The sequence below is a fragment of the Gopherus flavomarginatus genome, chromosome 3 (genome assembly GCF_025201925.1).
Source record: "Gopherus flavomarginatus isolate rGopFla2 chromosome 3, rGopFla2.mat.asm, whole genome shotgun sequence".
NCBI classification, from domain to species: Eukaryota; Metazoa; Chordata; order Testudines; family Testudinidae; genus Gopherus; species Gopherus flavomarginatus.
Window position 1 is genome coordinate 17,125,195 of NC_066619.1, and position 286,023 is coordinate 17,411,217.

At 44.6% G+C, this 286,023-nt stretch overlaps 2 protein-coding genes across 6 annotated transcripts; both read left to right on the top strand.

The window, feature by feature from the left end:
• The first annotated feature begins 29,035 nt into the window (after positions 1 to 29,035).
• On the top strand, positions 29,036 to 203,170 carry MAPK4 (mitogen-activated protein kinase 4). Of its 3 annotated transcripts, none has more exons than XM_050944722.1 (7): positions 29,036 to 29,091; positions 73,502 to 73,576; positions 120,958 to 122,463; positions 161,669 to 161,813; positions 189,993 to 190,154; positions 193,125 to 193,326; positions 198,921 to 203,170. In XM_050944722.1, the coding sequence occupies exons 3-7, from the start codon at positions 121,918 to 121,920 to the stop codon at positions 199,606 to 199,608; spliced, it is 1,743 nt and encodes a 580-aa protein (XP_050800679.1). In that variant the 5' UTR covers positions 29,036 to 29,091; positions 73,502 to 73,576; positions 120,958 to 121,917; the 3' UTR covers positions 199,609 to 203,170. The 3 variants fall into 3 exon arrangements, with proteins under 3 accessions (XP_050800679.1, XP_050800680.1, XP_050800678.1); XM_050944721.1 differs by having other exon boundaries at positions 29,053 to 29,091; positions 73,507 to 73,576; XM_050944723.1 differs by lacking the exon at positions 73,502 to 73,576.
• Positions 203,171 to 232,145: 28,975 nt separating this feature from the next.
• ME2 (malic enzyme 2) lies at positions 232,146 to 281,801 on the top strand. 3 transcript variants are annotated; one of them, XR_007773258.1, is made up of 17 exons: positions 232,146 to 232,242; positions 244,594 to 244,715; positions 256,327 to 256,460; positions 258,211 to 258,360; positions 259,147 to 259,222; positions 260,155 to 260,316; positions 261,655 to 261,758; positions 262,983 to 263,092; positions 263,205 to 263,302; positions 264,722 to 264,835; positions 264,929 to 265,043; positions 266,362 to 266,504; positions 270,558 to 270,660; positions 271,499 to 271,569; positions 272,954 to 273,052; positions 275,489 to 281,091; positions 281,164 to 281,801. XR_007773258.1 is itself a non-coding variant. In XM_050944718.1 (16 exons), the coding sequence occupies exons 2-16, from the start codon at positions 244,608 to 244,610 to the stop codon at positions 275,651 to 275,653; spliced, it is 1,752 nt and encodes a 583-aa protein (XP_050800675.1). In that variant the 5' UTR covers positions 232,146 to 232,242; positions 244,594 to 244,607; the 3' UTR covers positions 275,654 to 281,801. The 3 variants fall into 3 exon arrangements, 2 of the variants coding, with proteins under 2 accessions (XP_050800675.1, XP_050800676.1); XM_050944718.1 differs by having other exon boundaries at positions 275,489 to 281,801; XM_050944719.1 differs by lacking the exons at positions 232,146 to 232,242; positions 256,327 to 256,460 and having other exon boundaries at positions 244,629 to 244,715; positions 275,489 to 281,801.
• Positions 281,802 to 286,023: the final 4,222 nt, after the last annotated feature.

Here is a 286,023-nt window from a genome sequence, read left to right on the forward strand (position 1 = left end):
TTGCAAGATTTAAATCAACTGAGGTGGTGGGATCTGACTGGGTAAAGAATTGTTTCATAATGGGCCAGGATTGGTGGAAAATACCATTTTGTAGCACGTTAGTGTAAAATGATTGGTTAAGGTAGAGCTAAGTAGGACCCCTTTTTAAAGGGGCAGTTCGTTAGCCTGTCTCTAGTCTTCTGGGGCCTTTTCTGTCATCCATGAATTTGTAAATATTATTGTAAATATTATTACCAATGGCTCTGAGATTTCTGCAGCTAATTCCTTCAATAGCATCCGGCCCCACTGATCTGAATTCATTCACATTGGTCAGAAGATTTCTGACATGTTCTTTATTTATCCCTGATCTGCATTCCTTCCCCTTTGTCTGTGGTAACTTTTCTAGTATCCGGTCACATTATTTTTTGTGAGAAGACTGAAGCAAAGTAGGCACTGAGCAGCTCTGCTTTCCGATTGTCTTTCGTTACCAGCTCACCTTGTCCATTGAACAGCGGACCCACACTGTCCTTGATCTTTCTGTGTTGTCCGAAAATTTGAAGAACCAATTCTTGTTGTCTCTAACATTTCTTGCCAGCTGTAACTCATTCTTTGCCTAGGGAAAGCTTAAAGGAGACAAATAACCCCACTCTTTGGGCATGGGGAAACCACAAACAGCTGTCTCTGGAATGTAAGGAAAGTTCACAGTCTGTTGCTCACATTAGGGTTGCCAGACTCCCGGTTTTCAACTGTAATGCCTGGTCAAAAAGGGACTCTGGGGACTCTAGTCAGCACAGCTGGGGGCTAAGGCTTCTGGAAGGCTCCCAGGCTCCGCACGGCTCCTGGAAGCAGTGGCATGTCCCCCTTCCAGATCCTAGGCTCAGTGACAGCCAGGGAGCTCCGTGCACTGCCCCCGTCCCAGGATCTGGCTCCCAAGCTCCCATTGGCTGGGAACCGCAGCCAATGGGAGCTGTGGGAGTGGCGCTTGTGGATGGGGCTGCGTGCAGAGCCACCAGGCTGCACCTCCACCTAGGAGCTAGAGGGGAATGCCAGCGGCTTCTGGGAGCCACCTGAAGGCAGCACCACCTGGAGCCTGCACCTTACACCCTCTCTCGTGCCTCAGCCCCAGTCCTGAGCTCCCTCCTGCACCCAAATTCTCTCCCAGAGCCCACACCCCACACTTACTCCCATACCCCAACTCCCTGCCTCAGCCCAGAGTTCCCTCCTGCACCTAGACTCCCTCCTAGAGCCTGCATCCCTTGTTGCACCTTAGCCCCCTCCCACACTCCAAACCCCTCATTCCCAGCCCCACACCAGAACCCACACCCCCAGCCAGAGCCCTCACCCCCTTCCATACCCCAACCCCTTGCCCCAGCCTGGTGAAAATAAGCAAGTGAGTGAGGGTGGGGGAAGAGCGAGCGATGGAGAGATGTAGTGAGTGGGGGCAGGGCACCAGGGAAGGTAAGGGATGGGATGAGGGCAGGGCAAGGGTGTTTGGTTTTCTGCAGTCAGAAAGTTGGTAACCCTATCTCCGATGTGCCCGGTCTCTGGCCCAGGCCCTGGCTGTGCTGCAGGGATGCTGCGGGTCAGACACTTGCTTTAGCGGTGCCCACATGCCTTCAGACTTTAGGTGGAGGAGTCTAGCTTCCCAGCGTCGACAATTCCCCCCAAGTCTGGCCTACAACACCTCTTGTCTGGTGGTGTCTTCCTGCACTGGGCCCTCTGCCCAGGGTCCCCCCTCACTCTCCCAAGCTGCTCACCGCACTCGGCTCCAGCCCCAGCCCCGGCTCCGGCTCCACTCTGCCTCAGCGCAGCTTTGCTTTCTGGGCTGCTTTTCTCTGATTTGGCTGCGGCTTTGCTGCCAACTCAGCACAGGCTGCTCCTCTTTCCTTAGCATGGCCCTGCTTTGCTCAGGCAGCTCCAGCTCACCCAGAGGATTGGACCCCCAAGCTCCTGACTCCTTCATTGGCCTGCCTGCCGCGTCAGTTGGGCTGACCTGGAGTGTTGGCCTCTTCTCATCAGCCCTGGGGACTGTCAGTCTCAGGGTCTTGATTTCTCATCGGTCCTTCCCCTTTCTTTTGGTATTGGGAGAGGGCCAACCAAAAACCCGCACTAAATGTAAGCAAGGGGCCAAAAGTCCCCTTACACTGTGACAAAGGGACAGAGAAAGAGCCAAGATGGACTCTATAGCAACGTGGCTTGGTGGAGTCATGGCTTTGCCTGCCACTATGAACTCTGTCTGAGTTATTGAAATCCTCAAATTGTGGTTTAAGGATCTCAAGGTGCAGAGAATCCTCCAGCAAGTGACCCTTGCCCCACGCTGTAGGGGAAGGTGAAAAACCTCCAGGGCCTTTGCCAATCTGCCCTGGAGGAAAATTCCTTCCCAACCCAAAATATGGCAATCAGTTAAACCCTGAGCGTGTGGGCAAGACTCACCAGCCAGCACCCAGGAAAGAATTCTCTGTAGTAACTCAGATCCCACCCCATCACAGACCATTGAGCATATTTACCTGCTAAAGTAGGCAGCAATATCAGAAATTGGTGGTTAGCCATGGTTCTATTTAACATATTTTAATTGACAGGGAGCAAGGATAAGCAGCACATCTACTGTAGTCACAACCGATGGTAAATTGGGAAGTGTTGTGGTTGATGATGAGGGCAGTGAAATAATCTCAAAAGAACTAGACAGGGTAGAAATGTCTTCAGGAAACCAAATGAATTCTGACCTGGACAAATGAAACTTAATACATCTGTGGGAAACAGAAACCTGCAGTGCAGAGAAAAGCCTAGGGGTGAAAATGGGCAGCAAATTGGATATAATTTTGCAGAGAAATATGACAGCATTAAAATAATGCTGTTCGGGGAGCTATACTGAGGCATGGAGCAAGTCTGTGATAAGATCCTCTTAACAGGGCTCTAGTGAGACCACACCTACAACACTGCAATCATTTCTGGGCACTTCAATGCCAGAAAATGGAAGACAAATCAGAGAGAAAAATGATAAAAAGATTTGAGGGATTGATCCATGAGGAAAAGTCACTAGAGCTAACTCTGTATAATTTCCTAAACAGCAAAAGCGAAGATATGGCAACGATCCACAGGTATCTAAAGGTACCAATATTAGTCGTAACAATCTTGTGTCTGTTTGTAGGATACTTTAACCAATGGAAGCACAATTCCTCACATTAATTTGAACTCGAACCATGTGCATATGCTATCAGAGAGTTAACCTTCTATTACTGGATTAATATCCTTTTGTGACAAAGTGGGACTGTTCTTAATGTTTCCTTTGAATACTGTGTGGGTGCCTAAGTTTCTGGCCAACACTCTTGTCTCCTGGCAACTAATGGCCCGGGCCCTTCCCCCCTGCATGGAGATGCTAAAAGTGTGGGAGAACAAAGAAATCAGGTGACCTCCTGGCTCGGGAAAGGAATTCAGCAGAGAAGGAGGGGCTGTGGGGGGGTTGCAGTTGGGAGCTGTCTGGGAACGGGAAGTGAGTGCAGACGGAGTTGTCTGACTCACTGGGCCCCAAAATAGACCCGGCTGAGGGGTCTCTTTCTCTGTACCTACAAGCTCTGTTTTAGAGCATGTTCCTGTCATCTAATAAACCTCTGTTTTACTGGCTGGCTAAGAGTCACATCTGACTGCGAAGTGGGGGTGTGTGCAGGACCCTCTGGCTTCCCCAGTACCCCACCTGGGCAGATTCGCTGTGGGAAGCGCACGGAGGGGTATACGCTGAATGCTCCAAGGTCAGATCCAGGAAGGTGAAGCCATGTGAGCTTCTTGCCCTGAAGACAGTCTGCTCCAAGGGAGAGGAGGCTCCCCAAAGTCCTGACTGGTTTTGTGGAGAGCAGTTCCAAAGCATCGCCCAGGGACTCCGTGACAGCTTTACAAAGCACATATATAACACTTTCACATCTCAAACTCCTATGGAAAAAGTAGTATATGCAGCATGGCTTTTCCTTTGCATGGACTCTCTACTTTCTGGATCATGAAGGTATTTATTTGTGTTGCAAAAAGCCAACTGAAAACAAATGTGAGTTTGAACAAGGCCCTGAATGATTTGCCCAAGGTCACACAGGAAGCCTGTGGACACAGAGCTGAGTCCCAGTATGCCTTCTCCCTACTAGATCTTCTCATGTGACAATTTATGTAGGCATAATGATGGATGTGAGTCTGGCAGAGGAATTTATGAGCCATGTCCTTCTTGTGTGTTTCCACTTGTTTGAAGCTGGAAGCATGAAAGGCTACTCGAAGCATGAAAGGCTATTCAAAGCCTGCCTGTGGCTGGCAATTGCCAAATAACCCGATTCTGTAATGGCAGTTGAGAAAACAGATGCACCACAGCAAAAATTCCTGCATAATGAAACACTCCTTTTTTTATTTCTCCAACTTGCCTACAGAAATGGCATGAAGCAGAGAACAGCTGGTTCTGGTGGTGGTTTTCTCTTTCATAGAATATCAAGGTTGGAAGGGACCTCAGGAGGTCATCTAGTCCAACCCCCTGCTTAAAGCAGGACCAATCCTCAGACAGATTTTTGCCCCAGATCCCTAAATGGCCTTCTCAAGGACTGAGCTCACAATCCTGGGTTTAGCAGGCCAATGCTCAAACCACTGAGCACACACACAAATCCACAGTAATTATGCGTAAGATTCATGATCTTAAAGGCCAGTTACAGAATATTTTAAAAAAATTATCAGCATCGGGAAAATGATTGTAACCTGATCATACAACAGTGATTGCTCCAGGGTGGCAAACTCCCTCTGGACAAATTGTGGCAACCTGATTCTCATGGACTTGCAAAGAAGCACAAGATTTTTTGATGTCTGTGAAAATGGAGTTTCCTGAACTGTGGTAGACAGAAAGCTTTTTGCTTTGGCAGTTTTAGGTCAGGTTAATAGGGGAAAGAAGTCTCATGAGGAAGTTGATGCAAAGGTGCTGACAGCTTTGGAAATCAAAGCCTTGCTAGAACCCTCTCCTTTCAAATGACTTTTTACTTTGAATTGAGGAAAAAATCTCTAAATGCTGCTGTATCCTATAAATGTCACAGCGCTTCTGCTCTCTGCACCCACTTGGGTGGCTGCTCATGATCATCAGTTAATGACTTCAGCATCAGCATTACATTGAAATGGGAAGCAAGAAGAAAAGAGAAAAATAAACAACTCCACCTAAATGTGCACGCTGGAGACGGGGGCTGAGGCTAGGCATATAATTATTTATTACTTGTATTGCAGGAGTGTCTAGGGCAGTTCATGGACCAGGTCCCCATTGTGCTTGGTGCTGTACAAACACAGATTAAAAAGACAGTCCCTGCTTCAAAGAGCTTAAAATCTACGTACAAGACAAGAGACAACAGGTAGCCACAGACAGATGGGGGAACAAAGGAAGTAATGAGCCAATAATGGTTAGCATGATAGACAGCAATCTCAGCACACCAGCTTCTGAACCACTGCCAAGTATGTAGCTATCATGGCAAAGAGATATTATCATTTCAGGCACATTTGCTGCTGCCTTTAATTGTTGTTTGGTGGATGGGAAGCCAAACTGAAATGTAGCACTATTTTCCCCTGGTATGACTGGGTTTTGGTTGAAATTGTCCTTCAAGTCTTGGATACATACATCCTTGTCCCTGTGTGTTCCTTTGGGGTTACAGCTCTAGCACAGTCCAGCTCATGCTGCCATTCTCCTCTCTTTGTTATGGAATTTATACCTTCTGATCATTCTTATATAGAAATAGTGGGCTCACTGGATTGAATTCCCTTCTCTCTCTCTTTTGTTTTCATGAGTAAAAAAGAAGGGGCGTAGGTGAATATTTATTAACTTCCAAGTTGTTCCATGGGTTGCACAGCTGCATGTCCCCACTGAAGGGCAGGGTCCACACAAGGTTCAGAACTTGCTGGTACTTCATAATGTTTGTCCTTTTCAATATTGTGGACTGAGTTGTTCACCTGTCTTTATTCTTGCGTTGATGTCTGCTCATGTGGATTTTGAGAAGCTTTGTTAATCGTATGGTTTTGAGGTAAATCCCGCCCTCTTCAGCACTGAGGTGAAAAGTCTGAAAAGGAGTGTGCTAGCATCGTGATTCCCCCGCCTGGGCTGGGAATAGGAGACAGGGTGAGGACAGGTTGTGCAGGGAGGGGCTCTGCTTTCTCTTTGGCAGAGGAAGTGCATGGCCAATCGGCTTGCAACCTATAGGTGAGATCCTCACCTCCACTTCAGTTCCTTTATTCCAGTTAAAAGGCACTAAGTGTAAGGCCCTGCAGGTCCAGAAGCCAGGCTTGTAGAGCTGCTAGGCAGCTGATAGCTCCATGCTGTGACCCGGCAGCAGCTATAACTAGCTTGTGCACCACTGCCGATGACCCACTGTGGACACAGACCATGGAAACCTCATGACAGGCAGCAGCCTCATGACTCCTGATTGATCCCCAGCCAGAGGTGAAAGTAACTTAGAGGACTGGCCAGTACTCTGGAGTCCAGAAGAGGGGCGTGGCCTCCACTGGAAGAGTTGGGGCCTTTAAATCTCCAGGTCCTTTAAATCAGGATTTAAAGGGCCTGGGGCTAGGGCTGTGGTAGCAGCAGCTGGGAGCCCCAAGCCCTTTAAGTCACCCCCTGAGATCCCAGCTGTAGAGGTGTCTGGGAGCCTGCAGTTCGGGAGCAATTTAAAGGGCCTGGGGCTCTAGCTGCTGCTACTGCAGTGGACCCCCGGGCCCTTTAAATTGCCAACGGAGCACCGAGGCTTCAGCAGCAGGGCCTGGGACTCTGGCTGCCGCTACCCTCCAGGGCCCTTTAAATAGTCTCTGGAGCCCTGCTGCTGGAGCCTTGGGGTAGCGGCGGCAGGTCTCTGGTGGCTATTTAAAGGCCCCGGGGTGGTAAAGGCAGCGGGAGCCCCAAACCCTTTCAATAGCCACCAGAGCCCTGCTGCCACTACCCCAGGGCTCTGGCAGTGGGGCTCTGGTGACTATTTAAAGGGCCCTGCCTCCAGCCCTTTAAATTGCTGCCTCAGGAAGCAGGTCCATCATGGTATGGCGCACCAGCTCTTGCTGGTAGGGGTGGCAGGTTTGTAGGAATTTTGGTGGTGCCCAGAACCTGCCCCTGCCCAAACTCTGCCCCCCCAACTTCACCCCCCACTTGCCCAAGGCTCTGGGAGGAGGTCTGGTGTGCAGGCCCTGGGCTGGGGTAGGAGACTGGGGTGAAGGAGGAGTGTAGGGCGCAGGCTCTGGGAGGGGTTTGAGGATGGGAGGGGGTGCAGGGGTGAGGCTTGGGGTGGATTTGGGGTGTGGCTGGGGATGAGGGGTTTGGGTAGTGGCTGGGGACTCAGGGCTGAGGCAAAGGGTTAGGGTGCATGGCGATGAGGGCTCTGGCTGGGGCTGGAGATGAGGGGTTTGGGGTGTTGGAGAGGCTCAGGGCTAGAACAGAGGGTTGGGGTGTGGGGGGATGAGGGCTCTGGCTGGGGTGTGGGCTCTGGGGTGGGTCAGGGCTGGGGATGAGTTTGGGGTGCAGGCAGGCTGCCCTGGGACTGGAGCCAGAGAGGACTCCTCCCCCAGCCCTCTCCCTGCCAGCAGCAGCAAGCTCTGGGATAAGGACCCCCTTCTTCCCCCCGGCAGCACACTCATCCCCCCCCACTGTCACTGCACGTGCTCCTAGGGCCCCTCTCAGGTCCAGGAATATCCCTCGCCTCCCCCATGGTGGGTGCCATGCTGGGGGTGGGGCTGCCAGCACATGTGCGCTCCTCCTCTGCTGCTGTCCCTCACTGTAGCCTCACTGGGGGTGGGGAATGGGGCTGCCCCTTGCCCAGCGTGGGGCAAGAGCGGTGACTTTGGGCAGGCGGTGCGGCTGTACTGGTGGAGAGTCCCACCGGAAAATGAAAAGGTCTGAGGGGGAAAGGCAGCCTGCCCTGGCAGTAGTGGCGGGGGGGCGCCTAAGACCCTGCGATGGCAGTTAATGCAGGCAGGCAGCATGGAGCTTCAGAGGAGAGACACAGAAGGGAGGTGCACAGAGGCAGCAAAGGAGGGCCAGCCCACACTCAGGGGAGGTGTGGGGGGGGCAGGGGGGACCAGGGGAGAGATCCAGCCCCAAACATTTGTGGAACCAAGCCCCCAGACCCTCCATGTTGCTGGAGCCAGGAGGAGGAGTCAGTGAGGGAGAGAATGCTCCATTTTCTTGCCAGTACGCTACTGCACCTTTTCTTACCGGTCCTCCGTTCTGGCCCATACTGGCTTACTTTCACCTCTGTTCCTAGCCCTATATAAACCTAAGGGGTGCTCCAGGAAGTGTCCAGGTAACAGTGCAGACTTCCTATAGCTGCAATGGCTGCCTCTTGCCTAGGGTCACCAGACAGTAAATGTGAAAAATCGGGACAGAGGATGGGGGTAATAGGAGCCTATATAAGGAAAAGATCAAAAAATCAGAACTGTCCCTATAAAATCAAGACATCTGGTCACCCTACTCTAGCCTGACTTGATTTGGACTTTGCCTCCTGAAACCTGACTCAGACTCTGGCCCTTGGTATTGCCCTTAGCCTGGAACCTGACTACGAACTCCTCTGCTACTCCCAGCCTCAGGTTTGCCCCTGCTCTGGCCCTTGGTCCAGACTGCCTGGGTTGGAATCCTGACACTCAAAGCCATCCAAGGAAGGATTCCTCCAGGTGGGCACTACGGATAATAGCCATAAGGCTGCCTTCTGAGGACCCTGTAAACCTTGACATGTGCTAAGGGCAGGGCTTAGGGTGGAAGGGGAGTGTCAGGCAGGGCTGTAGCTTGATGGAGATTCCAGGCAGCTCTGTGGCCTATATGGCAACCCAGAGAGGCTCCCATAACTTAGATTGCACCCGCTGTCTAAGTTACACCGGGGTCCTCTCTAGCTCTTAGAGGGCCCAGGACCAGAGAAGCACAAAGGTGGCTTAAAGCCACCATAGCCCCTTCAGGCCCTGGTCTGCAAGTTCTGCATTTCATGTACTTCATTCATGAGTAACATGAAAGGATGCGCTGCTTCTATAACTCAACTGCCTCTTTGGTAAGAGAACTATTTACAGAGATGCTGCAACTGCAGCTGACATTGTAACCATGTGCACACAGACTTCCTGGTGCTTCCTCCAAACTCTTCTATCTTGCCACCTTTGCTGCTCCCTCTACATTGCAATGGTACATGAAGCTGCACCTCTGGGAAGCACAGAACAGCATCTCAGCCTGTGGTGTGTGTCCACTTGCTCCATGCATAGGGGGTCACTGACCAATAGCCATGGTGGAGTGGCTACACGGTTGTTCCAAGCCCCCTCCATGTGGGCTGGGGAAGAAGGATTATTAGGCCTTCTGTGCAAAGCTCACATGCTCAGGCTTTGTGTAGGGACTGAGTATGTGCTGCTTAATTTGCAATGGTAGCATATAGAAAAATAAATTGGCTGCTGACACCAATTTCATTGCATTTAGTCATCCCTGTGAGCTTGATTTCCAGGTGCCACCTCTATTTAGAGCCTCAATTATTCTTTGAAACAATTGCACCTAGTTGTCCACTATCACATTATTTAGTCCTGGATTTACTATAGCGCCTAGATATCTCAGACCCTTCTTTATCCATTTAATGTTCCATTCTTTAAAGAGCACTGAGGGATATAGCATAGATGGTGGTAATAGATTTTATATCTTAACACTTTTCACCTTGCATCATTTAAATTCAGAAGAGACATGGTATGCTTTGGATCTATAGGTAAGAACAGGAAATTATTTCCATATAGTTATATTTGGTCTTGCTCACCTATTCTTCTTCCGATGTCCTCTCTTACAGAATTGTAGTGCTATAGACAGAAGTTATACTACAATTGGGATGGATAAATGTGCTAAATGCACTCTGGCAACTTTGTACAGATCTAATTACACTAATACCAGCATGTGAGTAAAGCTGGAAAGATTCTGAGAGTGAATCACAGGGGAACTGAATTCACTCAACTCTGTAACACAGCTATGCTTGCTCTTTTCCCCCCAGCACCCCAAACTACAAAAGAAATAGACACAGTCCCTGCTCCAAGCAGTTTACATTGTGAATTTTAGACATGATACTATGAATGTAGTAGGAAGGGGCTAGGTTGGGAAGAACAAGGGTTAGAGCAATGTGATTGTGTGGTTGTTTAAACAATTGTGTTGTCTGGGTGAAGCAATCATGACAAGCATGTGCCTAAACTGAACAAAGACACAATTTGCACATGATGATGCTGATGATGCTGATGTAGAATCAGAGCAGTTTCTTCCATTTATGCTCAAAACCTTTGAAAAGTAACTATTTACTTTGTAAACTAACAGGGCAGGAGATGAGTAGACAGCAGGGAGAGATAGCCCAGTGGTTTGAGCAGTGGCCTGTTAAACCCAAAGTTGTAAGGTCAATCCTTGAGGAGGCCATTTAGGGATCTGGGACAAAAATCTGTCAGGGATAGTACTTGGTCCTGTTGTGAAGGCAGGGGACTCAACTCAATAACTTTTCAAGACCCCTTCCAGCTCTATGAGATAGGTATATCTCCATATTACCTGATAAGATCACATCCTTTGAAAGTCTACTCTTTAGTAGATGCAGAGTTGCTGTTGATTACTTAGGGCCAAGAACGTGCTCAGCTCTGTAAAAGACATGAAATACCAATCTCTGGCCAGATTAGCTTGCAATCTAAAACACAAAAACATAGGCTGGGCTGGGAATCCTCCTACCTGTGTGAGTCTTTTCTTGGTAACGCCAGTGCAAACTGAAAGCAACTCCAGTGACATCAGAGGTTTAATACCAGTGTGAATGCAATTAGATTGAGGCCTTGAGTGGTGAGTTATAACATTATTTATGTCACTGCTGAATTTGATCCAGAGAATGGCCTGGGAGTTACACCCTCTTACATTTGACTGGAGTTTGCCTATATTATCTACAATAAATCTTAATTAATCAAACAAGAATTAAATGGATACTGTCTATTCTGTGCTACATACCATCGCACAGAACCTGGCAAGTTCCCGTGCTTAGCTGAATCCCATTCAAAATCCATCTCTTAGTCTAGGTCACCCCAGTAACAGATGCTAAACATTGCAAGTTTTTCTACAGTTGTCTTGCTGAACTTTCATTCTTTGCAGAAAATATTGCATCTAATATTGCTTTGTCTCACATTTCACTTCCCTTAGGTGAAAGTCTTTAATAAATGAGTCTCCTAGGTAGTGCACTTTTCAATAATAAAAAAGTATATGCTTTATTAAACAGCATGTTTTTGTTCCCCACGCCAAACCAATGTGTGCTATGCTGTGTCTAGAAATATAAATGAACCTTAACAGTGGCAAATTTAGTTCGAATAGGAAGCATGGACTTGGGGAATAGTCCTGGATTAAGCGCAATCAGTTTTATCGGTTTAAAACAAGTATTTCTTTTCCTTTAATAAAGATTAGGACCTCAAGGTGATCTTTAAATATTGAATGCTATTTCTTTCTTTCCAAGCCTTGATTTAGATAACCAGTTATTTGGCAAAGTAAAAGCGAATGTGAGGCTTGTTTTAAGTAGAATAGTTAAGGCCAGTACAGTACAGTGATCTCTGTGCAACTCTCTGTATAGTAGGATGTCAGCAGGGTATGAGCCTACTGGTTTATTAGAGTACACATTCTCCAGTTCTATATGATTGAGTACACCATGCCCCTTTACTCAGATTTTGTGAGCGGTTCATGTGTGCAAACATCACCCTTGCAAAGCTGATCGAGAACTACTAAAATATCAAGAAGCTAGCCTATGGCCTGAGTCTAGTTACCCTGTGGGGCTGGCACTGCTCCACATTGAAGGCAAAGGAAGTATTGTCACTTATGTCTACGGAACAGGAGTAAGACCGTGGTGGCAAAGCTTAATTCTCAAAATCCTGAGACTGACCAGCAGCCTAATCCTGGTCTCAAACACGCATCCACGGAAGGCAGCATCTTCTCCTGGGACAGCTAGTCCATTTGAATATAACTTCCATTAAATGTCAAGAAGGGGGAGAAATTGTGAAGGGTAGTGAAAGGGGTATATCTAGGAGTGACAGATGAAACTAACAAGGAAAACTGCAGGTATTATCAGGGCAATTGTCCTGATGGTTCCATCCGTTGGGCACTAGAATAGTCTCCAAAGGGAAGCTCCATAGTTTGGAACAGCCAAACCCAGACTTTCTGACACACTCTGAAACATACGTTAGGGACCCAACCTTCACTGGCAGGAGAATGGAATCCTAGATCAAGGGTTCTCAGACTTCCATGGGCTACAGCTTAATGAATGGTTGTATGGGCCACTTACCCTTCCACTTTTGATCACATGGACCAAATCGTTCCCACACCCATTTTGATCACATAATATCCCTGTGGCAGCTGTAGTGGTTATGTCTATGGAAAAGCCATGCTGGGAAGGTAAGTAGGTATTGTTAGCTGTCTGCAATGGGACAAATATTGTATCCTTTCTCTAAAAAGTTAATTGCACTGCATCCTTTTGCTCATCTCCTTTAATCTCTCTCCCTCTCAACTTCTTGTTTCCCTCTCCCTTTTTCTGTCCCATGGTTCTCTTCTCTCCCTCTGCACATATTCCTTTGTTGCTTGAACCCCTTCTGGCCCTGTACATGTACTTTTACCATTAAAGTCTCTTCTCCACTTATCTGCTGGCCATTCTACGTAACCAATTAGTCATCTTCTCTATCTCCTGCTCAGGCAGGGTTCTGTCCATGCTGAGTTCACCCCAAGATCAAGGCCTAAGTTTTATCAGGTGAGGCTTACACAAGTAACTAGTGAGTTTGTGCTTACATTGAGACTCTTTAAGTTTTTAGGGTGGTTAGTGTTTTCAGAGGGTTTCACTTCCTGAAAATTGGGCCTCTTCTTATGTGCAGAAAACTGAAGCCCCCCTAGTCACTCCTATAAAAACATGCCTATGAGTCCTTTTCCTTGGACAGGAGAAGATTCAAATTCATATCTGGCATGTATTGTTCTTGACCAACCCCACCAAAACTCCAAGGCCAAAAGTTGCAGATTGATCATAATATTTTTATGCTGATTTCTGTAATTTTTTTCTGAGCAAAATGTATTGTGCTGCTTTTTTATGAATACATATTTACTTCATTTCCAGAGTCTGTAATCTATGTCTGTGGCAAATCAATGTTTCAGGAGTCTGTGATTAAACTGGAGGGAACTGCCACTACTTCCATCTCAAAGTCTAACACAAAGCTAAAGTTGACCAGAAGGGCGGGATTAACCTCTCACATTTTGGTGATAGTCTTGGATATTCTCAGAGATTCTCTTTCTCACGAAGGTCCTGAGTCCCCAAAGCACTTCAGTACATGTTAAAACCCCATGTTTAAGTGCTTTACTGAATGGGGCCTAAAAAATCATGCAGACGGCTGAAGGGGAAGCTAAATCAAATTATTGCAAGAAATACAGGGGTTTTAGATTTGTTACAGACTATGTAGCAGAGGCCTTTTCCATCTCTGATTTATAGGATTCTATGATTCATTGAGGAGTCTTAATGGAAAAGTGCACAATGGAGTATATTTACAATGTGAAAGAATAATTAAAGGGAGCTACTTTTTCCAACAGTCTGAGTGAAAGAAGCATCATTGTTCAATAGTTATTGATCCCTCTCCACCAATTGTATGGCTTTTTTAGAGGTTAAACAGAGTCGGTCTAGTTTTCTGCATGGAAAGCAGTGAGGGAAAAAAAAGGAAATGGTCCAATAAATTGAAACCCATGGTGAATTACACAGAGGAAATGAAGGAATTAAAACTATTTTTTGAGGTACAGTAATGCAGGAGGGACTACTCTTGTGTTTCATTGGGCTGAGATTAAAAATATTGTCCCCAGTTTGTTCATCTAAGAGCAGGAAGTTATTAAAATGGTGCTTAAGCCCCCACACATAATCGCTTTGCAGGCAGGTGTAAAAATAACCAGAGGTAATATCGTGTAATGGGAGCATTAAAAATGATGAATTAAAAAAGCTAAGACAATATTTTGTACACACCGAATCACAGTGGGTACGAGCAGGGTCCTCTGGGAATCCCAGTCAAATCTGTAGAATGTTCTGACTTTCCCTGCCCTGTGCTGATGGGCTGCTTACTCCAACCGTCCCTCTCCCTCCTGAGTCTCTTCACCTCAGGTTCATTCCACACTTATTATATTATTATAATTGGAGATATACCTATCTCCTAGAACTGGAAGGGACTCCAAAAGGTCATTGAGTCCAGCCCTCTGCCTTCACTAGCAGGACAAAGTACTGATTTCTGCCCAAGATCCCTAAGTGGTCCCCTCAAGAATTGAGCTCACAATCCTGGGTTTAGCAGGCCAATGATCAAACCATTGAGTTATCCCTCCCCTACTGAGGACTTGCCTCATCCTCCTCCCCATCCCTCTCACCTCCTTCCCCTCCCCTTTCTTTCCATTTAACTGATCCCTTCCTAAGTAACCCCACAAACTAACATGCCATTTGCTGCCATCTTATTGTTCACTCTGCTGGTATGTTATAGCCCTTCCCCCTGTCTGTTCTGTCTATTCGGACAATATTGTCTCATTGTTTCCTTGTAATGCCCCATCTATCTGTATCTATCTGTTGTTTCTTATAGTTAGGGCTGGTCTACATTACGAGGGGCTGTTAATCTAAGTTACGCAACTTCTGCTACGTGAATAACGTAGCTGAAGCCGACGTACTTACAACTGCTTGCTGCAAAGTGTTCACTGCAGTGTGTGGACGGGAGACGCTCTCTTGTCAATTCCCCTTGTGTTTCTCGTTGAGGTGGAGTACCGGAGTTGACGCTGAAGTGATCAGCGGTCGGTTTATAGCGTCTATAGTAGACAAGATAAATGGACTCCCCACTGGATCAATCGCTTCCTGCCAATCCGGCAGGTAGAGTAGACAAGCCCTTAGATTGCAAGCTCATTGGGGCAGGGACTGTCTTTTTGTTCTGTGTTTGTACAGCCCCTAGCACAATGGGGTCCCGGTGCATGACTGGAACTCCTAGGTGCTATAGTAATACAAATAATAAATAATATTGGCTTAAGTAGTGCTGTGGCCATAGAAAGTAAAAATATTTTGGGCCCAGGAACCTCTCAGGCTGCTGAGCCTACAGCAGATTACCTAGTCTATTGGTGACAAGGTTAACAAACAGAGAAAATTGCAGGTGTATGTAAGACTCTGTCCAAAGGAGCAGAGTGGAATAAAAAATGGAATTAATACAAAATATTTGAACAAAACTGTTTTCCAATCTGGATGTTGTCCCTTGATTACTGTTTCACTGAACATGAGGACACTAGGCTCATGGTGAAGATATCCCTGCCTTATCTGTAGCTGGTGTGGAGAGCTTTTGCTTACCCTGGACAAAAGTTAATCCTTAGTATAATTCTGTTGACATCAGTGGAGTTACATGAAGGATAAATGTGACCCCATATTGCTAGTTCTGCATAATCTTCCCATCAGGAATATATTTTTCAAGGTGGATATTAAAACACAAATGAAGGTTCGAGATGAGACCGGGAAATAGGTGTCCTATGTTTCAAGAGTGAGTCTGCCCCTCTCTGGTCAAGACTGAAAGTTGTAACCGTGGGGCTTGGTGTCTTACCTATGTGGAATGGCTTGGTGGTCTCAGTCCACTACAATTATCACCAGTTGCACTCTTCGCTGAAATGTCAAGGATTGAACAGGCACTGAAAATAAATTTACCCGTTTGGCCCTATAGGTTGTATTTCTATCTTGACCAAGGTTGAAACATGTTAGCAGGCTGGCTTGAGGAAGTCTGCTTTGCTGTTGTAGCTGCTTTGTTTCTGGGTGGTTAGAGGACTTTGGGCTTTTAGCATATCTTTCACAAATCAAGAAATGTTTACGCTTGTCCCTGTTTTTGTATCAGTTCCATCTATAAAACCTTTTGATTAAAAAAATAAGTACAATGAATTTTCTCCATAGAATAAAGTTGATTTAGATTCAGAATTTTTTTAACTCTTAAAACAAGCTATTTGATGAAAAATGAGTCTGAATTATTTTTATTGGTTTGTTAAGAATTGGAGCTTGTTTTTTTTGAAATCTGAAAGATCTTCGAGGGCATCTCTCTGAATAAAGATGGAGAGAGGCAAAGTCGCAAAGAAACAAACAAGCCACTTTGGCAATGGAGGGTGGGAAAGGCAGTTGGGTGGCTGATTTGCACTAACTTGGGCCCCATTTACACTGGCAAGTTTGTGTGCAGTAAAGCAGCTTTGAGCGCTGTTACTATGGAAGTTTACACAGTACCAGGCCACTTAGTGCGCAGAAACTGTGCAGGTACACCGCTCTAGAAAACCACCTCAGCGAGAGGCATAGAGCTTTCTGCGCCGGGGCTACAGCACTGCAGTGCCAGTGTATACTCCGTGCTGATTACAGCGCTGCAATTGGTCTCCGTGAGGTGTCCCACAATGCCTGTTCACACCTCTCTGGCCATTGGTTTGAACTCTACTGCCCTGTCCTCAGGTGACCAACCGTCAGCTCCACCTCGTACATTCCTCTGCAAATTTGAAAGTCCCCTTTCTGTTTGCTCGGTGATGCATGCAGTGGTCTCAGCGCATCTTTCCAGTTGGCCATCCCTGCTCCATGCACCAGGCAATCCCCTGCTTGGAGCAATGCCGAGCTGCTGGACCTCATTGGTATGTGGGGAGAGGAGGCAAGGCAGTGCAGTCACAGCTGCACTCCAGCCGTCGAAATTATGGCACCTATGGACAGATTTCTAGATGCATGATAGAAAAGAGCCATGACCGGGACACACTGCAGTGCAGGGTCAAAGTGAAGGAGCTGCGGATCGCCTACCACAAGCCGCAGGAGGCAAACCGCCATTCTGGTGCTGCACCCATGAGCTGATAGTTTTACAAAGAGCTGGACGCGATACTTGGTTGTGAGCCCCACCTCCACTGCGAAGGCCTCTATGGATACACGTGCCAGTCGAGAGTGGACCTAGCCAGGAGGAGGCAATCTTGGATGAAGAGAGAGAGAGGGACCCAGAGGCAGAGGATGACTCAGAGGCCAGAGATGCATGCAGTCAGGAGCTCTTTTCTACCCTGGAGGAGCCTAGCCAGTCACAGCAGTCGGATCTTGGACTCTCCACAAAAAGGAAAGGAGGTCCCTGGTAAGTGGATCTGATTTTGGTAACTGCTGAAGCGAGTTGTTGGGGGCAGGAGGTTTGCAGAAAGCAGGCTTGTCTCCCAACTCATGCCTAGTTTGAGCGGCAGAACAGGCTGTTGATACAGTCCCTCACTTCACCGGAATCTCCCTGAGATCTCAAGGAAACTCTCATGGAGATACTGGGCAATCCGCTGCTGCAGGTTCCTCAGCAGGGCTGTTTTGTTTCTTGCCCCATTAACGGTAACTTTCCCACGCCACTGTGCCATCACAGCAGGAGGGAGGGAGGGCGGACACCATTGCTGCACACATGCTAGCCACATAGGGGCCAGGACGGAAGCTGCAGGCATGGAGAAGACCCTCCCTTGATTCCCTGCTCACCCTCAGCAGCAAGATATCTTCCATAATGATCACCTCCTACGGAAAGTGTGGGAACAGGAATGATTATCAGACCCACCGTACAGTGCTGGCTCTCCCCAGGTGCCCAAGAGCCACATGCCCAGTGTACAGCAAGGTCCAGGAACAGTGATTTACCTGCCCCTGCAGCTACTCACCATTTTGGGGGGTCTTGTGGCTTATGTGTGCTTGCCTGGGGTCAGCCAGTTAGTGATAGGTGTGTGAGTACTGGCTGAGTTTTAAAGTAGTGAAACAGTGTTGTCTGTGTTGCAAACTATACTTCTTCTGTAAAATGTTGCATTTAAACTTCACAGAGATGACCTTGGGAGTACAGCCTCCCTCTTTGTTATCGGCAGCAGAACGGTTGCGAAGAATTAGGAAGCGGCCAAGAACTAAGGAGGACTTTATGCATGAGGTTATGATGCACTCTGCTGCCTAGAAACAGGAACTGAAGGAGTGGCGGGACAGCGAGAAGAGGGAATGAAAAGAGAATGTGGCACATCAGAAAGAAGCCATGGAGCGACTCTTAACAGTTATGGAGTGCCAGGCAGATATACTCCAGGCGATACTAGCTCTTCAAACCAAGCAGCTCTGCGCCCGCCCTCCCCTGCAGCCACTGTTGCAAAACTCTTTGCCATGTGCCTCCCCCCGCCCCGCCAACCCACTGCTATCAACCTCCTGGTTCCACTCTCACCCGCAGCATTCCATTCCTCCCTCCTCACAGTCCAGCAGTGTGGACTCCCAATACCCACTGCACTCAACACACATCAATCTGCAGTTTGGCCCTCCTGAAGTACAGCAGGTGCTGCATTGTACTCCAAAGGAGAAAGTTGGGCATGATCCCTGGACATACACAAATCTGTAGCCGTCCTGGGACCCCTCTTCCTCTTGAGACCTTTCATTCCCCCATCCTCCTCCCTGATGATGAATTTTTTCATTTGACTCTCTCCTCTGGTTGTTGTCTTTCAATAAAAGAATTGTGTTTGTTTGAAAGCAGTCTTTATTCTATTAAGTGAAAGCAAAAAGAGCACTGCAAAGCAACATACAATTAAGTTAAGGCCCCTTCTTGCATTATGTGCACCAATCACCTCCTAGCATTACAAGCACTGCATTCCCGAGCATAGCAACAAATATTAGTGGCTTTCAGCTTCAAACTGCTGCCTCAAAGCATCCCTGATCCTTACGGCCCTGCACTGTGCCACTCTAATAGCCCTAGTCTCCGGCTTTTCAAACTCAGCCTCCAGGCGCTGAGCATCTGCAGTCCAGCCCTGAGTGAAGCTTTCACCCTTCCCTTCACAAATATTATCAAGCGTACAGCATGCGGCTATGAGCATAGGAATATTGTCATCAGCCATGTCCAGCTTCCCATACAGGCATCGCCAGCGGGCTTTTAAACGGCCAAATGCACACTCCACAGTCATTCTGCACTTGCTCAGCCTGTTGTTGAACTGCTCCATGCTGCTGTCAAGTTGCCCCATGTATGGCTTCATGAGCCACAGCATTAAGGGGTAGGCAAGGTCTCCCAGGATCACAATGGAGATTTCGACTTCCCCTACGGTGATTTAATGGTCTGGGAAGAAAGTCCCTACTTGCAGCTTCTTGCACAGGCCAGTGTTCCAAGAGATGTGTGTGTCATGCACCTTTCTGGACCAGCCTGTGTTAATGTCTGTAAAATGCCCACCATGATCCACAAGCGCCTGGAGAACCATTGAGAAATACCCCTTGCGATTAATGTACTCGGTGGCTAGGTGGTCTAGTGCCAGAATTGGAATGTGTGTGCCATCTATCACCCCTCCGCAGTTAGGGAAGCCCATTTGTGCAAAGCCATCCACAATCTCACGCACGTTGCCCAGAGTCGGAGCAGGATGCGATTAATGGCCCTGCACACTTCCATCAACACGACTCCAGTGGTCAACTTTCTCACTCCGAACTGGTTAGTGACCGATTGGTAGCAGTCTGGAGTAACCATCTTCCACAGTGCCATCGCCACGTGCTTCTCCAGTGACAGGACAGCTCTCTTTCTTATGTGCTTGTGCTGCAGGGCTGGGGCGAGCTCATCACACAGTCCCATGAATGTGGCTTTCCTCATGCGAAAGTTCTGCAGCCACCGCTCATCATCCCAGACATGCATGATGATGTGATCCCACCACTCAGTGCTTGTTTCCCGAGCCCAAAGGCGGCGATCCACTGTGGTCAGCACCTTCATGAATGCAACAAGCATTCTCATGTCATAGCTACTATGCTTGGCAAGATCAACGTTGCACTCCTCTTGCCTTTGTAGTTTAAGGAATAACTCCATTGCCACTCGTGACGTGTTGGTCAGTGCGAGCAGCATTCTGGTCAACAGCTCGGGATCCATTCCTGCAGCCAGAAAGAGGCAAGGCAGGGCGCGCAGTATACAAACTGTTGAAAGATGGTGCCAAATGGGGACGGAAGCACAGGAATTGCTGGAATGCAAAGCAATACATCATGACGCATTGGGACCGGACCCAGGGATGCCCCATGATCCCTTCCGCCTTTCCACAAGTCTTAGCGGCAAAAGAGAAAGAGGTGCTCTGTGGGATAGCTGCCCAGAGTGCACTGCTCCGAATAGCACCGCAAGTGTGAACACGCTATTGCACAAGCAGCTGTCAGTGTGAACACACAACAGCGGTTTTCCTTCTGTGCTCTCTGAGCAGCGCTGTAACTGCCGGCGCTGTAACTTTGCAAGTGTGGACATGCCTTCATTAACTTCCAGGATCGCAGTTTAGGGCCCACCTGAGCAATCAATTGATAGGTGAGTTGGTTATCTTGATTCGGTCAATAGCTGCTTTTTACAAACCGCTATAGGGAAATGAAGCAGTGAATCTATTCCTGTGCAATGCTGATTGCTCTCAGCTCGCCTGGAGCTGAAGGAGATGCTCACAGGAAGCAAGCTATTATTACCAGTTACCACTCAGGAGGTGCTGCGTAAGGGCAGTATTCTGCAGATATTTATTGCCACACAGAAGGCTTAGAGAGCAGTCCCATGGGTTCTCACAGTAGCAAGTGCTACACATGACAGTGTTTGCAGGCTTGAGTCCTGATGTTATCAAAATAAAGAGGCTTCTTTTTGAACAGCATGGTTAAATGGCAGTAACTCATAACAACTGTAATTAGTTCACTAATCATTAAACAAGCAGGTGTAATTAATGAATATACAGTATTTACAGTACAGTCTGCAGATGAATCTCAAACTGACAGCTGAGACTGCTGCATATCCAGACTTTGGCACCTGCAGCAATTAGTGGTATCATTACACATACACATTCTGCTTCTATATTCTTCATGTAGCAAGCTGAGAACCCCAGTGGGACCTACAGCAAATATTGCAGAGAAGAGGACCTCACTGGGGATCTGCAGCCTACAGAGTGTCACAGGCTGGAAGCAGAATAGCATTGGAGCATATTTCAATAACAAGATGGGGAGAGGAGAGGTGATGGCACCATAAGCGACTTAATTAAATACTATCTAGCCTGAATTGATAATGGCTGATCTGTGCTGCATACTAATGTTGGAGGAATTGTGCCTCTTTTAAACCAGAGAAAATTGAAGCTCTTGAAAGGTGCTTGATTGTTTACATAGGATTTGTAGTGACTGGGGAGAAAGGAGCCAGGCTACTTGATCAAAGCACCTACATTAACATCATTTCCTGAAGTATATGCCAATAATGGAGGCTCTAACAAGCCATTTTTCCCCATCCTGCCACAAACGTGTCTTGTCATCTACTCGTCATTTTTCCAGGGAGCTGAAAGCAGCAGAGAATAGGTAAGTCAAAGACAAAAGGGCTTGCCATAGCCTTGTCTCAACCCCCAGAAATGAACCCTTTTAAAGAAATAAGCACTGAAACTGAGGGTACATCTACACTACGGGATTATTCCAATTTTACATAAACCGGTTTTGTAAAACAGATTGTATAAAGTCGAGTGCACGCGGCCACACTAAGCACATTAATTCGGCGGTGTGCGTCCATGGTCCGAGGCTAGCGTCGATTTCCGGAGCGTTGCACTGTGGGTAGCTATTCTGTAGCTATCCCATAGTTCCCACAGTCTCCCCCGCCCCTTGGAATTCTGGTTGAGAGCCCAGTGCCTGATGGAGCAAAAATCATTGTCATAGGTGGTTCTGGGTAAATGTTGTCACTCATTCCTTCCTCCGGGAAAACAACGGCAGACAATCATTTCGAGCCCTTTTTCCCTGGATTGCCCTGGCAGACGCCATAGCACGGCAACCATGGAGCCCGTTCAGCTTTTTTTTTACTGTCACCGTATGTGTACTGGATGCCGCTAACAGAGGAGTTACTGCAGAGTTACACAGCAGCATTCGTTTGCTTTTGCATAATAGCAGAGACGGTTATCAGTCGTTCTGTACCGTCTGCTGCCATTGTAAATTGGCAGTAAGATGACGGTTATCTGTCGTTCTGTACTGTCTGCTGCTATCATGGGTGCCCCTGGCTGAGGTCGGCTGGGGGCGCAAAGGCAAAACTGGGAATGACTCCCTGAGTCAATCCCTCCTTTATGGTTTCTAAAAATAGAGTCAGTCCTGCCTAGAATATGGGGCAAGTGTACTAGAGAACCAGTGTAGCAGAGAACCAGAGAGCACAGCCGCTCCATGTCAGATCCCGCAGAAATGATGAGCTGCATGCCATTCACGGGGGGTGCCCCTGCAACAACCCCACCCATTGCTTCCCTCCTCCCTCAACCTTCCTGGGCTACCGTGGCAGTGTTCCCCGCATTTGTGTCATGAAGTTATAAAGAATGCAGGAATAAGAAACAGTGACTTGTTAGTGAGATAAAATGAGGGGGAGGCAGCCTCCCGGTGCTATGACAGTCCAGGCAGAACATTAAGCAGTGCAGGGGAGAGGAGCCCAGCATCCCGCTGCTATGATAGTCCAGGCAGTACAGAATCTTTTCTTTACACAGGAAAGGGAGGGGGCTGATGGAGCTCAGCCCCCAGTTGCTATGATGAGGACGGTTATCAGCCGTTCTGTACCATCTACTGGGAATGACCGGGAATCATTCCTATTTTTACCCAGGTGCGCCCGGCCAGCCTCACCTGAGGCCAGCCAGGAGCACTCACGGGCTCATGACATGGACGGCTAGCAGTCCTACTGCACCATCTGCCGCCAGGGAAGGGAGAGGAGCAGATACTGCTCTTCACTGCCGCAGCATCGCGTCTACCAGCAGCATTCAGTAGACATAGGGTGACACTGAAAGAAGTCAAGAAATGATTTCTTTCCCTTTTCTTTCAGGTGGGGGCAGAGGGAGTAAATTGTCGAGCTATACCCTGAACCATGCCGGACAATGTGTTTGAACCAACAGGCATTGGGAGCTTAGCCAAGAATGTAAATATTTTTCGGAGACTGCTGTGGACTGTGGGATAGCTGGAGTCCTCAGTACCCCCTCCTTCCCTCCATGAGTGTCCATTTGATTCTTTGGCTTTCCGTTACGCTTGTCACGCAGCACTGTGTAGCCTGGAGATTTTTTTCAAACGCTTTGGCATTTCGTCTTCTGTAACGGAGCTCTGATAGAACAGATTCGTCTCCCCATACAGTGATCAGATCCAGTATCTCCTGTACGGTCCATGCTGGAGCTCTTTTTGGATTTGGGACTGCATCGCCACCCGTGCTGATCAGAGCTCCACGCTGGGCAAACAGGAAATGAAATTCAAAAGTTTGCAGGGCTTTTCCTGTTTACCTGGCCACTGCATCCGAGTTCAGATTGCTGTCCAGAGCGGTCACAGTGGTGCACTGTGGGATACCGCCTGGAGGCCAATACCGTGGATTTGCGGCCACACTAACCCTAATCCTATATGGTAACACCGATTTTAGCGCTACTCCTCTCGTTGGGGAGGAGTACAGAAACTGATTTAAAGAGCCCTTTATATCGATATAAAAGGCCTCGTAGTGTGGACGGATACAGCGTTAAATCGGTTTAACGCTGTTAAAATCGGTTTAAACGCGTAGTGTAGACCAGGCTTGAGGCTATAGAAGTGGAACAATTACAGAATGAGAGACTGTTTCTTGTGTGTGTCCTTTAGTTTTGTTCCCACTTCTCTGCCAGGGCCAAGGTTTATTGGCTTTTATTTGGGTCCTAAATTTGTTCTGTTGACTCTAACAGTTGTGCCTACAGTATTTTATTCAGAGAATGAAACTTCACCCTTGTGCCAAGGGTCAATACAAGTTTCAGTGGGACTTAAGTGTACAGAGCTGGTCCTTGGTGCAGGAACAAATTTCATCCCAATTGCATAATGTCAGTGCCACTGCTACACCTACTACAAATTATATGTATTGGACCATATTCTGTCTTCAGTTACCCATATGACTTCAGTGATGTGGTACAGGTGTGCTATGCACACGCATTTTCCACTGACTATGTCAGGTAGCGTTTGGCCCATATTGTATTTATGAGTAATTATAGTATATAGAATATATACCTTCTTTATTCAGAAGGATTCCTGAGTATTTTACCAGCCATTGTAACTATGCTGTATTGCAAATGATATTGAACTTGTAAGCTGCCACTTAAAATGCTCTGAGGTTTTTCCTGTGCCTATTTGCAGGCTGGGGGCTCTGTATGTGAACTGGGCCTCGCAGCAGCCAGTCTGCAGCCAACCTGCCTAAAGTAAGGTGGGTGAGTTTTGCCTCTCTGTTTCAGGGAGCAGTCTGCTTTGTTTTTCTCTGTTTTGGGTTTGTAAGCGTTATCGTTCTCCATTACAAATGTACCCTTCTACCAGGTGTTAGCAGCAGCAGAAAGGGGTTCAATTTTCTAGGGGTTTCCTTAAAGTCTACATTAACATCAGCTCAAGCCCCCACCCAGAAACCTGGGAAACTGTACTAATAGCCTGGGTGCCCCTGATGGGCAAAACATCCCCACTTGCAAGCATGGAGCCAGTGCTTAAAACAGAGAGAACTTGACTAAGGGGGGGAAACTGGGTGGGGGAAAGACAACAGAATAAATGTAAATAAATATATGGAGATATACCTATCTCATAGAACTAGAAGGGACCCTGAAAGGTCATTGAGTCCAGGCCCATGCCTTCACTAGCAGGTCTAAGTACTGATTTTGCCCCAGATTCCTAAGTGGCCCCTTAAGGATTGAACTCACAATACTGGGTTTAGTAGGCCAAAGCTCAAATCACTAAGCTATCCCTCCCCCTAAGAAAACCAGATATTAATAAAGCAACAAATTCTGTGAGGTAAGACTCTTGCCCCCTGGGTTCCTTAAACATCATCCCAATCTCAGGCCTTCTGGCAACTGTCTGCTGGTGCATTCTAGCTAGCTCCTCCCCACCAACTCAGTGCTGCTTGGGGGACTCCATGCTCTGACCCACCTGAGGTGGGTTTAGCTTTAACTGTTCGGTAGGCAGGCCCACACCACAGTCCCTATGGCTTTCTTTGTGGCATCTGCTCAAGCTGTCCCAGCTCTGCTCCAGCTATCGCTGCTCTGTGCTGTCACCTCAAAACTGTCACCACCACTCTGCACTGTCCATTGTCTCAAATCTGCCACCTGTGCTATTCATTTTCCCAAACCACCCTTAGCTCTGCTCATCTACTCTTCTGTGGCAATCTCAGTGCTTTATAGATGAATCAGGAATATCCTTCAGGGGCCTCATCGCCAGATAGCCAGTCTAACTGGACAACAAAATGCTTTTTACTCTTTGCTCTGCTCTGTCCAGGCTCCCTTGCCCAACTGTGCCTGATCACAGTCTCTGCCAAGTTCTAGGCACATTTGATGTCAGTGTCTTGTCCGTGTATTTTCCAACAAGGGTCAAAAGCACTTTATTGCCCCCAAACTCAAATTAACTGTTTTGTAACCGAAATGTCCCCAAACTGTCTCCTAACTGAAAATGCAAATGAAGCCTGGCTCATTCAGTCCATTCCCCTTGCTCTCCAACAGACAACAGCAGAGAGCTTCCTCCCCACTGGAGCCCCTGCTCATCTGCACTTCTTAAGCAACTCTGGGCTGTTCCTCTCCTATTTCACCAACAGATGAGACTAGAGAACTCTTTACTCTCTAAGGCTTTGGGCCACAGGGCTTACATAAGAAATAACAGTGTCGGAGGAAACCAAAGAACTCTTTTGAACTTCTCTGTGTGTCTGCTGTGAACATAACAGTTACAAGTCACAATGTGTAAGATCTCCTGTCTTTTCTCTCTACTGAAATGCAGCCAGGGTTGGGGGTGACTCATCAGCTGGTTTACAGACCCCCACAAACATTACATGAGCGGCAGGGAGAAAAGACTTCCCTTCCACATTAAGGACACTTGGAAAATAATCCAAACTAGATTGCTGGAAGTGAGGCACCTAAGTGGAAGTGTCCTTATTTTCAGAGATGATAACTTGTGGCACTCACGTTTGAAATTCTAAGCCATTATTTCAACTGTGAACTCCTGCTGGGTTCCAGAGACTTGTCTTCTACGTAAATGTAACATATTGTTAACCACTCGGGGACGACAAGTCCCCAAGCAGATCCCCATGGGCAAATTCCTCAGCTTGTGTGGAGTCATAGGAAGGTTTTGACTACAGGGACCTAACTGCAGGATGGGGGTTTAAGTGCTTGGTAGGTGGAGGGGGAAATGGATTCTTCCTTACACTTCTCTATTCCACACATGTACCAACCACATGCTACTCTTAAAATGTTAGTCCTCACTCAGTATTTTTAGCTTGCGACCCAATGTTTAATTAATTAAATGTCCTATTTATCTGCAGATTAAAAATTACATGACAATAATCCATACTTCATAAAAACTAAAAATAAAACAAACTGAACCACATTAAGAGGATCTCAGGAAATATCTCCCCTGCCTGAGACTGATCCCCTGAGTCCTCTGTGCATGGACTTCCCATTGAGGTGAATGGAGAGTTTCATGTGAAGTGTTTGCAGGATTTGAGCCGTAGTAACTACAAGCTAATAAACTGCAGCCAGTTTATACTCCATGGCTGAAATTGTGCTGCAGTTCTGAGATTTTTATATGAGCCTTGCAATATTTATTTTTTTTAAAGGCCCAGATGCTGGAATCAAGAGGTTGCATCAGAAAGTCAGCTTTCATTTAACCAAACAAATGTCACCTTCAGAGAAAAGCTTGAACATGACCCACGAGCACCCTAAAGGGACAAAACTCCGGGGTGAATAAAGATCCTCAAATGTATTTATTGATTTTTAAATCTCATGATTTTCCGGGGCCTAGTTCATGGTGTTTCAACATTTGGGGTTGGCAATAGTGTGTTTGTGAGAGAGAGAAGATCCCAGTCCCCTGACCACATGCAGAAGGGATAGAGAAAAGCTGGTCTTAGCACTGCTACCTGATCATCTAAAAGAGGCTGGATTTCTAAATAGCTCATCAATCTGTGCAAGTAAGGGCACATGCCCTCAGTCAAAGGGGCTGATATAGACTTTGCCATGTCCAATGGTCATTTCCTCTGACCTTGAGTATCGTCACCACCTCACTCTTGAGCTTTAACCACCATAATTTAACCACCTCCATGTGTCTAATTAGCTCATCAATCTGTGCAAGTAAGGGCACATGCCCTCAGTCAAAGGGGCTGATATAGACTTTGCCATGTCCAATGGTCGTTTCCTCTGACCTTGAGTATCGTCACCACCTCACTCTTGAGCTTTAACCACCATAATTTAACCACCTCCATGTGCTAAGGATGGTTCAATAGGGCACTAGTCTAGGAAATAGGAGGTGCGGATTCAAGTCCCTGCTCCACTGTAGCCTTCTTGTATGACCTTGGGCAAGTCATTTAACCTCTCTGTGCTTCAGCTCCCTGCTCTGAAAGGGGGTAAAAGCACTTCTGTTCCTCATAGGGGTGGTATGAAGATAAATACATAAAATATTGTGAAATGCTTTGAGATTTACTGATGGAAAAAGTACTATATAAGGCTAGGTATTATCTCATACCCTGCTGAGACATCATCAACTACAGTTCCTGGACTGGAAATGTGGGGATATAAGGATGGGTATCATCAGCATAGCAGAGGTGTTCAACTGCTAACCACAAGGCCTAGAAACTTACTGTAAAACAAAAGTTATTTTCTCATAATCATATGATTCCAGAAGCTGGGGCTTTAAGGGAAGCACCAACCATTCTGAGACTAGTAATAAAGTTAGGAGATGTAGTGATATTGGGGATGTATTGAACAGAAGGAATATTGGAACTGGATCCTGCTGTGCCTACACCAGGGAGCTTGCTTGGGTTGCTTCTCCGAGAGAAAACAAAGCTATCAGAGGGCAACTGCTTTGTCTTACCCCACCTCCTGCATCATCTGCCAGGGAGTCAGCATCACCTTGTGATCCCTGGACTCAAAGGTGGCTGATAGATCTAATAAATTAAGCCTGGGTCTTTATCAATCACCAGGAGAGGATCCTGGACCAGTGCAGCAATGGCTGTCTCTGTTACATAACCAGGTTAGACTCCAGATCAACAGGTGACGGAGATGCATGGCGCTATGAGAACATGAGTTTTCTTGCCACGACCTTTCCTATGATCTGAACCAGCACTGGCCCTTCTCACTCTGCCCCTCCCCTCGAAGCTGATCCATGCTTGTGTTCATTGCTATATTGTAGCCTCTGAGCAAAGCAGAGAAACATCTTTATACATGGCCATTGTTCCACCACTCCCATGTGCCTGTTCATCATGAAGGGCTGGCCAGGGTCAGACTCAATAAAAGGAGAAGGGGAAAGTACACTACCAGGGGCTGAGACAGCTACTGATCAGCTAGGGCCAGGGAACAGAAGGAGCGAGTTCAGGGACTGGGATGTGGGAATTCCCGACTTCCCCAGTCTCACCCCAAAAGGGGAGGAGGATCTTGTGATTAAAGGACAGGACTGGGACTCAGGACAACTGCGACCTTCCTAACTATGCCAGAGACTTCCTGTGAGACTCTGGTAAATCACCTACTCTCTCTCTGCTTCATTTCCCCCTAATCTAACATAAAATCTCTCCAGCTGCCTAGTCGGATCTATATACTAATAGCATCAGACACCTTACACCTCCAACACGGGCCTAAGGCTACCTCCTAGTGTCCACTCATGGCCAAGCCTCTCAAGGCCCTTGACTGGAAGATTTGGTAGAGAGCAAAACCAGCTCCTGCCACCGGGTCCCTTTGGCCATTCACACCGGTGGAATCAACACCCAAACCGGCTGAGCTGTTTGTTCCTGGGGCTGCGAGTTTTGGGGCGTTTCTTCTTCCCTGCAACCGCTGACTGCGTTACTTCCCCGGGGCGGGGGGCTGGTGGTGAGAGGCAAGTCCAAGGAGCGGGTGTAAACGAGAGCGGAACCCGGCCCCTCCGATCCGGGGCGGTGGGGGGCTCCGGTGGCTGCCCGGGGAAGACAGAGCCGCGCACCGAGGCGGAGGCTGCGCTTGCAGAGCGCCCTGCAGCTCGCAGGGGGGGCAGCGCTCGCGCAGGTGGCCGCCCCGTGACGGACAGGCCTGCCCTGACGTCAGGCGGTGGGCGGGGCCCCGGGAGGCGGTCTCCCGAGGCAGATGTGCCGGGCTGCTGGGGCTCGCGCTGCGGACAAAGTGGCAGGAGCGAGGCGAGCCCGGTGCGAGGAGGCGCGCTCCCTGCTGGGCTCGCTGCGGGCAGCCGGGCGGGGCTTCTCGCCCCGTGGGTAAGTGCCTGGGCCAGGGATGCTCTTCCCCAGCCAGGTAGCGGAAGGCGCGGGCGGGCTCGGGCTGAGGGGCTGCCGCCCCCCGCGGGGATGAACGAGGCGAACCCAGGCAGCCCCTCCAGCCGCGGGAGCTCGCGCTGTTCCCCTGCACCTGAGTCTCGCTCGCCTGCTCCTGGAGCCCTTTGGTTCTTGCCCTCGTCGGGTTCACTGCGAGGTGGGAAGCGGGGCTGGGTCCCGCCAGGACAGCAGTGGAGATGGGGAGAGCGCTAAGCAGGGTTGGTGACCCGAGTTTCCCCGGGGTCTCTACCATACAGCGCTGTAGTCCCTTCCCTGCCCCAGTGCAACGGTGGGTTATGGGGCTGCTGGGTTTATCCCCTGTGCTGCGCTGCAGATGTGCTCTCCTGTACTAGGTCTGGCTGTGCGGACAGTGGTCTCCATGGAGAGCTGGACGATAGTCTCCCATTCCCCGGGGAGAAAGGACTCGCTTCCCACTCCTTAGCCTGTGGGGTGCAGTGCAGGGGAAGCTGGAAGGGAATGGATGGGGGGAAGTGTGTGATGGGGGCATGGCCTGGCATGTTAGGGGAGAAGGGCACCACCATTTTCACCAGCTCTGTTTGTTCCATGGAAATCCTAAATATGTTTCTCCTGTCCCTGCTCTAGTTACAAATGCTGCTGCTAACGGAAGGCAGACAGGTAAATGGGGCACCTGTACAATGTCCTGTGGTGGCTAAGGGAGGTGCCAACTGGTGTCTTTAAGTATGTTATCTTGTGAGAGGCATTGCCTTGAGGATGGTTTTTAAAAGACTTGGTGAGGGATGAGGATGATGAGTCCATTGGCACCACTTCCCTCTATTATAACATTTCTTATACTCTGCTTCCAATACTTCTGTGGGCTGTCATCACTTTATGAGCTCGATTCCTCGCTTCCGTACCTCAGTTACTCCTGACTTTCACTGCTGTAAGTGTGTAGAGAATCAGACTTTATGTGTTTCCTCGCATACACCAAAGAGCATGAATATTCCTGTTTGCTTCACCGGCAAATGTCTAAATGGTATTTGCATGAATGAACTGTGACTTTGTGAGTGTAGCATCACCTCAGACACTTCATTTGCAGACGGTTTAATACTTCTCTGGCTGTGTGGGAAAGGCACATTTTAGAGAAACAGATGCTGAACTATGATGTGGTGTGAGTGATCCACCAGCTCATACTGTACACGGTTACTAATACAGCTCTTAATTGCCCCAGTGAAGGAATCAAACTGTCAGTCTTCTGCACCTGAAAACTGTTGGGTGTCAAGTATTTTTTGTACTCCTGGGAACAACCTTGTACCGATGGGATGGACTAGATGCCCTACTATGATTTATCTATCACTAATAAAGTCCAGTGGTGGTTCTGGGCTGTGGAGCAAAACATGATTATACCTATGGCATAATTTTGACCAATTTGGGTGCTTAAAATTAGATCTCGAAATAAATTGTGTGATTTGTTTTTTACGGGGAGTTACAGGTCCTGATAGTCAGATAAGTGACCTAACTGTAGTGTTGTTTGATAATACTAGGCTTAGTCTTTTACACCTCCTTCTCTTTGCCGTGTCTCTGGATGTGTAAAACTAATCATCAGATCCTCTTACATAAATCCTCATCAGTGACTTACAACATGCAGCTGATTTTTACTGCTGCCCTTCATGAAAGATCCTGGCTGCTTATTAATTATTAGCAGCACTTCACGCTTTCAAAGCAATGTATGAATATCCGTTAGATAACAAGACCCTGTGACAGGTCAGTATGACAAACTTCATTTATGAGGCAGGGAAGCTGTGGCTTTGGGGAGATGAAGAAGCTTGTTCGAGGCTACGCAGCAAGTTGTTGGCAGGGTTGGTCCTGCTTTCCGAGGAGCAGGAGATGGTAGAGATAGTGCACCTGCCTGTGGGGATGCAATGTCAGCAGCCAACATGCAAGTGGAGGTCCCAGGGGGAAGGGGTTGGAGAGCAAGCTCACCCCTTTGCAGTGCCTGTTACTGGCCTGGTGTGGAGGGAAGGCCCTGGAGGGGAGGGATTGGAGAGTGAGACCACGCCCTCCCAGAGCCTGTTACTGCCCTACCCCTCCCACTTCACACCCTGCCCCACCTGAGCCGCAGATACTGGGCTGGTGCAGGCAGTAGGATCTGGGCAGCAGAGTGGAGGAAGCAGCTGGAGCCAGCAAGCAGAGTCAGCAGGCATGCCCTGATAGGCATCGTGGCCCACCATGGGGAGGGAGGGGGTGCAGCAGGCTGGATATAACCCACATGTTGGTTATAAGGGAAAAGAATAAGAATGCAGAAACGCAAGATACCTATAGGTCCAGGCATATAAGAACTAGTGTAAGTGTTTAGCATAAGAGTATTAGCATAAGTAAGTAAACTAGCAGTGACCTTAAATCACAAATGACATAAGACTTCGTTTTGCTTGTTTTGCCATATTAGAGAATGCTGAAACTGAGCATAAAACTACTGACAGGTAACCGCAAGAAGGTAGTTTGTACCAGTTTTAGGGCACTGCTACAGACTAGGGACCAAATGGCTAGGCAGCAGTTCTGCAGAAAAGGACCTAGGGGTTACAGTGGACGAGAAGCTGGATATGAGTCAACAGTGTGCCTTTGTTGCCAAGAAGGCTAACGGCATTTTGGGCTGTATAAGTGGGGGCACTGCCAGCAGATCGAGAGATGTGATCATTCCCCTATATTTGGCATTGGTGAGGCCTCATCTGTGTCCAGTTTTGGGCCCCTCACTACAATGAGGAGGTGGAAAAATTGGAAAGAGTCCAGCAGAGGGCAACAAAAATAAGTCATATGCTCCAGCCCTGTAATCATGAGGAAAGGCTGAGGGAACTGGGATTGTCTGCAGAAGAGAAGAATGAGGGGGGATTTGATAGCTGCTTTCAACTACCTGAACGGGGGTTCTAAAGAAGATGGTTCTAGACTGTTCGCAGTGGTAACAGATGACAGAACAAGGAGTAATGGTCTGAAGTTGCAGTGTGGGAGGTTTAGGTTGGATATTAGGAAAAACTTTCACTAGGAGGGTGGTGAAGCACTGGAATGGGTTACCTAGGGAGGTGGTGAAATCTCCTTCCTCAGAGCAGGGTTTCTCAAACAGGGGTCGTCGCTTGCATATGGACTGGTGGGCCGGGCCGATATGTTTACCTGCCCTGTCCGCAGGTCTGGCCGATCACGGCTCGCGCTGGCCGCGGCTCGCTGCTCTGGGCCAATGAGAGCTGCTGGAAGTGGAGGCCAGGCTCCCATTGGCCCAGAACAGCAATCTGCGGGAAGTGGGAGCCGCGATTGGCCGGACCTGCGGACAGGGCAGGTAAACACACCGGCCTGGCCCGTCAGGGGCTTTCCCTACACAAGCGATGACCACTGTTTGAGAAACCCTGCCTTAGAGGTTTTTAAGGTCAGGCTTGACTAAGCCCTGGCTGGGATGATTTAGTTGGGAATTGGTCCTGCTTTGAGCAGGGGGTTGGACTAGATGACAACCTGAGGTCCCTTCCAACTCTGATATTCTATAATATGATTCTATTTTGTGGGTAAATATCAGCAGATGCCTAACCGCAGGTAGCTATGGTAACTAACTTTCATGTATATGCTAATGAGTTTAAACTAATTAATATACTAATCTAAAGGATAAGAGCAGCCAAATATTATGAGGGTGAGGAAGTTAAAATATGGTGAAGAAGGGACGAGCCACTCATGAATTTTCATGATGGTCTATAAAGGATCTGTCTCAACCCTCCTAGTCCTCCCCAAGGATAGAGTGAGCATACACATGTAATAGTGCTGGATATAACTACGGGATTGTATTACTTCGCCTTACTTGTTTGGATTGTTTATTTATAGGACTAATCATAGTAATAATACAAATTCTGCAACTTCAAATGTTTTTTCCTGAGTGTGAGTGTTATGGTCACTACTGTGTACACAGGACCGGCGCTAGGGGTTTGAGCGCCCTAGGCGGATGGCAATTTCGCCGCCCTGTGCGCTGGTCCCGCGGCTCCGGTGGAGCTGCCGCAGCGGTGCCTGCGGAGGATCCGGTGCTCCCCAGCTCCGGTGGAGCTGCCGCAGTCATGCCTGCGGCAGCTCCACCGGAGCCGCGCGAGCACCGGACCCTCCGCAGGCACCGCTGCGGCAGCTCCACCGGAGCCGCGCGAGCACCGGACCCTCCCCAGGCACCGCTGCGGCAGCTCCACCGGAGCCGCGCGAGCACCGGACCCTCCCCAGGCACCGCTGCGGCAGCTCCACCGGACCCTCCCCAGGCACCGCTGCGGCAGCTCCACCGGAGCCGCCTGCCCCCCCCCCGGCAAAACGGCGCCCACCATTTATTCTGGCGCCCTAGGCGATTGCCTAGGCTGCCTAAATGGTAGCGCCAGCCCTGTGTGTACATTGGGGCTCCACCTGAACAGTAATTTTGATAATACTGGGCCCAATCTTGGGACAAAAACCTACCACATTTTGGAGTGTTAATTGGGAATTTTAAATATTTTAAATGGCCAGCGTAATCGATACCTAATCAATAGATCAGAGAGAGTGGGAGCAAGAGAGTTTGGGGGAAGCAGAGCAGGATGTTTCCAGAGGATGTTGTGAAGGCCAAGACCATAACAGGGTTCAGAAAAGAGCTAGCTGAATTCATGGAGGATAGGTCCATCAATGGCTATTAGCCAGGATGGGCAGGGATGATGTCCCTAGCCTCTGTTTGCCAGAAGCTGGGAATGGGTGACTGGGAATGGATCACTTGATGATTATCTGTTCTGTTCATTCCCTCTGGGGCACCTGGCATTGGCCACTGTTGGAAGACAGGATACCGGGCTTTGGTCTGACCCAGTATGTCTGTTCTTATGAGGATTGTTGACAAGTTAGAGAGAGCCTGGTGAACGTGGCCTGCCTGTTCTGTTTGTAATAAACCCAGGTACATTTTGTCTGGTTTCAGGTTTTGGAAAGTTTTCATTACGAGCCTATGTCCCTCTGCACTTAAACACCTGCAGATATGATTCACTGCAGTAATATAGAGTCCTAAGCAGAAGGGGCCCATTGTGAGCATGTCTGATCTCCTATATAATACAGGCCATAGAAGTTCCCCAAAATATTTCCTAGTGCAGATCTTTTAGAAAAACATCCAATTTTGATTAAACCATTGCCAGTGATGGAGAATCCACCACAACTCTTGGTAAACTGTTCCAATGGTTAATTACTCTCACCATTAAAAATTTGCATCTTATTTTCAATCTGCATTTGTCTAGCTTCAACTTCCAGTCACTGGATTGTGTTCTAGCTTTCTCTGTTTGATCGAAGAGCCCATTATTAGATATTTGTTCCTCATGTAGATACCTATAGACTGTAATCAAATCACCCCTTAACCTTCTCTTTCTCATTAGGCTTGGAAGGATTCTAAATTGTTAGTCATTGGTAAGCGTCAATTTCACCTGACACGCAGCAGTTGACCAAAAAAAAAACACCTCCCCCATGGATAGTAGTAAGTAAGCACAACCTCCCCCTTATCTAGTGCCTGCAGGAATTTGGTATCCTGGCCCCTCAGCTGTGCAAGGAGCCCCCTGCAGCCCAGCTGCCATGACCTCACTCACTTATTCATCACCCAGGAGTACAGGGGTCCATCTGCTGCTCTGATGCCAGAGCTGGTCAGCAGCAGGTGTGGCCTCCCCCACAGCCAAGGACTCATCCTCCTTGTTGTTGTCCTAGCAGGCACCTTTCTTGCCAGGATAGGAGCACTTAGTGGGACTGGAACAGTGGCAATCATGTAACAAAGGGCAACAGTGGCTGCCAAACAGTACTGGAGCTGCAGATCCGATTGCTGAACACAAGAGTGCTCTGGGATTGAAGTTCAGAAAGAGTATGAATGCAGTTACATTTGTGGTGTGGCCTCAATTGCGCTAGTACAGTAGGGGAGGCCAAGTTTGTTGTTTTATGTTAGTAATGGGTCTCAAGAGGAAAACCCTAGAGGAATATTGCAGTGAATAGCCTGACCTCCAATTTAAAACAGTGAATAAGTCTTGAAAGGGAGACAAGGACATTTTGTGCTGCAAAGTTGGTAAAACAGAAATCTAAAGGTAAATAGTATTGCTGGTCATCTGAACAGTAAATCTCATTTGACAAGAAAAGAAAGTCAAGCAAAGGTAACTCGGGCTTTGATAGAAGCCTGTTTAGAAAGAATGAGAGAAGGAAGAAGCTGCAGTTTTTCCACACGATCTAGTACGCGTGTTGTGCTTTGTGTGAATTCCAATGAATACTGTCCATCGGGTTGGAGGTTTTTATTAGCTATGCTTCACAAGTATGCACCAACAATGCACGTCCCAGAACATCATTAGCTGGAAGAACAATACCCGCCTAAAGTTTTTGCTCACCAACAAACTACAATAAAGGATCTTTTGAATGGTTGGAAATTCTCTTTAGTAATTGATTAAACCCCAGAGTTATCCGGACTGCCAGCAATTAACATCCTTGCAGTGTTCTACAGTGACAAAAATAAATCAATGAATACTATTCTATTGCAGGGCTCGTGTCAATTTGGTTTCAAGTTGTGTTGTGAGAATACAGCCAAAGCTGGGAATACTGTGTGTCAGTCAACAGTGACTCCACAATAAACATGCCATGCTTAGTAAAGGACTTGAAAGAAGTGTATCCACATCTGCTGCACATTCCATGCATTGCTTATCTTTTGTGTGTAGCCATTGATCATGCAATCAAACCTCATGCATTCTACAACATGAACAAATTTGTGGTACATTTTCTAGTGATATTTAAACATGCCAACAGGTAAAGGCTCTTTTAAAGTTATCTTTGAAAGTCTGCGTGAGCAACAATGTGAGCCTGTGCTCTCTCATGTTGTGCTGTCGTGTTAGTTTTCCTGGCTTAAGGCAACAAAATTAATTCATGTGCATTGGGACAGTCTGATGGACTTTCTTATTAAAGAAGAGGTAGTGTAGCATTCATCTCAAAGAAGGCAATGAAGCTATATCAGGTGGTCAAGGATGATGGAAATCAGCAAGAATTGTATTGCAAGTTACCTTTCCTTTGTATATTTTTTGGGGAAAATCTACAGTGTTCATTTGCAAATGGAAACAAATACACCGTTCATACATTGCCTTAATGCGCTGCTTACCTATGACTTACAAGTTCGTGCTGATGTACATTAATGCCTAAAAGAGTGGAACTCAGGTCAGTGGGCTCCAAAAGGCAATTCCTTTAATCTGCAATGCATGCTTTCTTATCAGAATTTCAAAGCAAACTGAAGGCAGCCATAACCTGGAATGTACCAGACAGCCTCTGTGGAGCTGGATCTCTTTTTGCCAACTGTCCAGTGTTTGATCCATTTGACACTCCTAGTTTCTCACAATTTTAGCAACTATGAAGATATTCTGCCTATTTTCCCTTGCAAGGCAGAAGAGTTCAAGCACAATTTTGATTTGTACGTAGAGTATGAAGTGCGTTGTGATGGCAGCCTAACTGGAGAAGTTGTAACTCAGTCATTGCCTGTCATATCCAGTGTGGTATTATATGCTCTTGCAGTGCCAGTAACTTCAGTGCCTATTATTCAGTTTGTTCAGAAAAGTTCAAGACAAGTATCACATGCAAGTATCTCAAAGACCAACTTTGGCAGCTCAGCATTTTTTACTACAAAAAGGATATAACCTTAAATTTAGAGAGTTGCAGGGGTGGTGGGTATAATAGACCAGGGAGCCTCCCCTGGCACTGCTGTCGCCATTGGACCCCTCATTGCAGGGTTTTGGGGGGAAGTTTTTTATTTATTATGCCCCATGCAGGTTCCGGAGTGGCTAATGAGATGGTATGTGCTACCACCTCCTCAGCCGCCCCAGAATCTGCGTGGGGCATAATAAATCAAAAACTTTCCCCCCAAAACTGCACCTGCTGCCCATGGACAGCTTTTGAAATCTGAACTCATCTGCTGGTTCTAGAAAATAATAACTAATTCCAGTACATGTAATAAAACACCTGAGATTTTATTTATTTAGTAGCTCAGACCTCCTAGCTGTGGGAACTGAAGACATTTATGCACAAAATTATGTGATTTAGGCATGTTACAAATAACAGTTCAACTTTTTGAATCTCAGCATCTACTGTCCTTAAATAATTGTCTGACACCTGCCCCTTAATTTCCTGCAGTTGTGAAAATTCTAATTGATAAAAATAAAAGAAGCTTAAAACTAAGGCTGTCGAGTAATCGCAGTAAACTCATGCAATTAGCTAAAAAATTAATCGCACTGTTAAACAGTAGAATATCAATTGAAATTTATTACATATTTTTGGATGTTTTTCTGCATTTTCAAATATACTGATTTTTATTACAACACAGAATACAAAGTGTACACTGCTCACTTTATATTTTTTATTACAAATATATGCACTGTAAAATGATAAAAAACAGTATTTTTCAATTCACCTCATACAATCTGTTTATCTTGAAAGTGTAACTTACAAATGTAGAATTTTTTTGTTACATAACTGCACTCAAAAACAAAACAATGTGAAACTTTTTAGAGCTTACAAGTCCATTCAGTCCTACTTATCGTTCAGCCAATCGCTGATACTGTTGTCTGCTTCCTATTAACATCACCTGAAAGTGAGAACAGGCATTTCATGGCACTTTTGTAGCCAGCGTTGCAAGGTATTTACATGCCAGATTTGCTAAACATTTGTGTGTCCCTTCAAGCTTCAGGCACTATTCCAAGGCCATGCTTCCATGCTGATGATGCTCATTAAAAAAATAATGCGTTAATTAAATTTGTGACTGAACTCCTCAGGGGGAGAATTGTATGTCTTTTGTTCTGTTTTACCCACATTCTGCCATATATTTCATGTTACAGTAGTCTCGGATGATGACCCAACACACATTTATTTTAAGAACACTTTCACTGCAGATTTGACAAAAAGCAAATAAGGTACAAATGTGAGATTTCTAAAGATAGCTATAGCACTCAACCCAAGATTTAAGAATCTGAAGTGCCATCCAAAATCTGAGAGGGATGAGGTGTGGAGCATGCTTTCAGAAGTCTTAAAAGAGCAACAATCAGATGCGGAAACTACAGAACCCAAACCACTAAAAAAGAAAATCAGCCTTCCGCTGGTGGCATCTGACTCAGATGATGAAAATGAACATGTGTCGGTCCGCTCTGCTTTGGATCGTTATCGAGCAGAACCTGTCATCAACATGGACGCATGTCTTCTGGAATGGTGGTTGAAGCATGAAGGGACATACGAATCTTCTGCACATCTGGAACATTAATATCTTGTGATGTCGGCTACAACAGTACCATGTGAATGCCTGTTCTCATTTTCAGGTAACATTGTAAACAAGAAGCGGGCAGCATTATCTCCTGCAAATGTAAGCAAACTTGTTAGCGCAATTGGCTGAAGTAGGACTGAGTGGACTTGTAGATTCTAAAGTTTTATATTGTTTTATTTTTGAATGCAGTTTTTTGTACATAATTCTACATCTGTAAGTTCAACTTTCATGCTAAAGAGATTGCACTACAGTACTTGTATTAGGTGAACTGAAAAAAACTATTTCTTTTGTTTTTTACAGTGCAAATATTTGTAATACAAAATAAAGTGAGCACTGTACACTTTGTGTTCTGCGTTGTAATTGAAATCAATATGTTTGAAAATGTAAAAAACATCCGAAAATAAACAATAATCGCTTGACACTTGAATTATGAATTATGAATACTTAAAATTCATAATTTTGTGTAATTGAGGAAATTAAATAAAGAAAAATGCCTACAATAAAAGTTGATCTGATCTGAAATTATGAAGGAAAAAAAGAAAAATCTAATTCTGTCAAACCTAACACAGAACTTAGTGTGCCTGTGTCTACGTAACGTCTGTCCATCTCTCATTAGAGAGACAAGGTGGATGAGATAATATCTCTTATTGGACCAACTTCTGAGAGAAGGTAAAAGATCTTACCTCACCTGCCTTGTCTCCTGAATCCTGGGACCCACATTGTTACAACTGCAAACAACAGTGGAAGATCTCCATTTGTTCTGTTCCTGTTTTGGTGGCAGATTGTTCTGTACCATGTTACTATCCCTGCCATCTTTCTCTTTGCTCCCAGGGCTATATACAGTTTCCTCCATTGCTTTTTGGTTCAGTCTCCTTTATCAGCTCTAATCGTTCTGAAAAAATGTCATTCCTGCACTGTCTGATGTTGGGTACAAGCAGAAACTGTCTGAGGAGGTGGAGGAACCTTTTCTAATGGTAAAATTTTATCAACGAGCCATGGAGTCATAAGCGTCACACACCTTTCACACAGAAATATGGGCTGTTGGTTGTTTTTTTTGGTTTCTGCCCTCCCATCATATAGTAGCAAACAACATATTGTTTCAGGGCCAATCCATTGTCCCTGTAAGCATGTCTATCTAATCTATCTGAAAAAAATGTTCCTCATTATTGGTAAGAGTTTATCCTCAGAACACCACTGCGAGATGTGGAGGTAGCATCATCTTCGTTTTGCGGGCATGAAACTGAGCCACAGAATGACTTGTTCAGAGGAGTTTATGGACAAATTGGGAACTGAACTCAGCTCTCCGGAGTCCCATTTTAGAGCCTTAATCACAAGACAATCTTCCTTCTAGGATGCTAGCTAATGGGAGTTCCTATGAAATGTCATGTTTTAATCATGCCACATTTTATATTCTAATGACATGCATATGATCCCTCAAAGATGCAGATGGAAATTACGACATGAGCAATGATCCCACCCTGATTCTGCTAACCCCCAGTGCCGAAGTGATAGGTACACCTGACTATGGACATTATAGTTAGAGGCTGAGGTCAGAGGACATGCACAAAACCTACAGATGAAAATGAAATAAGCTTTTCTGTATATGGGACTGTGATGTTCAAGGCTGGGTATTGTTCAGGGCTTTTTTCATTAAGGCAGTCACTGCTTCATTGCACTGCCATATGAAGTGGCAGCATATGGGACAATGTGACATCAATCACTCTCCAGCTGTTCTTTGGATTCCTCACTCCCTCAACATCTAATCTTTTGCCAATTTCTCATTTATTTTAAAGATTTGCTTGGGGGACATGGTACGGTTCCAAGGATGCTGTGAAGCTGCATGTTTACCAGACAAAAGAGAACACGTTTTTGTCAGGCTATTTTTGGAAGGGTTCTTCCAAATTGCTCCTCCTTCTCTATTCATTTCCAATTTGGAATTGGAGCTCCCCATTTAAAAGTCCAGATTTCCAGCTAAAACTGACAATATCCACTGTTCCAGGCATAGGCACCGACTCCGTGGATGCTCTGGGGCTGAAGTACCTTTCGGAGGAAAAATATGGAGGGCCACTGGTCAGCTGTTTGGTGGCTGGTGGAATGCACTCAGTGGAGGACAGAGAGGAGCCAGCTTCAGGCGGACATGGGGGGCCTTGCGGGAGGGAGCTGAGAGAAGCGAGCGAAGGGCGGGTGTGGGAGCTGGAGGAGGGGACACAGCAGGAGTGGGAAGAGGCAGAGCAAGGGCGGGGCCTCGGGGGAAGGGGTGGGAGGAGGCGTAGCGAGGGTGGGGCCTCGAGAGAGGTTTGGGAGGAGTCAGAGCAAGGGTGGGGCCTTGGGGAAGGGGCAGAGTGGAGATGTGGCCTCGAGGTGGGGCGCCCACCTGGAAAAATACAAGTCAGTGCCTATAGTTCCAGGTGAAGGTCACTAATGTTATAGGGGATGAGCTGACCCAGTAACTGTCATCCCACAGATGTTTTCAATACTATCTCCAGAGAAATCAGAGATAAATCCTATTAGGTCATCTAGAAGAATTGTTCCCTACAGTCTGTATTCTACAGTGCTTTGTCTAGCGTAGCTTTTAAGGAATCAGATGATGGGGTTTCCACTTCTTTCCCAGAAAGACGGCTGCAAAGACTATTAAGATTTGTTTTCTGATATTGACCCTTTGCCATATTCCTTCCAATTGCTCCTGGTTATGTCCATTGGGACCAGCTAAAATTATTCCTCTTCCCCTGCCTGCTCCTTGGTGCTTTTGCCCTTCAGAATCTCCTATGTCTATTGCTTAATCCATGGTATTTTTATAGTTTGGATGGCTGTCCCAGTATCCGGGCAGAGCACTATGTCTTCACAGGTACTGCTGAGCCAAGATGGGCTAGATCTAGCACTGGTTCATGCTGGTTGCTGGTGTTGTAAGGCCATGTGTAGCCAGGGCCTTGAGATGGAAAAACTACCAGTGAGGATTTGTGGAGGGGCCCACACAGTTAGGAAAGGAGGGATGGGCAGTGATTGGAAAGGGCGCAGATCCAGTGCATTTCCTCAATGGACAGAGCTCTTATGGTGTTCCAGATGCAAACTAAAGCTTCCACTCTGTCAAAAATCCTGAGTGAGATCAGAGGCATCAACTCCACCTGCCCTCCCCTTGGGTAACTCCCTAGCCACATGCAGTGGCATCATTGCCCTGGTCCTTTCCTAAGGGATTACCATCTAGATTACAATTGGGTCCTGTAGGAGTACATGAGTTTCAGGTTTGGACTCCATTATAACTGTCTATGGTGTGTGGTTTATTTACTTATGTATATATTCTTGCTCGCTCTCAATCCTAGGGGTTTGTCCAGAGCAGTTTCTCTGTTTTATTTCATGATGTCTTACCCAGGTATTTTGCTATCTATACCCTTCCAGGAATGTTGCTAAACTCATGTGTGGGGTTTTTGTTTTTTTGGCGGGGGGGAAAGAGGTGACTGTATTGTCAGTGGGTTTGTAGGCCTTAGGAAGGCACAACTGGAGTCTTGAGCTTTGAGTATCTTGTGGGCAGTTTAGTAACTGCAGAGTGGTGTAGGTGGGTACCTGAAAGTCTGAATTACTTTTACTGGAGACTATAATTTTTGTCATTGTGTTGGGTATTTTTTAAAAGATATGAGTAGGCTTGGAAGGATTAGATTTTTTTATTGGTAAATGTCAGTTGAAATCAATTTCACAATACACACACAAACAGATGGCAACATATTTCCATTGATAAGAATTGAAATTTACATCTAGGCAAAGTAAGAAAAATGCTGCTTGATAACTTATTAGAATTTGATTTAAGACTACTTACTTTGTATATTTTGGATGTGATGTTAACAATTTGTATCTTAATGGTTTTAGGACTTTAACTTTTTGAATCTCAGGACTACTCATTAAATAAATTTTGATTTCCCCCCCCCCCCCCGTAAAATTGAATGAAAATGTAAATAATTTAAAAAATGCTTAAAACCCATAATTTTGTTCAACTGTAAAAATTTAAATAGATAAAAATTAGAGCTTTTAAAAAAAATAACTGTTGATGATATTCTTTGAAACTATTAAAAACAAACAAAAAAAACCTTGAATTTTGCCAAGCCTAGATATGAGGTGCCTACAGCTTGGGATTGGTGCCAGAGAAGCCACGATAAACAAACATTCTCTGTCATTGTATCTCTCTGGTTTTGTAAATAGCTTTGACAAATAAGGCCAAGTCCATGTAGAACCAAATCGAGTTCAGTTTGCCTCACTCCATGACCTCTCTTCTTGTTCCTGTTCTGTCTGTCAGTTTTTCTCTCTCAGACAATATTCTCAATGCCATGAAACAGTGTCATCCAGCACAGCGTGGTACAAAGGGTGATATTTTAAACAATTGATACACCACCATATTGTGGGTTACTATTACCTTTTATTGTGATTTTTCCTGTAACTAGAATGGGAAATATTACCAATAGCTCTATAAGTCAACTGCTACTACATGAGGCATATGCAGCGACGTGATTGCATGGGAGGTATTAGGATTCTGTTTCTTATGCACTGTACCTTCACATATGATTCTTTCTGTCTGCCGAGGGAGTTGAGAAGGCTGTTTTATAGAGGGACATCTTTCTTTCTCTCTCTTGGAAACACTTATATTAGTTCTAGGTTTTATTTATTTTGTTTTTAGTCATAAATCATTCTGACTTGAGAGTATGTGGCTCCGTTTAATGCTGCATGTGGCAAATGCCCAGATTTTACTGGCATCCACTGAAGTGAATATGATGTAAGCACGTGATGTAGTTTAAGTCAGCACATAGGCACCTTCCACTGTATTATTTATCTTAGATTTAAGTTAGATAGATGTAGCTTGAATAAATAGAAATGTTAAAAATCATAGTTTGTCTGTCTATCTAGGTACTATATGGCCCTCCTCCCCAGAGTATCTGGGTGTGTCGTGGTATAATTTCCCCACTCTGAACCTTAGCGTCCAAAAGATGGGGTACCAGCATGAATTCCTCTAAGCTCAGTTACCAGCTTAGTACTTGTAGTGCTGCCACCAACCAGGAATTCCAGTGCCTGGTACATTCTGGTCCCCCAAAAACCTTGCCTGGGGACCCCCAAGACTCAGACCCTCTGGATCTCACAAGGAAAGTAAACCCTTTCCCCCACCGTTGCCTCTCCCAGACTTCCCCTCCCTGGGTTACTCTGGAAGATCACTGTGATTCAAACTCCTTGAATCTTAAAACAGAGAGGAAAATGCACCTTCCCCCCTCCTTTTCTCTCCCCCTCCCAGTCTCTCCCTGAGAGAGAAAGTAATCCTAACACAGAGAGAAATTAACCTTTCTCTCCCCCTTCCCTCCTTTCTCCCCACCAATTCCCTAGTGGATCCAGACCCAGTCCCCTGGGGTCTCACCAGAATAGAAAAACAATCAGGTTCTTAAACAAGAAAAACTTTTATTTAAAGAAAGAAAAAACAGTAAAAATTATCTTTGTAAATTTAAAATGGAATAGGTACAGGCTCTTTCAGCTATAGACACTGGGAACACCCTCCCAGCCTAAGTATTCAAGTACAAATTAAAATCCTTTCAGCGAAATACACATTTGAACTCCTTCCAACCAAATACACATTTGCAAATAAAGAAAACAACCATAAGCCTAACTCGCTTTATCTACCTAATACTCACTATTTTGAACTTATAAGAGCCTGTATCGGAGAGATTGGAGAGAAACCTGGTTGCACGTCTGGTCCCTCTGAGCCCCCAGAGTGAACAACCACCAAAATCTAACAGCACACACACAAACTTCCCTCCCTCAAGATTTGAAAGTATCCTGTCCCCTGATTGCTCCTCTAGTCAGGTGACAGCCAGGCTCACTCAACTTGTTAACCCTTTACAGGCAAAAGAGTGATGAAGTACTTCTGTTCTATTAACTCTTACTTATCTGTTTATGACAGGGTGACTGACCCTTTAGCTGTCTGGATCTTCCAATAGTGAATGCTTTGGCAATATATCATATTATTTCTTTCACTTACCTTTTGTGGCCTCTATGTTTGCTCGTGTCTATCCATCACTACCTACACTGTTCAGGTATGTCTCCCACTGCAGTTAAAAACGCACAGCTGGCCTGCTGGTTGACTCGGCTTGTGGAGCTTGGGCTAAGGGGCTGTTTAATTGCAGTGTAGACATTTGAGCTTAGAAGGAGCCCAGGCTCTGCGAGGTGGGAGGGTCCCAGAGCTCAGGCTGCGGCCTGAACTGGAACATCTACACTGCAGTTAAACAGCCCCTTAGCCTGAGCTCCCTGAGCCCGAGTCAGCTGGCACGGGCCAGCCGTGGGTGTCTAATGGCAGCGTAGACACACCTTTCAAGTCTTCACACCATGTATTATGCTCCCATTGCCACTAGCATTTGACTACACTCGTAACAGTGGCTCAGATCCTGAAAGGTATTTAGGTTCCTAATTGCCACCTTGAGTTAGGTGCCTAAATACCTTTCAGGATCTGGGCCAATGTCCTTGAAAGTCAGTAATTCTGGAGCTGGGTAAACCAGTTCTAACCCCTCCCATCCCCACCCCCCAGCCTTCTCTTAATTGGAGCCACAGTCCATCTGTAGAACCAAATCTTTTTTTGAGGCTCCAGAACACTTGGTATCTCTCTCATATATCCATTTAGTTATTCGTAGGTCTGTGCTATTCAGAGTTCCAGCAGGATAAGTAGCCAGAAATACCAGGCGTCTCATGAGAAAGCCTTTTCTTATGAGGTCTCCAGCTTGTTTTGGAGACAACCGATATGGATACGTCTGAGAAGGATCCAGACTCAAATTCTCAACTCTTTATGGTTTACTCATCATGACTAACAATGACCTAGTCCTGCATGGCGTTGAGAGCCTTCCAAGAGATGCTGAACACTCTCCACTCATGTTGTCCTCAGCAGGAACTCAGCCTCTTGAAGATTGGGCCCAATGTTCTTGTTTCTGAAAACAGCCTTTTGTGAAATTTCATCCCTATATGCCCTTCCCTTGTCCTGATATTCAGCCTGGCTGTGAGTGAGACCTTAGATGGAGACTGAACACCCAGTCAAATGCTCTTCCTGATTGGTCAGACTACAGGAAACTGAGTAATGAGCATATCAGCCAACCTGAAACTGTTCAGTTCTCTTGGGGTATTGAAGTGTCGCTCACTGTGAGGCAGCGCTCTCATCCCACAATGCATTCCTATTCTAAAATGTCCTTATGTAGAGGAACTTTTATGCTTAAGGAGAATATTTAAATCATTACACCATACAAACCACTTTACCTTATTTAATATATAAAAATAAATCACATATTGAACCAGAGGGGCAGACTGTAGAATGGTATAAATCCTTTGCAAATGGCCAGAGACTCTGTGTTAAAAAATACAACTGTGATCTAATACAACTGTGATCTCATTTTAACATTTAAAAAAAATATTTAAAGCAAACAAAGAAAAGGAATTGTGACCTTGTTAAAGCAAGGAGCTAGGATTTTGGAGTTAGGATTATGCTTCTACTCTTGTGCTGTGGGCAACTTACATAAGGCAAAACTTCCAAACTTGGGTGCCCCAGATGAGGAACTGAAATCCATATTTAGACACCTAAATAAAAGTGCGCTGACTTTCAAAGGGGCTGAAACACCTTCCATTAACATTTGCAATTCAGAGTACTTCTGTTTAGGCATCTACAGTGTACCAACTTTGGCCTTATCCTCCGTTTGTCTTAATCTGTTTTTGAAATGAGCATGCTATTTTCCTACTGCACAGGGCTGTTGTGAGGATCAGTTAATGTTTGTAAAGTGTTTTGAGATCTCTGGAGGAAAGATGTTATAGATAAATAACTCACTGAGTGTGTTTGCCTGATTAAGAATATGTTTCTGTCTTGGGGTGAAATTCACCTTGTGCAAAGGGCCATGCTCCATTTAAGTCCTCCAAGTGTAGGGTTAAGTGGAATTTAAGTAGGGCATAGACCTGCATGAGGTTTGAGCAGAGAAATAAATCAGGGTTCTCAGCTGATGGGTTGGGAGCCAAAATTGGGTCGCTCAGATGTTTCAAAGGGTCGCGTGGCTCCTGTGGTTCCTGTCCCACAGGACTGGCTGGGCTTGCCTCCCTGCTCCAGGCACTGCAGACTCTGAGGTCCCAGCACCAATCAGGTTTAGCCCTGCCGTTATGACAACAGGAGCTAGGTAAGTCGAATTTGAGTGAGTGGCATGGCAACCCCATGAGCCAGGTCACAACTTCACTCACACAGATTTGGTCCAGTCAGGTGGGTGGGGCCAAACCTGAGGGGCACTGCAACCCCAGAGGTTGAAATGCCTGGAGCCAAGCCCAGCCAGCCCCACAGTATAAGAGCTGCAGAGCCACCACTCTTGGATGAGTGCCAGGCAGGACCCAACCCTTCAGGGGGTAGGATCTGGCCAAAACCACCCCCGGACTATTTAGTGGGTCATGACAGGCCACAAACATTTACAAATGGTTCCTAAGCCCCAAAACGTTGAGAACCACTGGAATAAATTACCCTTTTGAAGAGGCTCAACTTGGCTTTGGCATTTACTCCACTTTCACTAGGACATTGCAGACCTCCTGGGAATGGCCAGACTAGGAACTAGATTATTTTGGGTGCTTGTTCGTACAGCTAGTATAGGAGGGGGGAGAACCCCAATAATTGTTCTCACTGGATGTGGGACCAGTCCTATAATGCTGGATTTTACATCATGCTGAAAGTAGTACTGAAACATTAGACACTCTATAGCCCCTCCCAAAAATAACAAAATGTTTTTTAAGTACATCAGAAGCAGGAAGCCTGCTAAACAACCAGTGAGGCCCCTTGACGATCGAAATACAAAAGTAGCACTTAAAGACGATAAAGTCATTGCGGAGAAACTAAATGGACTCATTGCTTCAATCTTCACGGCTGAGGATGTTAAGGAGATTCCCACACCTGAGCTGGCTTTTGTAGGTGACAAATCTGAGGAACTGTCACAGATTGAAGTGTCACTAGAGGAAGTTTTGGAATTAATTGATAAACTTAACATAACAAGTCACCGAGACCAGATGGCATTCACCCAAGAGTTCTGAAAGAACTCAAATGTGAAGTTGCGGAACTATTAACTAAGGTTTGTAACCTGTCCTTTAAATCGGCTTCAGTACCCAATGACTGGAAGTTAGCTAATGTAACGCCAATATTTAAAAAGGGCTCTAGAGGTGATCCCAGCAATTACAGACCAGTAAGTCTAATGTTGGTACCGGGCAAATTAGTCGAAACAATAGTTAAGAATAAAATTGTCAGACACATAGAAAAACATAAACTGTCGAGCAATAGTCAAGGGAAATTGTGTCTTTCTAATCTATTAGAGTTCTTTGAAGGGGTCAACAAATGTGGACAAGGGGGATCCAGTGGACATAGTGTACTTAGATTTCCAGAAAGCCTTTGACAGGGTCCCTCACCAAAGGCTCTTACGTAAATTAAGCTGTCATGGGATAAAAGGAAAGGTCCTTTCATGGATTGAGAATTGGTTAAAAGACAGGGAACAAAGGGTAGGAATAAATGGTAAATTCTCAGAATGGAGAGGGGTAACTAGTGGTGTTCCGCAAGGGTCAGTCCTAGGACCAATCCTGTTCAATTTATTCATAAATGATCTGGAGAAAGGGGTAAACAGTGAGGTGACAAAGTTTGCAGATGCTACTAAACTACTCAAGATAGTTAAGACCAAAGCAGATTGTGAAGAACTTCAAAAAGATCTCACAAAACTAAGTGATTGGGCAACAAATTGGCAAATGAAATTTAATGTGGATAAACGTAAAGTAATACACATTGGAAAAAATAACCCCAACTATACATACAATATGATGGGAGCTAATTTAGCTACGAGTCAGGAAAAAGATCTTGGAGTCATCGTGGATAGTTCTCTGAAGACGTCCACGCAGTGTGCAGAGGCGGTCAAAAAAGCAAACAGGATGTTAGGAATCATTAAAAATGGGATAGAGAATAAGACGGAGAATATATTATTGCCCTTCTGTAAATCCATGGTACACCCAGATCTCGAATACTGTGTACAGATGTGGTCTCCTAACCTCAAAAAAGATATTCTAGCACTAGAAAATGTTCAGAAAAGGGCAGCTAAAATGATTAGGGGTTTGGAGAGGGTCCCATACGAGGAAAGATTAAAGAGGCTAGGACCCTTCAGCTTGGAAAAGAGGAGACTAAGAGGGGATATGATAGAGGTATATAAAATCATGAGTGATGCTGAGAAAGTGGATAAGGAAAAGTTATTTACTTATTCCCATAATACAAGAACTAGGGGTCACCAAATGAAAATAATAGGCAGCAGGTTTAAAACAAATAAAAGGAAGTTCTTCTTCACGCAGTGGACAGTCAACTTGTGGAACTCCTTACCTGAGGAGATTGTGAAGGCTAGGACTATATCAATGTTTAAAAGGGAACTGGATAAATTCATGGTGGTTAAGTCCATAAATGACTATTAGCTGGGATGGGTAAAGAATGGTGTCCCTAGCCTCTGTTCGTCAGAGGATGGAGATGGATGGCAGGAGAGAGATCACTTGATCATTGCCTGTCAGGTTCACTCCCTCTGGGGCACCTGGCATTGGCCACTGTCAGTAGACGGATACTGGGCTAGATGGACATTTGGTCTGACCCGGTACAGCCGTTCTTATGTTCTTATATAAAATTTTTTATAATTGCCATTGGTTTTTCTGCTGAAAGATTTATCAGCTGGTTTATTTCTTTATTGATGATTCATTATTTATTATCATTGTAGTATTTATTTGCCTCTCATGGTTTGCAGACACGGCAAATATTGCTACTTTGTATATTAGACTGTAATTTAATATTATAAAGCAGAGTGAAACCCCCTGGTTATGGCCTAAGAGCATATAGTAGATATTGTTGCAATTAACAGTATCACTGCTGGGGAACATCGGATGCTTTTTTTTAAAAATTATTATTTCTGTTCATGTAAGCATGGGATCTTTTTTTCTGTCTATTACATCTTCACACATCACAGCTTCAAAACTCATCAAGTGGATTCTCTAGACATGTAGAATGCAAACTGACATAGTCTAAAAGTATGCCATTGTAGCCCTCAACTGTGATGACTATGTTAACGAGTCCCATTCTCCAATACACTCTACTATAAAGAACTCAAAAGACCCCCGCCACAGTTTGCTTAAGCATATCATAAAATCCTTCTCCAAACAACTCCAAGAGAAACTCTACAAACTCATCCACCATGAACCCACCCCAGGACTCTCTACATGCTTCCCAAGATACACAAAGAAGGGAACCCAGGCAGACCCATCATATCTGGCCATGGCACTCTTACTGAAGGAGTATTGAGACTCATAGAAACCATCCTCAAACCACTCACCACATAAAGGGGCAGCTTCTTCCAGGACACAATTGACTTCCTCCACAAACTCTTCAACATTTGCAGCCTCCCTCAGAATATCATCCTCCCCGCCATTGATGTCACTTCCATGTATACCAACATCCCTCACAATGACAGCATAGCTGCCTGCCTCAGATATTTACAAGACAATGGACAACCTTCAGCTATCCACCCCAAACTTATCCATTTCATTCTCATCTGTAACAATTTTACATTCAACAACAAACACTTTGTCCAAACCACGGGAACAGCTCTGGGTACTAGGATGGCTTCCCAATATGCCAGACTCTTCATGGGCCACCTTGAAGAAGAATTTCTGGAAAAGTGCACCACAAAACCAATGATATACCTGAGTCACATTGATGATATTTTCATCCTCTGGACAGATGGCTTAAACTCCCTCATAGATTTCCACCACAACGTCAACAATCGGCACCCATCCATTAAACTCCCTCTGTAACACTCCCAGACTAGCAGCACCTTTCTGGACACCACAGTCAGTTTCAGGAGTGGACCGTACAGACAACCATTAAACAAGAAACCACAGATCACCACACCTACTTTCATAGATCCAGTAACCACCTCAAATACACTAATAAATCTGTCAGCTATAGCCAGGCATTCGGATACCACAAAATTTGTTCCAAGGAGAAAGTCCAGGTTATATATCTTAATACACTCAAAACCTTCTTCACCAAACAAGAGAAGAAATTGATCACATCAGGGAACAGGCAACACAAACACCCTGAGAGAACATATTTCAGTAGAAAAATAAAATCCGTCTGACCACACACTGCTATTGTCACCTACCACCCCACCTCGGAATGCCTACAGGATATCATCAAACAATGACAACCCAAATCCAATGAGGACCCCATCCTGAAAAAAATAATCTTTCCTGAACCCTTACTTCTGGCTTTTCAAACAATTCCCCAGTCTCTCCAAACTCATTATCAGAAGCCAGCTTCCCACAGACCAGAACACACCAACTCAAAGCAGCACTAGACATTGCCAGAGCAACAGATGCAAAACTGGTCACATATCTGCACTGCTGCAATGATCAGCACTGCCCATAACACACATTTCAGGATCCATGGAGCCTACACAGAAGTACCACCCCCTGAGAGGGAACGTACTGGTTCAGCCTGCCCTTGCTGAGGGTCCTTCATTCTGATCCAAACACTAACACCAGATTGTAAACAAGAGGTCAGACCCTGCTGGAAGGGTTTGAAAATCTGAAATCTCCCAGATTCCCCAGGTGAAAGATGGCTGACTTCTGGTAAGCCTAGCACACATGTAGACTGTTTGTTGTTTTCTGGTGTGTTTTCTCTGACATGCTTTTGTCCTACAATAAATGTACTGTGCTCTGTGACAGCTGGCGGGTCATTGATAGACACTGTCAGAGCTCTTTGAGCAAGAGAGTAAAACTTCAGGGTTTAGACTAATGTCAGACCTGCAGGGATGAACACAGTGAAGAGCAGGCGAACTGCGAGCATAAATCCCCGGTCTGGAGGGAAAGGGATGTGGGCCCGAGCCCCATCAGTTGTGATGGCTGAGATGATGCAGATTAAGTATATAAAGTTGATACAATAGTCGCAAAGAGATGCATGTGTCCGTAATATCTGCCTCAGTGCCATTTAGATGATGGCTTAGGCCAGGGGTCGGCAACCTACGGCACGCGTGCCAAACATGGCACGCGAGCTGATTTTTGAGTGGCATGCAGCTGCCTGCTGCGGTCCTGGCCCCCAGCCTAATTCCGCCCCCGGCCCACCACTCTCCCCTGTGGGGGCAGGAGGCAGAAGCTTGTGTCATAAACAGATAGCTAAGGGTTAATGTTCTTTTACCTGTAAAGGGGTAACACCAGTAACCTGAAACACCTGACCAGAGGACCAATCAGGAAACAAGACTTTTTCAAATCTGGGTGGAGGGAAGTTTGTGTGTGAGTTCTTTTGTTCTTTGCGTTGTGTCTGACCCTCTCGGCTCTGAGAGTGATCTTTCTGTCTCCTGCCTTTCTAATCTTCTGTTTCCCAGTTGTAAGTACAAAGAGATAAGACAGTAGGTTTATATTGTTTGTTTTTTTGTATTTACATGTGTGTAGTTGCTGGAGTGTTTTGAATTGTATTCTTTTTGAATAAGGCTGTTTATTCATATTTCTTTTAAGCAATTGACCCTGTATTTGTCACCTTAATACAGAGAGACCATTTTTATGTCCTTTTCTTTCTTTTTATATAAAGCTTTCTTTTTAAGACCTGTTGGAGTTTATCTTTAGTGGGGACTCCAGGGAACTGAGTCTGCAGCTCACCAGGGAATTGGTGGGAGGAAGAAGTCAGAGGGAAAATCTCTTTGTGTTAGATTTACTAGCCTGACTTTGCATACCCTCTGGGTGTAGGGGGGGGAAGTACTTGTGTTTTCCAGGACTGGAAACAGGGAGGGTGGAGTCCCTCTGTTTAGATTCACGGATCTTGCTTCTGTATATCTCTCCAGGAACCCAGGGAGGGAACACCTGGAGGGGGGAAGGGAATGGTTTATTCCCCTTTGTTGTGAGACTCAAGGAATCTGAGTCTGGTGGTACCCCAGGGAAGGTTTTGGGGAGACCACAGTGCGCCAGGCACTGTATAGATTCCTGGTTGGTGGCAGCTTTACCAGGTCCAAGCTGGTAACTAAGCTTGGAGGTTTTCATGCTAACACCCATATTTTGGACGCTAAGGTCCAGATCTGGGAAAAATGTTATGACAGCTTGGTTTTGTGGCAGCCAAGCTTCCCCCCCCGCCCGCTTCTTCCCTCAGTGTGGTGCTTTCCTGCCTCTTCCCCCTCTCTGTCCCTGAGCCAATCAGCTGATGGCCCTTGCGAGAAGGAGTGGGGAAGAACATCAGGCAGCATGCAGGCAACTCCGTGCAGGACGCACAGAGAGGTAGGGACGGAGCCTGAGGGAAGGGGGTGGAACAGGGCAAATCCCTTCCAGCCCCTGCCTTCTGCCCTGCACCCCCCAGCCCTCTGCCCTGAACCCCGCCACTTCCACACACCCCCAGCCCTCTGCCCTGCACCTCCGCACACCCCCAGCCATCTGCTCTGCACCCCAGCCCTCTACCCTGACCCCTGAACCGCCCCCAGGTCTGGAATCCCAGCCGCAGGCTCTGCTCAGCCCGCTGCTGGCCTAGGTGAACAGAACCCCAGGCTGGCAGCAAGCTGAGCAGGCTGGCAGCGGCATAAGATCAGCATTTTAATTTAAATTTAAATTAAGCTGCTTAAACATCTTGAAAACCTTATTTGCTTTACATACAATAGTTTAGTTATATAATATAGACTTACCGAAAGAGACCTTCTAAAAACGTTAAAATGTATTACTGGCACGGGGCACCTTAAATTAGAGTGAATAAATGAAGACTCAGCACACCACTTCTGAAAGGTTGCCGACCCCTGGCTTAGGCTATTAGGAAGAATTTCCTAATAGTTACATTCATCAGGCAGTAAAACAGTTTCCTAATAGAGGTGTTCGAAGCCTATCACTCAAGGCGTTTAGGCCTGAGAATATACTGCTGTCATAAACAGACGGTTAAGGGTTAATGTCTCTTTTACCTGTAAAGGGTTAAGAAGCTCAGTGAACCTGGCTGACACCTGACCAGAGGACCAATGAGGGGACAAGATACTTTCAAATCTTGGTGGAGGGAAGTCTTTGTTTGTGCTGTTTGTTGTTCGCTTTTGGGGCTAAGAGGGACCAGACGTGCACCCCAGGTTTCCCCAATCTTTCTGAAACAGTCTCTCATGTTCAAAATAATAAGTACTAGCTAGAAAAGGCGGATTAGTCTTATGTTTGTTTTCTTAACTTGTGAATGTGTATTTTGCTGGAAGTATTTTTACCTCTGTTTGCTGTAACTTGAATTTCAGTCTGGTGGGGGCGGGGAAGTCCCTGTAGTCTGTATGAGCTGAATACCCTGTAAACATTTTCCATCCTAATTTTACAGAGATAATTTTTACTTTTTTCTTTCTTTAATTAAAAGCTTTCTTTTGTAAGGACTTGACGTAGTTTTTTCCTTGTTTAAGACCCAAGGGGATTGGGTCTGAACTCACCAGGGATTGGGGGGGGGAAGGTTAATTCCTCTCTGTTTTAAGATCCAAGGAGTTTGGATCAGTGTAGACTCTCAGGGTAACCCAGGGAGGGGAAAGTCTGGGAGGGGGAAAGGAGGGAGGATGGTTTATTTTTCCTGGTTTTAAGACCCAAGGGGTTTGGGTCTTGGGTTCCCCACAGAAGGTTTTGGGGGAACAGAAAGTGTGCCAAACACTATATTTTGGCTGGTGGTGGCGCTATCAGATCTAAGCTAGGAATTATGCTCAGAAGTGTCCATGCAGGTCCCCACTTTTGGACGCTAAAGTTCAAACTGGGGGAAAAATACCTTGACAACTGCATTATGATATATTTATTTGTATAGCCTCAGCGGTGGAGTAGGTGCCTTTTAGACAGGTAAGAAGTCACAGGGTGAAATTCTGTCTCCGTTGAAGTCCATGGCAAAACTTCCATTGGCTTTCGTGGGGCCAAGATTTCACCCAAGATCTCCAAGGAACCTTCAAGCGACATACCATAGAGAACAATCCTCCACTGGTCCCCTGGGGGATGGATTAGATGGTTGAATTATTTTTTCCCACCTCTAACATGTATTAATTTTAAAATGTGGTTATCTTCAGAAAGAGGAGGGTGTATTTATAACTCCCCAACTGCTCGTGAGCCTCCAGCAGTTCTTGTCATTTAGAATATCCATGTGCCTCATCTTTCATCTTGCATATCAAAAGGGTAGGGGGGGGAACCAAAGCGCAAGTCAGATCATACTTGCAAGCCCTGTGAAAATCCAGGTCATTGCTCCAGCTTAAGCTCTACTGATTCAAGGAGGAGTGTATTAGTTCTGCTCATTGGTGCTGTTTTGGGAAGATCTTATGAGCTGCAGGAAAGGCGGGTTCATTGCGAGGTGAGACAACAGAAGCAGAGTTCCAGTAATAGCTTTTAACACTCTCTGCTTCAGGAGTCTTTCTGGAATTGGCAAGTGCAAAGTGCCAGGCTTAGCGCAGTAAGACTGTGGGTAGAGGGAACTAGGAGTGCAAGAGTCATACACTGCTCTTGCATTTGGTCATTTATTCTGGTTTGCTGCTCCTAAGATGCCAGAGAAAAAATGTTCTGCTATTCCCATGAAATTCACGATCAAGCTGCTCGTGGTGGAAATTCCTGCTGCTGCTTGTCTGAACACATCAGTTATGGGCTCCACCACTAAATCAGCTCTTTCACTGCCTGAAGGGAAATATCATGCTCCAGGTTTTGGGACTCTAGCACTAGTGCAGCCAGGTGCTCGGCGGCGGGAGGCCCTTCCGTTCCAGGACCCGCTGCCGAAGTGCCCTGAAGACCCGCGGCGGGGGCCCTCCGGCACCGAATTACTGCCGAAGCAGGATCTGCCGCCGGCACTTCGGCGGCGGGTCCTGGAACGGAAGGGTCCCCCGCCGCCGAAGACCCGGCTACACTTCAGCGGGGGGGTCTCACTTCGGCGGTAATTCGCCGACGGGGGGTCCTTCTGCCCTGGAGCAGAAGGACCCTCTGCCGGCGAAGACTGGGAGTAGGAGAAACTCCGGGGGCCCGGGACCCACAAGAGTTTTCTGGGGCTCCTGGAGCGAGTGAAGGACCCCGCTCCAGGGCCCCCAAAAACTGTCGTGGGGACCCCTGCGGGGCCTGGGGCAAATTGCCCCTCTTGCCCCCGCCCCCCCCCCCATCCGGCCCTGTTTCTGTGTGGGCCTTTGTCCTTAAATGAAGGTACTCTGCTTTTGAAGAGCTGTTTGGGTCACTTGTAGCTGCTGAGACACATTGGTCATAGCTCTTGGAGAAAAAGCAGAGAGGTTGGATGTTAGTCAGATCTGCTTGAAGAGAATCACAGTGAGTGCAAGGGACTGCCACCTAAATCCCAGGTCTGCAGGGAGAGGAAAAGAGATCCTTTCCCAGAGAAAGTTGGCAGCTAACAGCCTGAGACCTTGAGCGGGCATTCCTGAAGCAGACCACAGGGGTGGGTGGGTGGGTGGGGGGAGGGGTTTAAGGATGCAGTTACCCTGAAACTTTGACTGTTTCTTTAATGCTTATGATGCTGTTGCTACACTTCCTGCTTCCTGCCATTCAGGGAAGAGGGACACCCCAATCTCTCTGTGGCTTTGATTTAGTGATTCCAGAGTGTACCAGCCTTCGAAAACATTTCCCCTTGTATATCATTTGCTAATATTGTAATGAATTGGTGTGTGCATGTGCGCACCTGTCCTCTGCTACATGAGGTGAGAAGTACTCAACTGTAGATCATATACTGCTAATAATTTGGGAGATGTGCCAAGAGGTGGAGGCCTATATTGATGGAGCAGGAGGATCTCAGTTCTAATGCTGATGATTCTGTTCAGTTCTGAGTGGCCATGGTGTGTACAATAGTGAAAACCATGAGGCTGTGGGTGGCTATGGATTTGTTACAGTAGGTAATGTTCCAACAGAGATGGGTGAAAGAAAAGTTGGATTTGTTTGCACACAACAGCAATAACATAAAAAACAGGAATGTGATAAAATAAGTAAGGAACAATAGGTACAGGAAACATAAAGCCAGTATCAGATAATCTAAAATATAGGCTATATCTTAATACTAACTGCAGGAGAGAACAAACTCTTTTCCCCAAAGCTTGCCCACTTACAGAGAACAATGTTATCTCAAAGCAATTTGATCCTACTGGCTATTACTTGATTCACAGACCATCCCTACAAGTCTACTCTAAGGTGAATGTCACCTCACTGTGATTCTGCAAGATTTATGGATTACAAAATGTCCACTTCCACCCAGGCACTGGGAGTGCTGCTTTCTCCTTGTCCAAGCCAGCCTGGGAGATGGGGAGTGGACCTAGGCTATGCTGGGCTGTTACAGGATCACTCGGGTGGTTGGGAAAATACTTTCTTAATGACAGCCCTAGGTTCTGAAGCTGAGCCCACCTGGTGGGAAGAGATTGCACAGCTCCATGCTAAATATGCCTGCCTGTGCAGGTGACAAAAGGCTCTTGGAACAGCAAATGAGGAAGGGCAGGAATGGAACAGATGGGGGTGGGAGAGGAATTACAGGGAATAAGCCAACAGCTTGATCTATCTTTTATCACATTACTATTTTTTTGCCCATCTTTAATCAGAATGACAGAACTTCAATGCAGGAGTGTCACCTAATTAAACTGCTCCCAATACTGTATTTGCTGCTGTTGGGTGTGAATTACATAAAACTTTTCATTAGTTTGAATACTTTTTCCTTGCTGCGAATCCCTCTTCCAACAAAGCCTAAGAGACGAATCAAGTCGTAGACTGCTGTTAACCCAAGAAAAAACCTTTCCTGTTTCCATATTTATGAGGAGCTACAACTGCCCAGTGAAGAAAATATCAAGTGTAGGATGGAAGATAAAAGAACTGTGATGTTTTCTTCTCTGAACTAACTTTGCCCATGTAGCTCCTAGCAATCCCGCAAACCTGAACTGCCTGTGATAGCGCCAGCAGCCTGGGACTCAAGCAGCCAAGGGACAAATATGAATTTTGTTTTGTTAATTAATACATTTCAGTAGTTCCTCAGACAAGAATAACAAATTGCGGGGGGCGGGAGAGGGGAGTTGAAAGGAGAAATCCTGTAATGGCTTTGGAGACACTTGTGCTTTGGAGTCCAGTGTTTCATTACTTGCCAGAGCAGTGAAACATTTTGTCCATAAAATATTTTACCGGTTCTAAGGCCTGGTCTACACTACGCGTTTAAACTGATTTTAGCAGCGTTAAACCGATTTAACGCCGCATCCGTCCACACTACGAGGCCCTTTATATTGATATAAAGGGCTCTTTACCTCGGTTTCTGTACTCCTCCCAGATGAGAGGAGTAGCGCTAAAATCAGTATTACCATATTGGATTAGGGTTAGTGTGGCCACAAATCGACGGTATTGGCCTCCGGGCGGTATCCCATAGTGCACCACTGTGACCGCTCTGGACAGCAATCTGAACTCGGATGCACTGGCCAAGTATACAGGAAAAGCGCCGCGAACTTTTGAATTTCATTTCCTGTTTGGCCAGCATGGAGCTCTGATCAGCACAGGTGACCACACAGAGCTCATCAGCACAGCTAGCAATGCAGTCTCCTGAGAATCGAAAAAGAGCTCCAGCATGGACTGCACGGGAGGTACTGGATCTGATTGCTATATGGGCAGAGGATTCAGTGCTAACAGAACTCCGTTCCAAAAGACGAAATGAAAAAATATTTGAAAAAATTTCCAAGGCTATGATGGAAAAAGGCCACACCAGGGACTCAGTGCAGTGCAGAGTGAAAGTTAAGGAACTCAGACAAGCCTACCAGAAAACCAAAGCAGCAAACAGAAGGTCCGGGTCAGGGCCGAAAACATGCCGCTTCTACGCTGAGCTGCATGCAATTTTAGGGGGCTGCGCCACCACGATCCCACCCCTGTCCATGGATTCCGAGATGAGGGTTGTAATCTCAACCATGGCTGAGGATTCTGTGGAGGGGGAAGATGAGGAGGAGGAGGAGGAAGAGGAGGATGACCTTGCAGTGAGCACACAGCACTCCGTTAGCCCCAACAGCCAGGAGCTTTTTGTGACCCAGACAGAATAACCCTCCCAAGCCACTAGCCCAGACAGTGAAGCCATGGAAGCGACCTCTGGTGAGTGTACCTTTGTAAATATAAAACATGGTTTAAAAGCAAGCGTTTTTAAATGATTGATTTGCCATGAGGGCTTGGGATGCATTCGCGGCCAGTAAAGTTACTGGAAAAGTTGGTTAACATGTCTGGGGACGGAGCGGAAATCCTCCAGGGACATCTCCATGAAGTGCTCCTGGAGGTACTCCAAAAGCCTTTGCAGAAGGTTTCTGGGCAAGGCAGCCTTGTTCCGTTCACCATGGTAGGACACTTTACCACGCCATGCATGTAGCAAGTATTTGGGTATCATTGCATGACAAAGCATAGCTGCATATGGTCCCAGTGATTGCTGGCATTCAAGAAACATCTGTTCTTTATCTTGCTCTGTTATCCTCAGCAGAGTGATATCGTTCATGGTAACCTGGTTGAAATTCAGGAATTTAATTAAGGGGACAGAGATGGCCATTTTCCTACTGGGCTGTTGCTTAAAAGAAATCCTTCCTTGCACGTAGCCAAGCAGAGGGAGGGGAGGAAGGATAGTGCTGAGCTTTTTTGCGTTTGGCTAGCAGGAATCTTCCCAGTTACCAGCCACGCGGAGGGGGGGGGAAAGGGGGGTGATTAGCAGTGATCTTCCATGATACCAGCCATGCGGTGGGGGGAGGGGTAAAGCAATCATCCTAGAGAATTGGATGGGGGGGGGTTGGCTTCTGCTGCTGCGTGTTAACAGGAAAGACGCATCAGAGGGCACTGTGTATATGAAGGCTGGAGAAGCCGAAAGACAATGGCTTACCATGGCTGCATGCAAGCTGAATTCTGATGCCTGGACCTGTGTCTGTGAGATCTGTAACACCAGAGCCCCAGGCACTCAATATTAAGATTCAAAATGTGACCTTGTAGTGAAATCACATGTGCTATGTAAGGTGAATAGTGTTGTTCATTGTGAAAGAGTTTAACCATTGTTCTGTAAAATGTATATTTTTAAATACTTCTCTCCCTTTTTTCCCTCCCTCATGCAGCTGCACATTTTTCAAGCCTCCCTATTCCATCCTGAAGGCTATCTCAGATAAGGCGGAGGAAAAAGAAGACGCGAGACGAAATGTTCTCGGAAATCATGGAAGTAACCCGCAATGAAAGAGCTCATCTGAATGAGTGGAAGGACGTGGTAGCAAAGTACGGGAAAGATGCCAGTGAACGTGAAGATAGGAGGGACGAACGTGAGGATAGGAGAGACGCTCGAGATGAGAGGTGGCAGCAGGAAGATCAGCGGTGGCGGGATGCAACGCTGGAGCTGCTGCGTGATCAAACTGATATCCTCCGACGTCTTGTGGATCTTCAGGAAGAGCAGCGGGGTCACAGAGTGCCACTGCAGCCCCTGTGTAACCACCGTCACCACTCACCATGTTCCATATCTTCCTCACCCAGACGTGTAAGAACGCGTGGGGGAAGGCTTCGTGCACCCCCCCACTCCACCCCCGTGGACAGTCCGACCAAAAGGCTGTCATTACATTGAAATGTGTTTAATGGCCTTTTCCTTCCCTCCTATCCTCCTCCCAAACCACACCCGGGATACCTTGTCAGTTCTCTGCCTCTTATTATAATTACTTTTTAATAATGAATACATGATTTTTAAACGATAGTGACTTTATTTCCTTAAGCAAGCTGTAATCGAAGGGGGAGGGTGGGTTGCTTACAGGGAAGGAGTCAATAAAGGGGGTGGTGTTCATGAAGGGGAAACAAACACAGCAGTCACACCGTACCCTGGCCTGTGATGAAACTCGTTTTCAAAGCTTCTCTGATGCGCACCGCTTCGTGGTGTGCTCTTCTAATCGCCCTGGTGCCTGGCTGCGCATAATCAGCGGCCAGGTGATTTGCCTCAGCCTCCCACCCCACCATAAAGGTCTCCCCTTTACTCTCACAGAGATTGTGGAGCACACAGCAAGCAGCAATAACAAAGGGGACATTGGTTTGGCTGAGGTCTGAGCGAGTCAGTAATGTGCGCCAGCGTGCCTTTAAACGGCCAAATGCACATTCTACCACCAACCTGCACTTACTCAGCCTGTAGTTGAACAGCTCCTGACCACTGTCCAGGCTGCCTGTGTATGGCTTCATGAGCCATGGCATCAAGGGGTAGGCTGGGTCACCCAGGATAACTATAGGCATTTCAACATCCCCAACTGTTATTTTCTGGTCTGGGAAGTAATTCCCTTGCTGCAGCCGTTTAAACAGAGTAGTGCTTCTGAAGACGCAAGCGTCATGAACCCTTCCTGGCCATCCCATGTGGATGTTGGTGAAACGTCCCTTGTGATCCACCAGTGCTTGCAGCACCACTGAAAAGTACCCCTTGTGGTTTATGTACTGGGTGCCCTGGTGCTCCGGTGCCAAGATAGGGATATGAGTTCCATCTATCGCCCCCCTACAATTTGGGACTCCCATTGCAGCAAAGCCATCCACTATGACCTGCATATTTCCCAGAGTTACAACCTTTCGTAGCAGCAGCTTAATGATTGCTTTGGCTACTTGCATCACAGCAGTCCCCACAGTAGATTTTCCTGCTCCAAATTGATTCCCGACTGATCGGTAGCTGTCTGGCGTTGCAAGCTTCCAGAGGGCTATTGCCACTCGCTTCTCCACTGTGAGGGCTGCTCTCATCCTGGTATTCTGGCGTTTCAGGGCAGGGGAAAGCAAGTCACAAAGTTCAAAGAAAGTGCCCTTACGCATGCGAAAATTTCGCAGCCACTGGGAATCGTCCCACACCTGCAAGACTATGTGGTCCCACCAGTCTGTGCTTGTTTCCCGGGCCCAAAATCGGCGTTCAATGACTAGAACCTGCCCCATTACCAGCAGGATCTCCAAAGCGCAGGGGCCCACGGTTTGAGATAATTCTGTGTCCATGTCCTCATCACTCTCGTTGCCGCACTGCCATAGCCACCGCCACCTCCTCGCCTGGCTTTGCAGGTCCCGGTTCAGCATAGACTGCACGAGAATGCGCGAGGTGTTTACAACATCCACGATTGCGGTATTGATCTGAGCAGGGTCCGTGATTGCTGTGCTATGGCATTTGCACAGTTCACCCAGGAAAAAAGGCGCAAAATGGTTGTCTGTTGCTTTCACGAAGGGAGGGGTGAGGCTGTACCCAGAACCACCCGCGACAATGATTTTTGCCCCATCAGGCACTGGGCTCTCAACCCAGAATTCCAAGGAGCGGGGGAGACTGTGGGAACTATGAGATAGCTACGGGATAGCTACCCACAGTGCAACGCTCCAGAAATTGACGCTAGCCTCGGACCATGGACGCACACCATCGAATTAATGTGCTTAGTGTGGCTGCGTGCACTCGACTTTATACAATCTGTTTTACAAAACCGGTTTATGTAAAATCGGAATAATCCCGTAGTGTAGATGTACCCTTAGTATCAGAGGGGTAGCTGTGTTAGTCTGTTTCCACAGAAACAACAAGGAGTTAATTTGGGTTTGAATGGGGACTGGGAGTGGCTGGTTCGCTACAAAAGCAATTTTCCCTCTCTTGGTATTGACACCTCCTCATCAATTATTGGGAATGGACCACATCCACCCTGACTGAATTGGCCTTGTCAACAGTGGTTCTCCACATGTAAGGTAACTCCCTTCTCTTCATGTGCCAGTATATTTATGCCTGTATTTGTATTTTCACTCCATGCATCTGAAGAAGTGGGGTTTTTTTCCCCACGAAAGCTTATGCCTTCCTCGTTGTTTTTACTGGTTCTGAAACTCTTCTAGATGCTGATTCTTCACAAACCATCAGAGAAAGGAGCTTTTGATATGTGAGTGCCAGTAACAACAAGCAGATTCACAGGCAGTCAGCTACCACCACCACCCACACACTTGCTGCAGCCTCAGCCTCCAGCAGTGCATTGCAGGACCACTCACCAGCATCCAGGAACAACTCTCAAAGCAGGTGTTTGCCTGCACTGGGGAGGAGTTATGTGCACTAGACTGATCTTGCAGCATATATTGGTTTAGGAATTTGATATTGTCTCCCTCTAGTGGGTGGCCTGAGCAACTATAACAGCCTACTGCTTCCTCCACACTAAAGGAGCTCTCTTGACAAGGAGTCTAAAGGCTTGTGGGTTTGATAGTTAAGATCTGGGTACTATCCCTGTTGATGACTGTGGTGTCTGTGTGTATACAACTGTGGTTCATCACAGTAGTGTTCTGCCCCAAACACATGCAATCCAGTGGATAGCAGACATAGCAATTCACTGTTCAAGCATGCTGTTGTGTCTTTGCTCTCTACACAACATTAATAATATGAGGAAACCACATGGACCCAGTTGAATTCCAAATACCCACTAACCATATGCTAGGCCAAGCTATGTACATATACTGCTGCTTTAAAAGGGTTGTGGTGGCTACTACTGCAGAAGACGGAGGCCCACTAGAAGGCTGCTAACTATTTAAAGGGCTATTACCCAATTCCTATACACTACACACCTCTAATTTATACTATGGCATCGCCATCCCAACCTGACAAGAAGGCTGAGGAACAGAGAGTTGGTTAAGTAACTTAGAATCTGTGTTTGCAGTATTGTTGTAGCCATGTTGGTCCCAACATGTGAGAGACAGAAGGTGGGTGAGGTAATATCTTTTATTGGACCAACTTCTGGTGGTGAAAAAGACACGCTTCTGAGCTACACAGAGCTTTTCTTCAGATCTGGGGAAGAAAGCAGAGCCTCTGAGCTAAGTACAAGTAGGGATAGAATGTTAAGCAGAAGGGGTAATGCGTATTGGAGAAGTCACTTGAAATGAAGTGGACAACTGGAGGTTCAATTGTTAAGTGGGGTTTGAAGTGGGTAATTAAGAGTAGCAGGCAGTGTGGTGCATTACAAATTGTTGTAATGAACTATACAGTCAGTGTCCTGGTTAAGCCAATGGTTTCTGGTGTCTAGCAGAGTTATGAATTTAAGTTCCCTAGTTCTCACCTCGCACCCCACATTGGACCCCATCTGAGGTATCATCAAACAATTATAACCCATATTGGAGGGGAATGGGGCACATCCTGAAAGTAATCTTTCCCAAATGCCCATTTCTGGCCTTCAAACACTCCCGCCCCACCTCACCAAACTCATCCTCAGAAGCAAGACTAGAACATACCAACTCAAAACAGCACCAGGCCCTGTCAGAACAACAGAGATGCAAAACCTGCAGATATATCTCCACTGCTAGGATGATCACTTTGCCCTACAACCCATCTTTCAAGATCCAAGGGTCTACACCTGCTTATCAAGCATGTGGTGTACCTCGTCCATTGCATCTAATGCCTCAATAACAACTATCTGGGTGAAACCAGATAATCACTACACTCTTGAATGAATGCGCACAAAGAAATGATAGGAGACAAAAACATCATATCATCTGTGGGTGAAACTTCTCATAAAACGATCACACCATTATCCATATCTGGTCTTTCAGTACTTGTCCTCAAAGGAAACCTTCACACCTTCCAAAGGTGAGCCTGGGAACTTGAACCCTTTATGTGTAACAAATCTAACCCCCAGTTGTCCACTTCATATCAACTGAGTGCCTCAAACATGCTTTACCCCTTCTGCTTAACAACCTGTCTCAATTTGTATTGAGCTCAGACATTCTGCTTCCTTCACCAGAGCTGAAGAAGTGCTCTGTGTGGTTCGAAAGCCTTCCACCACCAGAAGTTGGTCCAATAAAAGATACTTCCTCACTTTCCTTGTCTCTACTGTATAATAAATGCTAGCTCATTAGCAAAATGCAAATGTTTCAAAGACCACTCTGCTAAACTTTTGTCACAATAGCAGAAATGAATGTGCATCAGCGGTGTTAATCAAATTGGTAGGAATGATCACAGTGCTTGAAAGTCCTCATTATATATCTATCAATAAAGTGCAAAGATTATTCCATACTCAGGAAAGGCTTAAGGTCTCTGCCTCATTAAATCATTAGAAATGCCATGATGCTTATGTGAAAAAGAGGTTCTAATGATTAAAAACCACAAACTTGGAAGTTAATCAACAGTCTGCTCTTCAAATGAAGTGGAGTGGGCTGAACCCAATTTAAAAAGAGGGAAGAAGTTTAAAGTAAATGACACTTTGTAATGCTTGCAACATCTTTTCATTATACAAAAACGTCATATATTTTTGCAAATTTCAGAGGTGGTGCAGAGATTCATGCAGCAAAAGAGCAACCGGGAGGGAAAAATCTGAGCTTGAAATCTGGAAAATTTGGCTTTTTTTCCCTTTTGAATAATATGGGCTATTTTAGCTTATTTTATCTAAACTAAGTGTTTAACAGACTGAAGGGGGAAAAGCAGCCCATAAATTGAAATCAAAGACAAACTGTCTATGCATTATTGCATAGAGCACCAATCCCCATGTTTTAAGGCTGTTTGCTCACTAAAGAGGTTGGCAGGTGGTCTATTGGAGTGCTTAGGGTTTGAGCCTGGAGGTCTGATTTCCCATCCCTGGGTTCTGCTTTTGGCTCTGTTGCTCCTTCTGTGATGTTGAACAGTGCTCGTATGTACTGATCTATGCAAAGAGGATGCAATCAAACTCCTCCAGGGCCGCCTGGGGGAGGGGGCGGCAAGTGGGGCAATTTGCCCCAGGCCCTGCAGGGGCCCCCATGAGAATATAGTATTCTATAGTATTGCAACTTTTTTTTATGGAAGGCCCCCCCCCCCCGATATTGCTTTGCCCCAGCCCCCCAAATCCTTTTGGGTGGCCCTGAACTCCTCCTAGCTAAACCCCACAATATCAGAATTTAGGGTTATGTCCTGTAATGTGCAGGGATACTGGAACAATTTGTTTAGTGGGGGTGGTGAGAGCTGTTGAACCAAATTATAAACCCCTAGTTCCAGCACCTATGGTAATGTGCATTGATTACATGGCAAAATTTATCCTCTGTCTGAGCCTCTTTATCACAATAAATTCTATGTATTTGTTACTATTAAGAAAAGCAGGTTTCCCTTGCCATAGTAATTACTCTGCAGCCTTTCTTGATCCCTGTACTGTACTGTGAGATCTGAAGATGAAAGGTGCTGTGGAAATCCAAGGTATCCTTCTAAAATAATAATAAAGACACAGACACAGAGGGAGAGAGAGAGAATCTTCAACTTGGATTTTATAAAGCAAACAACTTAGCTAGGTTTTCTTGGCAAGATTCCTCTGCCAGTGATGGATATGCCACCTCCCACTGGGACCAGAGGTTGAGTGAGATTATGCCTGCCTTAGTTGCTCCTTTCAGATCACCATTTTATTACTGTACATTGAGGCAGCAGGGATACCATTAAGCTGTATTCAGCTAAATATAAAACATTGGCAGGCCAGATCCTCCGCTTCTATAAATGGGGAAAATGGATGTCAGTGGAGCTGCTGCCCTTTACACCAGCTGAGGGGCTGGTCCGGTATCTACAGAGTCTAATAAAAATTTAAAAGCAATTAAAAACAACACAGAAACTCAGACCACACCAGAATTCTGACTTCAGGTTGCTGTGTCATTCCCCACCCTGCTCTGGTGTGCCCAGCTTACAAAGGGATCAGGGTTGCTCGCTGTTCAGAGGATCCCCTTAGAGAAGACCATATCCGCTGCAATAACCAGGGCTTCCTTGCTTCTGTGAATTGCCATCTGGCCCTTAACTGAGGTGTAGTCTCTTCCCCTGTTTGTGTCCTTTGCAGTGAGACCAAGCCTTTGTGGTGAGCTATTGTACTCTCTGTTATCAGAGAACTTTCTGCAGAAGATGGGCCACTGTGCAACTTGCTGAGGGCCTTTGGAGAACAACAACCCCTTTGTGGGATGAGTGGGTCTGCAGAGGGGGGAAGGAGCCATTGTGCTAGAGGCAGGTATAGTTACTCCCAGGGCTCCTGGTCAGCTATGACTTGCACTCCCATTGCTAAAACCTCTCCCAGGGTGAAGCATATGCTTCTCTACCCTATTGGGGCCACCTGTGATAGCTGGTATGGAATAGGGCTGGGCCATGGGCTGTTGGCACTAGCCCTGAGCTGTCCCTGAGTGCAAGGGTTGGGATTGCGTCTGGCCCCTCTGCAAGGCGCTAAAGGGATGTCTGCACTACATTGGAAACCCAGGTCTGTTTCCAAGCCTGCAGTGAGCATCCATGCTGCATGGCTAACCTGGATTTACAGTTGCATGACCCTGGTCTCACAGCCATGCTAATGTGTCTATACTGCACTATGCAGATATTCTGAGTCAGGTCTGCGACTTGAGCTGTGTCCACCCTGCAAAGTGACAGGTCTTGGACCTGAGTCTCAGCTGGACTCAGGCTCTGGTCCAACCTGCAAGCAGAGTCCTAAGACCTGGCTTCCGAGTGCTTGCTGAACTGAGTCAGACTGATTTTCTGTGTGGACAGAATGGGAGCTGTGGTTCAAACTTGACTCAGAGCGCAGGTTTAGCATGCAGTGTAGACATACTCCGAGGGGATGGGGAATGCTTCTTCTACACTCATTGCCCCGTTCACACCCAGACACAGTCTAGCCCTATGACAGTTCATGCTCCCTACACATGGCTTTTGAGGCCCATTGTGATAAGGTCCCTTCAGGATGGGGCAGGCTGAGGTCCATTTCGAGTGTACAAAATAAGAGTTAGCTCAGGAAACCTGGGGCAGGATCTGGTGATGGTTGTTCGGACAGGCCCTTCAGTAATGACCCTAGTAAAGGAACACAGATCAGAGGTATAGATTGGGCCTGATTAGGCCTCAGCTGAAGTATTGTGTCTGGTTCTGGGCCCTACATTTCAGGAAGGATGTGGACAAATTAGAGACAGTCCAGAGAAGAGCAACAAAAATGATTAAAGGTCTGGAGAACATGACCTATAAGGGAAGATTGAAAAAATTGGGTTTGTTTAGTCTGGAGAAGACAAGATTGAGAGGGGACATAACAGTTTTCAAGTACATAACAGGTTGTTAAAAGGCAGAGGGGGAAATTATTCTCCTTAACCTCTGAGGAACTTGTGGAACTTGTGGAACTCCTTACCTGAGGAGGATGTGAAGGCTAGGACTATAACAGTTTTTAAAAGAAAACTGGATAAATTCATGGTGGTTAAGTCCATAAATGGCTGTTAGCCAGGATGGGTAAAGAATGGTGTCCCTAGCCTCTGTTTGTCAGAGGATGGAGATGGATGGCAGGAGAGTGATCACTTGATCATTGCCTGTTAGGTTCACTCCCTCTGAGGCACCTGGCATTGGTCACTGTTGGTAGACAGATACTGGGCTAGATGGACCTTTGGTCTGACCCGGTACAGCCATTCTTATGTTCTTATGATGTTCTTAGGATAGGACAAGAAGCAATGGGCTTTAATTGCAGCAAGGGCCGTTTAGGTTGGACATTATGAAAAACTTGCTAACTTGCAGGGTGGTTAAGCACTGGAATAAATTGCCTAGTGAGGTTGTGGAGATTTCCACATTGGAGATTTTTAAGAGCAGGTTAGACAAACACCTGTCAGGAATGGTGTAGATAATACTTACTCCTGCCAGGAGTGCAGGGGACTGGAGTAGATGACCTCTTGAGGTCCCTTCCAGTCCTATGAGTCTGATTGTGTCTGATTTTCTTGGTCCTTGTTTCTCTCTTGTGGCCAGTAACTTGAGAGTTGACCTTGTATCCTTTTGAGTTTTTGCAATAGTTAAACTCTGGGATTCAGATGAACGTGAGTCTCTCTCACTCCTGTGTCCAAGGCTGAGCCCTGGCCTGTTCTCTCTGACCCTGCAGCCCACTCTTAATGTCACAATTACCTCAAAGAAGCGCAGTCCTTTCCCTCCCTCTCCTCATGGCAGGATTGCCCCAGAATAATACCCAGTGGCATTTGAGTCATTCATATTCTCTAGCAATCTAGTGGCACTGAGGGTGGTACTCCCCATTTTGAGTGCACAGGGGACTGGTTCCTCTACTTAGCTCTTACTAAGATTAATGGGAGTTACAAACATGCATCGAGGACAGAATGAGTATGCCTCTCAATATTATGTTAATGCTTCTATTTTTGCTATTAGATACCTTTGTATTTTTAATATCCTTTTATTGGTACAACAACATCAACCTTTTCTGTGGAACACAAGCTGTGTTTTCTCCACTATTTTCTCCAGTATTCAACAAGTGCAGTAACGTCAGGGTCACACAAACTAGTATCCTGTGTTCCTTTAAGGCAAAAAGTAGCCTCTGCAGCACCAGCCCTCTGCAGTACCAAAGCCTCACTTAAGTCTTTAATGCAAAAACTGAGCCGAATCTCAGCCCAAAGAAACCGTTTTGTCCCAGCTCAGAAGAAGATCCTTTGATGTCAATATGCAGCCTAGTCTATTTATTATTTTTTATTATTCTGTTAACAGCTGAAATGAAGTAAGAGTATTCATAAATTAAATCTTTAATGTAAAGTTCTATAAGGCATCCCTTATAGAAAAGTCCTGTGAAATTAATAGAAAATAAGAAATTGATTACACTTTTTGGCGAATGTGTGGAAGTTAACAGAGAATTGTATCCCTGCTTTAAAATTAGGTAGAGTGATTAAAACACCTATAGAATTTAATATTTAAAGAGATCTTAGCTCTTGTATTTTAATGTTATTCGTGTAGAATCCTAACACATTTCTATAGAATCTTGTTACATTCTAAAGGAATTTTTCAATAAGGGACCTGACAGACACATTCTCTCCATGTGTATCCCTAGAACAGGTTCACAGAAGGCAGCAGTTACTTAGATTGTAAGCCAGGGGTTTCAGAAGCCGTGTGCCGAGTCTTCATTTATTCATTCTAATTTAAGGTTTTGCATGCCAGTAATACATTAACGTTTTTAGAAGGTCTCTTTCTATGTCTATAATATATATATAACTAAACGATTGTTGTATGTAAAGTAAATAAGGTTTTAAAAATGTTTAAGAGGCTTCATTTAAAATTAAATTAATATGCAGAATTAAATTAATATGCAGAGTCCCCCTGGACCGGTGGCCAGGACCCGGGCAGTGTGAGTGCCACTGAAAACCAGCTCGTGTGCCGCCTTCGGCACCTGTGCCATAGGTTGCCTATCTCTGTTGTAAGCTGTTTGGGGCATGGAATGTCTTTTTGTTCTGTGTTTGTCTTGCACCTAGCACACTGGGGTTCTGGTCCATGACAGGTGCTCCTAGACACAACAGTGATACAAATAATAAAGAATAATAATACATAAGCTTCCCATCTTGCCATGCCAGCATGTCTCAGTCCTGACCTGGAGGGACAACCTGTCAGTCTATTTCAATGTAAATGTCCATTTAATCCATTTATCAGCTGACACGCATGGGTGCCAGTTTGTGATTTTTTGGTAATATTTTGTAAAAAGTCATCAGCTAGTGGTAACCTGTCATCACTATTGATTTGAGCTGGATTTGAACTGGTAACCTAGAGGTAAAAGGCTATCTGTTTCCTCAAGTTTAAAATTTCTTTTTGGCTTGACTCCTTATTGCTGGTTCTCTCTTATTTATTGGCTTTTTAGCATAGTTTCTGGGTGCAGCTGCCCATCCTGGTTTCCTAAAGGACTACTTTGAGAAAATGCAGCCAGAAATGTAGGGTAGTGCAATGACAATATTAAATGCCAAATGACCACTGCCTATCCTGCTGATCAATATTGTCTCTTCGTTTACTTGTAGTCCGCAGTCTGTACTCATCTGTTGTCTCTAGCCCAATGGTTCCCAAACTAGTTCCACCGCTTGTGCAGGGAAAGCCCCTGGGGGGCCGGGCCAGTTTGTTTATATGCTGCGTCCGCAGGTTCGGCTGATCGCGGCTCGCAGTGGCCATGGTTCGCTGCTCCAGACCAATGGGAGCTGCTGGAAGTGGTAGCCAGTACGCAGGAGCGCTGACAGCTTTTTTGCCGCCCTAGGCGGTGAAATGTCCCGCCCCCAAAATGCTGCCCCGACAGAGGCGGCGGAAGGTCTCGCCCCCAAAATGCCGCCCCCGACAGAGGCAATGGAAGGTCCTGCTGCTGCAGTCGCCGCCCCCCAAATGTTAGCGCCCTAAGTGACTGCCTAGGTTGCCTAATGGGTTGCGCTGGCCCTGCCAGTATGTCCCTTGACTCACACTGCTTTCAGCAGTTCCCATTGGCCTGGAGCAGCAAACTGCAGCCAGTGGGAGCCGCGATTGGCCGAACCTGTGGATGTGGCAGATAAACAAACCGGCCTGGCCCGCCAGGGGCTTTCCCTGCACAAGCGGCGGAACAAGTCTGGGAACCACTGCTCTAGCCTGATACTTGGATTATAAAGTCTTTGGGGCAGGGACCATCTTTTTATTCTGTTTGTACCATGCCTAGCACAATGGGGTCCTGGTCTGTGACTAGGGCTCCTGGGTGCTGTACTAATACAAATAATAAATCATAATAATAGATGTTAGTGGACCAGATTACTGCTCATGTTGTTCCTGTTTTGCAGCCAGGGGTGGCTCCAGGCACCAGCATGCCAAGCGCGTGCTTGGGGTGGCAAGCCATGGCGGGGCGTTTTGCCGGTCGCCGCGAGGGCGGCAGGCAGGTTGCCTTCGGTGGCATGCCTGTGGAGGGCTCCATTGGTCCTGCGGCTTTGGTGGACCTCCTGCAGGCGTGCTGCCAAATCCGCGGGACCGGGGACCTCCCGCAGGCAAGCCGCCAAAGGCAGCCTGCCTGCCGTGCTTGAGGCGGCAAAATACCTAGAGCCAGTGATGAGCTGCCAAAATATTAACAACAGGTTCCCTCCTCCTCACCTCACGAGATGGTCGTGCACCCCCCGGGGGGCCATGCCCCATCCAACCCCCCATGTTCCTTGACACCCCCCCACCGGGGACCCCTGACCCATCCCCCCCTTCCCTGTCCCCTGACTGCCTCCTGCTGCCCCATCCAATCCCTCCTCTCATTCTTGATGGTCCCCCGGGACCCCTGCCTCATCCAACCACCCCTTCTCTCTGTCCCTGACTGCCCTCCCACCTCATCCAACCTTAGCTCCTTCCTGACTGCCCCCCCGAGACCCTTGCCCCCATTCTATCCCCCTGTTCCCTGTCCTCTGACTGCCCTGACCCCATCCACCTCCCCACAACCCACTGAACACCCCTTCCCTGCTCCCTGCCCCCTTACCACACTGCCTGGGGCCCGGACTGGATCCGCTCCACTGGGACTGTGACCGGCGCCGTGGGACCCGACTCCCCAAGCCGGGCTGGAGCCACTTGGCCGGCACCGCGGGGCCTGACTCCCCGAGCCGAGCCGGGCTGGGCCAGAGTCACTCAGCCAGCACCAGGACCGGCGCCTGACTCCCCGAGCCAGGCCAGGCCGGTGCCGCTTGGCTGAGACTGGCCCGAGCCGAGGGCGCTTGGCCGGGGCAGGGGGAGCCAGACTGGGCCGCTTGTGCCGTGCCTCCCTGGAGCCCCCACCTGGCTTACCTGCCTGCTCCTTGTTTCAGGCTTCCCGCGAACATTTGATTCGCGGGAAGCAGGGGAGGGGGAGGAGAAGGAGGGCGGAGAGTTCAGGGGAGAGGAGGAGGTGAGCTGGGGCTAGAGGCTGGGTGGACAGCTGCCCGAGCCTTTGTTAAATTTAAAAGCTTCTTTAGAACCGGTTGTCCTGGAACAACCGGTTCTAAAAAGGCTTCTAAATTTAACAACCGGTTCCTGCGAACCGGTGTGAACCGTCTGGAGCTCACCACTGCCTAGAGCCGCCCGTCTGCAGCTAAATGGAGAACCTTTTTCTAGGGCTGTTGATCTAGCACTTTTCACAATCTCGTTCTCTATGTGTCTGTATAAAAGAGAGAGAGCTGGGCAAACTTTTTCAGTGAATAGTAAATTAGCATTTTTCAGGGCACCCAAACTATTTGTGAATTTGAGTCAAATTAGGCAAATATTTTAGTTGAAAAAGTTAATTTTTCACCTTCCAAAATGTCAAAACATTATGGTGTGAAAAACTGAAAAATAAAGACTTTTGGTTCAGAATGAACCAATTTTTTATTTATTTAGTTATTTTTGGATCAGCTACCAAACTGAAAAATCAGTAACTTAACATATAAAACAAACTAACTCTTAATTGCATCTAACCAACAACTTTTATGTTAAATCTCAGCACAGTCTGGATACTAGGGTGATGGGGATAACAAACAAAACAGAATATGACTCTAAAGGAACCAGTTATAAAGGCTGGAAAACTGGTTTTATCATAACAATACAGGCAGATCCTGTAGCTGTAGAGTCCCTGCCAGATCTCACTCAAAAACAAGAGCCCCCAGAATGTATCACTGTCTGCATTTAAGTCCCAGTGTCACAAGTTTTTTGCCCTTTTCTACAAGGTTGCAAATGTGTCAGAATTAATATGTGATGCAGTATCGCTGAGTAGAACTCAGAAAATAATTTTTTTCTTGAAGCTTCTTTCAGCAGCATTTCAAATGTCACTTTTTTTTTTCAATTAAAATTTAAGACTAGAAGGGGGAGAACAGATGGGAATTCACTGCTTAAATTCATTTTGACCTCCCAAATGTCTTGTGCAAAGCACTGACTGGGCATCTGAACTCCTATTTGAATGGGTTATTTTAGTCATTGGACTTGTGTGACAGTTGTAGAATCTAGGCTGTGAGCTTCTGCGGGAAGTGACTGTCCTTTTGCTGTGTGTCTGCATGGTGCCATGCATAATGGGGCTCTGATGCCTGTTTGGGGCCTCAAGGTGCAATACAACTGAATAACAACATGGAAATGTCCCTCCACAAAGATGAAGTTGAACTAAACACTGGATACCAAAACATCTGAACACTCAAATTCCAAATAAAAATTTCACAGATTGAACCTCTCTTCAGTGAAAAAGTCAAAGACAACCGACTATGTGCAAAGCACTTAGGTTTTGGGGGGTAGGAGTGTGTGCCTGATCCCACTTACAATTAAATCCGTGGGAGTTTTGCTTGATGAGGCTCCAGGAACATAACAAATAGGCAATGAAAGAACTGTTGTTTTGGCAGTTCTCGTTAGACCCTGAAACCAGCTGAGCTACAGAAAAAAAAAAAAGAGAGCTAAATTGATTTCCTAAACAAAATGGCAACATATGCCTAAATGTCACTGCCCCTTTAAACTCTGAACAAACTGAAACTTCTTTTCTTTCCCAGTACAGTTTGCAAGGACAACACCTAAAGTTACTCCATCTCTGCTTTGCAAATAGCTGCTCCATTTCAGAACTCAAGGTATGTTTCAGTGTGGCAAGATCTAATTCCAGACCTACTGAGTTATCTAGTTGCCTCTTTAAACCCTCTAAGCCCATCTCTACCCAGTAAACAGAAACAAGCAATAATAAGATGGTTAAGGGGGCAAGGAAGGGAAGAGGCTGCATTCTAGCTTTTGTAGGGAGCAGGCTTCATTATTACTAGCTGAATAGAAAAGGAAAGAGGCCTATGTCACCCCTGGTGTAACTCCATGGAAGCCATTATAATAAGACCGGAGATGAATTTGGGCCAAGAATTTCGGTGACTCCTGCCCATCTTCTTGGTGTGTTCACAGCGTGTATATCATCAGGGAGAGATTCAAGGTAACCTGGCCTGGATCAAATGAAAATACGGGGCCCCAAGCCCATTTTTTGCTTTGATGGACCAGAGGCAGGAATGGAAATAATCTCCAAAGAATGCTGGCGCCTTCTTAGTGGCTGGATTGGCTGATCTATTTGCTCCTGCTTTGATCCACTTTGGGGGTATCTCAGACCACAGGACAAGCTTAGTAATTGGGAATGAATGATCAACCCAACACACTTACACAGAGATCAGCACCAGTCTCATCTTTGAACTGAGCTATTTGAATCTTTCCAGCCAGCTCTACTGAACAGCCTGTGCTTTCAGGGTGTTCAGAATCTAAAATCAAATGAGCCTGTTGCAGACACCCCTTATCTTCCATAATGGGCACCCTACCCTGCAAAAAAACCCCACTGTAAATTATCACTATCTTATGGGTCTCCCAGGGGGTTCTGGTGTGATCCTCCTACCCAGGCCTTTTTTCTGCAATGGGATTTGTGTGGCTGTGAACATGTCCGTGTGGCATCCCATCGAACATGGAACTCAGTGGGATGTTGCTAAGGGTAAAGGTTTGTCAGTGCAGGTCACAAGGCAGGATTGGGCCTTAGACTGTAATCTCCCCAGAGCAGGGCTTATGTCTTCCTTTTGTGTCTTGCTGTTATGGCATGCTCAGAGCTCTGCATCCCAAATACCAATAATCAATCCCCGAACACCCCTGAACTTTGGGGTGTTTAACATTTGGATCCGAATGTTGCAGCTTTATCTCTTACTAGAACATCACCCAGATTTTTAATTTCCCCAAAAGCAAACTTGCATCTGTTTCACATCAAAACAGTAAAGAACTGCAGGTTAGATGCATCCCTAGTGCAACTCCACTGACTTCAGACAAGAGACACCAGGGATGAATTTGGCTCAGTATATCTGTGCAGTGCTCTGGCTGCTGTGGCTCTTACAGTACACTCCTCTATTTCCTTGCCATACCTCTGCATGATAGGTTATTTACAGAAGTGGTTCCTAAAAATAGCCAGCTGGTTTGAGCTCTGTCTTCTCTATCACCCCACATAGCAGCCAGACTCTGCGCAGATGGGCTGCTCCGTTCAGTGATGCTCTTTTACAGAAGGTTATTCCACATAATCTCATTATTCCTGTAGGTGATTGTGCTGAGCTGCTGCTGAAGCTTGTTCACAGCATAACTTTTTATTCTCCACATGTAATGTCGAAAGTTAAGTCTCTTGGTACGTGCTTTGTTCTGGTTCATGCTATTTTGGGATCTGGACTTGTAATACTTTTATTTTTAATTCTCTTTAGAAAATTCTCCCACATTATTTCTGATAGTGACAAGCTGCTACCAGCATGTTATTTTCATTGCTTTGGCATTCCGTGTTGCTAGCCCCACACATTCAAAAATCCTGTGCCAGGTCCCGAAAAATCATGAGATTGGCTTAAAAGTCGTGAGAATTTAAAAAAATAATATGGTCATTGTTTTCTTGGTTTTGAACCTTTAGTTTAGGATTCATGTTTTCCAGTGTCTCTCTCTAACTGTGAGGTCTAGAAATGTACTTTCATTTTTTTTAAATGAAAGCTCAGATTCTCACATATTCCTCTGACTCTGAGAGCTGAAGCTCTAGGAAAAGCACCAAATAGTGCCAGTAAAATTGCACAAGTCAGCAAAACTACTGATTTGTGTTTAATTCTCATATAAGACCAAACTGCCACCTTTATTCATATTGAGTAGTACCGGACTCCTCAGATAAATGCCATTTAAAATGCATGGAACTACTTGTGGAGTCAGATCTTACTTGTGCTGAATAGCAGTAGCACAGTATGGCCCACAATGCCTTTGCAAGTTTGAATATGGAGGGCAGCCTGGAGCTGCAATGCTCGGAGGAGCTGGTGTGCCCAGGCAACAGGTAAAGCTTAAATCTCTTTAATTTGCAAGAAGACAAATGACTCTGAAGGTGGAGCAGGCTGGTGAACTGCCAATTTATGCCAGATCTCCTAAGTGACTTCAGCGTTCCCCAAAGCTGTTGTATGGAAAGCCCTGGAAGCCTTAGTCCTCTGTTTATACAGCACAGGTGACATGTCAGTACATGTACGTTCTATCCAGCTAGTGTTCCTCACCTGTGCCACAGATCTAAGGATGAGAAGCTTGTTCATGGAAGGAAGTCTCCAGGGTCATTCGTTCCTTGATCTCTCTCCTGAGCCCACAGGCAATGATATCAAATGAATGTTATCTATAAACCCACCCCTGAGAAGTATTTTATTTCTATAGCCCTTAAGTGGTACGTGCTACTGGACAGACACATTAAAAGGACAGGTCCTTGCATCCAGAATGGATGTCAGAGAAGGGACGGCAAGGAATGTCAAGCAAAGCTGGAGGAGTAGGGACTGATATGGGAAGTAAGAGACCATTCACATCTCATGGCTTCCTATTCTTTCTTTTATTTTTTGTCATCATGTTTGCTTGTTGACATGTATTTGTATAGAGGGAGGCAACTCAGACAAGTGGGTGACAGTATGGGCTAGCAGATGGAGCACTTGGACTGAGAATCAGATAACCTGGCTTCTGTTTATGGCTCCATCACTGACCTGTTATGTGACCCTGGGCAAGTCACTTCACCTCTCGGGGATTCTGTTTCCCCTCCCACCTGTTGTCTCATCTATTTAGATGTAAATTCTCTTGCTCTGTTTGTACTGCACCTAGCACAAAGAGGCCCCACTCTTGGTTGGGCCTCTAGGCAATACTGCGTTACTGCTAAGGAAGGCGAGGAGTTGAAGAGTGAAGGTATTGACATTTTGTGAAAGGATTGTGCAAACAAATGAAATTCCTTCTCTTTTTTTTTAAGGCATATCTTTATTGTGATGTTTATAAGCTGAGCTTGTGGATCTGCAAGCCATAAAGCGCAACACCCTAAAATATAATGCAATACAGCATGAGTTTTGTCAGTGAATAGCAGGATAAAGGGTGTGATTACAGACATTGATTTCGGAGACACAAATGCAAGCACTTGTGAGATGATAGCTTAGTGTTTCTAATGATCTCAGGAGCTCACATTGCAGAGATTGCTTGTGGTTTATTACAGCCTTCTGTTTGTTGGAAGGTTGGAGTCGGTAGACAGAATTGCTGTATTCCATTTCTCTACTTGATGGAGCTTTTAAATGCTGCTTTTATTTCCCTTGGCATGAGTTCCGTGTCAGGCTGCATGGTCACTGTGAAAAGCCTCTGGGGCTGTTTCTACATTACACTTTACCCCCCTAAGTAAAAGACAGAGAGAGTTTCTAAATAAGGTCCTGGGGAGTGTTCAGGCTTTTAGGCTCCCGCACCTGAGGTTACGAAATTGTCCTTGTACATTCCTGAGATGCTTAGGATGGATATTTGGATTGGCATTGTCACCATTGTAACAGTAATCTTCCTATTCTGTACCTAGTGATGGTAAGTCTGTTCTACTGGAGGAACATTGCGCCAGTTTGGTAACCTAGAAGTAGTGCATAGGAAAAGAGATCTAGATGGCACAGTAGTTTCACACAGTAGCCTTTCTTCTATGAAGATTTATGCCATGTTCCTTCAATGTGTTGTATATGGGTTACAAGTAAAATGAACTCAGTTCTAGTATGGATGGTTTTAGCCTATGTTAAAGGGCGAGATCCTGATACTGTTGCTCATTTTGAGTAGTATCTTCTTCTGGGAGTAGTCCCATTGAAATCCGTGCTTGTGGGACTACTCGTAAGGGACTACTCATTGTGAGTCAGGCTATGAAATTCTGGCCCTAAGGGAGCCCTATGTGTTAGTCTCTGCGTAGGAGCGCTCTAGGAGGGGTGGTCTGGCAGTAGTTGGCTGGCAGAGCTGTGTCTTTGGAGAAGCTTATGGAACCCACATGCTTGCATGGCAGCATTTAGTGGTGCAAAGGAGGGAAGAAACAGTGGGGAGAATACTTAGTCCCTTCTTTTGGGTGGCTCGGCCTGCCTGCAGACTTGCCAGAGACATACAGGATGACTCTGTTGGATGGGCCTGAATTATCCAGAAATTGGGTGTGGTGAGCACTCAGTGTGTTCATTAGCTGTTTGAAGTACTTGGGTAACTTCCATTGTGGGCAAGCAGCCTGGTAGCACACCCATGGTCACTCTCTGGGAAGGGAACCAACAAGAACTTAAGGGGACAGGGCAGAGTTTATAGACAGGAAGAGTGGGAGCCAGACTGAAGGGCTGAGTGATGAAACAGGGCAAGGACTAGAAGGGTCTGTTGTAAAGATTGCGCTCCAGGGACTTTGCCAGGCTTGTTGGATTAGATGGCAGACTCCCTCGCTCCACTGGAGAAGAGGACTAGAACTGCAACAGGCTGCGCAAATTGCAGACTTCTGTTGTAAAAAATCAAGAGGGTTTGAAGGAGATTGTGGGACTAGCACTTGTTTCCCCGTTTGAAGGAGCTGTCTTGCTCAACAGAGGATTGGACACCATTCCACGGAGACTGAGAAGGGGAAATCCTCCCAGGGAAGAGCCTTGGGGAGAGGGTATATAAGCATGTGCACATAATGATATTTTGCATGTGAGGATGTGATAATCAAAGATAGTCAAACTTGGGGAAAATCCCCTCAAAGTATTGTCTTTAACAGTTGTTATTGACAGTATTCACAGTTGTTGCAAAGGTTTATAAGAACATAATATATGAACAGCCATACTGGTCAGACCAATGGTCCATCTATCCCAGTATCCTGTCTTCTGACCCTGGCTTGTGACAGATGCTTCAGAAGGAACGAACAGAACAGGGCTATTTTGAGTCATCCAGTCTCAGGGCTTATCTACAATTAAAATGCTACAGCAGCACAGCTACCTACCTCCCATCCCCAAGAGGCGGTAGCGAGGTTGAAGGAAGAATTCTTCTGTTGAACTAGAGCTGTCTACATGGGGATGTAGGTCAGCGTAACTACGCCACTTACGGGTATGGATTTTTCACATCCTTGACCAATGTAGTTCAACGGTCATAATTTTCTAGCGTAGATTAGACTTCAGCTTCTGACAATTGGAGGTTTAGGGACATCTGGAGCATGGGGTTGTGTCCCCTGACCATCTTGGCTCTAAAAAAGATGTGGACAAATTGGAGAGTCAACAAAAATGATAAAAGGTTTAGAAAACCTGACCTATGGGGAAAGGTTAAAAAAAAGAACTGGGCTTATTTAGTGTTGAAAAAAGAAGTCTGAGGAAGGACCTGAAGTCTTCAAATATGTCAAAGAGGTGGTGATCATTTTGTCTGCATGTCCGCTGAAGGTGCAAAAAGAAGTAATTGGCTTAATGTGCAGGAAGGGAGATTTAGGTTAGCTGTTAGTATACAACATCTAACTATAAGGGTAGTTGAGCACTGGAATAGGCTTCCGAGGGAGGTCATGGAATTCCCGTCATTGGAGGTTTTTAAGAACAGGGTAGGCAAACACCTGTCAGAGATGATCTTGGTATACTTTGTCCTGCCTCAGTGCAGCAGGCTGGACCAGAGGAGCTCTTGAGGTCCCTTCCAGCCCTACATTCTGTGACTTAGTGATTAGCATAGTGCTTTCCCCAAGCCTATTACACTTGCACGTGGCCTGCCTACTTAGTACCTGGCTCTCAGTTTCCCATTATCACATGTTCCTAAAATTTTATCATATTAATTCCTGAAAAAAATAATTTGAAAGGACTTGCATCCTCCATTTCTGTATTTAGAAGAAAATGTTGCTCTGACAAGAGGAGGAATGTCTCCTCTTAGCACATTTGAGCTTGGTGGTGTTTAGTGTTAATACATATACAGGACAGAATAAAGCTCTCCAGTGTTAACCTATTTAAATAGGTAATTTTTCTATTTTTTTCTATGTTAAGCACATTTAAACAAGTGATGGGTGAATGAGTTCCAGACATCATAAAAACCATCTGGAACCCGTGCCCATAGAGGTGAGGCCTAAACTAAAATTCTAGATCTGACCACTTTCAACACTGGGAAAGTTCAGATCCAAGCTGCATCATAAAAGCATCCAAACAGAGCCCCTGAAATTTGCTCATCATTATTTTCAACCTTTACATGCAGCACCTTTGATATTCTGGAATTTGAATTTATGCAAATTCTTGTTGGTATCTCAGTGGAGTAGCAGTAACAGTGCCTGATCCTCCTCTTAATGTACGCCAGGATACTCAGGAAGAGCTTCACTGAAGTCATCTGAGTTGCACTGGTGTGAGATCAGAAGTAAGCCCATAGTGTCTTTTATGTTAGTCTGCTCCTTTTTCAGTGTGCACAGTATACAAATACATATACGCACATGCACACACACACACTCTGCTGGTGGCACATTTCTTTTTTGTAATAAAAGGCTGTAGATACCAATCCAAGATAGCAAAGTGATTTGCCATGATTAGGCATCTTGTTTTCACTCATACTAATTCATAAGGAGGAGAGTCCCAAATGATCCATTAGTTAATAAAATAATTCCACCATTTCAATAAGTTTAGTTATTTTTTTCTAAAAAGAGTGGTGTATCAAACTGAAAATCTTATGGTTTGTAGAATTAAACCAGGCTGCAAATGGAGAATTGTTGTAACACATGTAACAAAAGATTGTAGCTATAATACCAGTCTGCTTAGGGATAAATCACGACTATTTTTCTGTGAAGTACTTAGGAATGCAATAAAATAATAAAAGTGAGGGCTATGAGAGTAAGAATTAGCTTGCTAAAATGATCAGGTAAGAGAAATGTATGGATCTCAATGGATGATTGTTAATACATCACTAGGTTAGGAATTGGGGTTTCCCAGTATAACATTCCATGCAAATATTTTATTTGGGCTGGTTGCAGAAGGCACATTGGCTAGCAAGGTCATGTAATGAATAATTATTTTTTCAAGGTATTATCTGGTTATCCTTTTGGAATTTATGATTTTAGACCAGCATTTCATCTTCTTACATTATCTCCAAGTGGAAAAGTGATCCTTTCCCATTTCTGCTCTGTATTCGGGTGATCTGACGCTTCACACCATGGTTGAATTGCTAAGAATGTCTGTCTGACTGTGGGTCTGCTGCTGAGCGAATATCACTTCTGCAGTATTTCAGGTCTATTTAAGTCTCTGCATTGCTTTCCATTCATTCCATGATCAAATGAGTGTTGTCTGATTCCTGTAATTTGGCCTGACCATAAGCACAATAATTTAAAAAGAAAAGTCCTCCTTCCCCCATATAAGCAAGTGTTGGGAGAGTATCCAGTTGGACCATACTGAATGCTATTGCTGTGCTTTATGCTGGAGTGTTTGTTTTGTGTATGTTTGCTTAAATCCAAATAAATTGTAAATATTCCACCACCATTCAAACCATGATACTGGATTGATATGCAAGCATCCACTTTTAGGGTGGAGGGTATCTTGTCTTGCAGACATTAGCGTGTGGGGCATTTTGACTCCAGATACCTGGGGAAAAACCCTCCTACAGATTATTCCATGGCATCTTTTACATTTCACACAGAGCAAATAGGACTGTTTATTTTTAAGATCTCATCTAAAAGAACTACAAACATTAAACTGCATAGAATTCAATTTCCCTGTCACAGAAGGGTAAAGGTCTGGATTGACGTTGTGGGCAACTATCTGTTACAAACCCAACTTTTAGGCTGTAAACCCCTATCCAAGATTATCTTGCCCCTGAATGCCTTGTGATCTTTGGGGACTGCCAGTTACAATGATTAAAAACATAAGACCTCACACCTGGTGATGCTGACCAGAATAGTTGTTGTTTCTCCCAGGAATCCTAGTATGAGAGAATGAGGAAAACCTCCATGCTGGCAAAACTAATATGAGCTGGTCCTAGGTAGTTTACATGTTACTGAAGATACGGCTCCTGCATACACAGCATCTTGCAAAGTAGAATTGTCCAGGCATGAAGGATCCCAGAGATACAAACTGTTTTGACACCTAAGAACATAAAAGGACATAAGAACAGCCGTACTGGATCAGATCAAAGGTCCATTTAGCCCAATATCCTGTCTTCCGACAGTGACCAAAGCCAGGTGCCCCAGAGGGAATGAACAGAACCGGTAATCATCAAGTGATTCAGCCCCTGTCACCCATTCCCAGCTTCTGGCAAACAGAGGCTAATCATTGATGGACCCGGGGCCAGCTTTAGGCCGATTCCCCCGATTCTCATGAAGCGGGTCCCGCGCCTAAGAGGGCCCCGCAAGGCAAGGAAGACAGCTGCTGCCGATGAAGGGCCCTCTGCTGAAGTGCTGCCGGAAACAGCGGCAACCGATTGAGCTGCTGCCGAATTGCCACCGCTATCTTCGGTGGCAGCTCAATCACTGCCGCTGTCTTTGGCGGCCTTTCGGTGACAGCTCTTTCGAATCGGGCCCCACACGTCCTAAAACCAGCCCTGGATGGACTTACCCTCCATGAACATATCTAGTTCTTTTTTGAACCCAAGTGTATTTTGAACCTGGTGTATTGTGCTTTGCTAGGCCCAACAATACTCAGAAAAAAATTGAAGCAGAATTGTTCCCTGTGCTGCTACTTCTCTGCCTGTTTAGGAAGATGAAAAGATGAAAATTAAAACCCAAACCTGCAAAACTCTCTGGGAGCTCATTGATTTGAACCAGTAATAAAAACACTTCATCACTGCCTGAATGTAGTTTAATAACAGAACCCTGTTATTATATCTGGTAATTTCTCTAGGGTCTCCTACCCTTTCCATAAAGGTGATCCACATTAGAACAGGTGGGGCAGAAGCAGCTGAAGCATTATGCTGGTGTCAGTATCTATAACCTTTGATTGTTCTGCTTTAAACAATCCCCGCATAATAGGATATGATTCTGAATGGGGGTGGTGGTGGCGGCTTTGCTTGTCACAATAAGAAGGAACTTAACTCAGTGAGGAGTTCAGCACAATAACTCTCTAATTATGTAACTTCCTTTTATATGGATCCAAGTGCCATTCATTGCCAGTGCCTCAGCGCACAGTCTTGTGATCCTTTCAGGGGCCTCGGGACAGGACATCTGTGATGGGAGACACTGGTGCAGAGGTAAATGAGGACAAGCTGCACAAGAATATTGCTTGTTTTTCAGCAACATTTGGAAAACTAAGTTGTCTGCATCACTGATTGCATTCATGGTGTGATGTGGGGAGGCGCTACCTTTCCCCTGAAACTGGACCCAGTCCCGGGGAGTAGATGGTTGTCTGGGGCTCAGTTTTCCCTTTCTACTGAAATCCAGTCCTTCTGCTGGTCTCCCAGCATGCTCTCATCTGTAGCCCAGCTGCACGCTCCCAGAGTGTTCTGCAGAGCAGGAGTAAGTGCTGGACTGATGCAGCTCTTCCTCCTCACCTGGAGGTGGCATAATTTAGGTGGTGGAATCTCCATCTTTAGAGGTTTTTAAGGTCAGGCTTGACAAAGCCCTGGCTGGGATGATTTAGTTGGAATTGTTCCTGCTTTGAGCAGGGGGTTGGACTAGATGATCTCCTGAGGTCCCTCCAAACCTAACCTTTAATGATTCTTTGATAATGTGCAGCTTATCTACTGTAATACTGTGTGAGGAGATGGGAGATGCTAAGGTGCATGGCAGAGTAAATGTAGACAGGCTACTATGGCTGGAAGGGCGGCAGAGGAGGTTAGTGGAGTTAGAAAAAAGAAGAGGCAGCTGCATTTAAATAGTGCTAGATTAAGGCCAAGGCCCTGAGCTCCTTGAGCCGTATGAATGTCACAATCTCAGATTTCAGTTGAATAAGGGGAATTCTCTAGTCCTCCTGCTTGTGGGGAAAAGCTTTACAATGTGACTCAAGTGCAGACCGATGCTCTGACATCTGCCTCCTCTGCATACAGCCTGATAACTGTGAGATAGAGAAATTGCTCCATTCTTCTCAATGTGGCATTGGGGAAGTCAGTCCAGGCCTTGGTAGGGGGCAGGGATTGAGTCACTCCTGTAGTGGGAGTTCCACAGGAAAACGTTCTGCTGGTTCCTACTAGTTCATGTTGGTAAGTAGGTTTTGGAGCAGAGAATCAGGCCCATTAGGCGACAATTCCTGGAACTGCTGGATTTACTGTTTGCTCCTACGGAGCCATCCTGTAGGGAACAGGAGAAAGGAAAAGCTGCTGGGAATTTGCCCACCTTTCATCTGCCACTAGCACATGTACTATCGGGAACAGAAAACTGTCCAAATCTCTGAATCATGCACACGACCAGTCTGCACAAGAACACCCCTTCATTATTACTTCATTCATCTTCCTCACGCTGCTCGTCTCTCTCACCTGTTCTGTCTTTTTTAGTCAGTCTGCAAGCTGTTTGGGGCAGGGAAAGTCATCTACTGTGTTTGTACAGCCCCTAGCACAATGGGGCCCCAGCTTGTTGAGTCTACCACAATACAACTAAGCAGCAAATAATGAGATGGGGCAGGAAGGAAGGCTGTTCTAAAGGCCTTGGGATAGGGGAGGGAGAGGACAATTAAGTGCTGCTGGGGAAGTGGAGAAAAGGGGGAATTAAGTCTTGTTGCACTCCTGCCCAACTCAACCCATGTGGTTTTTTTAGTATAGCAGTTTATAAAGGAGCTAATAAGCTGAGCGTATACAATGAGCATACTTCATGGTCTTTCCCAGAAATGCCCTCTTCGCTGCCCCTCTCCATTTTGCAGTGCACTGTTTAATTTAGGGCCCGGTCTTCTTGTCTATTCTTGAGTAAGGATTTGCAGGATCAGGACTTCTTAAAATACAAGGTCCTCAGGCAAGGGATATGTCTGTCTGCTTTTATTCTTTAATTGGTTCCTGTGGTGCTGTGTTAATAATAACCATCATGTTGCTACACTTACAGTTTAATTATCCATCCAACTAGGGAGAACTCCAGACTTTCAATAAATCCAGCAAAAATAAAAGGCTTATTTGTTAAATAGTATTTATCGGAAAGTGTCTTTGGATCCTGTACATTATATAGGAAGGAACCCTAGCAATTCACCAGGCATAAATAAACCACATGGAAATTTTAGTTGAAGGCTGTCTAACAGCATAGAAAAAACCCATATCAAAGAAGAAAAAAATAGAAAACATCAAAGACTCCCTAAATACCGTTGACTGGCACAAGAATCTAAGTAAGCCGGAGAGACTAACGTCACTTAAGAAAACAGCAGGGTGAATTTAAAGTGATTCTGTAAAAGAGTCTGAACAGCAACATGAGAGCAAATCCTGAGTGCTTTGCTTGCACACTGTACTCAGTGGGATTGTGTGTGTCTATAAAATGAGCAGGATCTGGCCAGCTTTCATGACGATATTCATGGATATTTTATTTTAAACAAAAATTTAAACAAAAATTTCCATGCGCTGTTGAAACCCAGATATAATTGCTCATGCGTGAGACCCATAAAGTGAAACCAGCCAGGATATTTTAACCATCCAAACAGAGTGAAGGGCATGAAGTAAATCGACAGAATAAGTAGCTGCTAGTATTCTTTATTAGTGGTAATATGGTAGGACCAAGTGGCCCCAGTTGTAGGCTCTCACCATGCTAAGTTCTGTTTAAACAGAGTTACACGTAGCCCCTGCTCTTAACAGCACTTATCTACAGGAAGTTAGTGAAAAGTATGTTAAAATGTTAACATCTTTTCAGTTTTGATAATGTGATTAAACCCATGCAAAGAAATTTCTTAGGTTATTTTTGTCTTCACAGTGCTCCTTTAAATATTCCTGGGGAATTTGACTGTATAGTTCCCAATGTCATTTTCTTCTTCTATTTATTGAAAAAGATGTGGTGCCTCCTTCTAATGATCTGAACACTGGATTGAGAGCCAGGTGTGCCACAAAATTGATGCGTGTCCTTGGGCAGGTAAAAGACCAGGATTCTCCAAATCAGATGTCTAAATCCACACGTGGGCACCCAAGTAAAAATGGCCTGATTTTCATAGCTACTAAGCACTCACCACTCCTGCTGACTTCAGTGGGAGCTGTGGGTACACAGCAGCTCTGTCAGCAAGCCTTATGTTTAGATGCCTACACTGAAGCATCATGTTTTGAAAACTGCTTATGGCTTTAACTCCTCTGCACATCCATTTCCCCATTTGCAAAGACGATATAACGATTGCCGTCACGATGAGTGTTGTGCTGCTGAATTAGTTCGTGTCTGTACAGTGCTTTGAAGGTGACAAGTGCTTTATCAATGCTCATTATTATCCAGTGTGTATTGTTTATGTTGTGGGGTCTTTTTTTCCACCCCCACCCTTAAGATTCCCAAAGGCTATTGCAAGGCAACAAGACTGCTTGTGACAGCCAATGGTCAGACACTGGATGTCTCACATACCAATTTAAAATCAACCCATTGCCCAAACAATAAAGGAAGAACCAATTGTGGGGAGTGTTGTTAAGTGGGGTGTGGGACAAGCCTGCCCTCTTTTCAGCTATGACAATTAGGACATTATGCAGCTAAATCCCATGCTATTCCACAGATGCAAGAGATTGAACTATAACTACGTTACTGGGTGACAAAATACACTTAGAATATATGACTCCTGCGCTGTTTTTACAAGTCCTGGAGAAGGTTACAGGGAATCATGCTGCAGTAGCACTGGCAATGAACTAATAGATCCAGTAGGCCTCTTCTATCTCTAATTTCTGATTCTGTGATCATGCTGGGAGCCTGAAGCTGAGCTGGGAACTACAGTGCTGCCAGTGATGTTCTGTAGGTCATGTGTATTTCTAATTTATGTAATAGCTAAGATTTATGGTCTGCAGATATCAAAGCTTTTTCTAAAGGAGGGTATCCTTATCCTTATTTTATAGCTATGGAAACGGAGGCATAGGCAGATTAAGTGACTTGCCCAAGGTCCCCCCTCATGTCAGTAGCAGATTTAGAAGTAGAACCCATGTGTCCTGCCTCTGAAACCTTTGCCCTACCCTAAGCCCTGTTGTCTTCTGAATTTCTGCTCTCCCGTTGTCTGCGTTCAGAGCAGTGGAGAATCCTTTGTAAAGCATCACCTGCTTAAATGGGAGGTTGCCCGTGTTCATCAGTCAGTAATCTCTCTTGGTGCCATTTATCAGAGAAGCCTTTCCTGTGCACACTGCGGAAGGAAACCAGCTCTCAGCACCGATCTCACTAATCTGAAAGATGAGAAGACCTTTTCATGTGGACTTGTAACCAGTCAGAATAATGACAGAATCACTGTCTTGGCTGGTTAGGTGGTTCTACTACCGCCAGGGCTGGTTATATACACTTCATCCTCTTTGTGGTGCTTCTCCTGCATGTGATCTCTGTCATATTTGGAATTTTATAAAGTCTGAATGCAGCAAAATATGGATGGGTGACATCTTCCCAGCAAAGGGCCATACTGACAACTGGCCACATGTCCTCCTGAATCTAAGGGGCCTTTCAGTAGGACTGAGAGGGAGCATGGCATCTTGCAGCCTGTGCTCTCTGCAGCTTCATCTCTAGGTATTATAAGTAAGAATAGCCACAAGCTGGGCTGGATCAACAAAGGGAGCATCCATATACCCTACAACTGGTGTCCCTCTCTGTTCTTACCCCTTCTAGCCCTGATGTTCCACTAATGTACCATATTGGGAACAGCTCTGGGAGCTAAATTTTCAGTGATTCCATTGCTCTACCCAGAACAAAATCTCTGCTGCACTCCCCCCTCACTAGCCACAAGTTTGCACCCTCATCATGCCCATCTGCTGGATAGATTGACTTATTCTGAAATCCATTCAAAACAGACAGCCATACTGTGCCACTGCATTTTCCCTAACACTCCCCCAGAGTGCTTTAAAATGGGTGGCAGATGTATGGCCTGGTCAGTTTTTAATATCTAATCATAATCTCACATCAGTTGGACTCCAATTCCTGGTCCAATTTAAATGGACTAAGTATTCCATCATCCACAGCTAAATGGCATCACTGCTGCTTTGGATGATCATTGTAGGTTTGCTTACAGATATTTTCATAAGATCACTGAAACGATGCTTTTTTTGGTTACAATGGGCTTTGGGAATCAAGAGAGAAAGTAGATGTGCCATTACTGTTATACTCATTGACCCTGACAGAGCTGGCCTCCCAAAACTCCCATTGTATTAGGCTCAGTACCTCCTAGGATCTGGCCCTTCATTCATTATTGGACTGGGTAGGCAGAATAAGATGGTTGTTGCCTGCTGTGGTAGCTGTGCCTTAACCTTCTGGGTGGAATTGTCATGTCTTTTATTACCTGGTCCTGGACTTCCTCACCTCTGGGGTTTCCTCCTGTACTAAAGGGCAGTCACATGAAAATCACAGATGGACACATCCCTTGGTCTGCTGGTGTTGCCGAGATAGAGAACCTGTTGCGAGTTTGCCTTCCTGCTGTAGTGCAGCATTCTGTCAGCTGTTGGAGTTCTGCCCTAAGGGCCAAGTCCTGATCTCAATAGACCAGGGAAAGGGGACGTGTCATGGCAGCGAGGAGGGGAGCATAGGATGCCACCCTCTCCCTCCAGTGCACAAGGCTGCTCTACGAGTGTCACTGCTTCTTTAGGGCTGCAATAGCCTCTGCCACTGCTGCAGCCCCATCACCATCCATAGGATTGAAAAAGAGAGCCAAATAAGCAGGGATCCATCAAGCATGTCCTGGGCTGCCATAGTGCAATGTTATCCTCTGTCATGGCAGAAGGCGCTTCAATGCACTTTCTACCCAGGCTGTCCTTTTCCAATCCCACTGTGCAGTGGAACCACAGTATTTCCACTACCAACCAGGCATTCTTTTACTGTGGTGGGCAGGGTAGGATTTCCCCCCGTGTCCATAGTGTTTGCCTCATAGTAGATTCTCCTTATTTGATCTATAGATTAAGTGCTACATAATAATACTACCACCTCGCTCTTATTACTCTTTACCATTTTCCTTACCAAGCCTGCTTCCTGAAGGAGTAGAGTTTTATTTATATGGCCCTTTCTGAACCAAAACCTTGCTCAAAACAGCCAGCTGCTAAATGGTTCTGTTCATATCAAACCCAACAGTTCCACGGCACCCAATAGTACCTGACAGTTCCAATAGTTAAACTTTCAGAACTCATGGAAACACTGAATCTTTGTGCATTGTTCTCACAGACATTACCGGCTTGATGCATCTGGGGCAGATGTACAACTACTGCAGTATTTCCATGGACTGAAATAAAATGGTTTATTTTTTCATAATGCACACTGCATTTTCCCTTTCCCTGCTCCAAGGACTGTGCCAATTATTAACAATTACGCTGACAGGGAAAATGTTGATCTCCTTCCATTTTACATAAAATATTCCGATGGGCACAGGATGGTGACACTCTCTTCTGATCACACTTCTGACCTTTTCCCCCCCTTGATTTATTTGGTGGTGGTTCTCTTAGCACCGTGTCTCATCCACTCACACCTGGCCACAGCTTCCTGGCTTTAGTTAGCGTCCTTCACCATGGGTTCAAAGCTCAAAGTGGCCCCAAACATGAGTTGCGTGAACCCTACCCATGGAGTGGGAGGGAAATACAGAGAAGGGAATCTAAACTGTAACTTGTCTTATTGGCTAGTTACTGCAAATTATGGGTCCAAATTCTAGCTTTAGATTTGTACATAATTCCCCCTGAAATCTGGAGTTGTCGAGCTCACATTCAATTCCCATGCCTCTTCACTGAAACTGCCAACAAAGGTACATACAAGTTTGGATGACTGTTTTTGTTATGCAGGCACCTGTGCGTAGGACACTAGACTAAGGCCTTGTCTACATATACCGGGAGTTTGACGTGCAGCGATCAGTGCATCCCGTCAACTCCTGTACTCTACCTGAATGAGAAGTGCAAGGGGAGTTGACGTCACAGTAAGCAGATCTAAGTACATCGACTTCAGCTACGTTATTCACATAGCTGAAGTTGCGTAACTTAGATCGATCTCCCCCCGTAGTGTAGACAAGGCCTTAGACTAGGAATTCACTGTTTTCTGTAGGTCACCGGCCCTTCTCTGGGGCTAAGTCAGCTGGCCTGGATTTGAACCATAAGCCTAGGCCAATCCTTTTTGCCAATCTTTTTGCCAATCCTGTGAACCACCAAATCTTTTCCCCCAGGTTTTAAGCTACCAAAGCCTCCATTTTGCAACCTTCACAGCTAAAACTGTGATACATGTGTAATTTCTTTGCCACAGAGACTTGTGAATTGTCCTCTACCTTGTTAACCTTCAGCATCAAGGTGCCATCTTTTCAGGACCTTGGGACTTGATTTTTTTTCTCCCTCTTTTCCTTTTTGTTTCTCCATGTGACTTTACCATGCAAGTTTGCAGTGTTGTTATATATAGTGTTGAGATATTACATCACCCACCTTGTCTTTCTCTTTACTGTGCAAAGCATCCTATGTGCTTTGGATTTCCATGTAGTTGCAATATTTGATTTCCGTGCTGAGGGCTTGACATTAAAAAGTCCACATTTACTAGTAGCCACACTGTGGCATCTGAGATGCTGCATTTTGTACTCTAAATAAAGGGAAAAGAAGTGGTAGCCAAATTACCAGACTGTTGGAAAATGTTTTTGTGGCTACCAGGATCCTGCTTGCACCTGTGTGCAACTTGCATCCTAACTTTGGTTTGTTTCTAGAGCTGTGTATCGTTCTTTATCCATTCACTAAATCTCTATTTAAATACTGACTCCACAGTGTCCTGGCTTCGTACAATTCTCTTCTTGCATGAGGTCTGTGCTGACTATTCATTGTAGTAATTTAAAACAAAGCTTAAAGTTTTGTATTTTTCTGATTATTACTTTTTAATTTCTGCTAAAGGACAGAAAACAAAAACAGTATCATGTATGATGCCCTGGTGTTTGCAGAAAACCCACTGTTAAATCCACAATAAAGTAAAAGGGTATGATCCTGCTGTTAAATTAATGGGACAGTTCCTGTGATTAAGGACTGTGAGACTAGACCTAAGGCTTGCATAGAGAGTGTAACAGGAGCATATCCCATGATGCTAAAGCCTCTTCTAAACTACACCCCATTTAATTTTTCTCTCTCCTTTTAGGGTCATTATAAACACTGGATGAAATCTAGTCAGTCACAGCTCAAGATCGCAACTTTCTCACTGTGATTTCATTCCTGCATGTACTGCTTAACTTCAAAGAGCCTGTGAAAACTCAAAACATTATAATATAACTTGTCAGTTCATTAAGGGACTAGATTCTACTGGTACATACAGCACTATCCAGCTGAAGGGAGGGTCAGTGCAGGGTTTGTTAGACCTGCATGTTGCTTTCAGGACATGTGTTGCCGCTTTGTTGTAAACAGAGCGTGGCTGAAAACCGGTTTTTCTGACCTATGAGAATTTTCTGAGATTTTGAAAATTTTTCCCATCACAAATGGGTTGAAAAGTCAAAAATCTCAAAGTTTCACAAACTGATTATCCAAATTAAAAAAAAAATCTGATCTGGTCATTTTGATAATTTAGAAACTTTTAAATTTTTTAAAACTTTTTTATGTTTACCTTTAAAAATAACTAAAATTTCAAAACAAAAAGTTTCAAACCAAAATCCCAAAACATTCTGGGTTAAGAAAAAGAAAAGTGGAAATGGGAGGTTGTGTCAATTTTGACATCTTTTTTTCCAATTTTTTTTTTCTAATTGGGAGATCCCTTTCCCATGAACAGTTTCTGTTTTGACAAACTGGCATTTTCCAATCAGTACGTGATTTGTGGAAAATTCCCAAGCTGCTCTGGTTGTCACTGTACACTTATATGGCAGTCTCTAGCTGTTCATCTCAAAGTGCTTTACAGATGCTGATCAAATCCATGATGAAAGCAGCTGATGATTATTACATAGAAGAAAATAATCCTAGTTAATAGCTGACTCAGCAAAAGAACCATGTGATGAGTTAGCAAGTGCTCATCCGCAATCCCCTAATAACCCACCATGTTGTTGTTGGGGGAAGGGAGGGGTTTATGGTTTCAGCACTGTTGGCCTATAGCTGGCCAAATGTAGATGGTACCTAACCCTGTTTTAAGCAAACTAAAACCTTGGACAGAGCTAGGCTGCAAAACTGTTTGCGAAGTTGGGTATTTCGTATCGATGACTGGTGGCCTAGTGGGGGAGGCATGAAAGTAGGAAGCAGGGGTGCTGGATTCAATTTCCCAGCTCTTCCCCCATGATCTTGAGGCCCTCACCTCTGCACCTCAGCTTCCCCATCTGTAAAATATGGATGATAATACTCACCATTGTAAAACATTGTAATGCTACAATATATAGAGTGCACGCTGAAGCTGTGGGGCTCCCTCACAGACTCTACACCGAATAAGACTGTTGGTGTTTTGCTTGGGCTGTATTATTTGTCTATAGGGCTGATGCCACTTTCTTCCTGTTGCATGGATCTGTACTGGGACCTGTGCTGTTCAACATATTCAGATATTATCTGGAAAAGAGATGAACAGCGAAGTGGCAAAATTTGCAGATGATACAAAGTTACTCAAGATAGTTAAGGCCAAAGCAGACTGCGAAGAGTTACAAAGGGATCTCACAAAACTGGGTGACCAGGTGACAAAATGGCGGATGAAATCCAGTGTTGATAAATGCAAAGTAGTGTACAACGTAAACAGTATTCCCAACTATGCATACAAAGTGATGGGGTCTAAATTAGCTTTTATAACTCAAGAAAGATCTTGAAGTCATTATGGGCAGTTCTCTGAAAACATGAACTCAGTCTGTAGCAGCAGTCAAAAAAGCTAACAGAGGTTGATAATCCTACAGTGTAATGGGGCTGCCACTTACTGAGTGCCCCGCATTTCCAGAGGTCCCTGTGGCATCCACCTGTTCTCCCTCTTTCAGGGCCCCTTCTGAGCTCTACTCAGTTTCTTGTATGAGTGGACCCATTCTCCACTTGCAGCTGGTTTGACGGCCACCAGCTGTCCTGCATCGTCCTTAATATCTCAAAAATCAAGTGCGGCAGGGCAATCCAAGAGTTTACACTTATCTCTGGCTCTTCTGCCACCCACATGGAACTCTTTTTCTGCTAGCACCTGTTCTTCACAGGGTCACCACTCCTAGCCATTTCTAACTGGCGCTTGGCCTTCTAGCTCCGGCTTCCTTCTCCTCCCAGCAGCTCCCCTATTCTGAGGAAGAAAGCAGTTTATATACTGCTCTCCACCAGAGAGCTCTCTGGATTGCCTGGAAGAGAAGAGAGCACTGCCTGCATCCTACACTACAGGGCTTCTGGTTCTAGGCCCTTAAAATGATAGTGTCCCGGGTTTTTTTCCCTCCATCCAACTAGTAATTCCCCAACACCACTTTCTCTCTTCTGCTACAAGGCCATTTCCTTGGCTTTTGTTCATTCTAGCTTCCTGGAATGGGATCTTCTGGTCCCATCTACTCTTAAAGGGCCAGTGTACTTCACTACATGCAGTATGGAACGCTGCTGATCAATCTGATTACACCCGTGCATTCACTGGCTCAGCACAGGTGGGGAGTATTATCTTCCTGCCCCCCACCCCGCCATATTCACCTTCTGCTTGAGAATATTAGTTTGAAAGCCCTGGAGGTAGTTTTTGCAGTTTGATGGAACTCTAGCCTTGTCTAAAAGACTGCTACACTCATTTGGTGTTCCAGTCCATGGGATCTTAACTCCTTTCAGTGGATTTCAAGACTTGATCGTGCCTCCAGGTAAATCTGCATCTCTGTCTCCAGTAGAAGCCAATATTTAGTCACACTTCTTATAGTTACAGCTGCAGGAATTGGAGTCCCATAGTACCAAAAAATGACCTACCTAAGTTCACAGAGCATCCCAGATGGTGGTTTGTAATAAGACCACCGAAGGAACCATACTGCCTGCTCCATGCTGTAACCACTAGTTCATCCTGCTTCTCTGGAGTATAATTTCTAGAAGGAACCACTGCACTAACATGTAATTCTTAGGGTAGAACTATTCCACTTGAGATCCTCCTCCAGCTGAACATGGCCAACAAGCTGCTTATCATTTCAGCAGATGTTTCTCTGCTTTTCCTTTTAAAGGTCAATGGAAGTTGTTAACATACACTCCCCACCTCTCCTGGGAATGTATGTTAGCACAGCTGAAACCCAGAAGCTCAAGTAGGCTTTGAAATGCAATTTTATGCTCCTGAGACCCCACATTAAGCTGTCTTTGCTCAACTTATTTGCACTGGATTCTGGCAATGAGATGGGAGCTCTCTACTAAGTGAGACAAAGGAACAACTGGGATGGTTTGTAGGAGCCTCCACCTAATGAGAGCAGTAACGTATTCTGTGCCTGTCAGGAATATATAAACGGGACTGGAGGGCCGCCAGGTAACTTTTTGTCATGTGTTAAGAGGGCTTGAATCCTAGGTTCATGCTCATAACAGTTTGTTTTAGCTTGTTAATGTCAAGGGAGCTTGAATGTCCCCGCAGTGTAACGCTGCATCTGTGTAACAAGGATTCTAAATGCTACATCTGAGAGATTCTCTGATTGTCATCTGCAGCCCCAGAGGGGACCATGCAGACATCTGAGAGGATTCTAAGAGGACACCTGGACTTGTCCTGCGGTGTGTGCTTTGATTCGAGTGGGTGGCTTTTAATAAAACCATTTAGCCACAGGTCAGAAAATAACAAAAAGTCTTATCATGAGGTACCACTGATTCAGTGAACTATTTTAATAGTAGACATCCCTGCAAAAGATATAGGGCTGACCTGCTTTAGAGTCATTCTATGGGGCCACGTCAAACCATAAGATTTTATTTCACATACTGGCTCTGTAGCTACTGCTGTTATAAAAATATTCTTTGGTATGGGAGGAGGGGAGATGGGGATGTTACATACTTTCACCTAGGCCACGTCCAGACTAGGAATTAAAATCGATTTTAGATACGCAACTTCAGCTACGGGAATAACGTAGCTGAAGTCGAATTTCTAAAATCGAGGTACTCACCAGTCTGGACGGCACGGCATCGATGTCCGCGGCTCTCCGTGTCGATTCCGGAACTCCGTTCGGGTTGATGGAGTTCCGGAATCGATGTAAGCGCGCTCGGGGATCGATACACCGCGTCCAGACTAGACGCGATATATCGATCCCCGAGCAATCGATTTTAACCCGCCGATGCCGCGGGTTAGTCTGGACGAGGGCATAGTGTCCAAGTTTGCAGAGAGAGCAAAACCAATTTATTATGAGAAAAATAAATGAGCCTGACAGACGCTGACAATACAAGAAACTAATTGGCCTCTCTGCAAGAAAATGGAACCAGAGAAAGCAATTCCAGCAGCACTGCAGAAATGACACCTGTCTTGTCATTCTGTTTGCCTGTGTGTCAGAGGCTTTGCATGCTTTTCCTTTTGCATTGAAGCAGAATGAGTTTGAGTTCTCACTAAGCATACAAGGAAATGCCACAAACATCTGAAGTCTCTTGTCCAGGCTATACAGGAATCTGCTCTGGTTGGTTTTGAAAGGTGCATCAGGTGACCAGGGGTGGAGGATGGGATCTGTTTTCTTGGAATAAGGCAAAAGCTAGATTTTATTGTTACATCTATTGTGCTAAATGGTCTGTTTTTAACATGGGCTGTCTGACAGCTGCTGGCTACGGGCAGCTTATTTTATTATCTAATGCTGTAATTGATAATGCTGTAACTGATGCAATCACTCTAATTAGTTGGTAATATCATTGCTTGTAGTGGTCTCACAGGGGAATGGTAGATGCATTTGGTTTGGTATTCCTACCTCAAAAAAAGTGTGGGATTTCCCATCCCCACCCCTGTTTTGAAGTTTGCAATTCTCTAGTAGTTGCCTCTTGATGTTTTCTGTAGATACCAAATCTCATTTGTCACAGATGCATCATTCTGGGTTGTATCTCTCAGTTTGTATTATGTTAAGGAATGTGGAAGGATGTATCCCATCACTGCTGCTTTAGAAACATGGGAGAATTTTGATTCTAGAGTCTAGAACTGAGACCTTACTTTGGACATTGTGTCAAGAAGGGCGGTTTGAAAGCGTTTGCATGCTGGAAATTCCCATAAGTGAGTTATTGATTAGCTCTTCCTTTCTTAAGGTCACTATATAACTAAGTGATCTTATCCTGTCAATGCAAAACTCGCACAGTTACCTTTGGAATCTACATTCCTGCTACTTTTAAGTTTTTTTAATTGTCATTTATGACATTAATAATAATACATTGCATTTGCATCATGCTTTTCATTCTAAAATGTTTTATATCAGACCTGACTCTTACCCTCCTGAATAGCACTACTTACATGAATAAGTCTGCAGTATCAGTCTCTTATTTAGGACCTTTTCTCATATTGAGTAGTACCTTAGTCCATGACTGATTCTACTGAATTCAGTGACACTACTTGTGAAGTAAGGTACTGTTCAATATAAGTAAAAGTTTCAGAATCTGGCCAATAGTATATATCATCTTTGTCAGTTTAGGGAATATTTCACCCACCACTAAAATACATCCATTCTGGGGTGAAACATGGCAGCTGTTTAAGGGCACACAGCAAGACTGCACTGTCTGTCTAGGTATCTTTATGAGCCGCATTGCTGTAATATCTGAACCCCTACACAAGAGTCTGTGACACGAAAAGAGGAATAACTTATCCATTTGAAACTGAAAGGAAGGATTTTAGATTTGGGTTACCTGAGTTTAACTGAGTCAGGACACCTAGATTAAGACTCTTGATTTATAAAAATGGTGCCAGGGGATCCTAAAAGACCTGATGTTTGGCTTCAATAAAAATTAGTAATAAAGATTTCTCAAATATGCAAGACCATTCTTGATTTGCTGTGGGTTCGGACTAATCACTGAGGAACTTGTGAGGAGAGAGAAATTCTGCAGTACACTTGCTAAACTGAACTTTCTCAAACAGAATATTAGAAAGGAAAATGCTAATTATTCTGTAGGTATTGCAAAAGAAACGTACAGCTACACGATAAGTGCTTTTGTACTTAGTTTAATGGTGGAAAGTACTTTAGAAGAATCAAAGCAGTTTTCAGAAGATCTATTTTGGGAAATCTAATTATTTGAAATTAAATCTGTGATGCTAATATTTCAAAGATCAGCTAAAGATGCCTTTGAAATTTACATCAGTACAATGGATTTAAAACTAACAACTTATTATTTTTCTGCCTTTAACAGAGGAAATTCTAGAGCTTTTTGAACCATTATTTCTCCAGGTAAATTGTGTGGGGTAAATTGTCTGAAGAGTCAGTCACCACACCATGTTATATAAGCAGAAGGGGGAAGTGCATATGTAACCCATGTGCCTATTAGCGAGATGCCTCTTTAAGCCCACGTCCACACTACAGGGTAAAATCGATGTTAATAAAATCGATTTTATAAAGCAGGCTTTATAAAATCGATTTTGTGCGTCCACACTAGGGCTACTTACATCGATGTTGAGCGTCCATGTTCCCTGGCGTCCATCTTTTCCCTGAGCGTTGCACTCTGGGTACCTATCCCACAGTTCCTGCACGGGTCCCTGCCCTTTGGAATTATGGGTTACTAGCCCAGTGCATGATGGGATCAAAGTCCCCGTCCTGGGTGGTTCTGGGTACAGCCCCCCCCCCCTTCCTGTAAACGGCACACAGTCAGTTCGCGCTGTTTTTACTGGCTGCAGTGAGGGAAACGCCATTTTGCAGCAAGCATGGATCCAGGTCTGCTCTTGTCCTTGATCGCGAATGCTGTAAATAATTCACGCATTCTCGTTCTATCACTGCTGACCCATGATGCAGAAATGCAAGAGAGAATGCTGGAATGCGGGGACGACAGCGATGACGAACTGGAGAACGAGTTTTCTGACTCCCCGGGCCCCTGCACGTTGGAGCTCCTGACGGTTATGGGTGAGGTTCTACCCGTTCCGCGCCGCTTTTGGGCACGGGAAACAAGCACTGACTGGTGGGACCGCATAGTCCTGCAGGTGTGGGACGATTCGCAGTGGCTGCGGAACTTTCGCATGCGTAAGAGCACTTTCTTTGAACTTTGTGACTCGCTTTCTCCTGTCCTGAAGCGGCATAATACCAGGATGAGAGCAGCCCTCACAGTGGAAAAGCGAGTGGCAATAGCCATATGGAAGCTTGCAACGCCAGACAGCTACCGGTCAGTCGGTAATCAATTTGGAGTGGGCAAATCTACTGTGGGGGCTGCTGTGCTGGAAGTATCCAAAGCAATCATTAAGCTGCTGCTTCGAAAGGTTGTGACTCTGGGAAACGTGCAGGCCATTGTGGATGGCTTTGCTGCAATGGGATTCCCTAACTGTGGGGGGGCCATAGATGGAACCCACATCCCTATTTTGGCACCGGAACACCAGGGTGCCCAGTACATTAACCGCAAGGGGTACTTTTCGATGGTTCTGCAAGCCCTGGTGGATCACAAGGGACGTTTCACCAACATCCACGTGGGATGGCCAGGAAGGGTTCACGACGCACGTGTCTTCAGGAGCACTACACTGTTTAAACGGCTGCAGCAAGGGACCTACTTCCCTGATCAGAGAATAACAGTTGGAGATGTCCAAATGCCTATTGTTATCCTTGGGGACCCAGCCTACCCCTTGATGCCCTGGCTAATGAAGCCATACACAGGCAGCCTTGACAGTGCTCAGGAGTTGTTTAATTACAGGCTGAGCAAGTGCAGAATGGTGGTAGAATGTGCATTTGGCAGGCTTAAGGCGAGATGGCGAACGCTTCTTACTCGCTCAGATCTTAGCCAAACCAATATCCCCTTTGTCATTGCTGCTTGCTGTGTGCTCCACAATCTCTGTGAGAGCAAAGGGGAGGCCTTTATAGCGGGGTGGGAGACTGAGGTAAACCACCTGGCCGCTGATTATGCGCAGCCGGACACCAGGGCAATTAGAAGATCTCACCAGGATGCTGTGCGCATCAGAGAAGCACTGAAAAGTAGCTTCCTCATGGGCCAGGGTACAGTTTGAATGCTGATTTTCCTTTCAATTGATTGCTGCCCTCCCCGTCTATGCGGTGTTGCTGCTGCAAGATACTTTGCCTGCAGCATTCCTCAATTGCTTGCTTAGGTTACTTGCAAGAGCTGTCCATTGGAAAACATATACTTCTGTATTTCCCAATTATTACCTACCTCCACCATTAGCTGCTTCCGTCTGCTGCTAGGCACAGTACCTGCAACCTTCCTTAACTGCTTTTTTATTGAAAATAAAGTTACTACTATTTGTTACAAGAATTGTGTTCTTTATTTAAAATCAGACCCTTTCATCAATCAAGCATAATGCTTGTTGTTACAATACTGTGCATGAAATTTCATAACTCATTGTTCTATGGGGGACGGAGCGAGGGAGGTTTGGAGGAAGGGGGAGGGAGGTTTGAAAGAAGAAAGTGCATCAGAGAAGACAGAACGAGAATTCTCATGGACCAGGTTACGGTATGGCTGCTTTCTTTGTTTTCCCTGTATTGCCCATATCCCCAATTGTCAAATCCTGATGCTGATAACTAGCTTCCGTGCAGCTTTCCAAAGCTGCTTGCTTTAGTTCATTACCAATCTACAGTCACACTGCCTTAATAGCATGACCTGAGAGTAAAAAATAGGCAAAGGTGCCATGGTAGAAGTTTGGATCATTAGAGGAGGGAAAAAAACAGGACACAAAGGGCTTTTCAATCTAATGAAAGCCTTCTGGTTGGAGTGTCCGCAGCGGTGGAGGGGGCTGGTGCAGAGAGCCTTCCCCCACGCGTTCTTACACGCCTGGTTCTGGAAGGTGTGGGACAGGGTGAGTACTGAGGGAGGTTATACACGGGCTGTAGGGGCATTCTGAAACCACGGAGCTCTTGCAGCATATCGCGGAGGATGTCAGTCTGATCACGAAGAAGATCCAGAGTTGCTGCTCGCCAGCGCTGATCTTCCTGCCACCTGACATCATTTTTGGCGTCCCTCCTGTCTTCGCGTTGGTCCCTCCTGTCTTCGCGTTGACTGGCAGCCTCCCTGTACTTTGCGACCAATTGCTTCCAGTCTCCCTGCTGAGCTCTCTCTGTACGGGTTACTGCCATAATTTCGGTGAACATGTCCTCACGCGTCCTCCTTTTCCTCAGTCTTCTTATGATACCCCCCCCACGTAGATGAGAAGCGAGAGGGAGGCTGGAGAAATGTGCAGCTGTGTGTGGGGGGGTGGGGTTTGGAAAGAGTGATAAAAGAATCATAAGAGACACATTTCACACAACCATGCATACAGTCTCTCCCCTCACTGACCTGTGCCTGTTACCGAACCTTGAACATTTTACTTTACCACAAGGTCACCTTAGGATTCCTTTAATACTTATTGCTTGTGGCTGAGGACAGAGAGTTCTGCTCAGACGCAGGTCAGGGGAGCACACAGACCATGTCCGGAGAAAATGGTAAGTTAATAATGGCTAGTAATCCCTGTAGTAGATTGTACTGGTAATCAAGCTACTCTCCTTCCCTGGTTTGCTCTCGCGTTCCCCGAACAAGCAGGTCTCCTTGCCTGCGGTTTGCTGGGTGGTTCGGGGAACGCGAGAGCAAAGCAGGGAAGAAGAGTAGCTTCCCGCGGTTTGCTCTCGCGTTCCCCGAACCACCCAGCAAACCGCAGGCAAGGAGCCCTGCTTGTTCGGGGAACGCGAGAGCAAAGCAGGGCAGAAGAGTAGCTTCCCGCGGTTTGCTCTCGCGTTCCCCGAACCACCCAGCAAACCGCAGGCGAGCCCTGCTTGTTCGGGGAACGCGAGAGCAAAGCAGGGAAGAAGAGTAGCTTCCCGCGGTTTGCTCTCACGTTCCCCGAACCACCCAGCAAACCGCAGGCAAGGAGCCCTGCTTGTTCGGGGAACGCGAGAGCAAAGCAGGGCAGAAGAGTAGCTTCCCGCGGTTTGCTCTCGCGTTCCCCGAACCACCCAGCAAACCGCAGGCAAGGAGCCCTGCTTGTTCGGGGAACGCGAGAGCAAAGCAGGGCAGAAGAGTAGCTTCCCGCGGTTTGCTCTCGCGTTCCCCGAACAAGCAGGATGAATCCGCCCTGTAACAATGGAGACTTTTCTAAAAACCACCTCATGGGTCACTGTTTTAGGAAAGGTTTTTAATCTACTTGGTCAGTGACTCTAAGTACAGGTAGTGATTTGAAGCACCCAGTAAAAAAGGCTTACATTAAACCGAAGCTTTTAGTAAAAAAAATTACACTCACCAGAGGATGGTCCCTCAGCTTCATTTTCTGGAGTACTGCCTTGAGATGGCTGGCAGGGAACCTCAGTAAGGGTGAGGAAAAGATCCTGGCTGTTTGGGGGGATAAAATGCTCTGTGCTCTCTGCTGGAGCCTCCTCCTCTTGGTCCTCATCATACTGATCATCGCCATCAAATAAATCTTCCGTAGTTGCAGGAATCACAACGCCCACCTCTGAATCAACAGACAAGGGGGGGTTCGTCGTTGCGCTGTTCCCCAATATTGCGTTAAGCTCGTCGTAGAACCGGCATGTTTTGGGGGCAGAGCCTGACCTGCCCTTTGCTGCTTTGGTCTTCTGATACGCCTGTCTGAGCTCTTTCACTTTCACTCGGCACTGTAACGAGTCCCTGGTATGTCCCCTCTCCCGCATGGCATTAGAAATTTTTTCAAAGGTTTTCTCATTTCGTCTGCTCGAGCGCAGTTCTGAAAGCACTGACTCTTCTCCCCATACAGCTATCAGATCGAGTAACTCCTGTGTGCTCCATGCTGGAGCTCTTTTCCTATTTTCAGGAGACTGCATTCTTCTCTCTGCTGCTGAGAGCTCCACGCTGTGCAAGCAGGAAATGGAATTTCAAACTTCCCGGGGCTTTTCCTGTTTACCTGGCCAGCAGAAGAGTACCTTTACCTGTGTAGAGCGGCCACTAGAGCACTGTGGGATACGTCCCGGAGGCCATTAACTTCGATGGCCGTCCACACTATCATAAAATCGATTTTAAAAAATCGATTTTGGGGTTACTCCTCTCGTTTTGATGGAGTTCCAAAATCGATTTTAGGGACCCTTAAAATCGATTTTATGCACTCTGTAGTGTGGACGGTTACAGCTTTAAATCGATTTAGAGCTCTTAAAATCGATTTAAAGCTCTAGTCTGGACCTGGCCTAAGAGACCCACTGTGGGGAGGTAGGAGTGAGTTGTGTCTGGGTCATTGTTGCTAGGCAGACTGAGCACTCCACATCCAGAAGCTTCTGGAATCTGGTGTGGTAGTCTTGGGTCTGCTCCAGTAAGTTCCCTGTTGCTGGGGTCAGACTCCATGAGGCAAGCAGTCAGGGCAGCTGCTTTGCAGAAGGCCATGTGCCCTGTGGAAGCTGGGAGAAGCTGAGCCCAGGAGCAGGAAGCAGGCTGTCGTCCCTAACTCAGAAGCATTTTGTAGCAGGGTTTTCCATAAATCTGTACACTTAACTGAGTGGTTGGTTAATCAGTTAGTTGCTAGCAGTGATTTCAGCAGAGGAAGAGTCTGCATGGATTTCAACTGAAGATTCCTACAAGCAAGTGGAGGGAAGATGTTTTAGACTCAGAAGACTGTTAGAGTCTTTGATCACCAAATCTAGAGTCTAGATTTGGTGATCAAAGACTCTAACTGAGACTTAGAAAACCTAAGCTTTTGGGAACTTTCAGTTTCTTCTCACTGCATTTCTGTGGGGACTGAACTGTTCAGATTTTAATTTGTTTTCTTTATTTGTGTTTATGTATAACTGTGAAGGTAATGTCCGTGGATTGTAAAATAGCCATGTCATGCTGTCGAAATTAGATTATTTGTTTATTTATCATAAGATTTTATAGTTATTTAATTAAATTAATATCTTTAGTTCCTTTTGGGACTTGAACTGGGGGGAGGTTGACCCTGTGCAAGCCTTGCTGCAAATCGTTTGAGACTGTACTCTGGGTCTCCAGCTACATTCTGTGGGAGTTGTGTGTGTGTGTGTGTGTGTGTGTGTGTGTGTGTGTGTTTGTTTGTTTGTTTTTTAAGGCACTGGAGACGGGAAATGAAGTGACCTCTAGCCCACCCAAAGGTTACATATACAGGACAAAAGAGTGTTTGACGATTCTTATTAGAGATGGGCCCCTAACAAAGCCCCAGATCCATATAATCCCTAAAAAAGGAGGATGTTCCTATCTGGCTCTAGCTCTAACCATTTGGGACCTATCTCTAATTATTAAAGTCTAGGATGAACCATAGACTGTTCCGTAAGACATAGACTAATTCCCTGGGGTTTAATGCCATTTAAGGATGTTGTGGACCTTGTGGGCATGCTGTGCTGGGGAGAAGGGGACATTTCAGACTTGGAGGAAGAACAGATAAATCATTGGAAGAATCAGCCCTGCCCTGTTGGGAGTAACACCATCTGCTTCTTGCAGTTGGTTTCCAATCTGCCCCTTGTGCCAGGAACCTGCAGTGGGAAGATGGGTCACATTGGGAGATTGGGGTGGGTAAGAATTAGCGAGGAGGCAGAGGCGGCAGCACAAAGGGAGCATGGTCAGAGTCAGAGAGGTTGGGTACATGGGTTCCTAGGAGACAGAAGAGATGGGAGAGAGGGAGGCAGAGATCCTTCTGTCTAGGAATGAGAAGACGAGTTTATTGGGACAGAACAGAACATGGAGGGTGAGCACTGTCAGTGCCTTAAGGGATAAATTGCTACAGAGCTAAGCAGCAATGGGCCTGAATCAAAAACCCAGATCTGAACACTGGAACATGAATCTCTGAACTGGCCCATGTCTGTGAGCCCAACTCTGAAGTCCTTATGGAGTAGTGACATAGCTGTTATTCATGTAAGGTCATAGCCCCAACACCCAGGAGGGGTAGGTGTGTAAGTAATAGTATCCCCATTTTACAGAAGCACATAGAAGTTAAGCATCTTGTCCAAGGTTATACACCCAAGCGAGTCTGTGGGAGACTTGGAAAGAGAACTCCAGAGTTCCTGGCTCTGTCTGTGCTGAGACAAGCAGATCATGCCTCTCCCGTTAACTTCTGCCTTCCATGCTTGCATGAATGTTCTGAATGTTTTGTTCCATGTTGCAGTATGAGATTCCAGTTGAGAAAAAGATTTGAGGGGTTTGGAAGTTAATTAGCTGAACATAAACTCCCTGTGCAGGGCTGTGGCCAAAAGAGTTAATGCAATCCTTGGATGCATAACCGGGAGTTTAGGGTGGGAGTAGAGAGGTTAATTTATCTCTGTATTTGGCACTGGTGTGACTGCTGCTGGAATACTATGTCCAGTTCTGGTGTCCACAGTTCAAGAAGGATGTTGATAAAATGGAGTGAGCTCAGAGAAGGGCCATAAGAATGAGTTAGGGATTAGAAAACATACATGCCTTAGAGCAATAAACTAAGGCACTTAATCTATTTAGCTTAACAAAGAGAAGGTTAAGGGGTAACTTGATTACAGTCTACAAGCACCTACGTGAGGAGCAAATATTTAATAATTGGCTCTTCAGTCTAGCAGAGAAAGGTAGAACAAGATCCAGAGGCTGGAAGTTGAAGCTAGATTAATTCAGACTGGGAATAAGGCATGAATTTTTAACAGTGAGAAGAATTAACCATTGGAACAACTTACTGAAGGTGGAGGTGGAGTCTCCATCACTGACAATTTTTAAATCCAGACTGGATGTTTTTCTAAAAGATTCGCTCTAGGAATTATTTGGGGAAGGTCTATGGCCTGTGTTATCCAGGAGCTCAGACTAGATGATCCTAATGGTCCTTTCTGGCCTTGGAATCTAGGAATATTGAAAGGAGGCTAGAGGTCTTTATTGAGGATATGTCATCCAAACGACATCTATTAAATCAGAAGGCTCATTTAACATATAAATAAGCATACACATATAAATAGTCCGATTTCTGTCTCAATTTATTTTCAGTATAGATCCCTGTCTGGGTGCCGTAGGGCAGTGGTTCTCAATTAGGGCTGCCACTTGTTCAGGGAAAGCCCCTGGCGGGCTGGGCTGGTTTGTTTACCTGCCACGTCTGCAGGTTCGGCCGATCACGGCTCCCACTGGCCGCGGTTCACCACTCCAGGCCAATGGGGGCTGCAGTAAGGGCAGCCAGCACATCCCTCGGCCTGCGCCGCTTCCCGCAGCCCCCATTGGCCCGGAGTGGCGAACCCATGATCGGCTGAACCTGTGGACACGGCAGGTAAACAAACTGGCCCGGCCCACCAGGGGCTTTCCCTGAACAAGTGGCGGCCCTACTTTGAGAACCACTGCCCTAAGGTTTCAGAGGTGAGTTTTTTGTGCTTTTATTATGTGTTCTTATTTGAAGATTTTTTTAAAGGACTAGATGATCTTCATGCAACACACTGGCAAGGAAAACTTCTTGGCTCTGTCAGAGTAGCCTCATAAGGCTTCATTAATAGAGGCCTTGTGAGCAGCAATGTGATGATTAGTAGACTGTTAGGCCCCACCGACTTAAATCCCATAACTGACCTTGATCCTGATGTGGGGCGAGGGGGGGAGGTGAGACTGTTGGTCGGGTTCAGTTATTTTATTATTGATTGTTTTCTCTGAACTTTTTTCCAATTGTTGTTATACCAAAGTATGAAATAGGAAGATAAAACAGAGGTATTTAGGAAAAAGAAGATATCAGAACAGCTTAGGCAGGTGTCGGATACATTCTAGCCATTCACTAACATTAGGGATTTTCCTCCCTCCCTGGGCCTTTTCTCCCTACCTGGGCAGAGTCCTGTTCCCCTTGCCCTATTTTAAGTACATAAGTGTCAATGGAAGGCAGGTGTGAGTGCATGATAGCACTGTCTCTCATTTTGTGTCTAGCTAAGAAACACCAAGGCGGGGAATGGGGTTGGAAAGCGGTGTTCCTCTCAAAAAACTATGAGAAATAAGTTACAAAGAAAAACACTTTAAAAAAAAAATCACAGACATTATGAGGCTTGTAGAAGTCAAAAGTGTCCGTCAACTAAGGGTGTGGCTATACTATGCAGCTTTTAGCGACATGGCTGTGCCGCTACACCCTTGCTGCTAAACGCTGTGCAGTGTAGCTGCTGTTTGTTGGCAGGAGAGAGGTCTCCTGCCAACAAAAACTTCCACTCCACCTTCCCCCCACACCCCCAAGTGACTGTGGCTTTGTCAACAGGAGAGAATGCCTCCCGACAAAGCACTGTTCGCACCCGCGCTTTTCATCAGTAAAACTTCTGTCATTTGGGGGGTTGTTTTTTAAGAGTCTGTTAACCCCTGTATCATATTGCTTATGGTGTAGTGTATGAAAGAGTTAATTATAAAGCCAACTGCTATTAGAAATTACTTCTTAAGTGTCCCGCCCTCAGAATAAGTTCAGACAATAGAACTTGCTCTGATCATGGGATGGGACTGAAGATTTTTCAGGTCAGTGGAGTTACTCCCAATTTATACTAGGGTCAGGAGAATCAGGCCAGTGTGTCTGTGCATTTTACTTGCTGTATGTTAACACTATGTATCATGCAGTCAGAGTGGTGAAGGAGCAGCCCTGTGATAATTCTCTGTTCCATTTTATTTTGGGAGGCAGTGTGGTGTAGTGGACTGATCACTGACTTGGAAACCAAGAACTCTCCTGAATTTGATGACATGTCTGCCATAGACTCACTGTGCAGCCTTGAACAAACCCCTTGAGACACCCAGGGCCTGGCTTTCACAGGTGCTGAGCACTTACAGCTCCCGTTGCCTTCAGTTACCTTTGAAATTCAGGCTGCAGGTGTGTCACGTTGGCGCCTAAAAACTGAAGCACCTGAAAACAGCTGAAAGTCTTTTGAAAACTGACCTCTAATCTCTCTGTGCTTGAGTTCCCCATGTGTACAATATGGGATATGTCCTTACCTACAAACACAGGGCACTATATATTATACAGAATTGGCAAGGAGACCTTTTACCTTTAAGTTTTGCTATGATGGGTTGAACAACCCCAGTATTTAGTTGCCATGGAAACATGTCCCTGAGCAGCAATAGGAAATAGCTTGCGGGAGGTGGAAAAGGGAAGAGGCAGAAGAAATGGAATAAGCAAATAGGCACATTGGCAGTTGGGAATTGTGGAGGATTTGAATGCATAGAGAGATCACCAGATTGGAACCACACAGGACAGGATGGGTTTGGAAAGGAGGAACCTCCTGCCCTGCATGGGATTGGCAGTAGTGATGCCCCCAACTTTTGTATGGGGCAGTGGCTGCTCAGGCTATGATTTGTGATCGTGAAGCTGAGCTACTGAGGGAGGGTGGAGGGGGAGTTACGCAGAGGCAGCTGAAGCTGTGATGTGCCTGGAATTCCTGCTGAACCACTAAGAATGCAGGAGCTGAAGTGATGAAAACATTCAGAGTGTCACACGCACTGCTTCAGGAGATTGGCAGATTTCTCCGGGTTTTAGCAGTTGGTGCTAACAATCGCCTGCATCAAAGCAGAGAGGCACTGGTATGCAGGAATCCAGAGGGATTCGACTGTTGAGAGTATTTTATGCTTATATGCAGGGTATTTGGCTAGACAGCTGCAGGAGAGAGAGCGTTCATGTGTGGATCTGAATTAATACAATTAGCTAAGCCATTTCAGGAGAACTGAGGTGAGATGCTGATGTGTATTGTTGACTTGCCAAATAAATGACTCCACACACAGTGTATTGCACTTAAAGTTTACTGTATTGAAAGGTTCTGCTGTCTTCAGAGACACCTTACAGAGGGATAGTGGGTAGAGTTTTTCAGAAGTACTCCGCACTTGTCTAACTCTGCTCTCATCAAAGTCAGTGGTGGCAAAACTCCCACTGACATCAGTGTGAGGAGGTTTCGCCCAATTCCAAATGCTTTAGAAAAAAATCCCATCCTTAGGCACTGTGGTGACAAGGACCATACAAATCAGTGGGTATAGACAGAGAGCTCTGTAATGGGAAATTATTCTAGAAATGACAGAATTGGTTTTTAAGAGTACCCAATGTATGGTAGACAGTCCATGATATAGCTGGAGAAGGTAACCAGTTCACTGAAGTGTCTGCTTTTGCAGTATTGATGGTGAATTGGTGATGCTGCTGCTCAGCAGTTACGTGTGAAAAGTGCTTTTCACCCATAGATTTCAAAATGCTTAAATGTTGGTAATGGTTTGGGAGTCCAACAAGTCTGTATCTTGTCATCCACCATGCTTAGCACTGGCACTGACCAGCTCATGCACAAAGAAAAAGAGCCTGTTTTCCAGACATAGGACTGGCATCATAACGATTCGTGAGCTGGGCATCATGAGAGGGAAGACGAGAGCCAGACTTATACTAAAGCAAAGGTGTTTCTCTTTCAGCCCTATTATAAAATGCACTAATAATTTATCCATGTCAAATCCTGCTGGCCTTTAACTCTTGTGAATACCCCTATTGACTCTACTGCACAGAGGGTTGCGTTGGCATCTTGCCAGGAGCCGAAGGGCCCGGCCTAATTTTTATATGCATTTACTTATTCTAAATCAGAAATAAATGCGCATGGTCATAAAAACTATAACTTCCTTGGCAGAAGAACTGAAATGGCTCCTGATCAGCATTCACCTGTGATAATTGCCTGTTAGTTCTCTTCCCCTTGCTCTCTCAGCCTGTGGTTTTGAATGGAGCAGCACTCCCACTAAATTAACAGAGACATCAGGAGCTTTGTTCAATGAAGGGCTGCAAAATTTGACTCTGTGAAGGGGCAGTCACCTCTTGAGCATCTCTGAATGGCTTGGTGCGGTGCCACAGTCCTCTTCTCACACCTAGTGTCCCCTGCAGGCTGCCAGCTGACCTTGGCAGGTCTTCAGTAGCTTGGCCCTCTGGCTAAGTCAAAGTTCTAATGAACCCCTTCTGGAATATTAAAGACTCTCACAAATTTGCCCTCACTAGGGTCTCCAGCCCTGTCTCTGGGCCCTTTAAATTCAGCCTGATGTTCGGTCTTTCATATAAGCCCTGCCCCTTCCTTTGGTGGTAGGGGAACCAGGGCCACCCATTACTTCAGTTCCAACCCAGGGACTCTACATATAACAGCTATGTATTGCTTGATTCACTCTGCCCCAGCTTTTTCTCTGGGCCTCTTCCTACTGGACCCTTTTATTTCCAGCCCTATATCGGGGCCAACATCCCCAGGTCCTGCTCCCTCTGCAATCACAGCTGTGTAAGTTCAGCCAGCCATAAACTCTCTGTGATTGTCAGACTCCTTTGGCCAGAGAGGAGCACCTATCTTCACTCCTCTGATTCCAGCGAGGGACTGACCTGCTAATGCCAGGCAGCTCCTTTTATCTGGGCCAGCAGGGCCCTGACTGGCTGTGGCTAGCTCCTCTAGCCCTTGGAGGACCAGATCTCTATGGTTTCCAAAATAGCTGCTTTGGAGACTCTTCGTTCCTACTTCTCTCTTCCCAGCTTGCTGCTTCTTGGGGTGGGGTGCAGTAGGAACAAAGGGCTCTCAGCAAGGAGCTGCAATGGCTGAATACACCCCATCACAGGCTCTTAATTTACACACAAAAATGGTACTGTCTACACTTCTTGTCAGAAGTTTAATATCAAATGCTGTAGCCTATCTCATGTCACTGAGGCTTCATTATTTTTTTAACAAAGAATATTTGTAAATAGAGCTACACCGCAATTGCAAAGTAAATTGAGAGAGAACACTGTAATGCATTAGCCTTGCTTTGTTAGTATTGGCATTCATGTAACCCACAATGGGTTACTCAGACATGTGTGTGATTAGCAAGATTCTGCTTCATTCCCTCTGTACGGATGGGGAAACTTAGATACAGAGTTGGCGACTTTGCCAAGCAAAGCTGTGACAAAACCAGGATTTGGGAAAAATAGTGGAGCAGTTGTATGTTAAAGCAGTGGCTCTCAACCTTTCCAGACTACTGTACCCCTTTCAGGAATCTGATTTGTCTTGCATAACCCCAAGTTTCACCTAAGTTAAAAACTACTTGCTTGCAAAATCAGACATAAAAATACAAATGTGTCACAGCACATCATTACTGAAAAGTAGTTTGCTTTCTCATTTTTACCATCTAATTATAAAATAAATCAATTGGAATATAAATATTTTACTTACATTTCAGTGTATAGTATAGAGAGCAGTGTAAACAAGTCATTGTATGAAATTTTAGTTTGTGCTGATTTTGTTAGTGCTTTTTAGGTAGACTGTTGTAAAACTAGGCAAGTATCTAGATGAGTTGAGGTACCCCCTGGAAGACCTCTGCCTATCTTCAGGGGTACACATACCCCTGACTGAGAACCACTGTGTTAAAGTGTGTGAGGTGCGAGAGGGGGTGGAGCAGTTACTTAAACATGCTCTTCTTTTACACCTTTGGTCTCCTTTGTGTGTAAACTGCACTAATTTAGACTCACTTATGCATCTGTTGAGCGGGAGTCAGGAGGTCTAAGAGAATGTGAATGGACAGGGAATTAAAATCAGTGTGAGATATTTTAAGTTGCATCTCCTCTAAATTTGGTTTGATATCTATGGGCCTATCTAGATGAACAGTTGGTGTGCGGCAAGCTGGGGTGTAAATCTATAGCGCACTAGCTGTCACTCAATATATGTCCATGTAGATCCTGATACCAGGCAGTAACAGTTCTTGGTGCATATTGACCTATTCCTGTTTCAAAGTGGGGTAGCTCAAAATGCAGTAGAGGACTTTTAGTGTGTGGCAGCAGGTTTCACATGGAGACTATAGGTATGTCTACACTTCACACTAAGGCCGGGCTCTGACTCAGGTTTGAGCCAAAGCCCCACTTCCATCTATACATAATTCATTCAGACTCAGGTCAGCAGGACCTGCCAGAGGAGTGGATCAGAGCCCACTGTGAGTCTGCTCCCAACCCTGTCATTATGCTGTGTGAACATAGGCCAAGCCATAGACCCAAGTCAGAAGGTCTTCATTATACAGCATGGACAAGCTAACAGGGCTGCAAGACCTGGGTCAAGCATTTGTAAATCCAGATTTACAATGCAGTGTGAACACTCAAGCACAGGCTTGGAAACCTCAGGTCCACAAGCCTGGGTCCCACGGATCTGGGCTTAGTGTGCAGTGCAGATAAACCCTTACCCCTGGTCTACACTGGGGGGAAGGGGAGGGAATCGATCTAAGATACGCAACCTCAGCTATGAGAATAGCGTAGCTGAAGTTGACATATCTTAGATTGACTTACTTCGCGTCCTCGCAGCACGGGATCGACGGCAGCCGCTCTCCCGTTGACTGCGCTTCTGTCTCTCGCCCTGGTGGAGTTCGGGAGTCGATGGGGAGTGCGTTCGGGGATCAGTGTATCGCATCTAGACGAAACACGATACATCAATCCCCGATAGATCAATCACTACCCGCCGATCTGGCAGGTAGTGTAGACCTGCCTTCAGTGTGTAGCAGGCTACTGCAGTGTAGATTTACACCCCAGCTTGCTGCACACTAACTGTTTGTCTAGACAAGCCCTCAGACTCTCTCATTCTACCACGACATGGAAATCCCCCAGATTGTTACAGTCAGAAATAGTCCATGGCACATTCACTTTGCAAAGCTGACCTAAATTCTGAAGAGCTATTCTAACCAAAAATGTAGCCCTACAAAATCGCATTGCATTTACAGCACTATTCTCTGTCAAATATTGAATGTTTTTTTCATAAGCTGAAAACCACACAGACCAGAGCTAGCTTCCACCCCAGCTTGGGAACCAAATCCGTGTTTTCCAGGTCATATGGAAGAGAATGAAATCTGTTGTTGCTGTGCACGCTGTATCTCAAAGATCTTCTGGGGTCTCGGATGCATGTAGAATTATACTTTACTAGACTGACAAATGTATTCTTTTTTCCAACTGCGGCTGTTGCCACCAGATATAGCACATCCTCAAGCTGCACGCTCTCTCTGTTGTGTGGGTGTTGTATACACACACCCCACTAACTGTGCCAAACCTCAAAGAAAATTGTTAAATAGAAACAAACAGGTTTGTTCCTTGTTCAAGAAAAACTTTGCTTCTCTCTCTTGAGACCTGATCCAGAAAAGATACAGCCCATTTCTATGAAATTCCCCTGCAGGTGACATGACAGAGAGAGAACAACAATATTTCCTTGTTTGGGGATTTATTCGTTCTCTTTGCTACATGTGAAAGGCGAGTAGACTTACTTTGGCCACGCATCTGTGTGATGTCTGAAAAGGGATCCTTCTCACCTAAGGATGCGCAGCTACCCACAGCAAATAGAACAAAATATATTTTCCATGTAGGTGCTTATGTTATGGAGCCAAACAGCTGTGGTAGCAAACACACAAGAAGAATCCCATATGTTTTGTTTGCCTTTAACGCTGTGTATTTAATTACAACAAATAATATACACGTGGAATAGTGACAAGGCTCTCGCGGAAGACCGCACAGTGCATTTCAGAAGTGGGCAGGGAATTCTAATCTAATTCTGTCTTCCTATGACCCAGTGCAGAGAGAAACATGGCCATGTCCCTTCTGTCATAGCCCATACACTAGCTGCAAGGAAAAAAGGTGGAGTAGGAGCTAGTGTGCTGTTGCTGTGCTGTCTGAACTTTCCTAATTGGCATGAAGTATAATGCTATTTTAAATGTGTTATTCAGACTGAACATCATATGTGTTACTTATACTGCTGGCTCGGTAATAATATGAAAGGACTCCAAACTAAATTTGTTTCTAACATGCAATTGGCTTTTTATCAAGAGAACCATCTACAGAGATACTGTAATTACAGCTAGCATTCAAGCCATGTGCACACAGACTAACTTTCTGGTCCTGTCTCCAAACTCTTCCCACCTGCAATCTGTAGTACTCCTTCCAAGTTCCATGCAGGTTGCCACAGTATGAAGAGCAAACCATTTGAGGTGGATTTTTTTTTTTAATAGAAGGAAAACAGTCTGATGTATATGACACATTTTGATTGCAAACCTACAGTTCAGATCTTTTAGGGCAGCCTTGTATAAACATGGATTTTAAAAGATGTTAGTGTCTCATTCACTGCTGACTGATGCTGGGGTTAACAGCGTGTATGTGACTGCTTGTATAAGTAAACTAGCAATAGGTGCTATATGCAGCCACACAAAATGAGACTCTGGCTTCCCATGTCTCCCATGGGAGGGCTTTGGCTTCCTCGACCACGGGATGCTATTCGAGGAAGGACTGCTAGGCACAGATGGTGTTCACCTTTCGAGGAGGGGAAAGGCCTTATTTGCGCACAGACTGGCTAACCTAGTAAGGAGAGCTTTAAACTAGGTTTGACGGGGACAGGTGAGCAAAGCCCACAGGTAAGTGGGGAACAAGACCTGGGAGATGGGTTGGAAACAGGAGGGAGCACGGGCTATAATGGCAGAAAGAAAGGAGGGTCAGGGCAAAGCTGGGAGGCAAGATCAAACCAGTATCTTAGATGCCTTTATACAAATGCAAGAAGTATGGGTAATAAGCAGGAAGAACTGGAAGTGCTAATAAATAAATACAACTATGACATTGTTGGCATTACTGAAGCTTGGTGGGATAATACACACGACTGGAATGTTGGTGTGGATGGGTATAGTTTGCTCAGGAAGGATAGACAGGGGAAAAAGGGAGGAGGTGTTGCCTTATATATTAAAAATGTACACACTTGGACTGAGGTAGAGATGGACATAGGAGAGGGGAGTGTTGAGAGTCTCTGGGTTAGGCTAAAAGGGGTAAAAAACACGGGTGATGTCGTGCTGGGAGTCTACTACAGGCCACCTAATCAGATGGAAGAAGTGGATGAGGCTTTTTTCAAACAACTAACAAAATCATCCAAAGCCCAAGATTTGGCGGTGATGGGGGACTTCACCTATCCAGATATATGTTGGGAAAAATAACACCGCGAGGCACAGACTATCCAATAAGTTCCTGGACTGCATTGCAGACAACTTTTTATTTCAGAAAGTTGAAAAAGCTACCAGGGAGGAAGCTATTCTAGATTTGATTTTAACAAATAGGGAGGAACTTGTTGAGAATTTGAAAGTAGAAGGAAGCTTGGGTGAAAGTGATCATGAAATCATAGAGTTTGCAATTCTAAGGAAGGGTAGAAGGGAGTACAGCAAAATAGAGACAATGGATTTCAGGAAGGCGGATTTTGGTAAGCTCAGAGAGCTGATAGGTAAGTTCCCATGGGAATCAAGACTGAGAGGAAAAACAACTGAGGAAAGTTGGCAGTTTTTCAAAGGGACGCTATTAAGGGCCCAAAAGCAAGCTATTCCAATGGTTAGGAAAGATAGAAAATGTGGCAAAAGACCACCTTGGCTTAACCACGAGATCTTGCGTGACCTACAAAATAAAAAGTCATTATATAAAAAATGGAAACTAGGTCAGATTACAAAGGACGAATATAGGCAAATAACACAGGAATGCAGAGGCAAGATTAGAAAGGCAAAGGCACAAAATGAGCTCAAACTAGCTATGGGAATAAAGGGAAACAAGAAGACTTTTTATCAATACATTAGAAGCAAGAGGAAGACCAGGGACAGGGTAGGCCCACTGCTCAGTGAGGAGGGGGAAACAGTAACGAGAGACTTGGAAATGGCAGAGATGCTTAATGACTTCTTTGTTTCGATCTTCACTGAGAAGTCTGAAGGAATGTCTAGTATAGTGAATGCTTATGGGAAGGGGGTAGGTTTAGAAGATAAAATAAAAAAAGAGCAAGTAAAAAATCACTTAGAAAAGTTAGATGCCTGCAAGTCACCAGGGCCTGATGAAATGCATCCTAGAATACTTAAGGAGTTAGTAGAGGAGGTATGTGAGCCTCTAGCTATTATCTTTGGGAAATCATGGGAGACGGGGGAGATTTCAGAAGACTGGAAGGGGGCAAATATAGTGCCCATCAATGAAAAGGGAAATAAAAACAACCCAGGAAACTACAGACCAGTTAGTTTAACTTCTGTGCCAGGGAAGATAATGGAGCAGGTAATTAAAGAAATCATCTGCAAACACTTGGAAGGTGGTAAGGTGATAGGGAATAGCCAGCATGGATTTGTAAAGAACAAATCGTGTCAAACTAATCTGATAGCGTTCTTTGATAGGATAACGAGCCTTGTGGATAAGGGAGAAGCGGTGGATGTGATATACCTAGACTTTAGTAAGGCATTTGATACGGTCTCGCATGATATTCTTATAGATAAACTAGGAAAGTACAATTTAGATGGGGCTACTATAAGGTGGGTGCATAACTGGCTGGATAACCGTACTCAGAGAGTAGTTATTAATGGCTCCCAATCCTGCTGGAAAGGTATAACAAGTGGGGTTCCACAGGGATCTGTTTTGGGACCGGCTCTGTTCAATATCTTCATCAACGATTTAGATGTTGGCATAGAAAGTATGCTTATTAAGTTTGCGGATGATACCAAACTGGGAGGGATTGCAACTGCTTTGGAGGACAGGGTCAAAATTCAAAACGATCTAGACAAATTGGAGAAATGGTCTGAGGTAAACAGGATGAAGTTCAATAAAGATAAATGCAAAGTGCTCCACTTAGGAAGGAACAATCAGTTTCACACATACAGAATGGGAAGAGACTGTCTAGGAAGGAGTATGGCAGAAAGAGATCTAGAGGTCATAGTGGACCACAAGCTTAATATGAGTCAACAGTGTGATACTGTTGCAAAAAAAGCAAATGTGATTCTGGGATGCATTAACAGGTGTGTTGTAAACAAGACACGAGAAGTCATTCTTCCGCTTTACTCTGCGCTGGTTAGGCCTCAACTGGAGGATTGTGTCCAGTTGTGGGCACCGCATTTCAAGAAAGATGTGGAGAAACTGGAGAGGGTCCAGAGAAGAGCAACGAGAATGATTAAAGGTCTTGAGAACATGACCTATGAAGGAAGGCTGAAGGAATTGGGTTTGTTTAGTTTGGAAAAGAGAAGACTGAGAGGGGACATGATAGCAGTTTTCAGGTATCTAAAAGGGTGTCATCAGGAGGAGGGAGAAAACTTGTTCACCTTAGCCTCCAATGATAGAACAAGAAGCAATGGGCTTAAACTGCAGCAAGGGAGATTTAGGTTGGACATTAGGAAAAAGTTCCTAACTGTCAGGGTAGTTAAACACTGGAATAGATTGCCTAGGGAAGTTGTGGAATCTCCATCTCTGGAGATATTTAAGAGTAGGTTAGATAAATGTCTATCAGGGATGGTCTAGACAGTATTTGGTCCTGCCATGAGGGCAGGGGACTGGACTCGATGACCTCTCGAGGTCCCTTCCAGTCCTAGAGTCTATGAGTCTGGATAGGGGAAACACTAATTCAAGAGAGGCAGTGTGGTATAATGGTTAGAACAAGGCATTAGGAGTCATGGCTTCTGGGAACTATTCCCAATCCTGCCAATTACTCCTTCTGTGGCTTGTGCAAGTCATGTAGTGTCTGTGTCTCTCTACCCACTGTAAAGCAGAAATAAAACATACCTACCATATAGGAGAGTTGTGTTTATAAGTGATTTGATTTGATACTCTGGGATAAAGAGCCCCATATAGAGCAAAGTATCAATGTGGATGATTCTTGAGGCAGAGAAAGAAGCAAGTATTCCCTATTACCCTCCCCCAAATAGATTTATATGGGTTGCTACATGAACACTCTATAGAGATGGACAGACTCAGTAGCAGTGGCTGCAAGGGACCAGAAAATGAGCAAGTCCAGGCTTAATTTCCATTTCTGGAATCAGAAATTGGCCTTTTTCAGTTCTCAAAGCCCAAATATAGATCCAGATCCAGGTCTCTACACTTGAAGCCCTTCCAGTCTGGGTGCATGTGGCAGCAGAATGTTACTATTAAGCATAGCTTCATGAGAGAGACCATGAAAAGTAAAGCCAACTTTTATTTTCATTTTCCACTCAGATATTTGTCAATCACAGAGTTGACCAAGGAATGAAGGAATTCCTCCCATTCTTACCCTTACAGATTGGTACCAAAATACAAATGAACATGTTACCCTTCCATCTCAGACTTTGCCAATCAGTGACACATCCCCCATTTTGGAATGACACAAAGCATGAATCTTAATAAAGATGTTCTCCTCCTCCCTCTGGAACACACTGGACTATTCGCATTTCTGGAGGAGAAATGAGCTGCATTGTTAGCTGACTATCCTACTCCACTCTTGATAATACTCTTGTTCTCCTTGGTAAAGGTCCCAGATCCTATCTGTCTTTATAAATATACTAAATCTAATGGTTTGTCATGATGTAAGATTTTGGCAGCCACCAAAGTGCACAGGCATGTGGCCAACAACCTACCAAGTCTAATGTTTAGAATATTTACCACTGGACCTTAAATTCAAAGGGAGTTGCACCTGCTTATGCCAGATTTGAATTTAGCCTCATGTCTTTAAGATCTGGAGGAAAGCAACCGAGCCTATAGAAACCATGCTCTCAAACCCTGAAGGAGCAATTTGTTTAGGTAACAAAAGTTCTAGGCTGTGTGGGACTGCTCTTTCACAACAATAGCATGTGGCAGTGCTGGAGTTGTATGTGTTTGTTGCGCTGAACAATTCATATATTGAATATAGCCCTTTTTTTGTTTGCAAACACTAAGGGAGGGGTACCTCAGTGGTTTGAGCATTGGCCTGCTAAACCCAGGGTTGTGAGCTCAAGCCTTGAGGGAGCCACTTAAGGATCTGGGGCAAAATCAGTACTTGGTCCTGCTAGTGAAGGCTGGGGTCTGGACTCAATGACCTTTCAAGGTCCCTTCCAGTTCTAGGGGATAGGATATCTCTATTTATTTATAAGGGTAGGTCTACACTGCAATTACAAACCCATGGCTGGCTCGTGTCAGCTGACATAAACTTTTGGGGCTCTGGCTGCAGGGCAGTAGAACTACAGTATAGATGTCCGAGCTGCGGGCTTGGGCTGGATCCCAGGCTCTGGGACCTTCCCTCATTGCCGGGTCCCAGAGCCCAGGTTGCAGCTCAAGCCTGGATGTTTACACTGTAGTTTTATAGCCATGCAGCCTGAGCACCATGAGCCTGAATCAGGTGACACGGGTCAGCTGCCTGTGTTTTATTGCAGTGTAGAACATACCTTTGCAGGTCTCTGGGAAAACCCAAGTTGCTGAGAACTCAGTAGGTGTCACTCTCTTCTCCAGCACAAAGTTAAGCTGTGCTGTATGATTACTGTGGCCCCACTACCGCAGCATCTGAGCAGCTGACCACGCAGTCATTAATGTATTTATCCTCATGGCATCCCTGTGCTTTACAGAAGTCCTATTATCCTTTTTCCAGATGGGGAACAGAGGCACAGAGAAATGGCTAGATTCACAACAGAACGTAGGCACCTGCCTGCTACTTCAGGCACCAAAATCAGGACCCTCTGGAATCCACAAAGCCCCTGCTCAATTGCCTCTGAGCCTGTAGGTGCCTAAACTCACTTGGCATCTAAATGTTTGCAGTAAAAATTTCCTGTGTTTCTGCCTCTGAGCATACGCACTGCAGTCCCATGCCAGACATCTAAGTCTCAGAGGGATGCACCAACCAGGGGAATATACGTGTTCCTCTACTTCACTCACCCATGGGGCCTGAGCCTGTAAGCATGCTGAGACCTCACCATATGGATTGGGCCCCATTGGTGAGCTTGTGTGTGATTTGGGGAGGGAAGAAGAGGTGCTCCCTCATAACTGTTAGCCCAGTGGTTAGAGTGCTCACTTGGGACACCCCCTGTTCAAGTCCCCCCTCAGGTAAAGGGATTTGAACCTGCATCTGCTACCTCTCAGGTGAGTGCCCTAATCCCTGGGTTGTGGGACATGCTGCTGTGGGTGCTCTCAGTCCCTCCTGTTGAAGCAGTTCCACTGTGGATAAATAATTGTGAAAAGATCCTTGGAGGAGGGGAGCAGATCTTGGGTCTCTTGGGTCTGGGCTCTAACCACCAGGCTACAGAGTCATTCTCATGCTTGCTTTTTCTCTCTCTCTCTGGCCCCAATGATTCTTTCATTATTAAGCCACAGTGGAACAACTTCAGCTGGAGAGACAGTTACACACTCACCTGAGAGGTGGCAGGTCCCTGTACAAATCCCTGAACTCCCTCAGGTGGGGGAACCTGAATTGAGGGTTCCCCCATCCCAAATGAGTACCCCAACCACTTAGGCTAAAAGTTATGAGGGAGCTGCTGCTGCTGCCCCTCTGCCCCTTGGGCTTCTTGACAAAACAGCATAGGCGCCTAACCCCAAGGGAGGGTTTACAGCTGAGAGTCCCAGGCAGAGGCAAGTGCCTCCCTGTAGCCTGGACTCTAGGCACTTATCTCTGACAGAGGGGTGGGTCTTATAGGGTTGCCAACTTTCTACTCAGACAAAACCAAACACCTTTGCCCTGCCTCTTCTCCGAGGCCCTGCCCCCGCTCACTCCATCCACCCCTCCCTCTGTTGGTTGCTCTCCCCACCCTCACTCACTCGCTCATTTTCACCTGGCTGGCTCGGGGGCTGGGCTGTGGAAGGGGGTGAGGGCTCTAGGGTGGGGCCAGAAATGAGTTTGGGGTGCAGGAGGTGCTCCGAGCTGGGATCAAGCGGTTTGGAGGGCAGGAGGGGGATCAGGACTGGGGCAGGGGGTTGGGACATGGGGGGTGGGGTCAGGGGTGCAGGCTCTGGGTGGCGCTTACCTCAGGCAGCTCCCAGAAGCAATGGCATGTCCCCTCTCCAGCTACTTTGCAGAAGTGCGGCCAGGCAGCTCTGCGCGCTGACCTGTCCACAGGCATTACTCCTGCAGCTCTCATTGGCTGCGATTCCGGGCCAATGGGAGCTGCGGAGCTGGCATTTCGGGCAGGGGCAGCACGCGGAGCCCCCTGGCTGCCCCTACATCTAGGAACCAGAGGGAGGACATGCCATTGCTGCCGGGAACCGCACGGAGCCATGGCAGGCAGGGAGCCTGCCTTAGCCCTGCTGTGTCACCGACCAGACTTTTAATGGCGGTGCTGATTGGAGCCACCAGGGTACCTTTTTGACCAGGCGTTCCGGTCGAAAACCGGACACCTGGCAACCTTAGGGTCTGAGCTCACAGCTCTCGGCTTGGCATCACCCATTGGCTTGCTTCGGCGAGGAGTCACTTGGCTTGCTGCTGGCTTTTGTGAATCCCATGCTGAGGTGCCTAACTCTCCCCACGCTCAGGCTCCGAACTCAGGCTTTGTGAATCCTAGTGTTTTTTCTGGGTGCCTAAAAGTTAAGGATGGTGATGCTCAGTGTCACACACCTAAGGTTTTTTTTGTGAACTTAGTTCTAAGTGACTGGCCCAAAGTCACACAGAGCAGGGACTTTAAACCAGGTCTCCAAAGCCTTAGGGTAGTGGGTTAAGAGCTGAGCCATCCTTCCTGTCTACTGCTGTTAGAAGAACCACCTTCATTTTACATGGATAATACAGCAATACCATGAAAAGCCCAGTCAGGAACTCTGATCCTATTGGGCTGAGCCCTGTTCAAACACATATAAAGTCAGTCCTTACCTTGCAGAATTTAGTCTAAGAGTGGCATAAGGCATGCCTGTTATTTGAGGCTGCTTTATGAAGTTAAACGGTAGTTCGATTCCATCCTAGAGGTGGCTTCTCTTCAGCGGCAGGTGAAGGTATTCCTGTGTATAGTTTGCATGTCAGCTGATAAAGTTTGTAAAGCACATTAAAGTCCTTCTGAATGAAAGGCACTACTGAAAGGGTAAGATCATTATCATAGCTTGGGCTGAAGCAGCTTTTCAATTACCTTGGCTTGTGCAGAGCACGAATGCAAGCCAGATATTTGTGTACCAGTGGGAGTGCCTCCTCTCCCCCAGTGCAGCATTTACGTACAAAAGAAGAAAAAAACCCCAACTGACCAGCTTTTAAACAAAAAGAACGTAAATTACAAACCGAAGAAAAACATGACAAATTCTTTACTCTGGGCTGCTTAGCACATAATGCCTTGTGCATGTCATGCACCGCTAATACAGTTTTTTTGCAATTCAGTTAAGCATGCTTGTGCTATCTAATTGGACAGTTGGAGACACAAGTATTATTAAATCTTAGATGTTTGCAGATAACCTCATAAAATATTCAAACATTAAAAAAGAAAACCCAGCAAAACACAAAGTATGTATTATTGGCCCTTTATGTTTTCAGTTTAAAAAGACAGAATTAAGCATGTGACAAAAGCTGCTAATGATGTGTGCGTTTGGAGAGCATAACTAATTAATTTCCTAAAGGTCATAACTGCTATTTCCCACCTATTGCTTTGCTCATGTTTAACCTTCAAGGAGAAAGAATTTACATAAGAGGAGCATATTTGATGTTCTTATCAAATCAATCAATCTCTTCTTTTTTTCCAGGAGGAGGGCTGAGAACCACTGAGGGATAACCAGGCGGTATGATGCAGGCAGCTCCACCAGCAATAAACGTTACAACCGGCTATAAAGATCAAATGACACTTGGGTTGGTTAACGAAAGCTATACAAGGGGAAAATGTTGGAATACTGAGCATGGAAATTTACTGTGCTGAGCTCAGCTGATGAAAAACAAGTTTCAGTCAGAAAAGCGGTTTACTTCCGTCAACCCTTCTGCCTACCAAATGGAAAAAGAGGCCTGTGTATAGAGAGAGGGTGGCAGAAAGAATAACAGTCTTGCTGAACTAGTGGCTTCAGAGAAAGAAAACTGGCATTCAAATTCACCTCTGGAAAATGTGGCACTCCAGTTTGAAGGTTATTTGAGGAATTTGGGGGCTGAAGGTCATGGTTGGAAGCTAGCAGCATCTGAAGCAATTCTAGGTTCCCACATTAAATGCTGAAATCTGCTAGCTTGACTCCACTGTGAAGCAACACCTGAAGTAAGTGAGAACACAGAGACCTAGGGGAAAGGCTAATTACAACCCCAGCTAGCCTATTATTTCAGCAATATATTGTAGACTTCAGGGATAAAAAAGCAGAGGGGCTGAAGAACTTAGCAGAGTGGATCTTTTAATAGCCTCAAGAAAAATAAACTAACTGTGTTTTGATAGGAAGAACTATTTTTTCACTTTTTTTTCTGCATTCCAAATTTCAAAGCTCTTTGGAAAGTCTCCCTCCTCCCCTCCCCTCATCTATTTTGAAATATATCATTTTGCTCAGACGTCTGTTTTCACCATTTCTACGTATCTGGAAGTCTCTTTTTTTGAAACTATGGGCTCAGAACAAGCAACCCCTCAGGTATCTGTGGGTAATAATGACTTGCTTTATTTCAAGATACATTTATGATCTGGAAGTTCTTTGCCTTGCTCAGTTTTTCAAGTGGTAAAGAAAGATCAGAGTCCAACAATGGCAGAGAAGTGTGACTGTATCGCCAGCATGTATGGCTATGATCTGGGTTGCCGCTTTGTTGATTTCAGGCCCCTGGGCGTTGGTGCAAATGGACTTGTTCTGTCTGCGGTTGACAGCAAAAGCTGCCGCAAAGTGGCTGTGAAGAAGATCACCATCAGCGACGCGCGGAGCATGAAGCATGCCTTCCGAGAGATCAAGATCATCCGCCGGCTGGACCACGACAACGTTGTGAAAGTGTATGAGGTGTTGGGGCCTAAGGGAGCCGATCTGCAAGGGGAGTTTTTCAAGTTTAACACAGTGTACATAGTCCAGGAGTACATGGAGACTGACTTGGCTCGACTGCTGGAGCAAGGAACGTTGACTGAGGAACATGCCAAACTCTTCATGTACCAGTTGCTGAGAGGGCTGAAGTACATCCACTCAGCTAATATACTGCACAGAGACCTCAAGCCCGCCAACATTTTCATCAGCACAGAGGACCTGGTGTTGAAGATTGGTGACTTCGGGCTGGCAAGGATTGTAGATCAACATTACTCTCATAAGGTATGTGAAACGAAACTACTACTCTTCCTGCGTCAATCAGATTGTTGTCCCAAGGAGAGATGGGCTCAAAGCAAATCCCCAGAACTGATCAGCCCCCACAAATTTTGGAAGAGCTCAGCTCTGGATTCGTGTTCAGTTCTGGGCAGTGGACCTGATTCTGACTTTGATTACACTAGTTTTGCATCCACAGGATTCTATAGACCTCATTCGAGTTATTCCTGACTTAACACTGGTGTTAAGAGGAAAGCCTGCATCTTAGGCCCACTCTTCCATTGCTGCTTCTTCAGCCTCTTAGCATCTACATATTTGTGACTGCAAGCAATAGGACCACAGCACTTCTCCTAAGGGGAAATTACTTATTGTTCCTATTCTGGGCACCTGTTGGTATTATGCTCTATTTCTAGGAGATATTTCTGGGTGTCGGTGCATAGAACTTCCTCAAACCCCAGCACACTGCAGAATCATAGCAATCCATTTCTAGTGTATCATTTCTCAGATGCAGTCACCGTGGTCATATGCAGCCACCACAGGCTTTTTTTGCAGCCACAGCCCTCCTGGCAGTGATTGGGGGGGGAAGGGACTGCCTGCTGAATTTTGCTGTTGTAATTAGAGCACCTCAAACTTTTTGAGGTTTGTCCTATGTCAGGTTCTATTTCTGTCTTCCTGTTCCAGGGTGAATGGCTGCTGTAGCTATGCCATGGAATCTTCTCTCTCATGCACTGTTTAGTGCAGGGGTCGGCAACCTTTCAGAAGTGGTGTGCCGAGTCTTCATTTATTCACTCTAATTTAAGGTTTCACGTGCCAGTAATACATTTTAACATTTTTAGAAGGTCTCTTTCTATAAGTCTATAATATATAACTAAACTATTGTTGTATGTAAAGTAAATAAGGTTTTTAAAATGTTTAAGAAGCTTCATTTAAAATTAAATGAAAATGCAGAGCCCCCTAGACCGGTAGCCAGGACCTAGGCAGTGTGAGTGCCACTGAAAATCAGCTTGTGTGCCGCAGGTTGCCTATCCCCGGTTTAGTGGCTGTTCAACAGAAATTTGAACAGTGATTAGATTGAGCCCAAACTAATCCCCCAGACCTAACTACTCTTGGAGTACTTGAAATCTGGAGTACTTGGATCTGAGTGCTTCAGGCTGCATACCAAAAGAGCTGATTCTCCACTCTCTTCTGTTCCTTACCAGCTCATCAGCCAGGTTTGAACTTGGGCACTTAAGCACCAAAGCACATGTGAGCTGGAGGAGGTAGCAGCTAGCAGTAGCAGGCTGTTAAATTCTACGTGGCCTAGCTACTTTGGGGATGGGGACTATAACACACGTTTCACAGTTGTGTGGTGCTTTCATCTTTCACACGTAGGCAAAAGTGTGGCCACATCTGACTTTTCAATTCATGCTCACCGGTGGTGGAATTTTACACCCACTTTGCCTAGTGTAAATGGCTTTGCAGGGTGCAAACAGTGGAGAAACAGGCCTCGGCTTTCTCGTCAGCAGGACGCATTTGTATCACTTTTCATTCTTTAAGGTCAAATCCTGCAGGCCTGACTCAAGCTGCGCTCTCCTTGGTTTCTTCTGTGTTACTCTTGGCCTGCCACAGCCCTACTCTTCTAGTCTGTGCCATCTTGCCAGAAAGGATTGTATCAGAGCATCCACTAGGACTTAGCTGAAACCACCAAACACATTTCTCTAGTGCAGTCAGCCTAGTCTTTAGAGGTGAAATGGTGATAAGAACATAAGAATGGCCATAGTGGGTGAGACCAATAGTACATCTAGCCCAGTATCCTGTCTTCTGGCAGTGGCCGACGTCAGGTGCTTCAGAAGGAATGATCCGAGCAGGTGATCATCAAATGATCCATAGCCCATTCCCAGCTTCTACCAAACAGAGGTTAGGACACTTCAGAGCATGGTTTTGCATCTCTGCCCATCCTGGTTAATAGACATTGATGGACCTGTCCTCTAAACTTACCCAGTTCTTTTTTGAACTCTAGAAACACATACTGCACTTGATCACTATGCAGTGCTTTGGCTCAGTGGTTCTCGGGGTACGTAGAGTCCTTCCAGGGAGATACATCAACTCAGCCAGGTATTTTCTTAGTTTTACAACAAACTACATAGAAAGCAGTAGTAAAGTCAGTACAAACTAAAAGTTTCATATAAACAATTACTTTTTTTATACTATACATTGAAATGTAAGTACAATATTTGTATTCCAATTGATTTATTTGATAATTATATGGTAAAAATGAGAAAATAAGCAATTTTTCAGTAACAATGGGCTGTGACACTTGTATTTTTAATGTCTGATTTTGTAAGCAAGTAGTTTTTAAGTGAGGTGAAACTTGGGGGTACCCAAGACAAATCAGACTCCTGAAAGGGGAACAGTAGTCTGGAAAGGTTGAGAGCCACTGGTCTAGCTGACCTCATCTGGGATTTTAGTATGTGGAACAAGTGTAGAATATATCATAAACTGGTGTATCTAACCACTCTGCAATGCAAACCCTTTTCTGCTTTATCTGAATCAGTGAACAATGCACCGTGCGTATTCTGGTGCTGTTAGTAAACTAGGTCTATCTCTCTCAGTTTTTCTTATGTAAAAAAACATCCCATCCATCATTCATTGTATATTTTATATTCAACTAAAGATACATATTTGCCAATCTGTTTGCCCCTTATCACGAAATCAGTCAGATCTTGATTCTTGTTGTATGTATGTTCTGCTCTGGTTAGCCTGGCAGTCCCACTAATTAGTTCCTCTCACTTGTTTCTGAGACGAGACATCTAAATAATAAGACTGGGTTCTCTTTAGACTCCAGCCTATTAGGAAACAGAAAATCTGTCATTTAAGGCTTTACAAAGCACTATGTAAACTCAAGAAAACATCACAGATCCAACCAAGTAGATTGTAGTACCTGACTTACATTTTAAGTGCCCGATTAATGGCATATAACAGTTTAAGATTCTTACATAACTCTCTAAGCAGGAGAAACTGCAGCTATATAAAACACACCACCACCAAGTGTGAGGTCCAGCCAGCCCGCTCCTATATTTTGACCTAGTGCAGCATGATCAATGTGTACCATTCATTCTGTAATCATGTGACTAGTGTGTGTGCACCACTGCTCTCTACTGGAAGGACTTAGGATGGCTCAGCAGTGTGTCATAGGCCTTATACGAATTATAGCTAATGGAGATTCTTTATCTCAGTTGCAGCAAAAGGCTCAGCAATCTGGCTGTCACTGTGAAGTTCAGCTGTGCTGTGGTGTTCAGCACATTGACAAGTATGAAGTCCTTGGTGGCCACAGATTTACAATATCTGATGTTTACTAGAAAAGTATTTTGAATGGAGCTTAGGCAGAGATACCTTCATATAGTTAAACCTGGATTAGACTGTAAAATGTGTTGCTGCAGTATTTTCACAATCCCTTCATGTTTGCTACGGAAGGTTGGTTGTTTTTTTTGGGTGGGGGGGGTCTTTTTTTTTTTTTTTTTGGTACCAGACTGGACCAGTTCAAACCACTCCACTGTTGAGAGAAGGATAAATGATCAACTTGTCTTAACACAGCAAATTGCAGTGAAATGCTTGTGCAAAGGGAATATCCCGTTACTGAGAACTATGCCCATGGTACCTTGTTCAATGGCACTTTGTGCCCTTGCTGTACACTTTTACTGCTCCGCATGAGCTGATCGTAACTGTCTGACTAATCCAGATGAAAGAGAGAAATGCACAGAATGAGGAATGTAAAATATGTTCTGAGGGGGAGGAGGGAAATGCAGGTGGTGATTTCCATGGGGTTTTATCTAACATCCCTTGCCTTCAGCAATGAATAATAAAAGCAAATCCATCTGGACATTGCGTGATGCAACCCTCTGCTTGGGTAAGACAACGAGGAAGCAATATGCAGCCTAGGACTTGAAAAAGCTTGATGTTTAAGGCAGAGCTAGGACTTAATGCATCAAAGAACTGTCACTGGGGAGATTATTTCTCGTGCTGTGGAAGGTTGTGATTTGCCATAGAATGAAGCCAATAGTAATGACATGTCGCTCTTACAGAGTGGATTTTATCTCTAGATCGCAAAGTGCTTTATGAAGGAGATCAGTATCATTATCCCCATTTTACAGGTGGAGAAATTGAGGCTCAGAGATGGGACTTAACCATGGTCACCCAGCATACCAGTGGCAGAACCAGGAACAGATTTTCTGAGTTGTTGTCTAATCCTTCCTTCACTCATCCACACTGCCTCCCCCCCACCCACCCATGAAGGCAATGTGTCCTGTCTAGTCTGTTCAGCTTACACAGTATTGGCTTCTTATGTCTCTCCCACTAGGGATAGGTTCTGCTATTTTCATTCCCATCGGGCTGGATTGGCACCTTTCAGTTCAGGAAGTAAGTAATGCAAATAAGGGGCATTGTATAGCTGTGCTGACCCCTGAGCAGGCCTGGGATGGGTTATGACTTCTGATTGAACCCACTGAGTGATACTTCACTCTGTGAGTCGTCCCACTGAACTCAACGGGGCTACTCATGAAGTCTGCTGTCACTGAACCCACGAGTAGCAGAATCAGCCTGTCTGAGGCTACGTCTGACTACCCGCCGTATCGGCGGGTTAAAATCGATTGCTCGGGGATCGATATATCGCATCTCATCTAGACGCGATATATCGATCCCCAAGCGCGCTTATATCGATTCCGGAACTCCACCAACCCCAACGGAGTTACAGAATCGACAGGGGGAGCCGCGGACATCAATCCCGCGCGGTGAGGACGGGTGAGTAATCCGATCTTAGATATTCTACTTCAGCTACGTTATTCACGTAGCTGAAGTTGCGTATCTAAGATCAATTTCCCCCCCCGTAGTGTAGACCAGCCCTAAGGTAGCAGAGCCTGGCCTCTGGCTTTGTAGATACTTGTCAAAACTCCATCCTTCTGTCATTGAGAAATTAAAAAATATTGCAAAAAATGCACAGACTGCTGTTTACACAGGGCCTATCTGCGCACAGAGGGTGAAATCCTGACATCAGTGGGAGTTTTGCCATTGACTTAAATGGGGCTAGGATTTCACCCCATCATGCACTCCTGTTGGCTCTGCAGTGAGGGTTTGTCAAGTAATATTTTACACAGAGCTGAGCTGAAAGGGTAGTTTGGGTAGAAATGTAGGTGTGAAAGGGGTCCACCCACCCCCCGTGATAAGGCATGATTCAGTATGCCTATATGATCAGAGCTGTTGGTGCAAAAGGAAACAATTGAAAAAGGGTTTAAAGCACTAAATGTGGCTGTGGATCAGGGTTTGAATTTTAAATACCTTCGGGGTGTTGGGGGAGGTGGGTGTTCAAATCTTGTATTCCAGTTTGGATCCCTCTTTCAAAAAGCCGTGGTAATTTCAATCTCTATTAGAAACATATGGTGGAAAACATGCTGCCTGTTCTATTGAGGGTAAAACTGAGAGGGAAAGAAATGTAATTGTCTAACTTCAGAATGTGCCAAAAGGGGGGAGTGATGCCTGACGCTGTACCTTATAAGGGAGAAAGCAGCAAAGATTAGAATGGAGCTCACTGTTTAAAAACCATTATTTTTAACCTACCACATCTATCTGGATTATACTTATTCCTTCTTACGTAACCAGGAGCAAACCTTTGAGATGCAATTATCTTCTTTCACTGAGGTCAAGGACCAAATAAAGTATAAAGCCTCCCACTCCTTGGCACCTTGCATAGTGCATTATAATGCAAATACTGTACATTCCATATCGGGAGACTCAGATAACAGCACAAAGGTGAACTACACAAATCTGGCATTAAAAAGGTTTCATGAGAAATCTTGTTCTGTAGGGTTTATAGGTTAGCGAGGTAGGAAACTGGCTGTATGAACAGAACCTATCCTCATTGCACAGATTTCTATTGTACTGGGCTATACATACCCAAACTATCCGCCCTCTTATAATTAGCTTAAGGTTGAATTAAACCAGGAGAACCTAGTTCAAACCGGCATGGTCTGTGCTGTGATCAAGGCTGAAAGGTTGAAGGTCAAATGCCCTTTTCGTTCCAGCCACTGGAGTAGAGTTAACCACTTATAGTAATAGAATAGAACTGTAGGTCCATTAAATATTACTTAGGAGGACAAAGGACAAGTATTATGCCATGGCCAGTCGGGGCCATGCCCAGAAGTCCTTACTCAGAGCAACCTCTTATTTCCATCATTGGGGGTATTGCCTAAGTCAGGACAGTTTAAATTGGAGGTTGGGCAGAGTCTGTCACCTTTACTTCCATTGAGTAAGCGCCTTACTCCACCAGATCGAAGACATTGCTCGGGGCATGAGGTACTAACACATTGTTACAAGGGAGGCAGGTTCAGGGACTAGGAAAGAGCTCAGGAGTTGGACTTGGATATTTTAGGCCCTGCTTACCTGGGAAGCTATACTGGTTATACAGATATATTTATACCTGTTTAGTCCCATGTAGGCACTCTTCTCCCAGAGTGTCCACACAATGGTTAAACTATTGTAACTATATCTGTTTAAATTCACAGCTTAGCTTAGACCAGGAAAATGTCCCTGTACAGAAAAGGCCTTAGAAGCAGAAAGCAAGGGAGGATGCGGGGTGGGCGGGGTTTCAAAGCCAAGTCTTCCCCTTAGAATCTATACATGGTTCTTGCCATACACTGTCAGAAAATGTGGTTCATAACCAGAGGTGAAAGTAAGCCGGTACGACCCAGTATGGTGTACTGGCAAGAGCTGGTACTCTGTACCAGACCGGCTTCCTCAGGTGGCAATTTAAAGGGCCTGGGGCTCCCACCAGTGGCTGGAGCCCCGGGCCCTTTGAATTGCCACCCGAGTCCCGCTGCCAGAGCCAGCAGAGATTTAAAGGGCCCGGGGTGGTAGTGGCGGCTGGGACCCCTGGGGCTCCGTTGGCAATTTAAAGGCCACGGGGCTCCACTGCGGTAGTGGTGGCTGGGAGCCCCTGGACCTTTAAATCGCCGTCGGCGCCCCCGGCCGCCGCTGCTACCCAGGGCTCCAGCAGCAGGGCTCAGGTGGTGATTTAAAGGGCCCGGGGCTGCATTGCGATAACGGTGGCTGGAGCCCCGGGCCCTTTAAATGGCCCCTGAGCCCCAGGGCTCCCAGCCACCTCTGCAGCTGGTAGTTCCGACAGTGATTTAAAAGCCCCAGGGCTCCCAGCTGCCACTACATCAGCTGGAGCCTGGAGCCCTTTAAATCTGGATTTAAAGGGTCCAGGGTTCTAAAGGCCCCACCTCTTTGGGTTGAGGCCCCGCCCCTTCTGGTTGAGACCCTGACCCCTGCTCAGGACTCCAGCGTATTGGTAACTCGTTTAAGTTACTTTAACCCTTGTCCACAACTGCCTCTGTAGCACCATCTGCCCTGTCCCTGGAGAGCTCACTGTGTTGTGTTAGATCCGTATACAGGAATGGGGTGTTCTGGGGGTAGGACTGAATTGCTGGTAGGAAGAGTTTACCACACAGACCTTCCTTCCTAGAGCTGAGCCCAATGACAAGAACCTGAACCTTTGCTAACTTTTCTGGGAAAACGTTCTGTGGTTTGAATCTTCCCTGACTTTATAGGATGGAAGGTCCCAAAATGGTGGCAGATGGATAGTCCTTGGGAGCAGGGCTGGTGGTAGTGTATCATTTATTGTGGGGGCAAGTGGGTATTTTGAGGTCCCTGGATGCTGCTGTTTTGAAAAACAAACAACCTTCCAGGTGTTCAGGAACTAGTCAGAACCCTGGAAAATCTTGGAGTTTAAGAGCTTAAAAAAGTAAAATGTGGCTACTGTGTTACTATTTTGCTGTGATTTATAATTTTGGTCTTTCTGATCGGAATCAGAATCACCTTGAAGATTGTTTGGTGGTGCAAATGTCCCGCTGGTGGCACCAGGCCTGCTTGGGAGCAGCGTAAATGTGCAGGGAGGGGAGCCTCGGGATCCATGTAGGGTAAGCAGTGTCTGACTTGCAGAATGCTGTGTCCTTCAGCTAGTCCGAGGGCTTGGCTACACTGGAGAGTTGCAGCACTGTAAATCCACCACCAGCGCTGCAACTTACTCACCGTCCACACTTGCAGGGCACATACAGCGCTGCATCTCCCTGGCTGCAGCGCTGGTTGTACTCCTGCTCTGCCTCGGGTATAAGGATTGCGGCACTGGTGATGCAGCGCTGCTCCGCGAGTGTGGCCACCAAAAGCGCTGTAATTGGCCTCCAGGGTATTAGGAGGTATCCCAGAATGTTCACAACAAACCGGAAGAGTGGCTGAACTCCGGGCTCCTCCTGTTTGCTCGAGAAGAGGCAGGCAGGGGAATTGCTTTGGAATGTTCACAGCTGTTTGCTTGAGTAGAGAAGCCACACGGCGGAGGGGGAAGGAGGAGTCCGTGTTGGAGCAGCTGCTTATGTGGTCTGAAGGCTATTTAGGAGTGCATAATTTGCATTTAGTGAAAAAGAGAGGGGTGGGGAAAGGGGTCGAAACTTTTAAAATGATTGAAGGTTGGTGCTGTATATCTTCCAGTCCATAGAACTTGCAAGGCAGGGAGCTGACACAGTGTCAGCTCCAAAAATCCACTCTCTCTGTCTCCCCCACGCTCCGTCACACTCCACCCCCCTCTTTTGAAAAGCACGTTGCAGCCACTTGAACCCTGGGATAGCTGCCCACAATGCACCACTCCCAACAGCGCTGCAAATGCTGCAAATGTGGCCACACTGCAGCGCTGGTAGTTGTCAGTGTGGCCACACTGCAGCGCTTTCCCTACACAGCTGTAACTCCCAGCACTGCACACCTCCAAGTGTAGCCAAGGCCTGAGAGATCTGAGCTCTAATGCCTGAACCTGTTTGTTTCATCAGGGGTGGGGGAACAAAGCCAACCCCCCTCCTCGATGGAATAATCTGGGAAGCTCAATAAGGGCTACTTTACAGTTTCCCTTTCCCACTCTCGCAGACCCTGGGTTTGCATGGGAGGAGTGACCCAGCTCCAAAAGTGGAACTTTCTCTAAAGCAATTACTGGTTATATACTGTAGCCTCCTCTGTGCAGCAATATATTCACAGGCAGCTACAGCATCCCACAAAGTAATCTATTTAAGGTACTGAAGTCAATTCCACCCTCAGTTATTAAAACAACACATGCTGTATTTTTGCTGCAAACATACTTAATTCAGCATGGCAGTGTCTTGGCAGTTAAGCCATCCTAATGGTTAGTAATCCTATATGCTGCTCTCTGTTCATGATATCATGTTTTATCTATGCTACTGATCACCCATCTTTCAAGGCACTGCTGTTTTCTGGCAGCCTCTCTTGTTAAGTTTTCTATGGGAAGCGGTAGGAGAGAAGGAGCTATATCAAATCCATCTGTGATGACCACTTGCTAGATTTCCTGTGGTTCTTGCAGCATTGTCTGCAGTAGAGCTGACGGAATTTTTCATTGAAACCTCTTTTTTTTTTAAATACCAGTTTGTCGAAACTGAATATTTTCATGGGTACTGATGAACCTTTCACTGTGAGAGCATCTCAGGACAGGATGGAATTTTTGGTCAAAACTAGAGTGAGCGAGACTAGTGGGTTAGGTATCCAGCTGAGATTTAGGAGAGTTCACATCTTTGCTTCTGCCTGATTTAGAGCAGGGGCTCACACCCATGTGTCCCACATCCAAGGTAAGTTCCCTAATCACCACACTATTCTGAGATCTTTCTGGTTTTTCATGGAAAATGGTTCTGTTTTTGTCCTGATGCAGGAAAAAAAAATTAAATCTGAAAAATTTTCAGAGGATGGGAAAATAGCTTCCCACCCAGCTGTTGTCAGCTGTCCCTTGAAAGACTTTTGAATCCAGGCCAGGCCAGTGGTCACAGTAGCAGCACAGGCTGGGTTTAGTTAGACTGGCAGCAATTGAGCCAGAGAGAACTAAGGGTCCTGTTTGTGTCCAACAGCCTCAGTAAAGAATCCTTTTTCTGTACATTACAACAGAGTCCTCTCTCTTTTCTACCACTACATTGGCAACAAGGATGGTGTGCTGGACAGGTGGCTGCTCTGCAGTAAGGGCTGGTCTACACTACGGGGGAAAATCGATCTCAGATACGCAACTTCAGCTACATGAATAACGTAGCTGAAGTCAAAGTATCTAAGATCGAATTACTCACCGTCCTCATGGCGCGGGATCGATGTCCACGGTTCCCCATGTCGACTCCGCAACTCCGTTGGGGTTGGCGGAGTTCCGGAATCGATATAAGCGCGTTCGGGGATCGATATATCGCGTTTAGATGAGAAGCGATATATCGATCCCTGAGCAATCGATTGCTACCTGCCGATACGGCAGGTAGTGAAGACGTAGCCTTAGTTAGAGATACTATAGGTTGACCTGCTTATGGGGATGTTTACTGTATGAATATGTTGGTTTAGCTTAATAGTAAGTTGTTGGGCAAAACAGCAACAAGTGAAACAATAGCTTGAGATAAGCTACCTCCTGATAACACTTTAGGGTGGTTAAGAGACAATGCCTGAGCTATTAACAATGAAGATCCTATATCTGGGCTCCAGCTATGTTACAAAGCTTGCTTTGCCAATGCTGGGAACCAACAGATCCAAGAAACTTTAAACTATTAAAGACACACTCTGTCCAGAAGTCTACCTTTGTTTGAAGAGTTAATGCTTCCCCCAGAGTAATGGAAACACAAGAGAGTTAAGAACTTGCGGAATTAAGGGTCTGATACTAACTGATTTCAATGGGAGCTAGGGATGCTTAATGCCTCATGGCCTCAGTCTGTGGCTTTGCAGTATTAGTGAAGCCTGGTTGAAATTTAATGAACATTCTCTATCGGGAATAGATGCTACCATGCTGCAAAACTTCGTTATCTGTGCTGCTGGGATATTGCAAACCCTACAGCACATGCTTCTCGCTCTAGCTGTCGTGCTGCTAGGTCCTGCTGTTTCCTTCCATATTTATCCTTCCATTATCTGACCTGCCAAAACATGCAGTTCTTCTCCATATGATCACAGATTTCTGTGATCAAACTGAGAGCAAAAATATCATGTCTGCTGACAAGAAAATACCCCCAACTAGTTTCTGGTACAATTACTAGTTAATTGTGCAGTAGGTCAATAGAGTAGGATGTTGTTTGTTGCTCTTTAACTGGGTCCTTCTGAGCGTAAGAGTTGGTCTCTTTCTTTGCAGCTGCTGAATTTATCCCTGTGGCAAAGTGTAAATGCACTCCGGCATGCATGGGATTACTCCATTCCAGCCCATCACATGGCTGATCTGGGTGGGGTTATAAAAGGGAAAGGGGAAATGATGTAAAGTGGCTATTGCAGAGGAAGGCGGTGCCTTCTCCTCTCCTGCTGGCTGTACCTGGAAAGACCTTGGGTGGTTATTTACCCAGTGGTTTGAGTTTTGAGTCTTGGCTTTGAAGTAAAACAAGCCCAGAAGAAAGGGATGTGCAGTGACCTGTATTTGCAACTCTTCTTTTTCCTTCCCCAGCTGACCAGTGTGTATGCTGCCGTACAGCCCCTTCTCACATAACGTGTTATTGGCAGAATAGGAAATAGAAGCCAAGAATGCACACTACCAGTCCCTTGGTTCAATCATTGCACACTGTCACCTCCCAGTCCAACAAGAGGCTCCTACCTTAGAAATAGGTGCCTTGGCCAGACATGTACAAAGCAAATGCCTTTCCTATGGAAAGGTAACTTCTAAAAAAACGTATTCCAAATAACACTGTGCTGCGTGAATACGGAACGTACCTGACTTAAAGAATATCATCTTCCTATCAGAGTACAAGATAATGACAGTTGTCTAACCACTTCTGTAGCAGAATTACTGTTATTCCCAAACAGTTGTGCTTTGGATTAATAACAACCAGTGCTGGCAGAAAGAGAGATGCCGAGGGTCAATGTCTCCTTATGGGATATTTCTTTGGAAAATGCCATCACGTTAACACCTTCTGATTCCCTCCTGGTGTCAAGAGATTGTGGTGTTGAATAAAAACACCCTGCTCTGCAACAGGAAAACAAAACACACGAAATTCAAAGACTTAGGATTCCCATGGTAGGGCAAAATCTGTACTGAACAAGTGAAGGGAAAAAAGAAAGGAGCTACGGGTGTTACCAGCAATATGGGGCTATAGCAAGGAGATCCTCCATTACTGACAGTTCTAAAATCAAGATTAGCTGTTTTTCTAAAAGAGATGCTCTTGTGCAAACAGGAATTAATTCAGGGAAATCCTATGGCCTGTGTTATACGGGAGGTCAGACTAGATCATCACCGTAGTCCCTTCTGGCTTCATAATTTGTGAATCTAGGACAGGGTCAGGCATAGGAACAGAGGCCTGTGTGCTATAGATTAACTGTTGTGTTATGAGCTTCCAGCACAGATACACTCTGGAGTATGTTAGTTTATTTGGGCAGTCAGGTGATGGGGAGGGCTGTATTTGCCAATCAGAGGAGAGGATCATAAACTTAAAGCTAGATCATAAACTCTGCTAGTTATGTTATATAACATTTTCCATATGCCAGAGGAATTCCCATCTGAACCTTACCTCCATCCCTCTTTACAGGCAGTTGCGTAGCTCTAGTGGGTGTGTTTCATGGTTGCTGTGTCTAATCTGAGGCTGAGTAGTGTTGTTTCATTAACAGCAACATTCACATTCTTTTAGTGCTCTGTCCCATTTCTAAGGGTCACTCCCTGTGGAAATATTGGATGAAGCAGCAATGTTCCCTGAGCATCCCCGGTTAGTCTGAATTGCTACAAGGACCAGAATGCAAGTGGTAGGCACAGCACCGTCTGACATGAAGAGGGTCTGTGGTCCACCGGATAGGCCCCCTAGACTAGGCTGGAGAAAACCTTTTGTTCTAGTCCCAGTTTTGCCTCTAACCTTCTGGGTGGCCCTTAGACAAGGCCCTTTGTTAGTCTTGTCCATTTAGACTGTAAGCTGTTTGGGACAAAGACTGTCTCATACTCTGTGCCCATGTTGATTGGGTCCATTAGGCTCTACTGTAATATATAATGATAATAAATGCAACCCACAGCTGCTATATCTGTAGGCAGTGAACTGCTATAAAAGATCTGTCAGGTCCAACCCTGTAGAGGCTAGTGCAGAATTGTTTCCCTTAAGAACATTTCACTTACAAGACTCCATGACAAGAAAATTTCACCCTTTAGTGCTTGTTTTTTGGTGATTTGTCATCGCTGGAATGTGCTTAGATTGATGTCTAGGATCTGAGAACTTGCACGTTGTATATCAATCACATACCCTAAAAGACTGCAGCTGTTCCGACCAAATGTGTCTCCAGTCCAACCCCTCCCTCCCTTGTAGCCCTCCAGCTGAGTAACAAAATGGCTGATAATAGCTACTGCATATTGTGACTGATGCTGTAAATACAGTTTTCAAAAAATCAGGCTTAATAATAGTCTTTTCCTGGCAGTGTATCTTGTTTATATGAATTACGGCAAGCAGGCATTAATTAGGATAATTCTATATGGAAAGGGAGCGCGCTCCACTATTGGAAGATGCTGGTGGAAAAAGCTGGCCGCATTCATCACTGAGATTGATCAATGACAAAGAAACTCATCTATGTGTCTCTCTAAGCATTTGTACAGTGCTTATCACTGAGGTATCCTTCTGATCCTTTTCAAAGGTTCTCACGCATCAGATAATTAGATGTTTCAATTAACTAGAGAGATGAGCTCAGGATGCAGAATTCAGACTCATGTCCGGGTCTCCAAATTCTGAGGCTGTTCAGATCTGGAGTCTTAAATCTCAGATCAAGTTACTAAATTCCCCCCCCCACCCCCCGGATGTTGAGACATTTGCAAATGCTTCTCCTGGACAGAGAATATCAAGTCTAGTAATGGTGAATAATTAACTCTGAATTCATCATCTTGATCCCAGCCCCTCTCCCTTCCCACTGCTGTCACTGATACTACTACCTCTTCAGTCTGGTCATCTGAGCTCCTTTTGTCTTATATCCCAGCAGTCAATAAATCCTCCTGCTGCTCCTCCTACTAAAAACATCAAATTTATCCTCCCCACTGATGCCTACGCCAAGCCTTTTTCATCTATCCAAAACACAGCCAAGACCACTTTTTCCCTTTCTTAAATCACCAGTTCCCCTTCTGTATTCCCATTCAGTTCAAACTTCTCATCTTCAGAGTACTCCACAAAACCACTCCTACATCTCTGATCTCATTGCTTCGTACGTCCCTCCTGCACTCAGCACTCTGCTCAAATCTCCTTAACATTTCTCTTTGTTTCCCTTATTCATTCCTGATTCTGTGCTTTCTTGCAGACTGCCTTTGTATTTGGAGCTGCCGCCCAATTGGCATTTATCAAACAGCCTCCCTCACTTTCAGATCACCCTGAAATGCTACAGATGGGTCACAATCAAAATCCAGGATCCAGATACCCCGCAGTCTCAGTGGAAGAGGAGAGTCTGAAATCTGAACCTAGATCTGGATTTCAGAGTCAGGGCATCTTTTCTATAATGAGCAGAAACAAACAGCTCTTCAATTCCACTGTCCCATTGTCCATGGGTTCAAAATCTGGATCTGAATTTTACAGTTTAGGCCAATTTCTACTAAAAATCACACAGCAGAGTTGGGAAAGAACCCAAGGGTCTTGACTCCTATTTGCATCTGTTTTATCACACTCCCTCCCTGTCATGCTACATCAGTTGCTTAACCTTAAAGACTCATTTACTCTAACACGAGAACATTTAAGGCTCAAATTTTCCAAAGATTTTAGCACCCGCAATCAGGGCCAGATTTTAACCAGAGCTCAGCTCCCATTAGGGTACTTAAATTAATGGCTGGGTCTTCCAAAAGAGCTCATCTTGTTGGGCTCTTTCCAACTCTTTCCAAAGTCAGGTCATAAGTGTCCCCCTGGGGTCTGCTGGGTACCAAGCACTGTAGGAAATCTGGCCCCATCTATAAGAGCTGAGCACTTGATCATCTGACCCTGAGCTCATTTGAACACCTGGCCCTACAATTCCAGATAAAATCAGTAGGGGCTGGAGTTACTCAGAACCACTATAAGCCAAGCCCAATGACTTGAAATCAATGGGAAATGCACATGCATCCAGAGGTGAATTTCAGGCAAAGATCCAAAAAGATGATTCCAAAGATCCAAAAAGCTGGCAAGTTGCTGCAAAAACATTAGATTCTTCCCTTCTCTCCTCTTTTCTGTATTTTATTTTTTTAATATTTTATAATGGGTTGAATTAAAACTTTAAACTTTTAAGCCCATAAGTTGGTGTGTGAAGGCTCTATCCCTGCCATTTGCTACAGCTGAAATTGTCTTTGTTTTGACATCTCCACTGATGCTTGTAAAATGTCCTGGCATGGCTCTTCCTTTAGAAATACTCGTTTTCATGATTTAAAAGGGCAATGTCAAGTTTGTTAGGCCTCAAAATTAACACACTTGGTCAGGTAGCAAGTTAGTAGTAATTCAGTGGAATTACTTTTAAAAAAGCAAAATATATTTTAAAAACATTGAGATACCAAATAATTAACAGAAAATGTGTGGACTTTACATTGCCCACTTTGCCCTCTTCTCTCTTTGAATCTGTTGGCACTTTATCCAGTGACCTCAGAATGCTGTCAAATTTCTAGAAATCTGCCAACCGCTCCTAATGACCTGGGTGTGGTGGTGAGAACAGGGCTTATAATGCTTGTTCTGAGTCCATTTAAGATTATGAAAGAGAGAGAGAATATTTCTGGTGTATTTATTTATTCATTGACCCATTCATCTCGCAAGCTGGAATTGGCTTTGTAGTCATCGTCATCTTCTTAGCGTATGCACAACATGTCTCTGATGGCACACAACTAGGATACATCACCAAATTTGGTCCTCTGGTTGGAGCATTAGCTTGCCCGGCCTGGGTTGGGTACTAACGGGGAGTGCAACGTGAATGCTGATCTGTGCCCCCTGGCTTTGTGGTTAGTGCTGTGCTTGGAGTAATAGACCTTCAGGGAGAAATCCTGCTTCTTCTTTACTCTGAGTGTGCAAGGCCTGGACTATAAGGAGGCTTGGAAGGATAATTGTTGTTATCAGTAAATGTCAGTAGACATCAGTTTCACCATATACACAAGCTGACAAAAAATATTTTCATTGATAAAAATTGAAGTGTACAGATAGGCAAAGTAAGGAAAATGCTGGTTGAGAACTTACCAGAGTTCGATATAAGTATATTTAAATGATTATAAAGCTTCACCTTTGTGAATCTCAATGTCTACTGTCATTAAATAATTATTGTCTGAACCCCTCCCAATTGCCCACAACTGTGAAAATTTAAATCAATAAAAATTTAAAAAATGCTTAAAAATAAACTTTATAAAAAAATATTGAATTCTGCCACTATAGCGGAACTGTCAAGGTTTCCCTGTGAGTTCCAGAGATGCTATACAAAGAGACTGCATCCAGAGCAGCGCTTAAGGGTAGTATACTCTGCAGTAGCGTGGAGCAGTGTGTCCATTGGCCAGCAAGGCCGTGACCTACACAGCTCCTTTGCCCAGAACTTCATGTAAGACAAATGTATCCCTGACCATTACCAGAGTAGCAGTTGTTTGCATGATAGCAGAGGTGCTCTGCAGGCCAAGAGGAGAATTTCATTCCCATTTCCTTTTTGTATGTCACCGCCACAAAGCCTGTGTACTGAAGTTTCATGTTGGGTGGTAAGGATTCCATCCGAGGAGCTCAGAGGTGAGAGAGGGAAAAAATAACATCAAGTTCATTAAGAGTGAATGATTAATTCAACTGAGTTTCATTGGCACTGCACAAGCAACCTGGGGAGAGGAAAATCTAGTTCTGTTTGAAGTACCTACGAGAGGGGATGCCATTTTAGATTTGGTTTTGGTGAGCAGTGAGGACCTCGTAGAAGAAATGGTGGTAGGGGATAACCTTGGTTCGAGTGATCATGAGCTGATTCAGTTCAAACTAGATGTAAGGATAAACAAATGTAGATCTGGGATTAGGGTTTTCGACTTCTCGAGGGCTAATTTTAAAAAGTTAAGGAAATTAGTTAGAGAAGTGGATTGGACGGAGGAACTAGTAGGTTTAAATGCGGAGGAGGCCTGGAATTACTTTAAGTCGCAGCTGCGGAAATTGTCGGAAGCCTGCATCCCAAGGAAGGGGAAAAAAACCATGGGCAGGACTTGCAGGCCAAGCTGGATGAGCAAGCAACTCAGAGAGGGGATTAGAAAAAAGCAGAAAGCTTACAGGGAGTGGAAGAAAGGCAGGATTAGCAAGGGAAGCTACCTTGGAGAGGTCAGAACATGTAGGGATAAAGTGAGGAAGGCTAAAAGCCGCATTGAACTGGACCTTGCAAAGGGAATCAAAACCAATAGTAGAAGGTTCTACAGCCACATAAATAAGAAGAAAACAAAGAAAGAAGAAGTGGGGCCGCTATACACTGAGGATGGAATGGAGGTTAAGGATAACCTAGGCATGGCCCAATATCTAAATAAGTACTTTTCCTTGGTTTTTAATAAGACTAGTGAGGAGTTTAGCGATGATGGAGGGATGATAGGTGGGAATGTGGATATGGAGGTGGGTATTACCGCAACTGAGGTAGAGGCCAAACTTGAACGGCTTAATGGGACAAAATCGGAGGGCCCGGACAATCTCCATCTGAGGATATTAAAGGAACTGGCGCGTGAAATTGCGAGCCCATTAGCGAGAATTTTTAAGCAATCGATAAACTCGGGGGTTGTGCCGGACGACTGGAGGATTGCTAACGTAGTTCCTATTTTTAAGAAAGGGAATAAAAGTGATCCGGGTAATTATAGGTCTTTTAGCTTGACATCTGTAGTATGTAAGGTCTTGGAAAAAATTTTAAGGGAGAAAGTAGTTAAGGACATGGAGGTCAATGGTAATTGGGACGAATCGCAACATGGATTTACTAAGGGTAGATCGTGCCAAACCAATATGATCTCCTTCTTTGAGAAGGTGACGGATTACTTAGATAAAGGAAATGCGGTAGATATAATTTACCTAGATTTTAGTAAGGTGTTTGACACGGTTCCGCATGGGGAACTGTTAGTTAAATTGGAAAAGATGGGGATGAATATGAAAGTTGTAAGGTGGATAAGGAACTGGTTAAAGGGGAGACTCCAGAGGGTCGTATTGAAGGGTGAACTGTCAGGCTGGAAGGAGGTCACTAGTGGAGTCCCTCAAGGATCGGTTTTGGGACCGATCTTATTTAACCTTTTTATTACTGACCTTGGCACAAAGAGCGGAAATGTGCTAATAAAGTTTGCGGATGACACAAAGCTGGAGGGTATTGCTAACACGGAGAAGGACAGGGATACTATTCAGGAAGATCTGGACCACCTTGTAAACTGGAGTAATAGTAATAGGATGAAATACAATAGTGAAAAGTGCAAGGTCATGCAGTTAGGGATTAATAATAAGAATTTTAGATATACGTTGGGGGCGCATCAGTTGGAAGCGACAGAGGAGGAGAAGGACCTTGGAGTATTGGTTGATAACAGGATGACTATGAGCCGCCAATGTGATACGGCTGTTAAAAAAGCAAATGTGATTTTAGGATGCATCAGGCAAGGTATTTCCAGCAAGGATAAGGAGGTGTTAGTACCGTTATATAAGGCGCTGGTGAGACCCCATCTGGAATATTGTGTGCAGTTCTGGTGTCCCATGTTCAAGAAGGATGAATTCAAACTGGAACAGGTCCAGAGATGGGCTACTAGGATGATCCGAGGAATGGAAAACCTGCCTTATGAAAGGAGACTCAAAGAGCTTGGCTTGTTTAGCCTGGCCAAAAGAAGGCTGCGGGGGGATATGCTTGCTCTATATAAATATATCAGGGGGGTTAACGTTAGGGAGGGGGAGGAATTATTTAAGTTTAGTACTAATGTAGGCACGAGGACGAATGGGTACAAACTGGATATAAGGAAGTTCAGACTTGAAATTAGACAAAGGTTTCTAACCATTAGGGGAGTGAAGTTCTGGAACAGCCTTCCGAGAGAAGTAGTGAGGGCAAAAGACTTTTCTGGCTTTAAGACTAAGCTTGATAAGTATATGGAGGGGATGTTATGATAGGATAGTTTAATTTGGACAGTTGATCTTGGATTATCACCAGATGGGGCTGCTCAGTGGTCTGCGGGGAGATGTTGGATGGGATGGGAACTGAGTTACTGCAGAGAATTCCTTCTTGGGTGCTGGCTGGTGAGCCTTGCCCACACGCTCAGGGTTTAGCTGATCGCCATATTTGGGGTCGGGAAGGAATTTTCCTCCAGGGCGAATTGGCAGGGGCCCTGGAGGTTTTTCGCCTTCCCCTGCAGCGTGGGGCATGGTTCGCTTGCTGGTGGATTCTCTGCAGCTTGAGGTCTTCAAACCAATTTTGAGGATTTCAATAACTCAGTCCTGGGTTAGGGGTTGTTATAAAAGTGGATGGGTAGGGTTCTGTGGCCTGCCTTGTGCAGGAGGTCAGACTAGATGATCATATTGGTCCCTTCTGACCTATGAGTCTGTGATTCTGTAGAACCTCCACATGCCTCTCTCCTGACAGCAGTGTATCAGGTTAAAAATACTACAGGCAAGTCTCATCTTATGCTGGGGTTTCGTTCCGTGGTTAGTGCGTAAAGCGAAAACCACATATAATGAAACACTCATTGAGTTGAATGGCGGGCGGAATCACTCGTACTACAGATGCAGTTTTTATATTGTTGTTTTTCTTTTTTTTCCCGTTTTTGCTGACCGCGCAAAGCTGAATTTGCGCATATTAAATGCGCCTAAGATGCAACTTGCCTGTACACACTGTGCTAGAATGATCACACCTTCAGGGTCTCACGTGGCTGTTAGATGTTGTGTGGAATCATAAATATTTTTTAAACGTCAAAGATACCACAAGTTAGTGGCTCCATGGACCTGAGTTTAAACGTGTGAATCTGGATGTTGGCTCAGTTTTGCAGCTGTTTTGATCTGGGGGTATGGTTATATGGACCAGCAGTGAAATCTGGACTTTTCCATAACTGGGGGTGGAGGGTGGGGAGGAGGGCCCTTTCAGATGTGGTTTTAGTTCAGGCCCATTTCTGCTAATTAGCTGACCAATTGCTGCAGCCTCTGTAGCCTAACTGGAAAATTGCTGTTTTGGAACTTGTGAACATTTGTTTTATTTTCAGACCCTTGGGCAGTCTCATCCTGTTAACCCCAATGGGTCATTTAGTTCCAGTAAAATCCCTGCGCCAAGGTCCCTGTTGGTTTTATCATTTGGGAAGGATAAATCACAGGTTGCGTGGAGTTGTTTTTTATGAGTGATATGATTTCGGTTGGTTTGTCGTAACCATCTCTACCACATTCTGTATGGTAATGAAACCAATTAGAATGGAACAGGAGTACTTGTGGCACCTTAGAGACTAACAAATTTATTTGAGCATAAGCTTTCGTGGGCTGCAGCCCACTTCATCGGATGCATGCAGTGGAAAATACAGTAGGAAGATATTTATATATACACAGAGAACATGAAACAATGGGTGTTACCATACACACTCTAACGAGAGTGATCAGTTAAGGTGAGCTATTACCAGCAGGAGAGAAAAAAAACTTGTAGTGGTGAGTCCCTGTAAATGATATGACAGGGTACTACAATTTCAGTCTCTTTTGCAAGTTCCTTACTCCTAATACTTGCGAATTTAATTATGACTTTCATGAGCATGAATTTGCATTTAGCAGGGACATAATTACCCTTGTTAAGGGAGACCTTTTGGTAACTTGTTTCCAAAATGTCTTTAAATCTTGCAAGTTAAAGCCTCTCATTTGTTGTGCACTTGCTAATGGGTCCAATATAATCGTTCTCTGCTCAATCAAAACAAAATCTCAGTTGATTAATCATGAGGAAATCTTTAAAATAGGAAAAAATGGGACCTCTCCCAGTTACAGTGGTGGAACCCAGTGCCCTCACAGTTAAATAAATGTGAGCAGATTGCTTTATTAAGAAGGGGGAAGTAACTGGAAATAACATGCATTTTTTTTCATCCCTTTCGTGTGTTCTTCTAATTATTTTATATGCCTGTGTTGTCTTCTGAGGTAACTTAGCCAGCACTGCTGAACAATCACTGCAGAACAAATATCTACTAAATAGCTAACATTTGGTATTCTGGTGGTCCCACCGGTGCTGTCTTCAAGTACTGCCTATGCCCTACATTCAGACAATGCCAAGCCTTGATTGCTTGTTTGCACTTGATGGATGAGCCAGCCCTTGGCTGCTCTTGCTCCTCTGGAACACGGTGCTCTCAAGAGCACAGACTTTGGTTATTTTTTATTTTTTCCCCTTGCCCTTGTTATTCCTTCCTTTGACAAAGCTTATAATAGGCCAGGATAATTAAGTAAACTGATTCTGTAACCCAAAGAGAATGAGAATACATGTCACGTTTTTTAAGAATCATGCAAAATGACGGTTTTATTGTGCTTTGCTCTGAGCCAGGAACAGTGTTCGGCCTGTAAACCAGACAAATTCAATTTGTCACCCACTCTTTTTTAAAAAATGCTTAAAAAAAAAAAAGCTGCCGTGGAATCAATCTGCTGTTGTATCAGCATTATTCCAAAAGCTTTTATTTGTTTTTATTTCAGATTTCCTCCTCTTCCCTTTGCAGTTCTTAGAACCAGGAACCATTCCAGCTCCTATTGAAGTCAATGGCAGAAATCCCACTGATTGCAGGAGCTACAATCTGTCATATGAGATTGGTACCTTGTACCCATCCTTTGCTCTTTACATACTACTCAGAAGGCTAGGGTCCAATGTCAGGTATATTATAACTCTGGAGTAAATCCAATGAAGCAGAGTTGGCTTTGGGTCATGTGCTTGCAGGGCTGCCTGATTTGTGAGAGCTAGAAAAGTAAAGGAGAATCTCAAATTTAAAAAACTTCTCACCACTTCTCAGCAAAGTGTTTAGTGAGGTCTCACGCTGGTATGATTTTTCCATTATTCCAGGAATATTAACTAGTAAAGTATGACGTGATCAGAACAAAACTACACCCTGGGGCAGGGCGGGGCATGGGGAGAGAGAACAAAGTACATTTGTAATTCAGTAATCTTGATTGCGTGTGTGTATCTGTTCATTTACTACATCACAAAATTTCATTATGTGCCATGTGCCTCCCAGTCAGTGTGTGAATTAAAGGCATACAGGAAAAAAAACCAAACACTTTTCTCTCTCTAATGTGTTTTACCTTCTGTTGTTGTTACAAGCAACACCTAAAATTACTGTAGCTGAAAGATTAGAAAGAGCAACTGATATTTCCCCATGTTTCAGTTTTTCTTTTATTGTTTGACCCTACTTTGTGTGTAGTCATGTCAGAGAGTAACTCGCCCTCTGAGTTAATCGGGGGCTCAGCCTACCTTTACCAGGCTCCACAAGGAGGAATGAGGCAGTTCAGATTCACCTGGGACTAATTAATTCACTGAGTAGTTGGGAAGAAGTTAATTAGGCAGAGAAGCATCTGGGCCTGATGAAAGGAATGTTCCACCCCTCCACACTGCACCCCCAAACACATTTAGCCTATGTCTAAACTGGCAACTGAATGACAAAACTTTTGTCTTTCAGAAGTGTTAGAAAGCACCTCTCTAAAAGACAAAAGTTTTGCTGAGGATAAGCAGCGGTGTAAACAGCACTTTAACAAAGCTAATGTCACTCCTTGAGGGTGGAAGTTTTTTTGTTGGCAGGAGAGCTGACAAACAGTGGCTACACTGCGTGCCTTTTAGCGGCACGGCTGTACCAACACACCGTGTCACTAAAAGCTGCATAGTGTAGACACAGCCTTAGTGGAGGCTAGAGAACAGGGGCTCCTGGGCAGAGAGGAAGAGTCTGTAAAACACAGAAAGAGAGAGGTCCCAAGGAAAGGGCTGGTGAGGGAGCTTACCAGGAAAGGGAACCCAGGAAGAATGCTCCTTGGGTGGGATAGGCTCTGCAAGGGAGGAACTCTGAATGCTGACTTCAGCAAAACCTAGCCCTATGGCAGGACTTTGCCAGGTAGCAGCAGAAGCCCCGGATGAGAGGAATGATATGCTGTTCTGAGAAAGGTTGCTGTGGTTTGACCACTGGGGGTTAATTCAGCCCTCTTCCCTCTTGAGCTGGAGATGCTGAGGTGAAGGCCTATTTGTATGATATTCTACCTTTGGGTTAAATAAATGAGACAGACCCCTGATGGGGTACTGTTCAATACACATAAACTTCATGGGACTTACTGAAAGCTCACTAGAGGAAACTGAGTCAGATATTATGGCGATGCTGCACTGAGCTGCCCGGGGGTGCTGCAGGGGTGAGGGGCGCCACCACAAGTCAGTTTCACTATTTCCCTGTAGCTGATTAGTCAGTTTCCCATATTGTTTGTGTGGATCTTGACCCAGATCCTCAGTTATTTAAGTGCTTGACTCCCATTGAAATCAATGGGAGTCTTGCATCTAAATACCTTTGAGGATCTGGGCCTTTAGGCATAACAGTGGCCTAGAAGGGAAAAAATAGGAAAATGACACTGTAAAATTACAAAAAAAAAAAAATGATATGGGGACACCGGAAACTACTTTTAAATCATTTATTTTAAATTATCTAGATTTTAAGTTGTCAGTGTCTTTTAATGATACTCCATGGTATATTTCAGCTCCAAAATGTGAAAGTTTGAGAAAGTTATGATGTACTCAAAGTGTGGGGTTATTGTGGAAACACATATGACATCTTACTGTAGAGTTTGCTGTTGCTCTGCTATGGTTGTGTACGCATATTTATATTTCATGTGGTGGGACTCATACTAAACCGCATTTGTCTTACATCTTTGCCAGTCTCACCTGAACTCTCCTCACTGATCTGCTTCTCCTGAACCTACTTCTAATGCAGTATTCCAAGCCTCTGAGCCAATTTAGACCACTGGACCTTGGAGCTGTGGCTGACTGTGAACTCCAGAGAACCTTAGGGTCAGGATTTGCCCCATGAAAGCCAAATGGTAGAGGCAGCTACACTGTGAGATGGAAGCACAAGTAACTGAAAATGACTGAATGGCTGAACATTTAAATGCAGTATCTGCTTTCCAGAACATAGAGACTAGTCACTCTCGAAAGGTGTATTTATTGCATAATATAGTTTAACAACTCCAGAGCAGTTTTATAAGGGCAGCAAAGAATCCTGTGGCACCTTATAGACTAACAGATGTATTGGAGCATGAGCTTTTGTGGGTGAACACCCACTTCGTCTCATGCATCTGATGAAGTGGGTATTCACCCACAAAAGCTCATGCTCCAATACATCTGTTAGTCTATAAGGTGCCAGAGGACTCTTTGCTGCTTTTATAGATCCAGACTAACATGGCTACCCCTCTGATACTTAGCAGTTTTATAGTCCATCATGAGAGATTAGCCAGTATGTTGCATGATAGGTTGCTCTCTACTCTCTGAGTAAAGGCTGCCACATTGAAATGCCACTGCCTAGAGGGTACAGTGATGAGCGAGTGATTTCATGTACATCGGGGTGAAATCCTGGCCATGCTGAAGCCAAAGGGAGTTTTGTCACTGACATCAGTGAGGCTAGGATCATGGTCCTCCCTAAAGGGTTTTAGGTATTGTTACATTCATAGCTACTTCTTGTGGAAAGTATCCCACCTAAAAATGTATCTTCTGAGCCTCTTCACTCTGTGCCTTCTGCTGTCTGCACATCTGTCCTCCTGGGCTGGCAAAGAGAGTCTAAGTGACGTCTGTTATTCGGAAGAGGAGGTTAAGTGGTGATATCAGAAAAAAGGCAGACAAGGAAGAGGCAAGCATTAGGAGCAAGTAACCTGGGGCAATTTTCCAACCCCCTATTAAGCAAGTAGTTCTTGTTCACAAATTGCATTAAAATAAATGAGACTCAGAAAGGGTTTGTAGGATCCAGGCACTTTGGCTGTGTGCCCATGCGAAGACAGAGAAAACTTAAGCACATCAAAAACTACAAGGGATTAAAAACCTTTCTACCTTGTCAGTTTTGCTATAACTATCTAAACTCTGACACAGTACATCTAAAATCTAGCATAATTATCTAAGGCCAGATTATTTAAACCCTTATATAATCTTCCTACAACTGAGCAAATGTATTGCCTTGGGAACAGAGGTTAAGCTATGATAACATTTCTGCATCTGCAGAGCTGCGTGTAGTTTTGGAAAAATACAGGGGAGCGGTGAGTTCATCATGTTTTTCAAGGGTATGTACTGTGTCATATAGCAACTGTCACATTGAATCACCACGGGAATGTTAAAGCAGCAAAGAATCCTGTGGCACCTTATAGATTAACAGACGTTTTGGAGCATGAGCTTTCGTGGGTGAATACCCACTTCGTCAGAATGGAATGTTGTGGCTACACATGCCAACCCAACTTCAGCCCTATCTGTGAACACAGAGCAATCCATGCATACTTTTTTGGTTGGTGATATTCTATATGGGAATGGATGCTTGTGCCTTTTTTGGACAGGAGGCTTTTAGTGCAGTGCAAGAATCTAGCCAGTGGCCTTAACTATCAGATCCCTATAGGTGGGTGTGTTATAGATTGGATGGCCAGGAAGGACTGTTCTGATCTTCTAGCCTATCCTCCTGCATAAGACAGGCCACAGGACTTTCTGAATTAATTCCTTCTTCCAGCCCAATAGCTGTGGATTGAACTAGACCATCTCTGATAGAAAACTATCCAGTTTTGATTTAAAAACTGCCAGGGATGGAGAATCCACCACAACCCTTGGTAACTTGTCCCCATGGTTAATTACCCTCCCCTGAATAATGTGTGACTTATTTGTAGTTAGAATTTATCTAGCTTCAACTTCCAGTCAATGGATCTTGTCATAACTTTACCTGCTACATTAAAGAACCCTCTATTATCAAATCTCTGTTCCCCATGTTGGTTTTATAGATTGTGATCAAGTCACCCCAACCATTTTCTTTGTTGGAGGGCTGTGTTTCCTGTAGAGATGGGGAAGGAAATGAGGAGATATAGTTGTTCAATATCTGAAATATTTGAACGTTAGCAAATGGTTTGTAAGGAACAACTTTGAACCAAGGCTTAATTTATATAAGTGTTCACGGAGTGAGGTTGCATTTTCTTTTCTTGTATGTAATCCCACAATGCGGCCGTTCACTTGCGTGATGCACCAAAACCTCAGGCTGAGATCTGCTGCCATAGAAAAACTGTTCTGCATCTGTTTTTGTCACTTTTTGGGAAAACACTCAGTGAAAGGACAAAAAGCGAGAAGCTCAGTGAAGGGAGTAACTGAGGGGGGGACAGAAAACCAGAGTGAAGGAAGCAGTAAAAGCAAAGAGCAAGTCCAAAATACGCATCACAAAAAAATATGTGAGGTGGGGGAAGCAAACATTGAACAGAGTTCCGTTTTCAGTATTAGTTTATTATTTGTGGTGCTTAGGAACCCCAGTCATGGGCCAGGACCCCGTTGTGCTAGGTGCTGTACAAACACAAAAGGACTATCCTCGCCTCAAAGCAGGTGGAAACAGATCAGGGAGGACAAGGAAGCCATTAAGGACTCTAATGCTTAACTGAAGAGCCTGTTTGTTAAAAGCATTGAGCCCATTAATGAGTTTAGGTGCTCAGCACCTCTCAGGATCATTATTGTATGGTAGTGACTAATGCCCCCAGTCACAGACTGGGTCTCCATTGTGTTAGCCACTCTATACACATTTCAACACATTCAAATTTGGCATAAAACACAAAAAATTAACAGTGAGAACAGGCTACCAAGGGAAGTGGTGGATTAAAGACTGTGGCCTATGACAGATCATTGAGATGGCCTAATAGTCCCTTCTGGTATTAAATTCTCTGAAAACAGATATCAGGACTCCATTGTGCTAGACTCTATACCAGAGGTTCTCAAACTTCATTGTACCTCGATGCCCTTCTGACAACAAAAATTATTTCATGACCCAAGGAGGGCGGACTGAAGCCTGAGCCAATGCTGCAGGTAGTGTAACGGAGTACACTGAGGCAGCTACAGCTCCAGTGGCACCTTTGCAACTTCCTGTTTCTGAGAGGCGGGCATTTGTAGGAGATCAAGCTGGGTGGTTTCTCAGTCAGGCAATGTCTCATCTGAATCATTACCGCTCGTGGGAATTAGAGATGGGTGCCACTCATCCAGTCCCTCTGCCTGCCAATGCAAGCTTGTTCTTCAGTGGGCCTGTCATAAACGGATAGTTAAGAGTTAATAGAACAGAAGTACTTCATATCTCTTTTGCCTGTAAAGGGTTAACAAAATCAATGAGCCAGGCTGTCACCTGACCAGAGGACCAATCAGGGGACAGGATACTTTCAAATCTTGAAGGAGGGAAGTTTTTGTGCTGTGCTGTTAGATTTTGGTTGTTGTTGACTCTGGGGGCTCAGAGGGACCAGACGTGCAACCAGGTTTCTCTCCAATCTCTCCCATACAGGCTCTTATAAGTTCAAAAATAGTGAGTACTAGGTAAATAAGGCGAGTTAGGCTTATGTTTGTTTTCTTTATTTGCAAATTTGTATTTGGCTGAAAGGAGTTCAAATTGGTATTTTGCTGAAAAGATTTTAATTTGTACTTGTATACTTAGGCTGGGAGGGTGTTCCCAGTGTCTATAGCTGAAAGACCCTGTACCTATTCCATTTTTTTTAATTTACAAAGATAATTTTTACTGTTTTTTCTTTCTTTAATTAAAAGCTTTTCTTGTTTAAGAACCTGATTGTTTTTTCTGTTCTGGTGAGACTCCAGGGGACTGGGTCTGGATCCACCAGGGAACTGGTGGGGAGAAAGGAGGGAAGGGGGAGAAAAAGGTTATTTTCTCACTGGGTTAGGATTACTTTCTCTCTCAGGGAGAGTCTGGGAGGGGGAGAGAGAAGGAGGGGGAAAGGTACATTTTCCTCTCTGTTTAAAATTCAAGAAGTTTGAATCACAGTGATCTTCCAGGGTAACCCAGGGAGGGGAAGCCTGGGAGAGGCAACGGTGAGGGAAAGGGTTTTCTTTCCTTGTGTTAAGATCCAGATGGTCTGGGTCTTGGGGTTCCCTGGGCAAGGTTTTGGGGGGACCAGAGTGTACCAGGCACTGGAATTCCTGGTTGGTGGCAGCGCTACAGGTCCTAAGCTGGTAATCAAGCTTAGAGGAATTCATGCTGGTACCCCATCTTTTGGACGCTAAGGCTCAGAGTGGGGAATTATACTATGACAGGGCCTCACCCAGTCCTTTGTCCAATCTTGTTTGAAGTGCTCCAAGAGACTGTTCTTCCAGAACTTCCTTTGGGAGGCTGCACCATGAATTAGTAGCTCTTGCTGTCACAAAGTTTCCACTGATATTTAGCCCAAGTTATCCCTTTACTCCTAGCTCTCCCCTGTGGTACTGCCTTCAATAATTCCTCTCCATTCTTTGTGTTAGCAACCTACAAATATTTTTAAACTGTCGTGTCCAGCGTAGTCACTGCTTAGTTGAGCTCTTTGAGCTCTGATTTATATCTTTTAATCTTTGCTCATCACTTCAGCCCCTTATTATTTTTTTGTCTCCTCTCTGACTTTCCTCCAGTTTTTTATTCTCATCCTAGTAATGTGATGCCCAGGACTGAATACAATATTCCGGGTATGACTGCACTGAAGCCATTACTGGGTTTGTCTACACTGCATATGGAGATGTGATTGTAGCACAGATAGACATCTCTAATCTAGGTCATTGATAACCAGTATCCTTCTGGGGAGCCTGGGTAAGTACCTTGATTGCTAGCCTGTGCCACCACATCTACACTACTATTGTTACCTGTACTAGGTAGACTAAAGCTAGCAAGGTATGCTTCTCTATGCTACAATCAGACCTTTACTTGCAGTGTAGACATACCCATAGTAGGGAAAACAGTCACTTCCCTGCTCTTGATGTCTCTGCATCTGCAGCCCAAATCTGCACTGGCCATTTTGTTGCTCCCTTTCTTCTGAATAGATTATACCCATCTATGATGGTCTAGTGTCCATCATTCTCACTAGATGGTTAGCTCTATCAGTTAGAGCCACTTCTTCAGGGTTGTGGATCAGGCCCATCTCTAGTTAATAACTTTAGTAGCAGAGACTCAAGGGTGAAATTCATCCATGCAGTGGGCCAGCACAGTGAATGGGATCAATTTAATGCTTATAGACTAGTTTACTGAGAGTATAAGATTGTTGTATACTTACCAGTTTCTAATAGTGTACAGAGCTGTAGTTCATGGGACTTGCTCATAGGAGTGTTCATTCTACTTTGGCTTCTTGTAATGAAGTGTTGAGTTTCTCTGTTCTTGTTGTTTGTATTACAATAGCACCTAAGGGACCTTATTAGAGACCAGGGCCCCATTGTGCTAGTCTATATACTAAGACGTAACAAAAAGATAGTCTTTCCTGGAAGAGTGCACAGTCTAATTAGAAGGCAAGAGACAATGGGTGTATATACAAGAGAAGCGCAGATGTTATATGTGCTGCTGTTTTTATATTTTCTCATTTGTGTTTTTCCTTGAATTGTTATACATATAAGGATCGATATCAGCCCGATCAATATTGGATGTGTTATTCTGTTGACTTGGTTTGTTTATAATATTTATTACTTCTGAGCATTTGGAGAATAGAAAAACAAATTGCCCCAAATTGTCCATTTCCATACGTTACTCAACAAGCATTTGTTGATTTTCTTGTATAGCTTCCAATAAAGGAGAGTGTCTCCATTGAAGTGAATAATAGCAGTGTCTGAAAACGAATAGTCTGATCTGATAACACTTCAGGGCTTGTGTGCTATATCTGATACAGCAACAAAATGCTCGGCTAATCAGTCTCAATTAATTTGTACCTTAGGGAGAGAGAAATTACAGCATTCTTTTAATAGCAAATGCTGTTGATTAAAGTATTGACTCATGCATTTAGAAATCAGAACAAAAACCTGCATTTATGGGAAGACAGGAAAAATATAAACTCTCTTATCATTTGTTGTATTTAGCTGTCCCTGCTTTTATGCAGAAAAAATGGATCATAATGTGCCCATTGATCACAAGCCGTATAATCCAGTTACCCTAGTAAGTGACACTGCTGTGTTGGGCTTTTTAATAGTTGAATCCATTTCATGATCATTTTTAAGGGCAGTGTTAGTATTTCTCTTGATAAACAAGCATACCTCCCATTGACAGTAATGGTGACTGGACACCCGCAGCAATGGGGAGCTAGTGGGATTGGTTGAAAATTTTCCAGATAAAAATTTTTTGAAGGAAAAGTGGGGTTTTGACTCAATAAAACTTTTTGCTACAAGTGTCTGCTTGCTGCAGAAAATATAGACATTCTGATGAAACACAAAATACCCACAAATGGAAGTTTTCAGCAAAATATCAAAAACTGAAATAGTGGGGCCACGATGCCTCATGAGCATTGTTGTTCAGGTGTCTTATTTCCAAGATGGACTCATGGAGATGTATACAAGTGAAATGAAGTGACTTCTCCAAGATCACACTATTAGTTAGTGGTTAGGACAGGAATAGAACCTAGATCTTCTGATTTCCACTCCAGTGCCATTCACCCTGATACAGTGTACTGCCCTCAGAGTTGACAGTTCCTGCTCATTTCTTTCTCAGGTATCCTAAGACTGTAGGTTGGTATCTCGATTTCGTGGGAGGTTTAACAAGGGGTAGCACTGATTGGCTCTTCTTCCCTAGCATTCTGTGCCAAATAATGCCTATCTAGGGTCCTTCATGGCCATCTAAGGTACTTACATGGCTATAGTATCTGAGCACCTCACAGTCTTTAATGTATTTATCCTCAGAGCACCCTGGTGATGGAAGGAAATACTATTATCCACATTTTACAGCTGAGGAACTGAGGCACTGAGAGACTAGGTCACTTACCCAGAGTTACACAAGAAGCCTGTAACAGAACAGGAAATTGAATCCGGGTCTCCCAAGTTCTGAGCTAGCATCTAACTATGGAGCCATTATTCCTCTTCTACCTTTCCCTTTGGGTAAGTGTGTGAGAAGAGCTCCCTGTACCTTTTCCCCATTAATGCCCTCACACAGGAACATACATAAATACCACCCTTAACATGTACAAAAATAGTGTAGCCAAGGCTAATCCCAAATGTAAATGAACCAGTTGAACAACACACAATTGGAGGTGACTGGTTCCTTGCCTAGACAGGGAGAGGAACAAAGCTGTGGTTATGCTTTGCCCAGCGATTTAAATGGCTAAATTGTTCTTATCTTGGCTTTTTAGGAGGTATCATGTATTTATACAGCTGACCTTTTCTTTCCTTGGCAGATCAAGTAATAAACATTTAAATAATAAACATTTAAACAAGTGTGTTCTCGATTGCTGACCCTGACATACCCCACTGGTGACCTTTGCCCAGCTAGAGATCCTTTTGTTGAAGGAGTAAACACATACTGAACAAATATATTTTCTAAGGTTTTGGATTGCTTTGCACGTTCTGAATACAACTCTGTGTTTCCTGGCATGTTGCAAGAACATGACACCTCGCACGTTTTCTTCCTAGATTTTGGGTAGCTTAATAGTACGATTAATCTGCTGATCTCAAAGTGCTTTACAAATGAAGCCTCCTCACATTCCTGTGAGGCAGGGAAGTATCAGGCCCATTTTACAGAAGGGGTTGTTGAGGCACAGAAAGGTTGAGTGATTTGCTCAGAGTCCCACAAGGAATCAATGACTGAGTGTAATGTGTCAAAATGCAGATTCTGTCTTCTGAAAACACAGGATTCTTTATTATTTCAGTCAATACAAACACACAGCACACACCTGTAACACAGAGCAAAGACTCAGGGGTCTGTGCAAAAACAGGGCTCCAAAACAATATATCATCCTCAGCAAACCGCCAGCAAGCACAGGGAGTGTCTACAGATTACCACTGCAGGGGAATGCAGTGTGGAGGTTGTTCAAAAAGTTCCACCACCATGCATTCTCTTTTGTGTCACTGTGCACTCCCTTTTGTGCATACCTTACAGGAGCTGGGCAAAGAACCCAAGAGATCCAGTTCCCAGTCTCCTTCTCTCACCACTGGACACCATGCTCACCTCTCACCATGCAAATAAATGGGTTCCCACCCCACACCGGCTTAACACAATGGTGCATACAGCCCAAAAGCACAAGTGGCAAATTGTCTCTTTCTTTTGCTTCTCAAAGACAATCTCCTGTGCACGTTTAACCTAGCGATCACACTTTGTTTCCACGCTGCCCACAGCAACCCAAGATCATGCCACACAAACTCGCTGTCGCACCTGCTGCAGGGAATCACATTGGTTCTAATGTGCCTCAGAGTAGCTTTGTATCAGTTCACAAGCACATGCATAAAAGTATTATTTGCTCTTTGCCCCCCTCTAGTAACCAGTCCCCATAAGAGGTTATTGAGGCTGCTACAGTTGCCGGGGAGAGGACTTAGTTCATGTGGCAGAGGCCCATGTGGTTAGTACTGTAGGTCTGCTGTTCAGACCCTGGTGCACGGCAGGTTGCCTGTGGTGCAGGGCTCTTGTTAGAGGAGGCTCCACATAGGTGCAGCCATGGTTAAATGCTAGGCATTGTCCCCTACACTAGGAAGGGATCTCCGAGCCACAGCTCGCCAGCTCCTTTACTTGCAGGATCACAGAACAAAAAATGGGCAGGGCATGGAGAACAAATGGGTGTGTCTGAAGAGAGAGTGACATAAACACTGTTCCTATCATGGGGCACTGAGTTTCAATGTTCCCTTTTGGGCATGACTAGGCAGGGGTATCTCAGTGCTCTCACTTGGCTAGGGTCAGGCCTCCCATGTTCTGTCCTGCACAGCGCTTTTACCTGGTACTTAGCTGAGTCACACTCTGCGTCTGTATTGGACCCTAAGAGACAGGGGCGGCTCCAGGCCCCAGCACGCCAAGCGCGTGCTTGAGGCGGCATGCCATGGGAGGCGCTCTGCCGGTCGCCGGGAGGGCGGCAGGTGGCTCTGGTGGACCTCCCGCAGGCGTGCCTGTGGAGGGTCTGCTGGTCCCGTGGCTTCGGTGGAGCCTCGGGACCAGTGGACCCTCCGCAGGCACGCCTGCGGGAGGTTCACCAAAGCTGTGGGACCAGCGGACCCTCCGCGGGCATGCCTGCGGGAGGTCCACCGGAGCCGCGGGACCGGCAGAGCGCCCCCTGCGGCGTGCTGCTGTGCTTCGGGCGACGGAATGTCTAGAGCCGCCCCTGCTAAGAGAGTCTGACCCGTTGCTACAGAGCAGATGGCTGAACCAAGCGAATTACCTCCACTAAGGAGTATTAAAAATAACCAGCACCTAAAGTCCAAGATCCTGCTTTTCAGGAGTGCTGAGCACCAGGGCTGGCTTTAGCAAGTGCAGGGCCCGATTCCTGGGGCTTGTACTCACTGGGCAGCGCTCTCAGTCTTTGGCGGCACTTTGGATTGCTGGCCAGGGGAGGGGGGCTGTGGGGCTTGCCGTGCTCCAGCTGGGGTCGTGGGGCTGGGATAGTTCAGATCCAAAGTTCAGTGCGTTCACATCTAGGGCTTTGACTTGACCTATTACAGAGCTGCGAAGTTGGAATCCACATCTGATTTTCCCAAAAGTTTGGGGGGTGAAGGGTCAGCACCTATCTCTACAAAAAGCCTGTCTTAAATAGTCTTATGTACTTATGTTCCTCAGGAGAAGAGCGGGTGCTGTTCTTCTTCTTACGTGGTTGGTATTCTCCCGCCATATCTTCATTTGATGCAGGTTCTCTGTGCTCACCCACTTCCATCTTCCCCTGGGGTTAATGGAGTTGTTTGTTTTGCTGCACTTTTTGCCAGACTCCAGTCTCATAATTAGCTGCTGCTTCTTGTGGCTTCTGCTTTCGCTCTTCTCAGCATCCCTCCGAACAGTCACTAGAAATGCTTCCTTGTCTGGTAATGAGGGACTCTCCTACATCCCAGGGATCTCAGAGGACAAAGCAGCCTGTAGCTCAGTCTCCTCTTTCATTAGTTAATCGCTTCCACACTGCTTTCCTTTCAGAGTGTCCTTGAGCCTCTGCCAGAGATGTTGTTTTGAAGGAATTAGATAAGAGACAGGCAAAATGTGGCCTGTGGAATAAATTCAGCCTCACAGAGTCACATAAGGTAACCTGTGGCTGCCATCATTTAATATGCAGTTACAGCCTGAAGTCTGCAAGCAATGCTCAACCTTAATGATGCTTAGAGGAAGATGGAGCACTGCATTGTGAGAGACGCTGAACTTCCATATTAAAGGTAAGGGCAGCAGGTGAACCTAACACAGAATCTAGGGTGCTGCCATGAGAGATGCAGGTCCAATCTGATCACTGGGAATGATGGGTAGCTTAATGGCTACAAATCCCTTTCTGGCACTGCCAGTCTGGTGATGTATACCTACTAGGGGTGCCAGGTATCTGGTTTTCGACTGGAACACTCAATCGAAAAGGAACCCTGGCAGCTCTGGTCAGCACAGCTGACAGGGCCGCTAAAAGTCTGGTTGGCTTCAGCACCCGGCTCTGTGCGGCTCCTGGAAGCAGCCAGCATGTCCCTCTGGCTTCTAGGTGCAGGGGCAGCCAGGGGTTTCTGTGCGCTGCCCGTACCCCCAGCGCAGGCACCACCCTGAACCTGCTCCGCAGCGCCCATTGGCCGGGAAACGCAGCATGCAGAGCTCCCATTGCTGCCCCTGCGCCTAGGAGCCAAAGGGACATGTCGCTGCTTTCCAGGAGCTGCCTGAGGTCAGCGCCACCCAGAGCACACACCCCTCATTCCCTCCCCATCACAACCTCCTGTCCCAGCCCCTCACCCCCTCCTGCACTCCAAACCCCCTAACCCCAGCCCAGAGCCCCATTCAGCACCCCAAACCCCTCAGCCCTGGCCCCACCCCAGAGCCCACACCCCCAGATGAGGCCCTTAACCTCCCACCAGACCCCAACCCTCTGCCCCATCCTGGAGCCCCCTCCTGCATCCCAAACCCCTCATCCCAGAGCCCACACCCCCAGCTGGAGCCCTTACCCCGCACCCTGACCCCCTGCCCCATCCTGGTGAAAATGAGCAAATGAGTGAGGGTGGGGGAGAGCAAGTGACAGAGGGAGGGGGGACAAAGTGAGAAGGGGAAGGGCCTCAGGGCAGGGAGCGGACCAAGGGTGTTTGGTTTTCTGCAGTCAGAAAGTTGGCAAACCTAATACCCAACCTTCCATAGATGTTGAGTTGTCTGGGATGGGGACAGTCTCTGTGGTTCATTGTTATTCCATGGCTATTACCATGAGGCCCTGATCACGTTAAGAACGCCACCTAAAGAGATATGCTATTTGCAGTGCACAATAAAAACAATTTATATGGATCCTACCAAACCTGGGAACTATGCTTTGTATTCTTGAGCACCATCTAGTGGCACCTACCAAGGACTATTTACATCTATACAGACATCACTGGTTTATAGAGCACATTTGTAACAATTGAGTTCCGTAGGTTCTGCTGCATAACTTCTTGTCCTTCCCAGTTGAGCACCACTAACCTTCTCTAATGTCTGTCAACAGTGGCTGTCTGGGAAAGCTGTGCCTTAGCTTGGAATTAAAGTGTAAGGGTCACGTTAGCCTTGGGTTCTGTCCAGAAAGCAATAAATAATTATGAAATTAGTATCAGCATTGCTATTACAAAATGAACCATCAGCTTGTAATCTAGAACAGAGTGGATGTGCACCAGAGTTAAATTTGGTGAGAGTAAATTAAGGAAGCTAGAAACTACTATTGGAGGATAAGAGGGGCAATTCTCAAAACCTGGGGTGGGTCCAGGCACCAGTGTAGCAAGCGTGTGCCTGGGGTGGCAAGCTGGGGGGTGGGGGCAGCCTGCTGGTCATCATGAGGGCGGAAGCCAGGGAGCCTTCGGCGGCGGGTACGCTGAAGGTGCGGGACCGGTAGATCACCCGCAGAACCGCCGCTGAATCCGCGGAACCTGCGGTCCTCCCGCAGAACTGCTACCGAAGGCTGCCTGACTGCCGAGCTTGGGGCAGCAAAAAACATAGAGGTGCCCCTGCTCAGAGCAGTACCTTTCCTTTAATATCAAGGACTGTGCTCCAGCTAGGTACTGTTAATAATGTGACAAGTCCTATTGGCTTCAATGGGCTTCTGTATGCTCAGCATTTTTGAAAGTCACATTACTTATTCTGGTGCCTGAATAAAGATTTAGGAGAGGAAGGATAGTTCCCCCAGGTAAAAAAATTTTAAAGGCATAAGTGACTTAGGACCCTAAGCTCTATTTTCGAAGCCTGTGTCTCTAGCTCCTACATGCCTCAGTCACTTTTGAAAATAGAACATAAGCTCTTAAGTCATAGGTGGTTTTGAAAATTTTAGACCCAGGTTTGACAGTCTTGGCCCTAGAAGTTAAAGCACTGGCCTGAGTGTAAATAAATCTGGACTTTATTAAACGCTGAAAGCCTGTCTCCCTGGATGGCCCTAGTCAAGTCAAGTGCTAACTTTCCTGTACCTCAGTTTCCACATCTGTAAGCTGCAATAATATCAGTCTTACAAGGGTGTTTTGAGGCTTAGGTTATTCAAGGCTGGATGTTTTGCTAAAAAATCTGCTCTAGGAATTATTTCAGGGAAGTTCTGTGGCCTTTGTTATCCAGGAGGTCAGACTGCATGATCACAGTGGTCCTTTCTGGCCTTTGAATCTGTGAATGTTTGCAAAGCGTTCTGAAATTCTTCATGGAGGGTGCTATTGAAGAGCGAAGTAATAGTAGTATTATAATAAAAGGGCAATCTCCTTAAAATTAGTACCAAATGGAAACCCAGGCCCAGAAAGCACATGGTTTAATGGTCCAAATTCAGTTCTCTGATACTGTGCACCAGTTGCAGCTCTGTGTCTGATGCTGATGTCACTTACACTGGTATAAATCAGACGTTACTCCATTGAGGTCTATGGAGTTACACAGGTCAATAACAACTGTGAAATTAGATTTGTCCTGGTGAAACTCTGAGCAAGATTTGGCCGACTGATCCTAAAGTAGAGGAGAACAGAATCAGGGCCTCCTTCCCATGCAAGACTTTATTTTGATATTAACGACACTAATTAACGAGGAGTGATTAGCAGATTGTCATGTGCTGATCCGACGAATCATTTGTGTAAACTTCAAAATAAAGTGTAAGCCCATTGCCCCTGCATAAAAACGATGAATGCATGCAAAATTCAACAGTGAATTGTATTTAAAAAAAACCTGCAAGTTCATCAGAGTTAATGTTCTCTGAGGTACCAGTTCAGGAGAGATACAGAATCACACATGGAGCTTTCAGGGTTTCTGCCTCCACAGCTAGTTATTATGCGGTGTCAGCTATTTAACACCTTCAGCATTATAATTCAGGCTGCAGTTTCAACTCCGCTTTTAAGGTGTTGATGTCTGTGTGTATACAAACACAGTCACTAACAAATGAGCTTAGTAAATATACCGTGTGTCTTTCTGTGAATTACTGATGATTTTTAATTTGGGAATTTTTCTAAATGCCTGTACAATAAAATAACATAAAACAAAAACCAGAACAGTTAAGTTCTATTAACCCTCGGGCTCCCCACCCAAAACCAGATCAATAGTAAAATGTTAGACCTGTTCCATCACATCATCAGTCAGTCCACTCTCGTGTTGTGGTGCTTTGCATAGAAACAATAGGTCCACTGTAAAGATTTCAGAGACACAGAAAAATTATAACTAGCTCCAGTTCAGTAAAGCACATGTTTAACTTTAAAGCATGTTCTTAAGTGCTTTGCTGAATTGGGTTTAATACAATACATTTCTGAATCCTTTAACAAGTATCTAAAATAGCATTTGCATGCAAAATAATGTTGCGATTTTAAGTTCACTTATCTTTCATTACTGATGGTCTGTGGAAGGTGCTCAGACACTACGGTGATGGGCAGCTGTATAAAACCCCAAGACAGATCGGCTTGGGTTAGAAGCGAGTGCTGGAGAGTTGATCATTTCCCTCTCTACCTCCTGTGCGATATCAATCAACCTGTCATTTGACCAGGATTCTGTATTGCTTGTCCTACATCTCAGACTCGTGCACTCTGGGGGCAGAATTTCCACCTTTGATGGGACCAGTATGGGAATAGAAGAACAGGGCCGGCTCCAGGCCCCAATGCGCCGAGCGCGTGCTTGGGGCGGCATGCTGCGGGGGGCGCTCTGCTGGTTGCCGGGAGGGGGGCAGGCCGCTCCGGTGGACCTCCCGCAGGTGTGCCTGCAGAGGGTCCGCTGGTCCCTCGGCTCCGGTGGACCTCCCGCAGGCGTCCCTGCGGAGGGTCCGCTGGTCCCGCAGCTCCGGTGGAGCATCCACAAGCATGCCTGCGGGAGGTCCACCAGAACCGCAGGACCAGCGGACCCTCCGCAGGGACGCCTGCAGGAGGTCCACTGGAGCCGCGGGATCGGCGAGCGGCAGAGCGCCCCCGCGGCGTGCCGCCGTGCTTGGGGCGGCGAAATGGCTAGAGCCGGCCCTATAGAAGAAAACATTGTTTTATAGTCCAGCATTGGGGTTGGGGCCCAGCTGTGCTAGGCACTGTACAAATGTGTCAGGCCTGATTTTCAAGAGCTCAGCAACCATTGTACTGGCTGTTCTGACAGCCTGGCCCCAGGTGTGGGTGCTGAGCACTTTTGAAAATGCTGGCCCATAGTAAATGACTGTCCCTATCCTGAAGAACTTGCAGTCTAAAAGAGAAGATGAAATGAGCCCACAGTCTGGAGGCAGGAAGGGAGAGTAGAGTAACAAAAATAATAGGATGCTTTCATTTAAATTAGCCATGGATACAATCAGTAGGGAGTCAGTAGCAGTAAATGCAGCTCTCTAGCCATCATTAAAACAAGCTACCAGTAACTTGCAAAGGCCCTGGTATTTTCAGTGGGGAGGGATTATGGTCAGAGTGCAGGGGAGGTGGTGAAAGGTGCATGACAAATGCAGCCATGTGGCTCTGCAGTTTGGTACCTGGAGATCACCACTGTGTGGCTGTGTGTGTTTATATACACGCTCGCACAGTTTGATTGAATTTACCGCTCACTGTCAGGCTCAGTGAGGATGTCAATCTTGCAGTTTCCTACAGTACTGACCATCTGGCTCAGCATTCCTCTTTTTCGTGACATTTTGAAAGAAAAAAAATGCTGCCTGCTTCTTTGTGATGTGATGAGTTAAAGCAAAATCTTTCCACGCTGGGATGACGAGCGCGAAACTCATCCCTTCACCCGGCGATTAGACAGCAAAAGGCAGGAATGGATGAAGTGTGTTTTCCAAAGTTATTTATATAGACATGTATATTTTTAATCTTTCAGGGTTATCTTTCTGAAGGCCTAGTAACAAAATGGTATCGATCTCCACGCCTGCTCCTCTCACCTAACGCCTACACCAAAGCCATTGACATGTGGGCAGCAGGGTGCATCCTGGCGGAAATGCTCACGGGAAGGATGTTGTTTGCTGGTAGGTTTCTAATTCCTGTTTGCTACTCCCCTCCCCACTTCTACGCCTCAGGTGAATGTTTAAAGCTGTTTCGAATGTTTAGCTGTTTAACTGAATCCCTCTCTACTTGCAGTCAGGAACAGCCCAGGCAGCAGCAGTGCGAGTATCCTATAATACCTCGTGCTAGAGGTAACGCCTCTGACCAGAGTAAGTTGCACCTGCCCAAGCCCTATTTTACACTGGTGCAGCATTAGAGTTGCCCCGGATTCAACTGTATTAGTGCAAATTCCCCTACTGTAGATAGACCCGAAGAGTAAGAAGATAGTTCACTGTCTTCATTTCCGTTCAGGCCTAGTAACCCTGCCTACAACTCTGCTGCTTGTGATGGTGGCTTTTGTTACATCTGTATCCTCTGGGAACTGAACTGGCCACAAAACATGTAATTATCATTAAACATTTTTATTGCTGCAGTGCATAGAAACTACACTTAGGATCAGGGTCTCGCTGTTCAAGGGTCTGCACAAACTAGAGCTGCTCAGGAAATGGATTTTATTTTCCACAAAAACAGTTAAATGAAAATGAAAGTTTTCAGTTTTGTAATGGGTATGTATCTATCTATAGATTTAGATTTATCAGAATTTTTCAGATTTTTGATCAAACGCTAAAAACTGAAAACTTTTTAGGTTTGGGTTTTCAGCAAAAATGGAGATTTCTTGCAAAAATTTCTAGTTTGGTTGGAAAAAAAATTATGAAAAGTTTTGGACAACTAGTACAGATGCATAAGATGACATGGCCCTATTCAAGAGGTCTATACTCTGTGGTGGATTCGAATTGTGGTCAGTATCTTAAAGATCTTTTCCTCTGCTGTGAGAGAGAACATCCTAACGTATGCTACAAAATTTCCACCAATAACATTTCACTTTGGAAAGGACATGAAGTTTGCTATATGCTGGTTGGTGCCTGCTGCTCTTCTGCCAGAATCCTGTCACCCTGCACTAATTGTTTCTACAATATTCTTGAAAACCAGCTGTAAAAACCCCTACATCTAAAAACTGTCTCCTATAAAATATCTTAGATCAGTCCTGCAGAGACTTATACACCTGCTTCACCTTCTGCACTATGACTAGTTCCATTGAAGTCAAAGGGTAATACTGCCCTTGTGTAAACACATGCATGCACCTTTGCAGGATTGGGTTCTACTGGTCACTGGGAAAATCCACTTTAGTGTTCAGCAGATATGAAGTGTGATTCGCATTCATATTGCCATACCTCCATTAGCTCCAATGGTGTTACCTTCTGATTAACACCTGTGAAAGAGAGCTCAGAAACAGGCCCACTGTGTTATAGTGAAAGGCAAGATGGAAAAATTGACATCATTTTGGTTTTTTGCTACACATTATGGAGGTGACTGCTACTCCTCAGGGGTCACACTTCTGGAAATGCACTGAAAGGGCTTCTGCGTGGCATGTATCAATGGAGGCTTGTAAATGAACATGCCCCCAAATCTTGCAGACATGATTTTGATTGCCTTTCACAGCTTTGGCCCAAGCTGTTTTGGGAGTTTGACAAGTTATATCAGCAAGTAATAGAGAAAGAAGCATGAAATAAAAGATGCAACAATAAAAACATAGCAAAAGAGAGTATAGTTACTGAGAAACTGGGCAAAAAATAAAAGTGTGATCAGAAAACAAGTCTGAAATTGTTCTAAGCTGCATAGAAGAGAATACAGCCTACTAGTGAGCACATCAGAAGCTCAGGATAGTTTTGCTTCCTTTCAGAGTCTGACGTTTGCCGTATTTATGCTAGCGAGAGTTCTGTTTCCATACACTAACTTCAAAACATGCATGTCTGCTCTAAAAGAGTTCTTGTTCATTAAGGAAAACAAAAAACAAAGAATAAGGTGTGAGGCTAGTCTCTGTGGAAGTGGATCAGGTTTAGAAAAGGTTAGAAATGGCCAAGATTTTTACAAGCGACTAAAGAACACCTTAAGGAGGCCTGATTTTTAGAAGGCGTTAAGCCTAAGCAAGCTCCTTAGTAATTTAAGTTGGGCACTTACAGATAGAGGCACCGAAAACCACTAATCACTATGGAAAGTTTTGGTCAATGCCCCATCACAGAGCAGGGCTTGGTATCCACTGACTTCAATGGCTACTGTGCAATATGCATATTTCTCTGCTAGTACAGGCTAGAACCAGACCTGAGAACAAAATGGCTGCTGAACTCTGCATGGAAGGGGTAGTTACTAGAAATCTAAAGGTGCATTTGATTTGATCATATGACATGTCTAGATTTGTTGACCCTGGAAGTCCCTTCTACTCCTATGTTCCTATAATAAAAAGGGATCATTGTTTTGTAGCTCCACATAGAAACATAGAACCTTTTAGCAATAAAAGCGTGGAAGGTATCCTGATGTTCTCAAGAAAATCTTTATCCAATGTATTTGCTAAGCTGTTACTGTAAGAAGCAGGGGCTATATCATCACTTGCTAAACACTGGTTGGGCCCTTAAGCACTATATGAAGCTGGGATATTCAGTAATTTTTTCAAGAATCAAGTGGATACTCTGAAGTGATCAAAAATACCCGTCTTCTTTCCTGGGTATTTAATAGTCTTCCTTCTGTATTATCATTATCACTGCCTATTATTATTTTGAAAGACAGGAGGAGTTTAATGCATTCATAAGCAGCCAAGCGTAGATTTTTCTAAATAAATCATCAGATCCATTAATAATGTAGAACAGCCCTTTCTTTAAAAATATTTCAGTGCACTGCATTGTGCTGCAGCTGTGTAACTCTTGGTCTGCAGCCACTCCCTGGATCTCTTCATCCCTTTTATTTTATTTCAGCCAAGGACCAAAGCTTTCAACTTCAATATTTCTCTTGTAAAAGCTATAATTAAGCATTCAGTGTTGCGTAGAAGAGATTGTTAAAATTGCCCTTGTCTTTGTGTATGTGTGTGTCTCTCTGTTTCTTTCTCTCTCTCCCCCCTGTAAGTTCTCTAGCTAGTAGTGTAGCCATGGTGGCATAGGTGACAGCTAAGGGTAGTTGCCTGAGTAACCCTCTCAATCATCTGGGTACGTCCTTGGGTGGCTATCCTGAGTCACTCCCTGTGTCACCATTTAGGCACTAGTTCAAGCAGAGCTAGCGCATCTCTGACTACCTGTGCTGGGAAGTACCCTCCAATTGCTGTGTAGACTTACCCTCAGAAATACTGCTCCGCAAAACCTGAAACCTACTTTGTTTGTTTTTTAAGAACCCAGACCAGATTATAGTCCAAGACAGCAGGATTTGGCATAAACCAGATTGGACAAAAGTTTAAAACAGTGTTTGGCTCCTTGTTTTTCTGATTTCCACCATTTTATGACTCCTTAGTAGACCCCATAATGCTAATATACTTAGTTTACAGGTGAAGATCAAAATTAAAATGACAAAAAACACCTGTCCCTTTGTTTTGTTTTTCCTAAGAGTAGTACTGTACTTAGCATCTCTATACAACTTTTATCAGGGGATCTCAAAGTATTTTCAAAACATGAATGAATTAAGCCCTATAACACCCTGTAAGGTAAGTATTACTCTTCCTGTTTTACAGGAGGGGAAGCTGAAGCATAGAAAGGTATGCAGTGACCTGTACAACATCGGTGATAGACACAGACACAACCTATCAGATCTGTAGGTTAACCACTAGTCTATGGGCTGGTCTACACTGGGGGAGAGGTATCGATCTAAGATATGTAACTTCAGCTATGTGAATAGCGTAGCTGAAGTTGAAGTATCTTAGATCGATTTACCTTGGGTCTTCATGGCGCGGGATTGACGTCTGCGGCTCCCCCTGTCGACTCCGCTACCGCCGCTCACTCTGGTGGCATTCCGGAGTTGACAGGAGCGCGTTGAAGTTGATCTATCGCGTCTAGATGAGACACGATATATTGATCCCTAAAAAATTGATCGCTACCCGCCGATACGGCGGGTAGTCTGGACGTACCCTGAGCTTCATCTCCTGTAAGGCTTTTCTACTAGCTAGTGGTAATAGGATGACATCTTAAAAAGTTAAAATTTAGGCTACGTAAGAAGAGAACTTTCCTGACTGTGTCTGTGTCTACACACAAAAGTTGTATCATGTTAACTGTATGAGGCTAGTTAATGTAGTACAATCCCTGTAGTATGGATACAGTTATATCAGTGTAAGTGTGCTTACTGGTGTACCTGTTCTTGTATGAGAAGAGGCGTAAACTATAGTAGTATCAGGCACATTTTTACTAGGATTGTACCAGTATTACTATATCGAGTAAAAAATTGCACCCTTACTCAACGTAGTTATGCTGGTACAAAAGCTGTGTGCAGGCCAGGTCTGAAACACATGATACTGTGCAACAGCATCCCGGGGGGAGGATTGATAAAAACCCAATTGTCTGAATCACTCAAACCTGACCAAGCATAGTGTGTGTGTATTTATCGGTAATACTCCTGCTCTGACAGCAGTGGAGACCAGGCAACCTAACACCACTAGCTCTTACTGATCTTCAGTTTCTGCCACTCTAAAAATGTTTCTGTGGCTGTGGACATGGCATCTCTCTCTGCTTCCCTGATTACAGAGCCACGGTATGGCACAGAGATCCCACCTACCCAGGCCTTCATGCTCGGCACTTAAGGACCGCTTCAGGAGAGGGATCTCTCTACATGGACACACAACTCTCAGTGTAAAGAGAAAGGCAGGTTTCTGTCTACAGCTGAGGATCTCTCCCGGCTCCCTCTTTACGAGTCTGTTTTTAAATCAGGGATTTGACTGGCAGTCTGGTTTACATCTGTTTGCAGGTCAGGTTGTGTGCGTACGCAGGCAGCACAGCAGCTCAGGTTAGCTGCTCCATCCCTGCTGCACAAACACAGTGCCTATATGGTCCCTGACCTTGTCACTCTGAGCTTACATAGCATGGTTCTGCAATTGTCTCTGACCATAAAAGACAATTGCGTGATTTTACTCACAGAGACCATTGTAAACCTCTTTATAATTGCATTCTACTGGGTTAATTGGTTCTTGTACATGCTTCAATGATATAGTTTAATTTGGGTGCTTACCACGAATCAATATCATTAGCTCAATAGACTGTCTGGAATGCTTAAACAATTTAGATGAATGATGAGGATCAATTATTGGAAACAACAGCTCTTAAACTAGGGTCTATTGTTAGACTTTTGTCCTCTGTGCCTATCTGTACAGTAGATGGGGAGAGGGGAGTGAGAGACAGAGGGTGAAAATAAATGAGAAGTGTACAGATACATCAAAGGGCACTGAGTATACCAAAATAGCTCAGAAAATTGAAGCTTTGGTAATCTGTAATACCACCAGAATCAGATTTATTGTTTTTATCTTGAGAACAGAATTCACAGCCAAGGAACTAACATGAATCCTGTTCTCTCCAGTCCCCTTAAGAGAAAATGCTTGAAATCCAAAAGCATATCATGAATCATTCTATACTGTAATACAGAGACAGGGCTTTTCATCAGTAGAACTCAAAGTGCTTTGCAAAGGAAGTCAGTATCATTATCCCCATTTTTCAGGTGAGGAAACTGAGAAACAGCGGGGAAATGACTTGCCCAGAGTCACCCAGCAGGCCAGTGGCACAACCAGGTATAGAACCAAGGTTGCCTGATTGCTCTAGCCACTAGGTCACACTGCCTCCCTGAACACGGTGGTACAATTTCATGAATAAAAAAAATTCTTCCTGGCCACTTGCGGTTGCATTCAATATCTTTACTTCAACTTTTCCATGTCTTTGTGTAATGATCATACAACGGGCCCCTGTTTTTGGAACATCTTTTCCACACCTTGCCACCTGTTTGTAAAAGACTTTTGCATGTTTATTTGCTTCCCTTACCCTCAACATTTGCCAAACCCGGGATTTTCAGTTAAACCATATTACGGGTCTGATCCAGGGCTCACTGAAGTCAATGGGGATCTTTTAATAGATTATTGACTAAGGGCCTGAGAAACAGATTGTGAAAGATGCCAGATTAATAGCCGTGGAGAGGCTGATCCTCTGTTTACACACAAAGGAGGTATAGCACAAGAAATAGCACTGCAGGGTTCCCTCTCTGCCACATGCTGCCGACATGCCTCCATCGGTATTCTGCCTCTTCGGGCACTGCCAACAAGTATGCCCTTTGTGAGGGGAGGTATTATATGTCCACTAAGGGTACATCTATACTACCCGCTGGATCAGCGAGTAGTGTTCAATGTATCACGTCTCGTCTGGACGCGATAAATCGATCTGCTAATTGACCCCCGTACGCCACCTCGGCAGGAGGAGTAAGCAGAGTTGACAGGGGAGCCGCGGCAGTCGACTCACCACCGTGAGGACGGCTAGGTAAGTCGAACTAAGATACTTTGACTTCAGCTACGCGAATAGCATAGCTGAAGTTGCGTATCTTAGTTCGAACCCCTCCCCCCCCACCAGTGTAGCCCAGGCCTAAGAGTAGGACTGAGACCCACCAGCGTGTGCTTCACAGAAGCCACTGAATGCCTATCACTAGTGACCTTTTCTGGATTTGAACTGGTAGCCTTCTGACAAAGGCTCTAAAGGCCTTCACTAACTCCCGAGCCATCCACTCCCTGAGGTTAGCTGTTTACAACAATAGCTTAGTCCATTTTTGGTGAGAAGGATGGTTTGGACTCAGAGGTGCAAACAAGTTGACACATTCTCAGCTCGTTCTCAGCCAACCCAGCACAGCAAGCTTACAGTAAATTCGATATTTTAAAAAACAGAGCAGCGTGTTAGGTCAAGATGAGGCGGTGCTGCTCCACCCAGCGAAGCTCCAGGGAAGGTCCAGTGGGGATGCAGAATGTGTTTCATTGCTTTGCTGGTACAAACATATTTTTGGACATGAGATTGGTTCCCTCCTGTGAACAAGAGAAGGAATCTGTGATTGAATTGCAGGATCCAACAATGCAGCATACTTTATGTGCCAGCATTCTAGGGCCAAAGTCAGAGCTGGGATCATTGAGTGCAATTCCATTGAAGTTGAAAGAGCTGCACCCACTTATGCCAGGGCTGAATTTGGCCCATTGGACCTGTCCTTCCTATAGACATATGAATTTACAAGTAAAAGCTACATGAAATTGGGAGTGAAAAATTAAAGGAGGAAGTACTGGGATTGTATAATATCAGGTGGCAAAAAGTATTGCCACCTCCCACTCCACTCCTGTTTCTCTGCTTCATGATATGTCCAATGTCATGAGGATTTTGTCTCTTTTTAATTTTTCTGTGTGTTATGGTCTGTGGATTCACTTTATAATAGCGAGGGCCGCATTGCAGAACTGGTTGTAGAAGACAACCTTGGTTCAAATGATCATGAGCTAATTCAGTTTAAACTAAATGGAAAGATAAACAAAAACAGATCTGCAACTAGGGTCCTTGATTTCAAAAGAGCTAACTCTAAAAAATTAAAAGAATTAGTTAGGAAAGTGGACTAGACTGAAGAACTGAAGGGTCTGAATGTGGAGGAGGCTTGGAATTACTTTAAGTCGAAGTTGCAGAAGCTAGCTCAAGCCTGCATCCCGAGCAAGGGGAAAAATTCATAGGGAAGGGTTGCATACCAATCTGGGTGAAAAAGCATCTCAAACAGGTAATTAAGAGAAAGCAGAAAGCTTTCCTTGCTGATCCCTCCCTTTTTCCATTCCTTGTAGGCTATCTCTTGGAAGTCAGAAAGTGCCAGGATAAAGTGAGAACTGCCAAAAACCAAGCAGAATTGGACCTTGCAAAGGGAATTAAAACCAATAGTAAAATGTTTTATAGCCATATAAATAAGAAGAAAACAAGAAGTGGGACCGCTGAGCACTGAGGATGGGGTGGAGATTAAAGATAATCTAGGCATGGCACAACACCTAAACTAATAATTGCCTTACTTTTTAATGATGCTAATGAGCTTAGCGGTAGTGGCAGAGTGGCTAATGGCAATGAAGCTATGGAGGTAGAAATTACCACATCCGAGGTGGAAGTCAAACAGATCAATGGGATTAAATCGGGGGGCCTGGATAATCTCTATCCTAGACTGCTAAAGGAACTGGCACATAAAATTGCAAACCCAATAGCAAGGGTTTTAATGAATCTGTAAATTCAGGGGTGGTACCCTAAGACTGGAGAATTGCTAATATAGTTCCTATTTTTAAGAAGTGGGAGGCAGGGATGATCTGGGAAATGATCGGCCTGTTAGTTTGACTTCAATTGTATGCAAGGTCTTAGAACTAATTTTGAAAGAGAAAGTAGTTAAGGAAATAGAGGTTAACGGTAATTGGGATAAAATACAACATGGTTTTACAAAGGTAGATCATGCCAGATGATCTCCTTCTTTGAAGAGATAACTGATTTTTTAGACAAAGGAAATACAGGAGATCTTCTCCACCTGGATTTCAGTAAGGTATTTGATACAGTTCTACATGAGAAATTATTAGTTAAGATTGAGATTAATATGAGAATTGCAAGGTGAATAAGGAACTGATTAAAGGGGAAACTACAATAGGTCATGCTGAAAGGTGAAGTGCCTCAGGGATTAGTCTTGGGGACAATCTTATTTAACATTTTTATTACTGACTTTGGCACAAAAAGTGGGAGTGTGCTAATAACATTTGTAGATGAAACATGGTAGGCAGGTATTGCCATTACGGAGGAGGACTGGAATATCATATAAGGAGATCTAGACAATCTTGTAAACTGGAGTAATAGAACTGGGATGGAATTCAATAGTGCAAAATTCTAGGTCATGTATTTATGAACTAATAACAAGAATTTTTGCTATATGCTGGGGATGTATCAGTTGGAAGTGACAAGAGGAGAAAGACCTGGGTATATTGATTGATCACAGGATGACTATGAGCTGTCAGTGTGATGTGGCTCAGAAAAAGGCTAATGCCATCCTAGAATGCATCAGGTGAGGTGTTTCCATAGAGAGAGGGGAGTGTTAGTCCATTATACAAAGCACTAGTGAGACCTCATCTGGTACACTGTATGCAATTCTGGTCCCCCATGTTTAAGAAAGATGAATTCAAATGGGAACAGGTGCAGAGAAGGACTGCTGGGATGTTCAGAAGAATGGAGAGCTTATTTTATGAGAGGAGACTCAAAGACTTGTTTAGCCTGACCAATAGAAGGCTGAGGGGAGATGTGATTGCTCGATATAAAAAATATCAGAGGGATAAATACCCAGGAGGGAGAGTAGTTATTTAAATTAAGCACCAAAGTGGACACAAGAACAAATGGATATAAACTGGCCATAAACAAGTTTAGGATTGAAATTAGGCAAAGGTTTCTAACCATCATAGACTTTAAGGTCAGAAGGGACCATTATGATCGTCTAGTCTGACCTCCTGCACAATGCAGGCCACAGAATCTCACCCACCCACTCCTGTATCAAACCCCTAATGTATGTCTGAGCTATTGAAGTCCTCAAATTGTGGTTTGAAGACTTCAAAGTGCAAAGAATTCTCCAGCAAGTGACCCATGCCCCACACTGCATAGGAAGGTGAAAAACCCTCAGGGCCTCTGCCAATCTGCCCTGGAAGAAAATTCCTTCCCGACCCCAGATATGGTGATCAGCTAAACCATGAGAATGTGGGCAAGACTCACCAGCCAAACAGCCAGGAAAGAATTCTCTGTAGTAACTCAGATCCCACCCCATCTAACATCCCATCACAGGCCATTGGGCATATTTACCGCTATTAGTGAAAGATCAATTAATTGCCAAAATTAAGCTATCCCATCATACCATCCCTTCCATAAACTTATCAAGCTTAGTATTGAAGCCAGATATGTCTTTTGCCCCCACTGCTCCCCTTGGAAGGCTGTTCCAGAACTTCACTCCTCTAACGGTTAGAAACCTTCTTCTAATTTCAAGTCTAAACTTCCTGATACCCAGTTTTTATCCATTTGTTCTTGTGTCCACGTTGGTACTGAGCTTAAATATTTCCTCTCCCTCCCTGGTATTTATCCCTCTGATATATTTATAGAGAACAATAATATCTCCCCTCAGCCTTCTTTTGGTTAGGCTAAACAAGCCAAGCTCTTTGAGTCTCCTTTCATAAGACAGGTTTTCCATTCCTTGGATCATCAGAGTAGCCCTTCTCTGTACCTATTCCAGTTTGAATTCATCCTTCTTAAACATGGGAGACCAGAACTGCACACAATATTCCAGATGAGGTCTCACCAGTGCCTTGTATAAGGGTACTAATGCCTCCTTATCTCTCATCAGAGGAGTGAAGTTCTGAACAGCCTTCCAAGGGGAGCAGTGGAGGCAAAAAACCTAGCTGGCTTCAAGATTGAGCTTGGTAGATTTATGGAGGGATTGGTATGATGAGATTGCCTACACAGGCATGTGGTCCATCTGCGAATGCTAGTAGCAAATATCTCCATTGGCTGGAGATGGGGCACTAGATGGGGAGGGCTCTGAGTTACTACAGAGAATTCTTTCCCAGGTGTCTGGCTGGTGGGTCTTGCCCAGATGCTCAGATCACATGCCCTCTGTGCTCCCCTTCTTCTTGTAACACCCAATGTAATGCCCCTCTACATTCCTTGTCTCTTTTCACCTAATACCCGCCTCCTATTTTTAAAAAAAAAAAAAAAAGAAACAAAGTAATGACAACAAGAAAAATCAAGGGCCTAGCATGCTGTTTGCAAATCATCCCAATGCTCTTTCTTCTTGTAAGTTCTATCCCTTTCCCCCCAACGCTTTGTCTCTCTTATCTATTGATATTGTGAGCTCTTTGGGGCAGGAGTTAGCTTTTATTCTCTGTCTGTACAGGACTTAGCACAGTGTGGTCCCAATCTTAGTTGAGGTCCCTAGACACTGATGTAATACAAATAATAACAATTCTGACTGAAAGCATATTATTGTATTGTCTCTTCTCCTATCACCAGTGTCCCCATTCTCACACCAGCATTGCCCCTTCCCTGAGTCGTAGCAGACTTTCCCAGGCTTTACAAGTTGGCTTCCTAGCGGTGGAGAAATCAGTGAAGAAGATTCTGGGTATATGCCGAGTAGAACTTGTTTTATTTACCCAGGTGCATCAGCCCTGAAATGAGATGGTCAAAGAGCATTCAGGGCAATTCCTTCTCCTAGGAACCTCAGCCCAACACCAAAGCCCTCTTCCAATCAGAGCCCAGTGCAGACAGTAAATTCTCCTGCTGCTCGCATTGCTCACTCCACATATCAGCTTGCATACCCCAGAACTAATAGCGTAGCATGTCTTCCATGACTAAAAACTTGCTTGCACATTAAGAAAAAGAACTTGGAAAGACTATATATAACAGCGGCACCTTGCGATGCCTACCGTAATGTATCATGACGTGCATCCTTGGCTAAGTGGTTTATTTAATGAAGTAATTGTTTAAGCTTATGTTCTGTGCATTATGCCTGTCTCGCTGATGTCAATGGAAATGATCAGATTCCTGTGTGCATAGAAGAACAAAACAAGCTGTGTAACGTTTGGATTCTAACCTTAATCTTACTGTTCTCCTCTCTTCTCCTCTCAGCTCTTTCCCTGCACTCCTCCTAGCGTTCACAAAGATACATTGCATTTATCAGTTTCTGCTTTATGATGTTTGAAATACATGTAACAGAAAGAGCTAGATCCTGCTAAATCAGTGGGAATTTTACCATTGATTTCAATGGGAGCAGATTAGTCCCAGGGTCTCTAGTGAAGGAGAAATGCCCCATTGCAGAAGAGACCAGCTGCACGGTGTATGGAAAGGGATGCCTGCAGTTTTCCATGGGCCCCTTGCAGACCAAAGTTCTTAGATTTTGACATATTTATAAAAATTAAAGCTAGGAGTCAGCTCACCTGTCAGTCAATGTCATAGAAATTTGCAACAAACCAACAATTTAAATTTAGTAGCTTAGTTATTGGGGAGAATATAATAGCTCTGTGATGGCTTTTAATGCTGGTTTGGACAGTTTCAGGATGCTTAGCTTAACAATTCATAGGTGTCACATGGATTGATTTTGATATCACACTGTTGTATGCAGTGTGATAGCTGTGTTTGTCCCAGGCTATTAGAGAGACAAGGTGGGTGAGGTAATATCTTCTATAGGATATATGTCCATTGGTGAGAGAGACAAGCTTTGAGCTTACGCAAACCTGAAGAAACACTCTTGTCTTTCTCACCAGCAGAAGTTGCTTCAATAAAATATATTATCTCACCCACCTTGTCTCTCTAATATCCTGGGACCAACACGGCTACAACAACACTGCCAACGGGGATTTCTCTGGCACATTTCTCTCATTTTTAACATAGTGTGGGGATCTGTTTGAAAAGTTTAATTATCCTGAGGCTGAAGTCCTGACTCCAGATCCTAGACCTGTTTGCAAGTCTAAGGGGAAGTCAGCTTTCCAAAGAGATATGGCATGATGTTCAACTCTTAATACTCTAGATAACAATATTTACATAGTATCTTTAGTTCCTCTCTTGTCTTTCATAAATTAATGCACTCACAACTGCCGTATAAATACAGGATAAACAGATAGAGAGACCTGTTGTCCTAAGAGCAATAGCTATCTTGGGTTTCAGTGAGCAGCTTTTGAGTGAATGGATATATGCCTTTCCCTCATGTTGAACACATTCAGTAATCAGTGGCTGGATCTGCGGTGAAATAAGAATAACCATTAAGACCTTTTGATTTTTAACGACTTGTAATTTGCATCCCACTTAGGGATTTAGCCTAACAACAAACCATTTGTTTCCTGTTATTTTCTTTTTAGCTTCACCTGGAGTCACTATGCAAATCTCTAAATGTCCAAAACATAGCTTTTCTATAGGAAAAAGTATTCATTAGCCGCTGGATGGAAATTAGGGAGCATCACTGTAGCAGAGCGCTGCAGGAGGGCCTCAGAATAGGTCTCTCTGTCATTTAAATTAGGCTGTTTCTTTTTCTTCTCACCCCCAAATCTGAAATATCTTTATATGAGCCCCATACTGATGGTGTGGACTGGGGGATGATGACCATCAGCACTAATTTAATCGCTGCCTTTTGGAATGTCTATTTAAACCCATTGTCACATACTGGGTAAGGGCTATATCAGGCCAGTAGGCAGAACTCTGGGTGGGGGAGGCATGATGATGCATTGCTCCAGGGAGAGCCCTGGGAGGTATTATACACTAGGGAGAAAAAAGATCTCCTTGAACTCCCCAGCACACAGAGGGAGCCCATCCACTGCCATACCTATTTCTAGGCCACAGCGTATCCTCCCACCTGCATGCCATTTGCACTGCACCTGCTGGTTCCTGGGGGTGGAGGCATGGTCCTATCTACCCTCTGGTCCTCCTCCCTGCCCCTTTCACACTCTGTGTGCCTCGTCCCCTGCAAAGAAGGTCCAGAAGAATCACTGCTCTCCCCTAAACCCAGGGATTATAATTCTGCCAGGCCCTGTCCCCTCCTTCCCCAAGCACCCACAGAAGGGGCAGGCACCATGTGCGCTGAGTGTGTATTGCCCTTTTCCAGGTGGATTGTCTGGCATGATTAAGTGTTTGTGACAATGGGCCAGAAACTGATCTGATTTATACTGCTGTAAATCTGCACTGATTTCACTGGGAGTAGGAGTTACTCTGGATTTACACAGGGTAACAGCAAACTCTGACCCTGTGTTTTCCTCTAGATTACTCACAGCGTAAGCACTGATGCTACTGTAACTGATAGACTTTCTCCTGTGACTGAAGTGGAACGTGCCAGTTTGTTTTGGAGCTGCCAGTCCTAGTTTCTGTCACTGAGGCTGCAGTTTGGTAGTTCAGCTGGCGATTATGGTGTCTGTTGTTTGTTGTCATGAATTCCTTACGTTAATTCTCTGAGAGGTGATTGCCCCCTGTAAATGATGTCTCTCTCTAGCATCCCTGGTTAATAAAGGCAGGTAGTTTCAGTTACTAAAATAATAATGCAGGTAGATGTGAGTTTGACTTTGATAGCAGTGTTAATAATTAGAACAACACTGATGAGATTCCAGCAAACTCTCCTGCAGTAGCCACATTCTGGGCTGGATCGCTCTATCTCACTTGGCCATCGCTAGCAGCATTCTCAGAACTGCTGGCCTGTAAATATTTCACAGATAAGTGCTCGTTACTCCTGCTGTAGCTCTGCAGTCCACTGTTTACTGGCAAAGCAGATTGAAAAAAAATCATTCAACCGTCAAGGAATTTTGTGGTACAAAAGTCCCCTCTTGATCAGCTATAGACATGCAGCTGATCTTAGCAGATAGGCTTAGCACTAGTGACGGGATGTTTATATTCAGAGATTCAAGCAGACAGAAGGCTGATAGTACAGCTCAGTATTTATGCAGTGCTACTTCTCGGTACACATAAGAAAGTGAAAACCATCATGGGAACTCTTGATCCAAATTCAATATTCGATAAAGAATAGAATTAACAGTTAAAATATTGACTTCGCCCCAGACTTGCTCTATTAAGAGCTGATGACACAGTGAACTCTGGATCCATTCTAACTCCTCCATCATTTACTTGCCACTGATTGATAATCACCCCTGAATGGAAATTTAGTAATATCTGGAAAAATACATCTTTTGCTAAATCTCAGGATTTTAAGCAATGGAGAAACTTACCAGTATTAAAAGAGGTATCTTTGACAGTTCTATTGATGCATGGCAACCATTTAATTTAAGTCCTAATCCTGCAAAATTTTGCACATGTCCTTAACTTTATGCAGTGAGTAGTCTAAGGGCAAGTCTACAATACAAAATTAAGTCGGCCTAAATTACGTCATCTTACAGCCACCGCAGTACTTAAATCGCTTTTGCATCTCCACACTATGCTCCTTGTATTGGCGGGGTGCATTCTCCCCAGGAGTGCTTGCACCAATTTAACTGTCAGTATGGGGCACTGTGGGCAGCAACAGTCAATGTCAGCAACGCAGTGTCTACACCAGGGGTCGGCAGTCTTTGGCACGTGGCCCGTCAGGGAAATCTGCTGGCAGGCCGGGATGGTTTGTTTACCTGCAGCGTCCGCAGGTTTGGTCGATCACAGCTCCCACTGGCTGCAGTTCACTGTCCTGGGCCAATGGGGTCTGTGGGAAGCGGCCCGGGCTGAGAGATGTGCTGGCTGCCACTTCCCGCAGCCCCCATTGGCCTGGAACGGTGAACCGCAGCCAGTGGGAGCTGTGATCGGCCAAACCTGCGGACGCTGCAGGTAAACAAACCATCCCGGCCCGCCAGCAGCTTTCCCTGACGGGCCGTGTGCCAAAGGTTGCCGATTCCTGGTTTACACCGACGCTGTGTTGACCTAACTACATCGGCCTAAGCGCTATGCCTCTCGCGGAGGTGCAGTTATTAAGTCAGTGTAGTGTTAGAGTGACATCACTGCATTTTAGTGTAGAGTTAGATTGAGGTAAGCTGCCTTTTCTCAACCTAACTCTTCAGAGTAGACCGAGGCTGAGTGACTTTGGTAGTGCTGGCCCAGTGCAAAGTAAAGCTAAGAATATAGCAAAATTCACCCAAAGGTGAAATTCATCCTAGTGCAGAGGGTCAACAAATGCTCCTGTGCATTCCATATCAATAAGCAACTGAGCAACTCAAGTCCCACATCAAGGATTTAATTGGGGCTTAAATGGCGCTTAGGGCCTTATTCCAGCCCTCTCTGCACTGGAGTTCGTTTTACCCATTGAGAACATCTGAAAACTGCTTGTACTGATAAACTTCTTCCCTTGGCAGTGCTAATCCTTGCCTGTGCTGTCTGTGAAGCTTTAATACATTTGTTTGTTTTCTTTATAGAAATTCTCACTGTGTCGATCTTTTCTTATATCAGTTGGTGCATGCTTCAAGAAAAAGAATATTTTAGTAGAGTCTCCAAGCACCAATCTCCAAGCACCAAAACTGGCCTTTATTTGCTCTTAATAGATAGATTGCTAGATAGATTGCCGTTAGAAAACTGCAGTTGTTGAGCTCAGCTGCGAAGGAATGGTGGAACCAGATCTGAATGTTAGTGTCTAGAGCCAGGTCATTTGTAATGAAGACTTGTTTGAAAAATTCAGCCTCTTTTTCTGGTCACAGACAATCATGAGCCAAACTTGGTTCCTTTGAATTTGTTATGTGATGGCATTTTTTTGAACATTGCTGATTGTTTGAAAACAGTTCACTTCTCTCTGTTGTTCCAGCTGTGTTGCTTTACTGCGAATTGTCAGCTAAGTCACATGATAGCGTTTGTGGTCCCTGCTCGGATGAGTGCTCAAGTATTTCTAGAGCAAATACTGATGCACGCAAAATTCCCTTTCATGTGTATCAGAGCTGTAACTAGCTATTTTTGCACCCGAGGCAAGAATAAAAAATTGTGCCCTCCCCGTCCATATAATTTCATAGTAATTACTTTGTTAAAAAAAAAAGGAAAAAGTGTCATATCTGAATCACGTAGGGCTGGGCTCTGCCTGTGTGTGATCCACCAACCTCAGCGGTCTGGCTGCTCTGCTCAGGGGCGGCCCCTGCTCTCGCTGCCCTTGCTGTGAAGGCAGGGAGGGGCAGCCTGGCCTCTGCCTCGCCAGACTGAGGCTGGTGCTGTCCCAGGGAGACCCTGCCTGGGAGATCAGGCTGGAGACCCGAGGCGCTCTGCATCCATCACCCGTACCAAAGTCCCAGGGCTGGGGCTTGTCAGCCTGCAGCCGGGCGGCTTAGCTGTTGGAAAAGGGGCCCAGACATGTGGGGGGCATCTCGTGGCCAGCGACACAAAGCCCGGCCCCCCACCCCAGACTGGGACAGCTTGACCTTGGAGCCTCAGGCCACCCCGCTTAGGCTCCTGCTTGGAGGGGCCTGAACCCCCCAGGCTCTAGGGGAGAGGCTGGAGGGCTCCTGGCCCTTGTGCCCCCCAACCCTGCATGGGCCCCTCCCCACACAGCAGGAATAGGAGCCCTGGCCGCCGCTATTTTCACTTTCCAGGGCAGCCCAGCGGGAGGGGCCCCGGTCCTGCCTGGGCGAGCCCCACACCTGCCCCCGACTTGGGCAGATGAAGATGGCGGCTCTCAGCTGCCAAGTTTGGGGGGGAATTGGGCCCCTTCCCACTGCCAGGCTATGGTCCAGGCCAGCACCAGGGGCAGTGGACAGGAACCAAAAGCCACATCCTCCCAGCGGCACCCCAGGAGGAGCGCTCCGGGCACAGGGGTCCCACCTGCAGGAGAAGCCATCTGTGTGGCACTCGCCCATGGTGCTAGCCGGGCAGCGCAGGCCTCAGGCAGGAAACCCAGCCGCGTTTCCGCCCTGTGGCACTTGCCTGTCACCTGGAGTGCGGGACCCCCCTGCAACAGGGCAAAGAGCAGCAGCGCTGAGGGGGGAGTGGGGGAGGGCCTGAAGAGGCCTCGGGTGCAGACAGCAGGGGGGCCCAGCCCAGCCGAGTGCTCGGGGCTGCCGCGCCTAGCGCCTGTTCCCTGTTAATTAAAACTTTATTTGTCTTTTCCTGCGCCCCTCAGATTTGTGCGCCCAAGGCAAGTGCCTCACTCGCCTCGCCCTTGTTACGGCACTGATGTGTATGAATATTCTTGGCCTCTGAAATTCGCTTTCACAAACATTTATGCCAGGAAAAGTCCGCTGCGCTAAATGTTTGTGAGAAATGAACACAAAAGGAGTGTGAACGTGGACAAAGCAAAAATGTGATTTTATAGTGACTGAATTTTTTCCCACTTTTATCCTGTTAAATATTATTTGTATTGTGTTAGCGTCTAGGGGACACCAGTCCTAGACCATTGTGCTAGGCACTGTACAAACACACAACAAAAAGACAGGCCCTGCTCAGAGGAGCTTATACTCTAAGCATAACACAAGAGACAACAAATGGATATAACAGATGGAGAAACACTGAGACAAATATCCTAGCTGTCATAGTGGTCATGTGTGGACTGGGCTAGTCATTTCAGATAATGCACCAGCACTGGGATAGTGTAAAGAGAACAGCCACATGGAGGTAAACCAGACATTCTTCAGATTGTAATACTGTAGCAGTCACCCATATATTGTAGAAGATCATTAAAGATTTCACAGTACTTTTTGTAAGAGTAGGAGCATTGGCCCCTCGCCTTACCGAAATCCCACTGGTAGCAGCTAAGACACTGCCTGAAGTTACAGTTGAGTGCAGTTGATTCTTTATCACCCACTCTAAACTATCATGTAGTCGAGCTGTGCCCTGCTAAATGGAACAGATTGTTCCCTGGTGGTGGGTGTGATTTGTCCAGTATATCTGTTTAGATAAGAGGCCTGTCCTTCGGCGCACCCAGAAAACCCACTGAGGACCTTTGGAATTTGGGCCTCTTTTATTTAAGTTCCTAAGTACGGAGTTAGGAGCCTAACCTTAGGCAGTGCCTGGTGTCTTGCAGCCCTTAAATGCTACTGCTATAGAAATAAATAATCATAGGATGTCACCTTTAACTGTGCTCAGGAAAACACTGGCCTGAAAAAGCCCACGTGAGGCCAAAATGTTGGCTAAAAGCCCGGGTCTACAAATGCTAAGAGGATTTTTTAATACCTGGCTGTTTGAGTGGTTTCTGGAAAAGACAGATGGGGAGTTCAGGCAGAGCTATAGGTTCACTGGGAGTTCTCATTGTTAGTTTCTGAGCAACTACCAGCCTGCAGCTGACATTTAGCCACACTGTGAAGGAGTGTGTCAGGAATACGTTTGTTCCTTTGCATGAGAATTTAAAATGAGGCAAGGGGGACATTTAATTAGCAAAGATTCTGCAAGGCTGCCAGATCAGAGACATAACATGGCAACTGGGTACAGTCAAATGGGACAGCAAAGGCCACTTGTCTGGTTGGTAGTGTGGACCAGTCTCCCCCTCGTCCCTGCCTTGGTTTCTATGAGGCATTGCGGGGCTCTGCACTAGATACAGTGTGCCAGTGATAGAGGTTACATCAGGGTATAAAATCAGCCCAGCCTCATTTCCTTTCTCTCCTGATGTCATAGCTGAGTGACTGTGAGAGCTCTGGAACTGGCCCCTCAGCCCATGCACTCACCATACTCTTTGGGGTGACCTGGGGTGCGAGGAGGGAGCAGTCCTTACCCTTGAGGAAGCACAGGACTCCAGCAGGTACAATGTGGGAGCACAAGGGTTGGAGCTTCTTGCCTCTTGTCCTTCCTGGGCAGTGAGTAATCTGGCCTCGTGTTTGTAAAACATTCCTTCACCCTCTCACTTCCCTGATCCTTCTTGCGTGAACAGAGAGCAACAATACCCGAAGTCCAAAGGCGCAAACAATTCGATATTTATTGGGGTGAACTTCCAGCAAGCACAATTCCAGTTTCCTTCCTTAGTGTTCCCCTTCCCAGCTCTGACACCAGAGAGGCTTGCCTGTGTCCTTGTTTCTGTTCCCATCCCCTGTTCTCATTTCCCCCTTTAGCAAAACATGATCCCAATTCCCCCTGTCATAAACAGATAGCTAAGGGTTAATGTCTCTTTCACCTGAAGCACCTGACCAGAGGACCAATCAGGAAACCGGATTTTTTCAACTTTGGGTGGAGGGAATTGTGTGTCTGAGTCTTTTGTCTGCCTGCCTGCTTTCTCTGAGCTTTGGAGAAGTAGTTTCTACTTTCTAGTCTTCTGTTTCTAAGTGTAAGGACAAAGAGATCAGATAGTAAGTTATATGGTTTCTTTTCTTTGGTATTTGCATGAATATAAGTGCTGGAGTGCTTTGATTTGTATTTTTTTTGAATAAGGCTGTTTATTCAATATTCTTTTAAGCAATTGACCCTGTATTATATCATCTAAATACAGAGAGAACATTTGTATGTATTTTTCTTTCTTTTTATATAAAGCTTTCTTTTAAGACCTGTTGGAGTTTTTCTTTACTTCAGGGAAATTGAGTCTGTACTCACCAGGGAATTGGTGGGAGGAAGAAGTCAAGGGGAGATCTGTGTGTTGGATTGCTAGCCTGATTTTGCATTCCCTCTGGGGGAATAGGAAAGTACTTTTTGTTTCCAGGATTGGGAACAGAGAGGGGGAGTCTCTCTGTGTAGTTTCACAGAGCTTGTGTCTGTGTATCTCTCCAGGAGCACCTGGAGGGGGGAAGGGAAAAAGGATTATTTCCCTTTGTTGTGAGACTCAAGGGATTTGGGTCTTGGGGTCCCAGGGAAGGTTTTTCAGGGGGACCAGAGTGCCCCAAAACACTCTAATTTTTTGGGTGGTGGCAGCAGGTACCAGGTCCAAGCTGGTAACTAAGCTTGGAGGTTTTCATGCTAACCCCCATATTTTGGACGCTAAGGTCCAAATGTGGGACTAAGGTTATGATATGGTGTAGCAGCGGGTGGGATCTAGACAGAATCCAGAAGCCAGTAGGAATATTATATTTTTCTTTTCTCTGCTAAGGGCTTTTTAGCAGAGAGAAACAGTTTGGTTTTAAAAGGGAACCAGAGAGAATTTTTTTTTTCTGCTCTCTCTGGCAGTTTGTGGCTTGCATGTTAAGCAAGAAGCCATTACCAGACTGTTAAGGGTCTTTTGTCATGCAATAGCCCTCCCATTAGGAGGCAAGTTCCAGCACTATATGCATGCAAATAAAGTGGTTTTTCAGGTTTACTTAACATTGAAAATTAGCTAAAGGCACTGTTGCTAGGCAGACTTCAGGAGGCAACAGAACCTGCAGTTCAGAAGATAAACACCGGAGGGCACCCCAACAAAAGAAAACAGGAACCATGACTTCTAAGGCAAAAATTGAGGCCGAAGAACAAATCAAAGAAGCTGAACACAGGCGAGAGATGGAGATGAAAGAAAAGGAAGAAAGCATGAAACTGGCAGCCTTCCAAAGAGAACAGGCAGCCCAAGAGGCAGCACACAAAAGAAAACTAGAAGAAGAAGAGGTAGCCTACCGAAGGAAACAAGCAGAAGAAGAGTTGGCCCACAGAAGGAAGCAAGAAGAAGAGGAGGCGGCCTTCCGAGAAATGGAAAAACACCAAAAAGAAATGGAAAAACACCAAAAAGAAATGGAAAAACAACAAAAAGAGAATGAAGAGAAGGAAAAACAGAGAAAACATGAACTGGAGTTGGCAAAAGCTGGGCTGCATGTGCCAGCCAACCCTAACAACCCGGCGCCCATTATTGCTCCACAGCACAGGAAATTTCCCACCTACAAGGCAGGTGATGACACCGAGGCCTTCTTGGAAAATTTTGAAAGAGCCTGTCTTGGGTACAGCATTCCCGAAGACCAGTACATGGTAGAATTGAGGTCACAGCTCAGTGGACCTTTAGCAGAGGTGGCAGCTGAAATGCCTAAGCAGAAAATGAATGACTATAAACTTTTTCAAACCAAGGCCAGATACAGAATGGGGATAACCCCAGATCATGCCCGTCGGCGTTTCAGAACCCAAAAGTGGAAACCAGAGGTGTCATTTCCCAAACACGCCCACTACATTGCAAAAAACTATGAGGCCTGGATAACAGGAAACAACATTCAAACCTTGGAAGAACTGCACCTCCTCATACAAATGGAGCAGTTCTTGGATGGTGTTCCTGAAGACATCACACGGTACATACAAGATGGAAATCCCAAAGATATCGCTGAGGCGGGGGAGATTGGAGCCAAATGGATGGAACTGGCAGAAAGCAAGAAAGCTACTGTCAAGGGGAACGATTACCCCAGGGGGCACACAGACCATACACCCTACAACCGAGGACAGCCAAAGACCCCACATACAACCCAAGTCAAGCCACAGACGCCCTACTCTTCCACCTCACCAGTCTCCAGTAACTCACCTCGGCCCAGTGACCCATCAGATGGAAGATGCTTTAAGTGTAATGAACTGGGACATATCAAGGCCAACTGTCCCAAGAACACCATGCGAGTGCAATTCATTACTCCACCATCACACCAAAGATCCCCAGGCCCGGATGCCTCTCAAATACCCTTGGAGCGAAGGGAAAATTTGAGAGTGGGCGGAAAGAAGGTTACTGCGTGGAGAGACACGGGGGCACAAGTGTCAGCTATCCACCAATCCTTCGTTGACCCCAAATTCATCAACCCAAAGGCCAAAGTTACAATTTACCCCTTCATGTCACAAGCTGTAGACTTGCCTACAGCTCAACTGCCTGTCCAGTACAAAGGCTGGTCAGGAATGTGAACTTTTGCAGTCTATGACAATTATCCTATCCCCATGCTACTGGGGGAAGACTTGGCCAACCAGGTGAGGCGGGCCAAGAGAGTGGGAATGGTTACACGTAGCCAAACCAGGCAAGCTTCCAGACCCATTCCTGTTCCTGAGCCGTCCACAGAGGCCCCGTCTGTGTTACCAGAGACCCAGACAGAGGTAGTGGACCCGGATTCCATGCCTACCACTGAAACAGCCACAGCATCTCCAGTCCCAGGCCCGGAACTGGAACAGCAACCAGCACCAGCAAGTGCAACCACATCTTCAAACTCAACGCCAGAGGGCGCCAGCGAGCCAGAACTGGCAGAAGCAAAAGACAGCCATACCCAAAAGGCTCAGCCAGAGCCTGAAATACCCTCAGGTGCACCAGCGGAGAGCGGTTCACCAGCAACGGAAACAACCCCATCACCTACATCGCTTCCAGAGGGACCAAGCCCAAGTCCACAGTCTGAGGAAGAACTGGTGACCCCAGCCTCAAGGGAACAGTTCCAGACTGAGCAGGAAGCAGATGACAGCCTTCAGAAAGCTTGGGCGGCGGCACGGAGCACCCCACCGCCTCTCAGCTCTTCTAATCGATCCCGGTTTGTTATAGACCAAGGACTTTTATACAAGGAAATTCTTTCTGGTGGACACCGGGAAGAATGGCAGCCGCAAAAACAGTTGGTGGTTCCAACTAAGTACCGGGGGAAGCTCTTAAGCTTAGCCCATGATCATCCCAGTGGCCATGCTGGGGTGAACAGAACCAAGGACCGGTTGGGGAAGTCCTTCCACTGGGAGGGGATGGGCAAGGACGTTGCCAAGTATGTCTGGTCTTGTGAGGTATGCCAAAGAGTGGGAAAGCCTCAAGACCAGGTCAAGGCCCCTCTCCAGCCACTCCCCATAATTGAGGTCCCATTTCAGCGAGTAGCTGTGGATATTCTGGGCCCGTTCCCAAAAGAGACGCCCAGAGGAAAGCAGTACGTACTGACTTTAGTGGACTTTGCTACCCGATGGCCAGAAGCAGTCGCTCTAGGCAACACCAGGGCTAACACTGTGTGCCTGGCCCTAACAGACATCTTTGCCAGGGTAGGTTGGCCCTCTGACATCCTTACAGATTCAGGGTCTAATTTCCTGGCAGGGACCATGGAAAAACTGTGGGAAACTCATGGGGTGAATCACTTGGTTGCCACCCCATACCACCATCAAACCAATGGCCTGGTGGAAAGGTTCAATGGAACTTTGGGGGCCATGATACGAAAATTCATCAACGAATTCTCCAATAATTGGGACCTAGTGTTGCAGCAGTTGCTGTTTGCCTACAGGGCTGTACCACATCCCAGTTTAGGGTTTTCACCATTTGAACTTGTGTATGGTCACGAGGTTAAGGGGCCATTACAGTTGGTGAAGCAGCAATGGGAGGGGTTTACGCCTTCTCCAGGAACTAACATTCTGGACTTTGTAAGCAACCTACAAAGCACCCTCCGACACTCTTTAGCCCTTGCTAGAGAGAACCTAAAGGATGCTCAAGAAGAGCAAAAGGCCTGGTATGACAGACATGCCAGAGATCGGTCCTTCAAGGTAGGAGACCAGGTTATGGTCTTGAAGGCGCAACAGGCCCATAAGATGGAAGCATCATGGGAAGGGCCATTCACGGTCCAAGAGCGCCTGGGAGCTGTAAACTACCTCATAGCATTTCCCAATTCCTCACTAAAGCCTAAAGTGTACCATGTTAATTCTCTCAAGCCTTTCTATTCCAGAGACTTACAGGTTTGTCAGTTTACAGTCCAGGGAGATGATGCTGAGTGGCCTGACGGTGTCTACTACGACGGGAAAAAAGACGGTGGCGTGGAAGAGGTGAACCTCTCAACCACCCTGGAACGTCTGCAGCGGCAACAAATCAAGGAGCTGTGCACTAGCTTCGCCCCATTGTTCTCAGCCACCCCAGGACGGACTGAACGGGCATACCACTCCATTGATACAGGTAATGCTCACCCAATCAGAACCCCACCCTACCGAGTGTCTCCTCATGCCCAAGTTGCTATAGAACGGGAGATCCAGAACATGCTACAGATGGGTATAATCCGCTCATCTACCAGTGCATGGGCATCTCCAGTGGTTCTGGTACCCAAACCAGATGGGGAAATACGCTTTTGCGTGGACTACCATAAGCTAAATGCGGTAACTCGTCCGGACAACTATCCAATGCCACGCACCGATGAGCTATTGGAGAAGTTGGGACGTGCCCAGTTCATCTCTACAATAGACTTAACCAAGGGGTACTGGCAAGTACCGCTAGATGAACCTGCCAAGGAGAGGTCAGCATTCGTCACCCATGCGCGGGTGTATGAATTCAATGTCCTTCCTTTCGGCCTTCGAAATGCACCCGCCACCTTCCAGAGGCTGGTAGATGGTCTACTAGCTGGACTGGGAGAATTTGCAGTTGCCTACCTCGATGATGTGGCCATTTTTTCAGACTCCTGGCCCGAACACCTACTACACCTGGAAAAGGTCTTTGAGCGCATCAGGGAGGCAGGACTAACTGTTAAGGCCAAAAAGTGTCAAATAGGCCAAAACAGAGTGACTTACCTGGGGCACCAGGTGGGTCGAGGAACCATAAACCCCCTACAGGCCAAGGTGGATGCTATCCAAAAGTGGCCTGTCCCACGGTCCAAGAAGCAGGTCCAATCCTTCTTAGGCTTGGCCGGATACTACAGGCGATTTGTACCACACTACAGCCAAATCGCTGCCCCACTGACCGACCTGACCAAAAAGACCCAGCCAAATGCAGTTAAGTGGACTGATGAGTGTCAAAAGGCCTTTACCCAACTTAAGGCAACGCTCATGTCTGACCCTGTGCTCAGGGCCCCGGACTTTGACAAGCCATTCCTAGTAACCACGGATGCATCTGAGCATGGTATAGGAGCAGTGCTCATGCAGGAAGCAACAGATCACAACTTCCATCCTGTCGTGTTTCTCAGCAAGAAACTGTCTGAGAGGGAAAGTCACTGGTCAGTCAGTGAAAAGGAATGCTATGCCATTGTGTACGCCCTGGAAAAGCTACGCCCATATGTTTGGGGACGGCGGTTCCAACTACAAACTGACCATGCTGCACTAAAGTGGCTTCATATTGCCAAGGGGAACAACAAGAAACTTCTTCGTTGGAGTTTAGCTCTCCAAGATTTTGATTTTGAAATTCAACACATCACAGGAGCTTCTAACAAAGTAGCTGATGCACTCTCCCGTGAGATTTTCCCAGAATTCAGTAGTTAAAAAGTGTTCCTAAAATGTAGAAGTCTGTTAGTTATATACTTAGGAGTATATGTAAAGGTGTATGTGTTGTATTAATCTGTTTATTTTCAAGTTCTAGAAGAAAATCGCCGCCAGTGAGCTTCCCCACTGTCTGCAATTTGGGGGGCGTGTCATAAACAGATAGCTAAGGGTTAATGTCTCTTTCACCTGAAGCACCTGACCAGAGGACCAATCAGGAAACCGGATTTTTTCAACTTTGGGTGGAGGGAATTGTGTGTCTGAGTCTTTTGTCTGCCTGCCTGCTTTCTCTGAGCTTTGGAGAAGTAGTTTCTACTTTCTAGTCTTCTGTTTCTAAGTGTAAGGACAAAGAGATCAGATAGTAAGTTATATGGTTTCTTTTCTTTGGTATTTGCATGAATATAAGTGCTGGAGTGCTTTGATTTGTATTTTTTTTGAATAAGGCTGTTTATTCAATATTCTTTTAAGCAATTGACCCTGTATTATATCATCTAAATACAGAGAGAACATTTGTATGTATTTTTCTTTCTTTTTATATAAAGCTTTCTTTTAAGACCTGTTGGAGTTTTTCTTTACTTCAGGGAAATTGAGTCTGTACTCACCAGGGAATTGGTGGGAGGAAGAAGTCAAGGGGAGATCTGTGTGTTGGATTGCTAGCCTGATTTTGCATTCCCTCTGGGGGAATAGGAAAGTACTTTTTGTTTCCAGGATTGGGAACAGAGAGGGGGAGTCTCTCTGTGTAGTTTCACAGAGCTTGTGTCTGTGTATCTCTCCAGGAGCACCTGGAGGGGGGAAGGGAAAAAGGATTATTTCCCTTTGTTGTGAGACTCAAGGGATTTGGGTCTTGGGGTCCCAGGGAAGGTTTTTCAGGGGGACCAGAGTGCCCCAAAACACTCTAATTTTTTGGGTGGTGGCAGCAGGTACCAGGTCCAAGCTGGTAACTAAGCTTGGAGGTTTTCATGCTAACCCCCATATTTTGGACGCTAAGGTCCAAATGTGGGACTAAGGTTATGATAACCCCATCCCCAGTCCCTGTTTCCATTCCCTCCCCCTTCCTGATTGACTGCAGACTATATAGTAAAACTTGAGTTTGGCTTAGCTATACCTTAACCAATCACTTTACTGAATTTAACTAACCAATCCTAACATATTGTAACATGGTTATTTAACCAATTATATCCCATCACCTTAATTAATTTACACACAGCAAAATTAATTATACAGCAGACAGAAACAATCACAGAACCAGACAGAAACCATGCAAATAAACATACAAAACTATACAGAAGTGAGGATTTCACAACTACATCTATACAGACATAAGGGTTTTCCAGCTGTGTCTATTGATAAATGAGTTCTTACGAGACAGAAAACTATCAAACTAAATTTCCTTTTACATGTTCTAAGCTCTTTCCTTTCTCTGGAGGAGATAGATCAGATCACCTTCCTAACAGCCTCAGATTGCCTTATTGCAATGTGCCTAGTTTGGAATGTGAGGATGTGACCATACATTTCCCAGTTTATGGCTGGCCTCCGCTGCTTAGCTGAAGAACCAGGCCTCAGACTGTCACAGTAAGAGAAGGCCATTACACAGACAGACAGTGATTTTTGATTCTTTCTTTTATACCTCTATAACTAGCTAAGTGATGAATACACTTAAATTCTTGAAGTCTAAGCCTTTGCAGACAGGCCTGAATATTTATATCCTAACACTGCCCGTATACATATTTCTTATCAAGAATCAGTTTCCCGTCCACCCAGCTCCAGAACTGAAGCTTTAAATCAGGAGTTTTTCCAAACAACTCAGCCCTGCTCCCCAGTTCCAAACCTGCACATAGAAAGAGGAAGCACGAGGGTGGTCTCCCTAGGCATCCCAGTGTGAAACCCCACAGGTCATTATGCTGCCTCCTCTAGGGATTTGCCTAAGGTCAGGTCCACACTAGTAATTTTTGCTGGCATAGCAATGTGATATGGGGTGTGATTTTTGTGTGTGTGTGATGTTTCTATGTCGTCCAGATGCCCTAGTGTAGACACATATCTGCACTACTGTGCTTTTATTGGTATCATTTATTTCTGATATAAGTTATACTGGCAAAAGGACTTTTTTGCCCATATAAACTGCATCTCCACTAGGAGGGTTTGCTGGCGGCCTTTTCCAGAGTAGACCTGTCCTGTGTCATTGGCCCATCCTCTTCAAGAACAAAAGGGAGGTGCCAAAGCCAAGTTTGACCTCTCTTGTTTTGTTTAGTGTATATAGGGCTTATGGAAGGTGTCAAGTCAATGGGTCAGGGGAGTGAAGTTCTCCTCTATTTAACTATTCAACAGACACAGCACAGACAGTAGCAGTGTAAGCTTCTCTTGCAATGCCCACTAGTTGCTATAACCCTGACCTGGAGAGTTCCCATCTCTAAGGGGGAAATTCCATCTCTGTGTCCATTCAGTCTGGGCCATCGGACTGAAACTCCCAATTAATTCTCCAGTAACAACATCACAAGTATCAAGGAAGTGAAACATCAGAAACTGAATGGGGAAGGGATATTTATTCCAGCTGATTAGAATTAGTGGTAATAAAAACAAGCCGTTGAGAGGAAAACTTTAGTTAAAGGTTCAACATCCCAGTTCCTTTAAGTAAGGTCTGCAAAAGCTCTCCTCCCGCATTTCTGCTCCGACAAGGAGACTTTTAGGGGGGAAATACCCAATGAATTCAAGACTTTATATTCTTGATTTTCGTAAGGTTAAAAAAAGAAGTGGAAAAAATCCTCTGTCTTCAAAAACTCCAAGCCAAAACCACAACAATATAGAGGCACCAATGATGAAAAAAAAATCTCACTGGCACTGACAGCCTGTTGTTTGCTCATACAGGGAATCATGAACTGGAACAGATGCAGCTCATTCTGGAGACGATCCCCGTTGTCCATGAAGAGGACAAAGAGGAGCTGCTCAAAGTGATGCCAACTTTCATCAACAGCACCTGGGAAGTGAAGAAACCTTTACGCAAGCTGCTCCCAGAAGTGAACGGCGAAGGTACCGTAGCTTTAAGTCACATTTTGATCAGGTTTCTCTCATCCTCCTGATTTTAAGACCAGATCTCCCCCAGTGACCTATACAAGAGCAGCCATCCCCCAGGCTCAAACACAACACCACTGGAGAGCTGCTGGAGACCTGCTCTCTCCAGGAAGAATTCCCTCCATGATTCATCTTGCCCCTCCCAGCCCCTCAGAAGCTAAGCCCTGAGGTGTCCCCCAGGCCACTAGGCTTCCAGCCACATCATAAGGAAGGAATCACATCAGGGCATGGGGAAATGTCGTAAGTTAATGCTACCCGGATCAGTATTATGCTGGGGAATTGCTCCAGGTTTGTGAGCAATGATATTGAGGAGGACAGCTGGCGTGCATCATGCCACACTTCCCCTACCTCCTCGTGGATCACACACACAGACTTCGCAGAGCCCAACGGAGATGGGGATCATCTCACAGAACTGGCACTCTCTCACCTTTCCTTTGTGCCTCAGCCCAAATCACTTCGTTCCTCCCTACTCCTGCTCAGGGGAAGGGAGAGGTGTGTTAGGTCCTAAAGGAGACATTTTCCTTAATAATCTGGCTACAAGGCAGCAGTGCAGTACTGTTAGAGGGAGCACCTTGCTTTACAGAGCTGTAACACTAGCAAAGTATGATGTGTTGCCCTCTATAGCCCAGTGAACGCTGTTTTGGCTGCATTCATATGTGTCTGTTCTGGAGTTGTTATTAATATATTGACCCAGAATTTATCCCCAAGTTGGGATAATTTTCTTGTTTCCCTTCTTCTTGGACAAATACATATGTGCACAGTCAGAGAATAATTCCTTTCTTCCATGTAGATCTGAGATCCCTGACACCCCTCTACGGTATCCCAAGGCAGGACTTTTTGCAAACTCCTGGCTGGTTTTTTTTGGTGTTTTTTTGATTGGGGCAGAAGGTGTATTTACCTTCAAGACTTTCCCACCTGGAATGACTGGTAGCACTTCAATCACTTCCAGCACAATCGTTCCCTTCTGTGGTCAAGGGGCCAGGTAAAACTGACTTCTGTTTCTGTCCCTGAGTGCTGCAAGCAATGAGCCTTTGGACCCAGAGCTTGAGCATTTCATCGGTACTCTGCAGCAGCTTTTTAATTGGTCAGGGGTGACAGGGCAATTTCAAGAGCATTGCAGGGTGCAGATGCCAAGGCTGTCTCTGTGCCTCTTGCCGAATGCCAAGTCACGGGCTCTGCATTCATATTTGTGCTGTTCCCTTGCATGATGAAAAAGAAGGGAACTCCCTAGGCTCTTATTTGAAATCCATGGTTGGCCAAGCCTGCTCAGGTGCTGCCATGTGGCAGTGTATTTTCTCTGTTCTCTTTGCTCTGAATCCTGGACTATCAGTGTGGCTGGCATTCCATACATAAGATCTGCAAGGAAAAAATTGCTTGTATGTGGGTAAAGAGTCAAAACAGAGACCTGGGCATGTAGATCAATGTGACTTTTAATTAGAGTAGGCCATTATTGGTCCTTATCAATAGTGATACCCATCAGCCTTCATTATCTCAAGTCTGAGTCAGATTCCAGACATTAAGTACTGAAGGGATTTATTCTCTCTGAAGATTTGTGGGAAGGAATGCCATGCTTACATAATTTACTGAAGTTTTCTTGCCCAAATGACTTGAACTGTGAGTGAATTGTTTCACCATGATCCTTGTTGCAAGCAATGACTTTATAAAACTGTTGAGTCCATCATAATTAATTAATGCAAACAGTAAAATCATCCAGTGAGAGACAACCAGGTACTGGTTAATATTTATGCACAGGTATAACAGGTATCGCCCTTCCTTCCTCTTTGTGATTAACTGTTAACTCTTCTTGTGAGCACACAAAGAAGCCTCCAGATCAGTTTCTTTCCAGATGAATTGGGATATTTACCAGCATTGTTACAGGTATAGTAAGTTAATATTTCCAGGATTTAGGATTAAAAACATGATCTGACAGAAAAAATAACGCACACCTCTATTTGTATTATCTGAATTTAAGGCCATGGCCTGAGAAGCATCCCAGTAAACCAAATGCCCTTAACAACAAGAGCTGATGTTTTCACATACCCTATGCAAAGGAACCTTAAACAGATAGAAAAATCATAAATGTTTTTCACTTGCACCTTAATTTCATATGCACTTTAATTGCACTATAGCTGCTCTTACATCACATGTGTTTGCGTACATTGAAAGCGTCACACTGTACTGTATTTTCTGAAGAAAAAATTATGCACACAGAATTCTTTAAATGTTAACAGGCAGAATTATTTCATGGTCTTGATTACGCCAGGCACTTTAAAAATAGCACTTTTAATTTAATTCCACCTCAAATGCACATAAACATTTAACAGTTTACAGCTGTCCCTGTTTCTGGCTATGAGGTGAGTCCATAAAATGGATTTGAAAGCATGAAAGTACTGGTTACACATCCAAATTAAGCAGGTTTCAGAGTATTAGCCATGTCTCTACTCTGAGACACTGAATGATTTATAGAATTACACATGAAGAGTCCCACTGATTTCTGTGGGAGCTGGACTGGGACGTTAGTATTCCATAATAACATTTTAGCCCCTTATCCTTAAATTGGATTAGTGCTCAGGTACAAGGACCTGCCTGCTGGATCAAAGCCTTGATTCTACAATTCTCTCTTGGAGATGTAGCTCTATCTCTGCCATACTCTCTGTTTTGTTAATAGAACTAAAAACTGTAGGCTACAGTACCGTTCCAGTGCATGCCCATAACTCCCAACGAGGGTAAGATCAGTACATAAGCATCCAGAACAAATATGCCTCTGTGTTAGATGTACATAGGACTTAACCTTTAATTCTGCTCTTATTTTAATGATGATTAACATCAAACAGATGGGTCTGTATGGATTCTGGAGCCTGTTTTTCTGTTAATAAAATCAGTTTTGCTTTTGGGGAATTAATGAACCTGTTTCTCTGTGGTACACAGCTATTGATTTTCTGGAGAAGATCCTGACATTTAACCCCAGGGATCGATTGACTGCAGAGATGGGTTTGCAGCATCCTTACATGAGCCCATACTCCTGCCCTGAAGATGAACCAATTTCTCAGCATCCATTTCGGATTGAGGATGAGATTGATGATATTTTACTGATGGAAGCCAACCAGAGCCAGATGTCCACCTGGGACAGGTGCAGTATCCATGGCTTAACAGGCTAGGCAGTCATGAATTCCTTACTCAGGCAAAACCCATTGACTTCATTTGGAATTTCTCTGATCCATCGTTATACGAATCAGCAATACATGCTTTAAAACCAGGAAGGACACTGATCTTTTATTAGGCAGCTAACCATTCTAACTCAAATCTGGTCCCACTAAAGTCAATGAGAGTTTTGTCATTGATTTCCAGTGGGACCAAGTTTTCACTGGGCATATAAATTACTGGGCTGTATTCTGCTCTCAGTTATATGAGTGGAATTACATTGACTTTAGCTGAGTTGCATCTGTTTAAATGAGAAGAATTTGGCTTCTTTTCTCTATTTTCTATTTCTTGATCCAAATGCTATTATACTCATTCTGGTACCCTTTCGGACCATTAAAGGTCTGATTAAGAACACTATATCTGCACCTTTCAAGCTGCATAAGGCCACAGATACTGGGTCTGTTGTAGCCTGACCTAGCCAATGGAGAAGCTGAAAGGCTGGTTTGCTGCAGAACTCCTAAAATGGCAACAAGCTCCCAGTTTTGCAGGTATGAAATGTGGTGCTCTCCCCATCTGTGCTTTGCATCTCTCCGTGTTTGGGACACTTCATCCCCCCTCCTAGGGCTGGGCTGGGCTGTGCAGTCTGACTGAGTTACTGTAGCTCTGTGGCTAGGATAAATCTCCCTCGTTGCCACAGATGGGTGGAAGGGAGGGGTGGAGAGGTCTGAGCCTCGTATAGGGACCATGTTTTTAAGAAACTAAAAATGTACCTGGGAATAAGGTTCGTCTTTGAGCGCATTGGGAGATTTACTGGGCATACTCCCAAAGAGCTCCTTTTTCATGCAGTTTCACGTTCCACTCCTAGGAAAGGAGCAGATACTGAGCACCATCTAACACTCTAGAGGCACTAGGAGTGGCTGGGCGGGATATCTCCTTAAAAAAAATCTGGTTGCCTCTGTGATTATGGAGCTTTCAAGGCTCTTTCAGCCTTATTGGCTTGTATGTCCAGATCAGTTCCAATGCATGTAAATATCCATTTTGTCTAATTGCTCCAAAACATGATCTGTACACATCTATTTACTTCACACAGTGCAGAGAGGACCTACACTGCTCTTATGATTGGCTCATAGAACGATAAGGCTAAAAGGGTCATCTAGTCTAACCCCCTGCCAAGATACAGGGTTTGTTGTGTTTGAACCATCCGAGACAGATGGCTATCCAGCCTCCTTTTGGAAACCTCCAGTGAAGGAGCTTCCATGACTTCTCTAGACAGAAACAGGCTCTCTAAGAACATACCAGATGCAAGTCAATCCAAGGCAAACTAAGGGAATGACTGATACGGGACTGGATTAATAAAGAATGAAAGGAGGGTTAAGATAGTTAAGATAGGATACTGTAAGATAGATGGAGGCATCCAGCTGCTGACCTGACATGATGTCCCGGGAGGTGTGCTGCCTGCTTGGAGCCTACATCCAGACATCACAGAAAGGTTGCCAAATCCCATCTCTCCTTCTGAGCACTACCCCATGCTGCTCAGCCACAAGGGTGCTAATGATACTGGCCAAATTGAAAGTACTACATCCAGGAATAAAGAATGTAGGCCATACTTATAGTATGGGAGCCTCTGTGCTGAAAAGCAGTGACTCTGAAAATGACTTGGAGTCATGCAGCCAATCTGCTGAACATGATTTCCCACTGCGGTGCTGTGGCCAGAAGGACTAATGTGGATGTAAAAACAGGAGAATATCAAGTAGGTTATTTAACCGCTGCATTTGGCACTGGAATACTGTGTCCCGTTCTCATGTCCACAATTCAGGAAGGATGTTGATAAATTGAAAACAGTTCAGAGAAGAACCACAGGAATGATTAGAGGGTTAGAAAACCTGCTTTATAGTGAAAGACTCAAGGAGCTCAATCTGTCTAGTTTAACAAAGACAAGGCTAATGTGTGACTCAATTACAGTCAGTAAGTACCTTATATGGGCAACAGAAATTTGCTATTAGCTCTTCAGTCCAAAAGGTATAAAAGATCCAATGGCCTGAGCTGAGCTAGACAAATGAAGGTGCAAATTTTTAACAATGTCTGTAATGAAACATTGCAACAATTTACCAAGGTTTGTGGTGGATTCTCCATCACTGGAAATCTTTAAATCAAAATTGGATTTTTTTTTAAAAGACATGCTCTTAATGAAACAGAAATGAATTCAGGGGAGTCCATTGGCTTGTGTTATGCAGGGGGTCAGACTAGATGTTGCCATGCTCTCCTCTAGGCTTGTAATCCATAAATTTATGAATGCCCATCAGCCACAAAATCATCTTTATCAGTTACTTTTCTGCAGAACACACAGACTTAAGATAGCTGCTGCCATCCCATTTTAATGTAGATTGTTCAGGTGAATCAGTCGCTGTTTGTATGGAAAACCAAACAAACTATGAAGACATCATAATAATATGCAAAATAATTTAGATCTTTTGACCTGCATAGTGAAAGTATCTATTCTGTTTGTAGTGTACAATTATAACTTTATCATCTCAGCTTCGGCTGATAAGTGCACTCAGCATTGTCATAGCCACGTTGGGAATGGGATTCTGGTCTGTGTTTTACATTATTTTATTTCTCCATTATATTTTAACACAGTTATAGCTAACACGGTTTGAGCAGGGCTTCTTCTAACCATAAGGTGAGGGATATTTCATTCTGAGAACCATGCCTGCAGATGATCCTCCTAGGCAGTCATTAGCATAGCTTTGTCATGGTTCTGACATGGTTCTCAGACAAATCAACCCTGTTGACAAAGGTCAGAACCCTACCAGCAATAACCATGTTTAAACAATTCTGCTGCTGAGCATCTTTCTGTTTCTCTATATATCCAGCAACACATTTTCTTTGAACCAAGTTGTGAAATTCTGTCCCTACTGGATATTCCGTGTACAGCCTGTATTTCCAAGGAGGAATCCTACAGCTTGGAGAAGATTCACCATGTGTATTAGTGTAACCCACACACCTGCTGGATGTGGTGTTCTGTCCCGTCTAGTGGCACCGAGACCACTTAGAGAGAGAGATAAAATGAGTTTGCTCTACAGCCTTAGCTAACAGCCAGTTGGCTTTTAGCTCATGCAGTAGAGGCTCAGGCACTAAACTCCAGAGGCCCCATGTTTGATCCCATCCGCTGACGACTGGGGTCTGTAGGCCTTCCATTAGCAGTTCCTGATATAGTGACTGCAGCTTTGCAAAGTAGTGCTATTAAGCTGCTGAGTGTCTCAAAGATTTATGATCTCTTCATGGAGTTTCATAGACACACTTTCTCCAGGAGTAAAAGTTTGTCAAGGCAAATGATGTCTCAATCCTTTGGCTATTATTAACACTTTTATATTTTGAGGCTCTGAAAGCTATCTAAGTGGGGCTCAGACTTGTAAGCCATCACTGATGTGATTTCCTCCTGAGACATAATTTCCCTTCCATTCCTGTCTTGAGGGAAATAAAAATAGATGAGATGAACAAGACAATTGAATGAATTACAAGGATCTTTCGAAATGTCATCTTTTCTAAAAAAGGCATTTGCTTATGAGACAGCAGCTGTTTGAATACCTTCTTTCATTGTTTCTGCTGTTTAAAAAGTGCTGCTAGCTTTGACTTGTGACGCTTTGGACTGAAAATAAATAAGATATATTTGTTTTAAAAAATGGACAAGTGACACACCAGGTGGATAGTTTTATTGTGCTCAGGAAGCTGGTCTTTTAATACATCAGTGATTTTTAGTTAGTAACCGTGTAATTTAAAAGTTGCCATTAAAAAGTCAGTCTTTGCCTAGAGTTTCCATGTAGCGCTATCCGAGATACTGGAAGTTCTCAAAAAGAACAGGAGTACTTGTGGCACCTTAGCGACTAACAAATTTATTTCAGCATAAGCTTTCGTGAGCTACAGCTCACTTCATCGTATGCATAGAATGGAACACACGGACAGGAGATATTTATACATACAGAGAACATGAAAAGGTGCAAATATGCATACCAACTGGAAGAGTCCAATCAATTGAGATGAGCTGTCGTCAGCAAGAGGAAAAAAAACCTTTGAAGTGATAATTGAGATGCCCCATAGAAGGCGTGAGGAGAACTTAACATAGGGAAATAGATTCAATTAGTGTAATGGCCCAACCATTCCCAGTCTCTGTTTAAACCTAAGTTAATTATATTCAATTTGCATATATGTTGAGTATGAAATAACTGTGGTATATCAGCTACTACTTTTTGGCAATTCTTGGCAAATGATGACTTTTAATGACAGAGGCTATGAATTGTGAGGAGGTGTGAGAAGGTAAATGTATGTTTCAGTTTTAACTCCTTCCTTCCTGGGGAGCCTGGTTGGCTCAGAGGATTTTTACTGTGCTATGGAACCTTTGAAATCCAGGCTGCACATTCAAATCCACAGCAGGTGGATAGTGACTAAGAATTGTTACCATCTGATACAGTTCAGCAGCCTGCGTGAAATGAATTCGGTTGTCTTGGTTCCGTTCCCAGTGAACAGGTGTCCTTTATCACAAAAAACATTTGCTAACTGGCAGCTCTGTTGGCAGTCGAAGCAGAGAGGTCAATGACAGAATAGGCCAGAGAGACCTAACTCTACTCACATCCCCACAGCTGCTCCTTCCAGGCGTCATATCAGGTCGGGCGTCAAGTCTCCAGAACTGTCAATTCACCACATTTCACCATCACTAAAAAATAAAAATTTTAAAAATCCGTCCTGTTCAACGTTATTAATTTCCCTGCCTGAGTGAACAAGCATCTGGGGGCAAACAAGCTAAGCTAAGTAAGGAGTAATTTTGGGAGCCTCACTAATCATGCTTTCAGTGTAAACCTGCATATACTAGATCCTTGTCAGTTATGGTCATTGAAGCAGCAAATCAATATCTCAGGGTCAGTTTGTCACTCTCTTATCCCTTTGCTTTTATAGTTCCTGGTATGACACATTAAAGCAGTGGCTCTGACTGTTCTCCTAGTTGCCTGGAGATCTTTGATATAGGGAAGAATATTTCGGAACACAAGGCAAGATTTTAAAAAGTCATTAGTGATATTTGGACCCACCGTAAAGGAATCTGATTTTCAGAAAGTACACCTGCCCTCTGAAAAACAAGTCTTTTAAAGGTGTTTCTAGGTAGAGCCCCAAAGCTCACTAATTTTGGCCCAAGAGTCTAATGTTCTAGGGCGAGAGAATATGTCTAGTGGTTAGATGAATTACTGGATGTTTGGTCTACTAGTTTCTATTCCCATCTTTGCCCCTGCTTGCATGTATAAGCTTGGGCAAATCACTTAAACCCTCTGCCTTTAACACATATGTAAAATGTATTTATTTCACAATAGCTTTTGAAGGTATAATTAATTCCACTTTGTAAAACACATTGCAATCAATGGGAGTTAGGTGCCTAAATACCTTTCAGGTTTGGACCCCTGAAATTTTTGGATAAAAGGTACTTTAGCGTAGGAAAGGTAAAAGCCGCAGCAGTAGTGGGAACATCTATTTAAACACTCCTCCTACTTAAGAACAAAGCCAACAATTGTCCATCTAATCACAGAATGTCTTTCCCAGGTATCAAGTAAGTCTCTCTTCTGATTTGGAGTGGCGACATGACAAATACCATGATATAGATGAGGTACAACGGGACCCACGCGCAGGATCTGACTCCATTGCTGAAGAAGCACAAGTTGATCCACGCAAATATTCTCAAAGCAGCTCAGAGAGATTCTTGGAGCAATCACATTCCTCAATGGATCGAATGTTTGATATTGATTATGGGAAATCATGTGATTACAAAGTGGGGTCACCTTCCTACTTGGACAAACTGCTCTGGAGAGACAATAAACCACATCATTACTCAGAGCCCAAACTTATCTTAGACTTGTCGCACTGGAAAACAGCAACTATAGCACCCACTGCAGAGTTATCACTGGAAGAAGAACCATCTAACCTCTTTCTAGAGATAGCTCAATGGGTAAAGAGCACACAGTCAGGGCTTGAATGCCCTAGTCCTCTTCCAGAGCTTCAAGAACAGAGTCTGCTCTCTTCTCCTCACCAGCATCATAAAGAATCCAAGGATGTAAACAGTGAAACAGACGCTCAGTTTGACTTGGATGTCTTCATCTCTAGGGCGCTGAAACTTTGCACGAAACCTGAGGATCTCCCAGACAATAAGCTCAATGATATCAATGGAGCTTGTATTTCAGAACACCCTAATGAGATTGTACAAACAGAGGTGTTTCAGAAAGAGAGGTGGTAAAGAAACAATGTCTGATATTCACTGCTAATCTCTTTGTAAGTCTTTGATAATGCATCAATTACCCTACGGTGAAGAGTAATTAAGGTTTGATCTGTTATTGAACATGTCAGTTTCTTACACTATAATGAATGCCTTTTTATTAAAAGGTGAGCACAAACCAGGAACCCCTTTTGATGCCTTAGAAATACACTTAAAGGAATCAAGAGGTGTGAATGAAATATTGAGTTTCTTATGCTGCCTTAACAATCTTGCCTTGTAACTTCTGGGACCTATTTGGTACTTCAATGTACAATGGAGAGATGACTGTACAAGTTTACAAACAGAAGTTGAATCAACTTCCTTTTTTATATATAATATCTTAAAGGAATAAGGATGAAGGGGAGTCCCTTCATTATGGTCAGATGCTCCCCTGGTTTGGCAGGTTCAAAACACGTTGAACCTGAGGGCTTCTTTGATGAACTCATCTGAGTATTGTCTATACAGAAAGGAGTAATGTAAGGGCATCTCTTTCAGTAATTAGTCCTATATACAGCTTTGACCAAATTCTGCCTTTAATCAGGAAATAGGGGTTGGAAGAATGTAACTAAGGGCAGAATTTGGCCATCAGGACAGAAAATGAGGCTGCAATATTAATGGGGAAAGAATTTGACCCACAGTGTATGGGTCATTTTGTTTGTCTCATTGAGAGAGAGAATTTTCACTAATAAGCACATTCTTCTAATCTGGTTCCTCACATAAACAAGTCTTTCCTTTTGCAGTCTAGATGTGGATCTGAAGTCTGCCATTTTTAGATGATCCAGCACCATAACTATGGGTGGATGAATTAAAAAAACATAATGCAGCGAAACCTGTCTTAAGCAACTGCTGAAAGGACCAGCAAATACTGGCAGTGTGGTCTGCAAGGGAGGAGAGAATTGGAAATTCAGGAGTACTGAGTTATGATCCTGGCTCTTCCACTTACTTGCTATGTAGCCTTAAGCAAGTCACTTAATGTCTCATTACAAATTTCCCATCTGCAAAATAGGTATAATACCTTGCTCAAATAGATGTTGGGCAGGTAAATTAGCCAAAGCTTGTAAAGTGCTTTGAATAGCCACAGTACTATATAAGTGCTGAGTATTGTTGTATCATTTTTCTAACAGAAATTGGTGGTCTTTGGCTAAAATTTGAACAAAATCATACTGGAAACTTTCAAGATACGTTCAAGTGGTCACTTTAAACCAGGGGTTTGGCTGTTGGAGGTGGTCCTCTGTGCAGGCTGCACAATAGGGACCGACCAGCAAGGAAAGGTGATCCCCTTACTGGTGGTATTCGATTCTTACACTATATATATGTATATATACAGTGTGTATATATGAAGTATATACACTTCAGATATGAAGAAATATTCAGATCTTTCCAAGGCCCTTTGCTTTCAGCTTCCTTGGACGGTTACTAAGTCAGTAGAAAAACAACGCTACTTTGTAAATAAGTATAACCACAACTGATCTATTGTAGGTTCTGTTTTCATCCACACTTCTGAGCACCTTAATAACTAATCAGCTAACTAGAATTTGTATATTGAATAAATGTTATATACGTATATTTAATCAGCCAGATCAAATTTTAAAAAATGGAAAATATGTAAATAGTAAGTGTTTTAAAAAATATATGTATTATTCTTGTCATCCTGCCATTTTGTTTTCCAGCATGACGGCATTACTTTTGTTTGTGAAAAGATAAACTACTGAGGGTTCATATGTCACTACTGTCACATTACAAATTATTTTTACCCTTTTGAAAAATAATCTATTAAATATTGTGAGATGTGAAGGAAAATCTTATGAGGATTGGATGAAAGACTAACTAATGCAGAATTTAATATTACTAACCAACATTTCTAGTATTGGTGGAATCAGGATTTAGGGACAGGTTCAGCTTTATGACAACTTGTGCTATGTGTTTAAGAGCTGAATAACTTGCTCGTTCTTACTGTTAAGAATTTACTGTACTTAAGCTGCTTTAAATATTGTTACTCTAGTTGCTTAGTAGCCCAGTTCAGGCTGTCAGCTGAACAGATTGTGAGGCAGGGGAAACCTAGTTCAGAGGTAAAAGGCACCTGGAATGCAAAGAAAGTGACCACCCAAACATCCAGCAGCGAGAAGGGCTATGTCCTGGTTCTTGGAGCTGAACGTTTGGGTGCCCTACTTTTAAATGTCAGCACATTGTCCTTGAAGGAGAAATAAGGGAGGGACAGGAAGAGATCACTTAAAGTGTGTAAAAAATTATTTATATACCTCAACGGAAGCTCAGCGCATTTACTCATGATGAGCCAAATTCAGACTGAAACAGTCTGGAGATGTGTCTCCAGTCGAGCTGCTCCTGTTTATGCCGGGTGAATTTGGCCCAGTGAGCGTATGACTTGTCACCCTTGTTCAGTTTATTAGTATACCTTTCAGCAAGCCATGAGGTCCTGAAACATTATTCATAGCACCCAACATTTGTGGTATCCATATCCCACCTCCTTAGCCGCCAGAAAAGAGTATATAATACGTGTGAATATAAACCCTGCCTGGGTTCAGTCCTGCAATAGGCTGAGTGCCCTCAGTTGCCACTGAAGTCAGGAGTTGAGCGTGCCCAATATCTAGCAGGAGATGCACAAACCTTGCAGCTGGAGGCCCAAATGAGAGGAAAACTTTTGGGACACAACAGAGCGAGTAAGATTGTAGGATCAAACAAGTAGTGCGGGAAGCGACTCTTAACATTGTATCTTGATAGAACAAGCAAATATTTACTTCTGTTCTGTTAAACCTCCATATTTACTGACCTGAGAAGTTAATATTGATCAAACAATGTCAGTATTTTCCCTGAGGGACAATAAATCTTCAAGTTCACTGAAACAAGAAGCCATTTTATATTTGTTGCTACATACAATCTGAATGTCTTCATCAGAAATATCTGGGACTCTTTTCACTGTGGTGATGAATGTCAAAAGTTTATCAGTTTTTCCTTTGGAAGTAGCATTTTAATGGGGAGGTGAAGTTTGAGGGTTAGAAATAGAAGCCTCAAAGAAGTAAATAATAGATTTTCATGTAGCTCATTGCAGCTACTCAGGATTTTCCATTTTGATTTGTGATCTGATCAGTTAACATTGTTCCAAATGTCAGTATTATCGACCTGTAAGGAGGTAAACAATGGAAACATCTCTACTTGTTACAAAGTTGTTTCAGCCAATGACACACCAGATTTTTTCTCATGTATGTAACTATAATAAAAGTTAAGGTCTGATTCTTCCCTGCTTGACAATGTTCCGTCATTTTTCTTTTCGTGATATGGAGTGAGATGTTATTGAAAACAGAACTTGGTTTGAAATTCATTCAGTAAATTATCATGAATACTTCTTGAAGTTTTATAAGGAGGCAACTTGGTTATTTTCTACTAGATGAGATCTAACCAAACTTCTCATTTTAGTTACTGTTGCATTTCATCCATAGTTTAATGTCACTGAGCTGTGACATTCATCCTGCTCTTGATATTACCTTGGTGCTTCTGACTTTTTATTTGCTGGGGTTTTCATGGTCATTCATGCTACTCAGTCTAATGAAAGAGGTCAGAGTTGTTCTGATTCACAGACATTTGCACTTAGGTAATTTTTGTTCCATAGAGCAGTTGTTGCAATAGAATACAATGTATCAGCTTAATGGTCAGACCCACGGCAAAGTGACCTATTTGGAAGAATAGTTTATCTGACTATTTTAGACCTTTTTTCTATTCACAACCAGGTCTGTAGTGATTTGTACAACTATGCTCTTTTCATAATTGTTTGAATCATTTTAGTGCATGCATTTTACGCTATGGGTTATTGGCACAATACGCGTCACCATTATTAATGATTCGTGATTGGCCACTTAAATCACATGGCATTGGTTCAGTCCCCTGATTGATGACATAGACTTTATAATTTATAAATTACTTCTACTTCTATCTGAAATGATATTTATGGTGGAAATCATTTTGTGAACAACATTTATTTTTTTATTTAAAAGAATAAGCAGCATCGCTACTCCCTGTGGCCTAACTCAATTCTGATCTCCTGTACATTACAGCCTTGTGTATCCAAAAGTTGCAAGGAATATCTGAAATCTTTAGAAAAAATTACTTTTCATTGTAGGAGGATAACTCGCTACCCAGCTAGAGAATGGTTGTTCATCAGGTCCTTACCTCCAGAATGGATGCTGACAATCTCAGATCTCTGTAAATACTGTGTAGAGGAATTCTGCAGTCATCCCTAGTATTGTTCATGATCTACTTTCAAATTTTTAACCTGTAGGAATTCCATTTTTGTTGCAATTCTGTTTAAAGAGTCTTGGCCCCATCGCAGAACTGCATTAAGTGGGCTATTCTAGCGCTAGCATTGAAGTTATGCAAAAGATGTACTTAAACCCTACTTTTTAATATGATTGTGTGGGCACCCTAGTAACTATTTCCTATACAGGCCACTATGGAGCCCTTGAACAGAGCTATGGCAAGTGGTATTATAAACAGGATTGTTGTCAATCACACTATTGGTGATGATTTATAATGTCAGTTTTCATCTAAGACAAATCTATATTTAAGCAACTTCAAAGCAACAGAACCTTTTGGAATCTGCAATAGGAATACTGTACAATGCTGCTTATGAGCAGTATCACAGTGTGACTGGGCCCTTGGAGAAGGAATGAGGGGCAGGGGGGAACAGCGCAGCTGGGATTGATTACCTGCTGCCCAGTTGAGTTCAAGGGAAGGCACCTGGGCCTTATAAAAGAGGAAATGGTGGCAAAGCAAAGTGACTGAGGAGTGAGTTTGAGACACCAAGAAGAAAAGGCTTCAAACAGGTAGGGCTGAGAGTGGCCTGCAAAAATCAGGGAAGAACCAGACAGGGGAGAAGCCCCAGGAGTGAGTTTGTTTTAAAATTCTATAAATAAATTTGATCTAGAAGGGGAATGTTTTAAGGACTCTGCACTGGTTGAGTTTATTTAAGGAGTCCTAAAGAGGGTAAACTGAGGCAGGATGCCTACAGAGCAAGCTCTGGCCATGAGGGAATGCTCAGGAAGTGGTTGCCCTGTTACTATAATTAATGACGTGATCCAGGTTTCTCTGATTGTAATGGGAGCTCAAAAGGGCACCAATATACCATGTGGTGTTTATTCATGTAAAATTCTCTCCCATTTTCAGAGACCGTTTGATTTTTTTTTTTTAAAACAATACAAAATTCTGGTGAATCTAGTAATCTCAAACTGCAGGCATCTTAGATTTTTGTGAAGACAGTGACCACAAAATTACATTAATTACTGTGATAAATGAGTGGGGGTAGCTCCCTTTTGTGGACAGCCAGCCAGCCAGTGAGCTGTAGAATCCCTCTTGATAGTAGTTCTCTACTTGCTTTACCTGCAAAGGGTTAAAAAGTCTCCCTGCATAGGTAAAAGGAAAGGAGTGGGCACCTGACCAAAAGAGCCAATGGGAAGGCTAGAACTTTTAAAATTTTTTGGGGGGGAACTTTCCCTTTGTCTGTCTGTCTCTGTTGCTCTCCTGAGAGAGGGGACAGAGGTGAGACAGGGCTAAAACTATGCTGTAAAAAGCTTTGGGTCAGGTATAGAAAATCATCAAATCAAACCTAGAAACTACTCATTTGGAACCCCAGATATGTAAGTAGATCAGGAAATGTCTAGGAAGATGCAATTAGGTTTATCTCTTTTATTTCTTTATGGCTTGTGGACTCCTCTTGTGCTAACCCCAAATGCTTTTGCTTTGCTTGTAACCTTTAAGCTGGACGTCAAGAAGCTATCTTGATGCTTAATCCTTGTAATTCTTTTTAACCCTAGCACAAAGCCTAAGTTCCAGATGTATTTTCTTTTTGTTTTTAATAAAATGTACCTTTTTTAAGAACAGAATTAGATTTTTGTGTCCCTAAGAGGTTTGTGCACATGTTGTTTAATTAGCTGGTGGCAACAGCTGATTTCCTTTGTTTTCTTTCTCCCCTCTTCCCCAGAGGGGGGGTGAAAGGGCTTGAGGGTACCCCACTGGAAGAAATTCCCAAGTGTGCCTTCCTGGGTTCCAGAAATGGGGTTTTTGCACTTGGGTGGTGGCAGCATCTACCCATCCAAGGTCAGAAAAAAGCTGTAACCTTGGGAGTTTAATAAAAGCCTGGAGTGGCCAGTATTCCTTGCAGGCCGTCACCTTCTGCACTTGAAGTGCCAGAGTGGGGAATCAGCCTTGACAATTACATGCTGGAAACTGTGGACGGTGGAATCACTATTTATAATATTCACTTTGTTAAACTGAAAGGCTAGAATTTTTGCTTATTCAAATAAGCAAAATTTTGTCTGAAAAGACCCTTGTTTGCTAGAGCTTATGCATTATGGCAGGACAGGCTGGTCTAAAGGGATCCGTGAAAGGTTGAGTGTGACTCTGGTTAAGCCTGCATTGAAAATAAGGATGACTTTTTACTAAATCTGCATAAATTGTTTATGCTTTGGACAGATACCCCGTAAGAACAACTTTGAAATATGTCACTTTAATACCTCATTGTTACACCAATGAAGAGCTGCACCCAGAAAATTTCAGGGTGAACACCATGGTTCAAAGCATGCTTTGAAGAGTCTACTTATTGTTTTCTACACTGCCTCAGAAGTTACTAAATGACCCCATCGCATAGTGTCTGAATATTCTCACTCTAGGCAGAAAAGGGCAGGATTACCTACAAATCTGATAATATAAGGATTGGTGGAGTTTAGTGCTTTATAAAATAAAAGGGAAAGATGGTCCAGTTTCCAAGAAGCTCATGTTCTAAATGTCAATCGTTTCTTATATCTATACTGTGCTACCACAGAAGTGTGTTTATGGGGACTCTCTAAGGTGCTGGCTTTTTGATTCATTTGGTTTAAGCATCCAAAAATTACACAGGAGGCAGATTTCTGGCACAACTGGCTCCGTACTGTTGAACTGACTTCTGGAAGAGGTCAGAATGAACAAGGAGTTCAGTGCCTTCACAATGAAATGTAAAGTCTGCTATTTTAACTTCACTTACTGTTCTCTTAAGTACCGTTCACCGTTCACATTATGGGGAAATGAAGAACATAACACTGCCTGTGTGTGTTCACTTGAATACCATTAAAAGCAGCAAAGAGTCCTGTGGCACGTTATAGACTAACAGACATTTTGGAGCATGAGCTTTTGTGGGTGAATGCATCCGACGAAGTGGGTATTCACCCACGAAAGCTCATGCTCCAAAACGTCTGTTAGTCTATAAGGTGCCACAGGATTCTTTGCTGCTTTTACAGATCAAGACTAACACAGCTACCCCTCTGATACTTGAATACCATTGTGATGGATGTGGTATAAAAACCTAGCCAGAAGATTTGGATGGTTATATGAATCATATCTGAACTGCTCCAGCCTTCAGAATTAGGCTTATGAGAACGAACTTCCACGTAAGATTTATTTTGGTACTTCCTGGTTCTGGAGGTGGAACAGGGTGGCCTGGCCCTTTAAGGGCTGGGGGTTGTCAGCCCTGTTTGTTTATCACAACCAGCTGGGACAGGGTCAGGTGTCTTCTATAAAGGGTGGAGGAAGTGCAGTAGGAGGGAGGTGGGCTCCTGCAGTACCCACTGATTCAGGGGGACTGGTGGGAAGAGTCTGTCCTCTTTTCCAGCACTGAGTGAGCCTCTGGGAGCTGGAGCCAGGGTGGGCAGAGCAGCTGGTTTTGTCTAATGTTTTTCCTAAGTTTTGTGTTCGAAGGCTAAAATTGGGCCTAGAAAGAGACATGGGTGTGGCAGTGAGTCCTTCTTAGGAAGGTGGGGAGAGCCAGCCTGAGTGAGGGGAAACTGAGGCAGCAGCCTGCCTGAAACCAGATGGGGTAAGGTGGCCCTGCCACAGGAGGGAAATAGAATTTTTTTTAATCATACAGCTGATAATGAGATCTCCGATTAAAGTTATCTGAAACAGGAGGCTTTTTCTGCACAAAACAGACTTTTAACAGCCTGTGCCAAGTGTAATGAAAATGTCTTACGGTTCATATGGGTACAGACTCTGCTTTACAGCTGTGCTAAAAGCATCTCATGAAACAATTCCTGAAAGCATCAAACCTTTGAGAAGCAAAGATCCTTCATTCTCGTCTTGTACATTTTGGCATGGACCAGCATAGCAGCTGACACTGTGCCCAGCCCACCTATGAAGCTATAAATGGCCAATTAACACATGCCAGCTTGCTGCCTTGAAAACAGTGTGCAGGAGAAAGGGCATGGTGGTGAAAAGCTGGAGTTGAGTTGCACTGCTGCAGTGACTGCTCTCCACGCTCCCTAAAGATCAGTCCTTGCCATTTCATGCTGAATGCAGTGCCGGTTTATTAAATAATCACATCTTAAAAACATTAGGCCACATATGGCCAATTACCAGAGATATTTTAAGTTGTATGTGGTCTTAGCCTACCCTCTAGCTTTCATAGTGGCCAAAAGGTACATTTACCAACCAGCCATCTTTCTCACTTGTAAAGCTGGACCAGAGGTGAAAACACTTCATTGTAACAAACAACATAATACATTGGCAAACACACAGAGCAGGGCTGCGATTCAGCAATATTGATGCCTATTCCATCACAAGGATGTACATGGCAGCTCTGTTAGATTGTTTTCACTGTGGTTATTGCTCTTTCAACAATATAGCTCAGCACTCTCTCAAAACATGAACTGAAAATAAACGTAACTTTAAAAAAATGAAAATTGTCAGCCTGGTTTAACAATAGAACCGAGACTGCTGGGAGTTGAAACCAGCTGGGACTAATCTTCAGCTGAGTGCAGAGAGGAATAGGTGACAAGAGGACAGAACACTTTACATCTCATTCCACCAGCTCCAGCACTCATCCCAACATCAGATCCATCATGGGACAGCTGACACCAGGTGTGTGATGTAAATAGGCTTTTGAATGACAATATAACAAGAATTCCTTAATTTTTTATTTTATTTTTATTTTTTACAAATTGAAAGATTCCATGCTCACAACCACTGTTAACTGCTTTGGTGCTATCTAGCTTAACAGCACGCCAAGCCCCGGGGGGCGCTCTGCCGGTCGCCGCGAGGGTGGCAGGCAGGCTCCCTTCTGCGGCTTGCCTGCGGAAGGTCCGCTGGTCCCGCGGTTTCGGACTTTCTGCAGGCATGCCTGCAGAGGGTCTGCCGAAGCCGCAGGACCAGCGGACCCTCCGCAGACAAGCTGTGGACAGCAGCCTGCCTGCTGTGCTTGGTGCGGCAAAATCCCTAGAGCTGCCCCTGCTTAACAGGCACACAAAGAAAAAATTGCATTTATCAGTTATACGTGGTACTGACAAGTGACTGTCCCAACAAAACATTGCTGCTGAGTTCCACTGCAGTATAATGCTATAGAGGAGAATCATAGAATATCAGGGCTGGAAGGGACCTCAGGAGGTCATCTAGTCCAACCCCTGCTCAAAGCAGGGCCAATCCCCAGACAGACTTTTACCGAGTTCCCTAAATGGCCCCCTGAAGGGTTGAACTCACAACCCTGGGTTTTAGCAGCCACTGCTCAAACCACTGAGCCATTCTTGTTTATACTCATAGCACGCATAACCAAACTACTGGCTTGGAGGGTGAAAGGCGACAGCTCAGCCCACACAAAGATTGTAATTCCCATACAAAACATTGCTGTATGGAGAAGAGTCTGAGACAAGCTATTCTGACCACACGTCTGCTCAGCCAGCCCCACTGGTCAGACTGGGTCACTGATGCTAGGAGAGGGCTCTTGAAAAAGGATCAGCATTAGGTGTTGTCTGTAGCTGGCTAGTATAAAGTGTGCTGTCTACTGACAAATAAAACTAGCATTGTTTGTAAGTCTGTTTGACAACTACAGCAGAACCCCATTTATCCGAGCCAAGTGGGACGAGGGCCTGATCCGATCATCAAAGATTCAGCTAAGCTAGAGCAGCGGTTCTCACCCCAAAGTGGGTCACAACCCTGTTTTCATGGGGTTGCTGGGGCTCAGGGCTGAAGCCAGAGCCCCACCGCCCTGGCCAAAGCCGAAGCCTGAGGGCTTCAGCCCTGGGCCGGGTGCTCAGGTTACAGGCCCCCTGCCTGGGACTGAAGCCCTTGGGCTTTGGCTTTGACTCTTTCCCCACCCAGGACAATGGGGCTTGGGCTGTGGCTCCCCCACCCGGGGCAGTGGGACTCAGGTGGGCTCAGGCTTGGGTCCCCCCTCCTGGGGTCACATAGTAATTTTTGTTGTCAGAGGGGGGGGTCACAGTGCAATGAAGTTTGAGAACAGCCGAGCTAGAGAATGGGAAAGTGCAAGGCTGCAGCGCCCTCTAGTGGCTACAGGGGAGATCTCCCACTTCTGCACCTGTATGCAGTGGTGGTTCGGTTAATATGGAGAGCCGGATAATGGAGCGTCGGATAAAAGGGGTTAGACTGTAAGTTATGCTCTGCAAAATGCTTCCTGCCTGGGGGCTGTGGAGTGTCATTTAAAGTGTCTGTAGGGAGAGTATCAGAGGCGTAGCCATGTTAGTCTGGATCTGTAAAAGCAGCAAAGAATCCTGTGGCACCTTATAGACTAACAGACGTTTTGGAGCATGAGCTTTCGTGGGTGAATACCCACTTCTTCAGATGCATGTAGTGGAAATTTCCAGGGGCAGGTATATATATGCTAGCAAGCAAGCTAGAGATAACGAGGTCAGTTCAATCAGGGAGGAGGCCCTGTTCTATCAGTTGAGGTGTGAAAACCAAGAGAGGAGAAACTGGTTCTGTAGTTGGCAACCCATTCACAGTCTTTGTTCAATCCTGAGCTGATGGTGTCAAATTTGCAGATGAACTGAAGCTCAGCAGTTTCTCTTTGAAGTCTGGTCCTGAAGTTTTTTTGCTGCAGGATGGCCACCTTAAGGTCTGCTATAATGTGGCCAGGGAGGTTGAAGTGCTCTCCTACAGGTTTTTGTATATTGCCATTCCTAATGTCTGATTTGTGTCCATTTATCCTTTTCCATAGAGACTGTCCAGTTTGGCCAATGTACATAGCAGAGGGGCATTGCTGGCATATGATGGCGTATATTACATTGGTGGATGTGCAGGTGAATGAACCAGTGATGGTGTGGCTGATCCGGTTAGGTCCTGTGATGGTGTCGCTGGTGTAGATATGTGGGCAGAGTTGGCATCGAGGTTTGTTGCATGGATTGGTTCCTGAGCTAGAGTTATTATGGTGCGGTGTGCAGTTACTGGTGAGAATGTGTTTCAGGTTGGCAGGTTGTCTGTGGGCAAGGACTGGCCTGCCACCCAAGGCCTGTGAAAGTGTGGGATCATTGTCCAGGATGGGTTGTAGATCCTTGATGATGCGTTGGAGGGGTTTTAGCTGGGGGCTGTATGTGATGGCCAGTGGAGTCCTGTTGGTTTCTTTCTTGGGTTTGTCTTGCAATAGGAGGCTTCTGGGTACACATCTGGCTCTGTTGATCTGTTTCCTTATTTCCTCATGCGGGTATTGTAGTTTTGAGAATGCTTGGTGGAGATTTTGTAGGTGTTGGTCTCTGTCTGAGGGGTTAGAGCAGATGCGGTTGTACCTCAGTGCTTGGCTGTAGACAATGGATCGTGTGATGTGTCCGGGATGGAAGCTGGAGGCATGAAGGTAGGCATAGCGGTCGGTAGGTTTTCGATATAGGGTGGTGTTAATGTGACCATCACTTATTTGCACTGTGGTGTCAAGAAAGTGGACCTCCCGTGTAGATTGGTCCAGGCTGAGGTTGATGGTGGGGTGGAAGCTGTTGAAATCGTGGTGGAATTTTTCCAGAGTCTCCTTCCCATGGGTCCAGATGATGAAGATGTCATCAATGTAGCGTAGGTAGAGAAGGGGCGTGAGTGGACGAGAGGGAGAGGTTCACCTGACCACACCCCCCCGGCCAAGAAGCCCCTACACCTGCTCCTTGCCCGAAGCCTCAGCCCTGGAGGGAGCCCCTCCCATCAGCCCCTGCCTTACCCCACCCCGCTCCTTACCTTACCCCTCACTGCTGATGAGCCTCACCCTTGGGTGACAGGTCCTGGTTCCCGGTGCTGGGGGCTGCTGTGGTTTTGGCAGCCAGCAGGTGAGGGTCTGGCTTCCTGAACATGCAGAGGGGGACCCAGGCGCCAGCTGCGGTGTGCATGGCTGCTAGTTACAAGCTGGGCATATGTGAAGTTGTACGTGCCTCACAAAAAAGAAGAAAATAGGGCTGCCACCTGCCTGGTTTTTGACTGGCTGGGCAGGTTTTACTACTCTCGTGCCCATCAAGAGATGTAATCTGCCTGTCTAACTGCGGGAAAGTGCTCAGGACACTGGGTGCCCCTCCCCAGCTCCAAGCTGTGCTGACCACCCTTCTTCACAGCTTACACACTGTCCTGTGCTGTGAGCAGCATGGAGACTGACCACCCCAGGGGAAACTGATTGTTAGCAAACATCATCTCGCCCACAGCAGCTGTCATGCAAGAGGGAGTGCATGTGCTGTTCGGTTCTTTAGGTTCGGTTCATGTGCTGCATGACCCTGGCTAATGCAGGGCACCACCTCCCTTCTTACTTTGGGGTGACTTGTTCCTCCAGGAGTACCAGAAGGGAACAGTCCCTGTGCATCCCTAAATGCAGAGGGATGCAATCGTGTTGCAGGGGGGAGAGGAAGACTCCTTGTGCCCTTATTCCTGCACCCAATACAATGAGCAGACATAATTAGTAGCTGCGACTGGGGTCATCTGCCCTGGAAGGGCAGAGATGCCTTGGAGTTAGTCCACCTTTCACATGGCATGACCCTTTCAGAGTTTGTTTGTGTGTGTGTGTATGTGTGTATAGAAGGACTTAGAAGATAATAATAGAGAGGATGTGGCCATGAGAATAAGTGGTGTTTGGGGAAGAAATCCTGTAACTGTTTAAGGGCCCGGGCCAGGAGCCTTGCAGAGAGTGTGGTGCAAGGCTCCCCTCTCACCCAACCAGTTGGGATGAGCTTTAAGGAAGATGATCAGTCTATATGCTGCTTCTCCTCCTCCCTCACCGCTGGGCAGCCACAAGCAGGAAAAGGCCAGCCTGGGAACTCTCTGACTGGGGAACAGGGGCCAGCTGAGGATGATGCTGGCTAAGGCCCTGCCGCTTGCTAACTTACAGCCCAGCTCCAAGGAGGAGAGAGTGTGACCCTTTGAAGGCCAACCCCAGCTCAAAGAAAGGGGCTGGGGGTCTCCTGAACAGGGGTGAGGGCTCATCAGGCCTCTTCCATGATCCCAAAGCTGTGTGACTTGGGACCACTAACAAAGTGACAGTTTGTAGATGTCCTGATCACACATTGAAAGCACACAGTGAAAAGGGGTTTGAAATACTATGTATCCCCTTGCTAGTACTTCTGCAGATCCAGTTATTAAAAATTGTTTTCTAGCTCTTGAAACTGATTTGGGGTTCAGCAATACAATCACAATAATTAGCAGCAGGTTATTGAATGAGGCAGTTAGGGTTGGGGTCAGATTGTAGCCACAAAATGTGGTGTTATATCTCTGTTCTTCAGCCAGTGAGGGTTAACAAATGGCCTGCAGTCCTCACAACTTTGATTTTTCTCCGCCTGGTGCAAAGCCAACAGGCCCTGTTGTCAGCGGGTAGGATCAAACCTGGGATCTACTGAAGCTTAGTGTATGAGACGCTACTGCCTACCAAGGCTGTAGCAGACTCCGTCTCTAAATGGTTTAGGTGCCATTAGTGGACAGAGCACCACACCGAGCAAGCCTGGGTTACACAGGTATAGTGATCCATACAGAGCTACATGTTAGGCAAGATGCCAAACCAAATAAGATTTATATCCAAGGTCAATATCTCTTAGTGCAGTTCTACAATCACACCTCCTTATCTGAAGCAATCCATAGCTGACCACCAGGTTGGAGTGGGCCTCGCATTTTGGTGGGATTACCATCGCCAGGTGCTGGGAGAAGCTACATGCTCAGAAAGAGGAACAATAGAAACACTTATAGGGGATGCACGTACTCCAGTCGGCCAGTCCGTACAGGCACCATTTCTTCAGGGGCAAAACACAATCACTATTTTGCACCACTTGTTCCCTTTCCCCTTCACCCTCCAACTCAAAGTTTATGGCAAATCCAGTTTTGATCACTAACCTTTGGAGGATTTTTTTCTTTTTGCATCCACTCTGCACAAACAACCAAGGCACTGACTGCTGTAGACAAGACAAAGTTGGTTAAAATGATTCTCCATTTGCAGCCCACTCCTGCATAGTACATAGCACGGGCTACTGTGCAGTGTCCCCAGCATCCCCCACTCCCCACAGGGGACCCTGTAGGTGCATTGCACTCAGCACTCCCTCCTGTTCTTTGAATCACTTACATGGACTAAATTGGTTGAAAACACAAAGCTCCTTTGTGGGATCTGATTTATTAACTCTGGAGGAGGGGCCTGATAGCTCAGTCTATATCTCTTGAGCTTGTGCTCTCTTCCTCCTTCCTTAAGCCTATAAGACCAAGGGCATTGGATACTCAGAGAATTGGGTAGTGGAGTGCGAAGCTTTCCATCAGTAAGTCACCTGATCCAGATCTAGTACACACTGGAGCCGAAGAATGCTATCAACATCTGATCAGTAGTCCATATAAAATTAGTTGAATGGTCTCAGACAAGTTCTGGTGGTCTAGTGTTCATTGCCGAATTGGGAAAGCCCTATCAGCCTACGAGTTGGCGCCTATGTTAGCAGTCGTAGCCTAGTGATCAATACTGAACAGGCCATGGAGAATTAATGACGCTTTCATTCCTAGATGCCTGGGGCTTTTAAGCAGAGTTGGGGCAGTGCAAGGGCACTTGTGCCATACCTGGTGTGTGGATAAATTAGTCTCCAGAAATGTCTATGAAACTTGAGAGAACACCCATGGGAAAAGGCATAAAGCAATTCAGAGATGCTACATGGTTCACTTATTCAATCACCTACATCTGTCCTTCCTGGGAGGACAGGGAAGTAGGAATAGATCTTTTTTGTGTGTGTGTGATAGCAGCAAACCTAAGGAAATCAATCCTGTGCTATTTAGCCATACTGGACTGTAAAGGCTGCAGCTGTAGCAAAACAAGGCAATTACTGCACTAACCTGGGTGCTTCTACCTTTAATCCTGAGTACATCCCCTCTGGAAATCTCAGTGGGTTACAGAGGTTGAGGTAGTTTCATTTCCTACTTTCTATGGAGGAAGTAACTGAATGGCAGAGGAAGATGACTTGCTCAAGATCATACAGCAAATCAGCAGGCAAATGAGCCATGGAACTAGGGTGACCAGACTGCAAATGTGAAAAATTGGGATGAGGGTGGGGGTAATAGAAGCCCATATAAAAAAGAAAAAGACCTCAAAATCGGGACTGTCCCTATAAAATCGAGATATCTGGTCACCCTACATGGAACCCAAGTCTAACTGACTTGCAGTCTCTGGCCACTGGCCAATGCTGTCTCCGTGCTCCAACCACCCCCAACTCAGTCTAGTGGGGCTCTTATTTACAATGTTTGCTTTGAGCGTGCACAGCTACATTCTGACCCTGCATTCCTCACTCCCGCGGGAGTGAAAGGCAGTTGTGCCTGAGGATGGAGCGCAGGGTCAGGGGTCTCTGCAGAGCACTGGCAATGACAGCGTGTTTGCATGACATCATTGCTGGGCCAAAGCAAACTTGCGCTTCAGTCTGAGACAATGCGGAAATGTCGTTCTGTGAGTCCCTGAGCAACTAAGCTGTATCCTCACAGAGAGACATGCATTGAACATATGGAGGGGACAGCAGAGAGCATTGATTTAAATTACTCCTCGCCTGTGGCTTTACAGAGTTCAGACAGAGTGCAGATCTTAATCGCTGCCCATACGGAATAGCTCTCATGAAGCAGAGCTGGGGAAGACCAGCTAGCTCCTGTCGTCTCTCTCTCTGCCAATGCAGGAGTGTTCCTTGCAGCATGTACTCCATTGCTTTTATGTGAGGTTTCCATTGGGAGCACAGCCCTCTCAGTTTCCAGTGACTGTCAGCCAAAATTCTCCCATCCTTAATTTCATCGCATAACTGGGAATTGTTTCCCCATGGACGACACTAAATAATTCCTCTTTCCATAGGCACCGACTTCCCGTTTTCTGTGGGTGCTCAACACCCACTTTGCCCCGGCCCCACCCCCATGCCACCTCTTCCATGAGGCCCTGCCCCTGCCCTGCCTCTTCCCATCCCTGTCTTGCCTCATTCCACCCCCTTCCCCAAAGTCCTTGCCCCAACTCTGCCCCCTCCCTACCCCTATTCCAACCCCTTCCACAAGCCCCGGCCCCATCTCTTCCCTACCTCCTCCCCTGAGCATACCACCTTCCCGTGCCTCCGCCCCCCACCCCAAGCGTGCAAACAGCTGTTTGGCAGTGGCTGGGCGGGAAGCACTGGGAGGTAGGCAAAGTGGCTGGGATGCGGCACACTCGGGTGGGGGGAGGGGAGCTTGGCTGCCAGTGGGTGCAGAGCATCCACTAATTTTTTCCCTGTGGGTGCTTCAGCCCCGGAGCACCCATGGAGTTGGCGCCTATGCCTCTTTCCTTGGTGATTGCGCCTATGCCTCTTTCCTTGGTATTTGCATCTTTCAGGTACCCTGTTACCGTGTCCCTCCCTGCTCACATATATACTGCACACATACATCATGCCCTTAATCTTCCCTTCTGACTCATGTTTTCTAGCCCTCTGGATCACCTTTGTTGCCTTTTCCTGAACTTCCTCCAGTTTCAGTATCTTTACAATAAGGAGGTGCCCAGACTCTTCTTTCATCTATAATTTTGCTCTTTCAGCCCCCAACCATACTATAAATCGACGACTAACTTTCCTATCTGTCAATAACTATTTTTCTATTTCAAAATATTCCAGGAGAGGTCACACTAAAGCCCTAGTGAAGAACTGCTGGATAGCATGTCTGGCCAAGAGCTGGTTTTGGTGCATGAGAGAAAATGACACCTGCCAATATCATCATGCTGGACCAGGCCATTACAGTGGATAAAGGATTGAATGGGCATATTTTAGCAAAACATCTGAACAAGCATTTTGAAAGCCTAATCCTGCACTGTTTGCACCTGGGTAACACCCACTGTTCTCAGTAGGAAGTTTGTATGTAGAAAGACTGTAGCCAAGATTTTCAGAATTATGGAGCCCCCCAGCTGCACACATTGTAAATCAGCCCACTTATTTGGGTCCCTAAATATGGACTTAGGAGCCTAGGCTAAAAATCTTGGCTGGTCATATTGCAGCTGTGGGAATGTTTTGTTACCAGCCTGAAACTATCACAAGGTTCTTAGGGAGCCCAGGTGGGGCCTCAGGGAGTCTGCACCCCTCTATAGCAAAGACAAGTATTGTCTCCCCCACTCTCCGCAGCCAGGTGGAATGTGGCAGGTTGTACTCCCTTTCTGCTTTGAATTTCGCAGTTTGCACATGATAATCTGGGAAATGAGCCCAATGCAAACTGAAACTACACATGGGCTCAGGCAGCAAAACGCAGGCCCAGTTTTGAACCCCTCACATTTCAGGAGTGTCTGGATATGGAGCCTTGGTTCATCTTATAACTTGCAACATTTGTATCTGGATTTGGGTTTCAAACACACTCCAAGTTTAGGGGCACTCGGATCTGGAGGTTTGGTTGGAGTCAGTTTTTTAGTAGCTGTAGTACTTATTTGCAATCTGGTACATGCTAGAGGCTTCCCACATTCCTGTGGATACCTAGTCCCTGTCCCAGAGAGATTCTATTCTAAGCAAGACCTTCCAGGCTAAGAAAGACCCAAAGCAGCAAATTTCATCAAGCTCTGTTGTTCAGGCAATCTCGAAAACCATCTTGATACAGTATCGGCTCTAATCCTATCTCAAAGCACTTGACAGTCTTTAATGTAGTTATCCTCACAACACCTGGGATGTGGGAAGTACTGTTATCCCCACTCTTACAGATGGGGCAGAGAAAGGCTAAGTGACTTGCCCAAGGTCACGTAAAAAGTCTGTGGCAGAGCAGGAGATTGGAGCCAGGTCTCTTAATTCCTAGAGTAGGGCCCTTGCCACTGGACACTCTTTCCAGCTTCAACAGGAGTTTTCATATTTGGGCTTACCCCGAGCATTGCAAGACAGGTTAGTATTTGACAAGTGACACTGCATTTACTGTGCATATTATTCTTTTAGCACACAACAGCCAGGTAATGATATTCTTCAACAGTCATGCTAAGTGTCAATTGAAAATTTTCTGAGAATGGGAAAATGCTGTATCTGTGTTCTGTTACTGTAAACTGCTCAAAACGCAACCCTTACTTATCAAGCAACAGGATTGTCCCTGGGCCGGACGCACAGGTAGGCAATTAGGATGCACGTGCTGCAGTATCAATTTGAAACAAGAATGTCTGAAGCTATGGGCAGAGGGTCACTGAGGCAGGCCTGAGTGCTGGAGGCCGGTTGAATCAGAAAGGTGTCTGGGAGGCTGGATGTGCAGGAACACCTCATTCTAGAGCATGCTCGCCTGAGTGAGCTATAAGAAATATTACTGTCAGCACTGAAGGGCAATTTTCTTCCATTCACTGAACAGGTGGGAAGAGGAACCATGCGTCTCAGTTGAGATTGGGATTACGGGTGGCGAATTTTAGGCTGCTTTAACTTTTCCATCAGTAAGTAATTCAGCTGCTGATGTGAGGTGAGGAATGATTGCCCTCTGCTGGTGATCTGGTGTAAGTTATGACTTTTACTGCACTGCCTTGACTGAAAACCAAAGGCCAAACCCACATGGAAAACTTCTTAAATTGATGCTCAGGAACACCCCCTATCAAGGGGAAAGGCCTGCACATGCACATATTTTTCTTCCTTTTATTTGTTTATCACTTATGATGTGCAGAAGAACTGAAGGGTGAGACTGTGGCCAGTATTGGGGCTCACCTGGGAGATGAGAAATACAACTGAAGCAGACCTGTGTATAGTAAGCAGAAACCACAGCTCTGACCCTGTGAGGTGCTAAATGTGCTCTACTCCTGCTGAATGAAGTAAGAGGGCACACTGTGTCTTGCAGATTTGGACCCCATGCGTCCAATCCAACAATGCACTTTAGCATGTCCGTATTACTCTAAGCATGTTGGCAGACCTTCTGAAGCACAAGGGTAATTCCATTGATTTTAATTTGTACATGTGAGTGCTCTGATGCATTGTGGGACACAGGATCAGTATCTGAGTCCTCTGAAGTTGGAACAGGAAGGGAAACGTAGCTTCTAATGGCTTGATCTTGCATATAGCAGAAGCCTGCATATATTAACACTAGAGTTTATAACTGCTGTATTTCACAAAACCTAAATGCCTGGTCCCAGCTCTGTGAGAGTGTCTCAAAGCTTTCTGATAATAATAGGCAGTGAAAAAGATCTTCCTGTGTGAAACTCAGCTGTTAGACTATTCACTGGCTCCAGTCCTGCTTAAAATCTAGGAAATCTGTGTGATCCCTTCCACAGTAACTCTGTTTGAAACATCCCGTGCTGTTAAGTGCCTTATTTATGGGGAGAAGCATGTGCTGTATTGGTCTGAGCCCCAGCAAGGAGTGAAGACCCTCTGAATTTTAATCCAGCTCTGTCACTGATTCCCTCTGTAGCTCTTGACAAACCCCTTACCTCTTTGTTGCAGTTTCCTCATAGGGCTAAACTGCATAACTAGCTCACAGGGACATTGTGAGAATTCATCAATGGTAGAAAAGTGCTAAGTATCATTGTAGGTGTTTGTGCTTTTTGTATGCAGTAGTTAACAGAAGAGGGATGTCCCCCTGGAGTGCTGACAGTTGCTCTGTTAGAAGGTTCAGAGACTATAATGTGGTTCAGAAAGAACTAGATAAGTTCATGGAAGCTAGGTCCATCAATAGCTATTAGCCAGGATGGGCAGGGGTGGTGTCCCCAGCCTCTGTTTGCCAGAAGCTGAGAATGGGTGACGGGATGGATCACTTGATGATTTCCTGTTCTGTTCGTTCCTCTGAGGCACCTGGTATTGGCCACTGTCAGAAAACAGGATATTGAGCTAGATAGACCTTTTGTCTGACCCAGTATGGCTGCTCTTATGTAGAGAGCTGCAGCATGTAGTCTAGGGAAGCTGCACAGAATGATGGAAGAAGTGACTCTAATGAACTGAGTTTGCATTCCTCTCCCGATGTCTTCAGTGGAGTGGATAATCCCTGCTTCCGAGGGGCTGCTCCAGTTTGCACAATTCTAAACAAGTGCTTCAGGGCACGAGCCCACCTCTAGCTCAGGGGAGTCAGGAAGAAGCTGTCTGTGGGAGCTGGTTATCCCATAACTGCTTCTTGCACCTCCCTGGAAGCAGCTGATGCTGACTACTATCCCTACCAGAAAGTTTCTTTTCAGTATGGATCTGTCCCTAAACTTTTTTACCATAACTCCTTGTCCAGAGCTCAGCCTGGGGCTCTCAGTAGGAAAAGCCAGAACCTTGAAAGCTTTTGTTTGTTTGTTTAACATCTGTCTTTAAATGTTGCCCTAGAACACAGAGAGCTGGCACATGATGTTTTTGGACGAAGAACCTGAGCTGTAAGTAATACCTGGAGTGTAAGTCCTGTCCACTATGCTGTTCTAAAGGTTGCTCTCTCAGCAGCCAGCACACCCCACATCTGTTCAGCAAGTGGCAGCAGTGGCAGACACTACTACAACTTGTGCAAAGTGTACCCAGCTGTACATGGGCAGGGCTACGTTCATCCCTCTTCAGGAGAGGGCCGCTTTAGTTTCCTGAGAGGCTCTGTAGTAGCCCTGCAGGTGGAGGCTATAGCAGGGATGTACTCACTCAATTCATCCCCTGACTCCCACCAAGTCTGTCACACACTCTTCAGGCTGCACCAGGCTGTGAATCACCCAGAGCTGAGATGAGATTGTGGCTTCTGCTGCTCCAGCAACCCCGCCCCCAGCCTTGTCAACTTTCTGAGCTTATAAAGAACAGGAGTACTTGTGGCACCTTAGAGACTAACACATTTATTTGAGCACAAGCTTTCATGGGCTACAGCCCACTTCATCGGATGCATGCAATGGAAAATACAGTAGGTATATATATATATATATATATATATATATATATATATATATATATATACACACAGAGAACATGAAACAATGGGTGTTACCATACACACTATAAGGAAAGTGATCAGTTAAGGTGAGCTATCATCAGCAGGAGAGAAAAAGATCTGTTTGTAGTGGTAATGAAAATGGCCCATTTCCAGCAATTGAGAGGAAGATGTGAGGAACTGGCAGTGGGGGGGCTGGGAGTGGATGGGCCATTACACAAAGTAAAACTATTTCCCCATGCTTTCCACCCCCCAGTTCCTCACATCTTCTTGTCAATATCCGCTTCAATCAAGTGGAGTAAAAGAATGAAAATCATGGGCTATCATATACCAAATGAACAGGAGAGGGCAGTCATCCCCCTCTCTACCATCTGCATTTTTTAATGCTGTAAAAATTAATGGGTCTAAGAATCACATATACTTAGCTCAGAAACAAGTTTTCTTTGCATAGCTTCAATGGATGGAAAAAGGCCCTCCAGCCCAGGTGTTACTACCTGCAGATCATCAAATTATTAATAGTATTAATTTTATTGCAGCAGTTTCCACTGGCTTCTAGGCGCTTTTCCAGAAGTGGATGAGGAGATTGGGCCTGATCTTTAAGAGGTGCTGGGCCCCAAAAATTCCAACTGAAGGTAACAAGCAAAGTGATCAAAGTTACATATTTGTTCTTCTTTTATGGCAAGAGATGTTATATTAAGCACACCAAGGGCTGGATTCACAAGGGGCATTTAATTGTCTAACTGCCCCGTTACGTGCCTAAGGCCTACATTTAGGCATCACCGGCATTCACAGAACCACCACTCAGCTGCTGCCTAAAGTCCGTTGGCACCTCTTTCCACTCATAAAATCCCCCAAGTTTCTGCCAATGGCTATGTGCAGAGCTGCCAAAGTCCTGACACCACCAACCTGCTAGGCACCTACAATCACAGAATTGTAGGACTGGAGGGGACCTCAAGAGGTCATCTAATTCAGTCCCCGCACTCATGGCCTAACACACCTATGCCCCAGTAGAATTCTCAAGCTAGGCACTTCCCTGCCTATCTTGCCTGCAGGTGTGTGCTGAGCATGCCTGCCTGCACAAAAGACAGATAGCAGCAGGACTTCCCCCTTATACCAAATAGTCGAGGCATTGCTTAGCATGGGTGAGAAACCTGGGTTCAAATTCTCCCTCTAACTCATTTACAGCAGCGTCTTGAATGCCGGTCTCCACCTCCCCACTGAGTGCCCTAACTGCTGGCCTATCATAACATTCCCATTTTCTTGCTGGCCCAGTGAATATTTATGTATTTCATACAGCATGGAACATCTTCAAGCAACATCCCCCAACAGGCTGGTGGGTAGAGCATTTATGTGGGGTGAAGTTGCTGCTCTGAATCAGGCAAAGTATCAATTTGAACCTGCAGCTGGAACCTTCCAGGGAGTGCCCTAACCACTGAGCTATTGGCGGAGGGTATCAGCACTCCTTCCAATACTAATCATTCAAACTTGTAAACCAAACAGGTTCTGAGACGTGACAGGCCAAAAGCAGTTTAGGAGACTTGCACCAAAGTGAAACATACCTCTGATTTTTTTTTAAAACACTCATCTGTCAAGAACTCCATGTCAAATTTAACCCCGCAAATCCTCCTGTGGCAGAAGATCACACATGATCCATTTTAAGCAAAGTAATTTTGTTTTGGCAACGTTACAGGGCAGAGGGCAGTCAAACTCAGGCACATAATGCAAAGGCAGTTACCACCTTTACCATGCAGTTTTTGCTGCAGTTTTACAATATGCATGAGGAGGGAAATTAGCCTCATCTCTAGCTATCATGATTAGGCTGGTTTTAAAATCAGAGGAAGGGGCTAAGCAGGGGACTGCTTAAACCTCAACCCATTTGGCTGAGCAGGGACAGCGAAGGATGTGACTGCTACCAAAGGATGGTAACTTTCGCCATTTGGTGTTTGTTCTTTGCTCAGAGATAAAATGGCTTGTTTGTCCTTTCACCTGCCCATATCTAAACAGTAAGACATCTTCCTTAGATTTGGATGTAGATAAAAGTTCATGTATCTGTACTAAAAACAGTCTCTTATTCACTTCTATATTTTTACTGCAGCTTTTCAACAGCTGTAAAGAAGTAGTAGTATTTTAAAAATTTCTCTGGTTTGTCCTTTGTGTTCTGAGTGAAGCCTGGCTGTAATACTGTGGGGCGAGAGATTGTGAGCCAGATTCTGCTCTTCAGGGTACTGATATGAAATTCACTGTAACACATTAAATATAGGTGGTACGTACAAATCATCAGGCTCTCTGTTATGAGGGATATTTATCATTGTGATATTGAGGTAGTGCAGCCTACTGGAAAGAGAACGGGACTGGGAGTCAGGAGGCCTGGATTCTATCCCTGGCCCTCAAGTGAACAGTAGGGAGATGGCTTTTACCTCTGTGCATTGCAGTATGAGCCTGATGCTGGAATATTGCATCTGGTTCTGGGATCCATATTTTTAAACGGATGTTGGAAAATGGGAGAGGATACAGAAAAGAGCCACAAATATGATTCAAGAGCTAGAGAAAATGCCTTAGTGAGCACAATTCTAACAGTGAGGTGATTAAGCACTGGAATGGACAACCAAGGGAAGAGGTGGATTCTTCATCTCTGGATGTTTTCATATCAAGACTGGGATGCCTTTTTTGAAGATATGCTTTAGTCGGACATTAGTTATTGGGTTCAATGCAGGGTACTTCAACGAAATTCTGGAGTTTCTGATATAGAGGAGGTCAGATTAGATAATCTAATGCAGTGGTTCTCAGCCAGGGGTGTGTGTATCCCTGGGGTTACACAGAGGTCTTCCAGGGGTACATCAACTCATCTAGATATTTGCCTAGTTTTAGAACAGGCTACATAAAAAGCACTAGTGAAATCATAGAATATCAGGGTTGGAAGGGACCTCAGGAGGTCATCTAGTCCAACGCCCTGCTCAAAGCAGGACCAATCCCCAAATGATCTAATGATCCCTTCTGGCTTTAAGTTGTCAGCATGGATCTATGAGCTGTGAAATTGAGAGGGGCTAGTCCTCTGAAGACCATATGGGTTTGCGAAGTCTGGTCAGCTGGGATGAAAGAGTCCAAAGATGCCTAAGGGGCCAGTAAGTCTCTTGCAATAATAAAGCTAATGCCACCACCGTCACAGAAGCCAAAATAAGCTGCTGGGTTGAGCACAAAAAGTGAGCTCAAAAGCCATAGAGGGGGACTATTTTTTTCATTATATACAATTTAGAAAATCACATAAAGATAGCAATGATTTAATGAGTTATGTGGGGCATCACCAGTGCAGCCTGCGTTCGGTATATGAGTGAAACAGCACCCCTAACTCCTCTCTTCTATGAAGGGTTTTTGCTGTGAGTTTTAGACTCCGGACCTGCCACATCTCACTAATTGGAGATGAATGCCTGGTTGCGAGGACCATGTGGCCAGGAAGGACCACGGGATGCTGTTCCAGGAAGAAGGGCTGCTAAGCAGAGATGGACTATACCTATGGAGGAAGGAAGGGGAAGAGCATATTTGGCTACAGACTGGCTAACCTAGTGAGAAGGGCTTTAAACTAAGTTTGATGGAGGCAGGTGACAGGTAAGTCAAGCCCACAGGTAAGTCAAGAACATGGAGACCTGGGAGAAGGGTTGGAATCTGGGGGGAGCATGGGCTGTTATAGCAGGGATGAGGGAGAGAAAAGAGAGAATGTAGGGGGGAAATCAAATCAGTATCTTAGTTGTCTGTATACTAATGCAAGACGTATGGGGAATAAGCAGGAAGAACTTGAAATGCTAGTTAATAAACACAACTATGACACTTGGCGGGATAATACACATGACTAGAATATTGGTATAGAAGGGTACAGTTTGCTCAGGAAGGACAGGCAGGGGAAAAAGGAAGGAGGTTTGTCTTATATATTACAAATGTATATACTTGGACTGAGATTGAGATGGAAATAGGAGACAGACTTGTTGAAAGTCTCTGGGTAAGGATAAAAGGGGTAAAAAAACAAATGTGATGTCATGGTAGGGGTCTACTACAGACCACTTACCCAGGAAGAAGACAAGGTTGAAGCTTTTTTTAAACAACTAACAAAAAGTCATCCAAAACACAGGACTTGATGGTGAAGGGGGACTTCAACTACCCAGACATCTGTTGGGAAAATAATAGTATAGCAGGGCACAGATTATCCAAGTTCTTGGAATGCACCGGAGACAATTTTTTAGTTCAGAAGGTGGAGAAAGCTACTAGGGGAGAGGCTGTTTTAAATTGGACAAACAGGAAGGAACCTGTTGAGAATTTGAAAGTGGAAGGCAGCTTAGATGAACATGGTGATGAAATTGTAGAGTTCGTGATTCTAAAGAATAGTAGGAAAACAGCACAATAAAGATAATGGATTTCAAGAAGCAGACTTAAGCAAACTCCAGGAGTGGGTAGATAAGATAACATGTGATGAGGTTCAACAAGGACAAGTGCAGAGTCCTGCACTTAGGAAGAAAGAATCCCATGTACTGCTACAAGCTGGGGATCAACTGGCTACGCAGCAGTTCTGCAGAAAAGGACCTGGGGGTTACAGTGGACAAGAAACTGGATACGAGTCAGCAGTGTGCCCTCATTGCCAAGAAGGCTAACGGCATATTTATTGGCTGTATTAGTAGGAGCATTGCCAGGAGACCGAGGGAAGTGATTATTCTCCTCTATTTGACACTGGTGAGGCCACACCTGGAGTATTGCTTCCACATCCCCCCGCACTACAGAAGGGATGTGGACAAATTCGAGAGTCCAGTGGAGGGCAACGAAAATGTTTAGGGGGCTGGAACTTATGAGGAGAGGCTGAGGTAACTGGGGTTATTTAGTCTGCAGAAGAGAAGAATGAGGGGGGATTTGATAGCAGCCTTCAACTACCTGAAGGGAGGATTCCAAAGAGGATGGAGCGAGGCTGTTTTCAGTGGTGGCAGATGACAGAACAAGAAGCAATGGTCTCAAGTTGCAGTGGGGGAGGTCTAGGTTGGATATTAGGAAACACTGTTTCACTAGGAGGGTGGTGAAGCACTGGAATGGGTTACCTAGGGAGGAGGTGGAATCTCCATCCTTAGAGGTTTTTAAGGCCCGGCTTGACAAAGCCCTGGCTGGGATGATTTAGTTGGTGTTGGCCCTGCTTTTAGCAGTGGATTGGACTAGATGACCTCCTGAGGTCTCTTCCAACCCTAATATTCTATGATCCCAAGAGTAGCAAGTCTAAAGGGAAAAAACAGTTCAAGAGACTAGGCAGTTTTTCAAGGAGACATTATTAAGGGCACAAGAACAAACTATCCCATTGCGTAGGAAAGATAGGAAGTATGGCAAGAGACCACCCTGTCTTAATGGTCTGAAACTTCAAAAAGGATTCTTCAAAAAGTGGAAACTAGGCCAAATCACAAAGAATGACTATAAACAAATAACAGAAGTATGCAGGGATAACATTAGAAAGACCAAAGCATGAAACAAGATTAAACTAGCTAGAGACATAAAGGGCAACAAAAAAAATTCTACAAATACATTAGAAGCAAGAGGAGGGTAGAAGAAGAAGAGGGTAGACCCATTACTCAATTGGGGTGGGGGGACGGAAACAATAACAGAAAATGTGGAAATGGCAGAAAAGTGCTAAATGACTTTTTTTCAGTTTTCTCCAAAAAGGACAGTAGTGATTGGATGTCTAACACAGTGAATGCCAATGAAAATGGGTGATCAGAGGCTAAAATAGGGAAAGAACAAGTTAAAAATTACTTAGACAAGTTAGATGTCTTCAAGTCACCAGGGCCTGATAAAATACAGTCTAGAATACTCAAAGAGCTGGCTGAGGAAATATCTGAGCCATTACCGATTTATATGTGAAAAATCATGGAAGATGGGAGAGATTCCAGAGGACTGGAAAAGGGAAAATATAGTGCCAATCCATAAAAGGGGAAATAAGGACAACTCAAGAATTACAGACCAGTCAGCTTAACTTCAGTACCCAGAAAGACAATGTGTGCATATTGATTGCTTAATAATTTGCTCCACCTGGAAGATAATAAAGTGGTAAGTAACAGTCAGCATGGAGTTGTCAAGAACAAATCATGTCAAACCAACATAATAGCTTTCTTTGACAGGGTAACAAGCATTGTGGATAGGGAGGAAGTGACAGATGTTTATATCTTGACTTTAGTAAAGCTTTTGATACTGTTTCATATGACCTTCTCATAAACCAACTAGGGAAATATGACCTAAATGAAACTACCAGAAGGTGGGTGCATAACTGGTTGGAAAACTGTTCCCAGAGAGTAGTCATCAGTGATTCACAGTAAGCTGGAAGGGCGTATCGAGTGGGGTCCCACAGGGATCAGTTCTGTGTCTGGTTCTATTCAATATCTTCAATGATTTAGATAATGGCATAGAGAGTACACTTATAAAGTTTGTGGACAATACCAAGTCAGAAGGGGTTGCAAGTGCATGATCAAATGTTCCTCACTTATATTGGGCCAGATCCTCAGACATGGCACCATTGAAATGAATAGAGCTACATTGATTTATGCCCATTGAGGATAAATGTTTTTAAATCTCTCTCCTTCAAGCTGTCTTAGCCTGACATGCAGCCTTGAACTTTCATGTTACTATAACAAGTTTTTTTGGTTTACATCTTCCATACTGTGTTTATCCAAAATGTTTCAGGGTCATCAAAGCCATATTGGTAAATAGAGGGGAGAGAAGGAGGAAGCAGCTGGGTATGTAACTCACAACAGAGCTCAAAATCATGATTAGGAGAAGAGGGAGCTTTGATTAAACAGGGTTGTAGCATACATATTTATTACAGTTGTTACTACAGCAACTCTGCCTCACTTAACTACACAGTGCTTATTCGCATACCTACCCATCTGAGTCATCACAGCTACCATGACAATATTAATAGCTTTGCATTTTTTAACTTTAACAAAGCTGCACAGCATCAGACTGGAGAGGTAAAAGTCCCCAGGAAAAGGAGAACCAAGTGGCTCCAGATGGTCTGAGCAGTGGTGGCTCATACTGTGTCTGGCCCTCAAGCCAATCACCCCTATGGCATAGGGGAAAGTATATTTTCTCTTCTGTGAAAGGGGCTGGAAGAACTGCTGTGCAGTTTTGTGTTGCGATTCTCCAGTGGGCCCTACTACCACAGTGTTTGGCCTGCCACATGCTGCCTTTCTGTCCAAAGCTGTAACAAAACATTTTAGAGCCTGGGGCAAGCAATCATATTTGTGCCCCCGAGAGGCAATGCACAGGGTTTCACATGGAGTCATGTGACCCCTCCTAGATTTCTGCCTCATATTTAGCAAAGATGTTTTCAAAGCTGTGGGGCATGCCTTTCTAGGGGGATGCATCCCTTAGTTTGAAAACCATCACCTCCTGCCAAGAGCTGACAGATCAGAAGCTGGTGGGAGCCACCCGGCCCACTCAGGCCCCTGGTTCTTTGTGCTGTGGCAGCCTGGGTGCCGGCTGGCTGCCTGGCAGCCCTCCGTGCCCTGCTCCTCAACCAAGCTGCCTCTGCATGGGGGTGCTCTGCAGGCAGGGTGGGCAACACAGCTCTGAGCTGTCTCCCAGATACGCTCTTATCTCGCCCCCGAAGGAACCCTGGAGCCATCCCCTGCCCATGCAGCCTGGCTGCCATGAGACGCTCCCCGCAATACTTATTCCCCTTGGGCACCTGCCTCTCAGCAGTGCGGTCACACCCCAGTCACCACCTGGGGTCTTGCCATTGCAGCCAGGTCAGTCTCCCCACGCTCCTTGCTCCCCTTAACTGCCCTGCTGCAGCCCCATGGCTGCTGGGCTTGCAGTCACACAGCCCACGCTCTGTGCTCAGCTTTGCGAGCCCCCAGCCCAGGCCTTGGGAGCAGGTGGCTGCTGGCAGGGTGGACTTGCTCCTACCAGCTCCAGAAACCAAGGCTGTGAGAAAAGAATGACCCCATATTTCAAGTTCCCAAATAGAGGACACGGTGCAGGGAGGAGGAGCGGCAGGAGGTATTTGAAGGGCTATTTGGAGGGTGCTAGAAGGGGTACCTCACTGGAGGTGAGCTGCCAGTGCTGGGGGCGGAATGGCTTGGCGTAAAAGGGGAGCCCCAGCTGCTGCTGCTCTGAGGTAATGCTGCCTGCAGCTCCCATTTCCCTCCCCGCATTCTCCATCTCCTTCTCTTTCCCACACCCCGTTCCCCACTGTCCTCTGCCTGTATCCTCCTTCCCCACATCCCTTTCCCCTTGGCGCATTCCCCTATCCCTTTCCTTCCCCCCCACCACACCTGTCTTCCCTCATCCCTTGCCCCCTGGCTCCCTACAGGTACTTGCTGTTAGGATGGTGGCCATACAGGGCACTCAGCACACATAGAAGGGGAAGCTGACCAGCTTCACTAGGATTCAGGAGGTAGTGTCCTGGCAGGAGAAGTAGTTCTGTGCGGCACCCTCCCTTCTTGGGCTGGGTCTCTGTTTTGGGGGGGCAAAACCGCCCCTGGCCCAAACTATGTCCATCGACTCCGGCTGATGCTGCTGGACCCAATCCTGCAAGGGACACTGATGTGCTGGGCCCGATCCTGCGCTGCTCCCTTTTTTTGCATTCCCTCTGGCTCTGCACCCTGGGCAGCTGCCCCTCTCGCCCTGTCTTAGTTACAGCCCTGCTTCTGTCATTTGCTAACCCTTGTGTTTTTTATGTAGCTCACTATTGTGCTGTGCATTGTGATGTGTCCCAGCTCATTCATGCGTAATACCGTGACATGCTAAATTCAAACAGAAGCAAGCAACAGAGAACAGCCCCCAACTGAATCCCAACTTCTTTGATTTCTGGTCCCATCCTTCTCCACAGCCCTTCTTCCTCCATGCCCTGGGATAGGTCTAATTTTGTTGGGCCATGGGACCCTGGCCTTCCATGATTAAGATTCACTTAACAATAGGCTGTATTTAATATGCTGTTTCTTGGAGGAATGTCTTCTGCCCTGGAGCACCCATGCAGGTGGCAGCTGTGCCCCCAAACCATTGCTTACATCTAATGCTATGATTTAGTCATGGGTATTTTTAGTAAAAGTTATGGAGGGATCACAGGCAATAAACAAAAATACATGGCCCGTGACCTGTCCATGACTTTTACTATAACTACCCCTGGCTCAATCTTAACTGGGGGGCACCCCAGGAGCTGCTGCTCTGGGGGGCCCCTGGGGCCAGCCTCCCTGGCTGCTGCTCAGGCTGTCCACGGGGCCCGCAGCACCAGCTGTTGCTCACATGGTCCCTGGGGCCGGGGCTGCCTGAGCAGTGGCTGGTGGGGCTGGCCCCCGGGCTGCTCCTGCACCAGGCAGTGCAGCTAACTGAAGGGCTGCCGAGCACCTGGCTGTGGGGGCCACTCCAGCAGTGGCCGGTGTTGCTGTCCCGGGGCCACACGAACAGCTGGTCCTGGGGTCAGCCACACTGGCTGCTGCAGAAGTCATGGAGGTCGTGGAAAGTCACGGAATCTGTGACTTCTGCGACCTCCGTGACAGACATGCAGCCTAGGGTTACCATATTTGAACATTCAAAAAAGAGGACACTCCACAGGGCGGTGTCGGCCCTGCCCACAGTCCACCCCTGCTCCCCCCATGCTCCACCCCCCCTCTGCCCCAGGTCCCGCCCCTCCCCTCTCGGCCCCACCACCGCACCCCACCTCACCCCCTAGCCTGCTGCTGGCTTGCTGCATCCCACCTCAGTCCCCCACTCACCGCTTGCCACCTGCCACTCACCTGCCCGAAACTCCCATGCTCGCCCTGAGAACCCCTGCCTGCTGCTGGCTCGCCGCTTCTTACCTCCTCACCCCCACCCACCCACTGCTGGCTCACATCTTCAACCCCCCGCTGCCTGCCGCTGGCCTTTTCACCCCCCTCCACCCACTCACGTGCTCACCCCTCACCTACTCAACCCTCGCTGCCCACCGCTCGCCTCTTCATCCCCACCCCGCTCGCCTACTCACCCCTCCTGCCACAGGCCCTCTGGCTCCTAGGATTAGGGGCAGCCGAGGGGTCACCACATGCTGCGCCTGCCACAAGCGCGAGCTCCATGGCTCCCACTGGCCAGAAAAAGTGCCAATGGGAGCTGCCAGAGCCATGGAGAGAGGCTTGCAGGCGCCAGCAGCGTGCAGAGATCCCTCGCCACCCCCCCAACCCAACCCTAAGAGCCACAGGGACCTGCCAGGGGGTGAAGTGGGGACTCCCTGTGGTGCTTACTTGGGGCGGCTCCCAGGAAGCATCCGGCAGGGCAGGTCCCTCTGGCTCCTAGGGTTGGGTCGGGGAGGGGCGCGGGAGGGTTTTCTGCCAGCTGTTGGCGCCTGCAAGCCCTGCCCCCACAGCTCTGATTGGGCAGGAGGGAGCCGGTGCAGCACATGGAGACCCCCTCCACCTCTGTGCCTAGGGGCTGCCCACACTGCAGGTTCCTGCCTGCAGGCAGGTGCTGGGGGCTGCCCCAGGAAGTGCCCCCAGCCCCAGGACTTTGGACTTAGAGTTATCACATGTCCATATTTTCCTGGACATTTTTAGATATTTAACAACTCCTCCCAGACAGTGATTTAAGAACTAAAAAGCCAGACATGTCCAGATAAATATGGACGTATGGCAACCCCAATGCAGCCTGACTTACGTCTAAAACTGGCTTGGTTTGGATGAACCCGGAGAGGCATCACACCTCTCAAATGCCCCTTGCTTTAGTCTTGAAGTTCCCTACATGCCATGCACTGTGGTGGTCTCTCTCTTGTAGCATCAAAAATTATTTACATCAGAACCAAACCCCCTGAAACCAAGAAAGCGGTGTGCTTCCCGAGGGTGGGAATCCCACTGCGCTCTAAGTGCCCTGTGTGAATCATGCAGCTGTGTCCCTCTCTGCACCCCGCATTTGGCCTTGTGCAGCTTGAGTGCAATGCACGTGACCCACAGCTCAGCATGAAACATGGGTAAAGCCCAGCCCACCCCATCCCATCGGCACCTGGCCCCTCCACACTACTGCCCTAGTCTCACATCTCCTGCACCCCTTCAGGTCCTAGGTCCCCCCACTCACTGCCCCATTTCCACCTGCCACCACCTCAGTCCCCCAGCCACCCCATAATCACCCCTTTCCTCCTTCCCATCTCTTTGCAACTAGCCCCACCAGCCTTCCCCCCACCCTGAGTCTGTTCTTCATGGAGCCGCGGTTAAAACACCCCCGCCCCCGCGTGTCCCTGCTCATCTCGCACGCTGATTGGCTGTCCCTATTGGCCTTATTAGCATCTTCAGCAGCTGCTCCCTTCCTCTCTCAGCCCCACCTCCCTGCCGGCGGCGTCGGGAGCCCAGTCGCGGAGCGTCATCCATCCACCACCTCTCACTAGTTGAGTTGACTTGTCAGTCAGAAGGAACGCCCCGCCCTCTGGAGTGCGCCTCCCGGGCTCTGCCCTGTCTGCTTCATTCCGTGCACGGCACCGAGGGGGAAGGGTGTCTGGCGGAGGAGAGCTGCTGGCTGGTGCAGAGACCGAGGTCGGTTCAGGTCCTGGGCCAGCATCACACAGGGCAGCAGCAGGAGGAAGAGGTAGCAGCTCCTGCCCTGGTAATTATTTTCCATTTCAATATTCAGAGCATTATAATAAGGCCTCATTTTGGGGCATTTTGTACAAGACTTTATTTCTTGATCATTTCCTTCCTGAATCTCTTCCTCCTTAGGAGCCTTGTTCTGGGGCGCCCTGTCTGCTCCCTGATGGGTGTGTGCCATCAGTGAGAGCTACAATGTTTGGTTCAGGCTGTGGTCAAGATTATAATTAAACTGGAGCCTGGGCTGTTGTTATTTACTATTGCAGTCACAGCCTTCACAAATACCAGCATTATAGGCAGCACTTCTGAGGGAGCAGTTCTGTTATCATAAATCCTGCTTGCTCTGTCCTGTTATAACAGGAGCATCGCTGCTACACCTATAATCATGTTCACAATGATGTAGGATGATGAGGGTTCTGTGTGTCTTGCTACTGCTAAACCATCCCTGCCTAAGGATGACTACTCACAAGATGCCTCTGGAGAGCAAATTGGTTCTGCAATTAGATTGCACTAAAAATTATTTCCCCTTTAGCAAGAGTACGGTTCCTTCTGCTCACAAAGTCTTTGTTCTCGCTCCACTTCCTGCAAACTACTCCATTCAAATGCCGCCTCTTGAGATTAAACCGTTTGAGTAACTATGGGAGCTGCTTGCAGTCTTCTGTGTCTCTTGCGGGTATCTAATATTCCCTCTGCTCAGCCAGGAAAGGAGTGTCCCCGTTCCCCCCCACCCTCCCGACAGGCGGTTCCCTTGTCAACAACTTAATCTTTTTATGAAAGGAAGCAAGAAGTAGGATGTTAACACAGTAAAATGGGTTGGTTATTCATGTGTTCTTTTTTCCAGCGAAAGTGAGGATGAAAACGACAAATTAATCAGTTGCGAGACTTTGCTAATGTAAATAGAAACCTCTTGAGTCAGGCCAGTGTGAAAAGACATTTAGATACGGTTAAAATATCTGAAGCCCTATCGCTGAGCTGACAGTTTGTGTGCTGACATTGAACCTGGAATGAATTTTTATGGCAGAGCCATAAAGCCCTGAAAGTAAACGTTCATAATTAGTGGAAATGCTGATGCATTATTTTAGTACGAAGTGTTAGGCTGGTTGGTATTTTTAGAATTAGCTTCTGCAAGCCTTGGTTTGACCTTGTCTTGGTTTAATTTTGTCTGTCTGGTAAAATAAATGTCAGTGATGATTTGAAATGCCATTGTTGCATTCTTGTTAGATTTCATCTTATTATTACACTGTTCGCTTAGATGCTTGTGTTCTGTATGAGTAAAATTGAGAAAGTGAAGTAATAGCATTAACCGGTAGTCAGTTAAAAGAAACTCTACTGCATTTATGATCTAGATGAAGCTAAGGTAGAAGAATGATTCTTTGTTCCAGAAAAATGTTACCATTGTGACAATTGAACATCTGCTTTGTTGATGTGTGTATGTACATATGTGTGATCATGAGCTTGGTATGCTCTGTTTTTAATATATAAAAACTATGCTCATCGTGACTCCTTGGAAATAACATATGCTGCTGTCATATGTCATGGCTGGGTGATACCTGACAAGAAACTAGAAGCTTGTCTCATATAAATCGAGACTGTGATGAGACTACAAATTGTAAGCTCTTGGGGACAGGGGCTGTCCTTTTTTGTTCTGTGTTTGTACAGGACTAAACACAATGGGGCCTTAGTCTATGACTAGGGCTCCTAGGCTCTAAAAGCCATTGTCGTTGCATATATAGCATGCTGTGCTTCGGTGGATGATCATTAATTGTTCTATTAGATTGCAACAGAAGTTTTCATTTCAACAGTAACAATGGAGGGAACCAATTCCAACTGTTGCATGAGATGGTATCTAATTTAGGTATGTGTTTTCAGAGTCTTTGTTGTTCAGGAAGGAACACATTTTGAAAAGAAGTATTTGGCTGTTCAGTATGTTTGGAATGACTGAGCCTTGCTTGTAACAATGAATCGTTCCCATGTTGCTGCTATTTAGGCTACTTCTAATTTTAGCATGCAACCCAAATAGTTAGGCTCTGTTCTGGGCTTTTCTGCAGAAAAGTATCTTCTCTTCCAAGCGTAGGGTAGCAGTGGAACTGCTACTGGAACAGGATGGCGTAATGACCATGGATCCTCTGATTTTGTTCCATTCCTTCCCCACTGTGTCCCCTGTCCATTTCAGTGCTGAGAGTCCCAGGGAATAACTCAGAATATTGTTCTGAAATTTGCTGTCTCTCCCCAGCCGGCTTTTCGCAGTGAAACCATGCTGGTTCTGCTGGGTTAAGGCCCTTCATGCTTGAAGGAAGCCTCATGAGCAGTTCACTATCCACAGTCCTTATGAGAATTCTTCAAACTAGGGCACCAATCCTTCACACGCTTATGCCTGTGCTTAACTTTCCTACCATGACATTTCCCGTTGAAATCAGTGGAACTACTCATGGTAGTAGAGTTAAGCACATGCCTTTGCAGGACTGAGCCCTAAAACAGAACAGCACCTTCCACAAAATAACTCTATTGAGACAAGGCAAGGCTGTTTTAGAACCCAAGATCATTGTATTAAGAATTGCAGAAGAGTAACTGCTGGATCAGTTACTCTATTGAAGACTTTTCTCACATTATGTGGTGAGAAGAGCTTTTATGAGCCTCTTGATATCTCTAGACATAGGCTTTCGATACACCAGTACTTTTGTCAGTAAAACTTTTGTTGGTCAGGAGTGTGAAAAAAACCACCCCCTTGACCAACATAAGTTTCAACAACAAAAGCACCGGTGTGGACAGCACTGTGTTGGTGGGAGATGCTCTGCCGCTGACATGGCTACTGCTATATGTGCCATTTCCGTGGGTGCTCTGGGGCTGGAGTACCCACAGAAATAAATAGTGGGTGCCCAGCACCCGCCGGCTACAGCTGTTTGGTGCCCCCACTGAGCTAATCTGGGAGGGGCTTGGGGGACGGTGGAAAGCAATGAGCGGCAGGTGGGGGCGGGAAGAGGTGGAGGGAGGGCAGGGCCTTGAGGTGGAGTAGTGGTGGGGCTTCATGGCAGAGCAAGGGTGCAGCACCCTCAGGGAAAACTAGAAGTTGATGTGTATGACTACTGCCTCTCACAGAGGATGGGTTAGTTATGCCGGTGGGAGAGCTCTCTCCCGTCAGCATAGAGCAGCTGTATGGGAGACATTACAACGGTGCAGCTGCATTGAGACAGCTGTGCTGCTGTAAGATCTGTAGTGTAGTCATAGTCTTGTGATCTGGTATTTCTTTAAGTCTGGACTGTGAGAACTCTAGCTTATATCTAATGTCACAAGCAGTTAAGTCTACATGTATTCTGCAATCTTCTTCTATTTTTTTAATTGATCTGGTGGTATTTCCTGTGCTGAACGTCTCAAGCTGTGTAGGTCAGAGGCATGTTCCCCACATAAATACTTTAGATTTAGCGTTTCTCCTCCCTTGTTGGAGGTTACAGAACCACTGTTGGATTGATTTGGTCATGCAATGATAAAGGAAAAACAGGTGAATATTAGACCTCAGTCTCAGATGAGCTATTTACTATCGTTGTTTGAGACAGTCAGCATCTGCAAATGCATTGTATAATCTAATTCTCTAGCACCTTCTTTCATCTGAGAATCTCAAGGCACTTTAAAGATGTCAATTAAAATTGTGTTGTAACTTCTGCAACAGGTACCAAAATATCCCCATTCTGTATTTGGGGAAATTGAGGCACCCAGCATTGACATGACTAGCCCAGTGTCAGAGTGAATCAGTGTCAGGATCCAGAACACTTGACTCCAAAATATGAACTCTCAGCTCTCTCATACATGCATGTATGTAATTTAAGGCCACTCTTAAGTCACATGGAAATTGCCCCATATCTCATACTCAGCAAAGTACTTTCCTCCAACTGAAGTAGCCCTGATGGAATCTGCTAGGTGGAGGGAAGCTGTTTTGTTTTTTTCAATAGACCTCTAAAGGGAAGTGCATTCAGACCTGGAACTAGCCCAATTTCATAGTTGTAGTTTGCTTTATGTCTACTAAAATGATGAAGTGCGTGTGTGTGTGTGCGCGCGCGTGTATGTGTGAGAGAGAGAGAGATACTTAGGAAGATCAGCCATATTTAGTTAACAAAAGACCCCAAACCTCCATACTTGAGCTATGATTCGTGTTCAGTTTTTATTTTATTTAATTTCTCCCGGGAATTTATCAATGTTCGTTACTACAACAACAAAAATGGATGGAAATCAGTGCAAAAAAAAGATTAATACTTTTTCTGGGTAAATATTGGAGTTTATTTTGGTAGATAGAAGGACAGGGGAAAGGTATCCCGTAGATTAATGCTTTGAATTCCATTCATCAGTGTGGTTTGCTGCAGAACTGAAACAGAACTCAAAACACAGTGCCACCTCTGAGTTTAAGAAAACAATCCATCTCTAATCCCCAAATAAAACTTTTAATTTGAATAAACAGTTTATTGTTGTAGACTTGGAACTATTGGCCTGTAAATATTTACATTTAATAATTGGGCCACACCATTTGCAGCGCATACACTCAACTTCATCCTTTTCTTCTGTTTTTGTTGTTTTGAAACTTTCAAATACTTCCTTGTGCTCTGAAACATCGTCTGATACAGATTTTCATTTTCTTCCCATTTTAGTGTGTCAAATCTTTAAACTGTTCTCTGCTAACAGCTTGAAATGTGTACGTGGTGGGTGTGAGATTCATCAGTACGTTCAGATGCACACGCACTTCAGAGTTTGCGTGCGTGCCTTTTTGTCTATTGTGTGTATCTTCTAGACTAATACACAGCCTTAGTTCAACAGGCGGCTTTGCATATACCTACAGAGTAATGTATTATCGTAATTGTCATGGTATAAACCCCCACTCTGAACCTTAGTGTCCAAAAGATGAGGTACCAGCATGAATTTATCTAAGCTCAATTACCAGCTTAGTACTTGTAGCGCTGCCACCAACCAGGAATTCCAGTGCCTGGTACACTTCGGTCCCCCCTCAAAACCTTGCCTGGGGACCCCCAAGACCCAGACCCTCTGGATCTTAACACAAGGAAAGAAAACCCTTTCCCTCACCATTGCCTCTCCCAGGCTTCCCCTCCCTGGGTTACCCTGGAAGATCACTGTGATTCAAACTCCTTGAATCTTAAAACAGAGAGGAACATTCACCTTCCCCCCCTCCTTCTCTCTCCCCCTCCCAGACTCTCCCTGAGAGAGAAAGTAATCCTAACACAGAGAGAAATTAACCTTTCTCTCCCCCTTCCCTCCTTTCTCCCCACCAATTCCCTGGTGGATCCAGACCCAGTCCTCTGGGGTCTCACACCAGAATAAAAAAAAACCAATCAGGTTCTTAAACAAGAAAAGCTTTTAATTAAAGAAAGAAAAAACAGTAAAAATTATCTTTGTAAATTTAAGATGGAATATGTTACAGGGTCTTTCAGCTATAGACACTGGGAATACCCTCCCAGCTTAAGTATACAAGTACAAATTAAAATCCTTTCAGCAAAATACAAATTTGAACTCCTCTCAGCCAAATACACATTTGCAAATAAAGAAAACAAACATAAGCCTAGCTCGCCTTATCTACCTAATACTCACTATTCTGAACTTATAAGAGCCTGTATCGGAGAGATTGGAGAGAAACCTGGTTGCATATCTGGTCCCTCTGAGCCCCCAGAGTGAACAACAACCAAATCTAACAGCACACACAAAAACTTCCCTCCCTCAAGATTTGAAAGTATCCTGTCCCCTGATTGGTCCTCTGGTCAGGTGACAGCCTGGCTCACTGATCTTGTTAACCCTTTACAGGCAAAAGAGACATGAAGTACTTCTGTTCTATTAACCCTTAACTATCTGTTTATGACAGTAATACATATATCTCATGCAATGTATTGAATTTTCCTAGTAAAACAAGTTATTTTTTATGTATTTGAATGATACAAAAGTAGGGTGAAAATCAGAAGAAAACTGAAGAATACATTTTGTAAAACCCAAGGATTTTTCAGTAAAAATTGGTTTAAACTGAAAGTGAAGGGGCTTAGCCATGATTCAGGACTCTACAGATTCACAAAACAATTGCTCCTGCTGTATGGGACTTTGCTGGCTGGGCCAAAGGTGGTACTATATAATAAGCATTATGTTTTCCTAGAAACTCAGCAAGCTTAGCGAGGCCTGTTCAATCCTTTAAATTAAGAGTTTCACCCTATATTTAAAATGTTTATTATCGATTCTAGTTATCGATAAGGGCATGCTCTATACTAAAGGAAAATTGTACTAATTTGTTCATCCCAGCACTCTGAAATTTTGTATAGGAAGAAATACTTGAAATATTATTTTTATGATCAATTGTCATTGAAACTGAGGGATGGCTTGAAAGCCTTTGAACATGAATTGCAACTCTGCTGAAATTATTAGAAGTATTAAAGCTGTAATTCGTGACCCAGATAACTTCAATGTTAATTGAAGCAGACTTTGCTTTAATTGGCTCTGTGAATTACATGATTCAACTGGGAATGTAATTGTACCTTTTAAAAGTATAATGAATATTTTTCCCTAAAAGCAGCCTTTGAAATTTAACAAATCCGTAGTTGTGCTAACAAAAACATTTGCTTCTAGATAAGTGCACTTGTATAATACTAATAATTAGTTTGAACTGGCCAGATGCCTCCTGATAAGATACTCCACTGCAGAAAACGGTCATCCAATATGCTGAAGAATGCAGACTAACTTAAACAGTGACACAGAATGTAAACAATATTGTGCTAAAAATTACTGGGTATATTGAATCAAATCTGGTTGTATAACACAGTTCTGCTTAGGGCTGTTGCTTACTATCCTATCAGTTGCTGAAAGTAAAAAGGGGAAAAAAGGTCTAGTTTTGATTATGCTGACAGGTTTTAGATGACATTTTATTCCTCTTTCAGTTCCTGTGTTCTCTCTTCTTATCCCTGTTCACAACTGCATCTCTGCTTGCATCTCTGTTTTCGCTTCCTTTTATATATTTTCCTCCCACACAATTGACTTCCCTCCTTCTTCTGGTTATCTTATGTACCAAAACATACCACCTCAACTCAGACCTCTCTTTTAAAAAACACTCTTCTACAAAACCTTCCAGCACCCTCTTACAAACTATTTAAAATGTATTAGCACTGCCTTACGATTGTTCTTCATCTGAACAGCTATTGTGCTGCAAATGCAAATTGTAATTTTATAGACGCGCAATCCATCAGTTTCTCAGTTGGAGGCTCTGCCTCCATGGGCCTGTTTGTCTTGCTAAACTTTTATAAAGAAATAAATAACTGTGGCTCTCATTTATATTTGAAAAAAAAATAAGGTTAAGTTTTGCCTTTGAATATGTCTCTAACACCCACTGAAGTCAAAGAGTTTTGTGGAGCAAGATTTAGCCCTTATGAGCTGGAAATGAGGAAGTGAATTGAAGAGAATGGAACAAGGGAGGTCAGTTCAGGGGAATGATAAGAGAGATAGGATGAAATAGAAATGAATAAGTAATAGACCTGGGGAAGGAGAGTTCAGGGCAAAAAAAGTGACTAATCCATTTTATTGGGGTATACAGTACCTGGAATTAAATCTCCTGCATTCAAAAGAGGAAAGAGAGTACTGTTTTGTTCATTGCAGTTAGGTAATTGAATTCAATTACAGGGTGAGGTGTTTTGTTTGGCTTAATTACGGTTCCTTGTTTACAATATTTAGTATTGAGAAAATGAAACCAGTCTCAGACAGTATATTAAGTGTTTCTTTTGCATTGCAATCTCAAGTAATTTTTGGCTTCATATGTACAGAGCATTGATTTGAAATTGCATAATAATGGCAAACAAGTGGCTGGAATTTAAACTCTACTCAAAACTGAATTTGCCATGCCCAAACGATGACAGTTTTGTAGCATGAATTTAATTTTGTTTTTATCAGACCCTGTTCTTCACAAAGTTATTTTTGTCAGCACTGCTGATTAATTCTGACAGGCCAGCTGTGTTTAGTCGTCCACCCCCCACCTAGTGAGGAATTACTCTGTTAAAAGCAGCATTTGTTTTTAAAGCTAACGAGACTTCCATTACTCTGTCTGCAAACGCTAAACTAATATACTTTACAGCAAACCCACTGCGCGTATGTGCTTCAAATCACTCTTCCTTAAAGTGAAAGGCATATAGATACAAACAAAGGAGCAGTGAATGAGAAACTGAGTACAGTTGCTGTGTAAATAGGGGTAGCGTTCTGCTACAGTAGAACCTCAGTTATTGGGAATGGAGGTTGTTCATAACTCTGAACAAAACATTATGGTTCTTTCAAAAGTTTACAGCTGAGCATTGACTTCATACAGCTTTACTATGCAGAAGAAAAATGCTGCTTTTAACCATCTTATTTAAATTAAATAAGCACAGCAACGGTTTCCTTACCTTGTCAAATCTTTTTTTTTTTAAACTTTCCCTTCATTTTGTTAGTAGTTTACATTTAAAACAGCACTGTACTATGTTTGCCTTTTTTGTGTGTGTGTCTGCTACTGGCTGACTTGTGTACTTCCGGTTCCAAGTGAGGTGTGTGGTTGACCAGTCAGTTACTCTGTGGGCAATGCAGAAATGCAAATATGTGGGGGGCAGAGAGGGAGATAATTTTCCTAGACATTTTGTTAGATATTTTTGAACGGTTTTCAAGGAAGTTGTTATCATCAGATTATACTTTATGGTATCTCCCTTACATCATATAGTATTTAACAGATGATTAGATAATTTTAAAAGACATTATAACTTCTAAACCAAGGACCACCCCATTGCTCTCATCAGACAACACAACGCTGGTTAAAGATAAAGAAGGCATCAACGAAAGATGGCGAGAACACTTTAGCAATCTTCTCAATAGACCATCAACCATGAATAGTAATGTCCTCAATGAAATTCCACAATAACCTGCTCTGACAGATCTTGACTTTCCGCCCACTATAGATGAGATCAAGAAAGCTGTTAGCCAGATGAGATCAGGAAAAGCTTCTGGAAAAGATGGGATATCAGCAGAGATATACAAAGCAGCAGGTACAGCAGCACTAGCAACGTTCCACAGCATGATCATCAGCATCTGGGAGGATGAAAACATACTAGAGGACCTCCGCGACGCTACTATTGTCTCTCTCTTTTCAAGAGCAAAGGTAGCAAAGCAGAATGTGGAAACTATAGAGGCATATCCCTCCTCTCCGTTGGTGGGAAGATCATCGCCCATATCACCTTGAACCGCCTAATAGCCAGTATTTCCGAGGCAACTCTACCTGAAAGTCAATGTGGTTTCCGACCTGGCCGGAGCACAGTCGACATGATGTTTGCTGTCAGACAAATACAAGAGAAGTGCATTGAACAGAACATGCACCTGTATGCTGCCTTCATAGATCTGACAAAGGCATTTGATACCGTCAACAGGGAAGCCCTTTGGACCATTCTAACACAACTTGGCTACCCAAGAAAATTTGTCCAGATTATACGCCTTTTTCGTGACAGCATGACAGGCGAAGTATTGTCTGATGGAGCCACATCAGCCCCCTTCAGCATCACCAGTGGCGTGAAACAAGGATGTGTTCTCGCTCCTGTCCTATTTAACCTGTTCTTTGCCTACGTCCTTAACCATGCAATGAAAGATCTGGACCAAGGTAAATAATTGAAATACCGACACGATGGTTCACTTTTTGACCTCGGTCGCCTGAATGCAAAGACTAAGACAGTGCAGAAACTCCTTCTTGAGGCACTCTTTGCCGACGACTGTGCCCTCATGGCTCACACTGAAAATGATCTTCAGCACGTTGTCAACAAGTTTGCTGAGGCCTCGCAACTCTTCGAACTAACTATCGGCCTCAGAAAGACAGAAGTTCTTCATCAACCTGCACCTGGATCAAATGCTTCTGTCCCGAGTATCTCTATTGATGGCACTCATCTTAAAGTAGTGGAGAACTTTAAATACCTGGGTAGTGTCATATCCAGTGATGGATCACTGGATAATGAGATCAACGCACGAATATCCAAAGCAAGTTAGGCACTTGGCTGTCTGCGTGTCAAAGTTTTAAACCACCACAACATCCGGATGTCAACAGAACTGCTTGTGTACAGAGCTGTTGTTCTCTAATCTCTTTTGTACGGATGTGAAACATGGACACTATATAGGTGTCACATCAAGCAGCTTGAAGCATTCCACATGCGCTGTCTCCGCAACATCATGAAGATCCGCTGGCGAGACAAAGTGCCCAATCTCGAGGTCCTCAAGAGAGCCCAGATGACAAGCATCAAAATGATGATCATGAAGTCACAGCTATGTTGGACCGGTCTTGTCAGCCGCATGGATGCCAACAGAATCCCCCGCCAGTTTCCGTATGGTGAGCTCTCCCAGGGCATCCGGCATATAGGTCATCCATGGAAGCATTACAAGGACACCATCAAAGCCAATCTGCAGTACAGCAGTATCAAACTTAGGGACCTTGAGGACGCCGCCAGCGACAGAACACAGTGGGGTGCAACAGTCAGAAATACCTGCATAGCCTTTGAGGAAAACTGCTGCCGGTGTCTACAAGAGGCATGCGAACGACGTCACAGAGCATCAGCAGCGCACAATCCACTGACCACGAACTTCCCATGCACCATCTGCAGCAAAATGTGCACCTCTAGAATTGGCTTGTACAGTCATCAGAGGGCACACCATGAGACCAGCAATAGATGATCTGCACAGATTTGTCATCATCGGATCGATGGACTACCAAGATAACTTCTGCTGCAAATATTCAAGTTATGTTTGATTAAAATAGTGTTGTTCCCTAATATAATTTGTGGTCCACCTATAAATCATTTAAAAAAACCAAACCAGGTAGCATTTCACTATTCAAAAATGGCTTACACTCCTTTTGATAGTCTTGAATTTGTTACTAGGTAGTGGCTCCCTGTGCAACTTATTATTCAGTTAGTTTTGATCTCGTGAGCATATTATTGCTCACTTTAACAAATGTGTGTGCCTTATGAAAGCAAATGTGTGTGCATGTGAAAGCTAACCCAGCTCTGTATTTGACTGGGAAAGCCTGGCGTTGATGTAACACAGGAGCAAAGTATTAAAATATAACAAAAATCTGCTACCCTTGGCCCCGTACTGTGAAGTTCTGAGGATTGTCAACACTGCATCCTTCATCTGCTGTCTTTTTAGACAGTAAGCTCGTTAGACTGTTCCTGACACAATGGGCCACAACGCTATTTGGGGCCTCTGGGGTTGCAATTATTATTAAACATTTATATTATGATGGTACTTAGAAGCCTATCAGGCCAGCACCTCACTGTGCTAGGTGCTGTACAGATGTGTAAGTGGTAGTTCCTGCCCCAAAGATCTTGCAATCTAACCACAATCAAAATAATAATCGAACTGAATGGGATCTGAGGACATTCAGCACTTCACAGGATTAGGTTCAGGGTTTGTAAGGTAACACGAACAGGATCTTTCAAGGAGGCTCTGGAAAATTATAGCCTGCAGAAATGCATACCCAGTAGAGTTCCATGTTTTAAGAACTGAAATAAGAGTCTAGAGGTGGAAGAGACCTGTTAGTTTATCTTGTTTTTTGCCTATTTTACATTTACTACTTTTTCTCTAGTCTAGTTTTAAATGTGCTAAGTAACAGGGTTTCCATTACTTCCCATAGGAGACTATAGCACAGGCCAATATATTTTCTCTGTCAGGAAGTTTTTCCTGACATTCAACCTACATTGTCAATTTCTGTACTATCCTATATAATTTTCTCCTCCTTGGTGTTTACAGTGGTGGCAAGTTCATTGGTCGTCATTAAAAGGTCAATATTGGCCAGCAGCAGTTTTCTATTCTAAGTACAGAGTGCAAATATCAGCTAATTTGTGGCACGTGCTGACTGAATACAGTCCCCTGTATAATAATAAATGCACCAGTTTTCCAACATTCTGTCGACTCACGGTCTGTCTATGTTGCTCAGTAAGCCCGGGCTCTCACTCAAGTCTGAGCCCAACCACCACTTCTGTCCACACGCAAATCAGTCTGACATGGCTCAGCAAGCACTCAGGACCTGGGTCTTAGGATCCGGTAGGGGACAGAGCCCGAGTCCCACTGAGACTCAGGTCCAAGCCCTGTCATTTTGCCATGTGCATGCAGCTCAAGCCACAAATCCAAGTCAGAAGGTGAAGACCCTCTTCCTCCCTTCTACAGAGATACTCTCCGCTTTCTTCTTACTGGCTGCCACAAAATATTATTGGTTATAGGCCTAGGCCTCCCCAGGATAGCACTATCTGATGTGTATCGGTTTCTCTCTCTCTCATGTTAGCCGGCATGGAAATGTGAACGTGTGGTTAAATGTTTTTGTATTTGATTTATTTCATTTCCTTTTTCTCAGGTGAACTATAAGAAATGCTCCCCCGATTAAGAGTAGTTGCCACTTCCTGTGCACTGGCATGTCGCACTGTGCACACGAAAGAAAAAGGCAAGCCGCTGATGTTAAACCCAAGAACAAACAAGGTTAGTAGCATGCATTTATCAAACATCTTATCTCCAGCTAGTAACAGTCCTGTGGACCTTGTTCTGGGATTGAAATTTATACTGATGTGAGGTCAGGGGCTCGTTCTGTTCAGTGCTGGATCTGTGCCACAAAAGGTATACAAGACTGAGGATTCAGGGGTGATGTAAAGTCTAATATCGTAGAACTATGATATCAGGGCTAGCAACAAAGACATTTTCATTCCTACAAATCCCTGATTTCCAATGGCATAACTAGGACCTCACCAAATTCATGGCTATTAAAAACACATCACTGACTGTGAAATCTGCTCTCCCCCCTGAAATCTGGTCTTTTGTGTGCTTTTACCCTCTATTATATAGATTTCACAGGGGAGACCAGCATTTCTCAAACTGGGGGGGGCCTGACCCAAAAGGGAGTTACAGGGGGTCACAAGGTTTTTTTAGGGGGGTTGCAGTATTACCACCCTTCTGCGCTGCCTTCAGATCTGGATGCCTGGAGAGCGGCGGCTGTTAGCCGGGCACCCAGCTCTGAAGGCAGAGTTACCACCAGCATTAGCCCAAAAGTAAACATGGTATGGTATTGCCACGATTACTTCTGTGCTGCTGCTGGCGGCGACTCGGCCTTCAGAGCCCGGTGCCCGGCTAACAGCCGCCGCTCTCTAGTTGCCCAGCTCTGAAGGCAGCGCCGTCCCCAGCAGCAGTGCAGAAGTAAGGGTAGCAGTACTGCAACCTCCCCAACAATAACCTTGCGAACCCTCCCTACACACACAACTCCTTTGTGCCCTGAAATTGCAACACTGTGAAATTTCAGATTTAAATAGTTGAACTCATGAAATTTACAATTTTTAAAATCCTATGATTGTGAAATTGACCAAAATGGACCATGAATTTATATTTCCGTCCCCCATCATGAATTAAAAATCCCATCTGTCTGATTATCCTCTTGCTTTTGTCAAGTTTAATTCCAGCTTGGCTTTAGTATTTCAAGAAACATTAAAGCGCAAGACCAATATTTTATATTTGTGAGACCAGCTTTGAATCTCGCGTTTCAAGTGGTAGAAAGTATTAACCTTAGAGGGTATGTCTACACTACAGGATTATTCCGATTTTACATAAACCGGTTTTGTAAAACAGATTGTATAAAGTCGAGTGCACGCGGCCACACTAAGCACATTAATTCGGCGGTGTGCGTCCATGGTCCGAGGCTAGCGTCGATTTCCGGAGCGTTGCACTGTGGGTAGCTATTCTGTAGCTATCCCACAGTTTCCGCAGTCTCCCCCGCCCCTTGGAATTCTGGGTTGAGATCCCAGTGCCTGATGGGGCAAAAATCATTGTCGCGGGTGGTTCTGGGTAAATGTCGTCACTCATTCCTTCCTCCGGGAAAACAACGGCAGACTATCATTTCGCGCCCTTTTTCCCTGGATTGCCCTGGCAGACGCCATAGCATGGCAACCATGGAGCCCGTTCAGCTTTTTTTTTTTTTTACTATCACCGTATGTGTACTGGATGCCGCTAACAGAGGCGTTACTGCAGCGCTACACAGCAGCATTTGTTTGCTTTTGCATGATAGCAGAGACGGTTATCAGTCGTTCTGTACCATCTGCTGCCATTGTAAATTGGCAGTAAGATGATGGTTATCTGTCGTTCTGTACTGTCTGCTGCTATCATGGGTGCCCCTGGCTGAGGTCGGCCGGGGGCGCAAAGGCAAAACTGGGAATGACTCCCTGAGTCAATCCCTCCTTTGTGGTTTCTAAAAATAGTCAGTCCTGCCTAGAATATGGGGCAAGTGTACTAAAGAACCAGTGTATTAGAGAGCACCGCTGCTCCGTGTCAGATCCTGCAGAAATGATGAGCTACATGGCATTCAGGTGGCCCTGCAACAACCCCACCCGTTGCTTCCCTCCTCCCCCAACCTTCCTGGGCTACCGTGGCAGTGTTCCCCGCATTTGTGTCATGAAGTTATAAAGAATGCAGGAATAAGAAACAGTGACTTGTTAGTGAGATAAAATGAGGGGGAGGCAGCCTCCAGCTGCTATGACAGTCCAGGCAGGACATTAAGCGGTGCAGAGGAGAGGAGCCCAGCATCCCGCTGTTATGACAGTCCAGGCAGTACAGAATCTTTCTTTACCCAGGAAAGGGAGGGGGCTGATGGAGCTCAGCCCCCAGTTGCTATGATGAGGACAGTTACCAGCCGTTCTGTACCATCTACTGGGAATGACCAGGAATCATTCCTATTTTTACCCAGGTGCCCCTGGCCAGCCTCACCTGAGGCCAGCCAGGAGCACTCGCGGGCTGATGGTGATGAGGGATAGCAGTCATATTGTACCGTCTGCCACCAGGGAGAGGAGAGGAGCGGATACTGCTCTTCACTGCTGCAGCATCACGTCTACCACCAGCATTCAGTAGACATAGGGTGACTGAAAAAAGTCAAGAAACGATTTCTTTCCCTTTTCTTTCACGTGGTGGGGGAGGGAGTAAATTGTCGAGCTATACCCTGAACCATGCTGGACAATGTGTTTGAACCTACAGGCACTGGGAGCTCAGCCAAGAATGCAAATAGTCTTCGGAGACTGCTGTGGCCTGTGGGATAGCTGGAGTCCTCAGTACCCCCTCTCTCCCTCCATGAGCGTCCATTTGATTCTTTGGCTTTCCGTTACGCTTGTCACGCAGCACTGTGTAGCCTGGAGATTTTTTTCAAATGCTTTGGCATTTCGTCTTCTGTGACAGAGCTGTGATAGAACAGATTTGTCGCCCCATACAGCGATCAGATCCAGTATCTCCTGTATGGTCCATGCTGGAGCTCTTTTTGGATTTGGGACTGCATCGCCACCCGTGCTGATGAGAGCTCCACGCTGGGCAAACAGGAAATGAAATTCAAAAGTTCGCGGGGCTTTTCCTGTTTACCTGGCCAGTGCATCCGAGTTCGGATTGCTGTCCAGAGCAGTCACAATGGTGCACAGTGGGATACCGCCCGGAGACCAATACCGTTGATTTGCGGCCACACTAACCCTAATCCGATATGGTAATACCGATTTTAGCGCTACTCCTCTCGTCGGGGAGGAGTACAGAAACCGATTTAAAGAGCCCTTTATATCAATATAAAGGGTCTCGTAGTGTGGATGGGTGCGGCGTTAAATCGGTTTAACGCTGCTAAAATCGATTTAAACGCGTAGTGTAGACCAGGCCTATCTCTGAGTCCTCTTAGCTGTCTGAGGGCTAGAACTATGCCATCTCAGTGTGAAACACCCTCATGAAGAGGGCCAGCAAAAGGTCTTCATGCAACTTAGAAACAGGGTTTAAGTGGGACTTCAGTTGTACGTGGACATTGTGTTGGCCCCCTGCACTGGGGAGGAATTGCACCCTAAGAAAGCAGCCTCTTAACTGCAGAAGGAGATTTTCAAGGGCAGCTGCAATCTATGGGGACAATGAAACTCTCAAGAGGTAAGATGGGGTAATGAGAGCTAAGACAGCCTTTTTTGGCAGCTGGTCCAAGGCTGTGAACTCCCTTCTGTAAGAAATGAGAAAGATCACAAACTTGATTGGCTTGGAAGGAAATATAACACCTGTCTCTTTGTTATATCCTACCCATAACAGGAGAAAAAAAATTCGTTACTCTGCTGCTTCTGAAATGGTGGAGAAAAGAATAGTGAGATATAACAAGTGACTCCTAACGAACCCTGAAAGGAGAGGGAGAAGACAAAACATATGTCTTTGTTCACACCACTTACGTGGATTTATATAATATGATAGGGTGCTCAGATACCACAGGGATGAGTGCTGTATAAACTCTTAGACAGATAGAGATCTCGAGTGCTTTGAAACTGAGCGCCTGCTAAAATCATGTCGAGAGTGAAGTGTGAGGAGAATTATGTGATTTGTCAAAGTACAAAGGCTTGTGACTTCTCCGAACTAAAAGCTCTTGGCAGACTAGTGGAAATTATTTCAAAGCCCTCAAGCTTTTCCAAGCACTGGTAGTGCACCAGTGGTCAGAAAGGAAAACAATACATGATTGCTTGTGGCAGTAGCTTCTACATTTTGTTTTTGAAGGATGTAGTTTTATGATAAATTGAGCAAAATATTTGAAGGGAAGACATTTGTTGTCGCACTTAATTCACAGTATCAATTTTAACTCAGACAAATGACAATGAAATAAAGAGCTTTCTGGTCTATGAGGAGTTTATCCTCTGGCACTTGTTTGATTGGTTCTATGAAACGACTAGGTGATACCACTTGTCTGTTAGGGAACAAGTAGCAATACTAAATGGGGTCCCTTGTTCAGCAGCTCAGCAGAGAAATTAATGTCTGATGAGGGATGGAAATTGATTTACCCTTCCAGCTTAGACTGTCTTGCTGTATTGGAGATGAGACCAATGACGGGTGGTGTGAGGAAAAATTGCACTGATGCATGGATAAATAACAGACTTTAGTATCCATTATTGTGAACCTGCTGAGATTGTCATCTCATTGTAGGATCTTTTGTTGGCAGGTCTAGTTGTGTTGCAATCTCATTCACTTATGTTACTTAATATTTTGTCTCCCTTACTACTTGGGACTTGGAACCCATAATAATGGGAACTAAATGCCATATTAAAAGCTGTAAGATGCCAACTGATGAAATTTGCAGACCCAGATCCCAACCCCCCACCTTTTGTGACCATTACCCCAGAATTCCTCTACCTGCTTCACTGCTTGGCAAACATACGAATTGAATTGCTCTTACCTTTTCGCCCATGAACTGGTTCCCACAGATGCCGAATGCATAAGTTAAATGAATTTGTTTGTTTCAAAAGTCCAGCTTTCAAGCTCTATTGTTAGGGCAGCCCAGGAAAGGTCAAAAGCAATATTGATAATGGCCTTGTTACTTCAACCAAACAATTGCAGAACATACTGTAACGGCATGAACCTATCTTTACATTCTTCCGTGATGTTTGGCATCGCAAAGCTGCTCTATGAGAAGGACTCCAATTACAATTATTTAACTTTAAAGGCCTCTTGTTAGGTCAGCGTTAGCTGCTGTGTAAAAATAAGTAAACTTGTTTGCTGCTTGGAATATAGTTAACCAAATACATTTGTTTGCTATAGTCAACTATGAATGTTGTTACAGTATTCACTCTTTGTATGTGGTAGTGCCTCGCAGTATCAGTCATGGACCAGGGCCTCATTATGCTAGGCAAGGTACAAAGGCAGTACAAAAAGATGCTCTCTGCCCCAAAGAGCTTACAATCTAAGCATAAGCGAAGAGGCGACAGATAGATACAGACCGAGAGATCAGGGAGGACAAGGAAAATAATTGTTTAGCAGGTGGTTTGACGATTCCTGAGATTAAAAACATACTGTAGATCTAACTTTTAAAGATGGCCTCACTTGCGTTGAGGGTTTATTATCCATTCTTGAAGGGACGTAATGCGAAGAGGAGTTAAACTATAAAATCTGCAACTTGTTCTCCTTTTCTGTTTGAGAAGGTGTTAGACATGTCAAAAATGTACGTAGGCTTTAGACTTACAGTTCATTTACCTTAGTTCAGTCATCCACCTCAAAGCTGCTGAATTTTTTGTAGACGTGATGCCTTTGAGTGTTTCAAGGGAAAATAAAACCAACCTAGATTGTTCAATTAGAAGACCAACAGTTTAACAAAATATCTCCAATTAAGTAATTAGTGATAGTGCACACTCTAGATCAGGGGTTCTCACAAGAAATTTTTTTGGTGGTCACAGAATGCAGCCACTTGCTGGTGGCCTTACTGATAATATTTTAGGAAAAAGTATTTGATTAACTTAAGGAAAAATAAATGAAAAGCACATTTACACATCCACATCACTGTTTTTGGTAGACTCTGTAATAAAAATATTACTGTGAAAAAAGTATGTTTGTTAATATCAATCATTTTTCACAGGTCACTGAGTAGCTATCTGGAGGGCTGTGAAAAGTGATACTTGGATGGTTGTTAGTGTCACCCTTCTTAGCAAGTCCCAGGACAAATTAAGACCTGGATGGGGGAGGAGGGGTCGGAGGCAGAGGCAGTGGGGGACATGGTAGAATGAATGTAGGCCGGGAGAGACAGTGGAGGCCCAGGCAATGCAGGGGTGGGTGTGGAGCAAGGAAGGCAGTGGGGTCCAGGACGATGGAGAGGGGGACACGGATGTGGGGCCAAGAGAGAGGAGGGTGAGTGGTGAACCCCGCAGCTGTGTGGTTGGAGCTGGAGGTTGGTGCCCACTGCCGTATGGCTGAGGGATCAGTGCTTCTGGCCAGAGTCCAGAGCTGGGGGCAGGAGCTGCACGGCCCGTGAAGGGGTCCATGCCCATGCCTGGATCAGGGAGTTGGAGCCCAGGGCCAGTGCCCGCCACCATGCAGCCAGAGCCTGGAGCTAGGTGCTGGAGCCCAGGGCCATGTGGTCGGATCTGCGGGTCAGTGCCTGCTGCCATGGAGCTGAAGCCAGTACTTGCTGCTGCATGCCCGGGAGTCAGTGCACACCCGAGGCCGGGGATCAGCGCCTGCTGCCACGCACCCAAGACCGGTGCCTGCTGCCACATGCCCAGAGCCAGCAGGCAGGACACTGGGAGTCAGAGCACGCAGCTAGGGGTTGGTGCCCAGGGCCAGCAGCTGCTACCAGGGTCAGGGGGCAGTGCCCAGGGCCAGCGGCTGCCACAGAGGTCGGAGCCTGGGGCCAGCAGTTGCCACTAGGGTCAGGGGCTGGTGCTGCGAGGCCGGCACTGTGTGGCCAGAGACGGGGATTGGAGCCTGCCGCCGCATGGCCAGGGGTTGGAGCCTGAACTTAAGCCACATGGCCAAAGGCCAGGGCTGCATGGCCAGAGCTGGGGGTCAGCGCCTGAAACCCTGCAGCCAGAGGCGGGTGCTGGTGCCTGAAGACCCATGGCTGGAACCCTGGTCTGCACAGCCAGGTTCCCTAAGTCCTGCTGCTGGAGCCCGCCTCCCAACCACAGTAGGGCTGAAGCCCAAGCCTCATCCCCCCAAACCCCCAGGTAGAGAACTCACCGGGCTCCTGCAGCGTTGTGCCCCACCTGTCTCCAGGGCCCATGCAGGGCTGCGCATCCAGGAGGAACGGGGAGGGATGGAGAGGGGGCAATGATTGCCTCTGCTCCTCCTCCCCACATCACTGCTCAGGAAGCTGTCATGGCTGCAGGGAAACCCCCTGGTGACCACATTTGAGAAACGTTGGTCTAGATGAAATGGTAGGTGAACAATTACAATCCATCATGCCAGTGACTTCAGCTTTGCCAAATCAGCGTATGATTGGAAATAAGTTGTAAAAGATGCGAACAGCTCAGGTGATCAGTGATGGTATGCAGCATGTAAGTAACTGGTTCATATTCAGCCTAGATCATTAATGGGTGAGAGTTACTGCCTGCTATCTGATGGCTGTTTGGTGGCCTTTGTGAAGTATATCTGTGATTTCAAACAAACAGAGGTTTAACTATAACAGTTGGCATGCTTGCTGCAGATCTCACCAGAGAGGTTAAGCATTGGGCACAGAGATTAAATTAACTAGTAGCTTCATGTCAGGGTGTGAGATATGTTGATGGGAAATTCTGGAAAGCTTATGCTAATGTTGTCTGCATTTGATATCTTCTGTGACATCAGTGTTGTCAATCCATCACCTTCCACAAGCACTACATTAAGTGAAAAATATGGGGAAAGGAAGGAAACCTCAGGGAAAAACATATTTCCTGTGCTGTATTTAAGCAACCAGTCAACTATGACTATAACAGTTATGTGAGACATAATATAGACATTTCATTCCTGTGAGTGAACCTGGGTAATTTGCTGATGACTGAAGACTTGTTGTAAAACAGTGAACTTTGCGAATTAGCAAGTAAACAACCAAGCACAATTAAAACAAATAATACCTAGCTCTTCTATAGTTCTTCGCATCAGTAGATCTCAAAACACTTCATAATCTTTAATGGATTTATCCTTCTAGAACACCTGTAAGGTAGGGAAGTGCTATTACCTGAATTTTATAGATGGGGAACTGGGGAACAGATCACACACACAACTACACCATCCATTGCAAAATGTACTTTATACGTCTGTTTTGACAAGTGTAGCTGAATTTTATTTTTAATGAGACTACTTTACAATATATTAATGTGTTGTAAAATTTTATGGAAGTGGTTTAATATTAAAATGAGAATTCACTGTTGTATTCTGCTATTAAATCTAAGAGGGCTTTTTTTTTTTTTTAAGAAATACAAGGTTTGAAAAACGAGAGTTAACGAAGCTCTGGTACATACTGTATTTGTATACTGCATCTGTATTACAGAAACTTTGAATGAATTCTAATTAAGAATAATCATTTATATTAGCTTTGCAAAATGGTCATGAGAATTTATCAGCTCTGGTACAAAATACATTCACCCACCCCCTACCACTGGTAATAATGTTAAAAAACATCAATATATTCTCACATATCAATTCCTCCATTTCCCCCCTCAAAAAACACCAAGCCTTCTTACCTAATGGGTTAGAACAATCAGTCCTGCAGAATTCTGCTCACCTGATCACCTTCCCGTACGTGGATGTATGCAGTGTTATAAGGCTGATTTGTATAGCACCATACAGTTAGCGGAGTAGTTGTCAGCTAGGAGGGCCCTGTGCCAAAGAGTTTATGGATGAAGGCACAGTACAGAATGCACAGACATGCCCATGGCTTCACTAGAAGGGTGTCCGCAAGAGGACAACATGCTGCTTTTGATTCTGAAGCAGTATGTTGTAATGATCGGTAGAAGCGTAGTTAATATTTGTCGACTGCTCTTCAGGTGATACCTTACGCTATGCGAGGTGATTTCCAGTACACAGGAAGAGTGAGTCTCTGCCCTGAGTATACAGTCTGAAAGGAACACCTCTCTTTTCTTGGATCTCTGAATTGGAAAGAGGATTAGGACACTGATCTAGGTGAAAGTCAGGACAGGGAGCAATGGAGGTGGACACCTGGACCAGGAGAAGAGAGGCTGGGGTCAAGTAAAGAAAGTGACCACTGGGGACCTAGTGCTGCATCATGCTGAGCACCTTTTCAGAGCTGCTTAGGCCCCTCGGCTCCTATTGAAGTCATTGTGAAGGGAGGGTGATCATCACCTTTGAGGAGGTAAGCAGTGTGCTGCTGGATCGGCAGGGAGGAGAGGGTGAGAACAGGAAAAGAAGAGTGAGGGTAGTTAAAAAGCATACTCTATGAGAGAAAACAAGTGAAGGCAGGTCTGTGGAGGATCTCGATAGAGCTGTCCTAGACTGGATATGGTCACATCCTCATTTTTGTGGGTGAGGGAAAAGGAGGAGGAGTGAATAGAGTGGACATAAGTGCAATAGGAGAAATAGCCAAAATATTGCATCGTTGGCTTCAGGCATTGACCAGAAATTAAGATGCCTCTCTGAATGTGAAGTCTTGAGTTGTCCAGATATGCAGCGTGGGAAACTGTAGTGTTGTTTTAAAAAAAAATCCAACATGTTAACACTGCAGCCACTCAAGTAACACAGAACTTCTAGGATGTCTGTAGACTGGAGGAGGAGGGAGGGAAGCAAGTAGGTCACATAAACAAGGGTGGGTAGCTAGTAATAAAATGTGTCAAACAAGCCTTGAGATTTTTATTAAGGAACCAGAAGACTTATGGTCACAAGGGGGAATTAAGAGAATGTCATGCCTAAGTATTTATGGTCTCGGTGGTAACTGAGTAAACTGTTTTAAGGGACCTAACCAAGAACTTTGACTGAGATAATGTACTTTTCACTGGTGGGATAGTTCCATATGGTTATGGATAGAATGTTAGCTTGGACTATCATGGTACACAGCTAAAGGTTCTATAGAGTTACAGTGTATTTTAAAAATTGGATAGACGCAGGAGTGGGGGTGGGGCGGCATTTTGTGCGCTCCCCACAGGGCGCGTGACAGTTTCCGTTTCCACTCCCATTGCGCTGCCGAAGAAGGACCCTCCGCCGAAATGCTGCAGGTGACAGCGGCAGTCATTGAGCTGCTCAATTGCCTGCCGCTGTTTTCTGCAGCACGTTGGCAGAAAGTCCTTCTTCCGCGGCGCTACGGGAGTGGAACCGAAGCTCCCGTGCGCCCCGTGGGGAACGCACAAAATGCTGCCCCCTGAATCCTGGCTCCCTAGGTGACCCCGTAGGGTCGCCTAATGGAAACGCCGGCCCTGGATAGACTTTCAAGGTGTTATTGATCCATGTTTTATATACCTTCTGAAGTGATAGATTGTGGTCTGTTCCTTCACATCAAGAATCTTCATGATGCTTTTACTTTTGTAGTGCCTAAAATATGGTGAAAATATTATTACTGTTTTCCAGATGTTAATTTCAGATTCAGCACCTGTTTCATTGATGATAAATGTGGAGTATGAGGGATGGTCATGTAATAGGACATGAATTGCTGCACGGTAATGAATTAATGGGGCAATTCAAAAACTCAGGAGTTATTTGATATATATGCTGGCAAAGTTCATTTTCACATAATTTTCCAGGATACATTTACCTCTATGGGATGCCCTAAAAGTATTACATAGGGAGTAAAAATGAAAAAAAAGATGAATTTAGTTTAAAAAAATGATGACTATTGAAAGTGAACAATTCATATGTAAACTATAGGTTGAAATTTGTTTTCATAAATTATTGGATTATAACTAGTACACTTTTCAGAAATCAGGATCCATTTGCAGATGACTCAAACAGAAAAAGGGATAAATTCGTTAGATAATTTATTATCAATAAATCTACCAGCCTGAAGGTTAAGTCTTACCAAACAACAACCACCAGCCATCTATACTGGTTAGATACTTGAAATTCACCAGTAAAGGTTTTCTCAACAAAATATCAGGAAGATCAGTTATTTTTAAAGAAGTAAAATATATTAGGACTCCTAGATATTTGTATTCATCTGAGATTAGTACAACTAAGGATATTTGGAATTTTTTTTTTACCCTTCATAAACTTAATTTGTTATAACTGATGGAGGAGGCTAAAGCTTTTTTTGTAGTAGGAGATTACAGTTGAAGAGATTAAGAGATCAGTTTTATCCTTAACTAAAAGGAGGGCTTCAGGTTCTGATGCTGTCTATCCCAACAGAGGTCTGAGGGCACTGCAAATAACTTTTTTGCCTGGATAGATTATCAGAAGTGTGTAGGGAAATGTTCCGAACAGGAATATTCAAAAGGAACATTTCCAGAAGCAAATGTCCCTTGAGCGTTAAAACCCAGCATATCTCCAAAGGAATCTCCATCTGGATATAATCCAGTTTTAAAGGTAGAAATGTGCTCTGGAGGAAGATATATGTGCTGATGATTAAAGCACAGGAAGTCAGGAAATCTGGGTTCTGTCTGTTTGTGCCACTGATTTAAATGATTTGCCCAAGAACTCATCTACTGCTCTATGCCTCAGTTTCCCCAACTGTAACGTAGGAATACGAATTCCTTCTTCCCAGTGTCAGGCTTAATTCATTAATATTTGTGAGGTGCTTAGAAATGGTAGCGATGGGCATCAGAGAAATGGATAGTTATAAATATAGATACATGTAAATTTTAAACAAAATCACTACTTTAGCTGACAAAAAAGTAAATAGTAAAATAAACTAAGCTTTTCCCCCTTTTGTTTTCAGGGCATGGCCTTTACATTACAGGAAAGACAAATGCTTGGGCTCCAAGGACTTTTACCTCCTAAAATAGAGACACAAGACATTCAAGCCTTACGCTTCCATAAGAATTTGGCAAAAATGAGTGACCCCTTGGAAAAGTAAGAATTAATCAGTATTTTTCTTACCTATGTGTAGTGCAAGCTTAAAAGACTCTGAGAATCTGATTTATTATAATATCAAGGCAGATCTTTTGCATCCAGAGGATTTTATAATTGGCAGATATATATATTTTTAAATTAACGCAAACTGTATTTATCACCTGGACTTGTGCAGCTAACTAGGTTTTGTATTGATTTAAAGGAGAACATTTGTGTTACTCCACAGTTGTGATGTGATGTGGAAAAAGAATATACGTAAATGAAAGGTCTAGTCTTGCAGTACTTGCTCAGGCAAAACTTCTGTTAACTTATATAGGAGTTTTGTCTGAGCTAAGACTGCAGGATTGGGCCGTAGTGTTATAGCATATTGGTAAAAACATTACTGTTATGCTTCTGGCAGCCTTTCTGTTGTACTTTAGGAGTTTATAATATGGATGAGTTGAGTGTCAGGTTCTCCAAATCTAGGTATATATAATTTTTCAGATTTTTGTAGAGATCTCCAGAAAAAAATGTGGAGGAAAAAAATCAATTTAGGACTTAAAAATCAGACAGGAACAACACAAAAGTATTTAATTTTATCTTGTATATATTAACTTATGACTAGAGGGAAACAAAAGATGTTTTAACATTTATGGGGCACTTAATGATTAATCCTCTGGTGTGTTTTTTCTTATTTTGAACTCTCTAGCCTAGAAAATCCCTTTTTTTTTTTTTTAAAGGGTGCTCCTGTTGGCTGCAATAGCTTGATGTCTTTATCATATTATTGTTGACTTATGTTAGAATATAATGTCCTAAAAGCCAGTGAGTGGAAAGCTAGAATGATTTGGGGTTTATCACTGATTTACATTAGGATCACATCAAGATTCCTACTGCAGTCTACTGATAATAGAACAAAGTATCTTGAGTCAGTATCACATAGCCTGTTGGAATGGAGCAATGAAATAGTTTCCATTAGGAATACTTCTGGGACTGCTCTACTGTAAACCAATGGCCCAAAATGAACCCTTAATGAGTCTCTTTTGAATTTTCATTGTAATAGAGAAAACAAAGGTTCAAGAGTTTATTTTTTAATATTTAAAATCTGTGGTGTTTTCAGAATCAGATCCCTAACTAACTGCATTAATTTTATATTTTTGTATTCCAACTTCTGTTTTGACATCAGAATGTTATAGAAAGACATCTGGAGAATGCTACTTTATTTCTATTCTAAACTATGAATATTACAGTTTATACCTTAAAACCAAAATGCATTTTCAGTCATTATATTAGAAAAAAATGAAATGTTTCTTTTGCACAATTAAATGTCCATTCTCTCATTTGTTTATCGTAGGACCCAGATGAGATTCTGGTTAGTGTTCAAAAATTCTCAGTGTGGAAACTTTTCATTTAGAAAAGAACGAGGTTAGGAAATCTTAACATTAAAAACCTCATGTAAAGTAATCAATGTTTGTGGCAGGGGATGGAGGGAGGTAGGAATGATCTCCTATCATAGGGTACATTCATAGGTTGGGGTGCTACCATACACAGTACAGTACACCTGATATTTTTTTTAGACTTAGTCGTTGTTTAATTCTGTGTTCTCCAGCTTCCATCAGTTTCTCAAGGCCAGGGTTGAGTCGGGGAAGGAAATGCAAAATTTAAAGCAAATTGGTTTATGCCTTGGCATGTCACACTGTATGTTTCTAGATAGATAGGTGCAAACCATTTTAACCTAATTCTTCTTTTGCCTTGTTTTCCTGTTTGATTACAGGTATATCTACATAATGGGAATCCAAGAGAGAAATGAAAAGTTATTCTACAGGGTATTACAAGATGATATCGAGAGATTAATGCCAATAGTATATACACCAACAGTAGGTCTAGCCTGTTCCCAATATGGACATATCTTTAGGAGACCAAAGTAAGGACAGTAATTTTATTTTTTTTTAAATGAGTGCAAGTAATTTTCTTAAGTATGATTTTTATTTCTAGTGTAATTCAAAATTTATATCGAACACTTTCACTTGCAGATTTTGGCACATTGAAAGTAAAAGGCTCGATCCTTGGCATGGCTAAGGAGTGCACAGCTCAGCAAAGGCAGCATAAAGCTCACCTTTCCATTCCTCCAATCCTGGGCCAGATGTTTGTTAGGCTGGTCCAGTCCCCTGGTGTAACTTAGAGCAGCCTAAAAGCAGCTCTGAGTTATGCTAGCTGTTGATATGGCAGCCAGAGAAGAGTGGGACATAGACATTCTGGCCATGCCCCTTTCTTTCAGCCACACCACTGACAGCAGGGAAGGGGGTGGCATAAGAACTGTTACAGGAGTTCAATACTGATCTGTCATCCCTCAGGGTACGGGGGGGTGGTCCTACCATGGCTGCTGACACTAGCTTTAGGGCCACTTTGCCCTGGTGGTATGACTCAAACTGACTCATGGCAGTGCAGAATCCAGATCATCTTGTGAACTACTATATGACTCTACATTTATCTTTTTCGTCTAGTATGATATCTTGGTTGCATAGACTTAGTTATAACTGTCATGCATTATCTCTTTTATATTCTTTTGTGTAAGCAATTGCAAAATTTGTAATTAATTAGCACTAGAAATGTAGCCTTTAAAATCTTGGTTTGCAAAGCAGAGTTGAAGTTTTAATTATCAAATATATTTCCATTCTGATTTTGTATTTCCATTCTGATTTTGTTTCAGAGGACTATTTATTTCTATCTCAGACAGAGGTCATATCAGGTCAATTGTGGACAACTGGCCAGAAACAGATGTCAAGGTATTACCACCACAATAATCCTTTTTCTAGTTGTCTTTCCTTTTTGAATCCCAACTCATCTTCTTAAAAAAGTGAATAGTTTTTTTTGACAGACCTGCTGATTCTAAATAATACATGCATGGCAATTGTATGAGAATGACTGCTGTATATAATTTATAATAGTTCTGCACATAAAGATGTGTGGGGTTGTGCCCTAAATCCAAGCTTATAGTTTGACCTACACCATGAAAGCTGCAGATTGACTGTGTTTCTTTCCTTTGCCAGTTGTGATCATCACAATATAGAATAAAAGTTACAAAATACTTTTTTCTTAACAGTTCTAGCTGGAGAGGATTTTGAGGTTTCTTTCTTAACATTCCTGTCTTTCTCTGAATTACCTACTGTTGCTGTTTTAGGGTTAAGACAGAACTGGGAGTTGGGAGACCTGGGTTTTATTCCCAGCTCTGCCACAAACTTCCTGTATGACCTTGAGCAAAACACTTGGAGTCTGTGACTCTGTTTCCCTGTCTTTAACATTGAGATAAAAACACCACATTTGAAGAAATGTTCTGAGGTTAAATTCATTAAAGTTACTGGAACGTATTTTGAGATCCTCCAGTGGAAGTGCAAAGTCTGTTTACAAAGGTGGCACTTAAAAACTTGTCAGCTGCTTTAGATAACTAAGTAATTATTTGCAACAAGATAAGCGATTCCTCTGGTCACTTTAGGCAAGTACAGGGAACACTGCAGATATTAACAGGAACCTTGTTTATTTCCTCTTAGGTAAAATTAGCAAGTCCTTAAGTATTGCTACTAGAGACAATAAATTCTTTGCAAGCTATTCTTAATTTGTTTTAATGGTTAATTTTGCCAAGAAAAATGTATGCAATATTGCTTTATCCTTTATGTCCACGACTACCAAAGTTTACCTTTAATCTTTGTGTAATTTTAAGGCTGTTGTAGTAACTGATGGAGAGAGAATATTAGGTCTTGGAGATCTGGGTGTCTATGGAATGGGAATTCCTGTAGGAAAACTATGTTTGTATACAGCATGTGCTGGAATACGGCCAGATAAATGCCTGCCTGTATGTATCGACGTTGGAACTGACAATCTAGTAAGTTAAACTGTATTTTGCCTGCCATAAAGAAATCACTTTTTGATGGTGGTTTGTAGTAAAAATTAGTACTATGAGAAGGTGTATGTATCTGAGTGACTACTCGGTGTTAAGATTGAATCATCTTGTGTAATATTAAGTAGTTTGGAATGAATTTAAAGCTGAATATTAATACTTGAGAATCCCCAGCTATGTATATAAGGATAAGTGGTGCATTTGGACTGTTGCTTGAATGCTGGTCTCAGCTGCAAAGCAATGGGAAAAGGTAACCTGATTTTTAAGCCGCTGGAAGAGCGAGCCAGATTTGTTAAAGCATTATTACTCTGCATGTTGATTCGTCCCATTGTAAGGACAGTGATGTACTGTTTTCAGGTAACAGTTGATATTTGCGTAACCTCATAACTTGTCCCTTTATGTCTGTGGCTATGTAGCATAGTGTTCCCAGTGTAGTTTTGTTGTCTATTTTATTTTTATTGCAGAAATACTCCAGCAGGAACAGGACTTCCTTGTTGCTAACCGTTGTTCAAACATATAGGAAGACACAGTCCCTGCCCTGAAGGGTTTCCAGTTAGATCCTGTTAGACCCTTTTTGTTTCAGGAGGATGGATTCACTATAGGCAAAATCAAACAATACTCCAATGCCTTAGCAAATATTTTGTATTTAACTACTAACAAAACTTTTTGAAAAGAGAGAACTTAATCTCTCTCCCAATTAAGCATCTGGAGGGAGACTGACAAAGGCACAAATAGGAGCTAACTAACCTTGGTGCCTTTGAAAATGTACCTCCTTTTTCTTTTCAGCTTATTTTACTTTCCGATTATATTTTTAAAAGAAAATTTCTCCTCTGTTCCTGTGTATTTCATTTTTAACCAGTTTCCCAAGATTCCTAATTCCAACCCTGCCCCGAAGTTTCTTTTCACAAACATTTTAGACCCACACATGTCCAGTTAAGTTGCAAGCTCAATTAGACATGAAGCATTCTCATCAAAGGCAGCTAGAATTCAAGTTCGTGAAAGTGATGGAGTTGGGGGAGAAAGCAGAGGGAGAAATAGAAAGGAAGCAAAAAATGGTGAGTGACTGCTAGAAAATCCAGAGAATTGCCACCAAAACCTAGGATTTCTGAAGTATTTGCTCCAGTAGCTGCAGAATCAAAGAATTCCTGGCTCCCTAGCTAGAAATTCAACTGTGAAAATATTCACAGAAGGCAAGAGAGCTGAAATCCTTCGCAGTATCTTATCTCTGCGTAGTGACTGAACTATGTCACTTAGAACTTTGGAGAGTGTATATTGAGCGAATGAGAGATTTCATTCTCCTGCTATCTTTGATTTATTTTATAGACTCTATTAAAAGATCCTTTTTACATGGGCCTGTACCAAAAAAGAGACCGCTCACAGCTTTATGATGACCTGATTGATGAGTTTATGGAAGCCATTACAGACAGGTATGGTATTGAATTGGTTACTCATAAATTTGTCAGGAAGTAGTGGGCCATGGGAAACATCACACAACTTCCTTTTCAAAGGTCATATAGGGAAAGAATATAGTCGAGTGACTAGAGTATAGGGCTATGAATCAGGAGACCTGAATTCTAGTCCTGGCTCTGCCAGTGACGTTGTGTTTGACTTTGGGCATGTCTCCTGTCCTCTGTGCAGAGGTGAAAGTAAGCTGGTATGGTCCAGTACGGTGTACTGGCAAGAGCTGGTATGCTGTGCCGGACTGGACCGGCTTCTCTGGCAGTGATTTAAAGGGCCCAGGACTCCTGCCGCTGCTGGGAGCCCCGGGCCCTTTAAATCACTGCTGGAGCTTCAGCAGCCAGGCTCACACAGAGATTTAAAGGGCCCGGAGCTCTGGCCCCTGCGAGGAGCCTCAGGCTCTTTAAAGCTCTGCCCAAGCCCCACAACCGGAGCTCTGGTGGCGCTTTAAAGGTCCCAGGGCACCCCACAACAAATGGAGCCTCTGGCCCCTTAAATCGCTGCCAGAGCCCTGGGGCTCCTGCAGCTGGGCTTGGGCGGGGACTTAAAGGGCCTGGTGCGCCTGCAACTGCAGGGAGCTCTGGGCCCTTTAAATCACAGCTGGAGCCCTGTCACCACTACCCCGGGACAGCGGCAGCAGGGCTCCGGAGGCAATTTAAAGGGCCTGGGGCTCCTTGCAGTGGCAGGAGTTCCAGGCCCTTTAAATCCCCGCCCGAGCCCTGCCACCTCGGGGTAGTGATGGCAGGGCTCCCACGGTGATTTAAAGGGCTCGGAGCTCTGCGGCGGCTGGAGCCCCGGGCCCTTTAATTCGCCCTTGAGCCCCGGGGCTCCCAGCTGCCTCTGCAGCTAGTAACTACAGGGTGATTTAAGGCCCTGGGGCTCACAGCTAGAGCCCCAGGGCCTTTAAATCATGAAAGGCCCCGCCTCTTCTGGTTGAGGCCACACCTCCTCTGGTTGAGACCATGCCGCTGCTCAGGACTCCGGCGTACCGGTAAGTCCTTTAAGTTACTCTCACCCCTGCCTCTGTTAAACATATATAAGACAGGAATGGCATTTAACCATTTTCAGGAAGAGCCCAAGGACTGCTTCTGGCCCTGAACAACTCTGTGTGTGTGTGTGTGTGTGTGTGTGTGAGAGAGAATTTTTGGTTTATTAATGTCTCAATTGATAAAATATCATGCTGTATTCTTTAGGTACGGCCATAACACACTTATTCAGTTTGAAGACTTTGGGAATCATAACGCTTTCCGTTTTTTGAGGAAGTACAGAGAGAAATACTGCACCTTCAATGATGACATTCAGGGTAAAATGTTCACTTCTGACTCTTGCTACATATGTGAAAACTTTCCCCAAAAAATATGTTTGGTCACGTCAATCTATTCAGCTCTCCTGAGAGAGTTTTATTTCCTTTGTAGGGACAGCCGCAGTGGCCTTAGCAGGAATGCTGGCAGCACAGAAGGTTGTTGGGAAAGCAATCACAGAGCATAAAGTTTTGTTTCTTGGAGCAGGAGAGGTGAGTTCTGCAATGGTCTCTAGTGCAATGAAAGTTAAATCCCATAGAACTGTGGGTGTTCTTTGTGTTTTCTTACAGAACTCTGTATGCGGGAGGCCTACTGAACTATATTTAAAGGAAATGCTTCTTTACAGAAGATTATTTATATTTAACATTTTACAAAAGGATAATTTTCAAGGGCCAGATTCTCAATTCACCCATACAGACATCATAAAGCAGATGGACCCATGCATATAATGGCAGGGTTTAGCCCCAAAAATTTTGATTCCGTGCGTGCAAGAGAGAAAGTAATTGTTAGTCCTTACCATATTGGAAGGAAATGTACAGTAACTCCCCACTTAACGTCCTCTCGCTTAATGTTGTTTCGATCTTACCTCCCTGCTCCATTACAGAACATGCTCCATTTAAAGTTGTGCAATGCTTCACTATAACGTCGTTAGGCTGCCTGCTTTGTCCACAGCTGGCAGCCCCGCATCAGCTCCCCTACGCCTCCCCCCTCCCCCAACAGCTCCTCCCCTCCGGCAGACTGCATGGATCAATGCCTTCCCCTTTCTCCCCCCACCTCCTGCCCGTGGCATTCAGCTGGCTTGCAGCATTCAGGAGGGAGGGAGGAGGACTTGGCACGAAGGCTCCCCCTCCCCTGCCTCCCGAATGCTGCAAACCAGCTGATTGCCGTGGGCAGGAGGGAAGGCAGAGCCTGCATGCCGAGTCCTCGTTCCTGCCCTCTGAACATCGCAAGCCAGCTGATTGCCATGGGCAGAAGGGAGTGGGGAGAAGCAAGGACAAGGCGCACCTCCTCCCTCCCTCCTACCTGCAGCGATCAGCTGGCTTGCAGTGTTGAGGAGGCAGGGGAGGGAGAGGGAGCCTGTGTGCTGTGTCCTCACTCTTCCCCCCTCCCTCCTGCCTCCTGAACGCTGCAAGCCAGCTGATTGCTGCAGGCAGGAGGCAGGGGAGGGAGTCGGGAGGAGCGAGGACACAGTGTGCAGAGTAAAGGAGGGGGGAGAAAAGGCAGGTTAAGGCTGAGGGGTTGGGGGAAGAGGCGGTTTGAGTGGGCCAAGGGTTGAACCCCCCGCCCCTGGTACTTGTAGAGTAGGGGAAGCTGCCGCTGCTGCTGCACAACGTGCTTCTCCTAGCCTAAGGCACCTTCAGTGTCCTTGCTGGCCTCATTGTCTCCAGTGCCAGTGGGCTGTGCCTGTGTGGGGTAAAGCGGGGGCACCTCCCAACTATAGTACTGTACTGTGTGGCAAAAAATTTACATTAATTCTAATGGGGAAATTGGATTTGCTTAACGTCGTTTCACTTAAGTCGCATTTTTCAGGAACATAATTAGAACATTAAGTGAGGAGTTACTGTACCTTGATTTTCTTAGTAAGTTAAATGGATGGATTTATTTTCAAATGCTTGTTCTTTATCTGTCAGGCTGCTCTTGGAATTGCAAACCTCATCGTTATGGCTATGATGGAAAGCGGTATTTCTGCAGAGGAAGCGTATAAGAAAATATGGATGTTTGATAAATATGGCCTATTGGTTGAGGTGAGGGTCTGCCAGGCCTTTTGAATAACACAGTACACGTTGCCATTTCTCTTTCCTTTCCTTCTCACAATCGGAATCAACTTAAATCTTCAGGGCCGAGAACAAAAGGTAGACGCCAATCAAGAACCATTTACACACCAACCCCCAGACCAGGTGCCAAAGACATTTGTAGATGCGGTGAATATACTTCAGCCGTCAGCTATTATTGGTCAGTAAACTTATTTCAGATGCCTTAAATAATATATGTTGTTAATTTTATCTTGCTGTCACTGGGCCAGTTGCTGCTTTCACTTTTACCAGTGTACATATAGCATAACCTCGCATATGTCGATGGGGCTACTCTGCATTTGTTCTGGGGCAAATGACAGCAGAATTTGGTCCACTGTGTTAAACTACCTGTAAAATGTTTTTGGGGCTCATTGTATCTTGTCTATAATACATACAGGCTCAACTCTTTAGCTATGGCTGAGGAGCTCAAAGAGCAACTTGGGGGCATGACCTTTTTTGCTCCTCACTCCAATCCTGGGCTGGCCAGTCTGCTGGTGTAGCTTAGAACAGCCTACTGGCTGCTCTGAATTACACTGACTGCCAGGGGTCCAAAAGAATGATACTGCAACTGTTGATCAGTGAGAAATAGAGAAGACCCAGCTACTCCCATTTCTCACGTCACATTCCTACCCGAGCAGCTGGGGGAGGGATGGTGTAGGAGCTGCTTTGCATACTTTGTGTCACCACGATACCCCCTATGCGGAAGTAATTGTTTCTGTGGCTGGCTACACTGACTTTTGAGCTAGTATCTGCCAGCAATTTGGTGCAAAGCAGATGTTCTGTACCCCAGTCCCTGATCCCCAGTATTCATTATGTCAGTGGATACGTGTGAGTATGTATGTATGTGTTAATTATAACAACCCGTAGTAGCCACTGCTATAGTTGAGTCTGCAAAATGGCTTCTATTATAGTACCATATTTTTTCTTTGCACATAACTTTTTGAAAAAATTTGGTTTGGGGCTGAGTCTTTGCCCCGGATGTGTGCACGTATGTGTGTGTCTGAGTGTGCATATTCATTTTTATGCATTTGTGCATACGTATGTCAAGTATGTTAAACTGTTTGAGGATGAATACCATATTCTTAAGGCCCCTTCCTGCCTCATAAATAACTAAAAATATCTAAACTTTGAAAATTCAAGTGTACTGATTTGTAGTGTCTTTGCTGGGTTTGAATAGTGTAGGGTTTAAGTTTACAAAGGATTTGAAATTAGAGATGGAAAAAACCTTTTGGGTCATCTTGTGCATCTCCTGACAGTGCAAGATTGTTTCCCACAGCTGATTTTCTAGATATAGCTTGTTTTATTGAATGATGAATATTTATTCAAAGCCTTCAATTGGTTTTCCTGAGTGTGACTGACCTTAACAGTGATAATCTTGAGTCACATCAGAAATCAATATATACAGTATAAACTTCTTGGAATCATTGTCCCATTTTACATGTATAACTGTAATTTTTGTATCTTTCAATTTATTTCAGGAGTTGCCGGGGCTGGCCGGCTTTTTTCACATGATGTGATCAAAGCCATGGGTTCCATCAATGAAAGACCTATAATATTTGCACTAAGTAACCCTACAGTGAAAGCTGAATGCACTGCTGAGGAAGCTTATACTTTAACAGAGGTACATAATGATGAAATATGTCAATGCACATATATTGTTTTTCTGTCTGTAATGTAAGAGTGCAAAACCCCAAGCATTTAAACTTGGAATTTCTCCATGTAAAGAATATAACTGCTCATTATCTTCCAGTTTCAAATGCATATTTGTCTTAGTATAAATTAAAAAGCAGCTCTGATTTTAAATTATTACATTTGGCAGGTGATTACTTCATAATCAGGTCTAAATCTTCTTTCTGTTTTGACAACAATATTGAAGTGTAATCATTGGTTACTGAGAGTAACTTGTGTTTCTAACTTTGACATTGTTTGAGACTATTTTTAGCTTTTGTTTTTAAAGAGAATTATTTTGTGTAATAGTCATGACAGAAGCCAGCTACAACCTGGAAATAGTTAATTAAAGCAGTCTTTATTTAACATTGAATCAGGTCCTTAGAACAGGGAATGTCTTTGCTTGACTTGTACAGCCCAAGGATCATACTCGGCCCTTCATTTCCTAATATTTGAATTGGTCAGAACATTTAAAATTAAACATAGCGAACTGATTCTGATTTCTCTAACTCTGGATTTACACCCCAGTGTAATTCCACTGATTTCAGTGCTGTTATAGCTATCTTAGCCCAATGTGAGTGAGGTCAGGCCCAGCGTTTGCATTCAGTAAACGAAAACCCAATAAAACCTTTATCCTTTTGCACAGTTTTTAAGCAGTGTGCACACAAGACTGTTTTTGGGTTTGAGGAGATGGGCAAAGGGGGAAGAGATAGGGGAGAAAAAACAGAGGCAGAGTTGGCTGTAGTAGTTTTGAGCTGGCCTGCAAACAATTTTTTTTGTCATGCCTCCCACTTAAATCTTTTTGACTCCTGTCCTGTAGGATCTCACCACTATCCACAGGGCTAGCATGGGGACTTTAGAAGCAGGGTGGTTAATGAAATGATCTTTGGAATACATCCCAAGCTTAAATGACTCATTTATGTAGAAGTGTGTGGGCAGAGATCTTTAGGTGCTTCCTGCTGCGGAAATGTGTATTTGTGGTTTGTTCCTTTCAGCATTGGTGATCATCACATTGGTCAACAGCGCTGTACATTTTAAGGCTAAAGGGCTTGAAACTTACCTCTCTTCCTTGCCTCCCCAATGAAAGCTGAAATTCTCGTATAGCTTTCTAGTTCTCCCCCAGATCAGTGGGTCTGTAGTGGAGTCTTTGCAAGGGCAAAGGCCCACTCTAGTAAAAGACAAAAGCCTCTGGACCAAATCTGGATTTTTGACTACTGTATTCCAGATTTCTTCGACCCTCAGGGCAATTAATTCTTTGTATACTGGCTATTCCCCCAGATGTTTATTAGGCAATATTTTGGTGAATAAAATAATACTCACAATTCACAGTTCAGACTGAAGATAAACAGAAACAGATGATAGGGCCAGATCTTCTGCTGCTATAAATCGGTGTAGCTCCACTGATTATGTATAGAGGGTACTTACCCACATGTGATATATGAATGAGGTTCTGTTCTTCACTTTAGAGAAGGTCTACACAACAACAGCTGTCTCCACAGAAACCCCCATGTGTGTATGTAGAGTGCTGAAGTGCACTCTCTGGAACATTTTATCACTGTCAGTTTCCAACATAAGATAGTGTTGGGTAGATCCAGGTGCAGTAGATCAGTTTAAAGTGTTTTCACTTAGCTAAACACCATTAAAAGCAAGTCAGGCTGGTACTCAAAACAATCAGCCCTTGGTAGGTGGGGAGGGAATCTTTATTTTTCTCCTGGAGCTGCCTTCTATGGGAGCTGCCTTAATATCTATTCATGATTTCCCATAATCTACCATTCACATGCATGTGTTAAATTGTTGTGTTGTAATGTTAAGGCTGTGAAATATTACAGGTTAATGGAAAAAGGATTTTAATTTTACAGTCCTCCAAATTTTATTTTTTCTAATACTTTTGGCAGTTAATATTGGGCGGGAAAATATAATGTCCATTTTCAGAATAATTATTTCTCTAAAGTGAAATCAGTACAATCTCGGTTATTCAGAATTCACCATTATCTTAAGCAGGGTCGTGTTCTCTGACACCTAATAATTACATAGAGAATTCCCTTTATTAGCCAAAACCTTGATTATCCAAAATTACTCAGTGTTCCCCTTGTCCTTTGACTAATAGTTTGTCTTGTAATTGCCAGTCCTCCACTCCCAGCCCTTTAGGTTTCTTGACTTCAGAAATGGCGTAACCATTATAAATGGGAAACTTTAAAATAACACTTAATGAGAGAGTCCATAGACAAACCGCTTAAGAGCATGAAGAAGCCATCAATAAACTCTTACTGCTTATTCTTGCATTTCCTACAAGAGTATGGTGATGCTTTGGTGCCCTCTGCTGCTTTGCAAGAAGTATTTTTTGTTTTTAGTTTACATCATCTTTTGACTCTGACTTCAAATGTACTTTGCTACCTACTCAAAAAGTCCATTACTGTGTGTATGTCCACACGCTCAAACACAGTACCGAACTTTTTGCATACATGGTGATGTGTTCTCATGTGTGAGATTGATATGGAGCTGTAAACTTTTAAATTTTATTATTTTCACGATTTTCTGTCAGAAGTTCAGTTTTCAGGTTTGAACTGGAAGAGGGAGAGATTGCTCGACCATAGGGCAAGCAGATTTCACACTCAAACCTCTAGGCTACTTTTAATATTTCTTAGTCATTAAAACCATCTTCATAGCAAGAACCATCTGCACAACACATTCCTTCTAGAGGCCCTGATTCAGCAGAGCACTTAAGCACATATTGAGACCACAGCCTGTCATGCTGACCAATATTCTATCTGTCTATCAGCCTGTCGTCTCTTATATTTTACATTGTAAGTTCCTTGTGGTAACGACCATCTTTTTGTCCTATGTTTGTGTAGCATCTAGCATAGTGGGCCTTGGCCAAGTCATTGATGAAAATATTGACTAGTATCTGTCCTGGGTCAGTACTGTTCAATATTTTCATTAATTACTTGGATAATGGAGTGGAGAGTGTGCTTATAAAATTTGTGGGGGACTCCAAGCTGGGAGGGACTTTGAAGGACAGGATTCAAATTCAAAATGATCTTGGCAAATTGGTCTGAAATCAGCAAGATGAAATTCTGGGATGTATTAACAGGAGTGTTGTATGTAAGACACTGGAGGTAATTGTCCCACTCTGCTCTGCAGTGGTGAGCCCTCAGCTGGAGTGCTGTGTAAATGGGAGAAAGTTTAGAAACCTTGACCTGTGAGGAAAGGTTAATAAAAACTGGGCATGTTTAGTCTTGAGAAAATAAAAGTGAGAGGGGAACTGATCAGTGTTAACATATATTCAGGGCTATTATAAAGAGGACTGTGTGCAATTGTTCTCCCCTCCACTGATGGTAGGCCAAGAGGTAACAGGCTTAATCTGCAGCAAGGAAGATTTAGGTTAGATCCTTTTAAAGTATAAGGGTAGTTAAGCACTGGAATAGGCTTCCAAGGGAGATGATGGAATCCTCGTCATCCAGTGTTTCTCAAACTGGGGTCCCATCCCGAAAGGGAGTCGCAAGTCTTTTGTAAGGAGGTTGCAGTATTGCCACCCTTACATCTGCACTGTTGCTGGTGGCGGCGCTGCCTGGAGAGCTAGATGGCATGGTGGGGGGGGGGGTCATCACAGCCTGAAATATTTTCAAAGAGGGTCCCAACAAAAAAAGTTTGAGAACCCCTGACAAACAGCTCCCTAAAAGTGTGGGGGGAGCTACCAGCGCCTGAATCCCCCCACATCTTCTCCCTGAGCCCCTACCCGGGTGCTGCCTCTGCTCCACCAAGACCCTGCCTCCCACTCGTTTCTCTCTGCCCCTTCTCTCCCCCCCCTCGCCCCCGTTGCTCACCCTTGTGGCTGGTAAAAAGTGATGGGGCCATGATCCTCTGGCACCCCCTGTTCCGGCATCCCTGCTTAAATACCTTTACTGAATTGGAGCCTAGCTGACTGTGAGTCTGGTGTGGTAAGTCTCTCATTCATGGTGACTTTGTGTAATGCAGATTCTGTGAATTACTTCCTCTTGTTTAACAGGGGCGGTGTTTGTTTGCCAGTGGCAGTCCGTTCGAGCATGTGGTTTTGAAAGATGGACGATCCTTCAGACCAGGCCAGGGAAATAATGCCTATATTTTTCCAGGTAGTATCGAGAATTCTGTTCTTCCACTTTAAGATTAGATTATTTCAGAGTTATTACTAATACTGCAGCATTGCCTAGAGACTTCAGTAAGGACTGGGGCTACGTTGCTCAGGCACACAGTAAGACACCCTGAAGAGCTTAGTCTAGTTTGAGACAAGACTTAATGAGTACAATAATTAATTAATGGAGGCTGTTAAGGATATGTGATATGACAAGGATGAGTGATCAGAATATATGGTGACATAGGCTGTCTGTGTGCACAATTAGCAGGTTTCAGTTTGATTACTTTTTAGAAATATGAATAACAAAGGCATATTATTGAAGACATTGCTTCCTTATGGCCACCTGCTAAAGTGTTTATTGTTTCTTGGCGTGGGGGGGGGCTTCCATAAAGATGCCGTTCTTTTAATTACTTTTGCACAGATAATAGTGCAAAAGAGTCAACATCGGATAATTTTTTTAAAACAAAACCTGTATTCCCCCCCAAAGTTGCACATTCTGGTATGTTCCTAGGACACCAGTAACTAGTCTTAAGAACTTGTGTTTTAACATTCAGCTAAAGTGAACGTATGAACCAAGAGTTTTGCTCATTAACCAAAAAAAATCCAGCGCAGCACTTGAGTGTTCCACCGTCTGTCTATGCTTATGTAGCAAAATTAGCACTTCTCTCTCTCCTTTGCTGTGAATCTATTGGCACTTAACAGAGGAGGTTAAAAAAATCATATTCATAAATCTGAAACACTTTTTTATGGTTGTCTGCATTTTTTACACCCTGTCAATGATGGGGCTGCACATTAAAAATGATTTTATCATAATATTATCAATAATTGTATTATAGGTGTGGCTTTGGCTGTAATCCTCAGCGGTGTTCGGCATATTAGTGATAAGGTCTTCCTTGAGGCTGCAAAGGTATGTGTTCAAACATAGATTATGGCTTCTGAAAGGCGAAGTCAGTCCCTTTGACATGATGGGCTGAGTTGGACTGATGAAAAATTTTCCACTGAAATGGTTTTTCAGTAGAAAACTGGGTTTTGATTATCAATATTTTTGGGGGAAATGTCTGCTCATGACAAAAATGTTGTTTTTTTGTCCAAAAATAGAGTATCTGAAATATGAAATATTTCAATTTGCAAATACAGCTACAGTGCCTCATGGAAATTGTAGTTTGGTTACCTTGTGTTCCCATTCTCCTCCATGCTCTCTGGCTGGACTACCTCTCTTGTGATGCACCATAGCCAGGGATTCTGATGATGCACCACCTCCCTTCTCCAAAAGAGGAGACCGTGGTGCATCATGGGAGTTCAATGAGGGAGCTTGGCCCCTGGAGGAGAATGGATACATGGGGCACTGCAGCAGCATTTCCAAATCAAAATATTTTACATTTTTGGCCAAAATATTTTGGTTCTCAAATTTCCAACAAAAAAATTAAATTTTCCACAAAAGTAGGGAAGAACCCCATTTATTGACCAGCTCTAGGGCTGATGTTCTTTTATCTCCCTACATTCCCATATGTAGTCCAACTCTATGGACTTGATTCACCAGCAAGAGCCTCTGCACTTTAGGGGGGAAAAATGATACATAAGATGGTTGGATGATGTTACTGGGAGAATTTGTAGCCAGGGCTTTTTAGGGATGCCCGAGGGGAGAGTAGCTACAAGACAGAACAAAGGTAGAAAGGAAAAAAGTCTTAAACCCTGAAATACAGTGTGTGTGGTTTTTATTGTGTGTTTTTTCTTTTTTATTGCAAACATAGGAACAAAGGGGCTCTGTCTAATCTTTGTTGTCATTTCTGTTTTGTTCTTTCATTACATTCTGCAGCTTCTTTTGTCTGTTTTTCCATCTCCCCCTCTCCTTTTTATATTTACGTATTTATGTTGTTTTATTTTGATGCGAGTGGAATGATGGGATCCATCATTTTGTGTGCCCACGTTAAATGGGCCAACCCTGCAGTGCAGTGGCTCCCTTGTAATTTACCTATTTACTGTCATTAACATTGAGATGTTGACACTTCAGCAAAGAAACATCTGACTTCAGCTGAGATGCTAAAAAATCTTAATAATAATAACAACAACAATAATAATAAGAGAGAGGCTTGTTGCTTTGTACACAGATTGCAGCATGCATCTTTATAGTAATTTTTGAGGCTTTGACTGACTTATACCAAGCACTTTTATATGCATTTCAGGTAAACTATCCAGTAAGAACTCTCAAACACATTCCTCTGTTTGCAGGATAGTGATGCATTGCCTCCTGAGAGGGGTCAATAAATTGCTAATATTTGTTTTTTATACAGGCATTGACAGACCAGTTGACTAATGAGGAACTTGCCCAAGGAAGGCTTTATCCACCACTGTCCAACATCAAAGAAGTTTCTATTTACATTGCTGTTAAAGTAAGTCGATAGTATGCTAAAAGATACAGAGCTTGGGAAGTTTATATAATATACAGTGTAGCATGATATTTGGGACAAAAAAGAACAAACTAGCATTCAGGCTGTTGATAAAACTGCAAAGTACTACACTTAGGAAGGAAAAATCAACTGCATAAATATAAAATGGGGAATAGGTGACTAGGCAGCAGTATTGCTGAAAAGGATCTGGGGGTTATGGAGGATCACAAATTGAATATGAGCCAACAATGTGGCGCTGATGCAAAAAATGTCGTTCTGGAATATAGTAACAGGAGTATTGTATGTGAGACATAAGAGGTAGTTGTCCCACTCTGCTCTGCACTGGTGAGGCCTCAGCTGGAGTTTTATGCCAGTTTTGAGCATTGCACTTTTAAAAAAATGTTAACAAATTAGAGTCCAGAGAAGAGCAACAGAATAAGAGGTTAAGAAAACCTGACCTATGAGAAAAGGTCGAAAGAAGTGAGAAGGCTGCGTGGGGGCCTGGTAAGTCTTCAAATATGTAACAGATTGTTATAATAAGGACAGTGATCAATGGTTCTCCACATCCATCAAGGATAGGACACAAAGCAGTCAGCTTAGTTTGCAGCACATGAGAGTTAGTTTAGGTTGCATATTAGCAAAAACTTCTAATTATAAGGACAGTAAAGCAATGGAATAGGTTGTCTAAGGAGATTGTGGAATCCCCAAGAGTACTGGTTTTTAAGACAGGTTAGACAAACACTTCTCAGGGGTGGCTTAAGTATACTTAATCCTGCCCAGAGCAGTGTGATGAGAAAAGTCCTCTTGAGGTCCCTGCTAGCCCTACATTTTTATGATTCTGTTATAATAAGGGAGATTTGTAAAATATTAGTTTATTTATGTGCTGGTAATGATCACTAGTCAAAACTTTGTTCCTTTGATTTCATTGATATCATTCCAGTTCTAGGTCCCTTAAAAGGTTCTGGTCCTTATTCTAGTCCTTTTAGGGCTTTAGAAATGTTTCTTCCTCTAGCATAACCTATTGTAGTTCTGCCCATAAGGGATTCTCAAGCTTTTGAAGCCCAGATTTGAACTCATGGGAACAGAGTAGTCTCGGTCAAGGGCCACCAGCTATGGAATTCAATGACTCCAGAAGTCAAAATGAGCCCTAGTCATACACCCTTTAGGTCATATTGCAGGATTTTCTTTCAGCATGCCTTTGCCTAACTTATGAGTTGCAGAATGGTCCCATAAGTAACTGGCTTTAATTTGAGACAAGGACGATAGTTTGTCATTCTCCTAGGTGGTGTTGATGCTTTGAGTCAGAGGGGTAGCTGTGTTAGTCTGGATCTGTAAAAGCAGCAAAGAGTACTGTGGCACCTTATAGACTAACAGACGTTTTGGAGCATGAGCTATGGTGGGTGAATACCCACTTCGTCGGACGCATGCGTTTTGGAGCATGAGCTTTCATGGGTGAATACCCACTTCATCGGATGCATGTCATGCATCCAACAAAGTGGGTATTCACCCACAAAAGCTCATGCTCCAGAATGTCTGTTAGTCTATAAGGTGCCATGGGACTCTCTGATGCTTTATGTAGCTTGTGGCTTCATGGGTGCCCCAGAAGTGTGCATAATGTACTTTATCTGAATGTTAGATTTTGCTGTATGGCTGCATTCAAAGTGTGTGTTCCTACCTCAGCTGAAAGGATGCATAGGAAAAATATTTGATTATTGTGTATCAAACCTTCTTTAGAACCGTTAATTCCACTGCATAAGATGTCAAAAGTATCCTAGTAATCTTTTTAGTATATAAGATCTTCTGGAATCGCTAATATGAAAGAGAGAGAATAAAAGTGCCACTTCTTGTATTAAAAAAACAAATGCATTCTCCACTTTGAAAAGAACAGAGGTACTAAGGGCCAAATCCTTCCCTTGTCTGCACTTCCCTAGAGAGCAGGGATAGTGGCATATGTATTTTGTGCTCCTCAAATTTTCCTCACCAGGCCACGCGTTCAAGGGAGGGATCCAAGATGAGTGAAGCATTCTGCTGCCTTCCAGAAGTAGAGTGCACCCCAGACATGCACATTGCACATCCTGCAGGTCCGTAGCATATACACAAGCAATCTGGGGAGCTGGCCATTACCTTTTGGCTGCCAACCATGCCTTCTTAGGGACTTCGATCACCAGCCAATACCTAAGCCAGGCCCCCTTTTACACTCTTGTGAGCACTAGAGTGAGATCCTGCCCTTTTCCTTGCATGGGGATACTTGTAATAATGAGAGGTAAAAAAGCAATCAGGAGTGTGGTTTTTATTTGACATTATCTACTACCCTCGACTAATCCTTTTTTAATACATCTCATTTCACTAGCTTAGCTGAAGATCTCTTCTGTTTTCCTAGTATATCATCCAAAAAAGTATTAACGGGCACAAACTGTACATTGTGATTTAACTTTTCAGGTTATGGAATTTATGTACGCAAACAACATGGCTTTCCATTACCCTGAACCTGCAGACAAGAAACAATATATACTATCAAAGGTTTGGAGCTACGAATACGAATCCTTCATGCCAGATGTGTATGACTGGCCTGTGTCTACGGCAAAGCCATCTGAAATGCACTGACATACAAAAGATCGCACTCCTCAGGTGCTGTCTTCTACTCTGCAGGGAATCCTTTTCAGACTAATTTACGATAATGACTTTTGCAACTTGTAACTTATTTTCCCTCATTTTGTTGTCTCCACTCCACCCCTTCATTTTTCTGCGTGACTGATTTTTTCCATAAGAATCTGATCAGCTATACTGGTGATGGCTCACATCACATGAATGGTATAGCTGTCCAAAATTAATTTAAATGACAGTAATGTTGTAACTCAAGTTTAGAGCCCTCTTCATATCAGAGAATTTTTAAATGGTATTTTAGCCATAGACAAATGATAATGAACTGTATTTGCCGTCTCATCATTGCTGATTGCCAGGATATTTGCTTTTGTTTTTTAATAATAAGTCTTCTGTCTAATTTCTTCATTGTCATCACAAACAATGAATTGTGGCATCACAGAAAGAATCTGTCAAGAAAAAAGGCCAGATGTATCCAAATGGAAGATTCTGTTCCATCTGCAGAACAAAGCTACATGTGTCCAAGTTTCCATGCTTCATTCAGCCACTCTGTTCTGTGGTCTTGGTTTGGAAATTCTTGGCTGTAGGGAGACCATGGTTGTGTGCACATTTGAAATTTGCAACAATATTTGTACTCTACGGTTTGATCGTTGTATAGAATTTATTATTAGAAACAATTGTGAATTAGTTTGAAAAAAGTTATTCTTGAAAAGTTTGAAAATAATCACATTATAGTGGGGGGGGGTTATGTAAGCAAAAGAAAGTAAACTATTGCCTATTATTCTACTTTTTGAGATGCAGTTTATAAAGCAGTCTACAGAATCCTTCATAGTGAGTTGTGAAAGCTACGGGTGGTTCAGTTTAGCTGCAGAACTCAGAAATTATCTGCCAAAAGATTTTGGTTTGATTTGTTTTCTTTTTAAGGTTCTGTTACTTTTAAGCAAACCTCTCAGCATTGTGTTCTTCCTAGAACTTACATCCTTTGTTTTCACATGAGGAGTGTGTAGAGCCAGGTGACCCATCACTGATCAGAAGTGACTCCAAAACAGATCTACTTGGTGCTTTGAACAAAGGTTATTTTCCCTCTTTTTTTTTTCTTCTGTTGCTGATAAAGCTGGAACAGTGGGTGCTGCAGGCAGCTGTTGATATGTGCACTTCCAGTGGTTTGATTGCATGTTTCCTACAGTTTTCACTTGATAAGACTCCCAGTAGTTCAGCGTGAATAGAAGACTCAAAAAGTCTGACTTTCAAAAGTTTTCAGTCGTTCCCTTGTTCCTCTTCACGCCACAGAATGTGACTTTAATTTCTATCAAGTTACTCCATATGAAATCAGAAGTTGTGGCCAGATCATTGCTAGGTTAGTTCTTTTTTTTCCTCATTGATTCATTCAGGGTTAGCCTCCTGTTGCATTGAAGGCCCTGAATTTGATGTGGGTATTATTGTTTGGGTTCCTTCTCATTTCCCTCCCATCTACTGTCTGAGTGAAATCCAGTTCTCTACATTAGTAGACACAGAATTTGGTTATTGCTGGTTGTCTGTGACTTTGTTAAAACCATCCCCTAAGAGCAGGGGTAACATAAAACTAGACAAAGGGAACCGCATGCTTTACTGGAGTTTTGCTGTGTCAAGAACCAATGGCAGAAATAAATAGCTCTTCTGGCTGAACTGACAGGCTAGAAGCCAAGATCCAGATACATGAATAAATTTATCCATGGCAAATGTGTGCACAGCAGGAAGCGCAGGCACCATACCCCCTTGAAGAGGGTGCAGAGCTCCCCTTCCTTTTATTGCTTACTCTGTTGTGATTTTAAAACATGGATTGATTGTTTTAATCTTTTTAAGAGCAAAAGGTGAGAGGAAGAAAAGTAGAGTTTGCAGTAGATTTTCACTAGGTGATGAGAGAAGACTGCTTTTTCCAAATATCTCAGTGATGGAAAAATTACTTGACAACATACTGAGGCTTTCGTAAAACACAGAGTGTGGAGGTGGCTCTAAATTCTACATCACTGTGTTTGTGAATTATGAGGTATAAAATTTATATATCTATAAAAAAGACCAACACACACGTGGTGGTTTTATAAATAATTCCTTTTCATCTATTTTTGCGGTGCTTGGTTTCTAGTGTATTTATAAGTTAATTTAAACTTGAATCTTATTCTGGGATCAGTATTTATTTAGTACAGAAAATAACTACCCGGTCTTTTGAAAACTCAAATCTCACCAAAGCATGAATTGAGAATTAGTTATTTGTGTGTAACTGTATTAAAGTAAACGTGCAACAAACATTTCCCCACTCCTTCCAGTGAAAATGTGAATTTAACAAAGAACAAAATAAGCACTCCGTATGTTGCCCTCATGGCATGTGTTGAAGATGATTCTTCTATATCCTGGGTCAGCAATGGCTACAGAGACTGTGTGCTCAGCCACTGGGGGAAGGTTGTACCTTGTGACTAAATCGAAACATACATATTTCCATTTAGGGTCTTATTTCTCAGAAGAGCTGAGCAGCCACAATTCAAAGTCAATGGGAACTGTACGTACTCTGCACTTCTGAAAATTAGGCCCTTCAGGAGTGGCATTGACAGACCACAGTAGGCTGCTGCCATAGGCTGTAAGGATAGCAGCTGATACTGTCAGCCAAAACACAGAAAAAAAATTGGCATGGACTTCCAATAAAGGTGTGGACCAGGTTTCCTGTTTTTGCAAAACATACTCTGTTATTTTCTTGCTGTACTCCATCTGTAGGAGCCAAGAGCATTACATTGCTCAGAAGTGACTTGTAGTGGCATTGACCAGTTGTGAATGTTTTTGAAACTTTGTTTGAGATACAAGAAGCCACTGAAAAGGAGAGGAGGGACTCCAGTCTGAGCCTGTCCCTGTCTATACTACATCTATAACTGAAATAGAAGATATATTTAAATACAGTTGTTCACTGATCTGGGTACAGAATGCTTCAAAGTTCTAATGTATGTAGGATCTGACTGTCTCTGCAACTGGGTAAAGATCATAGAAGTCCAGGGTTTTAACTTAGTTACTAGTACACAGATCTCATCTAACTTGCAACTTGTGACTAGATTTTGTTGTTCAGTTATCACTGGATCATAATTAGGGCCTAAGAATTTACATGTAATTTACCACCGCTGTGTTTTCTGTTTGCGACAGAGGTACCAGCTCAGGTAATCCTACTTTGGATGCATGTCACTTTTCCTTTTTATTATTTTTAAATACATGCTGAAAAGGATGAGAGAGATTCCGTGCATTATCGTATTTAATAAGTTCATTCAAACTACCTAAGAGCATTAATTAAACTATTGAAAATTCACTGATCTGTAATCTGGAATGGAAACCCCATAGAGTTCAGCTTCATATTTTAACATAATTCTGATTTTGCTTTGCAGCCATTATCAAAGGTAGTTATACACATTTATCAATAAAGGAAATGATCTTAATCCAAAGAAAATAAAATTGTATTGCTGCTGTTGCATTCTGTAGAACTGAATGGTGCAGAATAGGTATATAGGTGTCTTTAAAAATCATTTGCTAAGGGCCTGATCCTGTCCTCAATCTGCACATGCTCCCAGTGACTTGTGCACACAGAACAAATGCTTTAACTCTCCTCCACTCCCTGTCCTATACAGTGTTGAGCACTTCTGACAAGGGGCTGGGAAACATCTAACTAGTGAATAATTATTGAATGAACATACAAAAACAGATCCAGACTTTAATGCCAAACCAGTAGCATCTCCAGCTGAATGCTGTTGTAACATGCCTCTGGTAGAAGAGTCATCTGTCTGTAGCTATGTATTTGTCGATCTTGACCTATCTAGGTACTTCTACTATTCATGTCTCCATAATATCTCAGTGCTTACAAATGGGCAGGGTGGCACATATGGGACCACCCCAGCATGCTATAGGCCTCTTCTTGCTGCTGCTACCTTCTGAAGCACAGTGTTTGGTGCTGATGGAGCCTAGTAGTGCTTATTCTGGAGGGATATGTTTTAGTATCTTCTGATGCAGTGGATCAGAGCTGGAACTCATTTAAAACCTCTGTTCATGGCAGCTGTTTTGACTTGCTAGCAGTCCAAAGCCTATGCACATATATAGGCACTGGAGGGAATTTAGCATACTGTGTACAAATATCTTTACATGCAGTTCTGTTCTGAAAAATGACTAAGAATGGCCTCATGAGGTTCCATATTTATCTCTCTGACACCAGAACAAATGTGCTCAGCGTACAGGTAGAAAGTTGTTTTTTCTAACTACCAGCCCTTGCACACACAGCCTGGGAGTTTTGAGTAATCTGTTCTTGTGCATGATCTTCGATGCTGATAAAGTGTCTGCTGGGAGAATTGTGTCTTCACGTACAACTGTGAACTCACATTGCCTTCAACAGGCTTGTACAGGTGTGGCTGACTGGAATTTTGTACCAGTTGTGTTGCTGATACATAAGATGGAATAGAATCCAGCTCATTTTCTCCTAGCTCCATTGGCTGTGGTGGACCAGCAGGCACAAAGACCATTAAAAAAATTAAAAGTTCCCATTCTGAGTTCAAATCTGCTGAACATACACAGGGACTGGATTTGATGAGTAAGAAAATGTCATTTTTACATTCAACAAAAGTTTCAGACTTTAGTGGGAGCTGCATGTCTCCAGCACCTTTAAAATCAGGCCTGAGGTGTCCAAAGTTGTGTACCCAAACATTCAGAGACACAAAATAGTGAACATTTCTGAAAACTTCAGACTAGAAATGCACTTTAAGGAGCAATTTTTATGAGTCTGGATGACTGTAGAGTGCACTTTGGGAATGAGAAATGTCCCTTCCATTTTAGTTTTGAGGGAACGGGGAGAAGTCTCGATTACATTGGAAACTATGTTCTTAAAAACCGATCAGTAAACTTAACTGAGGCAGTTAAAATATTTTACATTAAAAGATCTAAGCAAACTCAGCAGGTCTTATTTATCCTTACTGAAGCAAAACTCACATTGAATTCAATAAGGAGTTTTACCTGCATAACCTTCCTGATTTTCCTGGTTGTTAGAGCCTGATTCTGCACAACAGAAGTTGGAGTTTTATCATTGCCTTCAGTGGGAGCAGGGATCAAGGCCTCTCATGGGGCACAACTCATTGTGTTATATAGGCACTCAATCGTTTTTTCAGAATTTGGCTCATCTGTCCTTAAAGAAATTACTCTAACAAAAATGGAAATCAAAATTACTCTCCAGACTAGGGTTCCCTTAGATTCGGGTTTTCCCACACATGACCTCTTTTTTTTGGTCCACTGATCTCCATCCGGGCAGATTTTTGAAATGTGAACAAATGTCCTGTGATTTTTTCCTTGCTCGTCCTTTTTTCAACAAAAATTCTGGTAGAACTGCAGTTGTTGGTGTGCCCTAATACTGGCATGCATGTTTACTGGTTTGCCACACTTCTGTGCTGCTGGTGGTGCAACGCTGCCTTCAGAGCTGGGCAGCCGGAGAGCGGTGACTGCTGTTTGAGTGCCTAGCTCTGAAGGCAGTGCTGCCACCAGCAGCAGCATAGAAGTAAAGGTGGCATGTTACTGACTGAGTCGCTGAAAGGGATCCTGCTTGTACAGTACAACTTCAGGCATACATCTTGCAAAGACTTTCATGGCACAACAGGACGAAGGCAGTAGAAAACGACTAACGGCATGTAAAAAGGTGCATTTAAATTTGATTTACATTTATTTTTGAGGCCATTACACTTGTTTATAAATGTTAGAGATTCAAAGTAAAAAGAAACTGTAGTCTCCTTCCCCTGGCAGTGTCCTCTATTTGGGAACTTAAAATATTGTAACCCTGCTCCAGACTACACACAGTAGATCAGCCTGCTTTTCTGGAACAAAATAAATGGCAAAATTAATGGTTGTTTATTTCAAACATGCTGTAAAGATATCGCTCTATATTGGGAATGCTTGTGTGAACAATTCTAGTCTAGATAAAGGGACTCTTTAGGATGTCAAATTCAGTCTAGGATTTGATTTATTTCAGGAGGGTCGGGGTCAGCTGAAACAAAACTTGTGTTGAAATGTGAATTGTTTCTTTTTTCTCCTTTTATAATATTGTACCTGTCCTGGGATGTGTGTTTTGGTCGTCTATTTTTTTAGTAAAACGCATTTTCCTTTGCCCAAATTATGCTTGATTCTGTTTTATTCTTAAAATAATGTATCTGCTCAATATATAGCACTTTCCAAAAGTGATACTAAATTGCTTGAGAGAATCTTGCATTTTTACTCTGTTCTAATGGATTTCAGTGCCAATGTAAGTGAGCGACTACTAATGTCCTACAGCAGGTCCTGTGCAAGTATCCCCCATACAGCTATGTCAATCCCCCATACAGCCCCTCAGACCTGACCTACAATATTTTTTATTCCAGGCCTTAAAGTAAGCGGTTAACGTTTGATCTCAAATATATGCCTGCAGGCATACCTGATCTTCTATACACTTTCTAGTTGTAGATCTCAAAGAACATTATAAAGGAAGTCAGTATCGTTATACCCACTTTGCAGATGGGAAAACTGAGGCAGAAGAGAGGTGACTTGCCCAAGGTCATCCAGCAGGTCAGTGGCAGAGCCAGGAATAGACTCAAAGTCTCTTGAATCTGGGCCAGGGCTCTGATTGCTAGGCCACGATTAATTTGTTATTACAACCCCTTGCTGCTCAGAAGTTCTGGTGACAGTTACAATTATGTTGCTATACCTACAGCTGCAGAATTCTGCAACATCTGAATCCTAAGATTAGGAGAAAGGACTTCACTGAGGAATTAAATTCAATAAAAGTTAAAAGCTGTAAGATCTTCACAGTTTAAAAACAGTTTACAGAGGTAAAAGCCTTTGTGAGCTTTCCTCAGAAAAGAACATAAAACTCCAGACTGTGTAGATATGTACAATCAATACTCTGCTTTCAATATACAGTAACAACACTGTCATCAAGATTCACACAACTGAAAGGTCAGATCTACAGCAGACTCTGCAGGATAACCATATGTAAGAAGGAATCCTTTTAAACATGGGAAGAGACCCTAACGAAAATTGAGGCAGCTTAAAATTTTATGGACCAACTTCTGTAGTTCTGTTCCACTAAAGCAAATGTGGGGACAGAGTTCTATTAGGGCCAACTCCTGATCCCCTGTGCAAAGCTGAAGTAACCAGATGAGGCACCCAATAAGTAGAGGGGCATGGAATGGAGTGGTAGGATGCTCAACTTGTAGCCGATCTTAAAGGGCTAATATACAGAATCTTATTAGCCATCAGCTGTGGAATCATTCAGGCCTCCTTTCACATGCGGCTTCATGTAGTCCAAATGTGCCATCGTGGAACTCTGTGTCGTAGTTTTGAGGGGTAGAGTCCAGTGTAGCCTCTCTGCAACCTTAGTTTTCTTTCTCTTCCTTGTATCCCCAGACTTGCAGTAGACTTCCTGTGCTTCTATTTCTTTCTGGGCTTTCTTACTTTCAGAAGTAGTATGGGGCAGGATGACCTTATAATTTTTTTTTTTTTTTTTTTTTTTTTTTTTTACAATTGCTTACTAATAGGTCATTCTCCTTTCCTTCCTTGCATCTCAGAGAATCACTTTCCATATAGTGGTTATAGAATAAAAACAGAGTTTGGGTTTTTGACACTTTCCCAAATATATAATCTTTTTATTATTATTGATTGATATGCTTGATGCTTTTCTCACAGACTACACAGTCCCTACCCCAATAAGCTTTAGTATAACCAACATAGAGGGATTCAGACACAAAAGGCACAGAGGTTGAGTGTCCAGTAATTTTAAAATATTGTCTAGTTGGGTTATCATAGAAACACTTCTGCTGTTCAGTCTATCTTATGGGGAATTGGAGTAAAAATGTACAAAGGAGTGTACAAAGACACAATGAGGGTAAGAAACAACATAGATGAAGGCATAAATATCCAAGTGGAAGGAGAAGCTAGATTAATACTTTGTACCTTCTATAACGCCTTCCAACAGAGTGTTTTCAAGGGATTTATAAGGATTAGATCCTTGTAGTCAGAGGTGCTGAACATGCACAGTTAACTTAAGTTGGAGCTGCAGGTGTCCTGTACCTCTGAAAATCCTGTGAATTATAGAACTATTAACTTTTTTGTACAACCAGGGTGTAATAAGATGAGGCCCTGAGACATAAACCCTTGGTATCAGAGGCCTGAGGCCTGAACTGAAGTAATGGTCAAGATATTGCTAACATAAAGCAAAGTTAGGCTGTGAGCCAGAGGCAGGCCCTGCTCACAGAAGTTGGCAAGAGTGTATACACATGTAAATACTAATAAGATGAATGTATGCCAGGACAGCACTCGCACAGATAACAAGGAACAGGGAGACCCAGTCTTAAGACAGTATCAAAGGACAATATGATGTTTAGACAATATGATGAATAGACAGTATCATGGACAGACTTATTTGTTCGAACCAATCTGCACCATGAGAAAGGCAACACCGTAATGCATAGAGGGGCTGTACCTCAGTGCGTTCAATGATGCAAAACCTGTCTGTACCTATGTATACGAATGCATCTCTGAGTGGATGTCTTTGGCCTAGGGGGCAGTGGCAAATCCCGCCACTGACTGAGCCGGTCCATTGTCGGGGGCACATATTCGTAGTATGTCCTGTAGAGTCAGCGGGAAACTATTACTGTGCTTCGTTTAACAATAAACCTGGCTGGGTGCCTTCGTACCTTATTAGAGTCTGTGGTCATTGGGTGGTTTGCTCGAGATCTGCTGTGCCAGCGATCTGTGCAGAGCTGGGACAGCACACAGGGAGAACACACACACATGCAGCTGACTGTTATCATCACTGAATAGAGCAGAGCACCACACCGGTGGCGTATGACAACACAGGGAAACAGAAGCAGAGAGAGTTAAAGGGGCTTGTCCCAGGCTACTTAGTATGTTTGTGATGCAGCGGAGAATAGAATGTTGATCTTGTTGTGTGCTTTAACTACATAATAATTCTTCCCTCGGAAACAGATGGATCAGTTACAGGATGGAAGCATTTGCTCCACTCAGATTCCTCTGAATCACACATGGTGCTCACTTCCATCATTTCCCCTTAGTTGACCAATGCATATCCTGGGACCAATTCAGGGCACCCAGCAATGAGCTGTGCAACTCAATATGTAAAAAATTTTTAGAACCTTTAATGTACATAATCATAAATGTCAACTACTGCAGTCACATCAGCACAGCTAAACATTATGTAATGACTGCTGATTATAGATCCAAATACTACCTAGGTCCAAACCTGCTCAGCTTTGAAAACTTAAGACAGCAGCAAGCTTGCTCAAATTAGTAACATTGTTCTTCAGATATCCAGCTGCTACCCACCTTGCTTTGATCCCACTAATGTATTCATCTCAGGATGTAATTGTACATAAACAGTATAAAAATGTTTTGAAGCAGTGTTCACCCTGACTTTAGTGTCAGGGATCTTTACTGCTTTTAGAAAATCCTAATGATTTGAAAGTATCTTTGAGAAGCCTTCTTCAAAAACTCTCCATTGAATAGTTTATATATAAAGCAAGAAAAATACTTGAGAAATGTTAACGTAGAGTCTTGTGGCATGCTGTTACAATCTGTGAGCCTAATGTATAGCATAAGTAGCTTTCTTAGTTGTATTTTTTGGCTGGAGTTATCTCAATTAAAACTGAACAAAACAGAAATGATGTATAGAAATTGCCATCACCAATGCAGAACATATACACAGCCAAAGTTCCCAGAACTATGCAATGAACTGACTAGTATGTATATCACTGCCCAATAGTGAATGAAATCAGAATGGCTTGCTAACATAATGCAGCCTAAGACTAAAGGTCCTGCATTTTTTGAAGCAACAAGCATTTTAGCAATGTCACCATGAAGTTCTGGTAGATAGCATAACAGGCACTGTCATCATTGCTAAAACAAAACAAAAAAAGTGTTTTTATCATGGGCTATTAGGGTTACCAACTTTGGTTGGATGAGTTCTTGGAGGTTTCATAACACGACATTATCTTTAATTAAAGATTAACATTTAATTCCAGGAGATTCCACGACAATTCCGGAGGGTTGGCAACTCTATAGGCTATCCTGCTGTAAAATCCTAGTGGGGACAATGCACCTGTAGTTTTGCCCTAAAGTAAACCACAATAATTAGATTGTAAACTCTTTGAGGCAGGGACTTTCTTTTTCTTCTGTGTTTATACAGTGCCTTGCACCAACCATGTCTTGGTCCTACCTGCTGTGATGATAAACTAGTGAGGTCAACTGCAGGTGGGGGAAGATAGCATTGAATTAACCTAGCTACCTGGGGGTTAAAACCTACCGGTGCCTTGTTTCACCTAGGATTTTACAGCAGAATAACT

Bases quoted from the DNA above. Each gene is read 5' to 3' on its own strand.
- MAPK4 (XM_050944722.1), top strand. From the start codon at position 121,918: ATGGCAGAGAAGTGTGACTGTATCGCCAGCATGTATGGCTATGATCTG. The intron at 122,464-161,668 runs GTATGTGAAACG...TTAATCTTTCAG, and splicing joins ATCAACATTACTCTCATAAG to GGTTATCTTTCTGAAGGCCT. The intron at 190,155-193,124 runs GTACCGTAGCTT...TGTGGTACACAG, and splicing joins CCCAGAAGTGAACGGCGAAG to CTATTGATTTTCTGGAGAAG.
- ME2 (XM_050944718.1), top strand. From the start codon at position 244,608: ATGCTCCCCCGATTAAGAGTAGTTGCCACTTCCTGTGCACTGGCATGT. The intron at 258,361-259,146 runs GTAAGGACAGTA...ATTTTGTTTCAG, and splicing joins CATATCTTTAGGAGACCAAA to AGGACTATTTATTTCTATCT. The intron at 260,317-261,654 runs GTAAGTTAAACT...TTTATTTTATAG, and splicing joins ACGTTGGAACTGACAATCTA to ACTCTATTAAAAGATCCTTT.